We start from the raw sequence: 217,332 nt of genomic DNA, 5'->3' as shown, positions 1-217,332 counted from the left end.
CTAAAAAAAAAAAAAAAAAAAAAATTAGATGAATAAATAAATTAAGTAATTTTTAGAAACTATTTTACTTCCCTGGTGGCTCAGACGGTAAAAGCATCTGCCCACATGTGGAAGACCCAGGTTCTATCCCTGGGTCAGGAAGAAACCCTGGAGAAGGGAATGGCAACCCACTCCAGTACTCTTGCCTGGAAAATCCCACGGATGGAGGAGCCTGGTAGGCTATGGAGTCACCGAGAGTTGGACACCGCTGAGTGACTTCACTTTCCTTTCCTTTAAAACTATCTACTTTCCTGGTGGCTCAGACCGTAAAGTGTCTGTCTACAATAAGGGAGACCTGGGTTCGATTCCTGGGTTGGGAAGATCCCCTGGAGAAGGAAATAGCAATCCACTCCAGGACTATTGCCTGGAAAATCCCATGGACAGAGGAGCCTGGTAGGCTACAGTCTATGGGGTCACAAAGAGAAGGACACGACTGAGCGACTTCACTCACTCACTCACTCACTCACTTCCTCTTAGACCAATATCCATCCAGTTTTGAAGATCAGTTTCTTATGCCTCCTAAATGCAATTTATCAAATTGTATATGTTGAATCATCTTCTTGCTCTTTCGTTCAATCTCAGATTAAAAAGAAGGAACAGGTTTTTGTTTGTTTGTTTTTTATGCTGGTCTAGCTATTTTTCATCCATTCTCTCTGTATTCTCATAAGAATTTATTGTAACATTATTAAAGCTTGGCATCAAAATGCCCAAAGTGAAAAGAACATTATAGACTACATAATCTAATTCAAACTCTCAGGAAACATAAGATATCCTGAGGTTGGTGAGAGGGAAGTGACTTAGCAAATGTCATTCTGGTGGGGCTGCCATCAGAATTGGTCTAGAATTTGGACTTGCTGCCTCTCAGCCCAGAATTTTCCACTCTTCCCAATCACCAGGACTCCCTGAGTGGGAATTTCTATCTCATCTCTTATTAGCTTATGTGGCTATTCTAACAAGTGGCTTAAAATTCTAAGCTTCTGTTTCTACATCTGCAGGAAATAGTAGTGTTAATCTCAGTGGGTAAATGAGGAACATTAACTGAAGCCCTTATCAGATGGGTAACAGTAAATGCTATTTTCTTCATGTTCTCCCCCCTTTCTAGAAATCCATTTTTAATACGATATTTTTTGTAGCTTTCTTCCCTCTCTTCCTGACTGGATCTTTTCTTTTTTAGTTGCTGACTTCTTTTCCCACTTCAGACCAAGGTGTATAGATATTTGCAGTATTACTGTCAGCACTTCCCCACCTCAGTATTCTTATGAATTTCCACCTGATCTTAACCATGAGTTCTATGTGCATGTACTCCAGTCTGCATGTTCAGTCTTGACCGTTCTTACTTCCAAGGTCTAGGCCCATGCAACCTGTAGGTCACTGAACATCTCAGGTTCTGCCGCAAAATCATTAAGAACTCCTCACTGTAAGTCAAAGTTCAAATGCCCTTGGCCTGGCGTTCAAGGATGTCCTTCACCTGACCTCTAAATACCCTCTAGCTGTGCAAAATTCTACTATCACCTTGAACCTCTTTTACGTCATGTTTCAAGCATCATGGCAAACCTGGTTTGACAGCTACTAACATCCAAACATTGTATTTATCTAATCTTTTCTATCAGATTGTAAGTTCCTTGACCAAGCCATATTTAACCTAACTTTGTATTTTCCTTTAGCAGCAAGCCCAGTGTCTAGAGTTCAATAAATGTTTATGAAATGAATTCTCTCTCCTGGCATCTCATTTTTGGATTTGGTGTCTTGATGCCAAGTAGAAGTTTGTGCTGTTCTGTAACTCCACTGTACTCCCAGACCAGAGGTGTACTCTGAAGCAGGGAACACAGTGACCTCATGAAGATTTGTTTAACATGTTTCTTATTTACCAAGAGGAAACTGTGTTCAAGAACTTCCTTTCCTAATAGTTAGGCTTGTCATTTCAGAGTCCTGGGTTCTATAATCAGCTTTTGGGTGAATTATTATAATTTCAGTATACAACAAAGTTTCCCCTTTTCTTAAACTGGGTGTTAGGGTCTTTTGGAAATGCACCAAGAAATATTCAGAAAAAGAAGAAGAGCATTCACAATGGAAGTATTTAGGATATCATTTACTTGTTTTCCGGTACAATTTCAGTTATACTTAGTTTTAGTTTCAAGTTGATTAAGTCCAAAACCTGAGTTATCAAACTCCATCAGCCCAAACAGCAGTACACTGAGGTTATTCTGTACAGCTCATTAATTACTTCTTTGTTCATAAATTCAATGGAATTTCCTAGTCCTTTCTGATTAACAATTCAAGTGTATCACATTTTGCTTTACTAATTTTTTTAAAACTCTCTTCTCCTTTTGAACTTTCCTATGAAATGCTTGCTCCTTGGGAAAAAAGCTATGACCAACCTAGATAGCATATTAAAAAGCAGAAGCATTACTTTACCAACAAAGGTCCATCTAGTCAAAGTTATGGTTTTTCCAGTAGTCATGTATGGATGTGAGAGTTGGACTATAAAGAAAGCTGAGCACTGAAGAATTGATCTTTTGAACTGTGGTGTTAGAGAAGACTCTTGAGAGTCCCTTGGACTGCAAGGAGGTCAAACCAGTCTATCCTAAAGGAAATCAGTCCTGAATATTCACTGGAAAGACTGATGCTGAAACTCCAATACTTTGGCCACCTGATGCAAAGTACTGATTCATTGGAAAAGACCTTGATGCTGGGAAAGATTGAAAGCAGGAGGAGAAGGGGATGACAGAGAATGAGATGGTTGGATGGCATCACCAATGCAATGGACATGAGTTTGAGTAGGCTCCAGAAGTTGGTGATGGACAGGGTAGACTTGCATGCTGTAGTCCATGGGATCGCAAAGAGTTGGACACGACTGAGAGACTGAACTGAACTGAATGAAAAATATCCCTTCTGGTTGGACTGTATTTAAAACTAAAAAGAAAAAAACTGACAGTTAACTGATTGTTTTTGTCTGTTCCAAGACCTAAGGTAATCATCTTCCATAGAGTATCTGATTTAACCTTCCCAAACAGCCCTGTAAGTGAGTCACTAATATTCCCATCATTCAGTTGAGGAAACCGCAGCATGGGAAAGTTAAGTAAGAGCCTCAGGTCATACTTCTTTGTAAGTGTTTGTGTCAGGGCTGGAGCCATCTGGAGCCAAAATCGTTGCCTTTAACCATGAAGGCATGGCTTCCCTTTTTGGGTTTTTCTCTCTTGTTGTTCTAGTTAGTTTACCACTGGTGATCTCCCTAGCTCAGGTCCTGATTTCCCTCTCCTTGGGCAGTCATCTCTCTTCAGACTTCAACCATCATCTCCAGCTGTGGACTACCAACATTTCATTTCTAGTTGGATCTCTCCTGTCACCTGCTAGACATCTCTACTGGACTGCTGTAGAAGCTTCCTAAGAAATACCTTAACGCATCTAACATGTGCCATATACTTTTCATGAAGACCCGGGAAAACACTTAGAAAACCTGCATCAAGGTTCAAGGTCTTGAGCAGAGAGCCTACTGCCAAGAGATAAATTCAAGGCTTACTTATTACTTATTCTCTGATGATAAGAACTAGGCTCATCTTTCCCTCCTATTCCATGTCTTGGTGAATGGTATCTTTCAGAACTGGTGGTACAATTTGTGGGACCCAGAGAAGAATAAAAACATAAGGACTCTTGTTCAAAATTATTCAGAATTTCGAAAGAGAAACAGTTGAGCATGAAGCCAAGAGTGGACCCTTCTGCAGACAAGACCCTATCTGACAACATGGGCTGAAGGTCCATGAAGATGGCTCTAGCTTACCAGTTGGAGACCTGAAAGTTGTCTCTCCATCTCATCCAACAGAACTCTGGTCTTGCTCCTCCTACTGCCGTAATATTTCTTATGTTTCCCTTATCTCCATTCCCATTGCCATCATTTTCAATAGCCATTTACTACTGAAATATTATATAGTCTAATCCTTAAATTGATCTTTGCCCCAAATCTAAGCCCATAATACTTCACCATCATTGCAGGCTTGGATGACTTTTACAAGCTCCAAACTCATCACCATGCCTTTATGATCACTCCCCATTTTATCCTACCCCTACAATTTTTTCCCCAACTACTACCAGAGTCTTTTAAATACTTATTTCTTTTCAATGGGCTTCCCTTGTGGCTCAGCTGGTAAAGAATCTGTCTGTAATTTAGGAAACCTGGATTTGATCCCTGAGTTGGGAAGATATCCTGGGGAAGGGAAAGACTATCCACTCCGGTATTCTGGCCTGGAGAATTCCATGGCCTATATAGTCCATGGGGTTGCAATAAGTCGGACATGGCTGAGTGACTTTCACTTTCCTTTATAGTGGGCAATGCTTCACTTAAATAGAATCCAAATATAAAAATATAATAAAGTCATTTCTCTGCTTAAAAGTATTCATTTTGTTTTCACAATAAACTGAAATTCTTTTGTTGCATGGCCCTGGAAGCCAATCATAATTTAGCTTAATCAACCCATCGCCATTTTTCTTCTTTTATGCTTCAGTCATATTGAGCTGTGTGGGCTCCCTAAGTAGACCTTGCTATGCTGCTATTCTTAAACACTCTTCTTTCTCGTCCTGCATTTTTCCAGCCTTTTATTTGAATATAGTATACCTATCATCTTTTAAAACTCATCTCATGAATTGTCTTATCTAGGAAAATCTATTCTTACCACAAACTTTTTTTTTTGGTGGAAAGCAAAGTTTGCTTTATTTTGGATGCCAGCAACTGGATGTAGGGAAAGGAGGACAGACTCTTGTCCAAAGACTGACTCCACCCTTCTCCCCCAACACCTGCATCAATAATCAGCGGGTTAGAGCATTTGTAGACAGAGCGGAGAAGGCAATGGCACCCCACTCCAGTACTTTTGCCTAGAAAATCCCACGGACAGAGGAGCCTGCTAGGCTGCAGTCCATAGGGTCGCTAGAGTCGGACACGACTGAGCGACTTCACTTTTACTTTTCACTTTCATGCACTGGAGAAGGAAATGGCAACCCACTCCAGTGTTCTTGCCTGGAGAATCCCAGGGACGGGGGAGCCTGGTGGGCTGCCGTCTATGGGGTCGCACAGAGTCAGACATGATTGAAGCGATTTAGCAGCAGCAGCAGCAGACAGACAGAGAGGGCTACATGCAGAAAGAGCACAGTTAACTCTGATGATCATCTTGAATTAGTCATCAGTGATCTGACTGATGAGAGTCACCTTGACTGTTTTAAGTACAAGCATTCTCATTCATTCTGCCTCCAACACTTTAAAAAACCACCACCACAAAATAGAAAAGTAATTCCTATTCTGACTTAATGACACTGTCAGGAAACAAAGATACTGAGGGAAAACCTGTTGTAAGCTTTTAAAAATTATAAATATATAAAATAATTCTTACATCAAAATCATTGTCTTTATGATCTGGAAGACATAGAGATGTTATTCTACTTTTGAACATGTGTTGTTTAAAATTTCCATAGCTTCCATAGCTTAGCATAACATCTGCATGAACGTTCAGATCACATAGAGGATTTAATCAGAATTGGAAAGCACTTTAATCTATTTATCTCTGATTATTTTAGGTGTGCAAAAACAGACCAGAGAGGTTAAGCGAATCATTGAAGGCCACAGAATTGTTTTCTTTTTAATAGACTTTAATTTTTTAGGGTTGATTTAGGCCCAAAGCAAAATTAAGCAGAAAGTACAGAGTCCCCATATACCTTCTTCCCCAGACATGCTTAGTTTTGCACATCAGGATGGTGCACTTGTTCCAGCTGATAAACCTACACTGATAGACTATGATTATCCAAAGTCCACAGCTTACATTAGGGTTCACTCCTGGTGTTCTATGTCCTACGGGGTTTGGGAAATGCATGGCATGTGTCCACTGTTATTCTATCGTACAGAGCAGTTTCACTGAACTGAACATCCTCTGTGTTCCTCCTGGTCATCACTCCCTCTGTCCTAACCTCTGGCCATCCCTGATCCTTTTCCTGCCTCCATGGTTTTTACCTTTCTCCAGAATGTCTTATAGCGGGAATCTCGCAGTCTGTAGCCTTTTCAGAGTGACCTCTTTTACTTAGTCATATGCATGTTATGTTTCTCCATGTCTTTTCATCGCTTGATCACTCTTTTTTTTTTTCTTTTTAAAAATATTTTAAATTTTGTATTGGGGTATGGTTGGTTTACAATGTTGTGTTAGTTTCAGGAGTATAGCAAAATGATTCACTTATACGTAATACCTATTCTTTTTCATATTTTTTTCCCAAATAGGTTATTACAGAATATTGAGTAGATTTCCCTGTGGTCTACAATAGTTTGATGTTGATTTCCTATTTTATATATAGTAGTGTGTATATGATGGGAGAAGGCAATGGCAACGCACTTCAGTACTCTTGCCTGAGAAAATCCCATGGACGGAGGAGCCTGGTGGGCTGCAGTCCATGGGGTCGCGAAGAGTCGGACACGACTGAGCGACTTCACTTTCACTTTTCACTTTCATGCATTGGAGAAGGAAATGGCAACCCACCCCAGTGTTCTTGCCTGGAGAATCCCAGGGACGGGGGAGCCTGGTAGGCTGCCGTCTATGGGGTCGCACAGAGTCGGACATGACTGAAGCGACTTAGCAGCAGTGGCAGCAGCAGCAGTGTGTATATGTTAATCCCAAACTCTTAATTTACCACCACAACCACCACCACCCCCCCCCACACACATACCACCTTTCCACTTTGGTAACCAGAATTTGCTTTCAAAGTCTATGTCTGTTTGTATTTTGTAAATAAGTTCATTTTCAACATTTGTTACTGAACCGGGAAGAAATACACCACACTCATTTCTTTTTTATAAAATGTTTAAATTTAATTTTTAATTGGAGGATGATTGCTTTACAATATTGTATAGGTTTCTGCAATAAATCATCATGAATCAGCCATAGGTATACATATGTCCCAGCCTCTCGAATCTTCCTCCCACCCCATCCCCCCCTCTAGGTTGTCACACAGCACTCATTTCTTTTCAGCCCTGAGTAATATTCTGTTGTCAGGATGTACTTTGATTTGTTCATCCATTCAGCCATTGAAGGACATCTTGGATGTTTCCAAGTTTGGGTGATTATGATAAAGCTGCAATAAACATCCCTGTGAAGGCTTTTGTATAGACATAAATTTCATTTTCCTCTTGATGAATGTCAATGCTATTTCTGATATAATGGACAGTGATAATTAACATATGTCAAAATAAACAAAATATGGCAAAGATTTACTTTCTTGGATTACAATTATTCTTCCTTCAACAGGGAATTCTTAGTTTTACTTCTTACAGTCTTCAGAAAGTCCATGACATTGGTGCCTCCAGTTCCTCTATTTTCTTCTTCCAAGTTTTCTTCCACCTGGGGTTGCTGCCTTGCAGGAATCACGATGTATTTAGCTACTATTTGCAAATGGTAGTTTCTCAAGGAGACCATAGCTTGCACACACTTATTGTAAATTTCCTGCAGGGTAGCATTGCCTTCTGAAAGAACAAACTCACGGACCGAGGGCTTTGACTTTAATGAGAGGAGAAAGCTGTGGTGAGCTGGTGGCATGTATGTTCTCATCTCCTGGAGAAATTCAGCAGCAGAGTCTGCAGGGACTGAAGACAAAGATGAGTTAGTAAGGAGTCTGAAGCAGTCTTCTGTCCAGGGAGGGAAGGCCAAGTGGGCCAGAGTGGGTGGCCATGAATTTATAATCATCAAGTCAGCATCCTACTAATCTTGCTACTAGTAATGGTAATTACTGCAAAATACACTTAATTCTAAAAACCACATGAGCTAAACTCATTCATTATATTTTTGTTTTGCTTCTTTTCTCATGTTCCTAGTGTATTTGATCCTTCTAAGGACAGGTAGATGTACTATACTTGATAGACTGTGATGCTGAGTCCAAGAGAATTAAAGGGATCATTTTAAAATAAGAGAATGAGCTCAGAAAATAAAAAAAACAACAACAAAACTTACTGTCATGCAACCCAAAGCTTTCCCCTTAGAAATTTAGGAAAATAGAAGTTTAGGAAAGAAAGAAAAGCAGAAAGAAGTTCTACCTGGAGCCTCTTCCTCTGCTCCCTTAATCCCCTAGAAGGAATATAATGAACGTGGCTCATCTTTAAACTTTGGTGCACGTGTTGGCCCTGGGGTCCCTGGGCGGTAGGTTGGGGAACTAGAACAATGCCAAGCCTCTCCACTCTCCAGCTTCCGCTTGTGGTCTTATCTCATTCGCAGACTTTCTCTTTCGCAGATTCTCCGATTCTCAGAATTCGCAGATTCTCCTAAATCTGACCTTGCATGTTCAGGACATGCGATATTGGCTTCACCACTCAATCAGACCTCATAAACATGTTCAAATATCAAGATCAAGATGGTGTTGAACTTGGTCTGAGTTCTGGCTTCCCTGCTTTTTAGTTGGTTACCAGGGAGTCTGTTTATGAGCCTCTTTCAGTTTCTGCTTCTTCATGGTGTAATAAGATGATTGTAGTAAAGTCTCTACTGATTCTTATAAAAGTGTCTGATAAGCTCAGATAAGATGCTGATGGGAAGGTACTTTTTAGAAACTATACTATTAACCTAAGCGATGCTGGTCATTTGCCATTTGTCGCTCACCTCCACCAATACTGTGCTGAATGCCCAGGAGAACATCAAAGCACTGAAAGATGCTGCTTTGGGCTGCGCTGCCTCCGGCAAACTTCTTTGGGGTGTCCCAGACGCCTTCATACAGCAGACCCTCTGACAGCAAGGGGTTGCCTTTCCAACTAAATTAGGAAGGGAAGAATAATCAGTATTTTATCAATTGCCAATTTTTTGTATGTCAAATCTTGCAACAGAGGATGAGTGGAAGGTGAAATGAGCTAGGCTTCATGATACTTCTCCCATACTCCCCCTTCTACTCATGTTCAAGCAAGAGAATAATAATTAATATGGTTCTGAGCAAATTCAGCATAAGGATTCTATAAGCCAAATCTTACCTTTCACTACCAAAGGTTATTTCACTCTCTTTAAAACGACTAGCTTTTTTGTCCATACTCCAGTGTGTGCCTGCCTAAGTAGTAACCAAGAGAATAGCTTACTGTTTCTTGCAACATGTAGTTTAGGATATAAATTGTTTCTTAAACTGGATTGATAGTGGGGACCATCAGTGGAAATTTGTTGTCTTCTTTTTGTTAATTGTCTAAGTGAAAACAGAACCAAGCATAAGGCTACATACCCAGACAAGTATATTCGAAGAACATTGAAAAATAGGTTTGGGTCCACATATTCTAAAAAAACAAAACAAAAAAGATGAGATACAGCTAATTAAGTAGCATCAGATATATTGGGAAAAATCAAGGTGTTATAAACAACTGATCCTGGATTTCAGTATAGGACACAAGAAAGGTGCTATGTCAGTCTGTGCAGAAAAATTCCCTGAGGTCAAGCTTCACTCACCTGCCCTCTATCATCGCCTGTGTACACTGAATGGGGTCTACTACGGGAGCAACACACATCTTGTGACAAAGAGCCCGGGCCCATTGACCGCTCATCCTCAGGAGACCAATTAAACTGCCAACATTTACTTAAGGATGCTTCATATGTTTACTGGGCTTCCCTTGTGGCTCAGCGGCAAAGAATCCGCCTGCCAGTGAAGGAGATGCGGGTTGGATCCCTGGGTCAAGAAGATTCCCTGGAAAAGGGAATGGCAACTCACCCTGGTGTTCTTGCCTGGAGAATCCCATGGACAGAGAAGCCTGGTGGGCTATAGTCCAAGGGATCGTAAAAGAGTCGGACACGATTTAGAGACTAAACAACAGCAACATGTTTCTCCTGGGGCATAACTGATAAATTACTTACATAAAGAAACCCCAAACCTAAACACAAAAAATAAAAATAAAACTTCCAGGAGCCCTAGGGACCACATCTCTGGGTGTCCCTCCCCAAAGCCTGCTAATGTCTTTGGTTTGAAGGCCAATCTTCTTGCCAAAGCCCAGTGATACACAGTCACATATTTTTTAGGCGCATCCAGTAGGGGACATTTCCTTTTGCAAATCCTTGTTTATGTATTCTTTTTGTTATTGTTTTTAGCTGTTAATTTTATGATAACTTTCGAGCCCCATGGCTGTTTTAGATGGCTTTCTAGTTAATTTCCATAAAAGCAGAATTCACAGAGAGTTCTTATCAAGCAGAAGCTAAGTTTTTCAGAACTTAACATATCCTGCACCTTTGGCAAGTTTTCCCATTAATTTTAGTGGAATTCTGTCTTCCCTATTCACTACTTATATCATCTTGGGTCATTTATCTTCTCTCTCAAAATTTAGATTCTCTGAACATAATAAAACCCACCATTATATGGAAAGTACATATAATAATTCCTTGAGATAAAAGAAAGCACAAACACATCCACTATATGAGAGTTGGTTTTGCTTCCATTTCTCTGCAAGTCTACATCTAGATAACCAGAAACATCTGAGCATGGTCTAGCATTTGCAAGGCACACGATACTTGCTATGAATTTGGGAAAACACTTCCAGGGCTTTGTGCAGGCTGGAAGATATTTCAAGCAGCGCTTTCTGCAAAGTATCTGAGTCTTTACGTTGTACTGCATCAAATATACTGGGGATCACCTTTAAAAAAAAAAGAAGACAAACACTTCAGATTTCATAAATAAATATTGGCATAGAATGAAGTTCTTCTAAATCTTAATGCCGAAATTAAATTTGGTATTTCCGTTTCTTTCTTGAATTGGATACCCTTGGATTGTTTGACTAATTTCCATATGTTTAATTAAACTTGGGTTTGTCTTTATTATTTTATCACTTAGAGATAAGTTTATATAGTTTTATGTATTTCTATCTCTAAGGCAAAAAATCATTAGCTTTTTGTCACTGTGAGACAAATTTCCAATGGCAAGTTGTGTTAAAAATATTTCTCTCTTATTAGGGCTTCAAATTTGATTCTAATTATATGGCTCTTACATTTTATATTTTAGAAGAGACAAAAAAAAATAAAGTATTTATTTGTACCAGGCTATCCCTTATCTCCAATTCAATCATTAAAATCCTCTATTCAGTCAGGATCAAGTTAGTTTATGCATAATAGAGTTCTGCTGTTAAGTACTTGTTCTGCTTAAGTGAATCAAAATGCGCATTTTTCTGGTCTGACATACTTTGATTGCAGAGGCAGCTGCTATTTCCACCAACAGAGAAACCAGAAAGAAGCCTTTGCCGCAGTCCCCACCAGGAAATGAGAACAGAATGTCCATGTTCCTAAGAAAATTAATCCAGGAAGTCAAGAATTTAGTAAAAATAAAAGAAAGAAAAGCTAAAAAGAAGAAAAAAAATTTAGTAACAATATTGATCTATTTGTTGGATTCTTATTCATTTTCAAGACTTTTATTTACCCTCCATTTTCAAAATAATCTTGTGAGATAAGTATGGCAGGTTTACTATATCCATTATGTAGTTAGGAATATTAATGTTAGGTCTGTTGTTTAAGGTCATAAAATTAACAGTACTTTAAGCTGGAACTTGAAATTCCATTCTAGAACTTGAAACTAGAAACTTCAAGAGCATTTCTTTTTCTATTATCCCATCAATTTTTCACAAATTTATAAACTCAAGGTTTATAGAGATATCTGTGAGATATGATTTACAAAGTAGATTTTCTTTTTTTTTTTCAAAAGTAGATTTTCGAATAAAAGAAACATAATATCCATAACTTTATCTGTGAGCCTGACTCAGTTTCTCAGTGATATATCCTGCCTTACAAAGGAATTGATTGGGAAATTCAAATAATTTATTACACCTTATTTTCTTTTGCACTGAAGTTTTGTGTTGATGCAAATATGGTCTCAGCATCAGTACACCTCTGAGTTTCATGGCAGTTAAATGTATGGTCTCAAACCATTTTTGCACCTAACTTCCTGGGGCTCATTGAATAAGATATTTCATCGGTTTCAGCCTCAAATGGGGCTGGCGATATCATTCTCCCATTTAAAAACCTTCCATAGCTTCCCTTTTAAAGATACTGTTTTAACCCCTTATCAGAGCCCAAAGTCCTATGTAATATTTCTATAGTTTATTTCTTCATCCCCTTCCTCTACTGTTACCTTCCTTATTTATGATGTATCAGTGACACTAGCCTTCCTTCAATTCTGAAAATGCACCGAGATTTTTGTCATTTCAAAGCCCTCATTCTTGCTGTTTCCTCCACTGTGAACATGCTCAGCTTTTCCTTCTTCTTCCTTTACTTTTTCTGGCCAGATGACACATGGGATCTTAGTTCCCCAACCAGGGACAGGGAACACGCCACGCACTGGAAGTACAGAATCTTAACCACTGGACCACCAGGGAAGTCCCAGGTTTTCCTTCTTCTAACCTATGCCTAGTCACTCTTCCAAGTCCAGCTTAAATTCCTTGCTGTAGGATTCTTTCCTGTGCCTTTTGTTTCACTTGAACTCATAGTCCTTGAATTCCTTAATTCTTCTCGTGATCATATAGCAATTTACATAATTTTCATGTATCTTCTTTCCTCCAAATTAACCCAGGTTCATGAGGGTAAGCTTATTCCTGTATTTACTTTAGCTTCCCTAGCTCTTAGCCTCTGTTAAGTACCTGGCCAAAAATAGTAAGAATTGGGTCAAAAAGAATAGTTTTATTACTTCTGGCCACTGAGGCCATAGGGTCATGGATACACAGATGTATGTGCATTTTGTATATATGTATGTATGTTAATTATATTTATCTACAGATCTTCTTAAACTTACAATGGTGTTATATCTCAATAAATCCATCTTCAGTTGAAGATAAGTTGAAAATTCACTCAATATACCTAACCTACCAAATATCAGATATTAGCCTATCAAATATTAGCCTTGTGGTCCTGCTAAGTTGTGTCTGTCTCACTCACTGTGACCTTGGGGTCACAGTCATTGTGATCCCAAGGACTGTAGCCCACCAGGCTCCTCTGTCCATGGGGCTTTCCAGACAAGAATACTGGAGTGGATTGCCATTTCCTCCTCCAGAGGATCTTCCCAACCCAGGACTTGAACCCACTTCTCCTGTGTCCCCTGCATTGGCAGGCAGATTGGATTCTTTACCACTTGCCCACCTGGGTGCCCCAGAGTTTAGCCTAGCCTACCGTAAATGTGCTTAGAACATTTGCATTAGCCTAGATTTGGGCAAAATCATCTAACACAAAGTCTAGTTTATAGTAAAGTGTGGAATATCTCTTGTGATTTATTGAATACTGAAAGTGAAAACCAGAGTGGTTGTCTGGGTGCATGATGGTTGTAAGTGTATCAGTTGTTCACCCTCTTGACAGTGGGGCTGCCTGGGAGCTGCACTGCCCTGCCCAGGATCACAGGAGAGTATGTACTGCACATCTACTTAGGGAAAGACCAAAATTCAAAATTCAAACTGAGTTTCTAGTGAACGTATATCACTTTTGCACCATCCTAAGGTCAAAAAATCCTAAGTTGAAACCATCCTTAAGTCAGGTATCATCTGCATATACAAGTAAGATTTTTGTATTTTTTGCCTAAAATCAATTGGTCTTTTAAAAGAATGCACGTGGAGGGTAGTGATACATCCTTATTTACTTTGAGTAACAGTAATTCTTCAAATGAAAAAGATGGAGTACTTACTCATAAGTCATGGGCCTTAGGAGAGCAGCCGTGGATCAATTGGAAGATGGAAAGGAAACCAATGTAAAAATTAAATGGTTTTGAGTTATTTCCTCTAATACTACTGATCTAGCAAAGGTAAAAAAAAATACATAAAAATGTAAAGGTGTGTTTTTTCAATATTTGTCAAGTAGGTGTCACAAACATTTAATTTAGGACTTAATAAGTGAAAGAAACAATTAAATATGCAAGGAACACACGTGAATTGTCAAAACCAATTGGAAACCTTGTTACTAATAAGAAATTTTCAAGATCAAATCATTTCATTTGGCGGTACTCCCACATCTAGAACACGCCTCTTCGGATACACACCTAGAGCCTCTGACCCTTCATTGTAGTAGATCCGTTACTCAGTGCTTAGGAAGGGCCGGGATTCTAAGCAGACTCTTTTGAAAGCCCAGATGTTGCCACCTCTACCGCCAAAGATGTTTTGATTCCACTCAGTAGTTAAAATTGAAATGTCGAATCTTGAAAGAAGCCAGTCAAACTGATCAAACTGAACACTTAAGATATGTACATTTCATTGTATGTTGACAACACACCTCTCTCTCTCACATGCACGTATCTTTTACATCTTAACAACAGAGAAGAAAGCCATGCTGCCAAGGATTAAACAAATGACCATTTCCCTTTTGATTAAAATACTGTGAACACCTTTAATTCCTGTTATAATCACTGTTTACATACCCATTGAGATCCTTTTTCTTCCAGTTTGCCAAGACACAATCTGCATAAAGTAGAATAGGAGGCAGTCCCAGCTTCTCAGACAGTTTGCAGTAAGGAACAGCGATATTGCTTGGCAAGACCTAATGAAAACACGACTTTTAGTATTAACCTTTGAAATGTCTCGCCTTCGCTTCTGCTTTCTGGGTGTCAAAAGATTAACTGTTCTACATAAGGGCCCTGTGAAACCAAACCAATGTCATTGCCTCTTCCTCATTTCATAACTTAAGCCCAGTACTTATAAAACCCTTACATTTGAAATTTGTGATGATGTGGACATAATCTCGGCATAGAGAGAACAAAGCCCACCTAAAGGGCCAGAGGAAATCAGGGCTGTATTCTTGACTTTCTAATGGCCTGTGAATCATTTGCAACCATTCACTCAAGCATCCATCCATTCCCCCAAATATTTGTTAGGCAACTCCTCTGCACAAGATCCTCAAGCTTCACAAATGCCTTGACAATACTCTTAGAGTTCATTTACATTAAATGTCAACTGGATGTCAGTCTGTTGTGTTAACATAAAAGAATACATGAAAATCTCCAGACCTTTCGGATGTCTCCATCGCCTTGACCCCACACATACGCCATCGTGATGTATCCCAGAACCAAGTGTGCCAGGCGCTGTGCCCTGTGGCCTCGGAGGCCATTAATGTTGAGCGTTGCTAACTGAGAATAAATGGAGAGATGGACTCAACTCAAAATGTGTGATGTGAGTGCCACAAAACCAAGTTAATGCTTTTACGAAGCTGAAATAGAAAACGTGTAATATTTTTTCCAAACCTTCTCAACTTCCACACGTAGTTGGTTGTTCTTGATCAGTTCAGGCAGATTTCTAGCAATAGAGATCCAGGCATCATAAGGATGAGGTAGGTCCTCCTTAAAAAGAAGAAACAGGGCTTTGATTCACCAGTGGAAGGTCTTATCCAATAGTGGTGTCTCCACTAATGATCCATGTTGCCTCTGTATCGATGCCACGCAATGCCAACACACACTTAGCCTGTCTAGGGCCACCAGGCCATGCATTGTCACCTGCACACGAAGAGCTCAGGACCTTCTCTGTGCTCCTCTTCTTCCTCTCACCTGCCTCCTTTGCAAAGATCCCTTGAAACATTTCATTGAAATCTTCCTGACTATTCCATTCTATAGGTATGTCTCCAATGAAGAATCTTATGAATTACCCCCTTTCACATTAACTGATTTATTATTGTGTGTAGTCACTTAGATGTGTCCAACTCTTTAAGACCCCATGGACTTAGTCTGCCAGGTTTCCCTGTCCATGGGATTTCCCTGGCAGGAATACTGGAGTGGGTTGCCATTTCCTTCTCCAGGGGATCTTCCCAACCCAGGGATCAAACCTAAGTCTTCTGCATTGGCAGACAGATTCTTTATTGCTGAGCCACCAGGGAAGCCCTAAGTAATTTATTGCTGTCTGCTATATTTTTACCTTCTCAGCTAGATGTTAAGTTGTTTTTTTTTTTAATAGAAGGAAAATGAGATTTATTAAATGTCAGTAATGAGGCAGTTTTGCTTCAATTTTTCATTTAATTATTTCTTGTTTAATTATTATAATGGCCCCCAGAGTTATCTCCATGTCATAAATAAGACAAGCAAGGCTCAGGCAGATTTATGGCTTGTTTTGTGCACATAGTTCATTGTAATTCAAACATAAGGATTTCTAACTTGTAAAAGATGTTTTATCTTTTTACATCTCACTATCTGAAGGCAAGGGTTTTATCATATTTTTAATTCTGTATTTCTTACCACAGTACTAGATATGCAAGAGATGCTGTATATATGTTGTATATATGTGCATGTATATATGTATATATATATGTATACATGTTGATTGTTTCCTTTGGTACAACAGGCAAATTTTTGGTCAAGTACATAAAAATGAAATCCAAATAAAAGAGTGTTATAAATAAGACTGCTCAGTGTTATGTGGCAACCTGGATGGGAGAGGAGTTTGTGGGAGAATGGATAAATATGTATGTATGGCTAAATCCCTTTGCTGTCTGCGTGAAACTAAAGGAAATCAGTCTTGAATATTCATTGGAAGGACTGATGCTGAAGCTGAAACTCCAATAATTTGGCCATCTGATGCTGAAGAATGACCCCGATGCTGAGAAAAATTGAATGCAGGAGAAGCGGATGACAGAGGATGAGATGGTTAGATGGTATTATGGACATGATGGACATGAGTTTGAGCAAGCTCCGGGAGTTGGTGATGGACAGGGAAGCCTGGCGTGCTGCCATCCATGGGATCACAAAGACTGAGCAACGGAGCTGACTGACTGAATCTATTATAACAATGTTAATTGGCTATACTCCAGTACAAAATAAAATGTTTAAAAAGAAAAGACCCAATAACCCAGAATGGAGTAACTTAAGTCCCATGTCACTAAATGGAGACAATACTTAATTACAATTTCTGCCTCTCCCAGAGTGGAATCCTAAACCAGTCAATCTGGAATCCCCTGGCCAGCAGTAATGAACTGATTTGCTCATAGAACCCTGCTTTTCTCTAAAGAAATGTGACCTCAATACAACCAATTCACTCTGCAGGGATGATGACTTCCTTGTTTCTGTTCTCTTCTGCCTATAAAAGTCTTTCATTTTTGTACAGCTCCTCAGAGTACTTTTCTTCCTGCTAGTTGGGATGATGCCCATTTCATGAATCACTGAAGGAAGGCAATGACGTTTTAAATTTTACTCAACTGGGTTTTGTTTTTAATAAGTGCCTCCCTGGGTGTTGTTTCTAATTGTGTCTCAAGGGAAAATATAGAAACAAAAATACTAGGTCACAGCCTGAAATGAGATTCAGAGTCCTGAAAACTCCCCAGGCCTTCTTCATTAAGCTCCTTCCAGATGTGCCTTTGGGGGCATCGAAACTGAATTAAGGGGAGAGAGCATAAATTGAGTTTACCTGAAACCAAGGTTAGTGAGGCTTTAAGCTTCAAAACCAAGTTAATATTATAAGGAAGCTATAAAATATGAAGACAAATGTAATAAAAACTTCAAACCTGTTCAGGGGCTGCAGAGAATTGGCTAGACTTACTTAGTCAGGGAAAATTTTTAGGAATGAAAGATCCAGGCAGTATATTCACTAGATAATCACTTTTCCTGTATTTGCTCTGAATTTTTTCTCCCTAACCACAAAACTACTGTTTTAGAGGTCTACATAATTATTTGTGGCTTCCTTGGTGGCTCAGATGATAAAGAATCTGCCTGCAATGTAGGAGACCCAGGTTCAACGCCTGGGTAAGGAAGATTGCCTGGAGAAGGGAATGGCAACCCACTCCAGTATTCTTGCTTATAGAATTCCATGGACAGAGGAGCCTGGCGGGCTACAGTCCATGGGGTAGAAAAGAGTCAGACACAACTGAACAATTTTCACTTACTCATTCACATAATTATTGTGATTATTTTCTTTTATAAGAGAACCAACTTTATAGGGAAATAAAGAATAAATTTGATATGACACTTTGTAGTTTCTGAAAAAGTTTTTTTTTTTTTTTGTACCATTGATACATATTTCCTCAAAACATCCAGTCTTGGCAGTTGTGCACTTTTGTGAAGAGAGAGTAAGTCTGAATATTATTGATTTGAAAATATAAAGTAAGCCAGTTGATTTTAGCAATACAATTAAAACATCCGCTTCATTTTCTTCAATTAACTTAATCATGTGAAGAGGAAAATTAGATTGGGACAAAGAATTTGCTTTAGATTTCCCTATATTAACCAAGGTATTTACTAGATGTGATTTCTAAGTATAGTTAGATTCTGACTAAAATATGTATTTGTCACACTTAAAGGTTGTCTCTAGAGTTGCTTGATTCCCCACCTCAACAACATCAAAGCAGGAACACATGCTTTGTGCAATCTAAGGTTTATCAGCTGAGAAAGGGGGTTCCTTTGACTCATGGGTCATTTATTACTTTAAAAAAATTTTTTTTCAAAATACCCCCTGAAATGTGATTTTCTTAAACTAAAATACCTCTATAGTTACCTTATCTCATCACTCTCTGTACCTGTGTAAGATGAGCAAGAAGTGCCTCTAAGGCTAAGTTTCTAGGAAGAAAATTTTAAGAAAGTTAACTGAGATCCCTTTATTCAAACTCTGCCTCCAATTTTGGTACCTCTATATCTATTTGTTCCAGTCACAAGTACAGATACATCCTGGTATACAGCATTGTCACAACATGTTACTGGCTCCTAGAAATCCTCTCCTGGAATCTCATGAATTTCATTAAAAGCAAGAGTAGGAAAACAAACAATAACCAAAAACCAAAATAATGTCTTGTGTTCTCTCCTTCTCTTGAGTTAGGCAGTGTAGCATAATAGATAATGGTTTTCAGACCATGGATTCTGGAACCAGACTGATTAGACTCACTTCCTATCCCTGTTATTACTTAGCTGTGTGAGTTTGGCTAATTATTTAAATTCTGCATGGCTTACTTTCTCATCAGGAAAATAAGATTAATAACATACATACCTTTCAGGATGGTTGTAAAGATGGAGTAAGTTAATATTTGTAAATTGCTAAAAATGAGATAAAAGTGTGTGATGATTAAGATATTAAAGATAAGATGCTTTGCATGGCATTCTTGGGAAGATAACTTAGGAACCTGTAGTCTTAAGACACACTTTTATTCTAATGCCTTGCCCTTTGTAGCAAAACCTGTGAAAAAAAGCATGCAGATCTAGCAGGTCTAACTCTCTCTAAGCCTGAAACTTAGGCTTAGTAAATACGCAACAATACTAATACAACACAAAGTTGCTTGATTCCCCACCTCAACAACATCAAAGCAGGAACACATGCTTTGTGCTATCTAAGGTTTATCAGCTGAGAAAGGGGGTTCCTTTGACTCATGGGTCATTTATTACTTTTAAAAAAATTTTTTTCAAAATACCCCCTGAAATGTGATTGTCTTAAACTAAAATACCTCTGTAGTTACCTTATCTCATCACTCTGTACCTGTATAAGATGAGTAAGAAGTGCCTCTAAGGCTAAGTTTCTAGGAAGAAAATTTTAAGAACGTTAACTGAGATCCCTTTATTCAAACTCTGCCTCCAATTTTGGTACCTCTATATCTATTTGTTCAGTAGAAATTACTGAACCACATTTATTCAGTAGAAGCTAACTTGTCCAGGTAAGTCAAGACAAGAAAATAATTTTGCCCATATTCCAGTGTCCTCTCTTACCAGTGGATATGGAAGAGCAAAGCCTACGTCTTCATCAATGTGGTATTCCTTAAAGATGGTCCATGAATTTTCCACAGGAGATGACATGTCACCTGCCATTCTTGCAGTCAACTCTGTTCCTCCTCCGGCTAGAGTAGCTTCAGAGCGTCTATTTATTACAGAGGTTGCCATAGCCAACAACCACAACTCACCACACAGGCGGTAAGAAATGACTTCCACTTTTGGAATAGTTTCATTTTCCATTTTCTTTATTTGTAGTTTGATAAAAAATAAAACTACAGAAGCATGACTGTTTATTACATGAAGAAACTGAAAGTGTATATTTCATATCAAACGTTTCTGGGAACATCATTTGCTTACTGCCTAAGGGGAATTGGAAAGGGCTTGAGTGAAATAACAAAAAACATGAAAATAGGTGGCCAGAAAGAACATTTTTATTTTATGGGGAAAAACTTTGAATTAAAATAATGAATTTAACCAAGCCTAATGACCTAAGCCATCTTTTAGTTATTGTAGTCATTGGCTTTCTTTTAAACTCCCACGGTTCTTTGAAAATATTAGTGTCTTGTTTCAGCAGCCAGGAAAAAAAATTTTTGGTACCCAGAGTTAGTGCCTCTGAAATAGAAAAAAGAAAAAAGGAAAAATGCAAGCACATGAAGAATTTAGAAGCATAGCATCTCTTCACCCCTCTAGTCCCATGTTTCTTACCTGATTCCATGTGTTCTCACTACTGTTCTTTTAAAAAAATTTTTAATTGGAAGGTAGTTGCTTTACAATATTGTGCTGGTTTCTGCCACACAACAATGTGAATCAGCTATGTGTATACATATATCCCCTCCCTCTTGAGCCTCCTTCCCAACCCACCCCCCATCTCATCCCTCTAGATCATCACAGAACACTGGCTTGAGCTCCCTGTGCTATACATCTGGTTCCCACTAGCTATCTATTTTACCCTGGTAGTGGATATGTTAATATTTCAATGCTACTATCTCAATTTTTTCCACCCTCTCCCTCCCCAACTGTGGAAAAATTTTCTTGCATCTCTACTGTATATGATCTCTAAGGGACTAGTAAGGCAATAGTCCACATTTGGAGACTCTAGAATATGCTTAAAGTTGAAATAAATTATAAAAATCTATCTTGAAAATAGTTCTTTCAAAATGCAAATTAAGGTTGCATTTGGTAAAGGTTTTCAGGGTGTCTGGAGGTCTGTGGTCACTTACGTATAAAATCGGTTGATCTTATACACAAAGCTGAAGCAAGAGAAGAAGCCATCCTGTTCATTATGATGGTCAAAAGGAGAAAAAAGAAGTGAGTGTTCAGTACATTAACAGACAATGCAATGTTGTCATCCAGGTTTCAGTACTTACAACAGATTTTAACAATACATTGCCTTGGAATGACTCCATTCTAGAATGGTTCTCAAAGTATTCTTTCTAATCACGTGATGGCTTTTGATAAACACTATTCTTCCTAATTACATGATGGCTTTTGATAACGATGTAGTTTTGCAAGAATAGGTTTCCTTTATTGTAAAGGTAACGGAAATTGAAACTAAAATTAAACAGCCAAGAGAACACAAATGGCTATCCTTCTTTAAAATTTGTCCTCCTACACTGCTGGTAGGAATGTAAATTGGGACAGTTAATATGCAAAAGAGTAGCAGGTTCCTCAGAAAACTAAAAATAGAGTTGCCATATAATCCAGCAATCCCACTTCTGGGCATATTTCCAGACAAAACTCTAATTCAAAAAGATACGTGTACCCTTGTGTTCATGGCAGTGCTGTTCACAATAGCCAAGACATGGAAAGAGCAACGTAACTGTTCATTGACAGATGAATGGATAAAGAAGACATGGTACGATGGAATACCACTCAGCCAAAATAAAGAGCAAAATAATGCCATTTGCAGCAACATACATGCATCTACAGATGATCACACTAAGTGAATTTAGAAAGATAATGACAAATATGATATCGCTTATATGTGTAATCTAAAATATGACGCAAATGAACCTACCTATGAAACAGAAACAGACTCACAGACAGAGAACAGACTTCTGATCGCCAAAGTAGCGGGGGAGGTGGTTGGAGGAGGGATGGAGTGGAGATTAGCGTTAGCACATGTAAGCTTTAATAGAGATAACGGTTAAGCAACAGCGTTTTACTGTAAAGCACAGGGAACTACAGTCACTTTCCTTTGATAAACCACAACAGAAAAGAATATTTTTTAAACAAGAATGCTGCTGTACAACAGAAATTAACACAACATTGTAAGCCAACTACACTTCAATAGAAAATAAAAATAAAGATGAACGGTTCATGAGACTAAGACTGCTGAAATCAGATCCAAGGGAAAACAATTACAAACAAAAAAATATGATGCTAGCCTATCATATTCATGGCTTCACCACAAGTTGACTCTTTTTCAATTCTTTGGCTCTCAGCCTTCTTCATGGCCCAACTCTTACATCCGTACATGACTACTGGAAAAACCATAGCTTTGATAATATGGACCTTTATTGACAAAATGATGTCTCTGCTTTTGAATATGCTGTCTAGGTTTGTCAGAGCTTTTCTTTGAAAGAGCAACTGTCTTTTAATTTCATGGCTGCAGTGACCATCCACAGTGATTTTGGAGCCCAAGAAAACAAAGTCTGTCACTATTTCCCCATCTGTTTGCCATGGAGTGATGGTACCAGACACCATTATCTTAGTTTTTTGAATGTTGAGTTAGGCCAGCTTTTTCACTCTCTTCTTCCACTCTCATCAGGAGGGTCTTTAGCTCTTCACTTTCTGCCATTAAAGTGGTATTATTTGCATATCTAAGATTGTTGATATTTCTCCCAGTTCAGTTCAGTCGCTCAGTTGTGTACCACTCTTTGTGACCCCCAAAATCATAGCACGCCAGGGCCTCCCTGTCCATCACCAACTTCCGGAGTTTACTCAAACTCATGTCCATTGAGTCAGTGATGCCATCCTTGTATCTCATCCTCTGTCGTCCCCTTCTCCTCCTGCCCCCAATCCCTCCCATCATCAGAGTTTTTTCCAATGAATCAACTCTTCGCATGAGGTGGCCAAAATATTAGAGTTTCAGCTTTAGCATTAGTCCTTCCAATGGACACTCAGGACTGATCTCCTTTAGGATGGACTGGTTGGATCTCCTTGCAGTCTAAGGGATTCTCAAGTGAAGTGAAGTGAAGTGAAGTCGCTCAGTCGTATCTGACTCTGCAACCCCATGGACTGTAGCCTACCAGGCTCCTCCGTCCATGGAATTTTCCAGGCAAGAGTATTGGAGTGGGTTGCCATTTCCTTCTCCAGGGGATCTTACCAACCCAGGGATCGAACCTGGGTCTCTTGCATTGCAGGCAGACGCTTTACCATCTGAGCCACCAGGGAAGCTCTCAAGACTCTTCCCCAAAACCACAGTTCAAAAGTATCAGTTCATTGGCACTTAGCTTTCTTTACAGTCCAACTCTCATATTGATACATGACTACTGGAAAAACCATAGCCTTGACTAGACGGACCTTTGTTAGCATAGTAATGTCTCTGTTTTTTAAAATGCTGTCTAGGTTGGTCATAACTTTCCTTCCAAGGAGTATGCATCTTTTAATTTCATGGCTGCAGTCACCATTTGAAGTGATTTTGGAGCCCCCCAAAAATAAAGTCAGCCACTGTTTCCACTGTTTTCCCATCTATTTGCCATGAAGTGATGTAGCAAGGAGAGATAAGAAAGCCTTCCTCGGTGATCAATGCAAAGAAATAGAGGAAAGCAATAGAATGGGAAAGACTAGAGATATCATCAAGAAAATTAGAGAAACCAAGGGAACATTTCATGCAAGATCAGATCAGTCGCTCAGTCGTGTCTGACTTTTTGCGACCCCATGAATCGCAGCACACCAGGCCTCCCTGTCCATCACCAACTCCCAGAGTTCACCCAGACTCATGTCCATCGAGTCAGTGATGCCATCCAGCCATCTCATCCTCTGTCGTCCCCTTCTTCTCCTGCCCCCAATCCCTTCCAGCATCAGAGTCTTTTCCAATGAGTCAGCTCTTCGCATGAGGTGGCCAAAGTACTGGAGTTTCAGCTTTAGCATCAGTCCTTCCAAAGAAATCCCAGGGCTGATCTCCTTCAGAATGGACTGGTTGGATCTCCTTGTAGTCCAAGGGACTCTCAAGAGTCTTCTCCAGCACCACAGTTAAAAAGCATCAATTCTTCAGTGCTCAGCCTTCTTCACAGTCCAACTCTCACATCCATACATGACCACAGGAAAAACCATAGCCTTGACTAGATGAACCTTTGTTGGCAAAGTAGTGTCTCTGCTTTTGAATATGCTATCTAGGTTAGTCGTAACTTTCTTTCCAAGGAGTAAGCGTCTTTTAATTTCATGGCTGCAGTCACCATCTGTAGTGATTTTGGAGCCCAGAAAAATAAAGTCTGACACTGTTTCCACTGTTTCCCCATCTATATCCCATGAAGTGGTGGGACCAGATGCCATGATCTTCATTTTCTGAATGTTGAGCTTTAAGCCAACTTTTAACTCTCTACTTTCACTTTCATCAAGAGGCTTTTGAGTTCCTCTTCACTTTCTGCCATAAGGGTGGTGTCATCTGCATATCTGAGGTTATTGATATTTCTCCCAGAAATCTTGATTCCAGCTTGTGTTTCTTCCAGTCCAGCGTTTCTCATGATGTACTCTGCATATAAGTTAAATAAACAGGGTGACAGCCCAGCAATCCCACTGCCAGGCATATACACCAAGGAAACCAGAATTGAAAGATACACGTGTACCCCAATGGTCATCGCAGCACTGTTTACAATAGCCAGGACATGGAAGCAACCTAGAAGTCCATCAGAAGACAAACGGATAAGAAAGCTGTAATACATATACACAGTGGAATATTACTTAGCCATTAAAAAAAATGCATCTGAATCAGTTCTAGTGAGGTGGATGAAACTGATGCCGATTATACAGAGTGAAGTAAGTCAGAAAGAAAAACACCAGTACAGTGTATTAATGCATATAAATGGAATTTAGAAAGATGGTAATGATGACCCTATATGTGAGACAGCAAAAGAGACACAGAGATAAAGAACAGACTTTTGGACTCTGTGGAGAAGGTGAGAGTGGGATGATTTGAGAGAACAGCATTGAAACATGTATATTACCATACGTGAAATAGATCGCCAGTCCAGGTTCAATGCATGAGAAGGGTGCTCAGGGCTGGTGCACTGGGATGACCCTGAGGGATGGGATGGGGAGGGAGGTGGGAGGGGGGTTCAGGAGGGGGGTTACATGTACACCCATGGCTGATTCATGTCAATGTATGGCAAAAACCACTACAATATTGTAAAGTAATTATCCTCCAATTAAAATAAATAAATTAACTTTTTTAAAGGCATCCAAATAGAATATAAGAAAGCAAAATTATTTTTGTTCACTGATGACATGATCTGATGCATAGAAAACCCTACAGGTTTCACAAAAATCTGTCACAATAAATGAATTGGCCAAAGTTTCAGAGTACAAAATCAATATACAAAGATCAGTTTAACCTCTATATATTGATAGAGAACAATCTAAATATGAAATTTAAGAATAAAATACATAGAAATGAACTTAACTAGGGAAGTGAAAGTCTTATATATTAAAAACTATAAATATTAGCAAAAAGATTTTTAGAAGACACAAATGGAATGCTGTCCTGTTTTCATGGATTAGAAGACTTAAGTGCTGCTGCTGCTGCTGCTAAGTCGCGTCAGTTGTGTCTGACTCTGTGCGACCCCATAGATGGCAGCCCACCAGGCTCCCCCCTCCCTGGGATTCTCCAGGCAAGAACAGTGGAGTGGGTTGCCATTTCCTTCTCCAATGCATGAAAGTAAAAAGTGAAAGTGAAGTCGCTCAGTCGCGACCGACTCGTAGCGACCCCATGGACTGCAGCTTACCAGGCTCCTCCGTCCATGGGATTTTCCAGGCAGGAGTACTGGAGTGGCTTGCCATTGCCTTCTCCATAAGCGCCGCTAAAATGTCTATAATACACAAATAAATCTACAGATCCATAGCAATTACTATAAGATTTTCAATAGCAGTTTTAAGAGAAAAAAACAATGCTAACAATTTTATGGAACCACAAAGGAATATTCAGAAATGGTCTTGAGAAAGAAAAACAATGCTGGAAGTGCAATATCTCTTTGAGATCCGGATTTCTATTTTTTTGTCTACCTTGACTGGACAGTGGGGTATGGAACACCATCAGAGTGGGATACAAATGAGTATTAAGGCCAATAAAGTGGAGGAGCTCTTCTAGTGTGTCTCTGCTCCAGACTGATGCCCAAAGTGTGGGTTTTGGGGAGCATCAGAGGTGCCTTTTTTGGCAGAAGAGGTGTAAGATGAAAATAATGAGGGACCACTCTGCTTCTCAGTAATGGGAATTGCAGCTGGAGGGACCTGTTTCTCTCTAGCAGCATCCAGATTTGTGATTAGGGACCTCTGTGACTGGTGGGAGAGAGAAAGAAGAGGAGAGAGCAGACAGGAATATCAATGGGCATTGAAGAAATAGCTTTCCTGCCATCTACTATGGGATTTCAGCAGGGAGCACAGCCACAAAGTATCTCCAGCTGAAGTTCTTTCCACTAAGCCATGAGCATCTCCAGAATCTGAGGCTCTAGCCCAAACCTCCCACTCTGATGCCAGGTCCTCATGCACGCTCCAACACATCCTAAAAGCCAGCTCCTGCAGAAGAAGTTACAAACTTGAGCTTTAGTGCCACCTCCTGGAATAAGAAAAGAGTTCTAAATGCCATTCTGTTAAACTGTAAGAAACAATGTGCTCACGTGTATCCAGCTCTTTGCGACCCCATGGACTATAGCCCACCAGGCTCCTCTGTCCATGGGATCATCCTGGAAAGAATACTGGAATGGGGTTGCTATTTTCTTCTCCAGGGGTTCTTCCTTATCTAGGGATAGAACCTGTGTCTCCTGCCATTTCTTTCCCACTGAGCCACCTGATAGCAAAAGTGAACATAAATTTTTAATTAAGGAGGGTGTCAGGCTACATCAAGTGAGAAAACAGAAGCTCAAATCATCAAACAATATGAAAAGTCAAAGAAATATGGTATCACTAAAACAAAATAATAATTCTCCAGAAACTGAATTCAAATACATGGAATATTGTGATATAACACAGGAGGACCAAATCCCTGGCCATGGATGGACCAGTATTGTCCCTGGCCTGTTAGAAACTCAGCCTCACAGCAGGAGGTGAGTGGTTTTCTTCCAGAAAACTGGTCCCTGATGCTCAAAAAATTGAGGATTGCTGAGCTAACTGCTAAAGAATCAAAAATAGCTGTCATGAAGAAATTCAATGAGTTGCAAGAAAATCCAGAAAGACAGTTCATTGAATTTAGGAATAAAATTATTTAACAGAAAGAGTTATTTACCAAAAATTAAAATTATTAAAAAGGAAAAAACAGAAACAATCAAGCTGAAGAATTCAAGAAATAAGATGAAGAATGCAATAGAAAGTACAGACAACAGGGCAGATTAACGCAAAAAGACCTTCTGTAAGACTCATTGTATGAAATCGTCAAAAATAAATAATCTGAAATGCAGAAAAAAATGAAGTAACTTACAATGAAACCCCAACCAGGCTATAAGCAGATGTCTCAGTAGAAACTATAGACCAGGAGAGAGTGGAATGACTTAGTCAAAGGGTTGAAATATGAGATTTGCCAGCCAATGTATTCAGCAGATTTATCCCTCAGATATGAATAAATAAACATTTTTCCAGACAAATAAAACCTGACAAAGTTCATCACCATTAGGCTGATCTTGTAAGAAATGCTGAAAGAAGTTCTTCAAGCTTAAACAAAAAGATGCTACTCAGGAAAAACAGCAACAACAACAATATGCCAAATAGACAACACTCTGGTAAAGGTAAAAAGAATTAGAAATTGTTATTCTTTATTAAAATGATGTGTCAGCCACTTAACTGTAGTATAGGGTGAAAGAAAAAAGTATTTAAAATAGCTATAGCTACTATAGTTTATACACTCACAGCATAAAAAGAAGTAAATAGTGACACTGAAAATATAAAAGGAAAGGAGTACAATGGTGGAGTCTTTATGAGTGAACAAAGATATGTTGCTCTCAGCATAAAATGGACTGCCTTGTCTATGAGGTATTTTATGTAAGCCTCAAGGTAACCACAGAGCAACAATTTAAAGTGTATTTGCTGATGAGTCACTTCAGTCATGTCCAACTGTGTGCAACCCCATAGACGGCAGCCCATCAGGCTCCCCCATCCCTGGGATTCTCCAGGCAAGAACACTGGAGTGGGTTGCCATTTCCTTCTCCAGTGCATGAAAGTGAAAAGTGAAAGTGAAGTCGCTCGGTCGTGTCCGACCCTCAGAGACCCCATGGACTGCAGCCTTCCAAGCTCCTCCATCCATGGGATTTTCCAGGCAAGAGTGCTGGGGTGGGGTGCCATACAGAACTTAAAAAAAGGGGAGCCTGATCATATCACCAGGTGCAATACTTTGTTTCTTTGAAGACCGATGGGTAATTTTGTTCCCTCCTTTCTTTCTTCAGCTCTGTAGATTTGTCTTTCACTTAAGTTTCTTCTTTATCTTCATCTCTTTTTGTCATAGTCAGTGCTTTGCTCAGATATCTTATCATTCCTAATTATCTGCTTGTGATTAAAAATGAATCATTACATTATTTATATTATTTCTTTGATCAATCCCCATTACTGTTCTTGCCTGTTCTTGAGTTTGTAAGAGCTGTTAGTTCCTCCAATTTGTCATTTTTTTGGTAACCTTTAGTTGTGTTTTCCTCAATAGAATGTATACATTTTTATGTTAAAGAGAAATATTATCTAGTTTTCAATGTATATATTTTGTATATTTCAGTATATATATTATTTGGTGTATACATTTTGTTAAACTCATCCTAAAGTATTTTATAATTGGAAATATTTCCTTAATTTCATTTTTAGATGGGAATTGTTTCCTTAACTTCATTTTCAGGTTGTTCTTTGGTACTGTATAGAAATAAAATCATTTCAATCACTTAAAATGAGGCATTACAAACATTCATTTTAAGTGCACATGGTTGAAGCTTCCTAATTTAATGCTTCACTGTGGAGTTATTTTTCTGTATTCTTTCATTGGATGACCTCAGATGTCACCATCTTAACATATTTTCTCTCGGGCTGTAAGGTTTTCAGAACAGCATTCTTGTACCTGGCTTGAAAAGTAGAATTGGATGTAGTACTGGGGAATAAGACATTTTAAAACTTAATTTCTGTATTTCAGATATGATACTGCATGGGTCCCTGAGTCCTGAGAATTTTCATTTTCCCTTTCCAGAGAATGGTTCTCCAAGTGTTCATTTAGAGCAAAGAAGGGGCATTCTCAGTTTGAGAAGTACCAGGGGAAGAAACAGGTTTTTAAACAAACTTCTATTAGATCCACATTTACTTCTATTACCAATGTAATCAATGTGGCAAATCCTTGAACATTTCATGGTTCTCCAAGTTTTTTGACTGCTTCTACAGGCTCCTGATCCAAATTTTTGTATTTACTAAATCATCTATCAATTTTCCAGCTTTCAAATTTTGGTCCTTTGTCTTCATTTTTTTTTCCCCATGAGGTTCTTGCTTTTATATAAACATCTTTGTCATCAAGAATATGAAAAGATATCCATAGAATGGTAGAAAATATATATATACAATATTTATATAGTATACAGGATATTTAAAAAACCTGTAACAATGAAACAACCCTACTAAAAATGCTGAAAGGAATGAGTAGATAATTTTCTAGAGAAGATATAAAAATGCCTAACTATGCACATGAATAGGTGCTCAACATTTACTCATTAGGGAAATGCTAATCAGAACCATATTCTGTGCTTAGTTGCTCAGTTATGTCTGACTCTTTGCAATCCCATGGACTGTAGCTGGCCAGGTACCTCTGTCCATGGAGATTCTCCCAGCAAGAATACTGGAGTGGGTAGCCTTGTCCTCCTCCAAGGCATCAAACTCAAGTCTCCCTCATTGCAGTCAGATTCTTTACCATCTAAATCACCAGGGAAGCCCAAGAATACTGGAATGGGTAGTCTATCCCTTCTCCAGGGGATCTTCCCAACCCAGGAATCGAACTGGGGTCTTTTGCATTGCAGACGGATTCTTGCAGGGAAGCCCAATCAGAACCATATGAGGTACCAATCCATATCCACCAGAATAGCTATAATAAAAGAAAAAAAGAAGCATGTGTAGGCTAGCTTGAGACCCTCACATAGTACCATTGGGGATATAAAATGGTTCAGCCACAGTGGAAAAGTGGAAAAGTGTTTGGGTGTTTCTCAAAAAGTTAAATATGGAATTACCATGCAACCCAACAATTCCAAGCATAACCTCAAAAGAATCAAAAACAGGCACTCAGACATATGGCTTCACACATGGGTTTGATCCCTGGGTCAGGAAGATGTCCTGGAGGAGGAAATGGCAACTCACTCTAGTATTCTTGCCTGGAAAATCCCAAGGACAGAGAATCCTGGTAGGCTGGAGTTGCAGAGAGATGGACATGACTCAGAGACTGAGCACGGCAAACTAGGGCGCACTCAAACATATACATATAAACCCATATTCACAGCAGCACTGCTCACAATAGCTAGAAGATGGAAACCATTCGAATGCCTACCAGAGTACAAACCAATAAACTAATTATGGCATATATATGTGGTATAAGGGGAGCATTAATCAGTCATAAAAAGAAATGAAAATTCTGATACATGCTCTGAAGTAGGCAAACCTCTAAAACATTATGTTAAGTGAAAGAAACCAGACACAAAATATATTTTTAATTATTTTTATTATTTATCTATAATAACTTTATTCATAGAAACAGAATGCAGATTAGTGTTTGCCAGGTGCGGTTAATAGTAGGAGGACAGAATTGGACGAGATTGTTTAATAGGTTTGGCATTTTGTTTTGGAATGATGGAAATGTTTTGGAACTTCATAGAAGTAGCAGTTGTACAACGATGTGAATGTCCTAGGTGCCACAGAATTTGTTACTTAGACATGATTAATCTTATTCTACATGAATTTCACCTTAATAAAAAAACAAATAACCAAACAATTAAGTGTACAAGTTGCCTCATATCTGCATATAGAACACTCCTCTGAACTGGAAATGAAGATAACAGATGGACCTCAGTTTATTGGTGTGATTTAGTGATTGGTACATATTTTCAAGAATCTATTTCTTTTTATTAGTAGCTACATGATAGTTGCAACAGCATGACAACAATAATTAATCCTTTTAATCAGGGAAATTATATTTTTGGAAATAAGGCAGTATAATTGTATCATGAAAGTGTGTCACATTTTGTCAAATGCCTTTTTTGCATCATTGAGATGATCATGTGATTCTTTTCCTTCATTCCATTAATGTTTTACTATACTGATTGCTTTTGTATGTTAAACTCCATGATAGACTTTATAACTATATTTGCTATGAACTCTACAGGAAACAAACCAATAACGCATTTCTTTTAGCATCCATCCTTTCATTTATCCTATTGTTGGCAAACAAAAATGGATAGTTTCTAATGAGGTGGATGGATGAATCTGGAGTCTATTATACAGAATGAAGTAAGAAAGAGAAAGACAAATACTATACATTAATGCAAATATATGGAATTTAGAAAGATGGTACCAATGATCCTACATGCAGGGCAGCAAAAGAGACACAGACATATGGAACAGATTTTTGTACTCAGTGGGAGAAGGCAAGAGTGGGATGACATGAGAGAATAGCACTGAAACATGTACATTATCATATGTAAAATAGATGACCAGGGCAAGTTTGATGCATGAATCAGGGTGCCCAAAGCTGGTGCTCTGCGACATCCCAGAGGGATAGGGTGGGGAGGAAGGTGGAAGGAAGGTGCAGGATGAGGTGGGGGGCACATGCATACCTATGGCTGATTCATGTTGATGTATGGCAAAAACCACCACAATATTGTAATTATCCTCCAATTAAAATAAATAATATTTTTAAAGTGTACTTTGCCTTCCACATCCTGTGCATCATGTGATGGTAGCACCATATGCCATTATTTGAGGCAGAAATCTTTTTCAACTACAAAATATACCCGTACCTTATTGGTACTGCTAAAAATAAAATGTGAAAAACATGTTCTTTGCATTATGGCTAAATGCTCTTTAAATTACCTCAAAGTCTCATAATATACTTATGAACTAGATATAGTTCTATTTTACTCATTTTATAGTTAAGGAAACTAAAGAATTTAGGTTTATTTTGGTACAGAGCCAGTAAGTGATGGAGACTTGGGAGCATCACCTTGCTCAACACATTTCAACTTTTTCACCATTATTACACATACTAATCCATTTTTCAGTGCCCAGTTATCTTTTTAATTTTCTAATTCATTCTAGAATTTGTAAGTAAAATTGTAATAGGGAAGAATACATCTGACTACGGGTTAGACCTGTTGCTTTCACTTTCAACTTCATGTTCTGTTGCCTGTAGCCTGAAATACACAGGACAGTTTATTCTCAAGGCTCTGACCTTTAAGAGTCCATTCACATATGGATAAAAATTTGCAGAACAAGAAACAACATTTGTCTTGGTGGAGATTTACAGGAACATCCTCAACTGACCTAGGTGGGTAGCTGCAAAAATAAAAGATTTCAATGCCAAAAAGTTTTCAACAATCAACCTCTCTCACCTTGCCTTTAAAAGTGCTTTGCTGAAACCTTTTGAGTAATTCAGAGTTTTCAGGGTCAGGAGCCACCCTCCCCCTTGCATTAGCCTGCAATAAACCTTTCACTGATCCAAACTCCTCAGACATTTCGGTTTGCTTGGTCTCATTGTGCATTGGGCATATGAAATTGGGTTTGAAAACAGAATCAATAGACACAAGCCTGCATACTTGCACTCACAGGATTTATTTTTGCTTTGTGAGACTGAAGTTTTAATCCATCACAAAAGGGGATTAAAAACAGATTTTTTCCTTCTTGAATCAGGTCGGTTAATGGTGAGTTTCTTGGTATATCTTTTCTCCACGGTATGGCTTTTGACAATATTGCTTAGCCACAGTTCTAAAAGAAACACAGGAAAATTGAAATGCTACATTTTAATTGTTAATAAAAGCTGTGTAATTTTACTACACTGCTGCTGCTGCTAAGTCGCTTCAGTCGTGTCGGACTCTGTGCGACCCCAAAGACGGCAGCCCACCACCCTCCCCTGTCCCTGGGATTTTCCGGGCAAGAATACTGGAGTGGATTGCCATCTCCTTCTCCAACGCATGAAAGTGAAAGTGAAGTCGCTCAGTCATGTCTACAGGTATTTTAATAAACTAGTATAATAAGACAGCTTATAATGTCACAATCTATGCCTGTACTCCACAGTTTCTAAACCCAAGTTTTTTTTTGTTTTAATTTTTTCCTGAATCATTGGTGATAGCCACATTAAAAGGTAATGCTGTATAAAAAAACCTACCCAGTGTATTAAAAAGCAAAAACATCTCTTTGCCGACAAAGGTCCATATAGTCAATGTTATGGTTTCTTTGGTAGTCATGTACAGATGTGAGAGTTGGACCATAAAAAAGGCGAACACCATTTTGGGAGACAGTGAAGGACAGGGAAACCTCGCATGCTGCAGTCCATGAGGTGGCAAAGTGTCGGAAACGACTTAGTGTCTGAACAGCAGCAACAAAAGACATAAGCATTCTGACACAATGGATAGTGATACATTTTACTACTGACATACTGTACAGCGGGTGACAACCAGTTTGGTTTTGGAGTGCTGAAGTGGAAGGCGGTGAAGAAGGAGTTTGTTTTGAACATGTATATGTAGGACCCTATCAGAAATGCACAGAGGACTGTTGGAAGTTCTCTTCCTCTGTAGATAGAAACAGAAAAAGTAGTAATTATTTCCTTCATCACAAAAAGCATTGCTCTTTTCCTCTCTGTTTCCTTGTACATGACTTTCTTTGACCCATGTAAAACATGTGTAAATGAGACAGACATATATATACACATATATGTATATATATATGTATATACATACACACACATATATATGAGACACATACATATATATACATATATGTATATATCATATACATATACACATATATATACATATATGTTCCATGTCCAGTTCTAACTGTTGCTTGTTTCAATTTATTTTTTTTCATTTTTCATTTTATTTTATTTTTAAACTTTACATAACTGTATTAGTTTTGCCAAATATCAAAATGAATCCGCCACAGGTATACATGTGTTCCCCATCCCGAACCCTCCTCCCTCCTCCCTCCCCACACCATCCCCCTGGGTCGTCCCAGTGCACCAGCCCCAAGCATCCAGCATCGTGCATCGAACCTGGACTAGCAACTCGTTTCATACATGATATTTTACATGTTTCAATGCCATTCTCCTAAATCTTCCCACCCTCTCCCTCTCCCACAGAGTCCATAAGACTGTTCTATACATCAGTGTCTCTTTTGCTGTCTCATACACCGGGTTATTTTTATCATCTTTCTAAATTCCATATATATGCGTTAGTATACTGTATTGGTGTTTTTCTTTCTGGCTTACTTCACTCTGTATAATAGGCTCCAGTTTCATCCACCTCATTAGAACTGATTCAAATGTATTCTTTTTAATGGCTGAGTAATACTCCATTGTGTATATGTACCACAGCTTTCTTATCCATTCATCTGCTGATGGACATCTAGGTTGCTTCCATGTCCTGACTATTATAAACAGTGCTGTGATGAACATTGGGGTACACATGTCTCTTTCCCTTCTGGTTTCCTCAGTGTGTATGCCCAGCAGTGGGATTGCTGGATCATAAGGCAGTTCTATTTCCAGTTTTTTAAGGAATCTCCACACTGTTATCCACAGTGGCTGTACTAGTTTGCATTCCCACCAACAGTGTTAAGAGGGTTCCCTTTTCTCCACACCCTCTCCAGCATTTATTATTTGTAGACTTTTGGATCGCAGCCATTCTGACTGGTGTGAGATGGTACCTCACTGTGGTTTTGATTTGCATTTTTCTGATAATGAGTGATGTTGAGCATCTTTTCATGTGTTTGTTAGCCATCTGTATGTCTTCTTTGGAGAAATGTCTATTTAGTTCTTTGGCCCATTTTTTGATTGGGTCGTTTATTTTTCTGGAGTTGAGCTGTAGGAGTTGCTTGTATATTTTTGAGATTAGTTGTTTGTCAGTTGCTTCATTTGCTATTATTTTCTCCCATTCTGAAGGCTGTCTTTTCACCTTGCTTATAGTTTCCTTTGATGTGCAGAAACTTTTAAGGTTAATTAGGTCCCATTTGTTTATTTTTGCTTTTATTTCCAATATTCTGGGAGGTCGGTCATAGAGGATCCTGCTGTGATGTATGTCAGAGAGTGTTTTGCCTATGTTCTCCTCTAGGAGTTTTATAGTTTCTGGTCTAACGTTTAGATCTTTAATCCATTTTGAGTTTATTTTTGTGTATGGTGTTAGAAAGTGTTCTAGTTTCATTCTTTTACAAGTGGTTGACCAGTTTTCCCAGCACCACTTGTTAAAGAGATTGTCTTTAATCCATTGTATATTCTTGCCTCCTTTGTCAAAGATAAGGTGTCCATATGTGCGTGGATTTATCTCTGGGCTTTCTATTTTGTTCCATTGATCTATATTTCTGTCTTTGTGCCAGTACCATACTGTCTTGATAACTGTGGCTTTGTAGTAGAGCCTGAAGTCAGGTAGGTTGATTCCTCCAGTTCCATTCTTCTTTCTCAAGATCGCTTTGGCTATTTGAGGTTTTTTGTATTTCCATACAAATTGTGAAATTATTTGTTCTAGCTCTGTGAAGAATACTGTTGGTAGCTTGATAGGGATTGCATTGAATCTATAAATTGCTTTGGGTAGTATACTCATTTTCACTATATTGATTCTTCCAATCCATGAACATGGTATATTTCTCCATCTATTAGTGTCCTCTTTGATTTCCTTCACTAGTGTTTTATAGTTTTCTATGTATAGGTCTTTAGTTTCTCTAGGTAGATATATTCCTAAGTATTTTATTCTTTCCGTTGCAATGGTGAATGGAATTGTTTCCCTAATTTCTCTTTCTGTTTTCTCATTATTAGTGTATAGGAATGCAAGGGATTTCTGTGTCTTGATTTTATATCCTGCAGCTTTACTATAGTCATTGATTAGTTCTAGTAATTTTCTGGTGGAGTCTTTAGGGTTTTCTATGTAGAGGATCATATCATCTGCAAACAGTGAGAGTTTTACTTCTTCTTTTCCAATTTGGATTCCTTTTATTTCTTTTTCTGCTCTGATTGCTGTGGCCAAAACTTCCAGAACTATGTTGAATAAACTGTTGCTTGTTGACCTGCATACAAGTTTCTTAGGAGGCAGGTAAGGTGGTCTGGTATTCCCATTTCTTTAAGAACACTGTCAAAGCCTTTAGCATTGTCAATGAAGCAGAAGTAGATGCTTTTCGGGAATTCCTTGCTTATTCTCTGATCTAGTGGATGTTGGCAATTTGATATCTGGTTTCTCTGCATTTTCTAAATCCAGCTTGAATATCTGGAAGTTTCTTGGTTCATGTAAGTAAAAATTTAACATTATCTGAAAGTCTATCAATAGAAAACTTTTCAAATACAGTATGGAAGAGACGAGCAGGGAAACACATTGAAGCTGTTCACAGATGCAAATCAGAATGACCAGGAAGCTCTGCTCCCATAAAATACTAGATTAAAAGTAATATGTGTAATATATATATGTTATGTGAGTGTCCAAATATTTATCAGTACACATACACTCCATTATAAGCAATACTTATATATGTGTAATCACTAAATATCCCTTCATGGATCATAGCCTTGTTGTGGTGAAAGGGTTTCCATAACTCAATAAAGCTATGAGCCATGCTGTGCAGGGCCACCCAAGATGGGTGGGTCACAGTGAAGAGTTCTGACAAATTGTGCTCCACTGGAGGAGGAAATGGCAACCCACTCTAGTATTCTTGCCAGAGGACGTCATGAACAGTACAAAAAGGTGAAAAGATATGACACTGGAAAGTGAGCCCCTCAGGTCAGAAGTTGTCAGTATGCTACTGCAGAAGAGTGGAAGGCAATTACTAATAGCTTCAGAAAGAATGAAGTGACTGGGCCAAAGCAGAAATGACAGTCAGTAGTGAATGTGCCTGGTGGTGAAAGTAAAGTCCAATGCGGTAAGGAACAATACTGCATAGAGTCTGGAATGTTAGTTCCATGACATGGACATGATCAAGCATGAGATGGAAAGAGTGAAAAATCAACATCTTACGAATCAGTGAACTAAAATGGACAAGAATGGGCAAATTCAATTCAGATGGCCATGGTATTTATCACTGTAGGCAAGAATCCCTTAGAAGAAATGGAGTGGCCCTCATAGTCAACAAAAGAGACCAAAATTCAGTACTTGGGTGCAATCTCAAAAACAACAGAATGATCTCAGTTCACTTCCAAAGCAAACCATTCAACGTCACAGTAATTCAAGTCTATGCCCCAGCCACTGATGCTGAAGAAGCTGAAGTAGACCAGTTCCATGAAGACCTTCTAGAACTAATACCAAAAAAAAAAAAAAAGTCCTTTTCATCACAGGAGGCAACGTGGTTGTCTACGGAGGCTTTACAAATAGCTGAGGAAAGAAGAGAAGTGAAGGGCAAGGGAAATGACAAAGATATACTCAACAGAATGCAGAGAATAGCACATGAGATAAGAAGGCCTTAGAATGAGAAGGACTAGAGATCTCTTCAAGAAAAGTGGAGATATCAAGGGAACATTTCACTGAAGGATGGGCACGATAAAGGACAGAAGTGGTAAGGACCTAATAGAAGCAGAAGAGATTAAGAAGTTACAAGAATATACAAAAAACTATGAAAGAGAGGTCTTAATGACCCAGATAGCCACCATGGTGTGGTCACTCACCCAGAGCTGAACAATCTGGAGTGTTAAGTTAAGTGGGCCTTAGGAAGCATTACTATGAACAAAGCTAGTGGAGGTGATAAAATTCTACCTGGGAACTATTTCAAATCCTAAAAGATGCTGCTGCTAAAGTGCTGCACTCAATATACCAGCCAAATTGGAAAACTCAGCAGTGGCCACAGGACTGGAAAAGGTCACTTTTCTTTCCAATCCCAAAGAATGGCAATGCCAAAGAATGTTCAGACTTCCAAACAACTGTGCTCTTTTCAAATGCTAATAAGGTGCGTGCATGTGTACTCAGCCATGTTCGACTCTTTGTGACCACATGGATTGAAGCCTGCCAGGCTTCCCTGTCTGAGAAAGTTTCCAGGCAAGAATACTAGAGTGGGTTGCCATTTTCTTCTCCAGGAAATCTTCCTGACCCAGGAATTGAACCGTCAACTTTTACATCTCCAGCAATGCAAGCAGATTCTTAACCAACTGTGCCACTTGGGAAGCCCACATGCTATTAAAGTTATGCTCAAAATCCTTAAAACTAGGCTTCAGCAGCACATGAACAGAGAACTTTCAGATGTACAACCTGGGTTTTGAAGAGGCAGAGGAACCAGAGATAAAATTGGAACCATTAACTGGATCATGGAGAAAGCAAGGGAGTTGTAGAAAAACATCTACATCTACTTCTGCTTCATTTACTATGATAAAGTCTTTGTGTGGATCACAACAAACTGTGAAAAATTCTAAAGGAGATCAGAGTACCAGACCACCTTATCTGTTCCCTGAGAAACCTGTATGCAAGCAAGAAGTAACAGTTAGAAGAGGACATGCAACAACTGAGTGGTTCAAAATTGGGAAAGGAGTAAGACAAAGCTGTATATTGTCACCCTGTTTAGCTAACTTATATGCAGAATTATTGTTCTACAGTTGCTCAAACATCTCTGACTTGCAACCCTAAGGACTGCAGCATGCCGAACTTCCCTGTCCATCACCAACTCCGAGAGTTTGCTCAAACTCATATCCATTCAGTCGGTGATGCCATCCAACCATCTCACCCTCTGTCTCCCCCTTCTCCTCCTACCCTCAGTCTTTGCCAGCATCAGGGTCTTTTCTAATGAGACAGCTCTTCACATCAGGTGGCCAAAGTATTGGAGCTTCAGCTTCAGCTTCAGCCCTTCCAATGTATATTCAGGGTTGATTTCCTTTAAGGTTGACTGGTTTGCCCTCCTTGCTGTCCAAGGGACTCTCAAGAGTCTTCTACAGCACAATACAAAAGCATCAATTCTTCTGCACTCAGCTTTCTTTATGGTCCAACTCTCACATCCATACATGACTACTGGAAAAACCAAAGCTTTGACTATACGGACATTTGTTGGCAAAGTAATGTCTCTGATTTTTAATATGCTGTCTAGGTTTGTCATAGCTTTTCTTCCAAAGGGCAAGCTACTTTAATTTCATGGCTGCCGTCCCTGTCCACTGTGATTTTGGAGCCCAAGAGGGGAAAAAAGTCTGTTCCTATTCTGTCCCTATTTATTTTCCCCATCTATTTTCTATGAAGGGATGGGACCAGATGCCATGATCTTTTTTCTTTTTTTTTTTTTTTAATGTTGAATTTTAAGCCAGCTTATTCACTCTCCTCTTTCACCTTCATCAAGAGGCTCTTTAGTTCCTCTTTGCTTTCTGCCATTAGGGAAGTGTCATCTGCATATCTTAGATTATTGATATTTCTCCTGGCAATCTTGATTCCACCTTGTGCTTCATCCAGTCCAGCATTTTGCATGAGATACTCTGGCCTTCCCTGGTGGCTCAGATGGTAAAGCGTCTGCCTACAATGCGGGAAACCTGGGTTCGATCCCTGGTCAGGAAGATCCCCTGGAGAAGGAAATGGCAACCCACTCCAGTATTCTTGCCTGGAAAATCCCATGGATGGAGGAGCTTGGTTGGTCACTGTCCATGGGGTTGCAAAGAGTCGGACACAACTGAGCAACTTCACTATCACTCTGCATAGAAATTGAATAAGCAGGGTGACAATATACAGCCCTGAAGTATTTCTTTCCTAATTTTGAATCAGTTTATTGTTCCATGTCCAGTACTAACTGTTGCTTCTTGACCTACATATAGGTTTCTCAAGGAGTCAGGTAAGGTGGTCTGTTGTTGCCATTTCTTAAAGAAATTTCCAGTTTGTGATCTACACCATCAAAGGCTTTAGCATAGTCAATAAAGCAGAACTAGATGTTTTTCTGGAATTCCCTTGCTTTTTCTATAATCCAGAGGAAGTTGACAATTTGATCTCTGGTTCCTCTGCCTTTTTTAAATCCAGCTTGAACATCTGGAAGTTCTTGGTTCACATACTATTGAAGCCTAGTTGGAGGATTTTGAGCACCTTGCTAGCATGTGAAATGATCACAATGTAAGGTAGTTTGAACATTCTTTAGCGTTGCCCTTCTTTGGGATTGGAATGAAAACTGACCTTTTCCAGTCCTGTGGCCACTGCTGAGTTTTCCAAATTTGCTGGCATATTGTGTGCAGCAATTTAACAGCATCATCTTTCAGGATTTGAAATAGCTCAGCTGGAATTCCATCACCTCCACTAGCTTTATTCATAGTTATACTTCCCAAGGCCTACTTGACTTCACACTCCAGGATGTCTGGATCTAGTTGAGTGACCACGCCGCTGTAGTTATCCAGGTCATTCAGATCTTTTTTGTACAGTTCTTCTGTGTATTCTTGCCACCTCTTCTTAATCTCTTCGACTTCTGTTAGGTCCTTACTGTTTCTGTCCTTTTTGTGTCCATCTTTGCATGAAATATTCCCTTTGAAGAGATCTCTAGTCTTTTCCATTCTGTTGTTTTCCTCTATTTCTTTGCATTGTTCATTTAAGAAGGCTTTTTTTTTTTTTTTTAATCTCTCCTTGATATTCTTGTAACTCTGTATACAGATCAGTATATGTTTCCCTTTCTCCTTTGCCTTTGGCTTCTCTTCTTTTCTCAGTTATTTGTAAGGCCTCTTCAAACAGTCATTTTGCCTTGTTGCATTTTTTTTTTCTTGGGGATGTGCCAGGTGGGATGAATCACAAGCTGGAATCAAGATCGTGGGCAGAAATATCAAGGACCTCAGATATGCCAATGATACCACTCTAATGGTAGAAAGTAAGAGGAACTAAAAAAGAAAATCTCTTGATGAGGGTGAAAGAGGAAAGTAAAAAAGCTGACTTGAAACCCCAAATTCAAAAAACTAAGATCATAGCATCTGCTCCCATCACTCCATGGCAAAAAGAAGGGGGAAAAGTGGAAGCAGTGACAGATTTTATTTTCTTGAGCTCCAAAATCACTGTGGATGGTGACTTCAGCCATGAAATTCAAAGGCACTTACTCCTTGGAAGGAATGCCATGAAAAACCTGGATAGCATATTGGAAAGCAGAGACATCACTTTGCTGACAAAGGTCTGTGTAGTCAAAGCTGTGGTTTTCCAATATTCATGTAAGGATGTCGGAGTTGGTGCATAAAGAAGGCTAAGTGCTGAAAAATTGACGCTTTTGAACTGTGATGTTGGAGAAGACTCATGAGAGTCCCTTGGACTGCAGAGATCAGACCAGTCCATCCTAAAGGAAATCAGCCCTGAATATTCATTGGAAGGACTGATGCTGAAGCTCCAATACTTTGGCCACCTGATGTGAAGAAATGACTCATTTGAAAAGATGCTGATGCTGAGAAAGATTGAAGGTGGGAGGAGAAGGGGACGACAGAGGATGAGATGGTTGGATGTTACCACTGACTCGATGGACATGTGTTTGAGTAAGCTCCAGGAGTTGGTGATGGATAGGGAAGCCTAGCATGCTGTAGTCCATGGGGTCACAAAGAGTCGGACATGACTCAATTTTTGACTGAGCGACTGAAATGAACTGATATATTTTATAATATATACACATATATACATTTGAAGGAGATATTTTTATCCTCATTTTAAAATTGATGAGAATTAAATGTACAAGTTTAAGGTCATTCCTTCACTGACTGACAGAGCCAATATTCAGTGTAAGAACTACTTGACTCAGAGAGCCCAATGATAAATGCTCAAAACCAGTGTTCTTGTCACTTACATTTTTTCCCAGTTTTAATGAGTATATCTCTTATCTTTTTCATTAGCAAAGGTAACCTTGAGAAAGTTATTTAATCCCCTTATACCTCAGTTTATCCATCTTTGAATTTGCAATTGTGCTGGTGGTAAAGGCTCTTCCTGCCAATATAGGAGATACAAGAGGGTTGGATTTGATACCTGGGTCAGAAAGATCCCTTAGAGTAGGAAATAGGACCCCACTCCAGTATTCTTGCCTCCCATGGGAAAATTCTATGGGCAGAGGAACCTGGTGGGCTACCATTCACGGGGCTGCAAAGAGTTGGACACAACTGAGCAAATGAATACATAGGTTATGAAGATGAAATTGCTCGTTGCTCATAAAGGAACAAAAGTGGTGTCTGGTACATAGTAAGTGCTCACTAAATATAATATATTAGTTTAATTATTTATGGATTTACCCTGATTTTTCTGTAGACTCTATGCTAATATATGTTTATCTAAATTTCAATTTAATGTGAACATCTTCGGGAGAATCAACTAAGACTATCTGATAGATTTTCTGAAGTATCTGATAGAATACTATTTGATCAGTAGTATAGAAATATCAATATTTTCTGTCACCATTGCTAATTAAAGAAAGAACAAATATCAACTTGTTCATAAACTGAAAGTGCTCTGAAGAAGCCAGCAAGGATAACAAAATGTTGGATAAACCAGCATTACCTGTCCACAATACAATTTTCATTCTAGTACTGAGGAAATAATAAATCAGTCCTACTTCCCTGGATTGTTTGTAGGAAAAAAACAAGTCAAGAAATGTTAAGAATCATGTTCCTGATATAATTTCTTTCAAATAAACAGATAAATTTGTAACTGGCTCTTCTGCAAGGACAGGAAAAGCAAAGGACACTATGAAAATACTTAGCTTTGGTCAGTGGTTGGGATGGTGTTTTGAATATTAACCAATACATACGCTCTTTCTCTTTTTTAAAAAAGAGACACTACACACTGAGGAAACCAGAAGGGAAAGAGACACGTGTACCCCAATGTTCATCGCAGCACTGTTTATAATAGCCAAGACATGGAAGCAACCTAGATGCCCATCAGCAGATGAATGGATAAGAAAGCTGTGGTACATATACACAATGGAGTATTACTCAGCCATTAAAAAGAAAACATTTGAGTCGGTTCTAATGAGATGGATGAAACTGGAACCTATTATACAGAGTAAAGTAAGCCAGAAAGAAAAACACCAATACAGTATACTAACGCATATATATGGAATTTAGAAAGATGGTAACAATAACCCTGTGTACGAGACAGCAAAAGAGACACTGATGTATAGATCAGTCTTATGGACTCTGTGGGAGAGGGAGGGGGTGGGGAGATTTGGGAGAATGGCATTGAAACATGTATAATATCATGTATGAAACAAGTCGCCAGTCCAGGTTCGATGCACGATGCTGGATGCTTGGGGCTGGTGCACTGGGACGACCCAGAGGGATGGTATGGGGAGGGAGGAGGGAGGAGGGTTCAGGATGGGGAACACAGGTATACCTGTGGCAGATTCATTTCGATATTTGGCAAAACTAGTACAATATTGTTAATAATAAAATTAAAAAAAAGTAAAAATAATAAAAAAATAAAAAAGAGACACTAATAGTGTCCCAGAAGAAACTACATCATGTTTAAAAAAAAAAATTCTTGGTATAACTAAAAAAATATTCCCTGAGAAGAAAAGCTTGGATTATGTAAGCATATTTACATACAGTTCCATGTTTAAGAATGGATAAGGAAAAGACAGCTAATTTTATTTATTTAGTCATTGCTTAGCTTGTCCATTTTTGGACAATTGCACACCTCAGACATTTTTTTATTTTTCAGTTGAAAATGAATGAGATGTTCTAAACATCTCTCACCTACTTACAGGAACTACAGTCAGTTTGATAAACTCCTGTTCTGCCTTATAAATAAAGAATTCAAGGATGCCTTCTATCACAACCAATATTGCACAACTTGCATTGCTGGAATAATGCCTATATTCATGTAATATAGTGTTCACTTAGTATATAGTGAACAATATAAGATGCATAGTATTAATATATATATATATAGTGTTAAATTTAGAAGTATAGCATTTATAGTTTTTATTACAATTGACAAGGAAGACGTACTCTTCATGTTGATAGATAAGAAATAAAATCTCTTTTTCTTCTTTTCCTTTTTTTTAAATTTAAATTTATTTATTTTAATTGGAGGATTGATTGACTGATTTTTACAAAGGACCCACATTTCATGAGCACGTGGTAAAGAAGCCTTTATTTTTTAACGTTTTTGTAAACAATTGAACACTGTGGAATAACATTAAAAAAAGTATATCCTTGATGAATTTTTAAAATAAACATAGTGTGATTCCAACTCAAACTCACAGACTTGCACCCAAAACAGCCTCCACTTTTCCAATAAATAAGAGTAAAGTCAGAAAGAAAACAAGTAGAAGATAAGAAATTAAAAGACTTCCTGGGATTCTGAAATAAAATGAAGGTCATTGTTGGATGAAATGAAGTGAGAAAGCAACCACAGGAACACAGTGGCAAAGGAGAGAGACTAGTCGGTTAGCTTCCCAAGGGGTACTTGTGGTAAAGAATCCACCTGCAGTGCAGGAGACATAGGCATGTGGGTTTGGTCCCTGGGTTAAGAAGATCCCCCGGAGGAAGAAACGGCAACCCACTCTGCCAGGAGCCAGCGTGAGGAACTCCGCCCATGGCAAATGTCATAAGGAAGGAGGCTCGGCATACACAAAGGCGGGATTGAGCCTCAGGAGTCCCCCTGGAAATTCTCGAGCATCTATCCCCAAAACCAGAGTCTGCCTACTTTACTGCTTTGTGCTCTCACCTACACCTCTGACTTTACGGGGGCCTGTCCCCCACCACCTCTTTCAGAGAAGGAGTTAACTTAGAGCTCCAGTTAATAATAATTCCTGGGCATGACAGGAGTGTTTCAACCTAGAAACTCCTCTGAAGGTTCTCTAGCCTGCCTGACAGGCTTGTCCAGCCACATGTGATTGTTCACAGCCTCCCAACCGTGAGAGGCACGAGATGCTTTAAACCTTCTAAAAACAGGTTCTTTAGAGAAGTTAGAAAACTATTAGTATAGTATAGTGGGCTGATTAGAAATTGTATTGGTGAAGGGTTTTTCATTTGTTGAGCCAATGTTTGCTGCTAAGTCTCCACATCCCCTGCCCTTATAAACATTAATGAATATATAGAAGAAATAAGTATTAACCTTTGATATTAATCACGTTAGACCTTAGGCTAAGCAAATTCTTTCCTTAATTAAAACCCACTACACCCTCACCCTATAGGAATGTAACTTTATCTGGTACCTTTGGAAGGTGGCATCTGTTTTAAGAATAATCACCCCTGGAGAAATAAGTGTTCTGGTTGACTGACCGCTGTCACAAGGAGAGGGTCATAAATTGTCAGCAGGCCCCCTGGCCAGAAGATGATGTAACGCCCCTAAGACCTCTGTATACATTTGTATGAAGCACCTGACTTTAATAAAAGTCAGGACTGCTGATCCCGCGTGACTTTTATATAACATCTCAGTGTATAAAAACAGACCCTGGAAAAATAAAAAATGGGATCAGTTCTTAGAAAGACTGGTCTCCCCATGCCATTCTTTCTCTCATCTTCTGGCAGAATTCCCATCTGGGGCGTGGAGGCTCGTCAAGCCTACTAACTATGTCTGGGCTTCTAAGATCTGACCAGGGAGGCCTTAGTGTCTCCTCTCCTTCGGGAGAACGGGAGGATGCCTGCAGCCTATGTAGGTGACGTAAATTCCTTGCCTTGGAATTTTATTAGCTTTTCACGTAAACCAAGTCATTCAGCCTCTTTTCTCCACTGAATTTTCCCACTGAGCTATTCTCATTCTATTACTCTTTATATCTCTAATTAATATTTAATTAAAGCCAGTGTATTCGCCAATGCTGTCTCTCCTTCGAATTTCCCTGGATCCACCGGGGCTGGACCCTGGCACCACTCCAGCATTCCTGCCTGGAAAATCCCATGGACAGAGGAACCTGGAGGCCTATGGTCTGTGGAGACACAAAGAGTCGGACACGATTGAAGTGACTTAACATGCACCCATGCACAATGCTCCAGAGGAGATGCAGCCTCAGAGTATGAAGGAAAAACAGGAAGAGCTGAAAGGGTGAGAGTAGAAAGTGCGGATAAATGTGGAATTATCCAAGGAAGTCTGTCCACAAAACTACGAAACTAGTTCAGTTCAGTTCAGTTACTCAGTCGTGTCTGACTCTTTGAGACCTCATGAGCTGCAGCATGCCAGGCCTCCCTGTCCATTATCAACTCCCGGAGTCCACCCAAACCCTTGTCCATTGAGCTGGTGATGCCATCCAACCATCTCATCCTCTGTCGTCCCCTTTTCTTCCTGGCCCCAATCTTTCCCAGCATCAGGGTCTTTTCCAGTAAGTCAGCTCTTCACATCAGGTGGCCAAAATATTGGAGTTTCAGCTTCACATCAGTCCTTCCAATGAACACCCAGGACTGATCTCATTTAGGATGGACTGGTTGGATCTCCTTGCAGTCCAAGGGACTCTCAAGAGTCTTCTCCAACACCACAATTCAAAAGCATCAATTCTTCAGTGCTCAGCTTTCTTCACAGTCCAACTCTCACATCCATACATGACCACTGGAAAAACCATAGCCTTGACTAGACAGACCTTTGTTGGCAAAGTAGTGTCTCTGCTTTTAATATGCTGTCTAGGTTGGTCATAACTTTCCTTCCACGGAGTAAGCGTCTTATAATTTCATGGTGGCAATCACCATCTGCAGTGATTTTGAAGCCCAGAAAAATAAAGTCAACCACTGTTTCCACTGTTTCCCTATCTATTTTCCATGAAGTGGTTGACCAGATGCCATGATCTTTGTTTTCTGAATGTTGAGCTTTAAGCCAACTTTTTCACGAAACTAGTTACCTCTCATATTCAGTACTCTCCACTCCCTTTCTGAAGAAGGCAATGGCAACCCACTCCAGTACGCTTGCCTGGAAAATCCCATGGACAAAGGAGCCTGGTAGACTGCAGTCCATGGGGTCGCAAAGAGTCGGACACAACTGAGTGATTTCATTTTCACTTTCATGCGTTGGAGAAGGAAATGGCAACCCACTCCAGTACTCTTGTCTGGAGAATCCCAGGGACAGAGGAGCCTGGTGGGCTGCTGTCTATGGGGTCTCACAGAGTCAGACACGACTGAAGCGACTTAGCAGCAGCAGGAGCAGCAGCCACTCCCTTTCTTTCAGTTACAGAACAGTCAACACAACCCTTTTATCTAAAGGGAGACAATTTAAAAGAGTATTTTCTTTCATAAAGTAATTGAATTAATGATGCCTACAGAATTCGGGCCTCTCCAATGATCTGTTCTCTAAAATAGGCATAATCCAATTCAACTACTGGAAGTACCATGGTCTAAAAGTCAGCTCCAAAATAAAGACTGTCATGTTTGACCACTAAAATCTTTAGATCACACAGGTATCTAGATATGAACAGAGAAGGAGGACACAGGCCAAAACAACAGGGATCCCTGGGCAAACAAAAGTAAAGCAGACACCTCTAGACAGACAGAAAATCACACCTTTAAGGCGATAATATCCTGGAAGCAGACAAAGAAACATGGGGAAAATCAGGAATCTCTGACATCTAAATACAACCTATTGTCATTAAGCCCTCATGACAATAAAATTAGGCTCACAGATAAAACATTATCATCATGCACAGGCTTCAGGACACTTCCAATCAAAGTTAAATAAACCCCCAAATTCTTCCTCTCCTAGGGAAGGTGGAAATGCAATGAAAATCAGGGAATACAACTCTAAACCCTTCTCTCCCCAGTGAATATTCCACTACTTCATTTCTAAGTCCTACATAACTGGCTAGCTAAAAAACTCAGGGCAGCTAGTCATCATAGTTTGCCCACTCTCCCCTTGAGAGTGTTGTTGTTGTTGTTCTTGTTCAGTCACTAAGTTTTGTCCAATTCTCTGCAATCCTATGGACTCTCTGCAATCCTATGGAGGCATGCCAGGGCTCCCTGTCATTCATCATCTCCTGGAGTTTGCTCAAACTCAAGTCCATTTAGTTAGTGATGCTTTCCAACCAACTCATCCTCTGTCTCTCTCTGCTCCTCCTGCCCTCAATCTTTCCCAGCATCAAGGTCTTTTCCAATAAGTTGGCTCTTTGCATCAGGTGGCCAAAGTATTGAAGCTTCAGCTTGAGTGTCAGTCCTTCCAATAAATATTCATGGTTGATTTCCTTTAAGATTGACTGGTTTGATCCCCTTGCAGTCCAAGGGACTCTCATGAGTCTTCTCCAGCACCACAGTTCAAAATCATCAATTCTTGGGCACTTAGCCTTCTTTATGGCCCAATTCTCACATCCTTACATGACTACTGAAAAAACCATAGCTTTGACTATATGGACCTATGTTGGCCAAAGGATGTCTCTGCTTTTTAATACACTGTCTAGGTTTGCCTTGAGAGCATATTATTGCTTAAATAAACCCTCATTTGCTTTCCTTACCTCCCTTTCCCCTCTCTGAATTCTTTCTGCACATGAGACAAGAATCTACTTCTCAATAACGTGTGACAAACTCCGGTAACATAGAGTGAGAACTGCCAATTAGGACTTTTATTAAAAATGATGTGGGATCAAAAGTCACTAGCAGGTTAAAGCACCTTCAAACCAAGCAGGAAAAGTCAAAGTCTTTTTGTCTCCTTCCCTTCTTTTCCCTCTACTACCCCTTTCTTTTTCCTTTTCTCTCCATGGGAACATTGTCCACTTGGACATGAGTTATAGACCAGACTTTCCAAGGCAGAGAATTATACAGGACAAACAGATCAACTGTAAAGCTTTTAGTGGTCAAATAGGGCTGGTGTAAGAAACCAAGGCTCATTTTTCCACCAGACACTTGCTGAATATCAGTGTTATGTGAGGTCAGAGGATGCTAGCATAGCAATTTTCTATTTAAGTCTGAATTTGGAATAAAGAGCTCATGATCTGAGCCACAGTGACCTCCTGGTCTTTTTTTTTTTTTTTTCCTTGCTGACTGTATAGAGTTTATCCATCTTTGGCTGCAAAGAATACAATCAATCTGATTTCCATTGACCATTGACCATTTGGTGATGTCCATGTGTAGAGTTGTCTCTTGTGTTGCTGGAAGAGAATGTTTGCTATGACCAGTGTGCTCTCTTCACAACACTCTTAGCCTTTGCCCTGCTACATTTTGTACTCCAAGGCCAAATTTACCGGTTATTCCAGGTATCTCTTGACTTCCTACTTTTGCATTCCATTGCCGTATGATGAAAAGGACATCTTTTTTTTTTTTTTTTTTGGTTTTAGTTCTAGAAGGTCTTATAGATCTTCATAGAAGCTATGAAGTTCAACTTCAGTCTCTTTGGCATTAGTGGTTAGGGCATAGACTTGGATTACTGTGATGTTGAATGATTTGCCTTGGAAATGAACCGAGATCATTCTGTTGTTTTTGAGACTGCACCCAAGTACTGCATTTTGGACTGTTTTGTTGACTATAAGAGCTACTCTATTTCTTTTAAGGGATTCTTGCCCACAGTAGTAGGTATAAGGGTCATCTGAATTAAATTCATCCATTCCCATCCATTTTAGTTCACTGATTTCTAAAATGTCAATGTTCACTCACCATCATCTCTTTGACCACTTTCAATTTACCTTGATTCATGGTTCTAACATTCCATATTGCTATGCAATATTGTTCTTTATAGCACTAAACTTTACTTTCACCAGAAGACATATCCACAACTGGGCATCATTTCTGCTTTGACTCAGCTTCTTTATTCTTTCTGGAGCTATTTCTCCACTCTTTTCCAGTATCATATTGGACACCTACTGACCTGCAGTGTTCATCTTTCAATGTTATATCTTTTATCTTTTCATACTGTTCATGGGGGTTCTCAAGGCAAGAATGCTAAAGTGATTTGCCGTTCCCTTCTCAGTGGACCATGTTTTGTCAGAACTCTCCACCATCTCCCATCCATCTTGGGTGGCCCTACAGTGCATAGCTTATAATTTTACTGAGTTGCACCAGCCTATGATCCATTTGTTCATTTGGGTTAGTTTTCTGTGATTGTGATTTTCATTCTAACTGTTGTTTGATGGATGAGGATAAGAGGCTTGTGATGAAAGGGACCGGCTGTGCATAAAACTGGGTCTTACTTTGATGGGCAGGGCTATGCTCAGTAAATTTTTAATCCAATTTTATACTGATGTGTGGGGCTGTACCTCTTCCCTTTAGTTTGGCCTGAGACACACCAGTCCTAGATTCTTCAGTCTCTGGTATACAATAGGCTCTATGGTAGGGCGAATGGCAATCTCCTCTAAGAAGACTCATACTAGTATGCCAAGCCTCCAAGATTGCTGCTGCCAGTGCCCATGACCTCACAGCAGGCCACTGTAGACCCATGCTTCCACCAGAGCCTCCAAAACACTCACAGGCAAGTCTCACTCAATCTCTTGTGAACCTGATTTTGGGGTGTATTATTTCATTCTTTTCCTTCCTTTTTTTACACAAACTATTGCAGACAAGATCCTGGCCTCAGTTCAGTTCAGTTCAGTCGCTCAGTCGTGTCTGACTCTTTGCGACCCCATGAATCGCAGCATGCCAGACCTCCCTGTCCATTATCAACTCCTGGAGTTCATTCAGACTCACATCCATCGAGTCAGTGATGCCATCCAGCCATCTCATCCTCTGTCTTTCAGTATACTATCATTTTGTCTTTTCATACTTTTCATGGGGTTCTCAAGGCAAGAATACTGAAGTGGTTTGCCATTCCCTTCTCCAGTGGACCACATTCTGTCAGATCTCTCCACCATGACCTGCCCGTCTACCAAACACATTAAGGAAGATATTAAAGTTTGAGGAAACAGCTTTAACTATTCATGGTAAAACTGATAATAGAAATGATGAAAAGTAAAGCAAGTGTTCCTTTGATCAATAGAAATTTTGACCTTTAAGGCTTAAGATCATGATGTAGTAAGCAAAATTGGTAACCATTATAAATTTAAAATCTTAAGTGCATTTTATCACTCTCTCACACACACACAAACACCCACATGGACACTAGGACACTCACATAACATATACAGAATTAAGAAAACTTTTTATTTACCTTATTTTCACCACATATAGTGCCAGTTGCTACATATGTATAATCTCGTTCAAACGATGCTCTTGGCTTGCTTCTTAAATTTGTAGATACACACACAAGGCCTTGAAAGTAAGTATACTGAGTATCAAAATTTTTAAATGGCACTACTTCTGCATGAGTCCAGTGACAAACCAACTTTCCACAATTGATATTCCTGTAACATAGGACAGAAAATATTACCCATATGTCACTTAGTGACACAATATATTACTTAAATATCAATTCAAAATATGAGACTAAGTCACAATGTTAGTCAAAGCATAACACCAAGGATATTCAGAAACATACATCAACTTACAAAGTGTAACATATAAATTTATACTTATATACCATATTCATTTCTCTGTTGTATTACGTGATTCCTTGTAGTATACACACATACATATATATTACATTTGAAAAATATATTATTTTTTTCTAAATACATACCTAAAACTACAAAATCCTCCATTACAGTTTCTGAACCGATCTTTACACTTATTCACTTCTTGAAAACATAGAAAAGAAGTCCCTTTTGCAACTGAAAATATAAGTTTCAGTTATTCATCTTGAAAACAACAACATTAAAAACTAAAAGTGTGAATTTATATGGAGACATCTAGTCAACAAAGCCCAGGCAGTATCATCTACTATAAATTTTTGGTGCCATCTGCTGGCTATATGGGATTCCCAGGTGCACAGTGGTAATGAATCTACCCAGTGCAGGAGACACAGGAGATGTTTGTTTGATCCCTGGGTCAGGAAGATCCCCTGGAGATGAAATGGCAATCCACTCAAGTATTCTTGCCTTGGAAATTTCATGGACAGAGGAACTGGGTGGGTTACAGTCTATATGGTTGCAAAAAGTCATACATGACTGAGTGGCTGAGTACTGCACTGCACTGCACTGGTTATGTATGAAGGAGAAATGGTTACTAAAAACTACCTCCTTGAGAATAGAAAACTATTATTACCCTACAGAAATTACTAACAAGTAAAACACTCATTTGCTCCCTTATCTGTAATTCTAATAGTCTACTCCATTTCCACCAATCACCTGAAATTTTACTATTATCCTATTCTTTTGTTTTATACTTACTAGATCTATTTTACGCCTTGATATAGGTCAAAGTTTATTTTATTTGTAATTTATCTCCAAATTTACATTTAAACAATAATCATTATTATGGTGACAGGGTAGGTTACTAACCTAAAGATATAGTTTAAAAATAAACCATAGAAAAAAAGTACAAATATTACATCTTCCAAACAACTCTGCACACTGTATATTTGTGTCTCGGCATCTCCCACCAAAGCAATAGGTAGTCTTATTACTGCAAAATTCAAAATCAGCAGATTTCACATCGGGTATACAAGACTCAGAAATTCCATTGCCATATCCTTCAAAATCACATGGATCTGCACTTTTCCTACATATAAGTCCTCTTTCAGCTATCTGGGAGACAAAGAAAGCCAAATAACTGTTTCTAAAATAGAAAAACAAAATATGATAATTTAAATAGTAGTTTTGTAACTGTAATTTCCATTATTATTGTATTTATAAGTATTTTAAAAGGCTTCCTTGGTGGCTCAGTTGGTAAAAAAAAAAAAAAAAAATCCTCCTGCAATGCAGGAGACCCAGATTTGATCCCTGGGTTGAGAAGATCCCCTGGGTGAGGAAGATCCCCTGGAAAAGGAAATGGCAACCCACTTTAGTAGTCTTGCCTCGAAAACCTCATGGACAGGGGAGCCTGATGGGCTATAGTCCATGCGGTAGCAAAGAATCAGACACGACTTAGCGACTAAACCACTGCCAAGTATTTAAAGTTATGAATTTACTTAAAAGTTCTGGTGAAGTTGGACATAACTGATAGTTATAGAGCATTCCATCCAAAAATAGAAGAATACACATTCTTCTCAAGTGAACATGAAATATTCTCCAGGATTGACCATATGCTGGGCCACAAGATGAGCCCAGCATATTTAAGAAAATCAAAATCACATCCAGCATTTTTTTTTTTATCACAAGGCTATGAGAATAGAAATAAACTACAAGAAAAAAACTATAAAAAAAACACAAACACATAATGGCTAAACAATATGCTGCTAAACAACCAATAGATCACTGGAGAACTCAAAGTGGAAATTAGAAAATACCTGGAGACAAATGGAAACAAAAGCACAATGGTCCAAAACTGCAGCAAAAGCAGTTCTAAGAAGGAAGTTCATCACAATAAAATCTTACCTTAAGAAAGAAGAAAAATCTCAAAAAAAGCAACCCAAATTTCACCTAAAACAACAAGAGAGAGGGGAACAACAACAACAAAAAAACTAAACTAAAATTATAAATTTAGAGGGCCTTCCTGTTCAAGATGGTGGAGTAGAAGGACATGCACTCATCTCCTCCTACAAGAGCACCAAAATCGCCAAGTAGCTCTTGAACAACTATCAACAGGAGGTCACCAGATTCCACCAAAAAAAGATAATCTATATCTAAAGACAAAGAAGAAACCACAACAAGATTGTAGGAGGAGCACAAACATGATAAAATCAGATCCCATACCTGGTAGGTGGGCAACCCATGATTTGGAGAATAATAACACCAAAGAAGTTCTCCCACTATTGTGAAGGTTCTGAGCCTCATGTCAAACTTCCCAGCCTGGGGATTTGGCAAAGAGACTGGGAATCCCCAGGGAATCTGACTTTGAAGGCCAGTGGGATTTGATTATAGGGCTTTCACAGGACTGGGGGAGGCAGAGACTTCACTTTTGGAGGGCAAAAAAAAATCTGTGTGCACCAAAACCCAGGGGAAAAGAGTTCAGTGACCCCACAGAAGACTGAACCAGACGTACCTGCTAGAGTTGGAATGTCTGCAACACTAGCATACACAACACACACACACGAGTGGACATGTGGGTCAGAAGTGACTCACTGTGGGGACACAGGCACTGGCAGCAGCAATCCTGGAAGAGGCCCTTCGCATAAGCCCCCTTGGAGGTCACTATTAACCTGATCACAGAGCCCATACACCCAAGGGTTGGGTCACCTCTGGTCAAAAAACTCCACTCATCAGTGGATAATTGGATTACCATTTTAGTGAGCATAGCCCTGCTCACCAGAGCAAGACCCAGTTTTCCCCACCACTAATCCCTTCCACAGTTTATTGTGATCCACACAGTCAAAGGCTTGGTTGGGCACAGTCAATAAAGCAGAAATAGATGTTTTTCTGGAACTCTCTTGCTTTTTTGATGATTCAGTGGATGTTGGCAATTTGATCTCTGGTTCTTCTGCCTTTTCTAAAACCAGCCTGAACATCTGGAAGTTCATGGTTCACATATTGCTGAAGCCTGGCTTGGAGAATTTTGAGCATTACCTTACTAGTGTGTGAGATGAGTGCAATTGTGCAGTAGTTTGAGCATTCTTTGGCATTGCCTTTCTTTGGGATTGGAATGAAAACTGACCTTTTCTAGTCCTGTGGCCACTGCTGAGTTTTCCAAATGTGCTGGCATATTGAGTGCAGCACTTTCACAGCATCATCTTTCAGGATTTGGAATAGCTCAACTGGAATTCCATCACTTCCACTAGCTTTGTTCGTAGTGATGCTTTCTAAGGCCCACTTGACTTCACATTCCAAGATGTCTGGCTCTAGGTCAGTGATCACACCATCGTGATTATCTGGGTCGTGAAGATCTTTTTTGTACAGTTCTTCTGTGTATTCTTGCCATCTCTTCTTAATATCTTTTATGCTTCTGTTAGGTCCATACCATTTCTGTCCTTTATCGAGCTCATCTTTGCATGAAATGTTCCCCAGGTATCTCTAGTTTTCTTAAAGAGATCTCTAGTCTTTCCCATTCTGTTGTTTTCCTCTATTTCTTTGCATTGATCGCTGAAGAAGGCTTTCTCATCTCTTCTTGCTATTCTTTGGAACTCTGCATGCAGATGCTTATATCTTTCCTTTTCTCCTTTGCTTTTTGCTTTTTTTCTTTTCACAGCTATTTGTAAGGCCTCTCCAGACAGCCATTTTGCTTTTTTGCATTTCTTTTCCATGGGGATGATCTTGATCCCTGTCTCCTGTATAATGTCACTAACCTTTGTCCATAGTTCATCAGGGACTCTATCTATCAGATCTGGCAAACCACTTCAGTATTCTTGCCTCGAGAACCCCATGAACAGTATGAAAAGGCAAAATGATAGGATACTGAAAGAGGAACTCCCCAGGTAGGTAGGTGCCCAATACGCTACTGGAGATGAGTGGAGAAATAACTCCAGAAAGAATGAAGAGATGTAGCCAAAGCAAAAACAACACTCAGTTATGGATGTGACTGGTGATAGAAGCAAGGTCAGATGCTGTAAAGAGCAATATTGCATAGGAACCTGGAATGTTATGTGTATTCTTACTTGGGATTTATATTGCCTGAGACTCTCTGTGCTTCCTGGACTTGGTTGACTATTTCTTTTCCAATGTTAGGGAGGTTTTCAGATATCATTTCTTCAAATATTTTTTCATGTCCTTTCTCTTCTCTTTCTGGGACCCCTGTAATGCAAATGCTGGTGCAGTTAATGTTATCCCAGAGGTCTCTTAGGCTGTCTTCATTTTTTTTTTTTTCATTCTTTTTCTACATGCTGTTCAGCGGCAGTGATTTCCAACATTCTGTCCTCCAGTTCACTTACCCATTCTTCTGCATCAGTTATTCTGCTATTGATTCTTTCATCTGTCTCTCTCTCCCTCTCTATTTTATTTTTTTGTTTTTTTTTTAGTGCTTCTAGCTCTTTGGTTAACATTTCTTTCATCTTTTCAATCTTTGCCTCCATTCTTTCCCCAAGGTCCTGGATCATCTTTTACTGGAAAGTTTCCTAGGTCTCCACTTCATTTGGTTGTTTTTCTGGGGTTTTATCTTGTCCTTTCATCTGGAACAAAGCCCTCTGCTTTTTCATCCTGCTTAACTTTCTGTCATGTGGTTTGGTTCTAGCTGATCTAGGACTGTGGTTCTTCTTGCTTTTTCTGTCTGCCCACTGGTGGATGATGCTAAGGAGCCTGTGTAAGCTTCCTGATGGAAGGGATTCAGTTCAGTTGCTCAGTCGTGTCCAACTTTTTGTGACCCCATGAATTGCAGCACACTGGGCCTCCCTGTCCATCACCGACTCCCAGAGTTCACTCAAACTCACGTCCATTGAGTTGGTGATGCCATCCAGCCATCTCATCCTCTATCATCCCCTTTTCCTCCTGCCCCCAATCCCTCCCAGCATCAGAGTCTTTTCCAATGAGTCAACTCTTCGCATGAGGTGGCCAAAGTATTGGAGTTTCAGCTTTAGCATCATTCCTTCCAATGAACACCCACGACTGATCTCCTTTTGAATGGACTGGTTGGATCTCCTTGCAGTCCATGGGAGTCTCAAGAGTCTTCTCCAACACGACAGTTCAAAAGCATCAATTTTTCGGCACTCAGCTTTCTTCACAGTCCAACTCTCACTCCATACATGACCACAGGAAAAACCATAGCCTTGACTAGATGGACCTTTGTTGACAAAGTAATGTCTCTGCTTTTCAATATGTTATCTAGGTTGGTCATAGCTTTCCTTCCAAGGAGTAAGCGTCTTTTAATTTCATGGCTGCAGTCACCATCTGCAGTGATTTTGGTGCCCACAAAAATAAAGTCTGACACTGTTTCCACTGTTTTCCCATCTATTTCCCAGGAAGTAATGGGACCAGATGCCATGATCTTCGTTTTCTGAATGTTGAGCTTTGAGCCAACTTTTTCACTCTCCTCTTTCACTTTCATCAAGAGGCTTTTTAGTTCCTCTTAACTTTCTGCCATAAGGGTGGTGTCATCTGCATATCTGAGGTTATTGATATTTCTCCCGGAAATCTTGATTCCAGCTTGTGCTTCTTCCAGCCCAGCGTTTCTCATGATGTACCCTGCATAGAAGTTAAATAAGCAGGGTGACAATATACAGCCTTCATGTACTCCTTTTCCTATTTGGAACCAGTCTGTTGTTCCATATCCAGTTCTAACTGTTGCTTCCTGACCTGCATATAGCTTTCTCAAGAGGCAGGTCAGGTCAAATTCCCATCTCTTTCAGAATTTTTCAGTTTATTGTGATCCACACAGAAGTGGTATGGACCTAACAGAAGCATAAAAGATATTAAGAAGAGGTGGCATGAATACACAGAAGAACTGTACAAAAAAGATCTTCATGACCAAGATAATCACGATGGTGTGATCACTGACCTAGAGCCAGACATCTTGGAATGTGAAGTCAAGTGGGCCTTAGAAAGCATCACTACGAACAAAGCTAGTGGAAGTGATGGAATTCCAGTTGAGCTATTCCAAATCCTGAAAGATGATGCTGTGAAAGTGCTGCACTCAATATGCCAGCACATTTGGAAAACTCAGCAGTGGCCACAGGACTAGAAAAGGTCAGTTTTCATTCCAATCCCAAAGAAAGGCAATGCCAAAGAATGCTCAAACTACTGCACAATTGCACTCATCTCACACACTAGTAAGGTAATGCTCAAAATTCTCCAAGCCAGGCTTCAGCAATATGTGAACCATGAACTTCCAGATGTTCAAGTCGGTTTTAGAAAAGAGCCACCAGTATATGCTCCAAGGACTCAAGTTCTAATTAAGTCTGGAAATATGGCTCCCCAAAGGTTCAACTCTAGCCTATATGGAAGGACTTGTATTCTGTAATACTTTCTACCCCCACAGCAGTCAAGGTACCAGGATACGATTACTGGATTCACTACTCATGAGTCAAACAATGGAAGAAAACAGAAGAGGACACTCAAAACACCTGTCAACAAGCTACAACATGCAGTGCCAGTTCAACAAGGATATATAAAACTACACCCGATCACAGAAAATATCACTCACCTTTAGATGGACACTGCTATAAGGACTCTGAGGCTTGATACCAGCAAGACGGGGAGGCCCAATGCCCCTTATCATCCCAACTCAGGAGAGAGTAGCCAGAGAGACCTCGACACCTCTACTCCCAAAGAATTGGGCCTCCCGTCTCCTGAAGGGGAACTGTTAGGTAGTTACAATAGGAAAAAGGAGCCCAAAAAGCCAGTGGCAAAAAGACAAAGAAGGGAGAAGCCTGCAAAAATGGAACAAAGGAAGGTCTGAAGACCGGAGTGAGAACCTCAGGTGAAATAAACAGCCCTCATGGCTAGCCCAATTTACAGAGGGCAGGTTCAGGAGGAGGAGAAAAAACATATAAGAAGAGAAGCCAAATTGAACCCCTTTCTTTTGGGTTGGCCCACCCTCATGCCTTGAGGATGTATTTTCCTTTGCTTGCAAAATATAACTGAGCTGTAACAGAGCTGTAACACCGGTCCACTGTTTCAAATTTTTGCTGTGGTGAGATAGAACCGAGGAAATCACACACTCCCCTGACACTAAGAAAAGTATAACAAGGAAAATACACTAAAACACAATAAATGAATCGTAATGTACTCTTAAAACTGTTCAAGTAATTCAGTAGAAGGGAACTGCACAGAATAAAGATCCCAGGAAAATTTCCACATAAATAAGCTTTCCTCTCCCAATTTTTTTTTTTTTTGAAAGATGCAAGAGCAACTCAGTGCAGAAGAACAGCGCTTCCCAGAAATGCTGTCAGAACACTTCTACATCCCCAAGTCAAATGAGTGAGAGATCAGATCAGATCAGTCGCTCAGTTGTGTCCGACTCTTTGTGACCCCATGAATCGCAGCACGCCAGGCCTCCCTGTCCATCACCAACTCCTGGAGTCCACTCAGACTCACGTCCATCGAGTCAGTGATGCCATCCAGCCATCTCATCCTCTGTCGTCGCTTTTCCTCTTGCCCCCAATCCCTCCCAACATCAGAGTCTTTTTCAATGAGTCAACTCTTCGCATGAGGTGGCCAAAGTACTGGAGTTTCAGCTTTAGCATCATTCCTTCCAAAGAAATCCCAGGGCTGATCTCCTTCAGAATGGACTGGTTGGATCTCCTTGCAGTCCAAGGGACTCTCAAGAGTCTTCTCCAACACCACAGTTCAAAAGCATCAATTCTTCAGTGCTCAGCCTTCTTCACAGTCCAACTCTCACATCCATACATGACCACAGGAAAAACCATAGCCTTGACTAGACGGACCTTTGTTGGCAAAGTAATGTCTCTGCTTTTGAATATGCTGTCTAGGTTGGTCATAACTTTCCTTCCAAGGAGTAAGCATCTTTTAATTTCATGGCTGCAGTCACCATCTGCAGTGATTTTGGAGCCCCCCCAAAATAAAGTCTGACACTGTTTCCACCGTTTCCCCATCTATTTCCCAGGAAGTGATGGGACTGGATGCCATGATCTTCGTTTTCTGAATGTTGAGCTTTAAGCCAACTTTTTCACTCTCCTCTTTCATTTTCATCAAGAAGCTTTTTAGTTCCTCTTAACTTTCTGCCATAAGGGTGGTGTCATCTGCATATCTGAGGTTATTGATATTTCTCCCGGAAATCTTGATTCCAGCTTGTGCTTCTTCCAGCCCAGCGTTTCTCATGATGTACCCTGCATAGAAGTTAAATAAGCAGGGTGACAATATACAGCCTTGATGTACTCCTTTTCCTATTTGGAACCAGTCTGTTGTTCCATGTCCAGTTCTAACTGTTGCTTCCTGACCTGCATACAGATTTCTCAAGAGGCAGATCAGGTGGTCTGGTATTCCCATCTCTTTCAGAATTTTCCACAGTTTGTTGTGATCAGCACAGTCAAAGGGTTTGGCATAGTCAATAAAGCAGAAATAGATGATTTTCTGGAACTCTCTTGCTTTTTCCATGATCCAGCAGATGTTGGCAATTTGGTCTCTGGTTCTTCTGCCTTTTCTAAAACCAGCTAGAACATCTGGAAGTTCATGGTTCACATATTGCTGAAGACTGGCTTGGAGAATTTTGAGCATTACTTTACTAGCATTTGAGATGAGTGCAATTGTGCGATAGTTTGAGCATTCTTTGGCATTGCCTTTCTTTGAGATTGGAATGAAAACTGACGTTTTCTAGTCCTGTGGCCACTGCTGAGTTTTCCAAATGTGCTGGCATATTGAGTGCAGCACTTTCACAGCATCATCTTTCAGGATTTGGAATAGCTCTACTGGAATTCCATCACCTCCACTAGCTTTGTTCGTAGTGATGCTTTCCAAGGCCCACTTGACTTCACATTCCAAGATGTCTGGCTCTAGGTCAGTGATCACACCATCGTGATTATCTGGGTCGTGAAGATCTTTTTTGTACAGTTCTTCTGTGTATTCTTGCCATCTCTTCTTAATATCTTCTCCTTCTGTTAGGTCCATACCATTTCTGTCCTTTATCGAGCTCATCTTTGCATGAAATGTTCCTTTGGTATCTCTGATTTTCTTGAAGAGATCCCTAGTCGTTCCCATTCTGTTGTTTTCCTCTATTTCTTTGCATTGATCGCTGAGGCAGGCTTTCTTATCTCTTCTTGCTATTATTTGGAACTCTGCATTCAGATGCTTATATCTTTCCTTTTCTCCTTTGCTTTTTGCTTTTTTTCTTTTCACAGCTATTTGTAAGGCCTCCCCAGAGAGCCATTTTGCTTTTTTGCATTTCTTTTCCATGGGGATGATCTTGATCCCTGTCTCCTGTACAATGTCACAAACCTCATTCCATAGTTCATCAGGCACTCTATCTATCAGATCTAAGCCCTTAAATCTATTTCTCACTTCCACTGTATAATCATAAGGGATTTGATTTAGGTCACACCTGAATGTTCTAGTGGTTTTCCCTACTTTCTTCAATTTAAGTCTGAATTTGGTAATAAAGAGTTCATGGTCTGAGCCACAGTCAGCTCCTGCTTGGCTGGAGCAGCCGTGAAGAGATACCCCACGCCCAAGGTAAGAGAAACCCAAGTAAGATGGTAGGTGTTGCAAGAGGGCATCAGAAGGCAAACACACTGAAACCATACTCACAGAAAACTAGTCAATCTAATCACACTAGGACCACAGCCTTGTCTAACTCAATGAAACTAAGCCATGCCCATGGGGCAACCTAAGACGGGCGGGTCATGGTGGAGAGATTGGACAGAATGTGGTCCACTGGAGAAGGGAATGGCAAACCACTTCAGTATTCTTGCCTTGAGAACCCCATGAACAGTATGAAAAGGCAAAATGATAGGATACTGAAAGAGAAACTCCCCAGGTCAGTAGGTGCCCAATATGCTACTGGAGATCAGTGGAGAAATAACTCCAGAAAGAATGAAGGGATGGAGCCAAAGCAAAAACAATACCCAGATATGGATGTGACTGGTGATAGAAGCAAGGTCCAATGCTGTAAAGAGAAATATTGCATAGGAACCTGGAATGTCAGGTCCATGAATCAAGGCAAATTGGAAGTGGGCAAACAAGAGATGGCAAGAGTGAATGTTGACATTCTAGGAATCAGCGAACTGAAATGGACTGGAATGGGTGAATTTAACTCAGATGACCATTATATCTACTACTGCGGGCAGGAATCCCTCAGAAGAAATGGAGTAGCCATCATGGTCAACAAAAGAGTCCGAAATGCAGTACTTGGATGCAATCTCAAAAATGACAGAATGATCTCTGTTTGTTTCCAAGGCAAACCATTCAATATCACAGTAATCCAAGTCTATGCCCCAACCAGTAACACTGAAGAAGCAGAAGTTGAATGGTTCTATGAAGACCTACAAGACCTTTTAGAACTAACACCCAAAAAAGATGTCCTTTTCATTATAGGGGACTGGAATGTAAAAGTAGGAGGTCAAGAAACACCTGGAGTAACAGGCAAATTTGGCCTTGGAATACGGAATGAAGCAGGGCAAAGACTGATAGAGTTCTGCCAAGAAAATGCACCAGTCATAACAAACTCCCTCTTCCAACAGCACAAGAGAAGACTCTATACATGGACATCACCAGATGGTCAACACCAAAATCAGATTGATTATATTCTTTGCAGTCAAGTGAGTGAACACTGATGTAAATCTCACACTTCATACAAAATCATCTCAACTGAATACACTTTTAAATGTAAATAAAACTATAAAATTTTTAGGGAAAAAAATAACACATAGAATCTTCAGGAACCCTAGGGCTACACAAATTTCTTAGGTTTGACAGCCAAGCTACCATTCATAAAAGGAAACACTGATAAATTAATTCCTATTAAAATGGAAATATCTCATCAGTCACAGAAATTACTAGGAGGATGAAAGGACAAACTACAGACTGGGAGCAAATATCTGCAAACCACATACCTGGCAAAGGATTTGTAATACATAAACTCCTCAACAGTCAATAGTGAAAAACCAACCCATCCAATTAAAAAATGGGCAAGACATTAACAGATATTTCACAAAAGGTGATAGACAGGTACAGGAAACTATAGTCAACATTATTCATCAGAGAAATATGAGTCAAAATTATACGAGGTAAATTACACATCTGTCACAACAGCTAAACTAAAGTTTAAATAGTAAAAAATGGCAAGAATGCAGATACTTCCTTCTCTCTCATTCATTGCCAGAAGAAAGTTAAAACGGTACAGCCACTCTTCAGAAAAGACTGGTGATTTCTGTAAAAAATAAATACATACTCATCATATAATCTGGCATTGTTATTCCTGGGTATGTATTCCAGAGAAGTAAAAATTCACACTCACTCAACAAACTGTACATCAACATTCACCTAAGAAGAATTCTCAATTGCTTAAAGATGGGAAAGCACCAAAATATCTCTCAACTGCTGAAGTGTGTGAGAATCAAAACCTGGTGTTTCTTTACTGGAAAGTGGCTGTTGAGGAATTCAATTTTTTTAAAATAGATTTCACATGACTAAGAGATTTTTATATCACTTCTATCAATTTGGATAGGTTGTAGTTTTCAAGGAAGCTGTCCATTTCATCTAAATAATCATATTTATTGGTATAAATCTCTGGTAATACTCCAAGCTATCATTTTACTTTCTTCATGACTAGTAATATCTCCTTTCATCCTTAATATTGGTGGAATTTGTTTCTGATCTAGATAAGTCTTACTGGGGGTTAGCAATTTTATTCCTCCTTTTCAATAACTAAATTCAGAGCTGTAATTTTTCTATTCTTTCCCCTTATCTATATCATTGATTTCTGAACTTCTCGCATTATTTCCTTAGTCTATTATGTTTCAATCCTCTATAGCGTATCATAGTTTGTATCTGAAGGCAATGAATGTAATGGAACCTTCCTGCTGGCTATGAGGTGGGGAGTGTGTTAGTGATAGTGTCTCTTAGTCTAGGGCTTGATCCTTCCTCCAAAGACTTAGACTTTCTGCCTTAGCTGAATGCCTGGGGTTTTAGCAATATCACTTTGCACTGCCTGGATGAAAATCCAACATCTCCCAACACTGTTTCATAATTTACTCTCTCCTGTTTACAATAGAGACTTACCTACCACATATACAGTCTAATCTTCAGGGCAAAAAGGACAACTCCCCTCTCCTAAAAAATGCACATCAATACATAGCCCTTCTTTATCTCTGGCCCTGTGTCCTTCAAGTTCCAGCTGCTTCAGCAACCCTAACTCTGAAAAACTCTTAAAACCCAAACTTGTAAGGAGTCCTAGTTGATTCAACTCTTGTCCTATAGTTAAGACATTATTCCCAGAGGACCAAGTTCAATGTGAGGCTCACCTTCTGTGCTTTCTTTCTGTCAGAGGAAGAATCCCTGATTTTTTTTTAATTGTCAAATGTCTGAAACAAAGTTTCTCATGGTTTCTGTCCTGCTTTCTACTTGTAGATGGTGAGAAAGACAAATGATGTACCAGTTACCGCTTTTTAAATTTCATTCTCTCTGAACTGCAGCACAGCAACAGAATCTGACCAATCTCTTGCATTTGTTCCTTCCCCATCATCTATTCTGGCAAAGTACATATCTTAAACTAAAGCTAACTTCCTTATATTCTTTTAAACATTTCTTGACCCTTATGTGCATTTGAGAATAGAATTCAAATTCCCATGGCTTTCATGTAAATATATTCAGATTCTGTACCCAATAAGATTTTGAAAATTTACTTTTCTGTGCTTTTTCTATGAAGTGGTTTTCCACTATGCCCTCCACTTCTCAGGTGCTATGATACCTCCATCAAAACTTCTCCTTGTGTTTAGTAGCTTCTCAATTCCAGTTCCCATTTTTCTCTCCTCTCAAGACTACTGCTACTTCCAGAGAGTGTAAATGACCTTTTCAGGAAAGTGATTCTTGAGTTACAAATTTTAAAATACTCATTCTATTCAATATGCTTTCATACTAATTGCCACATTATATTTAGGTTTGGGATCAATTTATTTGCCCAACAGTTGGGCTGAGTATAAAGCAGGCCACTTCTTCCCATCAATGGCACCATCACCACATAAATATAAAAATCTACAAAACATAAAGCAAAACTCACCTGTATAAATCAAGAATCTGAAAACAACATCCCTGACTTGCTGTATGAATACATCAGGAAATGAGAACCTAAAAATGACCTAATTCAACCAAAATAAAAGCACTTTGTTTTAACAACAGCATTAATAAAAGGAACTTCCAGAGTCATGAAATTAAACAACTTAAGCTTCTACTTTATAAGCTTAAACATACAAAAATTAAATGGCTTCATTTTCTCCATTGTCTACATTTATTTCTGACAGCATATTATGTATATAAGTGAAAACAAGAGCCAGAACGACCAGATACAGGTGTGAGCGCTGTAATGACACAGATTGGTGTATAATAAAATCCAGAACTTCCAGATTCCCACAGCAAATTTTTTAATATAGATTCAACCATCAATACATCTCATGGCATAAATCTTTTTTTTTATAAATTGCCAATAAGTAGACATAGGTCGATAAATAACAAAAAAGTCATGCTTATTTCATTAGCTTGTTTTCATGAAGTTCAGTACAGTTCAGTTCAGATGCTCAGTCATGTTCGACTCTTTTCGACCCCATGAACCACAGCACGCCAGGCTTCCCTGTCCATCACCAAATCCTAGAGTCCACCCAAACCCATATCCATTGAGTTGGTGATGCCATTCAACCATCTCATCCTCTGTCGTCCCCTTCTCCTCCTGCCCTCAATCTTTCCCAGCATCAGGGACTTTTCCAATGAGTCAGCTCTTCGCATCAGGTGGCCAAAGTATTGGTGTTTCAGCTTCAACATCAGTCCTTTCAGTGACCACCCAGGACTGATCTCCTTTCAGAGGGACTCATTGGATCTCCTTGCAATCCAAGGGACTCTCAAGAGTCTTCTCCAACACCACAGTTCAAAAGCAATTCTTCAGAGCTCAGCTTTCTTTATAGTCCAACTCACATCCATACATGACCACTGGAAAAACCATAGCCTTGACTAGACAGACCTTTGCTGGCAAAGTAATGTCCCTGCTTTTGAATATGCTGTCTAGGTTGGTCATAACTTTCCTTCCAAGGAGCAAGCATCTTTTAATTTAGTGGCCGCAATCACCATCTGCAGTGATTTTGGAGACCCCCCAAAAAAGTCAGCTACTATTTCCACTGTTTCCCCATCTATTTGTCATGAAGTGATGGGACTGGATGCCATGATCTTAGTTCATGAAGTTATCCTGTGCTAAAAACAACCTCCAAATTCCTAGTGCCTTAAAATTCTTTACAAGGACTGTTTACAAGGTTACTGCAAGTTCAGCTCCACATTGCCTTCATTCTGGAACCTTGGAAATGGCATGGTCCCTCCATGGAAACTGTTTCTCATGTAGCTAAAGGAGAAAAATTGCAGAAACACAATAGATCTTAAAGCCTTTGCTTAGAAGCAGTATTCTAGTCTTTGGTTCAAATATCATAAGTTATTTCTATAGACAAGCGTGATATAAATGGGGTATGGAGCTATAATCTTCTCATAAGGTGGATGGTGATTATCTTGGAACAATCTAACATCATATTTATGGTAAACATGAGATAGGTTGGAACCTGAACTCTTTACTGAAATGCTTGACCTGGACAAATGTCTCCTCAAGTAACCAGTGACAGAGGAACTATAAAAGACTAAAAGTAACTGCCTACATGAGCAGTCTGGGCAAGTATGAACAGTAAGACACAAAAAGGCCACAACGTGACTTCTGAGGTGCCAGGAGAAAAAACGGTGCATGATGCTGTACACACCACCACCAAGGGAACCTGAAGACTGTTGCAGACAAGCCAATTCTGACTTCATGTTGGAACTGTTTCTTTGACTTGCTTTTCATTGCTTTTGTTACTGTAATCATACAGAATGGCCTGCCTCAGAGAATCCCACCCCTCTGCCTAACTGTTAACCTTAAGTGCCTTTGTTCAGAACCAGGTGATGCAGATGGCAGGAAGGAAGAAGTTAACACGTCTTCTGCCAGAGGCTTTGGAGAAGGCAATGGCACCCCACTCCAGTACTCTTGCCTGGAAAATCCCATGGGCGGAAGAGCCTGGTAGTCTGCAGTCCATGGGGTTGCGAAGAGTCGGACGTGACTGAGCTACTTCACTTTCACTTTTCACTTTCATGCATTGGAGAAGGATATGGCAACCCACTCCAGTGTTCTTGCCTGGAGAATCCCAGGGACGGGGGAGCCTGGTAGGCTGCCGTCTATGGGGTCACAGACTCGGATGTGACTGAAGCGACTTAGCAGCAGCAGCTGCCAGAGGCTTCGCATTCTAGGAGTTGTTTGCAAGATTAATGGCCTTTTTACTTTACTTCCTCACCTCCCCTCATCTCTGATCTATAAGGAATCTGGCATCCAGACTCCAATAAGACAGTTATTTTGAGGTGCTAGCCTGCCATCTTCTCGATCAGCTGGCTCCCTGAATAAAGTCTCTTCTTTGCCTCAACACCTCATTTCTCAGATTCATTGGCCTGCTGTGTGGTGAGCAGAGTGGCCTTGGACCCACCAGTCACCCCTACTTTCACCCCACTTAAGGAACCAGCCCGCCCTCCTCAGAGAATGAGCAAGGGAACATGTGACTTGTTTTCACTCCCTCCTGCTGCAGCACCAGTCTCAACAAAAGCCTTGCCTGAATTCCTTGTCTGGCCACTTACCAATTTCTACTGACTAAAGTGTCCAAGAACCATAGATTTCGCAAGAATTCCAAACATCAAGAAGCCTCTGAAGGCCAGAACAGACACAAACTAGAATGTTAATAGAGTGCTTTTTTCACCAAAACTTTCCTTTTCATATCTCCTTTACTTTCTCTCATTTGTTTTCTAAAAAATTGTTTAGTGATGTATAGTTGGTTTGTATGTTGCATAAGTTTCATGGAAAACTGATTCATATATATATATACACACACACAGGCACAAACACATACACACACACACACACACACATATATATACAGAAATGATATATACTATGTATATCTTTATATATCAGTGCTGCTGCTTTTGAGTCACTTCAGTCATGTCTGACTCTGTGCGACCCCATGGACTGCAGCCTACCAGGCTCCCTCGTCCCTGGGATTCTCCAGGCAAGACACTGGAATGGGTTGCCATTTCCTTTTCCAATGCATGAAAGTGAAAAGTGAAAGTGAAGTCACTCAGTTGTGTCCGACCCCTAGAGACCCCATGGACTGCAGCCTACCAGGGTCCTCCATCCATGGGACTTTTCAGGCAAGAGTACAGGGGTGGGGTGCCATTGCCGTCTCCTATATATCAGTATCTGTGTATATACACACACACACACACACACACACATATACCAATAAAAGAATCTGAAAAAAATGTATATATATATATATATGAGAAAATTAAGTGGGACGGAGAAAGTCAAATATTCTATAATATTACTTTTACGTGGAATCTAAAATTGTGATAGAAACGAACTCATTTACAAAACAGAAACAAACTCACAGAAAAGGAGGGAAGGATAAATTAGGAGTTTGGGATAAACAGATATCTCCTATCATAAAACAGATAAACACAAAGGACCTACTGTATAGCACAGGGAACTATATCCAATATCCTACAACAACTTGTTTATTTTCTTTCTTGAAAACTTTTCCTTTTCTTTAATTCAAATACCAAAACTAGAGAGCTTCTCAAGAGAAAAATTGATATTTGTCAGTTTATATTCCACACAAAAATCCTGAATGGCCTGTTTTAGATGCAAGCATCTAGAACATGAATTCTGGAACAAGAGTGGAGCTAAGTTTTAATAACTGTGTTCAAATGGAGGTGGTGGAAGTGGGAATCTGAAGTACTTCCCAGAAGAAAGAAATTAGAGGCAAAATGCTTAACAGATATTTGACAAGAATTATTAAAAGGATAAAAACTTAGTTTGTAAGTTTATTCATCCTGGGCTCTTTTTCAAAAACATATGTTTCATTTCTTTATGAAACAACACACCAGTCTGCCTTAATCAGTGACATAAGGAAAATACAAATGAGCACTGAAAGAAAGACAACATCCAATGAAAGAAAAATAAACAACAAAAAAGAAGGCAAAATTTAAATTTTAGTTTCTAATGAAGTAGCACTAATGGACAAAGATCTTAATTTGAAGAAAAATTAATAAGTTTTCAAGGGAGATCAACCCAAGGGAAAAAAAAAAGATACCCTGAAACTGAAACACATGACAGTTAATACTCAATTACCCAATAAGTGTATCTAAAAGAATCTGCTTACTGGAAAAAGAACTACAGGTCTAGCCGATAAAGGGGAGGGTAAAGAATCCTCCAGCCAATGCACAGACGCAACAAATGCAGGCTTAGTCCCTGGTTCGGGAAGATCTCCAGCACAAGGAAATGGCAACCTACTCCAGTATTCTTGCCTGGGAAATCCCATGGACAGCCTGGAGGGCTATATAGTCCTTGGGGGCGCAAAGAGTCACACAAATGAGCATACACACACACCTCAATAAAGAGGGAAATTACTGGTAAAATGCACATCAAAAATAAATATTTGATCAAATTGATAGAATAAATTATGATATGGAGCACAGAGAAGTGAGACTCAGGATGAAAACATAGATTCCCCACAGAAGAAAAAAATGTGTAGGGGCTGAAATTAAAATGAAAAATTAAGGCACTTGGGCTATATCAAGGGGTATTATTGTAATACACACATACAAACTTGCACTCACCCACACATGGACAAAATTAATATGGACGGCATCAAATTTCAAAAAATTATATAAAAGAAATATGACACGAATTCAACACATTGACAAAACGCTATTCAATTATGAGAACAGAAGATATCTGCAGGTAGGCGATTCAGCCTTTTCCACATCTCATCTGAAGAAAATAATCTGAAACTATTCTAACTAAACAATACCTGAGTCAGCATAAAGCTGCAATAAAAAGAAAAAAGTAAAATTGAAGCTTTGAAAAAAGCTGGAAAATGCAATGTGATAAGGCCCACATGGGGTCTCATTGATAAGATGGCTTGTTATGTCAACCTTGCAAACAAAGAACAAAATCACAGTGATCTGTGAGACTGACCAAATTGCCCAAATGGCATCCTGTTATCTCATTGGTGCCCATCATCTCAAAGATGCAAGACCACCAGATTCCAGACCTCCGGCTGCATGACCATCCCTTCAGAGAATTGTTCATTGGTGGGGTATAAGTAGGACTCCGTCAGAAAGGGAGGACGCTGGTTCTCTTTAAGAACCAGTCACCCTCTCTTTTCCCTCTAGTAAATTTCCCTTTTCTTGCCTGACTGTCTGGCTCGCTCTCATTTTCTCTGCACTCACCTTAGACAATGCTGTTGTTGAAGAAACTGAAAGCAGTGTATTTACATCTTAAATGGAAAAAGAATTATAAAAAATATTATAGGATGTTATGCTATCACTTCAGGATCTGAGAGACACAAAAGAGGAAGGTGAGAATCTATGAGAGAAAATATGAACAAAATGATTACCTGAAAATTTTGTTGTATAGCAATGAATCCCAAAAACAAAGGAAGAAAACAATCAATAGTCTATGTGGCATATTTGCAACATATAGAAGCGATAAAGTGTTAATATTTACAGAAAACAAAATTTCCCACAGATTGATCATGGAAAAAGAAACAGAAAAAGAGAAAGATAAAGACATAGAAAATAAATGAAAACCAATTTCTCCCCCAAACAGCTTAGCATAAGCCAGTTAATGAGAATGGTCAGCAAACACTGGGAAAGATACTGTCACTAATAACCAGAGAAGTGCATATTAAAACAACAATAAAATAGCATTTGTTATCCACTAATTAACAAAAATGAGTGAAGATACCCATTTTGTTCAGAATGTACAAAGCAGAAATGCTTTTAAATTATCATCATGAGTAAAACTTGGTTATAAGTGTTTTGAAGAAAAAACTGTTAGTATATAGCAGTTGAGAATTTTCTTATTTATAATCATAATCCCTCAGTTTCACTGGGACCTGGGAAGTCATTGCCAGGGATGTCTACAAGAGAGCTGTTCTTGCTGTAAATAAGGGAGGATAAATAATTTATGAGATAAAGAAATTTGATGACTACATTTGCATTTTAAAAAACAAACTTCTTTTGCACACATCAATATGAATAAATCTCAACAAGTGAAATTAGGCAAAATGTTGCATGACAGTTCAGTTCAGTTCAATCTTAGTTTTCTGAATGTTGAGCTTTAAGCCAACTTTTTCACTCTCCCCTTTCACTTTCATCAAGAGGCTCTTTAGTTCTTCTTCACTTTCTGCCGTAAAGGATGACAAACAACCACAAAACCACATACAATAAAACAGTTAAGTATCTATTGCTCACACTTTTATGTGCCAGTAGCCATGACAACTCTGCTAACTGTGGCCAGGCTTGCTCAGTGGTATAGGATTCAGCTGAATATTGGATGATGTAGGGATAAATAATGCACTGTGGCTGTGATCCATATGTCTTTAACCTTCCAGCAAGCTAAGCTCAAGCATATTCTCATGGGGATGACAGGTAAGCAAGATGGAAAGTAGAAAAGCAGGAGAGCTTTTTTAAGCCTTTGTTGACATCAAGCCAGTCAACATCACTCTGCCCAAAATAAGTGGCATAGCCCCAAACTTGGCTAGTAATTTGCCAGGCACTAAGGTAAAATGAAGATGTGGAGTCTGTCATTCAAAAGTATTGAGAACCTCAGGACAGCATCAGTAGAGCATGAATCCAAGCACAAGGCCCTTCTAACCTTGGGCTCTTCACACCCATCATGTTGGCCTTGGGTAGATAAACTCAGACCCACAAGACTGAGTGTGAGGCGGACGTTGAGTTATACACACTCCACTTCTTGATGAGAGGAAATCAAAGTTATATGGCAAAGAGTGAAGATACAGGGAAGATAAAAAAAAAATTGGTGTCACTTTCATGTCTCATCATATAAAGGAGCACCCTTACCTAGCCTTCTGAACCATGAGTGCATGTGTGTTAAATTGTTTCAGTCATGTACGACTCTGGAACCCTATGGGACTGTAGCCTGCCAGGCTGCTTTGTCTATGGGACTCTCCAGGGAAGAACACTGGCATGGGTTACCAGGCCTTCCTCCAGGGGATCTCCCCAACCCAGGGATCAAACCTACTTCTCTTATGTCTCCTGCATTGGCATGCAGGTTCTTTACTACTAGCACCACCTGGGAAGCTCTTTCTGAACCATAAAGAACTGTTTAAGGGACTATACAATACTGTGCTGTTTATATCTATTTAAACAAATCATCAGAACATGATTTTTATTGATCTTTAGACATGGATGAAAGATGCTTAAAATGTGGCAGAAGAATATGTATCAATATCATAATTGCAATTAGCACTGAGGATTGAGAGTGCTGAAGAGGTCTGTGCATGGGAATAAAAGATTTCACTATTGTGGCCATACACACTTTCTTTTTCTGTCTCTTGTTCCATGATCAATCTGTGGGAAATTTTGTTTTCTGTAGATATTAACACTTTATCACTTCTCTGTGTTGCAAATATACCACATAGACTATTGATTGTTTTCTTCCTTTGTTTTGGGGATTCATTGCTATACAACAAAATTTTCAGGTAATCATTGTGTTCATATTTTCTCTCATAGATTCTCACCTTCCTCTTTGTGACCCTGTGGACTGTAGCCCACAAGATTCTTCTATCCATGGGATTATCTGGGCAACAATATCGAAGTGGGTTTCCATTTCCTCCTCCAGAGGACCTTCCCGACCCAGGGATCAAACCAGTGTCTCCTCTGTCTCCTGAGTTGGCAGGTGATTACCACTGAGCCACCTGGGAAGCCCCTTATTTCCTTGTTGTGGTCAATTTTGTTGAGTGACACTGCATATTCTTCAGAAGTATGAGAAACATTCTTCGGAAGCATTATTTACAGTGGAGACAGAGCATAAGTACATATTGATTACAAAAGCTTTATCTATTTCTGGGGATACTGACAAATCTGGTTGTTTCTGATTCTTAGCTAAGACAAGACCCTAACGCTCCATTTAGGGTTCAAAACTCCCCTGGTCAAGTTTAGTTCTGTTGTTTTTCCCCAACTAGTTCAATAAGGCTGGCTTGGCTTCTTAAAACTTCACTGAAAACTTTGTAAGGAGTTCTCCCAAAGCCAAGATTCCTTCTATAAATCTTGTGATTTTTAGCCAGAGACTCAACATATTCCCAGAGCAGAGAGATTGGGTTCATGTGGAACACTAGCTCATTGGGGATGCTTCACGGATTCTTGATATTTGCTTGAATTCTTTCTCTTGCTGCAATATAGGTTGTATCATTAAATAAAAACCTCCTACGAGACGTCCATAGAATCGAGTGAGTCAAAACAAAGAGCAGAAAGAAAAACAATACATAAGCTTCATTTGGTTCAATTTATTCATTGACAGAATGCTTATTTTTGTTGTTCAAATGTTTCTTCTTAAAAATTTTATGATTGGGTTAGAGGGAGGGGAGGGGAGGGGAGGGAGGAGGGTGGAGGGTTCAGGATGGGGAACGCGGGTATACCTGTGGCGGATTCATTTCGATATTTGGCAAAACTAATACAATATTGTAAAGTTTAAAAATAAAATAAAATTAAAAAAAAAGAAAATCAACATTTCTAAACAAGAATAAACTGTTTTCTCTAAATCTGAAAAAAAAATTTATGATTGGCCGATCAACATTTGAGATAACCATTTACATATCTCTCTATGGAAATGGATTTGAAAATCTCTCCTTGTCATGCTATTGGTTTTCATGTTATATATGCTGAGAATGTTTTATTAAATTCATACAAATTTGGAATTTTTATCTGTTTCATGTGAACTGAATATTTTAAAGTAATGACACTTTCTTATGTTGGGTATGTGTGTCTGTGTGCATGTGTGTGTACCAAATGCTCTTTTTCCTGCTATTATCATGGGTCCTCATGTTTTCTTTGGTAGCATTTCCCAGTGTATGTTCATTATACTCTCTTAAACATTTCAGCATCTCAAGATATTCATTGGAGGGGGGCGGTAATAGCTTTTATGAATACACAATTGCTGGTGTTTCTTGGTGCCACAAAGTGAGCCAGTCAGAAGTTGATGTATGGCAAAACCAATACAATATTGTAAAGTAATTAGCCTCCAATTAAAATAAATTAAAAAAAAGAAGTAGACCATTCAGTCTATAAAACTTGCCCCAGTGTCTAACATAATTTTTCAGTTGACAATTGTAGATGTTCCTCTCAGAACTTGCTACTGGGATTTCTAATTGTTGGATTCTTATCCCATCCCTGTGCTTCTTTACAATATTTCTTTCTTCTTGAAAACAAAGTGTCCTATCCAAAGTTGCTAACTCTTATTAAAACAGAAGTAAAAACCAGAAAAAGACTGACAACTAACAAAATGATTCCAATAGTCAACATGCAGAAAGGCATCTCTTGTTAAAGCTTAACCAAAAAATACCTGTTCGAAGTGAAGCATTCATTTAGGATGTTCACAAGAGCAGAAGAGGAGAAGCCTGAAGAGGAGACATGGAGAGGCCTCAGGAAGATAGGCATCACTATTTTTGTGAATGCGAGTCAAATATAATACAACTTTTCTGGTAGACCTTTTCAATATTTATCAATTTTTTTTTTCTACACTGGCTAGCCTGTTGATCCTACCAAGATGACTATTCAAGAAGGTTTATGAAACTATCTGCTATCCTTAGTCGCTCAGTTGTGTCCAAGTCTTTGCAATCCCCTGGACTCTAGCCTGCCAGACACTTCTGTCCATAGGAATTTTCCAGGCATGAATACTAGAGTGGGTTGCCATGCCTTTCTCCAGGGGATCTTCCTAACCTAGGGATCGAACCCAGGTCTCCAGTATTGGAGGCAGATTCTTTACTGTCTAGCCACCAAGGAAGCCCATGAAACTATCTACATGTCTAAAATGTGTTACACTATGTTACATATAAGATATCCAACAGTTAGGGAAAATAATGTCAGAGCTATATTATCATAAAAACAATCCTAACTCTACCCATAAGAGATAAAGCCAATTACAATTCTCATACATGCTCATTAAAAATATACGTGCACTGTGTATGCATGTCTCTAAAACTTCAGTCTCCTTCAAACTTACTGTCTTTAGAAAATGAGGTGGCCATTCACCTTCTTAACAAGTCTCTGTACTGTCTACATTTCATTTTACAATGTACATAATGCACGTTTTACTATGTTAATCGAATAAAAAATAACATTACAAAGATTTATATATGCACGTGTGTGTAAATACAGGCATGAAGATATTATTTATATATTGTCATTTTAAAATCATGCTACAACATAAATATTGGTATGGCCTCTCTTACATAGAAGGCATTTTTAAATGTACATCTTTTATAGAAAACAATCTGGTAGACTGTAGATGCCTTTTTGTGTGACAAGAACTCAAGGCATCTTTTCCCTCTGAGTCTATTACATAACGTTCATCTATTACTTGAGAAATGAAAACAATAACACTGTCATTAGAACACAAAATTTCAACAAGGGATATGCATGCATTGATTTGGGTCTTGCACTCCAGTAAAAAAAAAAACAAAACAAAAAACAAAACATATTTTTAAAGTTATTTCTTAATTACATGAGTTTTTGAAATTCCACTGTCAATATCTGTCCCAGTCTTCTGTGGCACTGTAATTTGTAGAAGTGACATTTGAGTCTGCAGTAAGGAAGAGAGGAGTGAGCAACCCCCAGTCCAGCATTCATTCTTATTTGTCCTTTCCTATCACATCACTTGTGGATCTTCCAAGCCCCAGTGGGCGTGCACACACACACACATACATGCACACATACCCCCAAAATCATACTGTGTAGGGTTTTAAGAAGAGGTCCCCAGGACCCCATCCAGGATCCTCTCCCTACCCCCACCCCACCCCATCTCCCTGGAAGACCTGTGTCCCCGTCAACTATCCCAGTCCTGCTCTGAGCCCTCCGACCAGTGGGCCTGGCAGAACCCTGAAACTGGGCAGGACTCCAACCAAACCCGGGCTCCCTCAGCCCGACCTGGGCTTCTGGGACCAGGAGGGCAATGCCCTCCACTCACGCCAAGGGACACTGTGACGATGGGCCCCCCTCCTATCCGGCAGGGTCCTCACTTACCATGGCCCACGGAGGCCAGCCGGCCCAGCCCTGTGAGGAGTAGCAGGAGAGATAACATTGCGTGACCGGCCTCGCCTCAGGGAAGGCGGTTGACTGAAAATGACTCTCGGGGTTCACCAAGCGCGGGGAGGGGAGATTGGGAGCAGGACCTGGGAGGGGCGGGGCTGGCTCTGAGGGGCGGGGCTGAGGCAGAGGGGCGGGATGAAACTAGGGGGCAGGGCGGGAGTGAAAAGAGGAGGGGAGGGGCTGAGGCGGGGTGAGACTGGAGGGCGGGACAGGAGAGGGGAGGAGCATGCCTCAGGGGCTGGCCTCGGGCAAGCTGGGAAGGCAGGTGGAGAAGGCAGGTCTGTTGGCGGGTTGAATGCAGTGAGGGATGGAAGTGCAGCTGTGCATTGGGCCTCTCCCCAGCTTGGGAATCAGGATTTGCAGCCCACTGGAGGGGTCCACCAGCGGCTAGGTGTATTTGGGAGTCACAAGGAGACTTTTTTGAACTGTGGTGTTGGAGAAGACTCTTGAGAGTCCCTTGGACTGCAAGGAGATCCAACCAGTCCATTCTAAAGGAAGTCAGTCCTGAATATTCATTGGAAGGACCGATGCTAAAGCTGAAACTCCAATACTTTGGCCACCTGATGAGAAGAACTGACTCCTTGGAAAAGACCTTGATGCTGAGAAAGATTGAAGGCAGGAGGACAAGGGGACAACAGAGAATGAGATGGCTGGATAGCATCACCGACTCGATGGACATGAGTTTGAGTAAACTCCGGGAGTTGGTGATGGACAGGGAGGCCTGGCATGCTGCAGTCCATGGGGTCGCAAAGAGTTGGACACGACTGAGCAACTGAACTGAACTGAAGGAAGACTTCTTCCTGCCCAAGTGCACTTTATTTTCAAAAATTTGACATTTTAAGTGTATTTAGGGATAGCATAAGGGTTACAAAACACTTTCTCCTCTTCATGTAAGCATTTTGTTGGTGAAGAGCTTAGCTATATTAGTAGTCCATGTCATAGTGTTCTGGTACAATGGCTGAATGACTAGGGAAAGAAAAAGAAAATACAAATTTATAATCTGTTTAGTAGTAGACAGTTTCATACTTTAACTATATCTACTGTCAGATTTCTCTTTTAAGTCTCAGATCAAAACAGGCACTCAAAGGAACAACGAGAGTGAAAAATAAAGAATCAACAGATTCCAGTTGTACAAATTACATTTAGAAAAGGCAGAGGAGCCAGAGATAAAATTGCCAACATCTGTTGTATCATAGAAAAAGCAAGAGAATTCCAGGAAAACATCTACTTCTGCTTCATTGACTACCCTAAATCCTTTGACTGTGTGGATCACAACAAACTGTGGAAATTCTTAAACAGATGGGAATACTAGGCCACTTTACCTGCCTCCTGAGAAACCTGTATGCAGGTCAAGAAGCAACAGTTAGAAATGGACATGGAACAACAGACTGATTCAAAATTGGGAAAGGAGTATGTCAAAGCTGTATATTGTCACCCTGCTTATTTAACTTATATGCAGAGTACATCATGAGAAATACCAGGCTGGATGAATCAAAGCTGGAATCAAGATTGCTGGGAGAAATATCAATAACCTCAGATATGCAGATAACACCACCCTTATGGCAGGAAGCAAAGAAGAACTAAAGAGCCTCTTGATTAGGGTGAAAGAGGAAAGTATAAAAGCTGACTTAGAACTCAACGTTCAAAAAACTAAGATTATGGCAGCCAGCCCCATTACTTCTTGCCAAATAGATGGGAAAAGTCTGGAAAAAGTGGCAGATTTTATTTTCTTGGGCTCCAAAATCACTGCAGACAGAGACTGCAGCCACAAAATTATAAAAAGCTTTCTCCTTGGAAGGAAAGCTATGAGAAACCTAGACAGCATATTAAAAAGCAGAGACATCACTTTGCTGACAAAGTTCATATAATCAAAACTATGTTTTTTCCAGTAGTCATGTACGGATGTGAGAGTTGGACCATAAAGAAGGCTGTTTTGTGCAGTCACTCAGTCGTGTCCACCTCTTTGTGACGCCATGGACTGCAGCACACCAGGCTTCCCTGTCTTTCACCATCTCCTGGAGCTTGCTCAAACTCATGTCCATTGAGCCAGTGATGCCATCCAACCATCTCATCCTCTGTCATCCCCTTCTCCTCCTGCCTTCAATCTTTCCCAGCATCAGGGTCTTTTCTAATGAGTCAGCTCTTCACATCAAGTGGCCAAAGTATTGGAGCTTCAGCTTCAGCATCAGTCTAAAGAGGGCTGAGCACTGAAGAATTGATACTTTTGAAATGTGGTTCTGTAGAAGACTCTTAAGAGTCCCTTGGATTACAAGGAGATCAAACCAATCAATTCTAAAGGAAATTAACCCTGAATATTCAATGGAAGGACTGATGCTGAAGCTGAAGCTCCAATGCTTTGGCCACGTGATAGGAAGAGTGGACCATTGGAGAAGACACTGATGCTGGAAAGATTTAGGGCAGGAGGATAAGAAAGCAACAGAGGATGAGATGGTTGGATGGCATCATCAGCTCAGTGGACATGAGCTTGAGCAAACTCTGGGATATGGTGAAGGACAGGGAAACCCGGCATACTGCAGTCCATGGGGTCACAAACAGTAGGAAACAACTTAGTGACCGAACAACAACAATTGTATGTATTTATATATGAATACATATTTATATGTGTAAATATATAGCTTTACATTTATTACTTTACTGCTGGTTTATCATTTAAGTATGAGGCAAAATAACTACAGCTATGAAATGATTGAAAATAATAAAAATTCGTTTATTTAGTTTTGTATACTTTTGGTTCTTTGAAAAATCCATGGTTTAGAAAGACTAAAGTGAAAGGCTAAATAGAATATTTCCAGTCACTATAGAGTAAAGAATATGCCTGCCAATGCAGGAGATGTGGGTTCGATCCCTGGGTCAGGAAGATCCCCTGGAGAAGGAAATGGCTACCCACTTCATTATTTTTCCCTGAGAAATCCTATGGACAGAAGTGCCTAGTGGGCCACAGTCCATGGGGTTGCAAAAGAGTCAGACATGACATAGCTTATTTAATCTGTGGCATGTGGAAAAGATAACACATCTTTCCTTTAGGCAAACTTATTTGCAAATGTGGATAAAAAGAATCACATTTCAGTATTTGAAACTTGGAAAAAGATACATAGCAGGAAAAAAAAAACTTTACCCTATAAATAAGAAGATTCACTTAATATTAAAAAGAAAATAAGAAATATCTAATTTCCTTCATTCAAAATTAGACCTACATATATATGTTCAAGATTTTCAATGAAGGTGCAAAGGCATTTTAATGAATATAGTTCTTTCAACAAATGATACTGGACTATTTGGCATACATTTGCAAAAATACAAACTTTATCACATATGTCATACTTTCAAATTTTACTTCAAATTTTGCACAAAAACTGCCTCAAAATGAATCATAGGTCTAAATATGCATTGCAAAGCTATAAATCTTCAAGAGAAAACCTGAGTGACCTTGGGTTTGGTGGTAAGTTTTTAAAGCATAATCCAAGACGGAAAACAATGATAAAATTTAAAAATGTTTCCTCAGCAAAATATACTGTGATTTGAATGAAAATATGACACATATCTGAAGAAAAAAACCCTCAATTTTTATCTGATAAAAGGAGAAGAGGGCAGCAGAGGATGAGATGGTTAGATAGCATCACTAACTCAATGGAAATGAATTTCAGCAAACTCCAGGAGTTAGTGGGGAACAGAGGAAACCAGGTTTTGCTACAGTTTGCTACAGTTGGTTTGCTACAGTTCACAGGGTTGCAAAAATTCAGACCATCCGGCTACAACAAATATGTGATAAAGGACTTATCTGCAGGATATCTAAGGACAATTGTGTGTATACATGTGTTGTACACATATATCAGACTCATATATCTGTCTGTTGTGAGGTTCTAGAAGCAATGAAACCCAAATAGCAAGGAGCAAACCTAGCATCTAGGTCTATAATATTGTTTTCCAATAAAAGAAACCAACAATCCTTGTAGAAAAGGCTGCTTCTAGGGCTGTGACAAGGAATATACAAGATAATTCTGAAACACCCTTTATAGAGCCTGAAAGTGAAGAACTACTCAAAACCAAAAACATACGGGGCACATTTAGCTGCCTTTTTTTTTTTTTTTTATAGATTTAAGTATAAAAAGAGAGAAAAATAATCTAACAGGTGTTTTCATGTTCTCAGGAAATACCTGACAAACACTACTTCCTCCAAGTTATCAAGATTGATATTATCAGTTCATAGCATTTGTCTTTGATGTGATGTGATGAGAATGATGTTCCAGCTCTGTGAACTTATTACCTAAACCCACAGCCCTAGCCTAATGCATGATGGAAATAAATATATGGCTATAAGATAAAACAATTTTTCCCATCTGGTAAAAATTATGTATTCAAAAGCTCCAGTATATACTTATAGAATAAACAAAGATGGAAGGCTTAATGGTACACATCCCAGGTCTGGTGGGAGAGTTTGTAAAGGAACAGTCATTAAGGCTGGGACAGCATGAATTTTTAGATATGGAGCTGTATTCAGCATGTACATTACACAGGTTCCCTCAACAACATTACCTGTCAAGGCTTTCTTTGAATTCTCTTTTTTTCTTTTCCTCTGTAAAGTCTCATGATGGCCGATTGAGTCACTTTCTCTTTTAGTGAATATGATCCAACATTTCCCTAAATGATATACATGTGGTGTGTGTATAATTGAGTATGTCTTCATAAAATGGGCTTCCCTGGTGGCTCAGATGGTAAAGAATCTGCCTGCAATGTGGGGGATCTGGGTACAATCCCTGGGTCAGGAAGGTCCCCTGGAGGAGGGCATGGCAACCGACCCCAGTATTCTTGCCTGGAGAATCCTATGGACAGAGGAGCCTGGCAGACTACAGCCCACAGGGTCACAAAGAGTCAGACAGGACTGAGCGACTAAGCACAACACACAATAATAGTTTTCAAAGAAAATGTCACTTTGAGGCTAAAATCCTCATTCATGCTGTCACATATTGGGATTAATATACAGGTTTCTTGCCTTCAATGAGTTAAAGAGTTAGGTCATCAGAAAGGAAGACGGACAAAATTAAGAATATCATGCACAGGTTTATAAGAAACAGTGCCTGATTTCAGAGGAATTCTGCAGAGATTTTTTTAACGACATTTGAGACTACTAAAGAGATAAAAATATTTTGAGGTTCAAGGATTTATTAATGACATTTTTAATATAAATTCTAAATTGGATAAAAAGGATTTCTCTGAAGGAAACAAACACTGCTACTTAATTTAGATCTACTTAGAAACTTAAAATGATATACCAAATATAGTTTTCTCATATTAAGTCCCTACTACACTGTGGAATATTCATCAGGAAAACAGTTCTAGAGCAGTCAAAATTTTGATTTGTCTTAATATGCTAATAATGAACTATTGGGAAAACAATGGATAAAAGGACATTTGTTTAGATTTTAAAATAGCACACATTTCATAACAAATATTATATAATTATGAATTTATGACACTGGTTAATGACTAGCACAATTTGAGATACTAAATTATTTGCAAAATCTTACTTACCCCTCATATTCCACACTCTCTTTGTTGCATGATTTTCTCATTTCATTTCGCTTCATGATCATAATGGTGAAAATTATGAAAAAGGGCAGAAAAATGTAGAAACTTAAAATAAGCCAGTTCTGATGTGTATTGTAGCCTTTTTTAGTAAACGTTGTATCTGGAAGTGAAACACAGAAATAAGTGGATATTCACTGAATGTTTGAATAAATTTCTATTTATCTCACTTTAATCATATGCATCCTGGAGGAGGGAATGGCAACTCACTGCAGTATTCTTGCGTGGAAAATTCCATGGACAGAGGAACCTGGCGGGCTTAAGTCCATGGGGTTGCAAAGAGTTGGACAGCAATCATATGCATACACGTAAAATCATATACATAATTGAAAGTTTAAGACCTTGCAAACTGTCATATATGAGAAAATAAAAGGGCATTTAAGCTCATACCCAAAACAATTGAATATTTTTCATAGGCTTACTCAGTTCAGTCAGTTCATTCACTCAGTTGTGTCCACTCTTTGCGACCCCATGGACTGCAGCATACCAGGCCTCCCTGTCCATCAACAACTCCTGGAGCTTGCTCAAACTCATATCCATCGAGTCAGTGATGCCATCCAACCATCTCATCCTCTGTTGTCCGCTTCTCCTCCCGCCTTCTATCTTTCCCAGCATCAGGGTTTTTTCCCAATTAGTCAGTTCTTCGCATCAGGTGACCAAAGTATTGGAGGCTTACTAGTCATCTTTTATGCATATTTTTAAAATATTATGATACTGTATTTGCAGTTTGAAGTCTGTTTACTACACTCATCTTATTTATTTATTTTAAAGGTGGCATATTAGTAGGGGTTAAGTTAAAAATTTAGCAATATGCTGTGAAAAGCCCCCATCCACTACCTTGCCAAGTCACATAGTTTTGCTCCTGAAAGGAAACCATTTTTAAATGACTATGTTTCTCCATCCAGTATTTATATTTTATACATGTGAATAAAATCCATTTCTATACCCATACTTGTGTCTGTATCTACCTATACGTAATGTGTGTGTGGTGTGTATTTTTTTCCCTCTTGTTGACAGTCAACAATATAGTATGCCCTTTTGCTGTCTTAAAAAATTCAAATATTACACAATTCCCAAAAGTACATATGGAGAAGGCAATGACACCCCACTCCAGTACTCTTGCCTGGAAAATCCAATGGACAGAGGAGCCTGGAAGGCTGCAGTCCATGGGGTCGCTGAGGGTCGGACATGACTGAGCGACTTCACTTTCACTTTTCACTTTCATGCATTGGAGAAGGAAATGGCAACCCACTCCAGTGATCTTGCCTGGAGGATCCCAGGGACGGCGGAGCCTGGTGGGCTGCGGTCTATGGGGTTCACAGAGTCGGACGCGACTGAAGTGACTTAGCAGCAGCAGCAGCAAAAGTACACAATAAATAAATATATTGGCAAATAATTAGAAAAATAATCCAGATCTCAAGACATACTCTGCTAGAATCTCAAAAGCACACACCAGGAAATTTTCTAATCATAATTCTGTTTTCCAATTAAAATAAATAAATTTATATTAAAAAAAAACAAAACAAACAAAAAAAGATATTGCTTTTCTCCATTACTATTTAGTTAGTAGATTTTTTACAGAAATGTAACAATACTAACAGACATGCATTCACGTCATCATTTTATAGCTCAGAGAATTTTCTAAATTGAACACATCTATGTAACCAGCACCAAATCCAGGAAAAGTAATATTACCAGCATCTCACTACCTCTAATCTACTTTCTTTCAGCCACCATCCATGGAAAATCACTAATCCATGGATCATTTTTGACAGATTATAACGGAGAAGGAAATGGCAACCCACTCCAGTGTTCTTGCTTGGAGAGTCCCAGGGACGGGGGAGCCTGGTGGACTGCCAACTATGGGGTTGCACAGAGTCGGACACGACTGAAGCAACTTAGCAGCAGCAGCAAACTTTATATAGAGTTATGTTGTATGTATTTATATCCTATCTGATTTTTCAGCTCATTATTACCTTATTTGGGGATTTGGCCAAATTATTGTTTATAATTGTAAAATATTCATTCTCATCACTGCATAAAATATCTTTATATAGAAATAACAGCTATAAATACATTGTTTCTTATGAGCATTTGGGTAACTTGAAATTATGAGTGTTATGAATAGTGCTGCTATGAGTATTATACTACACATTTCTTAGTCAATGTATGTATGCATATCTCACAGGTATATGCCCTTGGGAATGTGATGCTTACTTATAGTGTGTGCCTAAACTGAGCATTTGTCGGAGAAGGAAATGGCAACCCACTCCAGTGTTCTTGCCTGGAGAATCCCAGGGATGGGGGAGCCTGGTGGGCTGCTGTCTATGGGGTCGCACAGAGTCGGACACGACTGAAGCGACTTAGCAGCAGCAAACCAAACATTTGTAACTTTTCCAGTGGTTTTCCTAAGTGGTTGTAGGAATTACATTCACACTAGCAATGAATGAGAGTCTTGGTATAGCTTGTATTTTCCTTCTTTTATTATATAGTTATTCTTGTGAAGAACTGACTCATTTGAAAAGACCCTGATGTTGGGAAAGATTGAAGGCAGGAGGAGAAGTGGACAAGAGTATGAGATGGTTGGATGGCATCACCGACTCAATGGACATGATTTTGAGTAAACTCTAGGAGTTGGTGATGGACAGGGAGGCCTGGTGTGCTGCAATTCATAGGGTCACAAAGAGTCGGACACTACTCAGCAACTGAACTGAACTGAACTGATTCTTCGTATATGATGAAATGTGAACACTATAACTGTACAATGGATACGATAGAGCAAATGAGGCATGCACTTAAAAGATTATTTTTTGTTTTGGTTGTTATGGATTTTCTTCAATTAATGTAAAATTCTTATCAGTATTGGTAGGGAAAATAAGTTTAATGTCTGAGATTTGACAACAAAATAGTGTGACTCTTGTATTTGATGTCATTTAAATTTTGTGATTTTTTAAACAGATTTACTGTTATTTTAGATGCAAATACATGAATCTATTTGAGATGTATATTATATGTTGTATATATATATATATGTTCATATCTATAAAACCACCACATCAGTCAAAAGACAGTTGACTCCTGAACGTTGCAGGGTTGGGGGATCCACTCCAAGCAGTCTAAACACTCATGTTTAACTTTAGCGTTGGTCCTCCATATCTGAGGTCTCTCTGCAGTGCAGGTTCCACCATATCTGCAGCTGCTCGCCCATGGATTTAGTCTACTTCTGATGCTACACTACTGTGGTATTTATTGAAATAAAATCTGTGTACAAGTGGATGCACTTGTTGTTCAGTCGCCAAGTTGTGTCTGAGTCTTTGCAACCTCATGGACTGCAGCATGCGAGACATCCCTGTTAATGCACAGAGAAGTTCAAATCCATGTAGTCCAAGGCTCAACTGGAGTGAATACATCCATCACCCACAAGTTTCTTCTTGCCCATATAATGCTGCTTTGCTGCCACTCCCAACACAAGCAACCAAATCAGCATTCTCTATTAGTTTAGGTGTTCTACAATTTAATATAAATAAAGTCACACAGTCTGTATTCATTTTAATCTTGCTTTTTTCACACAGCAGAAATGTTGACATCCATCCACATTGGTATTTTTAACAGTGGCTCTTTCCTTTTTATTGTTCAATAGTATGCTGTTTTTTGAATATACCACACGTTGTTGATCCATCACCTGTTGATTTGTCTTTGGGTTGTTTTCAAATCGTATCTATTACATGTAAAGCTGTTATGAACGTTTGTGTACAAAGTTTTGTAGGGGTGAAGGCATTCTATTCTCTTGGTTAAGCAGTAAAGTGACTGCATTACATGATAGGTGAAAGAAGCTAAGGGCTTCCCTGGAGCCTCAGTGATAAATTCACCTGCCAGTGCAGGAGACACGGGTTCCAGCCCTGATCCAGGAAGATCCCATATGCCAAGGAACAACTAAGCCCATGTGCTCTAGAGCTGGGGAGCCGCAACTACTGAGGCCCTCAGGCCCTAGAGCCTGTGCTCTGCAGCGAGAAGTCACTGCAGTGAGAAGCCCTCACGCCACAACTACTGAGCAGCCCCTGCTCACTCCGACTAGAAAAACCCCGTGCAGCAACGAAGACCCAGCACGGTCAAAGATAAATAATAAATAAATACGATTCTTTTAAGAAGAAGCTGAAACTGTACACTTTTACATTTCAACAGTAGTGTATGAGACACTATCCTCCCATTTTGGCAAAACTTCATGTGGTTAGCCTTTAAAATTTAAATAAATTTTAAAAGAATGTAACAGTAATTGTGTAATTATGATTTTAGTGTGCATTTCTTTGATAAACAATGACATTGGACATCTTTACATGTGCTTATCTATCATCTATATATCTTCTTTGATAAAGTATCCATATTTTTCCCATCTTTATTGGGCTGCTTGTTTTCCATTATTAATTGTCAAAGATTATATTGTGAATATAAAATTTGTATATATTCAGAATATAAATACTTTGTTAGTTATATACCTAACTCTAGTTATATACAATTTTGAAGAGCAAAAGCTTTTCATTGTGATGATATCCAAATTTTCACCTTTCCTCCTTAGAATGTGCTTTTGGTATCACATGTTAAAAAAAATAATCATTTAATCCAAAGGCACTTAGGTTTTCTCATATTTTCTCTTCTGGAAGTTTTATACGTTTAGGCTTCACATTTTGGTGTGTGATCCACTTTGAGTGAATTTTTACACGTGATGTACAGAATTATTTTTTTCTGCATGTGAGTATATAATTGTTCCAGCACTTTTTGCTGAAAAAGTTATCCATTATTCACTGATTTGCTTTGCACTTTATGGAAAATTAGTTTTCCATGCATCTGTGGCTCTACTTCCAGTGATTTATTCTGTTCCATTGATCTACATGTCTATGTTAAAATCAATGTTACACTGCATTGATTATTGTAACTTTATAGAAAGTTCTGTAATTGGGTGATGTATTTTCTCTAACATCACTCTGTCTCAAAGTTATTTTGACAACACTAGTCCCTTTGAAATTCTGTATAAAGTTTATAATCAGCTTGTCAATTTCTGCAAATGAACCTGATGGATGACTTGCAACGGAATTTTCCTGAGTGTATAGCTAAATCCGGGGAGAACTGACCTTGTAACAAGTGTTTTCCAAACTCTGAACATAAATGTCTCTTCAGTTACTTAAATTTGAAAATTTATCTCAGCAATGGTTTGAAGTTTTCAGTGTACAAATCATGTACTTTTCCACTGAATTTATTTCTAAGTATTTTGTTTTTTTATGCTGTCATGAATAAAATTGCTTCCTTAATGTCATTGTTGGATTGTCTCTTTTTAGTTTGTAGATATACAATTGTTTTTTGTATATTGATCTCATTTTCTTCCACCTTACTCTTTAGGTTTTGGTGACTCATTAGGATTTTTTCATATAGGATCATATTACTGTACAGAAACACTGATTTTCTTTTTAATCCATATGCTTTGGGGGGAAGGATATACTGACCAAACCCTCTGATATAAGTGGAAGTAATCTGCAGAGGCTTCCCTGGTGCCTCAGTGTAAAGAATCTGCCTGCTAATGAAGGAGACACAGGTTCTATCCCTGGGTGGGGAAGAACCCCTGAAGAAGGAAATGGCAACCCATTCCAGTATTCTTGCCCAGGAAATCTCACAGACAGAGAAGTTTGGTGGGCCACAGTCCATGGGGTCACAAATAGTGGGACACGACTCAGCAACTGACTGGTAAAACAACAACCTATAGCCACAGGTGAATGTATAGCCAGCTAGCCTTCCCTTTCCCCTGCCTTCCTTCCCGGCCACACACTGCTGTTTGTGGACAGAGTCAGGTCCTGCCTTCCATCACTGGTCAATGTTACCGTGTCCACCTGTGAATAGCCCCTGCAGTCATGCACTTGTGTGTTCCCAGCCTGACTCGTCTCTGGCTTCCACTGCATGTTCTGGGGTGAGCGTCCAGCCACAGAAGAGCATATCAACACCCATGGCCCCTGCAGCTGTTTGTCAGATCCAGATCAGGTTCTGCCTCTCTGACTGGCCCGCACCACCATGCCTACTTGTAACCAGCCCCTGCCTTCAGCTCTGAACCTGCACACCCCCAGCAAGACCTGACCTCCAAGACAGTGCACACACCCAGGGGAGGAAGAGAACAGCTATAGGAGAGCATACTCTAGCTGTTTGTTAGATCCAGGTCACAATCGGACTTCTGACAGTGGTGGGCATCACTGTGCCTACCTGGAGCTAGCCTGTCCGATTGTGCACTGGCATGCCCCAGAACTCAATTTCCACACCTCATCACTGATTTCCCTTGTAGTATGCATTCGCAGAAGTAGAGTGTGAAGCAATAGGAAAGCACACTGACATTCAGGGCCATCGGAACAGCCAGTGAGCCAATAGTTGGCTCCAGCCATTGCCACCTACCCCAGCCCTGATCACTACAAACACATCTTCAACTGACATCTGCCACCACCTGGACACCTGCACTTGGGCCCCACAGCCAAGTATATGCATATCACTGTCTCCAGTCACTACCATTGCCTGAACTTGTCCTTAGCTATACTTTTAGACTTTAGGACTATTATCCATTTTGAGTTAATATTTGAAAGTTGTGAGGTCTGTGAGTAGGATAATTCTTTTGCTTATGGGTGTCCAGCTGTTCCACTGAAATGACACAAATACAAGAAAAATTTTACAAATGGATGCATATGAAACAATTTGGGCCATGTAGTCCAATAAGAATAAAATGCTCTCCTCCAATTAAAAATAAATAAATTAATTAAAAAGCAAACTAAAATGTTGATATAGGTAGAAACCAACACAATATCATAAAGCTATTATCCTCCAATAAAAATAAATAAGTTAATTTTTAAAAAAAGAAAACACTCATCAAATACAACTAAAATCTAGGATTTATTTTATTTATTTATTTTTGTTTAATTGCTGTGACTAGGACTTTCAATTTTGTGCTGGATAAAAGTAGTGGGCATAGGCATCCTTGTCTTATTTCTGATCTTAGAGGAAAAGCTTTCAGCTTTTAACTATTGTGTATGATGTGAAGAAACCTGAGTGCTGAAGAGTTGATGCTTTTGAACTATGGTGTTAGAGAAGACTCTTGAGAGTCCCTTGGACTGCAAGGAGATCCAACCAGTCCGTTCTGAAGGCGATCAGCCCTGGGAGTTCTTTGGAAGGAATGATGCTAAAGCTGAAACTCCAGTACTTTGGCCATCTGATGCAAAGAGTTGACTCATTGGAAAAGACTCTGATGCTGGGAGGGATTGGGGGCAGGAAGAGAAGGGGACGACGGAGGATGAGATGGCTGGATGGCATCACTGACTCGATGGACATGAGTCTGAGTGAACTCCGGGAGTTGGTGATGGACAGGGAGGCCTGGCGTGCTGCAATTCATGGGTTCGCAAAGAGTCGGACAAGACTGAGCAACTGAACTGAACTGAACTGAATGATGTTAGTTTTGGGTTTGCCATATGTGGACTCTACCTTGATGAAGTATAGTCACTCTATACCCACACTGTTGACAGTTTTATTTTTTTAAGATTTATTTATCTGTTTTATTTTTGGCTGTGGTGGGTCTTCATTGCTGAGTGCAGGCTTTCCCTAGTTTGTGATGAGCAGTGGCTTCTCTTGGTTGCAGTGTGCGGGTTTCTCACTGAGCTGGCTTCTCTTGTTGTGGAGCTCAGGCTCTAGGGCATATCAATTCAATAGCTGCAGTGGGTGGACTTAGCTGTCCTGTGGCATGTGGAATCCTTCCGGACCAGGGATTGAGCCCATGTCCTCTGCATTGGCAGGTGGATTCTTCCCACAAAGGAAGCCCTATTGAGAGTTTTTATCATAGATGTTGAATCAATGAATAGCAACTTGCCTTCATTCATGGAAACTAGAGAAAGTATAAACTTGTACTTCATCACTCAAAATGTGATTTACTATTATTTCCTAGTAAATACGTATACTTATATTTCGTCATACATTTTTTACATAAATTTCATTCAAAATAAACACCTTATCCTAGACGTGCTTTTTAATAACCTGTAAAGTTTTTAATAACATGGAATGCAAATAATTTGCATGATGTTCACCCATCCATATTTATTTTTTAATTCATGCTATGATGTTTATTAGGGTTTCCCAGGTGGCATTAGTGGTAAAGAACCTGCCTGCCAATGCAGGGTTGGGTTCGATCCCTGGGTTGGGAAGACCCCCTGGAGGAGGAACTGGCAATCCACTCCACTATTCTTGCTTGGAAAATCCCATAAACAGTGGAGCCTGCTGAGCCACAGTCCATAGGCTCACAAAGAGACAGACATGATTGAGGCGACTGAGCACACATGATGTTTATTGAAACTTGAGTACTATATTGTATTTTAGTAACTGAGTTGATTAAAACTGGGTGTCTCTGTGGAAAGCACATTGCAAATGTTATTTAACATTAATTTAATGAAAGCCACTATTCAAAGTAATTCTTTTAGTCACTTGGGAGATCATGAAAGATTTTAGTTAATAGTGTATTTCTTTATTTCATAAAGCATCCTATTTTGATGCTTTATTTTTAAAACATTCTAGAATTTAAAAGTTTAATTTCTACTCACAAGATTTATGATCATATCCATCATCAATACTTCCTCCTGGTGAACCAATGTGTAATTCACAATCTGGAGGTGTATAGTCAGGAATGCAATGACAATTGCCTAAATTATTACATATCTGAAACAGAAAAATGTGTAATTACTATGAATCATGATAGTCTCTGTATGTCATATATACTTACTTTCAAAAGAATAAAATCCCTGATCTTCTAAGTTTGTTGTTGTTCAGTTGCTAAGTTGTTTCCAACTCTTTGCCACCCATGAACTGTAGCACAACAGGCTTCTCTGTCCTTCATTATCTCCCTGAGTTTGCTCAAACTCAGGTCCATTGAATCAGTGATGCCATCCAACCATCTCATCCTGTTGCTCCCTTCTCCTCTTGCCCTCAATATATCCCAGCATCAGGGTCTTCTCCAATGAGTCTGCTCTTCCCATCAGGTGGCCAAAGTATTGGAACATCAGCTTTAGCATCAGTCCTTTCAATGAATGTTCATGGTTTATTTCCTTTAGGATTGACTGGCTTGATCTCCTTGCTGTCCAAGGGACTCTCAAAAGTCTTCTCCAGCACCACAGTTCAAAGGCATCAATTCTTTGGGATTCAGCCTTCTTTATGGTCAACTCTCACATCCATACATGACTACTGGAAAAACCAGAGCTTTGACTATATGGACTTTTGTAGGCAAAGTGATGTCTCTGATTTTTAATATGCTATCTAGATGTGTCATATTTTTTTCCCAAGAAGCATCTTTTAATTTTGTGGTTGCAGTCACTATTCTCAGTGATTGTGCAGTCCAAGAAAATGAAATCTGCCACTGTTTCTACTTTTCCCCCACTGATTTGCCATGAAGTGATGGGACCAGATTGGAGAAGGAAATGGCAACCCACTCCAGTATTCTTGCCTGGAGAATCCCAGGGACGGGGAAGCCTGGTGGGCTGCCGTCTGTGGGGTCGCACAGAGTTGGACACGACTGAAGCGACTTAGCAGCAGATGGGACCAGATGTCATGATCTTCATTTTTTGAATGCTGAGTTTTAAGCCAGCTTTTTCACTCTCCTCTTCCATCCTTATCAAGAGTCTCTTCAGTTCCTCTTTACTTTCTGCCATTAGAGTGCTATCATTTGCATACCTGAGGTTGTTGATAGTTCTCCCAGCAGTCTTGATTCCAGCTTGTGAGTCATCCTGTCCGTCATTTTGCAGGATATGCTCTGCATATAAGTTAAATAAGCAGGATGACAATATACATCTTTGACATACTCCTTTCCCAATTTGGAACCAATCTTTTGCTTCATGTCCAGTTCTGACTGGCCTCTCTTGACCTGCATACAGGTTCTCAGGAGGCAGATAAGGTGGTCTGGTATTCTTATCTCTTTAAGAATATTCCAGTTTGTTGTGATCCACACAGAAAAAGTGTTTAAGATAGTCAGTGAAGCAGAAGTAGATGTTTTTGTTTGTTTGTTTTTTGTTTTTTTCTGGAATTTCCTTGCTTTTTCTATGATCCAATGGATGTTGGCAATTTTACTTCTGGTTCCTCTGCCTTTTCTAAATCCAACTCGTACATCTGGAAGTTCTCGGTTCATGTACTTCTGAAGACGAGCTTGAAGGATTTTGATCATAATCTTGTTAGCATGTGAAGTGAGTGCAATTTTATGGTAATTTGAACATTCTTTGGCATTACCTTTCTTTGGGACTGAAATGAAAACTCACCTTTTCCAGTCCTGTGGCCACTACTGAGTTTCCCAAATTTGCTGGCATATTGAATGCAGCACTTTAACAGTATCATCTTTTAGGATTTGAAATAGCTCAGCTGGAATTCCATCACCTCCATTAGCTTTGTTCATAGGTATGCTTCCTAAGGCTCACTTGACTTCATACTCCAGGATGTCTGGCTCTAGATGAGTGACCACACCATCATGGTTATCCGGAACATTAAGACTTTCTTCTACAGTTCTTCTGTGTATTCTTGCTACCTCTTCTTAATCTCTTCTGCTTCTATCAGGTCCTTGCCATTTCTGTCCTTTACTGTGCTCATCCTTGCATGAAATGTTCCCTTGGTATCACTAATTTTCTTGAAGAGAGCTCTAGTCTTCCTCATTCTATTGTTTTCTTCTATTTCTTTACATTTTCCACCTAAAAAGGCTTTCTCTCCTTGCTGTTCTCTAGAACTCTGCATTCAGTTGGATATATCTTTCCTTTTCTCCTTTTAGGCCATTCAGGAATGACCTAAATCAAATCCCTTATGATTTTACAGGGGAAGGGATGAATAGTTTCAAGGGACTAGATCTGGTAGACAGAATGGCTGCAGAACTATGGACCGAGGTTTGTAACATTGTACAGGAGGTTTTGACCAAAACCATCTCCAAGACAAAGAAATGCAAGAAGGCAAAATGCTTGTCTTCTAAGTTTATTAAAGACTATATATTGATACATAGTGCTTCCCTTGGGCTTGACAGTAAAGAATCTGCCTGTAATGCAGGAAATCCAGGTTTGATCCCTGGTTCAGGAAGATCCTCTGGAGAAGGGAATGGCTACCCACTCCAATATTCCTGCCTGGAGAATTCCATGGACAGAGGAGCCTGGCAACGATACTCCATGGGGCCGCAAAGAGTCGGAAATGACTGAACAACTAACACACAAAAGAGGGCCTTCATCCACTAATTAAGTCCCTCTCCACTGCTAAGCACTTTCTGTTTTACATATATTCACAGATAAACACACATATCCACATCCACAAACATATAAACACTCATTCCCAGGTTTTTGCCAAACAAACATCACTAATGAAAAATTATGAATTTATTCCCATACCTAAAGGTATAAATATAGGGCTAGCACATTTTAAGAAATAGACATTTATGGTTATTTCCTATCATTATATTGGAGACATTGTGTTTTGTCCATGTATGCTGATAATGACAAATTTGGGGGGTTTATAGATAATGCTGGGCTGGAGGAAGCACAAGCTGGAATCAAGATTGCTGGGAGAAATATCAGTAACCTCAGATATGCAGATGACACCACCCATATGGCTGAAAGCCTCTTGATGAAAGTGAAAGAGGAGAGTGAAAAAGTTGGCTTAAAGCTCAACATTCAGAAAACTAAGATCATGGCATCTGGTTCCATCACTTCATGGCAGATAGATGGGGAAACAGTGGAAACAGTGTCAGACTTAATTTTTTTGGGCTCCAAAATCACTATAGATGGTGATTGCAGCCATGAAATTAAAAGACGCTTACTCCCTGGAAGGAAAGTTATGACCAACCTAGATAGCATAATCAAAGGCAGAAATATTACTTTGCCAACAAAGGTCCATCTAGTCAAGGCTATGGTTTTTCCAGTGGTCATGTATCGATGTGAGAGTTGGACTGTGAAGAAAGCTGAGCACTGAAGCATTGATGCTTTCGAACTGTGGTGTTGTAGAAGACTCTTGAGAGTCCCTTGAACTGCAAGGAGATCCAACCAGTCCATTCTAAAGGAGATCAGCCCTGGGTGTTCTTTGGAAGGAATGATGCTAAAGCTGAAACTCCAATACTTTGGCCACCTGATGCGAAGAGTTGACTCATTGGAAAAGACCCTGATGTTGGGAGGGATTGGGGGCAGGAGGAGAAGGGGATGACAGAGGATAAGATGGCTGGATGGCATCACCGACTCGATGGACATGAGTTTGAGTGAACTCTGGGAGTTGGTGATGAACAGGAAGGCCTGGCGTGCTGTGATTCATGGGGTCACAAAGAGTTGGACATGACTGAGCGATTGAACTGAACTGAAAGATTATTGAAATTTTAAATTTATTTTCCCTACATATCAAAATTGATTTCAATAAAATGAGTTTTATTTATAATACTGTAATCCAAAAGTGTTCTTCTAATTTACACATCAATATCTCTCTCTCTCTCTCTCTTTTTTTTTTTGGTATTTAGTGTAGCCCAACTTCCCAGGTGGCCTTAGTGGTAAAGAATCTGCCTGCCAATGCAGCAGACACAAGAGATGTGGGTTCAACCTTGGTTTGGGAAGATCCCTTGGATTAGGAAATGGCAACCCACTCCAGAATTCTGGCTTGGAAAAATTCCATAGACAAAGGAGGCTTGCAGGCTATGGTCCATGGAGTTGCAGAGTTGGACACAGCTGAGCACACACATACACACACAACGCTCTGGTGATAAATATTTTAATGTAAAATTTTGAAATTAAGACTAAAATATCATTTATTTCATATTTCAGATCTAATCCCCAAATTTTCCCCTATCCTGATTTAACATAAACAGCAGAGGTTACCATCATTACATTTTTACTAATGTAGTGAAAGAAAAAAGATGGTTAGCTAGAGCAGAAGCAATAAGCAAATAAATATTATTAAATTTTACTAAGTGAAGAATGACTTGCTATTTCAGACTAGATATGTAATTTGACTTTCTAGTGTTAGGTGTTTAGTTGGTAAATCGTGTTTGACTTTTTGTAACCCCATGACTGTAGCCCACCAGGCTCCCCTGTCCATGCGATTTCCCATGTAAGAATACTGGAGTGGGTTGCCATTTCCTTCTCCAGAGGATCTTTCTAACCCAAGGAGTTCTTAGCAGAAAAAAACGAAATGAAAACGTATACCTTAGTCACTTGTCAGTAATACTTCTAATGTCAGAAAATGAAGAAAAGTAATCTCATAGCATTCAGCACAAATAAAATGGAATTAAACTACCATCACATTTCTCTTTGACAGGACTGAAGGAAATAGAACAGTCCAACTGAGCTTACAAAGTTTTGGGAGAGCAGAACTAAAACTTAATAATTTTGTGCCAATGATTTTTTTTTAATGTGGAAAGACATTTTTGCATTGTTGATATGCTAGAACTTTAAATGCATACTGCACAAGATATATTTCTCTCTACTTTAAAGTGGTATTCCAGCACCCTATCTCTCCGATTAAAACAGATAAACAATGTCATGTCAGAAACAACATTTATCTAGAATATAAAATCTAAATAGATAAATTCCCTATAATATAAATTTTAGAAAAAAAAATTAACATAATAGACCAAATCTCTTAGGAACATCAAAGTAGCTATATTTTGGATTTTTTAAATAAAACTTTTTACTATAAAATAGAATGTACATAAACCTAGTCTTACTGGAATATTAATTTTGTAATGTATAAAGTATCAAATTATGACAAAGGTCCACCTAGTCAAAGCTATGGTTTTTCCAGTAGTCATATATGGATGTAAGAGTTGGACTAAAAAGAAAACTGATTGCAGAAGAATTGATGCTTTTAAACTGTGGTGTTGGAGAAGACTCTTGAGAGTCCCTTGGACTGCAAGGAGATTCAACCAGTCCATCCTAAAGGAAATCAGTCCAGAATATGCATTGGAAGGACTGATGCTGAAGCTGAAACTCTAATACTCTGGACACCTGATGTGAAGAACTGACTCATTTGAAAAGACCCTGATGCTGGGAAAGATTGAAGGCAGGAGGAGAAGGGGACGACAGACGATACAATGGTTGGATGGCATCACCAACTCAATGGACATGAGTTTGAGTAAACTCCGGGAGTTGGTGATAGACAGGGAGGTCTGGTGTGCTGCAGTCCATGGGGTCACAAAGAGTTGGACACAACTGAGTGACTGAACTGAACTGACATTTGAAACTAATATGATATTGTATGTTAATTACAGCTAAAAATGTATCAATAAACTGCAGACTATAAGTTTGGTTTGAGATTTTACAAAAAATATTGAGGCTGAAGGCTTAAAGCAGAGAATTGAACAAAGAAGAGCAAAAGATCAGACCAACAATGGTAACAATTAAAATGAACAACAATGAAAGTAAAAGACAAACATGAAAATGTAGCGATCCTTTTTGTTTACAGAAAAGTTTCATAGAAAATTCAAGACAAAGCAGTAGCATTCTATATCTTCTAAAACCAACCAAGTAAATTGTAACACTGAATATTACAAAACTGAATACTGATAAATTTAATTTCATTTCTATAATGTTGACCGAATTATACACTGATTATCTTTTTGGAAAGCAGTGAAACAAGGGTCCCAAATTATACATTTTTAAGAAGTAAATATTAAATGCAAAAGTAACTACAAATCTGTATTGCCAGATTAAAATGGATAAACAGTTGAGAAAAAAATGTTTTTTGCATAAAGATACTTTCTAGTAGAAGCCTCTTCATAAAAACTTCAGAAATTCTCTATCATGTCTTTAAGAATATCTTCTGTAAAATACTATATAGCTTTAAATTTTAATTATGAAGAGTATGAGGAAGAAGAAATATGCCCACAATATAAGCAAAATATGCATTTATTTGCATGAGAAAATTATTTTTTTTAATTTAAATGTGTTACCAATTCATAAGTTTTGAGTGCTTACAATAAATTCAGTACACATATAGTACAGTTCACTAAATAGTGTTTTGATCGATTGGTAATCAGCTGATTTTCTTTATATTAGTTAGCTATTCCTAGGCAAGCCTGGATAAAAGAGCAACTTAGATTTTCATTTCTCCCAAACAGGATAGATTTTTTACGCTGAATTACTCAAAAAATAACATAAAATTTAGAATTACAAAAACAAAAGTAGCTTACCCCATTTCCTCTGCATTTTATAGTGGCATTACAATTATATCCCATTAAAGGAACTTCTTTGCAGGTTTTATTTATACAATACTAAAACAAAACAAGCAAATATTTCATAGTTATTTACAAATCTGACACAAGGAATTAACTATATCATGTGTATACAAAAGAACAAAAGACATACTTACTGAGACTTTATATTATGCATCACTCTGATTTTGGAACAAAGATTCCGTCAATCCAATACAAAAATCCAAACAATAGTAAGAGTTAAAAAAAAAAATCTGAGAGTGTTCACCTTAACACAGTTTATGTAGTGATGCCACATGATTTTGGTTTTGATACTTACAATTGGGAACTGAAATGAGAATCACCATTATGGGAGTTAATGTTCTGCTATGAATAATTGGTTAGATTAATATTAATGATTTGTCTGCTCAAAAACTGGAAAACAATTTATTATTTTAGTTTTAGTGTAAAATATAAATTATTATTTTGGATGGTACATTATCATAAATCCTTGTTATAATACTAATTATAATAATCCATCAAGAGAAATATTTTAACCTAATATGCATTGCAAAACCCTAGTTATGTTGAAGTGGTTAATCAAGGGTTAAATTAGTCATTTTTTTCCCCCCCCTCATTTACTTTTCTCTATTATTTAAGCTAAGCTCTTAACTTATTTCTCTTGACTTTTTTAAATACATCAGCATAACACATGATGAAGTCACTGAAAAGAAGAATGAAATTTAGCATTTTGCAATTATTTCCTGAAAATTAACATATAGCCAATGAATAAATGATGTTGTGTATACCAGTACATTTTTGCTCTTTCTCTTGGATATAATATTGGAAGTGCTAGCCAGAGCAATCAGGCAAGAAAATATGAAAAGCACACACATTATAAATAAACAAGCAAAATTATCTCTTTGCAGGTGATATAATCTTGTATGTCAACTCTAAAGACTCCACATACACAAAAGTTTGTTAGAACTAATCAACAATTCAGTAAATTTGCAGTATAAAATATTAACATATAAAACTAAAGACATTTCTAAACAATGGACATTCTAAAAAGGAAATTAAGAATACCATTCAAGAAGAATAGCATCCACTATTATTAGACAATTAAAATTAACCAAGAAGCATACACTGAAAACTGAAAGAAATATTAAAAAAAAAATTAAAACAGAAAAATAAAATTTATCCTGTGTATATGGGCTGGAAGACATAATATTATTAATATATCAATACTATCCAAAACATCTATAAATTCAATGCAATCTGTCAAAATTTCAAGACAGATGTTTTTTTCATAAATAGAAAAACCCATCATAAAATACACATGGAATCACAAGAGAGTCTATATAGCTGAAATGGTCTTTACAAAGAACAGAATTGGAGGACTCACACTTCTTGATTTCAAAACTTACTGTAGTGTTCACTTCAGCAGCACATATACTAAAACTGGAATGACACAGAGAAGATTAACATGGCCCCATAGTCAAGGCTATGGTTTTTCCTGTGGTCATGTATGGATGTGAGAGTTGGACTGTGAAGAAAGCTGAGTACCGAAGAACTGATGCTTTTGAACTGTGGTGTTGGAGAAGACTCTTGAGAGTCCCTTGGACTGCAAGGAGATCCAACCAGTCCATTCTAAAGGAGATCAGCCCTGGGATTTCTTTGGAAGGAATGATGCTAAAGCTGAAACTCCAGTACTTTGGCCACCTCATGCGAAGAGTTGACTCATTGGAAAAGACTCTGATGCTGGGAGGGATTGGGGGCAGGAGGAAAAGGGGATGACAGAGGATGAGATGGCTGGATGGCATCACCGACTCGATGGACATGAGTTTGGGTGAACTCCGGGCATTGGTGATGAACAGGGAGGCCTGGTGTGCTGCGATTAATGGGGTCACAAAGAGTTGGACATAACTGAGTGACTGAACTGAATTGAACTGAACTGAAATTGCTAAAGTAATCAAAAGAACATGATATTGGTAGATATATAGACCTGCAGATTAATATAACAATCTAGACAATCCAAAAACAGACTCACGAAAATACCCTCAATTCATTTTTTTGACAAAAGTCCAAAAAAATGAACCTCAACCTAAACCTCAGGTTAAAGTAAATTAACTGAAAATAAACCAAATGTAAAACAAACTTAAATGTTAAACACAATATTACATATTTTTAGAAATAAAAAAATCTGTGAGACTATCTTCATGACCCAGGGTTATAACTAGGCTTATTAGACTTGACACAAAACACATGTTCCATGAAAGGAAAAATTGACAAATTGATATCATGAAAAGCTTTTCTGTATGAGTTTCTCCACCATGTAGATTGCTTTAGCAAAGCAAGCAAGCTGAGAAGGTGAGAGAAAGAAAGTGCATGCCAAACAGAAGTCACTGTCTTTTCTAAAACGAATCTTATAAATGACACGCCATAACTTTCACCATCTTCTCTTTCTTAGAAGCAGTCAGCATATCCAGTGCACACACAGACGAGGAGGATCACATGGGGAGTGAGTATCAGGAAGTGGGAGCAGTGGAGCCATGTTAGAAGGTGCTGACCACAAGAAGCAAGTTCCCAAGGGGATAGGACTGCTCAACGCAGACAGAAAAACCAGCTGTTTGATTAACCATTTTAAGAACTGCCTTATGATCCAGCAATCCCACTGCTGGGTATACACACGGAGGAAACCAGAAGGGAAAGAGACATGGGTACCCCAATGTTCATCACAGCACTGTTTATAATAGCCAGGACATGGAAGCAACCTAGATGTCCATCAGCAGATGAATGGATAAGAAAGCAGTGGTACATATACACAATGGAGTATTACTCAGCCATTAACAAGAATACATTTGAATCAGTTCTAATGAGGTGGATGAAACTGGAGCCTATTATACAGAGTGAAGTAAGCCAGAAAGAAAAACACCAATACAGTATACTAATGCATATATATGGAATTTAGAAATATGGTAACAATAACACTGTGTACAAGACAGCAAAAGAGACACTGATGTATAGATCAGTCTTATGGACTCTGTGGGAGAGGGAGAGGGTGGGAAGATTTGGGAGAATGGCATTGAAACATGTATAATATTATGTATGAAACGAGTCTCCAGTCCAGGTTCGATGCATGATACTGGATGCTTGGGGCTGGTGCACTGGGACGACCCAGAGGGATGGTATGGGGAGGGAGGAGGGAGGAGGGTTCAGGATGGGGAACACATGTATACCTGTGGCGGATTCATTTCGATATTTGGCAAAACTAATACAATATTGTAAAGTTTAAAAATAAAATAAAATTTTAAAAAAAGGTTTTGCTTTATTTTTAATACATAAGTACTAAATGCCATTTACATAAAACACTGATTTACAACTGCTGCCTTATATTTTCTGGAATGTGTGCATTCATATTTCAGACTGACTCCCTTAGCTTCTGAACTATTTTTCTTCTCCCTTTGTTTTTTAGCTACATAAATAGTACTACATGTACATCTCAACATGAGCTCGTACATTGCTATAGCTGTGCTCTGCCAGTACAGACTTCTGGTTTGGGTCCTCCAAATTTCTCACACTTATATTTTGACAATACAGATAAAATATGAATGCTCAATTATGTTTTTTCTGAAGCAGGAAAAATTAAAAACACAAAATTAGAATTTTATGATTTAAAACCATCAGAATTCAAAGATCTAAACAGAATCAACTGTCAGTAGACTCCTGTGCTTAAAAATGCATCTTGTCCCTGAGGACTGATGACAGATTAATCCAATGTTATTTGATTACCGAGGCTTGGTTTAATAATCTTTTCCATATCATATGGGAAATAAATGGCAGTGCCAGGTTCAAATCCTTTCTGTATGATTGGGATAGTCATCGTGGAATATAGTAACTGATAATTCCATTATCTAACACAGGTACATGCAAGTGAACATGGTTTGTTACCATCTGTGCTCCACACACGGTGCCATCAGCCACATAGGTATAGTCTCTTCCACCTGATCTCACTGATGACGCAGTAGTTACGCACAGAAGTCCTTGAGAATATGAATAAACGGCAGATCGAACATCACTTCTATAAGTACTATTTTGTGGCCAAACACAAGCTAATTTTCCACAAAGAACATCCCTGGAGAGGGGAAACAAAACAATGTCTTATCATTCTGTCCTTTAATGAAACTTAAGTTTTAAATAAGTATTGTATCACATCAGTGATAACATAAATGTTGTTTAACGAATAGTAAAAAATCAGAAGAATGCCAAATGTCGCTGTGCACATCTGAATGTGATACAATTAACTGGCACAGCAGTAGCAGGATTGAAAACTACACAATGAACTCAGATGTTCAGACATGACTTCATTGCCTATTTTAGTACTCAGTTTTGTTATCTAGCCCATTACACGGATCACACTCAGAAAATTCCTCACATGCTCCCACTTTGATAAAGCTTGACCAGGCTGCTGGTTTGTTACTCAACGTTTGTTGAGAGTGACTGACTGCATTTATTTATACTTTATGCATATTTTGAGACCCTTCTAATTATGCTTATTGTAATGGCCATGATCTTAAGTCAGTAAATCTATTTAATATACAGACTGTTCCTTTTGATCCCAAGATTCTTTGAATATGTTCATATTTCCAGTCATTCTGTATTCCTTTCCTGAGAATTCAGAAACTTTTAGACCCCATATTTGGCATAAGCCATACCAAAGTTTATCCCATAAATAGTTTATTTACCTATCGATGGGTAGAACACTGGCTTCTCTAAGAGACTTCCAATATTCCTAGTTTATGCCCTGGAAAATAATTGATGTCACTTCTTGCTCTTGGAATCACTCAAATCTACCAACTCTCATCCTCAAATGAAAAAACAATTCTTAGTTATTGATATGTGTTTGTTGAGCATGTCCCTGTTATCTCTCCAAATGTCTTTCATTCAAAAATCTCATCCCCTTGTTCTAAAAGACCATGAAGAGGCTTTTTTTTGTGTGTGTGTGTGTGTGTGTGTGTTTTAACGATTTATTTATTTGGCTTTGTGGCTTGCAGGATATTAGGTCCCTTGACCAGGAATTAAGTCTGTACCCTCAGCAGTGAAAGCATGGAGTTCTAACTATTGAACTCCTGGGGAATTCTCCATGGGAGGTCCTTTTAAAATAACAGAGATTAGTTTAATGGTATCAAGAAGTGAGGGCTTCTCAGGTGGCACAGTGGTAAAGAATCTGCCTGCCAAGATGTGGGTTCAGTTCTTGGGTTAGGAATATCCCCTGGAGTAGGAATGTCAACCCACTCCAGTATTCTTGTATGGAAAATTTCATGGACAGAGGAGCCTGGTGAGCTACAATCCATGGGGTTGCAAGAGTCGGACATGACTGAGCATGCACGCATCGTGAAGATTGAAATGAGAGTGGGATTCCATTTCCAAATCTTTTTCCAAGTTTCTCTCCTTCCAGTCTCATTTTTCTTGTTTCTCAGATCGAAATAACTCTTTTTATTGTTGCTCTATTCTCTTCGTATAGAATGTATCTCAAAATATCTTAAACCGACTTTACATGATAGATCTTTTTCTAGTCTGGCTATTGAAATACAAACTCCTCTTCCAAAGTCCATTCTCTCAAAATTTGCATTTATGGTTGAATTCTTGGAACTGGCAATCTGCTTGAATTCCTGGAATCTGATGAAAGCAGATGAATTGAGCTATTGAATTCCAGTGTCATCTAGTGATTTTATTTTGGGAAAATTCATATACTACCATCATCTCAGATGAAGTCCATGTAAGTCATGCTTGCTAACTTTCACAATTCCTTCCACCTTTTCTTTTCCTTCTTCCATATCTTAGACAAAGGGTGGCATGCATACTTCTGGTCATCAGAGAGAGATTGAGGCTGACTTACCACCAGATCCTGCCTCTGTGGGCATCCACTGTGGTGTAACTCAGTCTGCTCTCAATTGCTTTCTAATAAGGTGTGGCTGATTATATTCCATCTTTTAGAGATTATCAGGCTCTCTTCATGAGATCTCCCTTCATCAGCATTCACTTCATGATTCCAGCCTTCCTCTTTTAATCTGTTAGTTTTCCAGTGTTGGGGCACGTGGGAAATTCTGCATTCTCTACACATCATAATTAATCCATAGCAGACTCATGTGGAGGCAGGTGGTGGAGGATACTGTCTTAGTCCCATTGAACTAAACACCGTCTTCAGCCATTTGTAGTTTTCGTAAAGGAACCAAGTTGCTTTTTAGCCATGCTGAGTGTGGTGTTTACCTAAAGGTTTTACAAAAATTTTTTTTTCTGATTTTGTCCTGGGATTTAAAGGAAGTCCTACTTCTTTCTGGAGCATTTGACTTTATCTGAGTTTTTTTAACATGTTCTTCCCACTCTCTGTTTTTTTTTTTTTTAATCAACATCGTCTTTATGTCCTCTCTTACTTCTTAAATCTGGCTCTGTTACTATTCTTTAAGCCACCTTAAGGTATAGTCACCACCAAAAAACTATACCTATGTGTGAAACTTGATGAATTTGGAGATAAGGACATGCCCGTGAAATTATTAGCATCATCAAGGACATAAACATATCCATCACTTCCCAAAGTTTCCTCTTGCCCTTTGTACTATAATCATTATTTTGTGGATGTGGTGAGAACAGTTAATAAAAGGTTTAACTTTGGGGAAAAGTTTAAGTATACAATCAGTTCAGTTCAGTTGCTCAGTCGTGTCTGACTCTTTGCAACTGCATGAATCCCAGCATGCCAGGCCTCCCTGTCCATCACCAACTCCTGGAGTTCACTCAAACTCACATCCATTGAGTCGGTGATGCCATCCAGCCATCTCATCCTCTGCTGTCCCCTTCTCCTCCTGCCCCCAATCCCTCCCAGCATCAGAGTCTTTTCCAATGAGTCAACTCTTCGCATGAGGTGGCCAAAGTACTGGAGTTTCAGCTTTAGCATCATTCCTTCCAAAGAAATCCCAGGGCTGATCTCCTTCAGAATGGACTGGTTGGATCTCCTTGCAGTCCAAGGGACTCTCAAGAGTCTTCTCCAACACCACAGTTCAAAAGCATCAATTCTTTGGCACTCAGCCTTCTTCAAGTTCAACTCTCACATCCATACATGACTACTGGAAAAACCATAGCCTTGACTAGACGGACCTTAACATATTTTTAAAAGCTATAGGAATTAAGTTGTATAGTAGATTTCCAGATAAAGCTGCTATCATTTTCTAGCTTTATTGAGGTATAGTTGACAAATAAGATTATAAAGTATTTAAAGTGTACAAATTGATGATGTGATACATGTGTACATTGTGAGGGTTTTCCCTGATAGCTCAGTTGTTAAAGAATTTGCCTGCAATGCAGGAGACCCCGGTTCAATTCCTGGGTCGGGAAGATCCACTTGAGAAGGGATAGGCTACCCACTCCAGTATTCCTGGGCTTCCCGTGTAGCTCGGCTGGTAAAGAATCCACCTGCAATACGGGAGACCTGGATTTGATCCCTGAGTTGGGAAGATCTCCTGGATAAGGGAAGGGCTACTCACTCTAATATTCTAGTCTGGAGAATTCCATGGACTGTATAGTCCATGGGGTTGAAAGAGTAGGACACAACTGAGTGACTTTCACTTTCACTTTACATTGTGAAATGATTCACCCTGTTAGGTGAATTAATACATTGAACATTTCACTTATTTATCCTATTTTTTGTGTGTGAATACATTTAAGCTCTACTCTCAGCAAATTTTATTTATATAATAATTATATAATTCTATTGCCTAATTATGTAATAATTATATAGTATTTTCACCATGTTATACATTAGATCTTCAGATCTTATTCATCTTACAACTGAAAGTATGTATCATTTTACCAATTTCTGTTTTCCACTGGCAATTAATTTTCTACTCTCTGTTTCTATGAGTTCATTTTGATTATTACAGCAGCATTATAGCAAACAGAAGTGACAAGAGAAGGCATTATTGCCATGATCTTGATCTCAGGGGTAATACTACCAGCTATTACTGTTAAGTGTAGTGTTAATTATGGGTTTTCCATTTATTGCTTTCATTATGTTGAGGTATAGTCCTTCTACACTAATATGAAGAGAGTTATTATAATGAAAGGATGTTGAATCTAGTCAAATGCTTTTTCTATACCTACTGAGATGATCATATGATTCTTACCCCTTTTTTTATTAATATGGTATATCGCATCGATTGATTTGTGGATAAGAAACCATCCTTATATCCCCGGAATATTACCCACTGGATCATGGTTTATGTTCCTTTTAAAGTATTATTAAATTTGCTACTTTGTAAATTTTTTCATCTATGTTCATCGAGGATATTGGCCTCTTATTTCTCTTCTGGTAATGTCCTTGTCTGTTGTTCCATATCCAGTTCTAACTGTTGCTTCCTGACCTGCATATAGGTTTCTCAAGAGGCAGGTCAGGTGGTCTGGTATTCCCATCTCTCTCAGAATTTTCCACAGTTTATTGTGATCCACACAGTCAAAGGCTTTGGCATAGTCAGTAAAGCAGAAATAGATGTTTTTCTGGAACTCTCTTGCTTTTTCCATGATCCAGCAGATGTTGGTAATTTGATCTCTGGTTTCTCTGCCTTTACTAAAACCAGTTTGAACATCTGGAAGTTCACAGTTCCCTTATTGCTGAAGCCTGGCTTAGAGAATTTTGAGCATTACTTTACTAGCATGTGAGATGAGTGCAATTGTGTGGTAGCTTGAGCATTCTTTGGCATTGCCTTTCTTTGGGGTTGGAATGAAAACTGACCTTTTCCAGCCCTGTGGCCACTGATGCGTTTTCCAAATTTTCTGGCATATTGAGTGCAGCACTTCCACAGCATCATCTTTCAGGATTTGAAATAGCTCAATGGGAATTCCATCACCTCTACTAGCTTTGTTCCTGTGATGCTTTCTAAGGCCCACTTGACTTCACATTCCAGGATGTCTGGCTCTAGGTCAGTGATCACACCATCATGATTATCTGGGTCGTGAAGATATTTTTTGTACAGTTCTTCTGTGTATTCTTGCCACCTCTTCTTAATATCTTCTGCTTCTGTTAGGTCCATACCATTTCTGTCCTTTATCGAGCCCATCTTTGCATGAAATGTTCCCTTGGTACCTCAAATTTTCTTGAAGAGATCTCTAGTCTAGTCAAGGCTATGGTTTTTCCAGTAGTCATGTATGGATGTAAGAGTTGGACTGTGAAGAAAGCTGAGCGCTGAAGAATTGATGCTTTTGAACTGTGGTATTGGAGAAGACTCTTGAGAGTCCCTTGGACTGCAAGGAGATCCAACCAGTCCATTCTAAAGGAGATCAGTCCTGGGTGTTCATTGGAGGGAATGATGCTAAAGCTGAAACTCCAGTACTTTGGCCACCTCATGTGAAGAGTTGACTCATTGGAAAAGACTCTGATGCTGGGAAGGATTGGGGGCAGGAGGAGAAGGGGACGGCAGAGGATGAGATGGCTGGATGGCATTACTGACTCGATGGACATGAGTTTGAGTGAACTCCAGGAGTTGGTGATGGACAGGGAGGCCTGGTGTGCTGCAATTCATGGGGTCGCAAAGAGTCGGACACCACTGAGCAAAACTGAAATGAACTGAACTGAATGTCTTGTCTGTCTTTGGTATTAGGGAAATGCTAGCATTGAAAAATGATTTGGGAAGTGTTCTCTTCTAATTTTTGGAAGATTTTAACTAATTCTTCTTTTTTTTAATGTTTGGTAGAATTCACCAGTGGACTTGTTCATTTGGAAGTTTTGATTGCCAGTTCAATCACCTTATTTGTTATTAGTCAGTTCAGATTTTCTATATAGTATATACAGTATACTCTAGTACTTCTCTCTTCAGGGAGAAACAGGGTAATGGACATTTTTGCCTTCTCCTTCTGTACGTGGGCTGGGGGTATAGCATCAGAGTGTGTATGTGTAGGGGTGCTTCTATGTCCATTAAGAAGTGCTTAACTGACAGTCACAATCTGTGGGACTCATTAATGGAAGTGCCATTGACTAACAGTGTCAAGTAGTTTGGAAACCTGTTCTCTGGGCGTTAACTGCAAAAACTGTTGTGCAGACATGTGTATAAGCTTCCAGCAGGCAATACTGGTGATTTGGATTAGGCGACAGGGAGATGCTAGAGGAGGAGTCTGCTGGCATTCCAAGTCTCTGGGCAGGATTAAATCAGAAACTTTTAAAATTAGAAGGCTGACCCTCAGTCAACAGCTTTTAAAGTATGCATATGGACTCTTTTCCAGGTAAGACAAGGAGATGAACATTTTTGTCTGCTCCTTCTAAGAACTCCTTTGTTTGCTACATTCCTGTGGGGTTTGTGAATGGAAGTCTCTTTGGGTATCAGAGTCAGGTGACCTGGGGACCTGACTCTCAGGCAGCAACGAAAAAGCTAGGGTGTAGAAATGTGCACCACTTCCTTCTAGGGATAGACTGGTGACTTGGAGTGGGCTACAAAAAGATGGCAGGGAAGGTGTCTCTCAGTTTAGGAGATGAGTGATTCCATCTGTTCCCTCTGCACTGAGCCCACTTTCTACCTTCAGTAATAAACAGCAAACTTTTCTTAGTCTCCTTATTAACAGGGAAAAAAAATTTAAGAAAAAAAAAGAGAACTAAATTGAATAAAAGGAAAATATACATAATGTTATTTGAAAATATTCTCCAGATAACACAATTTATTGTCCATTACTATTTAGTGTCTCTTGGCAAGAAATAGAGACATTTTATAACTCAATGAAACAGTCATTTTCTATATACATACTTTTGCTCACAAGGTAATGGTTGGGAATTTTTAAAACCACAGTTTCCAAAACTATTAGGCAAAGAATTAACTTCTTCAAAACAGGCAGATGGAGCACCTTGAGCACCTTAAAATGAAAAACATGTCCATTAAATTATTATTCTTAATGCAAATAAAATATTTGTCAGTAAAAAGCTAATGAAACTCATGGCATAAACAAAAAAATTGTGGTCTTCGTCATGCCTTTTTTTTTTCCCTGTGTGTTTCTTGTCAATGGGCTTCTCAGGTAGCTCTAATGGTAAAGAAACTTCCTGCCAACACAAGAGACATAAGAGACAGCAAGTTTGAGGACTGGGTCAGAAGACTGCCTGGAGGAGGGCATGGAAACCCTCACCAGTATTCTTGCCTGGAGAATCCCATGGGCAGAGAAGCCTGGAGGGCTACAGTCCATGGGATTGAACAGAGTTGGATATCACTGAAGAGATTTAGCACACACCCTGTCAATGCAAATAGAGAGAAATGATTGTCATATCTGATAGAAAATAGAAAATGATTATCTCTATGTAGAAAACATATCTTATAGTTAAAAACAATTTGCTTACCCCTCCCTGTGGGAATGCGTCTTTCCTAGTCCAATGTACATCAGGCTTGACCTTGTAACTTGCTCTACTTAATGAAATGAGCGATTTGAAGCATCAGTTGGGGTAAAACCTTCAGAACTAGTAGATGGGGTGCCATATTCTTATCTTGCTTAATGCAAGATAAGCAAGATTTTAAGTAGGGGCTCTTTAAAGGCTCTTTAATCAGTTTGGGTGTCATAGTGAAGGCAGAGCAGAATAGAGCAGAGTACTTGTATTAGATACATAAATCTCAGAGATTCGAGGTTCATTTCCATTTCAATAAACAGAAAGACTGGTACCCAGATGTGGAGTTCTACTGTAAAATTCACCTAAAATGTGGCATTGTAATTGAACCCTGCCAGTAGATGGCAATGGAGAAGGCAATGGCACCCCACTCCAGTACTCTTGCCTGGCAAATCCCATGGATGGAGGAGCCTGGTAGGCTGCAGTCCCTGGGGTCGCTGTGAGTTGGACACTACTGAGAGGCTTCGCTTTCACTTTTCACTTTCATCATTGGAGAAGGAAATGGCAACCCACTCCAGTGTTCTTGCCTGGGGTCACACAGAGTCGGACACGACTGAAGCGACTTAGCAGCAGCAGCAGCAGCAGTAGATGGCAAGAAAAAGAGTAATGCTCTCTATGCAATGCTGAAACTTCAAGAGAAACTATCTTCTCAATAATTTAAAGGTAAATGTCTTTAGTGAGCTTACTTCCCTGTGCAAGGTGGTCAGGAAACAGAATGTGTCTTAATTACTCTTGACTGAATTTAACCAAATGGTGCAAGTAGGCAAGAAAGAGATAAGGCAAACTCAGAAAAAGAATCAGTTATTTCAGAAACAGGAATAAAAGAAAATAAAGTTCATCCCACAGGCACGTGGGTGGATGATGACTGGTGCTAACTGATATAAACTGGAAAGTCATTATGTCCAGTTGGCTGTTCTGTGCCTAATCCATGGTGAGTGGTATTTTGTTTGTTTATTTGTTTTTTAGTGACTATTAGCCTGATGGATTAATACAAAGATCTTCACATTCTTGTTCATGTCCATGTGTCTATCCCAGAATTCTTGTCTATAATCTAATCTCTCTGCATCCAGGTTCACCACCAGCCACCTTGGCCCTTTGTCACTGTCCATAAATACATCTATAATCCAATCTCTGAACATTTCTTCTTCATAGGAAATGAATGATCACATGGTCTAAATCTTTTAAGGCATCCTCCCAAATGAGACTGCAGCATGGCTACTATCTTTTTTCAATTTATAACCAGTTACTGAGCCAACACACCTATAAAATTAGCCTAGGCTTATTCCTTCTGCATCCACCAGTCATAATGAAATCCCATGTATCCACTGGTAAGAGTCAAGGAGAAGCAAAGCTATAAGAGAGTAAAAAGACAAACTGTTCTAGATTTTCTGTTCATGAATTTTTCTTCTGCCTCTCTTTTTCTTGAGCTTGAATGTGGATGAATGTATGACTTCTAACTATCGAAACATCTGACTTAAGGGATTTGACATAACTGAGTTTATGATGAGTAGTTATCAGTGTATGATCACTGGATATCTGAAAGCCAGATTATTTATCTCTACAGGGGCCAGTAGTGTGCCCAGAGTTGTTTGTCAAGTTAGTGCAATTTTCCAAAATGTAGCTAAAACGGGCTTCCCCAGTGGTTCAGAGGGTGGTTCAGCACAGCTTTGCTTCAGGAGCCCCAGGGAACTACCCTGCTATTTTCCTAAGAAGCTTAGTAGAAGCACCACATGGCATTTATTTTTCTCATAACCCACATCTATAGTAATGGGTCTTCTGTGTTTTATGATTCAAAATGCAGGGCTGTTTGGATTGCAGCTTAGATATACTGCAGGGGCTCATTCTGTTTTTTTTTTACCTCCCTCAATATTAGCAACATTTCATGTCACCTGGTAAATGAAATCAAGCAGCACTTCCCCATCTACTGCCTCTAGAACCCAAAGAAGACTACCTTTGGGTACCGTACTTGTTTTTTTTCATATGAAATGCAAGATACGCAGGGTTTGTCTTTTACTTTGCAGAGGGTGTCAGGTCATGCCCCTGATCACTGGACTCCTAAAACTTTACTGATATGACAGGTTCCTAAATATTCCTGCAGTGTATCTCCTGCCCTTTTGTAGCGCATGTATTTTACTTAGTCCTCCTACATTCTAGCTTGTTTAGTCACTAAGTGGTGATTGACTCTTTTGCGACCCCATGAACTATATCCTATATACTAGCCAACCAGGCTTGTCTGTCCATGAGATTTCCCAGGCAAGAATACTGGGGTGGGTTTCCTTCTGCAAAGGATCTTCCCAACCCAGTGACTGAACCTGCATCTTCTGCATTGGCAGCAGATTCTCTACCACTGAGTCATGAGGGAAGCCCATTCTAGCTACATTTTGCTTATCTAGACAGGTTAGTACAAAATCAGTGACAGTGTGGATCAACATGATCTTTTCTGGGAGGTCCAAATCTCTTCAACTACATGTGGCTGAATGCAGCTATATTTTAGCCCTAAATTAATACCATCATCCATTCCATGTGAATGCAAGCTGCTTCTCTTTCTCTTCTCAGGTAGGAATAGAAAAGAATATATATATATATTTGCCAAATCAATGGCTGCACTCCTACCACATATCTAAGGTCATGTTGATCTGCTCTGGTATAGTCACCACACTGGCAGAGCAGGTACAGTTACTTAATCTACTACTTGCTGATATTTGCAATAGATACTATTATCTTCCAGGGACCATGTCGTTTCTGCAAGGGTCCAGTTGGTTATTCAGTGCAGATATTGTATAGCCAACAAGTCTGCATCCTTTAGATCTTTAAACAAAGCACTAATTTCTGGAAGGACGTTCTCTATGGTCTCCCCAAACTGACCAAGGACCTAATGATGGCATTGCACAAACTACCATGATGTGAACTCCAATAATACACTATAGGACTGAGAAAGTACTACCAAATGGACCTTTGAATCTAGTGGATCCATTATAAGCGGAAACTTGGCAAGGGTTCTTAATCATTTCCTGACCCCTCTAAGTGCCCGCTCTCATGGACAGACCATGGTGAAACTGGGTTTCTGAAAATTGCTTAGAATCTGAACAGGGAATTATGATATTCAATAAGGTAATCCTTTTTAGTCTCTCAGTCATCCATTCTTTATTGTCTTTGATGGTACAAAGAAGACTATACCTTTGTAGGCTGCCCATATAACACAATAGAATAGAAACTATATTCTATAATATTAGCCATCTCTCTGACAGTTGGTAAATCAGGTATCCACATCCGCTACCCTGTCCCTGATGCTTATTATAATAATTTTATCCACCTGTTCCAGGCACTGCTATCTGACCTTGATTTTTTCAAGAGCTTATCATGCCAATTACCATCAGTGAACCTCCTTCTATATTATCCCTTCCTACCATCATTGCCTTGGCCTACGGAGAAGGCCATTATTGAAATTTATGGTGATTCTGATACCCTTCTCACCAGCACATCCCAAGGCAATGGTCCTTCCTGTTGGGCTTAATTATTTGGCCTTATATATGTAGCATGTACATTACAGAATATCCACTTCCCTGAGCCTTTCCTTCCTTTACTCCACTAAGTGGTACAGCAATTCTTTCATTTAAAATTCACTTAGAATGGGCCACCATATCGTCTCCATGCTTATTTAACTTATATGCAGAGTACATGATGAGAAATGCTGTGCTGGATGAAGCACAAGCTGGAATCAAGATTGCTGGGAAAATATCAATAACTTCAGATATGCAAATTACACTACCTTATGCCAGAAAGTGAAGAAGAACTTAAGAGCCTCTTGATGAAAGTGAAAAAGGAGAGTGAAAAAGTTGGCTTAAAGTTCAACATTCAGAAAACAAAGATCATGGCATCCGATCCCATCACTTCAGGGCAAATAGATGGAGAAACAGTGGAAACAGTGGCAGACTTTATTTTTTGGAATTCAAAATCACTGCAGATGGTGACTGCAGTCATGAATTAAAAGACAGTTACTCCTTGGAAGAAGTTATGACCAATCTAGACAGCATATTAAAAAGCAGAGACATTACTTTGCCAACAAAGGTCCATCTAGTCAAAGCTATGGTTTTTCCATTAGTCTTGTTTGGGTGTTAGAGTTGGACTATAAAGAAAGCTGAGCGCAGAAGAATTGATGCTTTTGAACTGTGGTGTTGGAGAAGACTCTTGAGAGTCCCTTGGATTGCAAGGAGATCCATCCACTTCATCCCAAAGGAAATCAGTCCTGAATGTTCATTGGAAGGACTGATGCTGAAGCTGAAACTCCAATACTTTGACCACCTGATGTGAAGAGCTGACTCATTTGGAAAGACCCTGATGCTGGGAAAGATTAAAGGTGAGAGGAGAAGGGAAAAACAGAGGATGAGATGGTTGGATGGTATCACTGAGTCAAGGGACATGAGTTTGCATCAACTCCGGGAGTTGGTGATGAACAGGGAGGCCTGGTGTGCTGCAGTCCACGGGGTCTCAAAGAGTCAGACATGACTAAGCAGCTGAACTAAACTGAACTGAACTCACCTAGAATGGGCCATCATGTTATTTCAATGTTTTTGGAAACAACACAAAATTTTTTCCCAGCAAAAATGTTTACTATTTTCTAGTATCCATTATATCTACTACTGCAGGCAGGAATCCCTCAGAAGAAATGGAGTGGCCATCATGGTCAACAAAAGAGTCTGAAATGCAGTACTTGGATACAATCTCAAAAATCACAAAATGATCTCTGTTCGTTTCCAAGGCAAACCATTCAATATCACAGTAATCCAAGTCTATGCCCCAACCAGTAATGCTGAAGAAGCTGAAGTTGAATGGTTCTATGAAGACCTACAAGACCTTTTAGGACTAACACCCAAAAAAGATGTCCTTTTCATTATAGGGAACTGGAATGCAAAAGTAGGAAGTCAAGAAACACCTGGAGTAACAGGCAAATTTGGCCTTGGAATATGGAATGAAGCAGGGCAAAGACTGATAGAGTTTTGCCAAGAAAATGCACTGGTCATAACAAACACCCTCTTCCAACAACACAAGAGAAGACTCTATACATGGACATCACCAGATGGTCAACACCGAAATCAGATTGATTATATTCTTTGCAGCCAAAGATGGAGAAGCTCTATACCGTCAGCAAAAACAAGACCAGGAGCTGACAGTGGCTCAGACCATGAACTCCTTATTGCCAAATTCAGACTTAAATTGAAGAAAGTAGGGAAAACCACTAGACCATTCAGGTATGACCATAAATCAAATCCCTTATGATTATACAGTGGAAGTGAGAAATAGATTTAAGGGCCTAGATCTGATAGATAGAGTGCCTGATGAACTATGGAATGAGGTTCGTGACATTGTACAGGAGACAGGGATCAAGACCATCCCCATGGAAAAGAAATGCAAAAAAGCAAAATGGCTGTCTGGGGAGGCCTTACAAATAGCTGTGAAAAGAAGAGAAGTGAAAAGCAAAGGAGAAAAGGAAAGACACAAACATCTGAATGCAGAGTTCCAAAGAATAGCAAGAAGAGATAAGAAAGCCTTCTTCAGCGATCAGTGCAAAGAAATAGAGGAAAACAACAGAATGGGAAAGACTAGGGATCTCTTCAAGAAAATCAGAGATACCAAAGGAACATTTCATGCAAAGATGAGCTCGATAAAGGACAGAAATGGTATGGACCTAACAGAAGGAGAAGATATTAAGAAGAGATGGCAAGAATACACAGAAGAACTGTACAAAAAAGATCTTCACGACCAAGATAATCACGATGGTGTGATCACTGACCTAGAGCCAGACATCCTGGAATGTGAAGTCAAGTGGGCCTTAGAAAGCATCACTACTAACAAAGCTAGTGGAGGTGATGGAATTCCAGTTGAGCTATTCCAAATCCTGAAAGATGATGCTGTGAAAGTGCTGCGCTCAATATGCCAGCACATTTGGAAAACTCAGCAGTGGCCACAGGACTGGAAAAGGTCAGTTTTCATTCCAATCCCAAAGAAAGGCAATGCCAAAGAATGCTCAAACTACCGCACAATTGCACTCATCTCACATGCTAGTAAAGTAATGCTCAAAATTCTCCAAGCCAGGCTTCAGCAATATGTGAACCGTGAACTTCCTGATGTTCAAGCTGGTTTTAGAAAAGGCAGAAGAACCAGAGATCAAATTGCCAACATCCGCTGGATCATGGAAAAAGCAAGAGAGTTCCAGAAAATCATCTATTTCTGCTTTATTGACTATGCCAAAGCCTTTGACTGTGTGGATCACAATAAATTATGGGAAATTCTGAAAGAGATGGGAATACCAGACCACCTGATCTGCCTCTTGAGAAACCTGTATGCAGGTCAGGAAGCAACAGTTAGAACTGGACATGGAACAACAGACTGGTTCCAAATAGGAAAAGGAGTTCGTCAAGGCTGTATATTGTCACCCTGTTTATTTAACTTATATGCAGAGTACATCATGAGAAACGCTGGACTGGAAGAAATACAAGCTGGAATCAAGATTGCCGGGAGAAATATTAATAACCTCAGATATGCAGATGACACCACCCTTATGGCAGAAAGTGAAGAGGAACTCAAAAGCCTCTTGATGAAAGTGAAAGAGGAGAGTGAAAAAGTTGGCTTAAAGCTCAACATTCAGAAAACGAAGATCATGGCATCTGGTCCCATTACTTCATGGGAAATAGATGGGGAAACAGTGGAAACAGTGTCAGACTTTACTTTTCTGGGCTCCAAAATCACTACAGAGGGTGACTGCAGCTATGAAATTAAAAGACACTTACTCCTTGGAAGGAAAGTTATGACCAACCTAGATAGCATATTCAAAAGCAGAGACATTACTTTGCCAACAAAGGTTCGTCTAGTCAAGGCTGTGGTTTTTCCTGTGGTAATGTATAGATGTGAGAGTTGGACTGTGAAGAAGGCTGAGCGCCAAAGAACTGATGCTTTTGAACTGTGGTGTTGGAGAAGACTCTTGAGAGTCCCTTGGACTGCAAGGAGATCCAACCAGTCCATTCTAAAGGAGATCAGCCCTGGGATTTCTTTGGAAGAAATGATGCTAAAGCTGAAACTCCCTTACTATGGCCACCTCATGTGAAGAGTTGACATTGGAAAAGCCTCTGATGCCGGGAAGGATTGGGGGCAAGAGGAGAAGGGGACGACAGAGGATGAGATGGCTGGATGGCATCACTGACTCGATGGACATGAGTCTCAGTGAACTCCGGGAGATGGTGATGGACAGGGAGGCCTGGCATGCTGTGATTCATGGGGTTGCAAAGAGTCGGACATGACTGAGTGACTGATCTGATCTGATCTGAGTTCCATGCAGAATGTTGATTCCTCTACCTTGGGAGAATGATTCCATAACAATAAACTCTGTCCTATCAAGTCTTATGGCCTTGATCCAGTCTTATGACAAAGGACTCTCAGATTCCAGTTCCATGTATATCCCTTGGTTTCAGTTGTAACTGCTAACTAGGACCTACAGCTCTGTTGGTGTAGAGCTCTGCTGTTGTTCAGTCACTAAGCAGTGTCTGACTCTTTGTGATCCCATGGACTGCAGCACGCCAGGCTTCCCTGTCCTCTGGAGATCCTGGAGTCTGCTCAGATTTATATGCATCGAGTCTGTGATGGTTTCCAGCCATCTCTTCCTCTGCTGCCCTCTCCTCCTTTTGTCTTCCATCTTTCCCAGCATCAGGGTCTTTTCCAATGAGAGCTCTGTTACTCCCGTATAAGCTCCAGCACATCTGCCCTCTAGTTTAAGAGAGCTCTGTGTCTTAACTCTATTTTAAGTTAGTGGCCAAAATGTAGGGGAAGAAACTCAGGGGGATACATTTTGTGTGACAGGTGTCAACTATAACTTGGTGCTTGCCAAGAGCATTTGCTATCTGCCTCTGCATAGATGGAATCCTCTGCAGCTGCAGCTGTTGACATTTGACCTGCCCTGAAGGGAGTTCAGGGTGGAGAATGAGGCACTCTGTGCTCCAGGAAAACGGATGGAACAGGTCTTTAGATATTTTCAGGATCTAGTTTCATGATCCCAATCCTTACATCTCCTCATATCTAGAAAAGCATGAAATCCCTTCATGGTGACATCAGCTCCTCATGATTAGCAGAAAACCTTTTGTAAAGTATGCACTTGACTGCATGTACTCCACCTTCACCATAATCATATGCATTGGCCTTCTTCCACTACATCTTTGAAGCAGTTTCTCAGAGCTATCTGAGGGGCTGTCTCCCAGGCTGCAGTCCTAATCTTGCCCCAGATAAAACAATTTGCACGCCCATATTGTGCATCTTTTCTTTAGTCGACACAGACTTCTGTATTATTTTCAAGCAAGGGGAACATCCCTATGCGATTGGGTGCAGGTGTTGGTATGACAGGGGGCAGTTTGCTATTTTATAGATTCAAAAGTTTCAGAGAAGTCTGGATGCTCAAAAGCTTAGGGGACATATCTTTAACTTCTCCCATCCTCAATGCAAGGTTCTCGTTTTCTTCCCAACCAGATCCTTAATCTGGCATAATAGATTTTATTGACAATTTAACCTTTTCTGGAGTTCCTTCAACTTGGGAAGTCTTCAACTTTCTCTATCCTCTGATTTTAACTATATAAGTTAATAGGGAGGCCCTTCCACTCAGTCTGAATTCAAATCATCCTATTGCAGGGAAGAGCCAATTCTGACTGCATGTTGGAACTGTTTCTTTGACTTGCTTTTCATTGCTTTGGCTATTACGAGTATACACAATGGTCTGCCTCGCAGAACCCTCCTACTCTGCCTGATTGTTAAACTAAAGTGCCTTTGTTCAGCTCATAGACAACTAACATGACCCTGCCCCCCTGTGAATGGCTGTGATAAAGAAGAGATTAATACATTCCTTCCACAAGCTTGTCATTCCTGGAGATGTTTTGCAAGACTGGTGGCCTTTTTTACTTTATTTCCTCACCACCTGTCTCTCTCCCTTTTTTATTTCTGCTTTTTTATTTCCTCACCTCCCCCATGTCTGTTCTATAAAAGAACCTGATAAGATGGTTATTCTGAAACATTAGTATGCTACCTTCTTGGTCGGCTGGCTTTCTGAATAGTCATATTCCTTACCTCAACACCTTGTCTCTGGATTATTGGCCTGTTGTGTGGCAAACAGAGCAAGCTTAGACTCGGTACCAATATCTTTTTGGCATCTTTTCCCAGATTCCAATGTTGCTTTGTAATAGACATCCAGTTCCATTGCCCTGGTAATTACTATTTCCCCATACAGTTCACTCATACCAGCTGATACAGGTATACCCTGTCACTAGCGTCCTATCCTTGTTCATTCTGGGAGCACATTGTCAGTTTCCACCACTGATGAGGTGTTCATAGATTGCCTGTTAGTGAGTGATGTCATTCTGAAAATGTATCTTGTATTTTCTCACACTGCTGTCAGTAACAAGAGTTAGTGCATGGAGCCTCCAGAAGTTAGCCCCTGGATGAGATACAATGTGCAAATTATTAGTGATCAGATCATCCAGACCATCAGGAAATGAGAGGGAAGCAACAGGAGGGAGCAGAGAAAAAATCAAACTAAGATGCAGGCCCCACAAAGATTTGACCCACTACGATTAGCTAGCTGTGGCGATCAAGGGGGTGAGTTGGCAGCTGGAGGCTCTCTGATGACACTCAGCATTATTTTCCTTGTCCACTACAACTCATTTTCCTTTCAACATTCTATTTTCTTTCCTTTAACTGCACTTTGTACAATTAGGAGCTTTGTGTTTCCTTGATGTGTATGTATTTACTGTCTTTGTCTCTTGACTCTAAGCTCTGTGAGTACAGTAACCATGCACGTGTCCAACTTGAATATTATCAGCCCTGTGTACATACATTCTCACTATATATATATTTAATGGACAAATATGACTATGATTGACTCTACAGATGCTTTAGAAGTTTAAGTTTACTTAAAGAAATAATGCAGGAGATAAGCAATTATTTGTTAATTTGTATGTTTCATATAGCCTACTATATGAGCCTACTATATAGCCTACAAGAACTGCTTTTTGCCCATAGTTTTTGGCAACAACAACAAGAAAAAAATGCCTGCTCGAGATAAGAACTGAGTGAATGAATCAGCTCACTTTAGTTCAGTTGCTCAGTCGTGTCCCACTCTTTGTGATCCCATGGACTGTAGCATGCCAGGCCTCCCTGTCCATCACCAACTACTGGAGTTTACTCAAATGCATGAACATTAAGTTGGTGATGCCATCCAAGCATCTCACCCTCTGTCGTCCCCTTGTCCTCCTGCCTTCAGTCTTTCCCAGCATCAGGGTCTTTTCAAATAAGTCAGTTCTTCACATCAGATGGCCAAAGGATTGGAGTTTCAGTTTCAGCATCAGTCCTTCCAATGCATATTCAGGACTTATTTCCTCTAGGATGGAGTGGTTGGATCTCCTTGCAGTCCAAGGGACTCTCAAGAGTCTTCTCCAACACCACAGTTCAAAAGCATCAATTCTTCGGTGCTCAGCCTTCTTCACAGTCCAACTCTCACATCCATACATGACTACTGGAAAAACCATAGCTTTGACTAGATGGACCTTTGTTGGCAAAGTAATGTCTCTGCTTTTTAATACGCTGTCTAGGTTGGTCATAACTTTTCTTCCAAGGAGCAAGCATCTTTTAATTCATGACTGCAGTCACCATCTTTAGTGATTTTGGATTCCAAAAAATAAAGTCTGTCACTGTTTCCACTGTTTCCCCATTTATTTGCCATGAACTAATGGGACCAGATGCCATGATCTTCGTTTTCTGAATGTTGAGCTTTAAGCCAATTTTTTCACTCTCCTCTTTCACTTTCATCAAGAAGCTCTTTAGTTCTTCTTCACTTTCTACCATAAGGGTGGTGTCATCTGCATATCTGAGGTTGTTGATATTTCTCCCAGCAATCTTGATTCCAGCTTGTGTTTCCTCCAGCCTAGCGTTTCTCATGATGTACTCTGCATATAAGTTAAATAAGCAAGGTGACAATATACAGCTTTGACATACTCCTTTCCCTATTTGGAACCAGTCTGTTGTTCTGTGGCCAGTTCTAACTGTTGCTTCCTGACCTGCATACAGGTTTCTCAAGAGGCAGATCAGGTGGTCTAGCATTCCCACCTCTTTCAGAATTTTCCACAGTTTCTTGTGATCCACACAGTCAAAGGCTTTGGCATAGTCAGTAAAGAAGAAGTAGATGTTTTTCTGGAACTCTCTTGCTTTTTTGATGATCCAGCAGATGTTGGCAATTTGATCTCTGGCTCCTCTGCCTTTTCTAAAACCAGCTTGAACATATGGAATTTCATGGTTCATGTATTGCTGAAGCCTGGCTTGGAGAATTTTTAGCATTACTTTACTAGTGTGTGAGATGAGTGCAATTGTGTGGTAGTTTGAGCATTTTTGGCATTGCCTTTCTTAGGGACTGGAATGAAAACTGACCTTTTCCAATCCTGTGGCCACTGCTGAGTTTTCCAACTTTGCTGGCATATTGAGTGCAACACTATCACAGCATCATCTTTTAGGATTTGAAATAGCTCAACTGGCTGGAATTCCATCACCTCCACTAGCTTTGTTCATAGTAATGCTTCCTAAGCCCACTTAACTTCGTATTCCAGGATGTCTGGTCTAGGTGAGTGATCATCGTGATTATCTGAGTTGTGAAGCTATTTTTGTAGAGCTCTTCTGTGAATTCTTGCCACTTCTTCTTAACATCTTCTGCTTTCTTTATTTCATACTATTTCTGTCCTTTATTATGCCCATCTTTGCATGAAACATTCCCTTGGTATCTCTAATTTTCTTGAGGAGATCTCTAGTCTTTCCCATTCTATTGTTTACCTCTATTTCTTTGCACTGATCACTGAGGAAGGCTTTCTTATCTCTACTTCCTATTTTTTGGAACTCTGCATTCAAATGGGAACATCTTTCCTTTTTCCTTTGCCTTTCACTTCTCTTCTATTCACAGCTATTTGTAAGGCCTCCTCAGACAGCCATTTTGCCTTTTTGCATTTCTTTTCCTCGGGGATGGTCTTGATCCCTGCCTCCTATACAATGTCACAAACCTCTGTCCATAGTTCTTCAGGTACTCTGTCTATCAGATCTAATTCTTTGAATCTGTTTCTCACTTCCACTGTACAATCATAAGGAATTTGATTAAGGTCATACCTGAATGGTTTAATGGTTTTCCCTATTTTTTTTTCAATTTAAATCTGAATTAAATGAGTATTTTTGTATGAAGAAATGAATAAACTACATCAAAAGATCGATTTTGACCTATTTGAACAAGTTTTGTGGAAATATTAGAGCGTATATTCCAAGAGGAAATTCATGAGTGGTTACGTCTTTACTAAGCATCCTTGTTTTCATTAGAACTCAAGAAGATGTCAAATGTTAAGTAACTCGGTTTGGTGTTAAAGGTTCACTTAATTAAAAAGAGTGTGGGAAGGACTCTTTCAGCCCAAAGAGTATGGCAGCCAGTCCCCCATTTCTGCTTTGTGGAGATGGAGCCAAGCTTTTGAGGTAGGGGTTGCAGAGGTCTGATGGATAATCAAAGTTGATGCTGAAATTGCAAAACAATCTATGACTATCATTCGTATTGGAAGTCACGCTGTTCATCAAGTACGTGCTGAAAGAAAACTATATTATGGTCACTAATAAAAGAGTGTGAAAGCTATCCAAGTGTCACTAAAGGCAGATTTGGGAATAGATGATGAAAGAGATGATAATCCTGTCCCTTTGTCAAATGTTAATGCAGCAGTATTTAAAAAAACAAAAAATGGTCATTCAGTAGCGCACCCATCACAAGGACAATCCTCATCATCCTGAGGACATTGAGAACAAAGAAAAGTGAACAGATGATATCTCTGAATATATGAACAACTTCCTAAAAGTTGACCAAGGAACATGATTTGATCTTACATTGGAAGCAAACTACTTAGAAATCAAAGATTTGCTTCATGTTACCCGCAAGGCTGTTGTCAATATGATCAAGGAAAAAACTGAGGCGATTTGAAAGACATTCAATATCAAAAGTGATTTTACTGAAAAAGGGGAAACCGAGGTATGCAAAGAGAACCAGCCATGTGAAGAGAAGTGAAATTGTGTGTCTGATGCTGCAACAGTGCAGCAATTATTTCAAATACTAGTTGCACTGTTTTGTTTATAATTGTAATATTAGAGACACAGACAACAAATGCAACAGAAAATCAATTGTATTAGCAGAATTTTGTCCTCATTGCATGTGTAGTTTCAGTAGAGATTCCAAATTTATGGCTCAGTTTCTTCTAGTATGATCAAAAGTTTCCTTTTTCTTTGCTCTGAATAAAATTGAACTGTTAGTTCTCTGTAGAAAAAATTTTAAAAACATAAAAGGAGCATGTCCTAGATTCAACTTATTGGATCTTACAGAAAGTGAATAAGTAATAAATAAATTATTTAATTTAAAAGTGATGCATTAAACGTTGGTCAAAAGTTACTGTGGCAAAGACAAATAATATTTTCCTCTAAAGTCAGGAACAAGACAAGGGTGCCCACGTTCACCATTACTATTCAACATAGTTTTGGAAGTTCTGGCCACAACAATCAGAGCAGAAAAAGAAATAAAAGGAATCCAAATTAGAAAAGAAGAAGTAAATCTCTCACTGTTTGCAGATGACATGATCCTCTACATAGAAAACCCTAAAGACTCCACCAGAAAATTACTAGAACTAATCAATGAATATAGTAAAGTTGCAGGATATACAATCAACACACAGAAATCCCTTGCATTCTTATACACTAATAATGAGAAAATAGAGAAATTAAGAAAACAATTCCATTCACTATTGCAACGAAAATAATAAAATACTTAGGAATATATCTATCTAAAGAAAGTAAAGACCTATATATAGAAAACTATAAAACACTGGTGAAAGAAATCAAAGAGGACACTAATAGATGGAGAAATACACCATGTTCATGGATTGGAAGAATCAATATAGTGAAAATGAGTATACTTCCCAAAGCAACTTATAGATTCAATGCAATCCCTATCAAGCTACCAATGGTATTCTTCACAGAGCTAGAACAAATAATTTCATAATTTGTATGGAAATACAAAAAACCTCGAATAGCCAAAGCTATCTTGAGAAAGAAGAATGGAACTGGAGGAATCAACCTACCTGACTTCAGGCTCTACCACAAAGCCACAGTCATAAGACAGTATGGTAGTGGCACAAAGACAGAAATATAGATCAATGGAACAAAATAGAAAGCCCAGAGATAAATCCACACACATATGGACACCTTATCTTTGACAAAGGAGGCAAGAATATACAATGGATTAAAGACAATCTCTTTAACAAGTGGTGCTGGGAAAACTGGTCAACCACTTGTCAAAGAATGAAACTAGAACACTTTTTAACACCATACACAAAAATAAACTCAAAATGGATTGAAGATCTAAACGTAAGACCAGAAACTATAAAACTCCTAGAGGAGAACATAGGCAAAACACTCTCTGACATATCACAGAAGGATCCTCTATGACTCACCTCCCAGAATATTGGAAATAAAAGCAAAAATAAACAAATGGGACCTAATTAAACTTAAAAGCTTCTGCACATCAAAGGAAACTATAAGCAAGGTGAAAAGACAGCCTTCAGAATGGGAGAAAATAATAGCAAATGAAGCAACTGACAAACATCTAATCTCAAAAATATACAAGCAACTCCTACAGCCCAATTCCAGAAAAATAAATGACTCAATCAAAAAATGGGCCAAAGAACTAAATAGACATTTCTCCAAAGAAGACATACAGATGGCTAACAAACACATGAAAAGATGCTCAACATCACTTATTATCAGAGAAATGCAAATCAAAACCACTATGAGGTACCATTTCACACCAGTCAGAATGGCTGTGATCCAAAAGTCTACAAGCAATAAAGGCTGGAAAAGGTGTGGAGAAAAGGGAACCCTCATACACTGTTGGTGGGAATGCAAACTAGTACAGCCACTATGGAGAACAGCGTGGAGATTCCTTAAAAAACTGGAAATGGAACAGCCTTATGATCCAGCAATCCCACTGCTGGGCATACACACTGAGGAAACCAGAAGGGAAAGAGACACGTGTACCCCAATGTTCATCACAGCACTGTTTATAATAGCCAAGACATGGAAGCAACCTAGATGTCCATCAGCAGATGAATGGATAAGAAAGCGGTGGTACATATACACAATGGAGTATTACTCAGCCATTAACAAGAATACATTTGAATCAGTTCTAATGAGGTGGATGAAACTGGAGCCTATTATACAGAGTGAACAAGCCAGAAGGAAAAACACCAATACAGTATACTAACGCATATATATGGAATTTAGAAAGATGGTAACAATAACCCTGTGTACGAGATAGCAAAAGAGACACTGATGTATAGAACAGTCTTTTGGACTCTGTGGGAGAGGGCGAGGGTGGGATGATTTGGGAGAATGGCACTGAAACATGTATAATATCATACATGAAATGAGTCACCAGTCCAGGTTCAATGCATGATACTGGATGCTTGGGGCTGGTGCACTGGGACGACCCAGAGGGATGGGATGGGGAGGGAGGAGGGAGGAGGGTTCAGGATGGGGAACACATGTATACCTGTGGTGTATTCATTTTGATATATGGCAAAACCAATACAATATTGTAAAGTTAAAAAATAAAAAACAAAAGTTACTGTGGCAAAGACAAATAATATTTTCAAATGCAAATGAGCATTGTAAAAATAACAACAAAGAACCTCATAAAAAGCAACATCTTGAAAACATAGCATAGAGAAAATAGCACTGATCTGTGATTCATGAGAGATTAAAGCTCTGTAGCTCTGGAATTTTGGTTGTCACCTAACCTGAAAGTTGTTACTAAAGATGAGTTTCAAATAATTAGGAAGATAAAAAAAAACTTACAGGAAATTAAAAAAATAATAATTAGGAAGACAACATGAAACAAGTACTGTGTAATTTGGTACAAACTATAAACCTTGTGTTACAGCTGGACAAATAACTGAAATTTGGTGTTCTGCTATCTTTACTCAATTAGCAAATGATTTTATTTGAATGTCACTGAGTAATTTTGATCTATTCTAAATTTAATTTACTTCTCTAAAAATATAAAATTATATTGAAGTATTATGAATAATCACTATCTGAAAAGGAGGGATATATGTATTAGTCATGTGAATTATTCTCAAAAATTGTTTAAAAAGTGAAGTATAAAAACAAATTTTAATCATTTGCCTGAGACAACTGTTATCCTATCAGTTCTTCAGTGAGGAAATATGATTCTATACTTTCAGAATGAAGTTCATTCTGAACTTTTTAAGTTTCAGGCCACTAAAATTAGGTTATGAATGGTAAAGTAAGAGAACGTTCAGTAAAATTATGGAATCTACTAACTTGCCATTCCAATCTCTATATACATAAACTTGGCTCTTAATTTGAGCTGTAAATATGGATCTTTTTGATGAGGAAGTTAAGATCCAAACCAAAAACCAAACCATAAGAAAAGGAATACACAATACTATCCTGAAAGTCTGAAACACTCCTACAAAAACTCATCTTCCTTCATTTAAATTTAATCTTTACTGACCTTGTGATTCAGTTCTTCCACTTCTAGAGCTGTGTGATATCTATTATATCTTAGAGAGGGATCCAAATTTAAGATAAATATATAAGACAGGACCCTCCAGCCCCTGCCCAGGTGCTCTGGGACCTGACACCTTCCATCAGTGGGCCCTGACCAGATCCAGGACCCTGCAGGCCCTGTAGTCCACATCAAGGGTACCCTTTGAGCACACAGCTCTGGAGAATGGAAAGCAGTGTGCTGCTGGGTTCCATAAAAGTGTGCTATAAAATGAAATCAATCCATCTAAAGTGTGCTGCGTGCTAAGTCATGTCCGACTCTTTGCAAACCTATGGACTGTAGCCCACCAGGCTCCTCTGTCTGTGGGATTCGCCAAGCAAGAATACTGGAGTGGGTTGCCACGTCATCCGACCCAGGGATTGAACTTGCGTCTCTTATGTCTCCTGCATTGGCAGGTGGGTTCTTTACCACTAGTGCCACCTGGGAAGCCCCCAACCCACCTAATACATAGAAATGTAAATAGAGAATCAGGCAAAATGAGGCAAAGAAGGAATATGTTCCCCAGAAGAAAAAGGAAACAAAATGGAGATAAGCAATCTACTTATAAAGAGTTCACAGTAACAATCATATTAATACTAATGTGTGTGTTAGTCACTCAGTTGTCCCTGACTCTTTGCCATACCATTTACTGTAGCCCACCAGGCTCCTCTGTCCATGGGATCATCCAGGCAAGAATACTGGAGTGGGTTGCCATGTTCTACTCCAGGGCACCTTCCTCACCCAGGGATCAAACCTGGGTCTCCTGCATTGCAGGTGGATTCTTTACCATCTGAGCCACCAGAAAAGCCCCAATACTATTAATTTTAATTTAAATTTTTACACTTAACTTTAAGTGTGTGGGGAAGCTGTCAAATCACAGAGGCAGATGATGTTTCTAAAACCCAAAGTTTTAGTTGAAAAATTTTGAGTTTTAGCCTTAGCAACAGATTCGGCCAGTTATTTTCCTTGAAATTACATGCTCACTTCATTCATTTTTGATGTCTTCCAAATACACAACTCTTAATCAACATCATTTGTCTCAATCATTATTTAAAGTAAAAATGGTGTTCCATGTCAAAGGTGGCTTGTTCAGATAACAAATCAACCAGTTTCAGTAGTGCTTTACTGTGTCATCTGGTATGAAAGTGCTTTAAATATCCACCCCAAGGATCATGCAGGATATTAAGAAGATATGTACATGAATATTCATAGCAGCTATATTTGTGATGACCAAAAGCTGGAAATCAGTCCAACTATTCTTCATTGGGTGAATAGATAAATAAATCCACTGTAATACATCTGTACAATGACATATTATTTATAGATTTTTTTCAACTTATAATGGAGTTGTATCTCAATAAACCATTTTCAGTTGAAAATAACAAAAATGCATTTAATATACTAACCCAGCCTACATTAAAGGTGCTCAACACTTAAAAAAAAAAAGAAGAAGATATGTACCCTGAAATTGAGGCTTAATAAAATTATTAATTTTCACTGATCATCAAAGACAAGAAAAAAAGAGATATATAAAAAAGACCAATACCTTTTCCAAATACCTTGGCACACTGGTTGTCAGTAGTTTGGCATCGCCCATTGTAACAATATGCATTCCCCAACCTGCACAACTGGCCATTCATGGCATATGTGTCAGGAACGCAATTGCTGGAAGTCCCATTGCAATACTCGGTAAAATCACACTCTGGATCCACACTCTTTCTACAGGGAGTGCCTGCTACTGATATCTAGGAGGAAAATGAAAATCATGTTCCATGAGTGACTCTTCTTAATTTCTTACTGAAGAGAAAATGAGATGTGCCTGATTACAGCGAGTCCCCTACATATCAACGCATTCTACTCCATTTGGAAATCTTATTTGTTCATAAATCTAACAAAGTTAGCCTAGGCACTTAACTAACACAGTTGGCTGTACAGAACCATACTGTAACAGATTTATTGTCCTTTTCACACAAATAATACATAAAAAACCCAAACAATAAACATTTTAAATCTTATAACATCTTGGACAATGCATTAGTACAGCACAACAGCTGGTATCCAGGGGCTGGCATCAAGAGAACAGGCAAGAATTACTGACTGGAGGAGCGAGACCAGGTGAGAGATGGAGAGTTGAAGGATCATCAGGAATAGGAGATGGAGGGCGATGTTTCGATCATGCTTGATGTTAATAGCATGGGTTCTGGTTCCTTGGGGAAGCAAATGCACATTTGCCATATTTGACAGAGGTTCATAGGTAGGGAACTTACCATGTTGATACTAGAGAGGATTACAGAGCCCTACTGCTGAGTTCTCTGAAGGAAAAGGCAGGCAGAGTATTGATGATGAAGCCTGAGGAAAAGTAACTGTCTCAAAGGCTAAAAGGATTCTCCACCAGAGTTTTGTGTTTTACATCAAAAGACCACCAGACTAACCGGCATTTGGATGGAGACAGATGAAACAGATGAAGCGTACTTGCTCCTCAAAATTGGAGAAACATTGCCTCTACCATTTTCTTCTTGGAGATACCCAGGAGACAAACTCCCTGGTTTCATATACGCCACTATATTTAAAATAGATAACCAACAAAGACCTACTGTATAGCACAGGGAACTCTCCTCAATATTCTGTAATAACCTAAATGGGAAAAGAATTATGTGTATATAATTTGTATAACTGAATCCCTTAGCTGTACACCCAAAACCAGTACAACATCGTAAATCAACTATAGTCTGATATAGAAGAAAATTTTTTAAAAAGCTTCCTGGTTTTAATATCTTGCTTGGACTTTTACTAACTTATTTGTGTGAATGAGACACATAATTCCTCATTTGTAAACTTGGGATAATAATCATTCTCTCTTAAGGTTCTTGTTGGTATTAAACTGAATTAATGTAACAAGTGCTTGAACAACATATGGTAGACAATATATGGGGTAGCTATTATCATTGCTGTCATCATCACCATTATGTTTGTCATTTGCGAGCTAAAAGTCCTCTTTTTATAGCTCAGATAAAGAGTACATATATGATCATATCTTTATTCCCTGTTGACTTAAACAGGCATCGTTGCCTTCTATGATGAAGTTCACCATGGCCAGAAGCTGACATGCTATGCATGTTGAAGTAACACACACACTCTACAATCCAGTTCCATTGACTTCATACTTAACAGACTGAGACAAAGATGAGAAATACATGAATGAAATGGCGTCTTATAAAGGATTGTATGAAAAAGAAACTCTTTCAACCCAGAATTCCATTCTTAGGAAATATATATTTCAATAATGACTGTGAAATAAAGACTTGCCCAGGAAAATAATAACTAAGAGAATTGATTTCAACAGATAGAAATTACAAGGAATAGTAAAGGAAGCCTTCAGATATAAGGAGTATGCTACTGAGCAGAAATTTACAGAAGAAATTAAGAGACCCAGAAATGGAATAAATGGTGTTAATTGCAAAATTCTGTTTTCCTCATCTTACTTGTTCTAAAAAATAAGACTATATAAAGCAAAACAAGTAACAAAATATTATGTTTATAATATGTGAGAGATATTCTTGTATATAAAGTCCATCTCCATATATGAAGTGGTGTATTATATGAAACCAAACTCTGATTGATCAAAGATCTGTAAACTTAGAAAACTATTAATAGTAAAATGATTTTTTTAAGATTAAATAATAAACCGGTAGCAATGAGAAAATCAAATCATGTTGTGCAGTTTTAGAGTCTACATTTATTTTGCAGACCAATTGCAAGGCTCATAAATAGCTACTGGGAATTCAAAATAGTATATAGCCAGTTTGGAATATAGTTTTATAGAATATAGAATATAGTTTTATAGTTTCCTATAAAACTCCATATACACTTACTGTACAAACCAACAATTTCATTTATAGTTATCTAAGAAAGTGAAGAGGAACTAAAAAGCCTCTTGATGAAAGTGAAAGTGGAGAGTGAAAAAGTTGGCTTAAAGCTCAACATTCAGAAAACAAAGATCATGGCATCCGGTCCCACCACTTCATGGGAAATAGATGGGGAAACAGTGGAAACAGTGTCAGACTTTATTTTTGGGGGTTCCAAAATCACTGCAGATGGTGACTGCATCCATGAAATTAAAAGACGCTTACTCCTTGGAAGAAAAGTTATGACCAACCTAGATAGCATATTCAAAAGCAGAGATATTACTTTGCCAACAAAGGTCTGTCTAGTCAAGGCTATGGTTTTCCCTGTGGTAATGTATGGATGTGAGAGTTGGACTGTGAAGAAGGCTGAGCGCCGAAGAATTGACGCTTTTGAACTGTGGTGTTGGAGAAGACTGTTGAGAGTCCTTTGGACTGCAAGGAGATCCAACCAGTCCATTCTGAAGGAGATCAGCCCTGGGATTTCTTTGGAAGGAATGATGCTAAAGCTGAAACTCCAGTACTTTGGCCACCTCATGCAAAGAGTTGACTCATTGGCAAAGACTCTGATGCTGGGAGGGATTAGGGGCAGGGGGAGAAGGGGACAACAGAGGATGAGATGGCTGGATGGCATCACTGACTCAATGGACGTGAGTCTGAGTGAACTCCTGGAGTTGGTGATGGACAGGGAGGCCTGGCGTGCTGCGATTCATGGGGTCGCAAAGAGTCGGACATGACTGAGCGACTGAACTGAACTGAACTGAAGTGAAAAAACCCTAATATTCATGCAAAATCTGCTTATGAATATTTTTATAGCAGCTGTATTTTCACCACCCCAAATGGAAAATGAACCAAATGTCCCTCAACTGGGAACTGCATTAACAAACTATGGTACATCCTTAAATTGCTTGCAATACTATTCAGCAATAAAAAAAGGAATGAATTACTGATAAACACAACATAAATGAAGCTCAAATGCATAATGCTAAGAACTGTGGTGTTGGAGAAGACTTTTGAGAGTCCCTTGGACTGCAAGGATATGAAACTAGTCAATCCTAAAGGAAATCAATCCTGAATAGTCATTGGGAGGACTGGTGCTGAAACTGAAGCTCCAATACTTTAGCCATCTGATCTGAAGAACTGATTCCTTAGAAAAGACCCTGATCCTGGGAAAGATTGCAGGCAGGAGGATAACAGGACAACAGAGGATGAGATGGTTGGATGGTGTCACGGACTCAATGGACATGAGTTTGAGCAAGCTCTGGGGGTTGGTGATGGACAGGGAGGCCTGGCATGTTGCAATTCATGGGATTGCAAAGAGCAGGCAATGGCACCCCACTCCAGTACTCTTGCCTGGAAAATCCATGGATGGAGGAGCCTGGTAGGCTTCAGTCCATGGGGTCGCTAAGAGTTGGACAGGACTGAGCGACTTCACCTTCACTTTTCTCTTTCATGCATTGGAGAAGGAAATGGCAACCCACTCCAGTGTTCTTGCCTGGAGAATCCCAGGGACAGCGGAGACTGGTGGGCTGCCGTCGATGGGGTCGCACAGAGTCGGACACGACTGAAGCGACTTAGCAGCAGTAGCAAAGAGTTGGATATCACTGTGTGACTGAACTGAAGATGCCTATTTATAATGTTTACACACATGAGATTCAATAAAATGCAATTTGCTTTTGCAAAACCAGAAGTGCAGAAAACAGATCTGTAGTTACTAGGGCCTGTGGGTGGAGGTGTGAACTGTCTACAGAGGGGCATGGAGGCAGGGGGTTTGAGAGAACCGGAAATGAAATTGCCTATCCTTTGATTGTGGGGCTAGTTATAAGGTTGAATATGTTTGTCATAATACTCAGAAGCATTCACTAAAATAATTTTACTCTAATGAATCATACTCTAATTGAATTGAAAAAAATGAGAAAAAAGAATATATGGAATATTTATGTGTATATAACTTACCAGAGTTGGGATTAAAATATTTTGCATTATGAAACTTGCTTTCTAAGTGCATACATATTTAGCCTGAACTTATTAACTCTTGTACTATATTCAATAATTTATGTAACCATTCCAACAACAGTAAATATTGTTTGCCTTAAGATTTGCTACTGCAAATTATCCTGTAATTAATACTTTTTTTTTTTTTCCTGAGCTTTCCACACATGGTCATGTTTCTAGGGTATATATGTAAGACATAAACTCATAATAATCAATTAACATAATAATTAATACTCTATTCAGAATATGCAAAAATTGCTCAAGAAAGGCATTAAAGTAATTAAAATTTCCAAAAACACTATGCAAAAAAGATTTTTAGTCACATTCTTTAGATAATATCTGGCATTGCTTTTAAAATTGCTATTGGATAATTGCTCTATAATATTGTGTTATCATTTTATTTGTGTTTATCTTAATTACTGCAGATGATCAGTGCACACACTGAACAATTATACTTTTCATTGTTTTAAATTGTACTCCATTTGCCACTGTGTGTGTTTGTGTGTGTGGCGTGTGACTCAACTTTGATTTATTAATGTGTGAGGATTCTTTGCATTTTCACTCCCCTACACATTTGGACTTCCTCGTGGCTAAGCTGGTAAAGAATCTGCCTGCAGTGTGGGAGACCTGGGTTCGATCCCTAGGTTGGGAAGATCTCCTGTAGAAGGGAAAGGCTACCTACCCACTCCTGTATTCTGGCCTGCAGAATTCCATGAAATATACAGGGCCTGGTGCACACAAGGTTCAGTATTCTTGCCTTGAGAACTCCATGAACAGTATGAAAAGGCACAAAGACAGGACACTGAAAGATGGATTCCCCAGGTAGGTAGGTGCTAAATATGCTACTGGAGAACAGTGGAGAAATAACTCCAGAAAGAAAGAAGAGATGGAGCCAAGCAAAAACAGCACCCAGTTGTGGATGTGACTGCTGATGGAAGTAAAGTCTGATGCTGTAAAGAGCAATATTCCATAGGAACCTGGAATGTTAGGTCCATGAGTCAAGGCAAATTGGAAGTGGTCAAACAGGAGATGGCAAGAGTGAACATCAATATTCTAGGAATCAGAGAACTAAAATGGACTGGAATGGGTGAATTTAACTCAGATGACCTATCTATTACTATGGGCAAGAATCCCTTAGAAGAAATGGAGTAGCCATCATAGTCAACCAAAGAGTCTGAAATGCAGTACTTGGATGCAATCTCAAAAATGAAAGAATGATCTCTGTTCATTTCCAAGGCAAACCATTCAATATTACTGTAATCCAAGTCTATGCCCTGACCAGTAATGCTGAAGAAGCTGAATGGTTTTATGAAGACCTACAAGACCTTCTAGAACTAACATCCAAAAAAGATGTCTTTTTCATTATAAGGGACTGGAATGCAAAAGTAGGAAGTAAAAAATACCTGGAGTAACAGGCAAATTCGGCCTTGGAGTACAGAATGAAGCAAGGCAAAGGCTAATAAGAGTTTTGCCAAGAAAACGCACTGGTCATAGCAAACACCCTCTTCCAACAACACAATAGAAGACTTAACACATGGATATCACTAGATGGTCAATACTGAAATCAGATTGATTATATTATTTGCAGCCAAAGATGTAGAAGGTCTATACAGTCAGCAAAAACAAGACCAGGAGCTGACTGTGGCACAGACCATGAACTCCTTATTGCCAAATTCAGACTTAAATTGAAGAAAGTAGGGAAAACCACTAGACCATTAAGGTGTGACCTAAATCAAATTCCTTATGATTATACAGTGGAAGTGACAAATAGATTCAAGATCTATTTGATTAGATATGTTAGACAGAGTTCCTGAAGATCTATGAATGGAGGTTCATGACATTGTACAGCAGGCAGGGATCAAGACCATCCCCAGGGAAAAGAAATGCAAAAAGGCAAAATGGTTGTTTGAGGAGGCCTTACAAATAGCCGTGAATAGAAGAGAAGTAAAAGGCAAAGTAGAAAAGGAAAGATATACCCATTTGAATGCAGAATTCCAAAGAAAGGAAGGAGAGATAAGAAAGCCTGCCTCAGTGATCATTGCAAAGAAATAGAGGTAAACAATAGAATGGGAAAGACTAGAGATCTCTTCAAGAAAATTAGAGATACCAAGGAAACATTTCATGCAAAGATGGGCACAAAAAAGGACAGCAATGGTATGGACCTAACAGAAGCAGAAGATATTAAGAGGAGGTAGCAAGAATATACAGAAGAACTGTACAAAAAAAGATCTTCATGACACAGATAATCACAATGGTGTGATCACTCATCTAGAGCCAGACATCCTGGAATGCGAAGTCAAGTGGGACTTAGGAAACATCACTACAAACAAAGCTAGTGGAGGTGATGGAATTCCAGTTGAGCTATTTCAGATCTTAAGACAATGCTGTGAAAGTGCTGCACTCAATATGCCAACAAATTTGGAAATGCAGCAGTGGCCACAGGGCTGGAAAAGGTCAGTTTTAATTCCAATCCCAAAGAAAGGCAATGCCAAAGAATGTGCTAACTACCACCCTATTGCACTCATCTCACATGCTAGTGAAGTAATGCTCAAAATTCTCCAAGCCAGGCTTCAAGAGTACGTGAACTGTGAGCTTCCAGATGTCACGATGGATTTAGAAAAGGCAGAGGAACCAGGGATCAAGTTCTAACATTCGTTGGATCATGAAAAAAGCAAAAGAGTTTCAGAAAAACACCTACTTCTGCTTTATTGACTGTGCCAAAGCCTTTGACTGTATGGACCACAATAAACTGTGGAAAATTCTTAAAGAGATGGAAATATTTGACTACCTGACCTGCCTCTTGAGAAATCTGTATGCAGGTCAGGAAGCAACAGTTAGAACTGGACATAGAACAACAGACTGTTTCCAAATCAGGAAAGGAGTACATCAAGGCTGTATAATGTCACCCTGCTTATTTTACTTATAGGCAGAGTACATCATGAGAAACGCTGGGCTGGAGGAAGCACAAGCTGGAATCAAGGTTGCCAGGAGAAATATCAATAATCTCAGATATGCGGATGATACAACCTTTATGGCAGAAAGCAAAGAAGAACTAAAGAGCCTCTTGATGAAAGTGAAAGAGGAGAGTGAAAAAATTGGCTTAAAGCTCAACATTCAGAAAACTAAGATCGTGGCATCTGGTCCCATCACTTCATGGCAAATAGATAGGGAAACAGTGGAAACAGAGACAGACTTTGTTTTTGGTGGCTCAAAAATCACTGCAGATGGTGGCTGCAGCCATGAATTAAGACACTTGCTCCTTGGAAGAAAAGTTATGACTAACCTACACAGCATATTCAATAGCAGAGACATTAATTTGCTGATAAATGTCCATCTAGTCAAAGCTATGTTTTTTCCAGTAGTTATACATTGATGTGAGGTTGAACTATAAAGAAAGCTGAGCACCGAAAAAACTGATGCTTTTGAACTGTGGTGTTGGAAAAGACTCTTGAGAGTCCCTTGGACTGCAAGGAGATCCAACCAGTCCATCCTAAAGGAAATCAGTCCTAACTATGCATTGGAAGGATTGATGCTGAAGCTGAAACTCCAATGCTCTGGCCATCTGATTCAAAGAACTGACTCATTGGAAAAGAGCCTGATGCTGGGAAAGATTGAAGGCAGGATGGGAAGGGGACAACAGATGATACGATGGTTGGATGGCATTACCGACTCAATGGACATGAGCTTGAGTAAACTCTGGGAGTTGGTGATGGACAGGGAGGCCTGGCATGCTGCAGTCCATGAGGTCGAAAGGACATGCCTGAGCAACCGACCTGAACTGAACTGAACTGATACAGGGGCTATACGTGGTCACAAAAAGTTTGACACGACTCAGTGACTTTCACTTTCACACATTATGTTTTACATTTGTCTGCTATTTCTATTTTTTCCGTTAGTCATTTGACTTTACAATTGCTTTAAGAGCTGATTTTTTTTTTTGTACTGGACTGTATATGTTTATTCTACTCTTTATCAGATAAATTACAAGACGGTAAACTGAGGTTTCAGCATAATGTAGAATCAGCACTAATCTTAGATGTCTTCTTTATCTCATCATATTTGTCCTTAATGCCTGTAGTTGTTAATGCACTCTCTACTTTGTTCCACTGAATTTTTTCTGAAGTCTATCAATTCTGCATTAATTCAGTTCATACAGCATTCTATTATGACAGTTCAATCATCAACATAAATGTCGGAAACTCACCTCACATTTTGACGTACAGCATGATCCAGAAGCACACTGTACTGGGCCTTTCAGTTGACATGTATTATAATCACAGCAGTTCTTAAACTGACATTCCTAAAATTTCATAAGAAGAAATACCATTTTAGTTCCACCACTTACTGGTTCTTGTTTCTCAGCTTGTACTTAGTACTCTATTGTGTTCAACTTTTCAACTATATAATATACTTATGTTTAGTGAAGCTTTATTATTTTACTATTTCTAGAATTCTCAAAGGCACATGCAACTATAAGAACTAAATCAATAATATCTAAAGTAACAGTTGATCATTTGCATTGAATACTTAAAATATGTGGTAATTTATCAATTGGAATTATAATATGGAAATTAAAATTAATTTGGATATAACCTGGACATAAATATAACATGAAAATGGAAATGTAACATTTGAATTTCCGAGAGAAAACTTTTCTCAGCTCTCTTTTTAGTGACTTGTTTACTAAAATTTCCCTTTATGAATAAAGCTAAAAAAAAGTTAGGCTATATTTATATATATAACAAAAATATATTTAATATAGGAGTCATGTACCACATTTTACTATAATGGAAATACATTGAAAAAAGGATTTTTTGACATATATATTTTTACAAGGTAAATAGCAGTCAACTATTATTTAAATTAGATGATAATTTTAAATGATGTTAACCAAATATTTTTCAAGTAAATTCATTGCATTTATATTATATATATATTTATATAATTTATGTTATTTAATATTTTTATATTCTTAAAAATTTGTAAAATTAAATATCTTCCATTTACTAAAAAATCAAGTTTTAAAGATTTTGTCCTTAATAAGATTCTTCTTCATTTAAAAATTTTCAAATGTTTCCAATTTTTCTTATGTTTATGTGAATGGATATGTATTTGTAAATATTCCCATCATAGAAATAATATAGAAAATATGGAGTAAAACTCTGAAGTTGTGATCATATTGTGCAGTTTCCTCAGGTTCTCACTGGGTATCTTATCCTTAAAAAATGAGTTAGAGCATATAACTTTTTTCTGGATTCCATTTCAGTGTTTAATGTTCCAAAGTTCAATACCATTACATGAGTGTATGTGCATGTATGTATTCTTTCATGAAAAGGAAATAAGGATGCATGACCAAACAGTGTTTGTCAAAACTAATTATTAGCAATGTTTAATTTATAACAAGGTAACTTGCAAATGGTGCCTTATTTTTATAATTAGTTCTCTGATTACTAGTGTGTTTGAAAATGATTTTGCATTTTGTAAAATTTTGTTTATGAATAACCATTCCTTCTCACAATTTTCACCATTTTGCAGAAGGATTTTTGTTTATTCATTTTCCTTTTCCCCCCTTTAAATAGGAGTGGCTTTTTAAAAATCTCCGATTACCCTTTTCCTCCTCTCTTTGTTAATAACTTGTCCTTGAAGTCTATTTTTGTCTTATTAATGGTGTCTGTTTGTCATTTCCTGTAATTTGCAACTTTCTTCTTCCTTTATGACTATTGCATTTTATATCTCATCACCAAGCCCTCCAACATGCCAAGACTATAAAATATTATCATTATTTTATTGATATTTTGTTGTTTTTTAAAACTTACAGATTTTTTTCCAGAAATGTACCCCTCCATATTTTGTGGGATATTTACTCTAGTATTTTACTCATCACTGTATTTGTGAATACAGGAATAAATAAATGCACACACCTGCATGTGTGTGTGTCAGCGCAAAAACAGAGCTTACACGTGTATAAAATGGGGGATGTTTATAAAGATATAGGTACCAATGCCATTCTCCCAAAATCCACCTGGGACACATCTGAGTTGAACAAGCTGGGTTTATTAATAGTTTCTGCAAAGGAAAACAAATGCCATGGGGAACTGTATATACCTCCATGAGAGTGTGTAATTAGAGGATTGAGGCTTAGGTAATTTGGGGAGGGTTTAAAGAGTCTGGAGTTTGCAAGACTAGATGCTGTCAGAAACCAGGAGTTCATCTATGATTGGGTATTTTAATAATTCTTATCTAGAAGAAGAAGGGGGCTTCCCAGGGGGCACAGTGGTAAAGAATTTCCCTGTCAAATGCAGGAGACAGGTTTGATCCTTGGGTCAGGAAGATCCCCTGGAATAGGAAATGGCAACCCATTCCAGTATCCTTGCCTGAGAAATTGCATGGACAGAGGAGCCTGGCAGGCTACAGTCCATGGGGTCACAAAAAGTCAGACACAACCTAGCGAATGGGCACACACAAACACAAGAATAAAGACAGTATTAATGCCAGGGTTGAAACTGGTAAAGAAGCAGGAATTACTCATTGGCCAGGAAAAGGGGGTGTTTGGTCACTATTGTAACTTGGACAATTTTCAGGTTTTACCCTTCTCAGAAATAAAGTGGAGGGCCTTGCTTAAAGAGTGCTTTTCTCTTTTTCCTTCATCCATTTTGATTACAGGTGTTGGTCTTGTATAAAATCATTCATTTTCAACAGGGGAACACTGCAGCCTGTCAGTGAGCAGCAGGCCAGCTCCTAGCAACATGGTGGCCCAGCTGATAATAGTTCAGATTCTGCATTTTCAGGGCTTGTTTCTCCCTTCCTAGTAGGGAATGCATTGAATTGATAACTCTTATGACATTAACTATTTGCACCCTGGAAATTAAATGTTATATATCTATATAACTTTTTCTTTTTGTTTTTTTTTTAGTGATTTTTTTTAATTTTATTTTTACAATATTGTATTAGTTTTGCCCAACATCGAAATGAAGAGTTAGATCAGTTGATAGACATAAATGCTGGCATATAAATAGATACAGATGTATAGATGTCAACTTTCATTTCTTAAGCCAATGGCCCAATATCACAGTGAGCCGAATTTAACAGCCTTGTAATATGTTTTGATACTTTGTAAGGCAAAATTACCCCAAAATGAACTCATTTTCTAAAATGTTCCTTTGTAGTTGTCATTCATATGCAAAATCTAAGAGAAAACAAATAACAGACATAACAAAACTGAAACATACAGCTAGGGGTGGTTGTTTAGTCACTAAGTCGTATCCAGCTCTTGTCACCCCACGGACTGTCAGCCCTCTGGGTTTCTCTGTCCATGGGATTTCCCAGGCAAGAATACTGAAATGGGTTGCCATTTTCTTCTCCAGGGGATCTTCCCAACCCAGGGATCAAAGTCACCTCTCCTGCATTGGCAGACGGATTCTTTACCACTGAGCCCCCAAGGGAAGCCCACAGCTAGTGGTTACCAGGTAGCAAAGGGAAGAGAGGTAAGGGTAAGACAAGGGCATTAAGAGATAGACACTACTATGTATAGAATAAATAAACAACAAGGATATATTATATAGCACAGAGAAATATAGCCATTATTTTTAAATAACTTTAATGGAGTACAGTCTATAAAAATGTTTAAAACATCAAAAGTCCCTTTGTATTCTTCCCTAGTTCTCTTTAAGAAAAACTTTGGAATAAACCTTCCAAGTAACACTGTTCCTAATGGGGTATTTCAAATGCATCAAAGAGTCAGTCCTCACCCACTTGCACACATCCTATGCTATTATAATGAGAATTACATTCTCCGTGCATTCACTCAATCAACAATGTTTGTTGAGCCTGGAATATATATCAGATACTGTTCTGTGTGCTGGTGATGCAGCAATAACCAAGCCATGAACCATCTATTCCCTTTAATGTTATTTTGTTGTTGTTCTTTTGCCATCATCACCTTGTGCGTATGTGTGTATGTATATTTAATTTCCTATGCCACTGTTCCAAAACATTAAAATAGATTCATGCACTTGTTTAACTTATATTTCTAGATAAAATTTAGGATCTGCTTTTGCAGAAGAGTAGTTCAATTCAGGTTAAAATGGGTGTGTTGATTGGGATTTAATAAAGAGTAAATTGAATGCAATTTGACTTTTAAAAAACAGCTATTTATTGCAATTTCTGTGTTATCTTTCAGTTTTGTTAAATCATTTAGACTTTCAATGTACTGGAAAGAACTCATTAACTTTACACCAATTTGTTACATAGTTTGTTTTTTTTTTTAAGAGTGTAGTAAACACGCCTCTGTTATTTCATTTTCTAATTATTTATTGACTTTTAAAAAATAAAGACTATTACTTTTTGTCTCAGGTATTCCACTATTGTACTCTAACAGCAATGACACTTTTTTTATTATCAAATATAATGGATCTGCTTCTAATGAGTCACTATTATATATTAAATTTGTTATAAATCACTGGTAGAAAGTTTCTTAAAACTAATATTAAATTTTATTCTGAAGTACATTTTTGAAGGAGTATTTAGTGTTAAAGATTCTTCCTCAGTTGTGATATGTTTTTCTTTGTTTAGTATAATAATCACATGGATAAGTTTAGTTTGTGTGCTTCCAGATAAACCTCAATTGGGCAGACTTTTCTTTTGATTATGTATGAATTTGTGCTTAGTCATTTAGTTGTGTCCGACTCTGTGACCCCATGGATTCTAGCCTACCAGGCTCCTCTGTCCTTGGGGATTCTCTAGGCAAGAATACTAGTGTGGGTTGCCATGCCCTCCTCCAGGGGATCTTCTCAACCCAGGGATCAAACCTGGGTCTCCCACACTGCAGGCAGATTCTTTACCATGAATTTACTTGTCAATATTTATCATAGAAAACTCGCATCTATGTTTGTTACACTAGACTATAGTGTGTGTTTGTGTGTGTGACTTCGTAATACTGAATTTTTCTTTACTATTAAAATTAGTCAAAAATTTTACATTTACTATCTGCCAACTAGTTCAAACTATAAGCTCTCCAAATGTAGTTGGCAGATCTTGGGAGATCTCTAAAATATTTTTAATGATGTCTATAAAGCCAACAAATTCTTAATAATAATTAGACTTTATTTGTCTTTTATATTGTATTGATATTTGCATTGATCGGGTAAAAGCAATTGTATATGAAACTGCTGGAGGTCTAGTTTAAATCAAAGCTTTTGGTCATTGTATTATTCATCATCATGTACTCAACAGCTTCATTTAAGGAGGTCTTTGGTAAAGAAGTAAAAAACTACTAAATTTGTTGAATTTTAACCTTTGAACATTCCTCTAATATCGTGTGACAAACGGAGACCATTCATAAGCACCTTTTATGCATAATCACAATATATTCTCCATTACTATAGATTCTCAAGGAAAACACTTTTATGATCGTTTGCATTGCAGATTGACTAGTCACATGTACCATAAAAAGCGTTTTTACTTGCGAGAACAACTGACAGATAAACCACGGTTTTTCAGGCTCAGGTATTTGGCAGACATTTTCTTAAAAGTGAATGAAGTATGCCTGTTACTCTAAGGAAAACAACTGAATTTGAATCTTTCAAGTGAAAATTAGAATTTTGGAAAATTTTACCATCCACAGAGCCTTCATTTTTCCATTACTTTTCTGATATTAGTGATGATATTAATGAATACAAGGTTATGGTCTTTTATAATGAAAAATGTCAATATTTAGAAACTGCATAATTCAGTGAAACAGCATTAGAAATTAGAAAATTCTATGCATGCCAAAGGTACACTTGAAGTGTGATATAGACCAGTGGGTTTTAGCATAATAGGATATAAATAATCCACTAATTTTGGTTTTACAATTAACAATGCAACTATTAGAAATTTTCATTTTTCAAGTTTGATGTAGTAACAAAGTAGAAGATACACAATTTTCTGAAAAGCTGGTAAAATCCCCTTCTATTTTATAACTCTATATTTGTTTGAGGATGAATTTATACACATTGGGATCGCATCTGGAGATGATAAATTTGAAGAGAAAACACTATCTCATCAATATCAATTCCTTCAATCTTACAATAAGGATTCTTTTTGAATTTGTTAAATATTTCCATGATTTCTCCTAGCAATGCTTTGCAGTTTTTTATTCCATGGTCCTGTACATATTTTACTGGACACATTCTTAAACATTTCATGTTTCTTAGTTCTGTTGTAAATGGTGTCTTAAAATTTCTTTTTCTAATTTATTGCTGATATAAAGAAGTCTCTTTATTTTTGTGAACTATGGAAACACTGACCTTGATAAATGCACTTTTACAGACAAATTATAATTTATTTCTGGATTATTTCAGGTCTTAATTTTACATAATCATATTATTAGGGATGAAGTTACACTTCCGATTGTTAAATCTGCTTTGCTTTGCTGGCTGGTGCATCACAGTCAAAATCAAGTATGAAAGATAATAGGGGGCATCATGCCTCATTACGGAGTTCAGGGAGAAAGACCATCATGTATATGATGTTAACTATAAGATTTTATAGACACCTTCCCCTATAATACAGTAAGTTCCCTTTTAATAGAAGATTATTATCTCTCCACTGAGATAATCACACTTTAAAATTCCTTAAATAAACCAATAAATTCTGTAATATGTGTGCTAGTGCATATGTGCAGATTTCATTACATTCAGTTTATATCTTTTACTGAGAATTCTGTGATCATAATTAGTTTCCAATTAAAATAAATAAATTTATATTAAAAAAAGTGAAAGGTAAAAAAAAGAAATATGGGCATACATAAATCCATCCTTGAAATAGTCTCATTAGATATTTAATCAAAGATTTGTGTGTATGTATGTGTGTGCGTGTGTGTTTGTGTGTTTAGTTCTGTACTACTGTTTTCCACCCCATGGACTGTAACTTAACAGGCTCCCCTGTCCGTGGGATTTCCCAGGCAGTAATACAGGAGTAACTTGCCATTCCCTACTCTAGGGAATCTTCTGGACACAGGAATAGAACTTCCATGTCTTGCAACTCCTGCATTGGCAGGCAGATTCTTTACTACTGTGCCACCTGGGAAGCCCTTTAATTAAGGTTATCTTATCCTTAAAAATGAATTACAGCATATAGCTTTTTTCTATACTCTAGGTAATGTTGCATAAAATCAGTATAATTTCTTAATTTTTTATTTTCACCAGTAAAGACAACTGGTATGAACTTTTCTAAGGTTTAAAATTATGCACATTATTTACTTAAAATATATAAGGCTATTCACATATTTTTTTCTACTCATGTTGTCCTTTGTTCAGTTCAGTTCAGTTACTCAGTCATGTCTGACTCCTTGCGAACCCATGGACAGTAGCACACCAGGCTTCCCTATCCATCACCAATTCCGGGAGCTTGTTCAAACTCATATCTGCCAAGTCAGTGATGCCATCCAACTATCTCATCCTCTGTTGTCCCCTTCTCCTCTTGCCTTCAATCTTTCCCAGCATTAGGGTCTTTTCTAATGAGTCAGTTCTTTGCATTAGGTAGCCAAAGTAATAGAACCAAAGTAACAGCATCAGCCCTTCCAATGAATATTCAGGACTGATTTCCTTTAGGATTGACTGGTTGGATCTCCTTGCAGTCCAAGGGACTCTCAAGAGCCTTCTCCAATACCACAGCTCAAAACCATCAATTCCTCGGTGCTCAGCTTTCTTTATGGTCCAAATCTCACATCCATACCTGACTACTGGAAAAACCGTAGCTTTGACTAGACAGATATTTGTTGGCAAAGTAATGTCTCTGCTTTTTAATATGCTGTCTAGATTGGTCTAAAGAAGGAAACGGCAACCCACTCCAGTATCCTTGCCTGGAAAATCCCTTAGATGGGGGAACTTGGTAGGCTACAGTTCACGGGGTCGCAGAGAGTCAGACACGACTGAGTGACTTCACTTTCTTTCTTTTTCTAGACTACAGTCACAGATGGAGAAGGAAATGGCAACATACTCCAGTATTCTTGCCTAGAGAATCCCATGGACAGAGGAGTCTGGTGGGCTGCTGTCCCTAGGGTCACACAGAGTTGGACACAACTGAAGCGACTTAGCTGCAGCAGCAGCAGCTTGGTTGGTCATAGATTTTCTTCCAAGCAGCAAGCATCTTTGAATTTCATGGCTGCAGTCACCATCTGCAATGATTTTGGAGCCCAAGAAAATAAAGTCTGTCACTGGTTCCATTGTTTCCCCATCTATTTGCCATGAAGTGATGGGACCAGATCCCTTGATCTTCATTTTGTGAATGTTGAGTTTTAAGCCAGGTTTTTCACTCTCCTCTTTCACTTTCATCAAGAGGCTCTTTAGTTTCTTTTTGCTTTCTGCCATAAGCGTGGTGTCATCTGCATATCCAGAGTTATTGATATTTCTCCCAGAAATCTTGATTCCAACCTGTGTTTCATCCAGCCTGGCATTTCACATGATGTACTCTGCATATAAGTTAAATGAGCAGGGTGACAATACACAGCCTTGACATACTCCTTTCCCAATTTGGAACCAGTCCATTGTTACATGTCCAGTTCTATCTGTTGCTTCTTGACCTGAATCCAGATTTCTCAGGAGGCAGGTAAGGTGGTCTGGAATTCCCATCTCTTGAAGATTGTTCCACAGTTTGTTGTGATCCACACAGTCAAAGGCTTTAGCATAGTCAATGAAGACGTTGTTCTGGAATTCTCTTGCTTTTTCTTTGGATGTTGGCAGTTTGGTCTCTGCTTCCTCTGCCTTTTCTAAATCCAGGTTGAACATGTGGAAGTTCTCTGTTCATAGACTGTTGAAGCCTAGGCTGGAGAATTTTGAGCATTACTTTGTTAGGGTTTGAGATTAGTGCAATTGCAAATGCTGTTTGTTTGTTTTTTCCTGGTTGTTAAATTTATTAGTACAATGTTTGTGATGCCATCCTACTATTTTTTCATGTCATATTATAAGACATACCGTGTTGTCTCATCTTTAAGTACTGTTATTCCTGATTTTTTTTCCTTTACTCATGTTAGTAGAGTCTTACCCATTTTATTTATTTATAACAAGAACTTGCACTTGGGTGTAGGATGCTTGGATACAGAAGCTATGTTGACCATGAAGATGTTTTGGGTCTTCTGATCAGCCCTGTTAGATCTGCTAACTAATCATTCTGCAATGGCCTTGGTTTTCATTACATTCCATTTTCATGTAATTCAAATTATTTTCTACTTTGCCTATTGATTTCTTCGTCAAGAATACATTCTGCTTGCTAATTTCTATCCTGGTAATTTCAGGTGTTTATATTTATCCTTTCCCATTCTTGTAGTTCTTACTCCACATATTGGGGAACCCAGGTGAAGATCTGTCACCTTCTCATTGTCACCTCAATATGTCACAGAAGAACTAGCAACATGACCACAGGTTAGGCTAAGGAACCTACTGGATCTACTCTAAGATGGATTTTACCAAAGATGCCAGGTACCACTTGGATTCTCTACATGCCTATGCTATCCATGATGGTGCTTTGGTTCCTCTTTGTAAGCCTCTTGAGTAAAGATGCTCTGTGCATCATTCTATAACGATCTGGGTCTTCCCCAGTGAACAGCTACAGCAAACAGCTGGAGGTCACTATGGAGGGGAATCACTGAGGAAATTGCTGCTTTATATCCTTACTGGGGCTACCGTAGGATCTCAACCTCAACTTCAACAATGAGCTCTGGCTCTGAAACTGGCTTGGTTGCATAAATTTAGCAAGGAATTGTGAATTTCCATTAGTAATATTTGACAACAGCCCTTTGTTCCCTTCTTGTTTTCAGCTACATACATCAAGGAATCTCATCATTGACCACCCAGATCTCTCTTAACCACAGCTGCTTGGCCTCAGCTATTTTGGAATTCAGCAATCCCTAGTGACATTGAATGCCCAACTCCATACTGGTACTACCAACCACCAACCCTAGTCTATAGAAGAAAGCTACCACCGAGATTTTCAGCAATGTTGGAATCTCCTTGGAAATGCATTTCTTCATTGCTTTAGTGAAAGGGGTGCACTCTGGGCCACTCAAATAATTAGGTGCTAGTTTTTGTATTAAAATATGGCCACTACTCAACTTTTGACTCTTCCTGTATTACTCCATTAAGGTAGTTCTGGCATAACAACCTCATTTATTATAGTCCAGATTGTTTCCCATCTTCAAGGCTCCACCCAGCAGCAAATCAAGGCTGGCCCTAGGTTATCTTGGATGAAAGGATGCTCGCGTTCACTCAGTTGTGTCCAACCCTTTGCAGTCTGATGGACTGTAGCCCACCAGGCTCCTCTGTCCATGACGTTTTCCAGGCAAGAACACTGGAGTGGGCTACCATTCCCTTCTCCAGGGGATCCTCCCAACGGAGGGATCGAGCTTGCTTCTCTTGTACCTCCTGCATTGCAGGCAGATTCTTGACCAATGAGCCACCTGGGAAGTCCCCTAGTATGAAAGTGCTCAGTCGTGTCTGACTCTTTGCAACCCCATGGACTGTATAGTCCATGGAATTCTCCAGAACAGAATACTGGAGTGGGTAGCCTTTTCCTTTTCCAGGGGATCTTCCCAACCCAGGGGTCGAACCCAGGTCTCTTTCATTGCAGGCAGATTTTTACCAGCTGAGCAACAAGGGAAGTCCCCTACCAAGGCATTAAATCCTAATTCACTGGACAGCATCCCCCTGTCAATACCTTACCTAGGCTTATATTTCAATATCTTGGGGCCAATATCCTTGATATCTCTCCCTGGCATGTTCTCCATGTTCTTGTCCACACATATTAGCAAATTCTACAATTCAAAGAAATAACCTCTTTATTCCAGTAGCATAGAGTGTGTCTTCACTTGGGCTGCGTTTAGACTTGACACTAACTGGTGGTCTGGTACCAAGGGAATGCAGAGACAGATCTTGAGAAGAATAGGCATCCTCTTGTGAGACATCCATCTCATGTAAGTCTCTGTGGTCCACAAACAATGTGATGCTCTGCTCCACTAGGAGGCGGGCAGTAACTTCACAGCCCAGGGGCTTCTGAGGAATCTGGAGGTTTAAGTTTCTCAAGTGCATCTATTCAAATATGCCAAGTCCAGAAATGAGTACATGAGTACCTATTACTATGTGGCCAGCATGAAATACACTTTCAGGATCATATATTTTTTTCTATTAATTTTTTTTTTGGCTTCGCTGGGTCTTCATTGCTGCACGTGCACTTTCTCTAGTTGCAGTGCATAGGCTTCTCACTGCGGCGGCATCTCTTGCTGTAGAGCTCAGGCTTTAGAGCCTTCAGGCTATGGTGGTTGCGGCTACCGGGCTCTAGAGCACAGGCTCAGTAGCTGTGGCGCACAGGCTTAGTTGTCCTGTGGCAAGTGGATTTTTCCTGAACCAGTGATGGAAACTGTCTTTTGCATTGGCAAGTGGATTCTTCACCACTGAGCCACCAGGGAAGCTCCAGAATCCTGAGTATCTGCTTCCTAGGACAATTTCTGATTCAGCTAATGTGCTTTGAGTTTCCCCAGAAAGAGACTCTGAAACAAGGATTGTCATTGTGGTGGTTTAGTCGCTAAACTGTGCTCAACTCTTTTACGACTGTAGCCCACCAGGCTCCTCTGTCCATGGGATTTCCCAGGCAAGCATACCGGAGTGAGTTGCCACTTCCTTCTCCAGGTGATCTTCCCGACCCAGAGATCAAATGCACATCTCCTGTATTGGCAGGCAGATTCTTTACCACTAAGCCACCTGGAAGCCTGCAATAAGGATGCATATTAGTAATTTATTTGGAAGGTGTATTATTTCCCTACTGATGCTGTTACAAATGACCACAAACTCAGTGGTCAACTTAAAACTTGCACAAGTTAATTTTATCATACTTTCTATAAGTCAGAATTTCAGATGGGTAATCTAGGTCAGGTTATAGCTTACAGTCTCACAAGTGTAAAACCACAATTTGGAGAATAAGCATCCTGTTGCTTTGGTAGCTATCAGCCAAGGACTAGTCTTTTCTCCAAGAAAATACCAACATTTCCTCTTATTCTTCCATGTGTCTTCCTTCAGTAGCAGTTTGAGTCCCTCTCACTTTCCAAGGCTTTTTGAGCCCCTTTCTGTAACAGCTCTCTGATTTCACCTGGAGAACATTCTGTTTTTGAGGGCTCATGTGCTTAGACTGGACCCACCCAGATAATCCAGAATAATGTCCCTTCTTTAAGGTCCATATGCTTAGTTACTTCTGCAAATTACCTTCTGCCATGTAATATGCACACCCACAAATTCCAGGGATTTGAGAGCAAATGTATTTGAAGGTCCATTCTGCTTACACCAAAGCACTGGCATGGGATATTAGGGAAGGGAAGCAAGCTAACACATGTCAATTTGTGAGCTCCTGTAAGATATGGCTCCTATAAGATAAAGCTAAATCTCACAAGTATCATTCCATTGTATATATATATATCACATCTTTTTTATCCATTTATCTGTCGATGGACATGTACATTGCTTCCACGCCTTGGCTATTGTAAACAGGCTACAATAAACATTAGAGTGCATGTATCTTTTTAAATTATGATTTTCTCTGGATATATACCCAGCAGTGGGATTGTAATACCATGGAGTATTATTTATCCATTAAAAAGAATGAAATAATGCCATTTGCAGCAACATGGATGGACCTAGAGATTGTAATGCTGAGTGAAGTAAGTCAGACATAGACGATGAAATATCATATGACATTCCTGATATGTAGAATCTAAAAGGAAATGATACAAATGAACTTACATACAAAAGAGAAAGAGACTCACAGACTTAGAGAACCAACTTGTGGTTGTCAGTGCACACCACTATATTTAAAATGAATAACCAACAAGGACCTACTGTATAGCCCATGGAACTTTGCTCAATGTTATGTGGCAGCTTGGATGGGAGGGGAGTTTGGGGAGAATGAATATATATGTATGTATATATATATACATATATATATGCTGCTAAGTCACTTCAGTCGTGTCTGACTCTGTGCAACCCCATAGATGGCAGCCCACTAGGCTCCCCTGTCCCTGGGATTCTCCAGGTAAGAACACTGGAGTGGGTTGCCATTTCCTTCTCCAATGCATGAAAGTGAAAAGTGAAAGTGAGTCGCTCAGTGGTATCCGACCCTCAGCGACCCCATGGACTGCAGCCTACCAGGCTCCTCCATCCATGGGATTTTCCAGGCAAGAGTACTGCAGTGGGGTGCCATTGCCTTCTCTGACACACACACACACACACACACACACACACACACACATATATATATATATATATATATAAAACTGAATCCCTTCACTGTTCACCTGACACTATCACAATATTGCTAATTGGTTATAATCCAATACAAAATAAAAAGTTAAAATCAAAAAAAAAATATCCCACAGATACCTCTGGGAAATGATACAGAGTTGGGGACAGAAAACATTTTTTGTAAAGGATGAAAGAGCAAATAGTTTCAGTTTTGTAGAAATGCTATGCCATATGCTCTCTGTTGCAACTATTCAACTCCATTGTTATAGCATAAAAAGAGTCATAGACAACATGACAATGTATAAGCATGGCTGCATTCCAATAAAGTACCATTTACAAAAGTGAATGGCAGCTGAATTTGGTCCACTGGCTATAGTTTGTAGAACTCTGGTGCAGAACATGCTTTAGAGAATTTCCTCATGCAGAGCAAACAATTGGGGACATTATCCACAATCCTAATTATCTGAGGGCTGATTGCTAGTCCTGAGTACATTAAGTTCTCCTTGATAACTGCCCAAGTATTCCATTCTATTGAGGACAGAACAAACACTACATCACAAAGTATCCGGTACATGAAGCAAAAACATGCTGCAGGAATAATCAGTGCCAAGGAAATATGGTAGAGCACTGTCAGCATATGCTATAGTTATCAGTCTACCTGTAGCCTGCAGTTGCGGAAACTCACATTGTGTAGATTTAGCCCTAGATTATGCCACTTCATTTTATCTTTCATTAAGAATATCAGATTTGTCAAGTAACTGGCACATATTCAGGGGTATGTCAATGCAAGATGTTAATAGTGCTATTTGGCAAAAAACTAAGATGACACTGGAAAATCTGAGATAGTCAGAAAACATATATACATATATACGCACACACACATAGATACATACATACATATAAGGAAATGGTAGATGGTTAAGAGAATTTGTAAGGATTTAAGTTACACAAATGAGTAGTGGTTAGCTATTTTTGTTGGTGGATGAGAAAGTCATATAGCTGCTGGGAGAGTAATCATGAAGAAATTTTATTTAAATAGGGGGGATTGTTAAATATTAGAAAATAATGATACCATAACAAACTAAATATCTGGTCCTATCAGTTGAGAATAGTGTTAATTGCGCATTTGGCTGATGGAGATATAGTATAATAGATTCTATATTTATCTTTAGAAAGATTATAAAGAACAAATTTTGATCATCCTGAAACCTGGAAATACATGAATATTTGAGAATAATTAAGAAAAACCCATTATAATGTTTAAACATTCTTGCAATGACAAAAGACAGAAAAACGCTGGATCAAATTCGGAAGTTTATAAAGAAAACAGAGACTGAAATCATAAGATTTAGGCTAAAAGAGATTTCATTTAGTACACATACTCAAAAATTCTCTGCTGGCATAATTGGGAATGGTGTGTACAAACCCAGATTTCATGACTACTCATCTTCTCAGTTGAAGAGGTATGTGGAAGTGATTCATACATCTTAATTTATCCTCATTTTTATATCTTAATTCTACTGAAGACTTAGTTGCATATATTATTCCATATATACCATGGTTGCTTATCAGAAACATACAAAACTGTGCTCAGATTTCAGTCTTAATCACTCACCTGTTCACTGCCACAGTCACATTCTTCATGAGCTTCCAAAATCCCATTACCACATACTGATTGATTTTGATAGAATGGTTTCAATATTGAAAACTTCTGAAGACACTGAGCTTCAAATGTTGAAACAAAATATCTATATTCATGCATGCTACAGTTGCTAAAAATCTTTACACCACTGGAAAGTCTAAAATGAAATAATCCTCAGGTTAAATAAACCTAGCTAATAAAACCACATCTAAACAATGCACCATATATAACATGAATATAATATATATATATACGCACCATATATAATGTGAATATAATATATATATGCACCATATATAATGCACCATATATAATATGAATTGTATGATGCGCCAAATGAAAAACTAATGCTTTTTGGTGGAGACAATGTCAATCTTGGCTAAGTTTTTAGAATTTTGTTTTTAATTGGAGGATAATTACTTTACAATATGGTGATAATTTCTGTCATACATCAACACAAATGAGCCACAAGCAAACACATGTCCCCTCCTCTTAAACCTCTCTCCCAGTTCCCTCCCAAACCCACCCCTCTAGGTTGTCACAGAGCACCAGCTTTGGAGTCCCTGCATTAATACAGCAAATTCCCACCGGCTATCTATTTTACAGATGGTAATGTGTATGTTTCAATCTACTTACTCCTAACATTCTATCACAATAAATGGATTTATCCAGCTCAGACTTAAATTGAAGAAAGTAGGGAAAACCACTAGACCATTCAGGTATGACCTAAATCAAATCCCTGTGATTATACAGTGGAAGTGAGAAATAGATTTAAGGGACTAGATCTGATAGATAGAGTGCCTGATGAACTATGGAATGAGGTTCATGACATTGTACAGGAGACAGGGATCAAGACCATTCCCATAGAAAAGAAATGCAAAAAAGCAAAATGGCTGTCTGGGGAGGCCTTACAAATAGCTGTGAAAAGAAGAGAAGTGAAAAGCAAAGGAGAAAAGGAAAGATATAAGCATCTGAATGCAGAGTTCCAAAGAATAGCAAGAAGAGATAAGAAAGCCTTCTTCAGCGACCAGTGCAAAGAAATAGAGGAAAACAAGAGAATGGGAAACACTAGGGATCTCTTCAAGAAAATCAGAGATACCAAAGGAACATTTCATGCAAAGATGAGCTCGATAAAGGACAGAAATGGTATGGACCTAACAGAAGCAGCAGATATTAAGAAGAGATGGCAAGAATACACAGAAGAACTATACAAAATAGATCTTCATGACCCAGATAATCACGATGGTGTGATCACTGACCTAGAGCCAGACATCCTGGAATGTGAAGTCAAATGGGCCTTAGAAAGCATCACTACGACCAAAGCTAGTGGAGGTGATAGAATTCCAGTTGAGCTATTCCAAATCCTGGAAGATGATGCTGTGAAACTGTTTCACAGCAAATTTGGAAAACTCAGCAGTGGCCTCAGGACTGGAAAAGGTCAGTTTTCATTCCAATCCCAAAGAAAGGCAATGCCAAAGAATCCTCAAACTACCGCACAGTTGCACTCATCTCACATGCTAGTAAAGTAATGCTCAAAATTCTCCAAGCCAGGCTTCAGCAATATGTGAACCGTGAACTTCCTGATGTTCAAGCTGGTTTTAGAAAAGGCAGAGGAACCAGAAATCAAATTGCCAACATCTGCTGGATCATAGCAAAAGCAAGAGAGTTCCAGAAAAACATCTATTTCTGCTTTACTGACTATGCCAAAGCCTTTGACTGTGTGGATCACAAGAAACTGTGGAAAATTCTGAAAGAGATGGGAATACCAGACCACCTGATCTGCCTCTTGAGAAATTTGTATGCAGGTCAGGAAGCAACAGTTAGAACTGGACATGGAACAGACTGGTTCCAAATAGGAAAAGGAGTTCGTCAAGGCTGTATATTGTCACCCTGTTTATTTAACTTATATGCAGAGTACATCATGAGAAACGCTGGACTGGAAGAAACACAAGCTGGAATCCAGATTCCTGGGAGAAATATTAATAACCTCAGATATGCAGATGACACCACCCTTATGGCAGAAAGTGAAGAGGAACTAAAAAGCCTCTTGATGAAAGTGAAAGTGGAGAGTGAAAAAGTTGGCTTAAAGCTCAACATTCAGAAAATGAGTATCATGGCATCCGGTCACACCACTTCATGGGAAATAGATGGGGAAACAGTGGAAACAGACTTTATTTTTCTGGGCTGCAAAATCACTGCAGATGGTGACTGCAGCCATGAAATTAAAAGACGCTTACTCCTTGGAAGGAAAGTTATGACCAACCTAGATAGCATATTCAAAAGCAGAGACATTACTTTGCCAACAAAGGTCCATCTAGTCAAGGCTATGGTTTTTCCTGTGGTCATGTATGGATGTGAGAGTTGGACTGTGAAGAAGGCTGAGCGCCGAAGAATTGATGCTTTTGAACTGTGGTGTTGGAGAAGACTCTTGAGAGTCCCTTGGACTGCAAGGAGATCCAACCAGTCCATTCTGAAGGAGATCAGCCCTGGGATTTCTTTGGAAGGAATGATGTTAAAGCTGAAACTCCAGTACTTTGGCCACCTCATGCAAAGACTTGACTCATTGGAAAAGACTGTAATGCTGGGAGGGATTGGGGGCAGGAGGAGAAGGGGACAACGGAGGATGAGATGGCTGGATGGCATCATTGACTTGATGGACGTGAGTGTCAGTGAACTCAGGGAGTTGGGGATGGACAGGGAGGCCTGGCGTGCTGTGATTCATGGGGTCGCAAAGAGTCGGACATGACTGAGCAACTTATCTGATTTGATCTGATTAAAAGTCAGCCCCTCTACTTAAGCACTAGATCCTACATTCTCTTCTACATTACTTCATGATTTTGCTCCTGTGTTCCTTATATCCAACATCATCATCTTTTCCTCCTCTTCTCTTTATTTTGATCAATCTATAGATATGTCATATCTCCCATCAATAAAATCTCTCCTTTGATTATAAATTCCACTCCATAATCATGAAAATGTCATCTATGTCTATTATCTCCATTTTATGCCTCCCACAGAGTTCATCCAGTTCCTTAAAAATAACCTAAAATATTGACTGGAATTGTACTGAATGGATGAACTTCTGGAAAAATTAGACATTTTATAGTAAGTCATCTATTTCCTTAGTGCTGGTACACAGACTAGTTTTCAAGATTGATCACCCTGATGAATTTTCTGATATTGTTGTTCTGATGGTACACTGACTGATTCTGCTGCCTTTGCGTAGGTAGTCAATCATACTATCTGCAAATACGGACATCTACTTTCTTCTTCAAATCTTTTCTTCTTTTTTGTTCCCCTCAGTATAATAGCCAAAGGGACCAGTGCTATGTTACATTGCCAAGGGTGATTTTGCTTTGAACAACAGATACAACAACAATATAAACATCAAAACTATCTGTGTGAATACAATATTTCATAGCCCTCATAAGTCTTTACATTTTTCCTCGAATTCCCTTTAGTGAATATTTCATTATGGGATCCACTACTTTCTGGAGTCTTGTGTCACATGGACAAATTCACTAGTGTGATTTCTCGTCTTGCACAACATTCCTTCCCAATTTTTGATGTGGGATTGAGTATAAAATATAAATTCTTCACATGTTGTAATCAACTGCACAAACATGTGCGTGACATTAATTTGAGAGGAAAAACAAGGCTTACACTGCTTCATGGTTCATTATGCACTTAGCTGTTGGACAGGAACACTCCTGGATGTCATCATATGCTAACCCTATTTTAAGGCCAAGTAGTTGAGCTATAATAACTGAAAATCCCTCCAATGTTATTGTGCCTGGATACTGAAATAAAGAAAGTTGAAGAGAAAACCAACATATGAGAAGAAAATGAAAGCAAGTAATACATCAAAAGAGCTTTGTTCCTATAAAATTTTATATTTTAATACTTTTCCATGTTGACCAGATTTATACTTCATTTTGATAAATCATCAATCTGAATATCCATACTAGTTAATTTATTAAAGAGCATGAGATAAGGTAAAATGTAATCAAACACATTTAACTTTCTTATTAAATCAATTCTTTCAATTAACAAATATAGTTCAATATAGACATAGGTCAGGCACTATGATAAAAAAGATGAGAATATAGTGACATGTATGAAAAGAAGGAACTTTGTCCACACTTGGAGCATATTTTACAGAAGAGGGGAAAGAAAATTAGTTGGAAAGTAACAACAAACCTACCAGATATAAAGAAAACATGGAAAGTGCTCTAAAGAAATGGAATTCTTCAACAGAGAATTCTGAGGAGGGGCATAACTGTATAGTTCAGATAGTTAGGAAAGTCTATTTGTGGCATTGATGCTTAGGATGAGATACAAAGTTTGGGAAATGACCCACCATTATGAATAGTGGTAGCAAGCTTGTTTGGGAACCTGTTCAAAGGTTGTAGTATAATGAGTGAAGTAAAGAAATGATAGGGTGGAAGTTCAAGACACGAGCAAGGCCATGGTAAAGAAATCTCGAGTGAGATGTCAGCCCAAAGAGACTGACAGAAGTGTAGAGTAGCATTTCACATGAATGAAATGAAAATTTCACTCATTTCATAAATAAGTGTAATTTATTTATGTAAATAAATGTATTTATTACATTTATTTAATAATTACAAAATTTTTAGAAATTACAAACAAAATTTTTTTAGAACTTCCCAGTTTTTCTATATCAAAAAAATTATGAGTAAAATTTAATTCATACCCTAAATAAAGATATTGTGTGTGTATGTGCATGGTATAAAGCATGGTGACTACAGTTGATGAGACTGGATTATATACTTGAAAACTGTCAAGAGAGTGGGTCTTAAGCATTTTCATAAATAAAGTGGATTGATGGATATATTGATTAATTTTTGGAATCATTCCATAACTAGTATCAAATTATCACATTGTTCAGTTCAGTTGCTCAGTCATGTCCGACTCTTTGTGACCCCATGAGCCACAGCACGCCAGGCCTCCCTGTCCATTACCAACTCCCGTAGCCTACCCTAACTCATGTCCATTGAGTCGGTGATGCCATCCAACCATCTCATCCTCTGTCATCCCCTTTTCCTCCTGCCCCTAATCCCTCCCAGCATCAGGGTCTTTTCAAATGAGTCAGCTCTTCGCATCAGGTGGCCAAAATATTGGAGTTTCAGCTTCAACATCAGTCCTTCCAATGAACACTCAGGACTGATCTCCTGTAGGATGGACTGGTTGGATCTCCTTGCAGTCCAAGGGACTCTCAAGAGGCTTCTGCAACACCACAGTTCAAAAGCATCAATTCTTCGGTGCTCAGCTTTCTTTATAGTCCAACTCTCACATCCATACATGACCACTGGAAAAACCATAGCCTTGATTAGACAGACCTTTGTTGGCAAAGTAATGTCTCTGCTGTTTAATATGCTGTCTAGGTCGGTCACAACTTTCCTTCCAAGGAGTAAGCATCTTTTAATTTCATGGCTGCAGTCACCAACTGCAGTGATTTTGGAGCCCCCCAAAATTAAGTCTGACACTGTTTTCACTGTTTCCCCATCTATCTGCCATGAAGTGATGGGACCAGATGCTGTGATCTTTGTTTTCTGAATGTTGAGCTTTAAGCCAACTTTTCCACTCTCCTCCTTCAGTTTCATCAAGAAGCTCTTTAGTTCTTCTTTACTTTTTGCCATAAGGGTGGTGTCATCTGCACATCTGAGGTTATTGATATTCCTCCTGGCAATCTTGATTCCAGCTTGTGCTTCCTCCAGCCCAGCGTTTCTCATGATGTACTCTGCATATAAGTTAAATAAGCAGGGTAACAATATACAGCCTTGACTACTTCTTTTCCTATTTGGAACGGGTCTGTTGTTCCATGTCCAATTCTAAGTGTTGCTTCCTGACATGCCTACAGGTTTCTAAAGAGGCAGGTCAGGTGGTCTGGTATTCCCATCTCTTTCAGAATTTTCCACAGTACACTTTAATTATATAAGTATTTTATTTGTCAATTATGTCTCAGTAAAGCTAGAAAGTGAAAGTGAAAGTCATTCAGTCATGTCTGACTCTTTATACAGTCCATGGATTATACAGTCCATGGAATTCTCCAGGCCAGAGTACTGGAGTGGCTACCTTTCCCTTCTCCAGGGGATCTTCCCAAACCAGGGATCAAAGCCAGGTCTCCCTCATTGCAGGTGGATTCTTTACCAGCTGAGCCACAAGGGAAGCCCAAGAACACTGGAAGGGTAGCCTGTCCCTTCTCCAGGGAATCTTCCCTATCCAGGAATTAAACAGGGGTCTCCTGCATTGCAGGTGGATTCTTTATCAGCTGACCTATCAGGGAAGCCAATAAAGCTGGGGGTGGGTAGGAAGAGTTGTGTGGTGTGTGTGTTTGCATGTACACAAATACAGGGAGAAAACAGAGAAGAAAATGAATATGGTACAGGTTCAGTAGAGACTTAGAATCTATAATATAGAATATAATAGATACTTCAGGTGGTGAAGAAGTTGGAGTCCACCTGGGATTAACAGAAGCTTTTAGCATTGGTCAGGAGTCTATGCTCAGAGAAAACTAAAAAGAGTTTATGTGACTTTTAGACTGAGGCCAAGTATAATGGACATGGCATCTGGGATCACAGGGCAACTCAGGGCAAAATCTTTACCATCTCTAGCCTGGAAAATATAAAATGTGAATATCAGGAAATTATGACTGCCAAATACACAAGCAGAAAACTTCAGAAAGAAGATAATCCGAATTCTGTCTCCCACATTTCTCGCTGATTCCTGAGACACTCATACAATTAGCAGCCTCAAACTGAAGAGCTCAGCTGAGGCCAGAGCTGCCTTCTGTGAGGCTGAGTTGCTGTTTTGACTTTAACCAAGAGCACTGAACGACAAAACAAGCAAACAAAAATCAACCCTCGTCAGAGAAAAGCAGCAGAATCCAGACTTCCAATGAATGGTATAATGTCCAAGGTCTCAAAGAATATCATTAAAAAAGCCATGGAAACTAAATCAGGATGTGAGCAATGGCCCATAAAACTAGCCTAGAATGTGTATTTTAGAAAAGGAACTGTCTTCAGAAATGGAAAATATAAAGAGAAATCAGTGCCTCATGACAATTCTCAGAAATATTCTGAATACAGCCCCAAATTACTCACATACCAAGAACCAGGAATATCTTGACTGCAGTCAGAAATGGCAATCAACAGAAAGCAAAACCAAGATGCATTTCCTGACAAGGATTTTAAAGCAACCACCATAAAAATGCTCCAATGAGCTATTGCAAAAACTCTTAAAGGAAATTAAGAAATAGAAAATCTCATCAAATAAAGATAATATAAAAAGAACCAAATTAAAACTTCAAAAGATAAAAAATACAATAATAAGAAAATAAACTTCAATAGATGAATTTAGTAAAAAAACAGAGATGACAGAGGGAGTATCAGTGAACTTAAAGACTGATTAGTATAAATTATCCAATCTCAAAACAGAGAAATAGCTTTTGAAAAAATTAACAGAAATACAGGAGCAGTGGGACAATGACAACACAACAACAAAACCTAACATTAATATCATTAGTGGCCCAGAAAAAAAATGCATAGCTGAAATATAGTTGAAGAAAAAAATGGCTTAAAATCTCCTCAATTTGGCAAAAGACACAAATCTACATATTTAATAGATTCACAAAACTTCTAACAATAAACTCAAAATAATGCATGATCAGACACATCATAATTAGATGGCCAGAGAAAACTTTTAAATGTCTTGAAGTCAACCAAAGGAAAACAACAGATTGCTTACAGAGGAACAATGATTAATAGGAGTTCTCATCCTATTAATTCTGAATTAATGTCAGAATTATTTCTAATTCTGACATTAGAAATAATGTCAGACAGAGAATGTAACACAATAGTTTTGAAGTGCTGAAAATGACTTTCATCCAGCAAAAATATTCTTAAATAATGAAGATGAAATAAAGACATTCTAAAATGAAGGAAAATTAAGAGACACATGGCCAGTAACCAAGCTTTAAAAAAAATGACTAAAGGAAGCTCTTCAGACAAGAAAGAAAATGATAATAAAAGAAAACCTGTAACATCAGTAATGAAGAAAGAGGAACAGAAAATGTACTTACATGGGTAGATAAAATAGACTATTTTTCATTTGATTTTTTTCAATAAAAATTATGTTTCAGTGTTGAAAACAAAAATTATAATTTAGTGTGTATACTTACTAATTGCTTAGAAGTAATATTTAAGCAAACTATACTATAAAATTTCCCACTTTATGATTATGCACATAATTTCAGATCTAAAATAAATATGGTATTAACATTTCTGTATTCTACTTGAAATAGTAAAATGCTGGTAAACAAACGTGTGTACGTGATCGTGTCACTGTGCGTGTGTAATCTCACTACAGAACATATGAAAAATGTTTTACAAAGAGAAATATTGAAAAACACTAAAAAGAGATTGATAGTTTATATAAAGAGACAGGATATATTTGTGTACTATACAGTATTTGTCACAACTGTAATTACCTACACACAGTGGGTTAATGTGTGGATAAAGCTGTAAATAGAACTTTATTTACAATATAGGTGGTTGGCCAGATTTGGCCAATGGGTCATGCTTGCTTATTATGTCTATGATGAATAAATCAAAATAGAATATGAAAAATTGTTCTAGAAAAAATGAGAACTGTAAATGGCAACAGAGGACCAAAAAAAGAGAGATAAAACAGAAAACATATACTAAGTTGACAAACTGAAATATAGATGCATCAGAAATTAGATTCAGTGCAAATTGTCTAAACACACTAATTAAAAGAAACAGATTGGTGAAACAGAGGAAAAAAACACATGGTCCAGCTGCTGACTGGAAATTCACATAATATATAAAGACAAAAGCAGTTAAGAAAACAGATTTAACATATGAACATTCATCATAAGAAAGCTGGAGAGGCTATATTGATAACAGATGAAGCTAGCTTCAGAAAAAAGATTATCATGGACAAAGGATATTGCAGTAATAAAAAATTCAATAATAATCTTAAATGTTTGCATATCAAATGTAAGAGCTGCAAAAATATGAGGCTACGATGAATACAATTGAAAGAATAAACACACACATACATAATTTAGTTGGAGACTTCAACAACTCTCATAATTGATAAAAGCACTAGACAACAGGAAATTGTTCAAAAGACATGAAAAATATTATCAGACAATGTCTATAAAACTGGCATTTATAGAACACTCAACTACAGCATGATATATGTCTTATGCAGTTTGTAACATATATGGCTTTAAACCAAGGTGTTCAGGGACTTCAATAATTGCAAGGTTTCTACCCGTGATTGGGCTTCCCTGGTGGCTCAGTGGTAAAGAATCCATCTGCAATGCAGGAGACAGGAGACATGGGTTCGATTCCTGGGTGGAAAAGATCCTCTGGAGAATAAAATGCCAACCCACTCAAGTATTCTTGCCTGGGAAATCCCATGGACAGAGGAGCCTGATGGGCTACATACAGTAAATGGGGTCACAAGAGTCAGACATTACTTAGCAACTAAACCACCACCACCCATGATATGAAGTTGCACAATTTTATGCCCTGGAAAAAGTTAAGCCAATTGCTCAAGGTAGGGAAAAGGATTAAAAAGAAAAAGAAAAAGTTAAAAAGAGCAAAAAAAAAAAAAAAAAAGATGATGAGTCAAAATGCTCTCATACATACTTAACAAATTTCTACAAAGAAAAGGGAAACAAAATATGATCAAGTAAACAATACAATAAAACTTCTCAGGACAGATGTAAATTAGTACCCAGATTGAAAGTGCTCTAATGTAACAAGCATGTTGGATGATAAAAGATACCATGGAAGGATAAAAAGATCTTAAATGTTTCCATGAAGAAATAAGCTATTAGGATGTTGAATCCTGATGTCAATATAGGAAGTCAATAGATAATGCCTAATTTTGAAGCATCAGTATTAACAAAGCTAGTGGAGGTGATGGAATTCCAATTGAACTACTTCAAATCCTAAAATATGATGCTGTGAAAGTACTGCAGTCAATATGCCAACAAATTTGGAAAACTCAGCAGTGGCCACAGGACTGGAAATGGTCAGTTTTCATTACAATCCCAAAGAAAAGCAATGCCAAAGAATGCTCAAATTACCACACAATTGCACTCATCTTACATGCTAGCAAAGTAAATTCTCAAACTTCTCCAAGCCAGGCTTCAACAGTACATGAACAGTGAACTTCCAGATGTTCAAGCTGGATTTAGGAAAGGCAGAGGAACCAGAGATCAAATTGCCAACATCCGTTGAATCATCAAAAAAGCAACAGAGTTTCAGAAAAACACCTACTTCTACTTTATTAACTATGCCAAAGTCTTTGACTGTGTGGATCACAACAAACTGTAAAAAACCATTCAAGTGATGGGAATACCAGACCACCTGACCTGCGTCCTGAGAAATCTGTATGCAAATTAAGAAGCAACAGAACTGGACATGGAACAATGGACTGGTTCCAAATTGGGGAAGGAGTATGTCAAGGCTGTATATTATCACCCTGCTTATTTAACTTCTATGCAGAGTACATCATGAGAAATGCTGGGCTGGATGAATCACAAGATGAAATCAAATTTGCTGGGAGAAATATCAATAACCTCAGATAGGCAGATGACACCACCCTTATGGCAGAAAGTGAAGAAGAACTAAAGAACCTCTTGATGAAAGTGAAAGTGGAGAGTGAAAAAGTTGGCTTAAAATTCAACATTCAGAAAACTAAGATCATGGCATCTGGTCCCATTACTTCATAGCAAATATAAGGGGAAACAATGGAAATAGTGACAGACTTTATTTTGGGGGGCTCCAAAATCATTGCAGATGGTGACTACAGCCATGAAACTAAAAGACACTTGTTCCTTGGAAGAAAAGTTATGACCAACCTAGACAGCTTATTAAAAAGCAGAGACATTACTTTGCCAACAACGGTCCATCTAGTCAAGGCTATGGTTTTTTCAGTAGTGATATATGGATGTGAGAGTTGGACTATAAAGATGAGTGCAGAAGTATTGATGCTTTCAAACTGTGGTGTTGGAGAAGACTCTTGAGAGTCCCTTGGACAGCTAGGAGATTGAACCAGTCCATCTTAAAGCAGATCAGTCCTGAATATTCGTTGGAAGAACTAATGCTGAAGCTGAAACTCCAATACTTTGGCCACCTGATGCAAAGAGCTGTCTCATTTGAAAAGACCCTGATGCTGGGAAATATCGAAGGCAGGAGGAGAAGGGGATGACAGAGGATGAGGTGGTTGGATGGCATCACCAACTCAATGGACACGAGTTTGAGTAGACTCCAGGAGTTGGTGTTGGATAGGGAGGTCTGGCGTGCTGCAGTCTGTGGGGTTGCAAAGAATAGGACACGACTGCGTGACTGAAGTGAACTGAACTGAAATGAAATTTGAATACTCAAGGAATTTATTGGGCATATTACTCAGAAATATAGAGCAAAAGAATGAACAACTATTTCTACACGTATAAGCATGAATAACTATCAAAGACGTAGCTTTGAGCAAATATGTTGTAAACACACACATTGAGAACACATACTCTATTATTTACAGAAAGCTCAAAGAAAGATCAAATTAACCAGTGAGTAAGTGTCAAGATAGGGGGAGGGAGGATTTAGGAGTCTTCTGATATGTTGATAAGATTTTATTTTCTTACCTCTGTGATACTTATACCTATGTATGACTTGGCCAAAATCAAGCATGCTATACATTTATGACTTGTGCAATGTTCTCGATACATGATGCACCTCAATAAAAATTTTATTTAAAAGAAAATACCTACTAAGTTATATGCCAGGAAGGAAAGTTTAAAAACAAAAGGATAAGGATTCAAGAAATGTAGATTATGCAAAGAATTGATTTAGTTGTTTACAATAGTCTTGTAAAACCATTTTTATTTATAATAAGAATAGTTGCTCTATTTGGTAAGATATAATTTTGAAAGAAAAAGTAAGTAGTAGAGTTGTATGCTTCAACTTGTATACATCTTTTAACAAGCTATTCAAAATAGTTCTGAAATGATATATAAAGTAAGAACAAAGCAAAACAATAATACATAGTTAATGGTTACATGTATTTGCAACAATATTATAAAATATGCAAAAACTAGCAAATATGAAGTCATGCCTTCTGTTATTTCCTGAATTTGAAGGAGACATAACAGAAGGCTTTAACTTTTCCCTAAGGTTTTCTGTCCTTAGGAAATCTGATACATGCTATTATCTTTTATGCCAGGCTGGTGAAGAGGTATAGTCATATCTCTTTGTATCATTTTCCTATGTTTGAAATTTATAATTAAATAAACTGAGATTAAAATCATGTTGTCCCAACAAAATAATAATCCATACATATACAGAGAAAAAATCAAGTTTACTTCACTATGTAAAATAATATTTATAAAACACAATATAAAGTTTAGAAGAAAATAGTCACAGAGAGGACACGTATTACATACCACAGCAACATCTGCATCATAGCTTCTATTGCATATTGTGCCAGGAAATGTTGCTCCCACATATTTAGGCTGTTTCCTGTAACTACATCATTATAATGTTTCCTTTTTTTATTAGCATGGTCATTCAGAACGATTCACAAGCTTATTTATTAAGTTAAATCTCCCATAAAATTTAAAATAAGTTTTCAAACATACTATTTTTAATCTGAATAATACCTAATATATTATACAAAATGCTCAAATTTTTGAAAACTATAATTCACCTTAATACCAATTTTTTTTCTTAACCTAACTCCTTGACTTGATATAATTTTATTATATCAAATTCTCCTCAGTTTCCCTTATTCAGCAATTGTTTTGGTCACTAAAAATTAAAAGGAATTTTTAATTTATGGAAAATAATTCTTGCCATCTAAATATAAGCAGTTTTTAAAATTATAGACAGGCATTTCTTCAGTCATGTCCTACTCTTTGCGATCCCACAGGCTGTAGCCCACCAGGCTCCTCCGTCCGTGGAATTCTCCACAAGAATACTGGAGTGGGCAGCCATTCCCTTCTCCAAAGATCTTCCCAACTCAGGGATCAAACCTGAGCTTCCCACACTGCAGGCAGATTCTTATCATCTGAGCCACCAGGGAAGCCCTAATCATATTACCAAAAACCTAAATGTTTCTTCACTGAACAGTAGACATGAAATGCATTCACAAATCGTAGGTAATATTTATTAACTGAATAGTATCAGTTTTGCATCCTTAATAAGTTGGGGTTTGTATGTATTCTGTCATATAGCTGATATTATAAAAGCTCATGAAATATTTTTTCATATGAATTATATTCCAAAATATTTTGTCATATAAGTGATTCAGATTGTTTTTATTTTTATCATGTTTCCTACTACACTATCACCTCGATGGCAACAGCTATATTTTACTTAACGTTTTCAAAGGGGCCTACAGAAAACTGAAAAACACTATAAATGTGTTATATTATAAAATTAATGAAATTATTTATGTATATCTCTTTATTAATGCAGAATATTGTGCTTACATAAGTAAGAATGTTACATCGTGGGGCCGAAGGATAAGATAGTCCTGTTTCCATGCCAAAAATCTTTGTAATAAATCATCAGCATCTCCAGTGGTGGAAATTTGGTTTTTATCTGACCACAGTTCCAAGGAGGATAATATCACAGTCAGTTTGAACTGACTGAACATCTAAAAATAAGATTTATATTGTATATATTCAAATAAAATAAATCATTACATCAAAACAGTACACAAAAAATAAAGTTTACTTGATTACCTTGGATATTAACCCAAGGACTTGAAGTCATTAATTTGCCATGATATAATGAAAAGGTTTTCAATGACTTTTCATAAATTTATACACGCAAAAATGTTAAAACTTACTGCATTGACAAGGCCAATAATCTGGATAATTTTCTGTGTTACAGCCATCATTTCTGATCCCATATAATCATACTGAAAAAGAAATTTTTTATGACCCTTTTAAAAATGTAAGTGACAGCAATTTTTCTTGTATGATGAATATCTCTTGATGATAGCAAGCAGGAAAACCATAAGATTTGTGAGATTAATTAAAATATACTAACATAAAGATAATAATATTTACCATAATGAAAACAAACAACAATAAAAAAATCATACTTAGGGATTCAAAATAGATTCTCACTTGTTATGTATTTTAAAGACACTGTCCAGCAGAAACAATTGAAATCATCAAGAGGTACTAAAATAACTTCACAGATCTGTCTGTATTATAAAGGGATTTCTTGAAGTAGATATTTTCTAAAACAGAAGAAATCAGTCACAGCATTTCCCATTGCATGCTTAGCAATTAAAGAAGAGTAAATAAACATTAAAAATAATCAACATGCTCAAATAAATCTTTAGGAAGACAGAAATCTTAATGATGTAAAGTGAAAATTATGTGGCATGAATGATTCAAAAAGGTTTGATAAAGAACAAAATGAAATAGGATAAAGGTGAAAAGAAAGAAAATATTTTTTTTGAAACTGATAAATATATTTTTAAAAACTATAGTCAATTTACAATATTATATTAGTTTCAGGTGTACACCATGGTGATTCAATATTTTCTTAGATTATACGCCATTTAAAGTTGAAAAGACTATCAATACCAATCACTTGTGAGAAGATGGAAGCACAAACTGCTACAGTCACTTTTGAAAATTATCAATATCCTCTAAGAGTAATTTACACTAACCTAATGACATAATAATTTCACTCTTATCTAGATACGCAAAAGACACTATGTTTACCAAATGGATATTTTTCCAAAAAAGAAATGCAAGTGACCAACAGGTACACAAAAGGTATTCAACATTACTAACCATCAGGGAAGTGAAAACAAAATCCACAGTGAGATTTCACCTCACACTGGTCAGATGGCTATCATCAAAAAAACAAAACAAAAGAAAAAAAAAAAACAACAGCTTACATATGCCTAAGAAATCTGTATGCAGGTCAAGAAGCAAAAATTGGAACCAGACATGGAACAACAAACTTTTTCCAAATTGGGAAAGGAGTACATCAAGGCTGTATATTGTCACCCTGCTTATTTAACTTAAATGCAGAGTACATCATGTGAAATGCTGGACTGGATGAAGCACAAGATGGAATCAAGATTTCCAGGAGAAATATCAATAGCCTCAGACATACAGATGACACCACTTTTATGGCAGTAAGCGAAGAGGAACTAAAGAGCCTCTTGATGAAAGTAAAAGAGGAGAGTGGAAAAGTTGGCTTAAAACTCAACATTCAAAAAACTAACCAGTCCCATCACTTCATGGCATATAGACGAGGAAACAATGGAAACAGTGACAGACTTTATTTTCTTTCCAAAATCATTGCAGATGGTGACTGCGGCCATGAAATTAAAAGATGCTTGCTCCTTTGAAGAAAACTTATGACCAACCTAGTCTGCATATTAAAAGGCTGACATTACTTTGCCAACAAAGGTCCATCTAGTCAAAGCTATGGTTTTTCCAGTAGTCATATATGGATGTGAGAGTTGGACTATAAAGAATGCTGAACATTGAAGAATTGATGCTTTTGAACTGTGGTGTTAGAGAAGACTCTTGAGAGTCCCTTGGACTGCAAAGAGATCCAACCAGTCAATCCTAAAGGAAATCAGTCCTGAATATGCATTGGAAGGACTGATACTGAAGCTGAAGCTCCAGCATTTTGGCCGCCTGATGTGATGAACTGACTCATTGGAGAAGACCCTGATGCTGGGAAAGATTGAAGGCAGGAGGAGAAGGGAATGACAGAGGATGAGATGATTGGATGGCATCACCAACTCAATGGACATGAGTTTGAGCAGGCTTTGGGAGTTGGTGATGGACAGGTAAGCCTGGTGCGCTGGAGTCCATGGGGTTGCAAAGAGTCAGACACAACTGAGTGACTGAACTGAACTGACAAATGCTGGTGAGCATGTTGAGAAAAGGAAACCCTTGTACTTTGTGGGATTGTAAATTGGTACAGCATTATGGAAAACAATATGCTCCTAAGTCACTTCAGTCGTGTCTGACTCTGTGCAACCCCTTAGACGGCAGCCCACCAGGCTTCCCCGTCCCTGGGATTCTCCAGGCAAGAACACTGGAGTGGGTTGCCATTTCCTTATCCAATGCATGAAAGGGAAAAGTGAAAGTGAAGTAGCTCAGTCGTGTCCGACTCTTAGCGACCCCATGGACTGTGGCCCACCAGGCTCCTCCGTTCATGGGATTTTCCAGGCAAGAGTGCTGGAGTGGGGTGTCATTGCCTTCTCCGGAAAAACAATTTAACAGTTCCTTAAAAATCAAAAAAAGAACTGCCATATGAATGACAACCCCACTTCTCAGTATAGAACCTAAGAAAGTGAAATCAATATCTCATAGAAATATCTGTATTCCCATGTTTGAAATGTTATTCACAATAGCCTAGATATAAAAACAACTTTAAGTGTCGTCAAAAGATGAAAGAACAGAAAAAAGTGGTATTTATGCACAATGGGAGGAGGGCCTGGCAATCCACTCCAGTGTTCTTACCTGGAGAATCCTATGGACAGAGGAACCTGGTGGGCTAAAATCCATAGTGTTGCAAAGAGTTGGACACAAGTAAAGTGACTTAGTACAGTACATGTACAATGGCATAGTATTCAGTCACAAAAAGGAGGAAATTCTCTCATTTGCAACAACATGATAAATCTGGAGGGCATTGTGCTAAGTGAAATAAGCCAACCCAAGAAAGACAGAAACTGTGTTGTGTCATGGCATCACTAACATGTAGAATCTAAAACAAACAAACAAAAACAAACAAACAAACAAAAGTCAAATTTCATAGAAACAAAGAATAGAATTTTGGTTGCCAGAGGAAGTAATGGAGAAATATAGGTCAAAGGGTACAAACTTTTCAGTTATAGGTTCTGAGTATCTAATGTGCAGCACAGTGACTATAGTTAATGATATGGTATTGTACACTTGGAAGTTGATGAGTTCTCTTAAGTGTTCTTACCACACACACACACATACACGGAACATAATGTTAATGCTGTGAGGCAGTGAATGTGTTAATTATCTTGGTCTTGGTAAACAATCCGCAATGTACATGGTCATCAAATCTTCACATTGTACAATTTAGCCATATACAATCATATTTATCAATAATTCCTCAAAAAATTGGGAAAAAAATATTAAGTCAATTGGTCAGCTGGCAAATATCTATCACACTTCAAAGAAAACAGTGTGACTGGAGAGGGTACAGCAGGTTAAGGAGAGGGCAAGGCAGTTAGGAAGTGTGGTCAGAGACCCCAGCCTCATCTGGGGATGAGAGGGTAGGTAGATAGTATTGTGCATCCTAGGCTAGTCCAGATGTTCAAGCTGGTTTTAGGAAAGGCAGATGAACCAGAGACCAAATTGCCAACATCCACTGGATCATTGAAAAAGCAAGAGAGTTCCAGAAAAATATCTATTTCTGCTTTATTGACATGTCAAATCCTTTGACTATGTGGATCACAATAAACTGTGGAAAATTCTGAAAGAGATGGAAATACCAGACCATCTGACCTGCCTCTTGAGAAATTTGTGTGCAGGTCAGGAAGTAACAGTTAGAACTGGACATGGAACAACAGACTGGTTCCAAATAGGAAAAGGAGTACGTCAAGGCTGTATATTGTCACCCTGCTTATTTAACTTATATGCAGAGTGCATCATGAGAAATGCTGGGCTGGAAGAAAACACAAGCTGGAATTAAGATTGCCGGGAGAAATATCAATAGCCTCAGATATGCAGGTGACACCACTCTTATAGCAGAAAGTGAAGAGGAACTAAAAAGCCTCTTGATGACACTGAAAGAGGAGAGTGAAAAAGTTGGCTTAAAGCTCAACATTCAGAAAATGAAGATCATGGCATCTGGTCCCATCACTTCATGGGAAATAGATGGGGAAATGGTGGAAACAGTGTCAGACTTTAATTTTGGGGGCTCCAAAATCACTGCTGATGGTGACTGCAGCCAAGAAATTAAAAGACCCTTACTCCTTGGAAGAAAAGTTATGACTAACCTAGATAGCATATTGAAAAGCAGAGACATTACTTTGCCAACAAAGGTCCGTCTAGTCAAGGCTATGGTTTTTCCAGTGGTCATGTATGGATGGGAGAGTTGGACTGTGAAGAAACCTGAGCACCGAAGAATTGATGCTTTTAAACTGTGGTGTTGGAGAAGACTCTTGAGAGTCCTTTGGACTGCAAGGAGATCCAACCAGTCCATTCTGGAGGAGATCAGCCCTGGGATTTCTTTGGAAGGAATGATGCGAAAGCTGAAACTCCAGTACTTTGGCCACCTCATGCGAAGAGTTGACTCATTGGAAAAGACTCTGATGCTGGGAGGGATTGGGGGCAGGAGGAGAAGGGGACGACAGAGGATGAGATGGCTGGATGGCATCACTGACTCGATGGACGTGAGTTTGAGTGAACTCCGGGAGTTGGTGATGGACAGGGAGGCCTGGTGTGCTGTGATTCATGGGGTTGCAAAGAGTCGGACACGACTGAGCGACTGAACTGAACTGAACTGAGGCTAGTTTGGGATCCTAATTACATACATTTGTTGTTGTTTGTTGTTTAGTCACTCAGTCCTGTCTGATTCTTCTGTGGCCCTATGGACTGTTGCCCTCCAGGCTCCTCTGTCCATGGGATTTTCCAGCCAAGAATGCTGGAGTGGGCTGCCATTTCCTTCTCCAGGGGATCTTCCTGACTCAAGGATCCAATCCACGTCTCCTGCATTGCAGGCGGATTCTTTACCAGTGAGCCATGCCTCTTAACTATATCCAAGTCACACCTAAAATTAAATCTTTTTAATTGGAAATCATCAGAAAATTACATACATTATGTCTTTAAGAAGTTTTTCATAATGTTTAAAGAGAGAAGGCAAATAAGCACAAGGTCCCACTTTATAGCACAGGGAGCTGTATTCAATGTCCTGTGATAAACCATGATGGAAAAGAATACCAAAAAGGAATGTTTATATGTATATAACTGATTCACTTTACTGTATAGCAGATACTGGCACAAAATTGTAAATCAATTATATTTCAATAAAAAATGAATTAATTAAAAATAAAATAAAAAATGTCTGGACTCTGAAAGATAAATTGCTCCAAATTGGCAGTTCTATGTTTTAATTTTTCTATAAACATTTAGCAAAAAAAAGTATAGCTACCTTTCCATGATCATTAGAAATATTAATTTTGAAACCTGCAAGAGAGCTAACAATATAATAAATTTCCATAAATTGATTTCATAAATTTAATATTCAGAAATGATTAAACATTTTGGCTGATGTTCTCTAGGTGATAGCAATAAAACATTAAACTTTAAGAAAGGAAAATTAAAATGGGAAAGAAGAGAGAGAGCAATGGAAGGAGGGGAAAGTTTGACTTACCAAAGCTTTTTCGACTATAATGTGCATTTCTAGATATTGGGGCAATAGTTCTGAAAAAGTTTTTTCCTGAAAAGAGAATTTATCAAATGTTAATACGTTTTGAATTTATTAAACAGACAGTGACATGTAAAGGAGGCAAGTGACCTCATAAAACCCTCATGAGGTCTTAAGTATAAAAATTAACTGCAAATCAGAAAATTAACTTGAAAACAAATTTCAAGTTTAAAGGAATCCCAGTGAGCCTGCTAGAGTAAGGCAGAAGTCTAGGTATTCACTATTAATTCTGAAGAAGAGAAAGTGAATAACTCCATAGCTCCAGAGCATAGGCTCTGTGTCCCATTTGATACAATGTAATACTCCTTGATTGTGTCAAGTTAGTCAGCTATAAATCATCAATTTATTATACCATTTCGTACTCTAACGGTGATTTTACAAGAGCTGTATATCTAACATGCTGAAATACCATTTCAAACATGGATATTTTAAAGGCCCTACAATTTCTTCCTTGACCCTGGTAATTAAATCTAAGTGTAAGGAGGGAACAAAGATGGTGTCTGTCATAAAACAGCTTTTTTTGTTGCTGTTATTTAGTCACTAAGTCATGTCTGACTCTGTGACTCCGTGGACTACAGCTCACCAGTTTTCTCTGTCCATGGAATTCTCCAGGCAAGAATACTGGAGTGGGTTGCCGTTTCCTTCTCCAGGGGATCTCCCTGACACAGGGATCGAACTCGTGTCTCCTGCATTGGCAGGTGAAGTCTTTACCACTGAGCCAGCAGGGAAGCCCCACAAAATAGCATAGCTTACTATATAAACAAGCAAACAAAGAAACTGGATTCAACTGGTAGAGCCTAGGTTTACATTTTCACAGGGAAGTAAACTATGCTTGCCTCTTAAATGTGTATATACTGAGATGCTGATTTCTTTTCTTGGTGTTCAAAATTCACTTAAAAAATATTTTGTATTTTGGTGGCTCTTACTGTGCTTGTATAAAAATATAAGCCACTGTTGACAACCATGGATTCCAAATTGCAGCCTGGTTGAATATAATTACAAATTATGTACACACCATAACCAATTTTCTGTATGTTTCTACACAGCAGATTTCATATTTTAATAACATTTTTCCCCATTTGCCATTTCAAATTTATATTCTTATTTTCAAAATAATAAAACTGTATCTTTAATACCTGTGTTTTAAAATGAACTTATAGTACCATTCATCATAATGTCACATGTCATTTTCAGTAATTGAACTTCAAAATCCATTCATTTTAATGGGTTACTTTTATTCTCTTCTTTAAAATGTTTTGTTCAGTTTTTTAAAAATAAGTATTGAATCATAGAATATTGCCAAAATAGATCACAGGTCTCTTGTAATTCTCCCCGGTGGTTACATCCTACAAAATTACAGTACATTTTCAAAACTGGGGTATTCACCTGGTACAATGTGTATGTGTATAGCTGTATATCATTTTGTCATGTGTATGTTTATATAACCACAACTCCAATCAAGATACAAAACTATTTTGTCACCATGAAGATTTCCCTTCTTGTACCTCTTTAAAGTCAGTTGAGATTATACAGTCTGAGGAAGAGAAAGAAATCAGAATGGAAAAAAATGAACAGAACCTGCTCTTTTCCTATGGAGCATTTTCAAGCACACCAACATGTATACAGTGGAGGTAATAGGGAGGAGATAGATAAAAGGGCAAAAAGGAGCTTCAAAGAACTAATGGCCAAAATGTTCCTAAATCTCATGAAAAAATTAAACATCCAAGAAGCTTAATGAACTCCAAGTAGGATAAACTCAAAGGGACCCAATCAAAGACACACATAAGAAAACTGTCATAAGGCAAAGACAGAGACTCTTGAAAGAATCAACAAAGAAAGGCCACATCGTGCACAAGGAATCCTCAGTAAGATGACTAACATCTGATTCTTCATCAGAGAAAATGGAGTCCAAAAGATAGTGAACTGAAATATCCAAAGTGATGAAAGAAAAACACCTGTCAACTAAGAATTCTATATTCAGCCTACAAATTAAATGTTTAATAATATACAAATGATGCAATATTTTAGAAAGACATGTCCCAGTAGTATGTAAACCTATATATCAAAATATTAAAAGCAGTGTTACCAGGGCAGTGGTAACTAGTGTTTCTATATTCCTAATTTTATTCAATAATAAGCACTTTTGCTTGAATAAAAATTAAAAACAAGAAATATTACATAAGACAACATACAACAGTAAGCTTGAAATGCATTATTGCATATTTCCATGTATTTTAGATGGAATATGGATGTTTTATATACCCATGTAGAAAACAGATACCAAATGTTATATTGCTACTCAGCAGCTAAGTACTTCCTTTTCCTGACTAACACAATTCTACAAAAGTAATTTTATAGTGTGTCATGATATCAGAATTGTCTCAGTTACCTGTGAGCTTAAATGGATTGTATAGGACTGATCTTTCTGCCAAATATTGCTGTAATTTTCTGCAAACATTGGTTTATCTGGATGGTCATTTTTCACTTGATAAATTATGTGCTCAAATCTTGCTGAAAATTCCAAAGGCTCAATGCCATAGCTGATATTTTCAAACTGAAGGAATCCCCTGAATATTTAGAAAACAATGACATAAAAATCCTGCCAATAATCCCATCATCCTGCAAATGATTCCATCAGATTTATAATTCAAAATGCCATAAGAAATGAGCAACCATAGTGAGGAACATGTTTTAAAGTCACTCTCTTTTCCTACTTTTTTTTCAGCTACCACTAGTAACTGAGTAACCACATCTGCCTCAGTTTTTCTCATGTATTAAAGAACTAAATATACTGAGAAGTATTTTGTTTTTTCCATATAGCAGTCACATTCATTCAAGGTGTATTAAGGCCATGCCTGGGGTTGCAAAGAGTCGGACACGATTGAGCGACTGAATTGAACTGATTTGCTGGAAACCAAGGCATTTGTTGAGAATTCCAAGAATAAAAAGTTCCTGTTCTTACAGAGGGACAGTGGATATATACAGTGGAGGTCTAAAAAGGCTGATATGTAGGAAAACCACATGTAGAAAATGTCAAGTTTCTGAGTCAACAAATTCTGGACATCAGGCGATGAAAAGCAAAGGGAAGGTGGGAATAATCTTTTTGCTCTGCTCTGGGCCTGTATCTTCATCTGATAAACTCACCACCTTCTTCCTGCCACTTCAATGATGAAAATCATCACCCCTGCCCTTTTACCTCTGAGGTATGTTCTCAGCTAGTCGTCTTACACCTGATACAAAGCACACCTACACTGAGAATATACAACTTGCGCTTAGTTAAGTAACTACTTAATGTAAATTTCCATAACTATTCCAGATAGCTGATACAAAATACAACAATAACATCCAGGGAGATCCAGGGAGATATTCTAAAGGATTTAGGGGGTGGGTGTGTTTGAATTTTTTTTTTTTAACGCATCTGTCTCTTTCTCCTCAATATCTTGAACATATCTTCAGTTAGGATTCCCTTGAGTGATTTCACTTCAATGGTTACTGCAAAGGCCCATTTATTAATATTAAAAACTAAGGCCATCATGAAGAAAACGTTCCGATTGGAATCCTCCTTAAATATCCCAGATTTGTGTTTTGCAGCCACTAAATTTTATTTTAAAGTATATCCTAATTTTTCATGTATAAATAACCTCAAAGATTCTGTTGTGTGTTACTCGCTCAGTCATGTCTGACTCTTTGGGACCCCATGGATTGTAGCTCACCAGACTCCTTTGTCCACGGAATTCTCCAGGCAAGAATACTAGAGTGGGTTACCATTCCTTTCTCCAGGGAATCTTCCCAACCCAGGGACTGAACGTGGGTCTCCTGCCCTGCAGGCAGATTCTTTACTTTTTTAGCCACCAGGGATGGGCAGTAGCCCACCAGACTCCTCTGTCCATGGGATTTTTTCCAGCAAGAATACTGGAGTGGGTTGCCATGCCCTCTTCCAGGGGATCTTTCCGACCTAAGGATCGAACCCACCTCTTCTGTGTCTCTTGCATCACAGGCAGATTCTTTACCCACTGGGTTATGGGGAAGCCCCAAGATTCTGTTACCTGAGTCCAGAACAGATGCTGAGTGTCACGACTGAATTTGGGAAACCTGCGATGTATCCTTGATAATGACAATTCATCTGAAAAACAGTACAGTGAGGCCAATAAATAAATTAGTCATGCATAAAATGTATTGGCAAATGTTATAAATATTCAAAACATTAAAACAGTTGAATGTAATAAGTTTCTGTATCATAAAGATTTATTAAAAGTGGTTTTCAACTCAAACTCTTCCAGAAAATTGCAGAGGAAGGTAAACTTCCAAACTCATTCTATAAGCCCACCATCATCCTAATACCAAAACCTGACAAAGATGCCACAAAAAAAAACCACAGGCCAATATCACTGATGAACATAGATGCAAAAATCCTTAACAAAATTCTAGCAATCAGAATCCAACAACACATTAAAAAGATCATACATCATGACCAACTGGCCTTTATCCCAGGGATGCAAGGATTCTTCAATATCCACAAATCAATCAATGTAATACACCACATTAACAAATTGAAAAATAAAAGCCATATGATTATCTCAATAGATGCAGAGAAAGCCTTTGACAAAATTCAACATCCATTTATGATAAAATCTCTCTAGAAAGCAGGAATAGAAAGAACATACCTCAATATAATAAAAGCTATATATGACAAACCCACAGCAAACAATATTCTCAATGGCGAAAAACTGAAAGCATTTCCCCTAAAGTCAGGAACAAGACAAGGGTGTCCACTTTCACTACTACTATTCAACATAGTTTTGGAAGTTTTGGCCACAGCAATCAGAGCAGAAAAAGAAATAAAAGGAATACAAATTGGAAAAGAAGTAACACTCTCACTATTTGCAGATGACATGATCCTCTACACAGAAAATCCTAAAGACTTCACCAGAAAATTACTAGAGCTCATCAATGAATATAGTAAAGTTGCAGGATATAAAATCAACACACAGAAATCCCTTGCATTCCTATACACTAATAATGAGAAAATAGAAAGAGAAATTAAGGAAACAATTCCATTCACCATTGCAACGAAAAGAATAAAATACTTAGGAATAATACCTATATATATAAAACTATAAAACACTGGTTAAAGAAATCAAAGAGGACACTAATAAATGGAGAAATACCCCATGTTCATGGATCGGAAGAATCAATACAGTGAAAATGAGTATACTACCCAAAGCAATCTATAGATTCAATGCAATCCCTATTAAGCTACCAACAATAAGAGCTAGAACAATAATTTTGCAATTTCTATGGAAATACAAAAAAACCTCAAATAGCCAAAGCAATCTTGAGAAAGAAGAGCGGAACTGGAGGAATCAACCTGCCTGACTTCAGGCTCTACTACAAAGCCACAATCATCAAGACAGCATGGTACTGGCACAAAGACAGAAATATAGATCAATGGAACAAAATAGAAAGCCCAGAGATAAATCCATGCACCTATGGACACCTTATCTTTGACAAAAGAGGCAAGACTATACAATGGAGAAAAGACAATCTCTTTAACAAGTGGTGCTGGGAAAACTGGTCACCACTTGTCAAAGAATGAAACTAGAACACTTTATAATACCATACACAAAAATAAACTCAAAATGGATTAAAGATCTAAATGTAAGACCAGAAAACTATAGAACTGCTAGAGGAGAACATAGGAAAAACACTCTCTGACATAAATCACAGCAGGATCCTCTTTGACTCACCTCCCAAAATATTAGAAATAAGCAAAAATAAACAAATGGGACCTAATTAAAATTAAAAGCTTCTGCACAACAAAGGAAACCATAAGCAAGGTGAAAAGACAGCCTTCAGAATGGGAGAAAATAATAGCAAACGAAGAAACTGACAAACAACTAATCTCAAAAATACATAAGCAACTCCTGAAGCTCAATTCCAGAAAAATAAACAACCCAATCAAAAACTGGGCCAAAGAACTAAACAGACATAAAAGAAGACATACAGATGGCTAACAAACACATGAAAAGATGCTCAACATCACTCATTATCAGAAAAATGCAAATCAAAACCACAATGAGGTACCACTTCATGCCAGTCAGAATGGCTGCGATCCAAAAGTCTACAAGCAATAAATGCTGGAGAGGATGTGGAGAAAAGGGAACCCTCTTACACTGTTGGTGGGAATGCAAAGTAGTACAGCCACTATGGAGAACAGTGTGGAGATTCCTTAAAAACCTGGAAATAGAACTGCCTTATGACCCAGCAATCCCACTGCTGGGCATACCCACCAAGGAAACCAGAATTGAAAGAGACACATGTACCCCAGTGTTCATCACAGCACTGTTTATAATAGCCAGGACATGGAAGCAGCTTAGATGTCCATCAGCAGATGAATGGATAAGAAAGCCGTGGTACATATACACAATGGAGTATTCAGTTCAGTTCAGTTCAGTCGCTCATCATGTCCGACTCTTTGCAACCCCATGAATCGCAGCATGCCAGGCCTTCCTGTCCATCACCAATTCCCGGAGTTCACTCAAACTCATGTTATTGAGTTGGTGATGCCATCCAGCCATCTCATCCTCTGTCGTCCCCTCTTCCTCCTGCCCCCGATCCCTCCAAGCATCAGAGTCTTTTCCAATAAGTCAACTCTTCACATGAAGTGAACAAATACTGGAGTTTCAGCTTCAGCATCATTCCTTCCAAAGAACACCCAGGGCTGATCTCCTTTAGAATGGACTGGTTGGATCTCCTTGCAGTCCAAGGGACTCTCAAGAGTCTTCTCCAACACCACAGTTCAAAAGCATCAATTCTTCGGCACTCAGCTTTCTTCACAGTCCAACTCTCACATCCATACATGACCATTGGAAAAACCATAGCCTTAACTAGACGGACCTTTGTTGGCAAAGTAATGTCTCTGCTTTTGAATATGCTATCTAGGTTGGTCATAACTTTGCCATTAAAAAGAATACATTTGAATCAGTCCTAATGAGGTGGATGAAACTGGAACCTATTATACAGAATGAAGTAAGCCAGAAAGAAAAACACCAATACAGTATACTAACGCATATATATGGAATTTAGAAAGATGGTAATGATAACACTGTATGCGAGACAGCAAAAGAGACACAAATGTGTAGAACAGTCTTTTGGATTCTGTGGGAGAGGGAGAGGGTGGGATGATTTGGGAGAATGGCACTGAAACATGTATAATATCATATATGAAACGAATCGCCAGACCAGGTTAGATGCATGATACAGGATGCTCAGTGCTGGTGCACTGGGATGACCCAGAGGGATGGTATGGGGAGGGAGGTGGGAGGCCGGTTCAGGATGGGGAACATGTGTACACCTGTGGTGGGTTCATGTTGATGTATGGCAAAACCAATACAATATTGTAAAGTAATTAGCCTGCAATTAAAATAAATAAAATTATATTTAAAAAAATAAAAAATAAATGTAGTTTTCAAGGAAAATAAGTATTTGACACATTTCTTTACTTTATACCAATGAGTGCCCAGACATGTTCTCTGGATCTGGATTTCATCCCTATCATACATGGAATATGGAATAAAATATTTGTATGAAACTGCCAACATGGAACAAGCATATCCCAATGGTAACGGTAAGCCCATCTGAATAAAGAAATGTGTGGTAATGAATGTCTACGACATCTGGGTCTTACCTTAAAATATGAAGACTCAGAATGCAAAGATCCAGTCTCATTATATGTATAAACCAAAAAGTTCTGGGATACAAATGAGCTAAGGAAAATAAAAACTAAAAGTGGTTGAGTCATGAATTTACTATGAACATAAACATTAAAATAATAAAAATAAGAGTAAAATATATAGGATTCATATAAGCATATTCTTTATTTAGAGTAATTTTAGCATGCCATCACAGTGTAAATTCTCTGACCTGGCATCTCAGAGAGTTAGGGCTTTCTTAACACCAGAATAGATTTTGAGTCCTCCATTTCAGACATTTGTGTGTGTGCCTACAAATGTCTTCATTCAACAATATTTGCTGAGTGCCAACAATCTGATAGATTCAATTCAAGGCACTGGGGTACAGCAATATAGAAAAGACAAAACCACAGTCTTCCTCACAATGAGAAACACATACTGCTAGTATGTTGAAAGTGAAAGTAAAAGTGAAGTCGCTCAGTCGTGTCTGTCTCTTTGAGACACCACGGACAGTAGCCTGCACCAGGCTCCTCCGTCCATGGGATTTTCTAGGCAAGAGTACTGGAGTGGGTTGCCATTTCCTTATCCAGGGAATCTTCCCGACCCAGGGATCAAACCTAGGTCTCCCGCATTGTAGACAGAAGCTTTACTGTTTGAGCCATGTTAGGTGATAATAAATAAGGCCTGAAGGTTGGTTGCAAATGTAGACAGGATGGCAAGGAAAGGCTAAGTGATTTGATTACTGAAGACCTGAAAAACAAGCCCTTGGATCTGCACAGATCTAGGAAGGAAATGCAAATATCCTGAGGCAGAGATAGGTTGTGTATCTACGAAGACCATCTAGAGGGCAAAGTACCTGAGGTGAAGTACGGAGACAAGACAAGAGACAGTAGTAAGAGATGGTGTCCCAGAGATGAGAAGCCACCACTGGGAGATTCTGAGCAGGAAGGTGCAGGATCAGACCAACATTTTAATAGAATCAGACTGAAAGTCCTGTTGAGAACCTACTGTAGGACAGATAAGCACAAAGAGATCAGCTAGGCTACAATAGCTGGATGATAGGCTATTATCCAGTAAAGACATGATGGTAGCTTGAACTAGGATTGTAGCAGTGGTGGAGGTCCAATTGCTGAATGCATTTTTAAAAAATAATTATTTATTTTTCATTGATTGATGATTACTTTAAAATATTGGTTTGATTTCTGTTGAATGCATTTTGAAGGTAGATCACATGGGATTTAGTAATCCGCTAGATGTGGAGGAAAACAAAAGAAAAACATAAGACGTCAAGAGTGACTCTAACATTTTTGTTCTGAGAAACTGAAAGAGTAGACATGCCATTTACTAAATCCCCGAGGAAAAGACAAATTATGAAAAATGACTAGAAGTATATTTTAGGCACATTAAATATTAAAATTACAGCAAACTCTTGGTTATCAAATAAGAAGTCAAATACACAAATGTGGCGTTCACTAAAGAGAAATAAAGATACAAGTTTGGGAGTAATCAATACACCCATAGGAGCAGATGAAAGAACCAGGTGATTGAGAACAGCTAGGGAAAAAAGAGGCGTTTAAGAATAGCACCAGGGAGTACTCCTAAGATGAGAGAGAGGAGGTCGAATCAGAAAACAAACAAAACAAAATCTGAGAAAGACTGAGTACATTGATAAGAGACAAACCAAGAGACTTGCTGTGTCCTGGAAGCCAAATGAAGAAACTGTTATAAGGAGGAGACGCTGCTCAGCTACACAAAATGCCACTGACTGATAAAAATGAATAAAAAGTAACTGGCATTTAGAAACATGAGGATCATTGATGATCTTACCAAAGAATATTTTTTTAATGAAATGGTAGTGATCCTAAAGACCAACATGAGTTTAATGGCCATGAGTTGGATGAGAATCATCATGAATTAAGTAAGCAAAATTTTCTCAAGCCTTACTCAACCACAAAAATGCAGGCAGACAAAATACAGTTGTTAAAAATACATATTTTCAAAGATGTAGGCAAAGAAGAGGCTATTTGAGTATATAAAATGTTGAAAAACACAGATTGAGACAGAAAATAGGTTGCTTGTTTTCCAAAGTAGTGGCTGATAACAGGGATTAAATGTGAAATAGTATGACAGGTCTAATGTGGAGAATGAAATGTTTTAAAACTGATTTATGGTTGAAAATTGTGATACTATATTAAACTTATATAATTATACACTTGAGAGTTTTATGATTATATGTATATACACATAATTTACCAAATAAAGTTGTTAAAAATAAATACATATATAATTAAAACCTCCACACAAAATATGCCACTAGTTCAATTTTCTGCCAATAACCACATGATATATACATGTTTGATTGCATATTGGATATACTTGACACATAACTTGCAGTTCTTGAGTTCGTGAATTTAAATGCTTACTTATTTATGCATAGATTTATTTAAAAATAACAAGCTGGAAAATAAAAATTCAAAGTTCTTGTAGACTTAATATTCAGGAACTAATGAATCCAAAACTGAAAAACTAATTAAACAGCCTACATTTTGCTGCATGCTTAAATTTAAATAGTGTACAAAAACATTTTTTTAAAAAGTAAATTCTAAGCTTTAAGGGAAAATCATTTCTTACTGTTTTCTGAGATGCAGAGTGTATGGTTTGTTATCAATGGTAATGATATAAGTCACCTAAAATAAAGCAAATAAAGGTAATTAAGTAAATTAGAAATAATAAAATCAAAAAGTATTTTTCACTAAAGTCAAAAAAGACTCACCCAATCCATTTTTAAAAAGCATATATCCTTCAGAATTTATTGTTCTAACTAGCAAGAATTTAAAATTTTTTAATAAATTCAGGATGAAGGCAATAAATGTAAGGAATGGCTTTTGAAAAGAAGAGATGAAAGCTATATTTTGAAGAAATATAAATTTACTATGTATTAATACTAGATCTTACTGTTTATTTTATAAAAAAACATACTCATCTTTAGCCAAAATGAATGAGGCATGACTGTAGGCTTACATGCTACACCAAATACAATGAAACAATAATGTGTTTATAAATACATAAATACACACTCTCAAACACTAGAGCTGCTTTGCAATGCTTCACATATAAGCTAAAGACAGACCTGAGAGAAGGAAGCTAGGGAAGAATGCTGGGGCTCCAGCAATACGAGCTGTGAGACCACAGGGAGTAAACTGTAATGGTCTTCATCACCTTGCTGGGAAGGGGTCCAGGAGCAGGAGATGTACACAGTACACAGTACGGCAGGTTGCTTTTAAAATATCATCCAGAGGGTGAGAGAGAGTCTAGCAAAACATGTTTTATATAAAAGAACGATACAGGCACGAAATCCAATCCTTGTCCTTTAACAAAATATGATCCTCAGAGGTACCTCCATCTACTGGGCCATATCCTATTGGTTGGAAGGAAGCCACAGGTTTTTCCCATACTCAGAGGTGGAGCTTCTTCAACGGTCTGAACACTAGATGGTAGGAGTCACTTTGTGAATTTAGGGTCTGTCCAACACCATGGGCAAAGAACTGGGGAGCTGAGGATTAAAACCCACAGCTCATATAGTGCTGGGAGACATTCAAGGTCTGACCAACCAGAGGAGAAAAATGTCACTGAACACACTCATGCCATTCAGTAAAGATCACAGAAAGGTCACATTTTAGTGTTAAGGAGAAACTAACCTAGAAACCCAGAAACTAGAGTCAGGATTACGCGAGACATTCATCCTAAAGACATTGTGGTTTAGTTGCTCAGTCGCGTCTCATTCTTTGCGACCCCATAGACTGTAGCCCACTAGGCTTCTCTGTCCATGAGACTTCCCAGGCAAGAATACTAGAATAGTTTGTTATTTCCTTCTTGAGAGTATCTTCCCAACTCAGGTATCAAACCCAAGTCTCCTGCACTGCAAGCAGATTCTTTACCACTGAGCCACCAAGGAAGCCCCACCAAAGACAGTACAAACATGACATTTTCAGTCTGGTTCATAAGTAACCTAACTGCCTGCCAAAACAAAGCATAATACATTTTAAAGGAAAATCACAAAGTTAAGCAGTCAACCAAACAAAATTAGCAGTGTTAATCCAATCAAAAATAAACATACCCAGGAACATGAAATAAGTCTGATGACAGGATAAGAGGCTCTGGTCTTATCTTCCTCCCACAGTTACATCAAATAAAAGCTTTGCATGGGTCAATTGCCTCTGAGAGAAATCCAGAAAGTAGCAGAGGGGCTCCTCAATACTGAGTGACTGAGAAAATATCCACCACGCAAAAGGGCAGGAAAGGTGAAAACACACACACACCATAAAACCCAGCCCTGGCAAAATACCTTCCAATCAGGAGAGAAGCCCCAATTTTCAGTATCTCCCTCAGCACCAAAAGGTTTGGACCAGGCATCCAGCAGCACAACTTTTTTTGTTGTTGTTTTATATTGGAGTATAGCCAATTAGGGCTTCCCTGGTGGTTCAGATGGCAAAGAATCCACCTGCAGTGCAGGAGACCCAGGTTTGATCCATGGCTCAAGAAGATCCCCTAGAAAAGGTAATGGCAATAAACTCCAGGATTCTCTATGTCTACGAGTTGAAGGGAAAAATACTTTTCCATACCACTCAAAGTGATCTATAGAGTCAATGCATCCTTATCAAAATTCCAATGTCATTTTTCACAAAAATAGAGAAAACAATCTTAAAACAGAACATTAATAGCTATAACAATCTTGAAAAAGAAAAGCAAGGCCAGAGACGTCACACTCTGTGATTTCAAACAATATTACAAGGCTGTAGTAAGACTAAAAATAGAAAGAGGGCCTAAATTAATAAAATCAGAAATGAAAAAGAAATTATAACTGACACCACAGAAATACAGATGACCATAAGTTAGAACTGGACATGGAACAACAGACTGGTTCCAAATAGGAAAAGGAGTACATCAGGCTGTATATTGTCACCCTGCTCATTTAACTTATATGCAGAGTACATCATGAGAAACGCTGGACTGGAGGAAGCACTAGCTGGAATCAAGATTGCCAGGAGAAATATCAATAACCTCAGATATGCAGATGACACCACCCTTATGGCAGAAAGTGAAGAGGAACTAAAAGCCTCTTGATGAAAGTGAAAGTGGAGAGTGAAAAAGTTGGCTTAAAGCTCAACATTCCAAAAACTAAGATCATGGCATCTGGTCCCATCACTTCATGGCAGATAGATGGGGAAATAGTGAAAACAGTGTCAGACTTAATTCTGGGGGGCTCCAAAATCACTGCAGTTGGTGACTGCAGCCATGAAATTAAAAGATGCTTACTCCTTGGAAGGAAAGTTATGACCAACCTAGATAGCATCTTAAAAAACAGAGACATTACTTTGCCAACAAAGGTCCATCTAGTCGAGGCTATGGTTTTTCCAGTGGTCATGTGTGGATGTGAGAGTTGGACTGTGAAGAAAGCTGAGTGCCAAAAAATTGATGCTTTTGAACTGTGGTGTTGGAGAAGACTCTTGAGAGTCCCTTGGACTGCAAGGAGATCCAACCAGTCCATTCTAAAGGAGATCAGTCCTGGGTGTTCTTTGTAAGGACTGATGCTAAAGCTGTAACTCCAATACTTTGGCCACCTCATGCAAAGAGTTGACTCATTGAAAAAGACCCTGATGCTGGGAGGGATTTGGGGGCAGGAGGAGAAGGGGATGACAGAGGATGAGATGGCTGGATGGCATCACCGACTCAGTGGACATGAGTTTGAGTGAACTCCGGGTGTCAGTGATGGACAGGGAAGCCTAGCATGCTGTGATTCATGGGGTTGCAAAGGGTCGGACACGACTGAGCGACTGTACTGAACTGAACTGAAGAGACTATTGTTGTTGCTTAGTCGCTAAGTCCTGTCAATCTCTTTTGCTCCACAATCCATGGGATTTCCCAGGTGAGAATACTGGAGTGGGTTATCTCCTTCTCCAGGGGATCGTCCTGACCCAGGGATCAAACACGCGTCTCTTGTATTGGCAGGCGGGTTCTTTACCACTGAGCCACCAGGGAAGACCATAAGAGACTATTAACAGCTATAGGTCAAGAAAATGGACAATCTCGATGAAATGGATAAATTCCTAGAAAGGTACAAATCCCAAGGCTGAACCAGGAAAAAATAGAAAATATGAACAGACCGATTACCAGTAATGAAACATACATAGCTTTCAAAACGTGTAGACAGACACTGTATTTCACATCCTGCATTGTTGCTATATACTTTGAGATAACTGTGGGACAAGTGAACAACTTGAAGTTTAAAGTGATCATGCAATGACAATATACATGCAAATGGAAGCAAATCAGGAAGAAAAAGCTTATATGCAAATATTTTTTCAACAGTAGGTAGTTTACTCTTAATGGAAAAAGATTCATAAATTAAAGTTGTGACTCCATGTCCTCAAACTGATAACTCTGACTACCTTACCATCTGTAATCCTCTTTCTCACATATATATATGAAAATAATATAAAATATTTCAAAAGGTTAATGTGAGAATTAAATGAGAGTAGTATATGAAAAAAAAACTCTAAAGGAAATTATTTTATTATGATTTTCAAGTACAGTTTTGTACGTTTAGTTTTTATTATAATTTTTCAGTAGTGAACATAATCATAATACATTCTAATACTGTATGTCAAAATAGAGTTATTGGAGTCTTAAATTTTTTTTACATACTCATTTCAAAAATTGTTCCATCAAACTGAAAGCATTTTCTCAGGGTTTCTATATATTGACCCCATTTCTTAACCATATGGAAATCTAAACCCCTGTATTATGACTTCTAGTTTCTGGTCTGCAATCTACAACAGTATAACTATGCCAACTTGAAGTATTTTAATCAGGAAAATATTCAAGATGGAATGTCTTCAATTTAATAAGTTTTTAGTAGCAGTGCACATTTTTCAAATTCTTTTTCCAATTAATATTTACTGACATGCTCTCATTGTCAGTAAATGTGACATCTATCACTTTAAACTTCAGGTTGTTTACTTCAGTTATTTAAATATTATCACATTTCAGGCAAATGTGATATTTTTAGTCTTCTTTTTCTTTGGCCATTATTTCTAATAAGTCTGATGCTTCTGGGTCAGATTCTCAGGTCTAAATTTTACTCAAAACCATTTTTTCTGTCACTTTAACTGTGGCCATTAATAATGTTTTCTTTCCATAAATTGCAGTCTGAACCATTGTCACACTTAATTAATGTTGTTTATTTCTACCAGTATGATTCATCAATAGTATTTAATATTTCTTGAAAATTGTGAACAAGTGCTTCAGAAGAGCCTGAGAGATGAAGGGAAGGTCCCAGGAATTAGCAATAAAAACATGTGGCTTTGCAAGCAAAAACAAATTAGTATGATCTGATTCAATGCAAAGGTAAATTAAAAGTCTTAAACTTTTAAATTATAAAACTGATACTCTTTAACTTTTTATTTTATATTGCAGCATAGACAATTAACAATGTTGTGCGAGTTTCATGATGGACAGCAAAGGGATTCAGTCATATATATATATACCTGTATCCATTCTCCCCCTAACTCCCCTCCCATCCAGGCTGCCACAAAATATTGAGCAGAGTTTCCTGTGCCATACAGACTGTAGGTCCTTGTTGGTTATCCATTTTAAATAGAGCAGTGTGTACATGTCCATCCCACACTCCTGAATTATTTTCACTCCATCTTTAAAAGTAATATGCTTGATCATTTACCTGCTTCTCCCAATCTTCACTCTCATTTGAGCTTATCTTCTGTGGAACTGTGACATATAGGAACATTCCCTCAGAATCTGTAGTAAGAAAATGGGATTTTTTTGCAACAGTCCTCTAAGACAAGCATGGATTCTTAAGCTCCGAGTCCATGGTGAGGTCTACAATTGTAAATCAATTTATCTACATGTGTCCACCTTGGTCCACAGATTTCAACAGATTTTCAATGGCACACTGAAAAATGGCTAGGAAACAAACAAATGAACAGAGAACAGATACAATGCTGCAGGACCATCCTGTTGGTTTCCAGAACTACGTTGAAGCCTTTCCCTCAGGTCTCTGAGGAATAAAGCCAGGCCAGTTCCGAACCTGGCTAAGTCCTCTGGCTACAGAGTAGGTGACCCAGAAAGACCTTCAGCGGCTGAGACACTGCATCCTTGGCTAACATCTTCCATCCCCTATCCTGGTCCGGGGGTGGCTGGGGGTGGGGGGAAGCCACCATCAGAGAATCTCAGGGAGAGGCGGCAGGTATCCTAGAACTACAGAAATTGTTTTGGAAGATCCCAGCTCTGCTCAGTACCCAGAGAGGGAGAAGGAAGTCGAGGCTCCGAAGTCTTACCCTGGCTGGCGAGCAGCCCTCCAAGTGCAGCAAGCAGTGCGAGGAGTAGGAACATGGCTGGGTTGGGGCGCAGGAAGCAGAGCCAGGTGAGAGACCGTTGGGTATCCCTGAGGCTCGTGGGCAGAAGCCCTCCGGAGTACAGCATTCTGCCCCGAGCCCTGGGGGTGATGACCAGGGCCTCAAATTAGCTTTCAGCTGCACTGGCTCATCGTTAGGCATCCTGAGTGGCTGGGCGCTCAGGGCCGAAAGAAGGAACTCCAGACAAATGCTTGCGCCTGCGCACAGCGGGTCTGTGATGACAATGTGGACATCCTTCAAACCCTTCAGTAGGGATAAAGGAGCAAATAAGCATACGGTCCATGGGGTCGCAGAGTCAGACACAACTGAAGCGAATTAGCACGCACGCTCTTCTGGGGGAAGTTCCTGGTAATTTCCCTTCTCCATGTGATGGTTTTCTAACAACTTTTATTTGCTATGGTGGGAGAGAAAGAGGAAACTAGGAATATTAACTATTTTTTTTTTACAAGAAATTTTCTTCTTAAATTGTGCTACTGCCGACTTCATATCTTTTTTAAAAAAGTCTTTTCAAACAAGGAGAAATCAAGAATATGGAACTTGACCCTGGATACGACAATAGAAAGCAATTTTCTTCAACTGTGTCCCTATTCTTAAATACAGTATTGGTTATACTCTGCTGAGGAAAGGGAAAGGAAACTTTGAAATGGAATCTAAGTGTGGTTTGTTAAAATTCCTTTTAGAACCATACAAAGGAAGCTGTAGAAATGACACAGCCAGCAAGACAAACTAAGAGAGGAAAAGGGGCACCAGGGCAGAAGACAGAACACACAGTTGTCTTTGAATCTTCTGACAAATATCTTAAACTGCTCAGGCTCAAAAGCTAACTCACCTGCACGCCACTCATCCCTATCTTTCTTTATCCAAGGACAGTCCACAGCAAGGATGTATTGTACCAACAGTTACAAAAATAAACTCTGATCAGGTCCAAAACTTGGACCTACGAGGCAATAGTACTCCTGGGAAGCTGATCCTGAGAAATTAGTTTTAAATAAGGCAGGATGTGAATCAAAATGGATCCAAATAAGGTAGTGGCAAAGCGGATGAGGGAAAGGTACAATAGAATCATCCTGATGTGTATGATTTTTACCACAGGGTTCACCCACTTAAAGCACACAGGTGTAGAATTTTCAATATATTTACCGATATGTGCATCCGTTACCACAGTCAGTTTCCATTCTCTCATCTCAAAAGCAAGTCCTCTACCCTTCAGCTGTTACCATCTCCCACCCCAGTTTTTCATTCCCCTCTCTCCCACAGGCCCCACCACCCCACAAGCAGTTAATAATCACTATCCTTGGTCTCTCCAGATGTTCCTGTTCTGTATGTTCCATACAAATGCATAATACATGGTTTCTGTGACTGGCTTTATTCACAGAGATCATGAATACCATAACGGTTTCAAGATTCATCCACTTGTCACATATCAGTGCTTTCTTCTTCTTTGTGGCTGAATACTATCCCATTGTATGGATGGACCACCTCTTGTGTATCCATCATCAGCTAGCTGCTCATTTGGAAAAGGAAACTCTTGGCCTTTGTGATGAGCTCCTCCCACAGCCCAGGATCACTTTCATTTATATTGATGGAAACTCTGCAGGTCCTAATTAGATTCCAGGTAAGATGACGGATCCCTAAACCACAAATAACACTTTGAAATGTGCAGAAGCACATCTGTCAAGAGAGACAGCAAGTTTGGGTCCTTCAAAGGACAAGATATATTCTAGAACTCAATTTTCCATGAGGCCAGGGAAGTATCACCTGGAGATAGAATAGTTACCTATGACCAGGAACTCAGTTTAATTTCTTGAAGGTAGAATGGAGGCCAGGGACTCTCTGAGGGCGCTGAGGCTGTTTTGACCTACAACACTCAATATCCTTTTAATCTCCCAAAGCTTGGAATGGGTAGCTCATGAGAATCACAAGCTACTGGAGACAGCGGACCCAGGTGTCCTCGCTTGAGATGGGAATGATTAGCAGGGCTGTGGGCATCTGAACTCAGGCAGTCAGTGGCAGAGTGCATGATGGAATGTGTCTTTGGGATGCAACAACCTCCCAGGACCAACTAGAGGATCATGGAAGTATAAGGACTGAAACTGAGCAGAGCCCTATGGGGTCCTCCTGGACACAAAAGTCTTTCCATTTGTCCAACTTCTTATTTGAAGGAAAAAGGCTTTCAGCTTCCTCGACCTTCCATGAGTTCCAAAGGGCATATTCAAACAGTTGCTAACCCGGGAAGTTGAGGGGAGGCAGGAAGAAACAATGCTGCAGCAAGGGGCCTGGTGCTGGTTCCTCCTCGGGTGATGTGCTAGCAGTTTGTACATGTCTTTGAGTTCTTCAACAGGAACTAGGACCCCCTCAACCCAGATGGAGGAGGTCACTGCAGGCTAAGCACAAACAAGTGGACCCAAACTGATGGGAAAGGCTGATGACTTAGATGGATGGAACACAGCCCTGTTATCTCACCACCAACCAGTCAGAGGGATGTTCCACATGCTGCAGCCCTTGCCCCTGAATTTTACCTATAACTCTTCCTCAAAAGCCATTAGGGAGTTTGGGTTCTTTGAACATTAGCTTCCTGTTCTCCTTGGTTGGTCCCTACAATAAAACTTTCTTTGCTCCAAATACTGTGATTTCCATTTGTTTGGCCTCAGTGTGCATCAGGCACGTGAACTTGGGTTTGAGAACAGAATCAAATGAGACAAGCCTACATGCTTTCACTCACAGGATTTATTTTGGCTTGTGAAATTGAAAACTTTAAGCCATCACAAAAGGAGAGAAAAGTAGATTTTTTTTTCATTCTTGAATCAGGCCAGATAATGGTTTGTTTATTGATAATATCTTTTCTCCAAGCTGTGTTTTTTTGAAATACTGTTTAGTAACTGTTGTAAAAGAAATATAGAAAAATTAAAATGTTACATTTTATAAACTAACATAAGCTAATTTTACTACAAAGTTATAGGTATATCAATTAATTAGTATAATAAGAAAGTTTATACTGTCACAATCATGCCTGTGCTCCACAGAATTTGTAAACCCAAGTTTTTTTGTTTATTTTGTTTAATCTTTTTTCTAGAAACATCTGTGATAGTCACATTGAAAGGAAATGCTATAAACTGTATTTATGTATGTCTCTAAAACATGAGTCAAAGAAAATCAAAACAAGGAAGCAGAGAGGCAAAGAGCAATAAGTATGTGAAGAAGGAAATAATGACTATTTTCTCTATTTTTATCTACAGAGGAAGAGAATTTCTAGTCTTCTGTGCATTTCTGACAGGTATCCCACATACACATGTTCAAAACAAACTCCTTCTTCACTCCCCTCTGCTTCATCACTCCAACACCAAATGGGTTCTCACCAACTGTACAGTATGTCAATAGTAAAAGGTATCATTATCCATTGAGTCAGAATGTTTAAGTCTTCATAGTCCTCTTTTATTCTAACCCAAATACATCCACTCAGTCACCACTTCAACCAAGTCTACCCCTTAGGTCTCAAAACTTGCTATTCTTTCCATATCATCCAATCCCACCCTCATGACACTTCCACTGTGCATTCCATTTTACTTGTCTCCGGTTCTGCCTGAATCTGACCACATTTTCTCCTAATATATCCCCATGAAATCTTTTAAAAGTGGACATTATCATGATAGATCTCTCCCTTTACCACTTCAAAATTAGTTAATACTTCAACGACATTCCTATTTGGGTTTCCCCAGTAGCTCAGCAGGTAAAGAATCTGCCTGAAATACAGGAGACACGGGGGATGTGGGTTCAATCCCTGGGTTGGGAAAAATCCCCTAGAGGAGGAAATGGCAACCCACTCCGGTATTCTTGCTTGGAGAATCCCATGGAATAGAGGAGCGTGGTGAGCTACAGTCCAAACAGTTGCAAACTGAGCAAGCATGTTCCTACTCATAAATGAGAAACTTTAACCTTTATATCATGGCATGTCAGATACCTGTCTTGGCTCATGATTACCTATGCAGATTCTTCTCTTTCAACATTCATAAATTTTCAAATAAATTTTTAAATATATTAAGAGCACACATTTAGGAACAGAGAGCTCTGGGTTAACTTTGTACCCTCACTGTCTCTCTGCTCTATTAGAAATGAATATCACTTAAGCACTGTTTCTTACACTCTACAGCCAAACTCTCAACTCACTCTGTTGGTTCACATTCAAAAGGTATTCCTAAGACCATCTTTAGTACCCGTGGTATGAGGTAACATCCTTTCTCTCCTAAATCAGGCCTGAGGTTTTTTTCATTGGATCTTTCATGTGCTTGAAAAGCTCCTGCCCAGGTGCATGTAGCGATAGCTCTGCCAGCTTGATGCCTGTGAGACAGGGGTGGTTTACAGTTGCTGTGGCGCTGTGAGTCTTAACCTGTGGGAAAGCCTGGATACCTGGCTTCTATTTTTGCTGAGATAAGGGCAGTGGAATTAATGATGGGTTGTTTAAAATTTTAAATAAGAAACCTTTGACCTTGTGCTGGAGATGTCTCTCTGGCCCCCAGTGTATGCCTGCATTCCTCTCTTGCTGCCCCGCATACTTTGTACTTAAATAAAAGCCTTCTGTGAGTTGGCTCTGTGATGTCAGGTGACTCCTTTCAAATATCTAAACTGCATAATTATTTGTACCTTCTCCAAGTCTTGGCTGACACATCACTTGCTCAACAAGGCCTACTCAGTCAGCCATATTTAAAATTGCTCCCCAGTTACTCCTTCTATCATCTTTTCCATATAATGAGTTACCTTTCAGCACACTTTACAATCAATTTATAAAATATGTTTATGGAATGAATGTGGAAAATTCTGGAGGCAAGTTCTTAATATAACCCTAAAGTAATGCTGGTGGGAAATGACTGTGAAAAATAGAAAAAAAAATGTAAATGAAAGCATGATATTGAAGTTATGACTTAGAGCTGGAAACAAAACAAAACAGGGAGATAGAGAGCTCAGTGTATCACTCTAGGAGAAAATGACTGAAGTTGTTTGGAGGTGAGGAGTGCAGGCAGGTGAAGGCACCCAGCATGATGACGAAACTATGATTGTAGGACATGAGAAAAAGACAGCCTAGGGCCAAAATCTTCACCTAAGGTGTGGGCTTTTAATAACATGATCAGAGAAGAGGTAGGATTGCTCTAGGCATAAATAAGACTATTTTACATTCAGGAAGCGAGTTATAAATATTTTCTTCACTGGAGAAAAGGAAATAGAGATCCATTGATTTCACTCTCCATCACAGTTATATATGGCAGATAAGAAAAGAGATCAACTCACAATCTCATTCTTAGATGAGTTTCTTGTTGTTTTTTTTTTTCCTATACTCCCTCTGATAAGTCTTATATGTGAAATATCATGATTTCTTTACACATTTGAGTTAGAAATTTGAACAACAGATATAGAAGCCTTTGGTATCCCATCTTATAATAAAGAATTGTTCTTCTGCCCTGCAGAGTGAGTGCAGTTGGTGTTTTCCTGGCATTTACTAGATCATCAATAAATGTAAATTCCATTCCCCATCCCCAGTCTTATACCAGAAAATATGTAGGAAAATTGTGGAATTTTTAAGAGTTGCACCCCTGGAGTCTGAATATCTTAAACTTGAACTCAAAAACTACCTAACATTCTATACGTGTAGGGAATAATTTACACTCTTTGTCTGTTTCCTTATATCTAAAATAAGGAGAACAATTAGTTCTCCTAACTGTCCAGGGAGTTAGTGAGTAATAATACAAGTGTTGGGAGAAAATTTGTGTAAACCTCTGTTAGAATCTTAAATCTACCGATCAAATACATGATTGCGCACAAATATTTTAAGAACACATTTAAAATCTCTTTTTTAATATAAATTTATTTATTTTAATTGGAGGTTAATTACTTTAATATGGACATGAGTTTGAGTGAACTCCAGGAGTCAGTGATGGACAGGAAAGCCTGGCATGCTGTGATTCATGGGGTCGCAAAGAGTTGGACACGACTGAGTGACTGAACTGAACTGATATATAGTGTTAGATTCAGGTGTACAGCAGAGTGATTCAGTTAAACATACATACATATTCAAATGTATGTATATATATATATATATATATATATATATATATTTCAGATTGTTTTCCCTTATATGTTGTTACAAAATAGTGAGTGTAGTTCCATGTACTATATGGTAGGTCCTTGTTGGTTATATGTTTTATATACACTAGTGTGTGTATGTTAGTCCCAAACTCCTACTCACTTTTTCCCTTTGGTAACCATAACTTAGCTGTTTATATTTGTGGGTCTATTTCTGTTTTGTATGTTAATTCATTTGTATCATTTCCTTTAGGATCCAAACATAAGTGGTATTATATATTTGTCTTTGACTTACTTCAGTTATTAATATAATCTCTAATTACACCCCTGTTGCTGTAAAAAGCATTATTTTATTCTAGTCTATGGCTGAGTAATATTCCATTGTATAAATATATCACTTCTTTATCCATTCATCAAGCAACATTTAGGTGGCTTCCATATCTTGAAAAGGCTGTTTGTTCTCCATTGTATATTCTCATCTCCTTTGTCAAAGATTTGTTGATCTTAGGTGTGTACGGTTTATCTCTTGGCTTTCAATCTTGTTCCATTGACCTATATTTCTGTTTTTGTGCCAGTACCATACTATTTTCATTACTGTAGCTTTGTATAGTCTGAACTCAGGGAGTCTGATTCTTCTAAATCTATTTTTCTTTCTCAAGATTGCTTTGGCTATTTGGGGTCTTTCGTGTGCCCATACAAATTAAAATAAATTTTGTACAGATATGTGAAAAATGCCATTGGTAATTTGATAGGGATTGCATTGAATTTGTACATCATCTTGGGTAGTATAGTCATTTTAACAATCCTGATTCTTCCAATACAAGAACATGATATATCTTTTCAACCATTTGTGTCATCTTCAGTTTCTTTCATCAGTGTCATATAGTTTTCAGAGTACAGGTCTGTTTGTCTCCTTAGGTAGTTTATCCCAAGGTATTTTATTCTTTTTGATGCAATGGTATATAGAATTGTTTCCTTAATTTCTGTTTCATTGTTAGTGTTTAGAAAAGCAAAGATTTCTGTGCATTAATTTTGTATCCTGGGACTCTACCAAATTCATCGACGAGCTCTAGTAATGTTTTAGTAGCATCTTTAGCATTTTCCATGTATAGTATTGGTATTTATTGTCTTCTGAAAACGTGTGTGTTCAGCTCAAATTCTAGGAATCCAGACTTTCATTTCATAAATAATTTCTAGTCTGAATACTTTCTAGCCCATAAATACCTGAAACCAACGAAGCATCAACCCAACATATTATCTGCCAAATCTTGTACAAATCTGCCTCTCATCAATGTTTGTCACCATCATTTCAGTTGCTTAGTCATTAACAGTTTCAGAAATCTTCATGTTTCCCAGGTGGCTCAGTGGTAAAGAATCTGCCTGCCAATGCAGAAGACGCAGGAGACGCAGATTCAAACTCCGGGTCAGGAAAATCCCAAAGAGAAGGGGATTCTTCTTGTATTCTTGCCTGGAGAATTCCGTGGGCAGAGGAGCCTGGCTGGTTACAGTCCATAGGGGTGGCAAAGAGTGAAGCAAAACTCAGTACACATGCACGCAATCTTGGTATAAACTAGTTGACAAACCTGTTGTTTTTCTATACATAGTGTAAGGGTAAAAGCCTATCAGATAAAAACACTGATTTTCTCTAGTACCAGAAGTGAAGGAGGACTTCTATCTCCTACACTCATGCAAACAGACACTCCCTTTTCTCAGGCAACTTCCTTTGCTTGAGTGTTTACTAAGTGGTTTCAGTCGTCTGACTCTTTGTGACTCTATGGATTGTATGTAACTTGCCAGTCTCCCCTGTCCATACAAGAATACTGGAGTTGATTGCCATTTCCTCCTCCAGAGGATTTTCCCAACCCAGGAGCTCACCAATAACTCCAGACACTCCTGCATTGGTAGGTAGGTTCTTTACCCCTAGTGCTACCCGAGAAGCCCAAACTTCCTTTCAGTTCAGTTCACTTCAGTCTCTCAGTCGCGTCTGACTCTTTGTGACCCCATGAATCGCAGCACGCTAGGCCTCCTTCTCCATCACCAACTCCCGGAGTTCACTTAAACACATGTCCATCAAGTCAGTGATGCCATCCAGCCATCTCATCCTCTGTCGTCTCCTTCTCCTCCTGCCCCCAATCCCTCCCAGCATCAGAGTCTTTTCCAATGAGTCAACACTTCACATGAGGTGGCCAAAGTATCAGAGTTTCAGCCTCAGCATCAGTCCTTCCAATGAACACCCAGGACTGGTCCCCTTTAGGATGGACTGGTTGGATCTCCTTGCAGTCCAAGGGACTCTCAAGAGTCTTCTCCAACACCACAGTTCAAAAGCATCAATTCTTCGGCGCTCAGCCTTCTTCACAGTCCAACTCTCACATCCATACATGACCACAGGAAAAACCATAGCCTTGACTAGACAGACCTTTGTTGGCAAAGTAATGTCTCTGCTTTTGAATATGCTATCTAGGTTGGTCATAATGTTCCTTTCAAGGAGTAAGCGTCTTTTAATTTCATGGCTGCAGTCACCATCTGCAGTGATTTTGGAGCCCAGAAAAATCAAGTCTGACACTGTTTCCACTGTTTCCCCATCTATTTCCCATGAAGTGATGGGACCGGATGCCATGATCTTCGTTTTCTGAATGTTGAGCTTTAAGCCAACTTTTTCACTCTCCACATCCTTTTTTTTTTTCTTAAATTTTATTTTATTTTTAAACTTTACAAATTGTATTATTTTTGCCAAATATCAAAATGAATCCACCACAGGTATACATGTGTTCCCCATCCTGAACCCTCCTCCCTCCCAATACCATCCCTCTGGGTCGTCCCAGTGCACTAGCCCCAAGCATCCAGTATCGTGCACTGAACCTGGACTGGCAACTCGTTTCATATAATATTATACATGTTTCAATGTCATTCTCCCAAATCTTCCCACCCTCTCCCTCTGCAACAGAGTCCATAAGACTGTTCTATACATCAGTGTCTCTTTTGCTGTCTCGTACACAGAGTTATTGTTAGCATCTTTCTAAATTCCATATATATGCGTTAGTATACTGTATTGGTGTTTTTCTTTCTGGCTTACTTCACTCTGTATAATAGGCTCCAGTTTCATCCACCTCATTAGAACTGATTCAAATGTATTCTTTTTAATGGCTGAGTAATACTCCATTGTGTATATGTACCACCGCTTTCTTATCCATTCATCTGCTGATGGACATCTAGGTTGCTTCCATGTCATGGCTATTATAAACAGTGCTGTGATGAACATTGGGGTACACGTGTCTCTTTCCCTTCTGGTTTCCTCAGTGTGTATGCCCAGCAGTGGGATTGCTGGATCATAAGGCAGTTCTATTTCCAGTTTTTTAAGGAATCTCCACACTGTTCTCCATAGTGGCTGTACTAGTTTGCATTCCCACCAACAGTGTAAGAGGGTTCCCTTTTCTCCACATCCTCTCCAGCATTTATTGCTTGTAGACTTTTGGATCACAGCCATTCTGACTGGTGTGAAATGGTACCTCATAGTGGTTTTGATTTGCATTTCTCTGATAATGAGTGATGTTGAGCATCTTTTCATGTGTTTGTTAGCCATCTGTATGTCTTCTTTGGAGAAATGTCTATTTAGTTCTTTGGCCCATTTTTTGATTGGGTCATTTATTTTTCTGGAGTTGAGCTGTAGGAGTTGCTTGTATATTTTTGAGATTAGTTGTTTGTCAGTTGCTTCATTTGCTATTATTTTCTCCCATTCTGAAGGCTGTCTTTTCACCTTGCTTATAGTTTCCTTTGATGTGCAGAAGCTTTTAAGTTTAATTAGGTCCCATTTGTTTATTTTTGCTTTTATTTGCAATACTCTGGGAGGTGGGTCATAGAGGATCCTGCTGTGATGTATGTCAGTGTTTTGCCTACGTTCTCCTCTAGGAGTTTTATAGTTTCTGGTCTTACGTTGAGATCTTTAATCCATTTTGAGTTTATTTTTGTGTATGGTGTTAGAAAGTGTTCTAGTTTCATTCTTTTACAAGTGGTTGACCAGATTTCCCAGCACCACTTGTTAAAGAGATTGTCTTTTCTCCATTGTATATTCTTGCCTCCTTTGTCAAAGATAAGGTGTCCATATGTGCGTGGATTTATCTCTGGGCTTTCTATTTTGTTCCATTGATCTATATTTCTGTCTTTGTGCCAGTACCATACTGTCTTGATAACTGTGGCTTTGTAATAGAGCCTGAAGTCAGGTAGGTTGATTCCTCCAGTTCCATTCTTCTTTCTCAAGATAGCTTTGGCTATTTGAGGTTTTTTGTATTTCCATACAAATTGTGAAATTATTTGTTCTAGCTCTGTGAAGAATACCATTGGTAGCTTGATAGGGATTGCATTGAATCTATAAATTGCTTTGGGTAGTATACTCATTTTCACTATATTGATTCTTCCAATCCATGAACATGGTATATTTCTCCATCTATTAGTGTCCTCTTTGATTTCTTTCACCAGTGTTTTATAGTTTTCTATATATAAGTCTTTAGTTTCTTTAGGTAGATATATCCCTAAGTATTTTATTCTTTCCGTTGCAGTGGTGAATGGAATTGTTTCCTTAATTTCTCTTTCAGTTTTCTCATTATTAGTGTATAGGAATGCAAGGGATTTCTGTGTGTTGATTTTATATCCTGCAACTTTACTATAGTCATTGATTAGTTCTAGTAATTTTCTGGTGAAGTCTTTAGGGTTTTCTATGTAAAGGATCATGTCATCTGCAAACAGTGAGAGTTTTACTTCTTTTCCAATTTGGATTCCTTTTATTTCTTTTTCTGCTCTGATTGCTGTGGCCAAAACTTCCAAAACTATGTTGAATAGTAATGGTGAAAGTGGGCACCCTTGTCTTGTTCCTGACTTTAGAGGAAATGCTTTCAATTTTTCACCATTGAGGATAATGTTTGCTGTGGGTTTGTCATATATAGCTTTTATTATGTTGAGGTATGTTCCTTCTATTCCTGCTTTCTGGAGAGTTCTTATCATAAATGGATGTTGAATTTTGTCAAAGGCTTTCTCTGCATCTATTGAGATAATCATATGGTTTTTGTTTTTCAATTTGTTAATGTGGTGTATTACATTGATTGATTTGTGGATATTGAAGAATCCTTGCATCCCTGGGATAAAGCCCACTTGGTCATGGTGTATGATCTTTTTAATGTGTTATTGGATTCTGATTGCTAGAATTTTGTTAAGGATTTTTGCATCTATGTTCATCAGTGATATTGGCCTGTAGTTTTCTTTTTTTGTGGCATCTTTGTCAGGTTTTGGTATTAGGGTGATGGTGGCCTCATAGAATGAGTTTGGAAGTTTACCTTCCTCTGCAATTTTCTGGAAGAGTTTGAGTAGGATAGGTGTTAGCTCTTCTCTAAATTTTTGGTAGAATTCAGCTGTGAAGCCATCTGGACCTGGGCTTTTGTTTGCTGGAAGATTTTTGATTACAGTTTCAATTTCCGTGCTTGTGATGGGTCTGTTAAGATTTTCTATTTCTTCCTGGTCGAGTTTTGGAAAGTTGTACTTTTCCAAGAATTTGTCCATTTCTTCCACGTTGTCCATTTTCTTGGCATATAATTGTTGATAGTAGTCTCTTATGATCCTTTGTATTTCTGTGTTGTCTGTTGTGATCTCTCCAGTTTCATTTTTAATTTTATTGATTTGATTTTTCTCCCTTTGTTTCTTGATGAGTCTTGCTAATGGTTTGTCAATTTTATTTATCCTTTCAAAGAACCAGCTTTTGGCTTTGTTGATTTTTGCTATGGTCTCTTTTGTTTCTTTTGCATTTATTTCTGCCCTAATTTTTAAGATTTCTTTCCTTCTACTAACCCTGGGGTTCTTCATTTCTTCCTTTTCTAGTTGCTTTAGGTGTAGGGTTAGGTTATTTATTTGACTTTTTTCCTGTTTCTTTAGGTATGCCTGTATTGCTATGAACTTTCCACTTAGGACTGCTTTTAAAGTGTCCCACAGGTTTTGAGTTGTTGTGTTTTCATTTTCATTAGTTTCTATGCAAATTTTTATTTCTTTTTTGATTTCTTCTGTGATTTGTTGGTTATTCAGCAGGGTGTTGTTCATCCTCCATATGTTCGAATTTTTAATAGTTTTTCTCCTGTAATTGAGATCTAATCTTACTGCATTGTGGTCAGAAAAGATGCTTGGAATGATTTCTATTTTTTTGAATTTACCAAGGCTAGATTTATGGCCCAGGATGTGATCTATCCTGGAGAAGGTTCCATGTGCGCTTGAGAAAAAGGTGAAATTCATTGTTTTGGGATGAAATGTCCTATAGATATCAATTAGGTCTAACTGGTCTATTGTATCATTTAACATTTGTGTTTCCTTATTAATTTTCTGTTTAGTTGATCTATCTATAGGTGTGAGTGGGGTATTAAAGTCTCCCACTATTATTGTGTTATTAATTTCTCCTTTCATACTTGTTAGCATTTGTCTTACATATTGCGGCGCTCCCGTGTTGGGTGCATATATATTTATAATTGTTATATCTTCTTCTTGGATTGATTCTTTGATCATCAGGTAGTGACCATCTTTGTCTCTTTTCACAGCCTTTGTTTTAAAGTCTATTTTATCTGATATGAGTATTGCTACTCCTGCTTTCTTTTGGTCCCTATTTGCATGGAAAATCTTTTTCCAGCCCTTCACTTTCAGTCTGTATGTGTCCCCTGTTTTGAGGTGGGTCTCTTGTAGACAACATATATAGGGGTCTTGTTTTTTTATCCATTCAGCCAGTCTTTGTCTTTTGGTTGGGGCATTCAACCCATTTACATTTAAGGTAATCACTGATAAGTATGATCCCATTGCCATTTACTTTATTGTTTTGGGTTCGAGTTTATACACTGTTTTTGTGTTTCCTGTCTAGAGAATATCCTTTAGTATTTGTTGGAGAGCTGGTTTGGTGGTGCTGAATTCTCTCAGCTTTTGCTTGTCTGAGAAGCTTTTGATTTCTCCTTCATATTTGAATGAGATCCTTGCTGGGTACACTAATCTGGGCTGTAGGTTATTTTCTTTCATCACTTTAAGTATGTCTTGCCATTCCCTCCTGGCTTGAAGAGTTTCTATTGAAAGACCAGCTGTTATCCTAATGGGAATTCCCTTGTGTGTTATTTGTTGTTTTTCTCTTGCTGCTTTTAATATTTGTTCTTTGTGTTTGATCTTTCTTAATTTGATTTATATGTGTCTTGGGGTGTTTCGCCTTGGGTTTATCCTGTTTGGGACTCTCTGGGTTTCTTGGACTTGGGTGATTATTTCCTTCCCCATTTTAGGGAAGTTTTCAACTATTATCTCCTCAAGTATTTTCTCATGGTCTTTCTTTTTGTCTTCTTCTTCTGGGACCCCTATGATTCGAATGTTGTAGCGTTTAATATTGTCCTGGAGGTCTCTGAGATTGTCCTCATTTCTTTTAATTCGTTTTTCTTTTATCCTCTCTGATTCATTTATTTCTACCATTCTATCTTCTAATTCACTAATCCTATCTTCTGCCTCTGTTATTCTACTATTTGTTGCCTCCAGAGTGTTTTTAATTTCATTTATTGCATTATTCATTTTATATTGACTCTCTTTTATTTCCTCTAGGTCCCTGTTAAACCTTTCTTGCATCTTCTCAATCTTTGTCTCCAAGCTATTTATCTGTGATTCCATTTTGATTTCAAGATTTTGGATCAATTTCACTATCATTATTCGGAATTCTTTATCAGGTAGATTCCCTATCTCTTCCTCTTTTGTTTGGTTTGGTGGGCTTTTATCCTGTTCCTTTATCTGCTGGGTATTCCTCTGTCTCTTCATCTTGTTTAAATTGCTGAGTTTGGGGTGTCCTTTCTGTATTCTGGCAGTTTGTGGAGTTCACTTTATTGTGGTGTTTCCTCGCTCTGTGTGGGTTTGTACAGGTGGCTTGTCAAGGTTTCTTGGTTAGGGAAGCTTGTGTCGGTGTTCTGGTGGGTGAAGCTGTATTTCTTCTCTCTGGAGTGCAATGAAATGTCCAGTAATGAGTTATGGGATGTCTATGGTTTTGCGGTGACTTTGGGCTGCCTGTATCTTGGAGCTCAGGGCTGTGTTCCTTGCTGCTGGAGAATTTGCTTGGTATGTCTTGCCCTGAAACTTGTTTCACCCAGAGAGGTTTACAGCGTTATATGGAGAAGAGAAGAGTGAGGAGGGAGTTAGAGGTGACCGGAATGAGATGAGGTGGAATCAATAGAGGAGAGAGTGGGCTATTCAGTAATCTCTTCCTTATGTGCACTCCACAACTGGACCGCTCAGAGTTGTTTACAGAGTTATACAGAGAAGAGAAGAAGGAGGAAGGTGGCAGAGGTGGCCAGGAGGATAAATGGGGGGAATGAAAAGGAGGGAGACAGATCCAGCCAGTAATCAGTTCCCTAAGTGTTCTCCACCGTCTGGAACACACAGAAATTCACAGAGTTGGGTAGAGTAGAGAGGGGTTAGGGAGGAGACACAGGCGACCTGGTGGAGAAAAAGGAGAGTCCAAAGAGAGAGAGAGCAGTTAAGCCAGTAATCTAGCTCCCTAGTGAAAAATGGGTACTGAAGATTGGGTTCTTAAAGGTACAAAATTGGTAACAAATACATAAAAGCAAAAATTTTAAATCTAGAGTAGAGTTTGGAATTTCAAAAATACAATGTTAAAGAAAAGAAGAAGGAAAAGAAAGAGAGAAAAAACGAACAAACAAAAACAAACAAGGTCGCAAAAATTATAAAGAAAATATAGGTACAAAATTGATAACTAATACCAAAAAGCAAAAGTTAAAAATCTAGAGTAGAGTTTGGAATTTCAAAAATACAATGTTAAAAAAAGAAGAAGAAAAAGAAAGAGAGAGAGAAAAAAAAAAAAAAAAAACAAGAACAAACAAGGTCACATAAATTATATATATATAAAAATACAGGCACAAAATTGATAACAAATACCAAAAAGCATAAATTAAAAATCTAGAATAGAGTTTGGAATTTCAGATATACAATGTTATTTAAAAGAAGAGAAAGAAATAGAGAAAAAGAAAAAGAAAAAAGTGTCACAGAAATTATATAAAAACAAAAACAAAACCTATAGGTACAAAATTGATAACAAATACTAAAAAGCTAAAATTAAAAATCTAGAGTAGAGTTTGGAATTTCAAAAATACAATGTTAAAGAAAAGAAGGAAAAAGAAAAAAAGGTCAAAAAAATTATTAAAAAATATATATGAAGTTTGCTTTAAAAAAAATAGGATCTTCCTTTTTTTTTTTTTTGCAAAGTAATCAGTTATAAAAGTGGATATTAAAGGAATAATAGAGGACTTAAAAATTTTTTTTTTTTTTTTTTTTGTAGGCTCACTTGTTCAGTCGCACTGAGGGGAGGTAGGGAGGGATGCTGCAAACAAATAACACTGGCGTGTGCTCGCAGTGCCTCAGCCACACTGGGTCTGCCCCCAGTTCACGGCGCGTGTAGCCTCTCTGCCCATGCTGCTCAGGCTCTAGGTTGCTCCGCCGCGAACCATCCGCGGCCTGCCCTGGGCTGCCTGTACTTCCCGGGTCCAAGCCACTCAGGTTCAGGCACTTGGGTAGTCCTCAGAGGCGCAGACTCTCAGTTGGGCCTGCGTTTTGTGCCCTTCCCAGATCCGAGCAGCTCAGGTGATGAGGTGTTTTGCACGCGCGATTGCTGCGACTTATCGCCTCCCCGCCGCTCGGTTATCTAGTTGTGCACCGGCACACCTTCTCAGGCAGATGTTGACCGCCCAGACCCCCAAGAAGTTTTAGTTAGCAAAGAAGCCTGCTTACAGTTTTATAGATAATGTCTCTCTGGGGCTGCGATTGTCCCCTTCCGGCTCTGGCTGCCTATCACCGGAAGGGGATGGTCTGCCGCCGGCTATCTCTGTTCAGTCCTTTATTCCGTGTGCAGGCCTGGCGGTGTCATAGGTTAGGGCTGGCTTTTCGCGTGGTAGATATCCCACAGTCTGGTTTGCTAGCCCAAATTATTTCGCTCAGATAGTGCTCGGGGTATTCAGGCCAGATTCTTGCGATGCAGCCTGCGCCGCGCCTCCCTGCCCAGCCCCCGCTTGCTAATGGCGTATGCAGGCGTCTGCGCTGCTTCTCCGCTGGGGGAGTTACCGTAGGGCTCGCAATGTGCGGGTTTTAATTATTTATTTTTCCTCCCTGTTATGTTGCCCTCTGTGCTTCCAAGGCTTGGCACAGATTTGGCAGTGAGAAGGTTTCCTGGTGTTTGGAAACTTCTCTCTTTTTAAGACTCCCTTCCCGGGACGGAACTCGTCCCTCCCTCTTTTGTCCCTTTTTTTGTCTTTTATATTTTTCCCTACCTTCTTTCGAAGACTTGGGTTGCTTTTCTGGGTGCCTGATGTCCTCTGCCGGCTTTCAGAAGTTGTTTTGTGGAATTTACTCAGCGTTTAAATGTTCTTTTGATGAAATTTGTGGGGGAGAAAGTGTTCTCCCCGTCCTACTCCTCCTCCATCTTCTCCTCAGATTCCTCCAGTATTCTTGTCTGGGAAATCCCATGGACAGAGAAGCCTGGCGGGCTACAATCCATGGGATGGCAAAGAGTCAGATATGATTAATGACTGAACAAGAAAACAACAATATGACTAAATAAAAATATATTTAAAGTAAATAACTTATAAGATAATGTTTTATTATAATCCATGTCAGTTTAAATTAGTTTTCCAAATTAAACAAATTTTGTGAGAATATGATTACCACCAGTTGCATAAATGAATATCCCATAAAAGGAGTTACTACTTACTTCTGATTTCACAAAAATTTTGTAGGACTTATCTGTCAATTGGGTTGTAGAGTAACTTTCTGCTATGGGGGGAAAATCAATTTTATTATCCTTTATTTGATAAACAATGTGCTCATATGTAGCTGAAGATTCCAATGGTTCAATTCCATAACTGACATTCTCCAACTGTAATAATCCCCTGAATATTTAAATACATAAAAATTAAAATATAGATTTCTGCAATAATAAATATAAATCAAAATTAATGAAAACATTATGTACAAAATTGATAATGACCTTTGTTGTCTAAAATTTAAGAATCATCCTATTTCACTTGAATTAACCTTTAAATCCAATTTTCTACCTTCTATCTATAATAGCATTTAGGGAATCCTTGCAGTTCTAGTGTGGCTCAGTAATTGGGATATTTCTTATACTAGTGACAGCTTTTTTGTCACTAGAATAAACTATATAACTGCAAGCCTCGGAGAGACACAAAGAGAAAAGAGAAAATGGTAAGAGAAACAGGTGCAGAAAATAGATGAGAAGAAAGACAATATGTGTCCATTTTCTTTGTCTTCTATCTACCCCTCAAGAAGTTTCTAAAAGTAAAAGAGTACATAGGATTTCAGTTATTTATATCTCTGGAATATGCCATTACCTTAGTCCAGAGCAGGTACTAAGTGTCACAACTGAATTTGGAATCTCTGCAGCATGTCCTTGATAAAAACAATGGTCCTACACAAGAGTAACATAAAGATACATTGGTAATGATTAGCAAAGTGTTTGGTTTTATCCTTACTTCACAGACATCATCAAACATTCAAATTTAAGTATTCCATTATATGATTTAACAGATATTCCACTTCCTTGTCATCTACCTGCAATATTTTCCACGTGAATTCTTCTGTCTATAAATAATCACAATTTTTATCCTTCCTCAAAGGATTTTTTGCTATAATTCCAAGTTGCTGATAAGTAACATTCTGATCTACATTTTGTCTTCCTCAGTCCCATTACTTGAATATATAGTTTATAAATGCTACCCCAAGGTAATTACCAGCATTGATTTGACTTCCATTGTGAACATTTCATTTTTTTTCCCTAAGTAAGTCCAAAATATCTTAACTCACATTTCTTCACTATTTTCTCTCTAATACTTCACCATGTTGATCATGCTTAGTGGAATTCTCCTCTCAGTGGGCTTTCAAAGCATTAGTCTTCCCACGTTCTTTGCTAATACTTTCTTTCACTATTATCTTCTCTTCCCTAAGAAGTCCAGTGTTATCTAGAATCAGTCCTGTTCCTCTGTTAATCCTGGTCTATGAATACATTAGTATCGTCACATTCTCTCAAATGGATGTGATTATATGTCATCAGTGCTGAGACATACTGATCCATCAGTAAGCATTCATTCATCTCAATATTATGTTTACCTTCTGTCTGCAACCCACTGACAGTGGCAGAGCACACCTTGCTCTATGCTGGGCAAAAGAAGCACCCCCGTCTTTCTCCCCCTGCTTGCCAACTCTCATCACAGAGTGAGTGGATGAAAAATCCCACCTCTCTGCTTTCACTGGAGAAGGCAAACATTGATCAATCAAATGCAATGCTCCCACTTCACCTATATTGCCCCAAGAACCAGCAATTGTCTCTTCAATCTTAGAGCACTGACGCATCGGGTACAGTCTGAGGGAGAACAGAGAACTTGGGATGACAGACAACAAAGAGCATTCCTCCTGGCCAACAAAAACAGGCTTTGTCTAATGAGCAGACACCAAAATAGAGTGTCAAGTAAAATAAACAATAAGGAAAATATATTTCAAACAAAAGAACAAGATATAAACCAAAATTGACACAAATGAAATGAAATTAAATAATGTACCTAGTAAAAAATTTAAAATAACTCCCATAAAGATGCTCATTGAGGTTAGGAGAACAGTGGATGAAGCAAGTGAGAATTTAAAAAACAAAATATTAAAAGTCCAAACAGAAATCATGGAGTTGCAGAATAATAAGCAAACTGGAAGAATTCACTGTAAGTATTCAACAGCAGATTGTATCAAGCAGAAGAAACACTCATCTTCAATAGAGGTCAAAAGTGCAAAGGGAGGACAATGAAAAATATAAAATCTTATGGGATTGATGGAATACTAACAAAAGGAACAATATACACAGTATGGGAGTTTCAGAAAAGAGAGAGAAAAAAAGAATAATTATGAGAAGTGGTAGAGATGTTAGCTAACACCATATAGTGTTATATAATCATATATAGTAATCATATATTGTAATATATCAATTCAGTCAGTCGTGTCCTACTCTTTGTGACCCCCTCAACTGCAGCATGCCAGGCTTTGCTGTCCATCACCAACTCCCAGAGCTTACTCAAATTCATGTCCATTGAGTCGGTGATGCCATCCAACCATCTCATCCTCTGTCATCCCCATCTCCTTCCGCCTTCAGTCTTTCCTAGCATCAGGGTCTTTTCCAGTGAGTCAGTTCTTTGCTTCAGGGGGCAAAAGTATTGTAATTTCAGCTTCAGCATGAGTCCTTCCAATGAATATTCAGGACCTTTTTCCTTTAGGAATTGACTGGTTTGATTTTGCAGTCCATGGGACTCTCAAGAGTCTTTTCCAACATCACAGTTAAAAATCATCAATTCTTCAGTGCTCAGCTTTATTTATATTCCAACTCTCACATCCATATATGATTACTGGAAAAACCATATAGCTTTGACTAGACGGACCTTTTATTGGCAAAGTAATGTCTCTGCTTTCTAATATGCTGTCTAGGTTAGTCATAGCGTTTCTTTCAAGGAGCAAGAGTCTTTTCATTACAGGGCTTCAGTCACCATCTGCAGTGATTTTGGAACCCCCAAAATTAAGTCTATCACTGTTTTAACTTTTTTTCCCCTTCTATTTGCCATGAAGTGATAGGACCAGATACCCTGATATTAGTTTTTTGAGTGCTGAGTTTTAAACCAACTTTTTCATTCTCCTCTTTCAGTTTCATCAAGAGGCTCTTTAGTTCTTCTTCACTTTCTACCATAAGGGTGGTGTCATCTGCGTAGCTGAGGTTATTGATATTTCTCCTGGCAATCTTGATTCCAACTTGTGCTTCATCCAGTGCTGCATTTTGCATGATGTATTTTGCATATAAGTTAAATAAGCAGGGTGACAATATACAGTTCTAATTGGACATTAGAACTGGACATTGTAATATACAAATGGATCAAATCAACACCTTCTACAACTTCAACTTATACACTCATATGTCAGTTGTACCTCAGTTTAAAAAACAGAAAGCATTTTCAATACATAATGGCTTAAAACTTTCGAAACTTATAGAAGGAAACTGATATCCATGTGAGAATTGAAAAGCATCAAGTAAAATGCCCCTAAAGAAACTACACTGATATATATTGCAATAATTAATAAAATGTCAAAATTCAAAACCAGAGAATTTTGAGAACAACAGAAGAAAAGTGATTTATGTGTAATGAAACACACTTTTAGACACTCAGTAAATTTTTTACCAGAAAGCTTTAAAGCCAGAAGAGAGGATGATATATTCTATGTGCTCTGAGAGAAAAAGTCAACTAAATGTACTATGTACTGCAAAACTGCAGAAATGAAAAGCAGATTTATGGTTTCTGGTTCTCCATGTAAGAAGGCTGGAAGCTGCCATTCCATCCTGACAGCAAGGCAAAGCTAACAGGTTGAAAAATCAACAACTCTTCTTCAATTTCTGAGAGAAGTAAGGACACAGTACAAAGTGAAGACCCCGAGACTGGAGAGGCAGAGAAGGAACACAGGGAGGCACAGCTCACTGGAGCAGAGAATTAGTACTACAAAATGCTGCTGGAACCAGTGTCAGGGTTGGAAAGTCTGATTGTGACTGATGAAATGATGGGAGACCAGTAGGGATAATGCTGAGAAATAAAAACTCCAGGGAACCCATAAATGGGCCCCACAAATACTGTCAGATTGACCAGAGTTTAACCACAATGTTACAACTAACATCAGAGGAAAAGTCCTCAGGCCTCCAGCAAGGGAAGGAGGAAAGGACCCTTTCTGAAAGGCACTGATGTGCTCTGTTCCCTTCAGGATCTGCCTTCGGGGGAAACTGCCAAGATAGAGACTAACTTGCTGGGGTATTATCAGGGTCTAACTGACCTCAAGAAGGGAAACACCCAATTCCAGGCCACTCTAGCCATTCTGTCACACTTGAGGAAGGAAGAAAAAAGCTAAGAAACATTAATGTTTTTCATAGCTCTGAGATTTAGGCTCACTAAAAATCTGAGACTTAATCATAGGACTATAAAATACTTGCTCTCTCCTCACACCTCACTCACCATCACATTTATAAAGGCACATTTACTGCAATTCCTTTTACACAATACATTGTCTCCCAAGTATCAAGAAAAAATTACAATACCAAGAGGTTAAAAAAAAAAAAAAGGATTCCAAGAAAGAGGATACCCATCACAATGAGATACAGCAGCAGTGTTGGCGTTATCAGCCCAGGAATTTAAAATAACTATGATTGCTAAGGGATCAGAGGATAAAGTAGACATCATAGAGTAGAGACAAGTAGAGATAAGTAATGTAGTCAGAGAGCTAAAGAAATATGGTCAGAAATCCTATAGAAAAAAAAAAGCTAGAGTTTTTTAAAAACTGTTATGGAAAAGAATAATGGCTTTGATGGCTTCATCAGTAGATAAAATGGCTGAGAAAATAATCTCTGAATTTGGGGATATAGCAGTAGAAATTTCAATATCTAGAGGCAGAGAAACCAAGAGAGAACAACACCACCACCACAATAAAAGTAAATATACAAGGAATAAGAAAGACTAGAAAGACATATCATAAAAGTAATGAGAAGTTCAAAACGAGAAGAAAGAAAGGAAAATAATAAATGTTCGAAACAACAATAATTGAGAATTTCCCCCAAATGAGTATCCACACCAAACCACAGATGAAGAAAGTGCAGAGAACACCAAAACAGCACACATGCAAAATAAACAAACAAACAACAAAAATCCAAGTTAAATATATATATATTTGCATATAATTTTTATATTACAGAAACCCAAAGATAAAGCACAATAGTCCTGAAGGAATCCAGATTGTATAGGCAAGGGGGAAATTGCCTATACAAGAAGAAAGATAAGACATACCAGATTTCTCTTCGGAAACCATGTAAACAAGGGAATGGAATGAACTAGTTAAAATATAGAGAAAAAAATCACCAACCTAGAATTCTTTACTCTGCAATGTTATCATTCAGTTCAGTTCAGTTGGCTCAGTCACATCCGACTCTTTGCGACCCCATTATCATTAGAAAGTGAAAAAGATACAAAGACTGTGTGAGACAAACAACAACTGAGGAAATTTACTGCCAGTAGATTTGCTTGCAAGAAATGATTTGAAAAATTGCCATATAGGGAAGGAAAATGAAATAGGTCAAACAGTTGGATCTATATACAGAAGGCAACCAATGAAGAAAGAATAGTGATAATAAAATACCAAGGTTTATTTTTCACAATCTTTACTGACATAACAGTTTCTTCAAATCATACCAATGTATTTCCACATACTTATGTACATATGGTGTGTATTAAGTATATAATAGGCACTCTGAATAAGTGTTATATATATATATGCTTATACATAAGTGAAATGAATGCCCTCAATGATACAAGGCACGGGAGAAGAGAACTAGGATCACTGTTCATTATAAGGTACTCACACTACCTGCAGTATGGGGAGGTGTTTGTCAGTGGACACAGTTAAGCTCAGCAATATCAATTAATTGGATGTAATTCATGTCTATAGACTACTTCATCCAACAGCAGTAGAACACACATTTTCTTAAGACATATTGCAACTTTCACGAGGACAGATATTATGAGCCATAAAACATACCTTAACTAACTTAAAAGAATAAAAATCATTATACAATGTCTGTTCTCAGAACTTCATGGGGTTGCAAAGAGTCAGACATGACTGAGCAACTGAACTGAACTGAACAACGTCTAAACTAAAATTTAAAAATTTAAATATCGAAAAATAGCAAGAATGCAGATACTCTTTTCTCTCTCATTCACTGCCAGAAGAAACTTAAAATAGTACAGCCATGCTACAAATGGTGATTTCTGTCAAAAATAAATATACACTCACCATATGATCTGGCAATGATATTCTTGGGTATGTATTCCAGAGAAATAAAAGTTCACACTCCTGCAACAAACTGTACACCAATATTCACAGAAGAATTCTTTTCAATTGCTTAAAGATAGGAAAATGCCAAAATACCTCTCAACTGCTGAAGTGTGTGAGAGTCACAAAGTCTAGTGTTTCTTTATAGGAAAGTGGTTATTGAGAAATTCCATGTTTTTAAAAATAGATTTCATGCGGCTGAGATTTTCTATTACTTCTCTCAATCTTAATAAGTTATAGTTTTCAAGGAAGCTGTCCATTTAATCTAAATAATCAAATTTACTGGCATAGGGCTTTAGTAATGCTGCAACCTATTGTTTTATTTTCTACATGATTAGTAATATGTTCTTTCACCCCTAATATTGGTGGAATTTGTTTCTGTCTAGATAAGACTTCGGAGAAGGCAATGGCACCCCACTCCAGTACTCCTGCCTGGAAAATCCCGTGGACGGAGGAGCCTGGTAGGCTGCAATCCATGGAGTCGCTGAGGGTCGGACACGACTGAGCGACTTCACTTTCACTTTTTACTTTCATGCATTGGAGAAGGAAATGGCAACCCACTCCAGTGTTCTTGCCTGGAGAATCTCAGGGACGGCGGAGCCTGGTGGGCTGCCGTCTATGGGGTCATACAGAGTCAGACACAACTGAAGTGACTTAGCAGCAGCAGCAGCAGATAAGACTTACCAGGGGTCACTGATTGTATCAGTCCTCATAAATAACTAAATTCACAGCTTTACATATTCCATTCATTGTCCCTTTTTTATCTCATTGATTTCTGAACTTTTTGCATTATTTTCTTCCTCTATTATGTTTTAACCCTTTATGCTGGTTAAAACATAATATGCTGGTTAAATCCAGCTCTCCCTGCTGGATTTTAGGCTTTAGGTGGGGAGTGTGGCTAATAAAGAGTGTCTCCTAACCTAGAGCTTGATCCTTCCTCCAAAGACAGCCTTTCTGTCTCAGCTGAATGCCTGGGGTGTTAGCAACATCACTCTACACTGCCTGGATGAAAATCTAACATCTCTCAACACTGTTTCATAGGCAGCATTATCTCCATTTCAACTCTTCAACAGAATTTTACCCACCACATATGCAGTTTAATACTCAGTCAGGGAAAACAGGACAACTCACATTCCTTGAAAAAATATACACTGATACATAGCCCTTCTTTATCTCCAGTCCTGTGCCCTGCAAGTTCCAGCTGCTTCAGAACTTCTAACTCAAAAACTATTAAATCCAAACTCATAAGGAGTTCTGTTGTTCCACTCTTGGGCTATAGTTATGACATTATTCTCAATCTGAGGACCAACTTCAATGTGAGACTCACCTTTTGTGATTTCTTTATATAAGAAGGAGAATCCCTGACTATTTTTTAAATTGTCAAAAGTCTGAAACCAAATGTCTTGTGGATTTTATCCTGCTTTCCATTTGTAGATGGTAAAAAAGATGAATGTTGTACCAGTTACCATATTTTAAATTTCATTCCCTCTCAACTGCAGCACAGCAACAAAATCTGACCAAACATTCACGTTTGTATCTTCCCCATCATCTATTCTGACCAAATACATAACTTAGACTAAAGCCAACTTCACATACTTTTAAACATTTCTTGACTCCCATCACACTTGGAGATAGAATTCAAAATCCTGTGTTTTTCATTTGCTTAAATACTTTTTCCACTTCACCTTCCTGTTCTCTTTCTGTGAGGTGATTTCCACTGTCCTTTCCACTGCTCAGGTCCTATAGTACCTTCATCAAAACTTCTAACTGTGTTTAGTGACGTCTCAGTTCCTTTTCTCATTCTTTTTTTTTTTTCTCTCAAACTCCCACCCCTACTTCCAGATAATGTAAATGATCTTTTCAGGTAAGCAATTCCTGAATTTCAAATGTAAAACACTCATTCTATTCAATATGCTTTCATAGCAAATGCAACTTTAAGTTTGGGTTTGTGTCAGTCTACTTGCCTGATAATTTGGACAAGTATGAAGCAGGCTTCTGAAATGACAAATGACAATAAAAACATGACAACTCAAAACCTATGGGATTCAGTAAAAGTGCTAAGAGGAAAGTTTATTTATTGCTATAAGCAATACAAGACAACCTCAAGAAACAAGAGAATCATTAAATAAACAACCTTACACCTAAAACCACTAGAAAAAAAGAACAAAAAAATCCCCCAAAGTTAGTATAAGGAAAGAAATCACAAAGATCAGAGTGGAAATAAATGGAAAAGAAAAGAAGGAGACAATAGCAAAGATCAATAAAACTAAAAGATGATTCTCTGAGAAGATAAACAAAATGGACAAACCATGAGCCAGACTCATCAAGAAAACAAGGCAAAAACCTCAAATTAATAAAATTAGAAATGAAAAAAGAAGAGTTACAACAGACAACACAGAAATACAAAGGATCAAAAGAGCCTACTATGAGAAACGATATGCAAATCAAATAACCCAGAAGAAATGGACAAATTCTTAGAGAATTAGAACCTTCCAAAAATGAACCAGGAAGAAACAGAAAGTGTTTACAGACCCATAACAAGCACAGAAATTGAAACTGTAATCAAAAATCTTCCAACAAACAAAAGCCCAGAGCTAGATGGCTTAAACAGGTAAATTCTACCAAGAGTTTAGTGAACAGGTAACACATGTCCTGTTCCAACTCTTTCACAAAATTGCAAAAGAAGGAAAACTCCAATACTTTGGCCACCTGATGCGAAGAACTATCTCATTTGAAAAGACCCTGATGCCAGGAAAGATTTAAGGCAGGAGGAGAAGGGGACGACAGAGGATGAGATGGTTGGATGGCATCACTGACTCAATGGACATGAGTTTGACTAAACTCCGGGGCCTGGCGATGGACAGGGAGGCCTGGCGTGCTGCAGTCCATCGGGTAGCAAAGAGTCGGACATGACTGAGCGACTGAACTGAACTGAAAGGGACGAAAGACCTGTATGTGGAAAACTATAAGATACTAATGAAAGAAATCAAGATGACACAAACAGATGAAGAGATATACCATGTTCTTAGATTGGAAGAATCAATAATGTGAAAATGACTATTCTACCCAAAGTAATCTATAGATTCCACACAATCCCTATCAAACTAATAATGATATTTTTCACAGAACTAGAACAAAAAATCACAATTTGCATGGAAACACAAAAGAACCCGAATAGTAAAAGCAATCTTGAGAAAGAATGGGGCTGGTGGGATTAATCTTCCTGACTTCAGGTTATACTACAAAACCATAATCATCAAGACAATTTAGTACTGGCACAGAAACAGAAATATAGACCAATGGAACAAGATAGAATGCATACAGATAAACCCACACACCTATGGGCACCTTATCTTTGACAAAGACAAGAATATACAATGGAGAAAATAGCTTCTTCAATAAGCGGTGCTGGGAAAACTGGACAACTACATGTAAAACTTCCTAACACCGTATACACAGATAAACTGCAAATGGATTAAAGACCTAAATGTAAGACAAGAAATTATAGAATTCTTAGAGGAACACTCCTTGACATAAATCACAGCAAGGTCCTCTATGACCCACCACCTAGAGTAATGTAAATAAAAACAAAAAGAAATGAAACCTAACTAAACTTAAAAGCTTTCCACAGAAAAGGAAACAATAAACAAGATGAAAAAATACCTCTCAGAATGGGTGAAAATAATAGCAAATTAAAGAACTGACAAAGGATTAATCTCCAATATATACAAGCAGCTCATGTAACTCAAAATCAGAAAAATTAACAACTCAATCAAAAAATAGGCAGAAGATCTAAACAGACATTTCTAAAGAAGATATACAGATGGCTAATAAACACACAATAAAGATATTCATCATCACTCATTGCTGCCGCTGCTAAGTCACTTCAGTCGTGTCCGACTCTGTGTGACCCCATAGACGGCAGCCCACCAGGCTCCCTGATTCCTGGGATTCCCCAGGCAAGAATACTGGAGTGGGTTGCCATTTCCTTCTCCAATGCATGAAAATGAAAAGTAAAAGTGAAGTCACTCAGTCATGTCCGATTCCCAGCGACCCCCTGGACTGCAGCCCACCAGGTTCATTCAGTTCAGTCGCTCAGTCATGTCCGACTCTTTGCGACCCCATGAATCGCAGCACGCCAGGCCTCCCTGTCCATCACCAACTCCCTGAGTTCACTCAAACTCACTTCCATCGAGTCAGTGATACCATCCAGCCATCTCATTCTCTGTCGTCCCCTTCTCTTCCTGCCCCCAATCCCTCCCAGCATCAGGGTCTTTTCCAATGAGACAACTCTTAGCATGAGGTGGCCAAAGTACTGGAGTTTCAGCTTTTGCATCATTCCTTCCATAGAACACCCAGGGCTGATCTCCCTTAGAATGGACTGATTGGATTGAGAAATGCAAATCAAATCTATCATGCTGTATCACCTCACACCTGTCAGAAAGGCCACCATCAAAATACCAACAAACAATAGATGTTGGAAAGGGTGTGGAGAAAAGGGAATCCTTTTGCACTGTTGATGGGAATGTAAATTGATACATTCACTATGGAGAACAGTATGGAGATTCTTTTAACAACTAGGACTAAAAGAAATATATGACCCAACAATGCCACTACAGGGCATGTACCCTGAGGAAACCATAACTGAAAAAGACAAATGTACCCCAATGTTTATTGCAACACTATTTACTATAGCTAGGACATAGATGCAAACTAAATGTCTATTGTCTATTGATAGATGATTGGATAAAGAAGTTATGGTACATATATATAATGAACTATCACTCAGCCATAAAAAGGAATGCATCTGAGTCAGTTCTAATGAGGTGGATGAATCTAGAGCTTATTATACACAGTGATGTAAGTCAGAAAGAGAAAAATATCATATATATTTATGGAATCTATAAGGATGGTACTGAGAAGCCTATTTGCAGGGCAGTGATGGAGACAGAGTCATAGATAACAGACTTGTGGACACAGTAAGGGAAGGAGAGAATGGGAAGAATTGGGAGTGGAGCATTGACACATATACCTTACCATATGTAAACTGAATATCCAGTGGGAATTTACTGTATGACACAGGGAGGTCAAACCCAGTACTCTGTGACAACCTAGAGGGGTGGATGTGGTGGAAGGTGTGAGGGAGGTTCAAGAGGAAGGGGAAGTATGTACCTATGGCTAATTCATATTGATGTATGACAATATTGTAAAGCAATAATCTTACAATTAAAAAATAAACAAAATAAAGCACGCTTCTTCTTCTCACCAATGTCACCATCACCACATAAAAATAAAAATCTTCATAACATGGAGATAAACCTACCTTTATAGCAACATCCATCCAGATTTGTATGAATATACCAGGAAATGAGAGTCTAAAAATGACCTAATTCAACCACAATAATAACACTTTGTTGTAATAATAGCATTAATAAATGTAACTTCCAGAGTCTTGAAATTTAAAAACTATACTTTCCACTTTATAAGCTTAAGTATGCAAAAATTAAATGGGTTCATCTCCCCATTGTCTAGCTTTCTTTCTGATAGCATATTATGTATATAAGAGGAAACAGGAACCAGAACAACCAGATACAAGTGTGAGCACTGTAATGACACAAACTGATGTCTAATAAAACCCAGGACTTCCAGATTCCCACAGCAAAGTTTTCTTTTATAGTTCAACCATCAACACATCTCATGGCATAAATCTCTTTGTTATGATTTGCTAATAACCAGCCAAAGATTAATAAATAACAGACAGAATCCATGCTTCTTTCATTAGCTTTTTCCATGAACTTGCACACGGGTGTGCTAAATTGCTTTAGTCCTGTCCAGCTCTTTGCAAGCCCATAGACTTACTCTGGCAGGCTCCTCAGTCCATGGGGTTCTCCAGGCAAGAATCCTGCAGTGGGTTGCCAAGCCCTCCTCCAGAGTATCTTCCTGAACCAGGGATCAAACTCACAACTCTTATGCCTCCTGCATTGGCAGATGGTTAATATTTAAGATTCCAATAAACATATCCAACAGAATTTGATTACTATGAACAGAATTATAGGTCTAGCCAATAAAGAGGGAAAATGCTGGCAAAATGCACATCAAAAAATAAAGATTTGATCATAGTTATGAATAAACTATGATATAGAGCACAGAGAAATAAGGTGCAGGATGAAAGCATAAATTCCCCACAGGAGAAAATAATGTATATGGGCTGAAAATTAAAATGAAAACATTAAGGGACTTGGGATATACCAGAAAGTCTTAATGTAATATACACACACATACACTGAAACTCACATGTCACCCACACGCAGAAAACATACTGAAAAACTTAAAATAGACTGTATCAAATTGAAAAAATTTATAGAAAAGAAATATGACTCACAAATTCTGCACATTGCCAAAATGTTATTCGATTACGAGAACAAAAACACATTTGCAGATCTGCGACTGGGGAAGCAGGCCATCTGCATATTCCCTCTGAAGAAAATAATCTGAAAATATTCTAACTAAACAATACCTGAGTCAGCAGAAACTTTCAATAAAAAGAAAAAAAAGAAAAATGCTTCAAAAAAGTTGGAAAATAAACAGAAAGCAGTGGATTTACATCTTAAAAGGAAAAAGAATTTTAAAATATAGAGTTGCTATCTCTTCAGGATCTGAGAGAAACAAGAAAAGAATGTGAGAAACTAGGAGAGAAAATATAAATATAATAATTATGTGAAAATGTACCTTTTTAGCAATAAATCTCCAAAAAAAGGAAGAAAACAAGGGTCTATGTGGGATTTTTGCAACATACAGAAGACATAAAGTGTTAATATCTACAGAAAACTAACCTTCCTACAAAATGATCATGGAACAAAAAATAGAAACACAGAAAGATAAAGCCACAGATAGAAAATAAATTCAAAATAAATGAATAAAAACTAATCATCCTAAAAGTTTAGGAGAAGCAAGTCAAAGAGAACAGTAGGTAAACACTGGGAAAGATACTGTGTATTAATAACCAGAGGAATGCATATTAAAACAACAATAAAACAGCATTTGTTATTTACTAACAAAAATGAGTAAAGATACTCATTTGGTTGAGAACGTAGAAAACAAACATGGTTTTAAACTGTTGGCATGAATAAAAAATGGTTATAAGGGTTTTGAAGCAGTATATAGCACTTGAGAATTTTCTTATTTATAATCTATCAATTTCACTGGGAAACAGTGACAGATTTTATTTTCTTCAGCTTCAACATCACTGCAGATGGTGACTGCAGCCACAAAATTAAAAGACACTCCTTGGAAGAAAAGCTATGACCAACCTAGACAGCATATTAAAAAGTAGAGACATTGCCCACAAAAGTCCACCTAGTCAAAGGTATGGTTTTTCCAGTAGTCATGTATGGATGTGAGAGTTGAACCATAAAGAAGGCTGAACGCTGAAGAGTTGATGTTTTTGAGCTGTGGTGTTGGAAAAGACGAGAGTCCTTTGAACTGCAAGGAGATCAAACCAATCAATCCTAAAGGAAATCAATCCTGAATATTCATTGGAAGGACTGATGCTGAAGCTGAAGCTCCAATACTTTGGCCACCTGATGAAAGAGCTGACTCATTAGAAAAGACCCTGATGCTGGGAAAGATTGAAGGCAGGAGGAGAAAGGGACAACAGAGGATGAGATGGTTGGATGGCATCACTGACTCAATGAACACAAGGTTGAGCAAGCTCTGGGAGATGGTGAAGGACAGAGAAACCTGGCGTGCTGCAGTCCATGGGGCTGCAAAGAGTTGGACATGACTGAGCGACTGGACATCAACAATTTCACTAGGACCTAGGAAGTCCACAAGAGTACTGCTCTTGCTGTAAATAAGGGAGAACAAATAACTTGTGAGATATATTCATTTGATGACTAAATAAGCATTTTAAAAATCAAACCCATTTAGCCCACATCAATATGAATGGATTGCAAAAAATGACATTATGCAAAATGTTGCATAAGCAATAGACACAAACCATACCACATACAATAAAACAGCATCTACTGCTCACACTTTAGGGTCATAGGCAGTAGCCATGACAACTCTGCTAAGTGCTGCCAGGTTTGCTCAGGGGTACAGGATTTAGCTGAATGTTGGCTGATGTAGTGATAAAGAGAGCACCTTGGCTATGGTTCAATTGTGTTTAACCTTCCAGCAAGTTTAGCCCAAGCATATTCTCATGGGGATGACAGGCAAACAAGATGGAGAGCAGGAAAGTCTGAGACCTTTTTTAAGCCTCCACAGGAATTAAGTCAGCCAACATCACTCTGGAAAGAGTGTATCACTCAGTTATGTCCAACTCTTTGCGACCCCATGAGCTGTACCCCACCTCGTGCCACTGTCTGTCATATTTTCTAGGCAAGAATACTGGAGTGGGTTGCCATTTACTTCTCCAGGTATCTTCCCACTCCAGGGATCAAACCCGTGTCTCCTGCATCTCCTGCATTGACAGAAGTTTCCTTTACCACCAAGCCACCTGGGAAGCCCTTATCAAAAATAAGTCACATGGTTCCAAACTGGGCTAGTAATTTACCAGGCCCTCAAGGTAAAATCCACTTCATGAGTCATACCCTTGTCCAAGCACAGTGGCTTGTGTTACTCAATGAAGCTATGAGTCATGCTGCACCGGACCACCCAAGATGGATGTGTCATAGTGAAGAGATCTGACAAAACATGGTACACTGGAGAAGGAAATGGCAACCTACTCCAGTATTCTTGCCTGGAAAACCCCGTGGGCTGTATAAAAAGGCAAACAGATACACAACCAGAATATGAGCCCCTCTGTGGGTCAAAAGGTGTCCAATATGCTACCGAGGAAGAGAGAAGGGCAATTATTAATAGCTCCAGTAAGAATGAAGCAGCTGGGCTAAAATGGGAATGATGCTCAGCTATGGATGTGCCTGGTAGTGAAAATAAAGTCAAGTGCTGTAAATAACAATAATATATAAGGAACCTGGAAAGTTAGGTCCACGAATCAAGGTAAACTGACATAGTCAAGCAGGAGATGGCAACACTGAACATCCACAGGTTAAGAATCAGTGAGCTAAAACAGGCAGGAATGGGTGAGCTTAATTCAGATGACCATTATATCTAATACTATAGGTAAGAATCTCTAGAAGAAATGGATAGCCCTCAGAGTCAACAAAGAACACCAAAATGCAGTAATTGGGTGCAGTCTCAAAAACAAAAGGATGATCTTGGTTCATTTCCAAAGCAAACCATTCGACATTAAAGCAATACAAATGTGTGCCGCAAATAGCTGATGCTGAAGGAGCTGAAGTTGACTGGTTCTCTGAAGACCTAAAACACCTTCTAGAACTAATATCAAAAAAGATGCCTTTTCATCACAGGGGATGGGAATGCAAAAGTAGGAAGTCAAGAGATACCCAAAATAACAGGCAAGCTTGGCCTTGGAGTACAAAAGGAAACAGGGCAAAGACTAACAGAGTCTTGTCAAGAGAAAACACTGGTCATAGCAAACATTCTTTCC

The 217,332-nt window shown here is 38.5% G+C and overlaps 2 protein-coding genes and 1 pseudogene across 2 annotated transcripts; 1 reads left to right on the top strand and 2 right to left on the bottom strand.

Moving 5' to 3' along the window:
* Positions 1-6,851: 6,851 nt before the first annotated feature.
* Positions 6,852-19,792, bottom strand: IDO1 (indoleamine 2,3-dioxygenase 1). Its single transcript, XM_027530061.1, has 10 exons — positions 19,636-19,792; positions 15,211-15,306; positions 14,977-15,096; positions 14,392-14,510; positions 13,666-13,680; positions 11,188-11,287; positions 10,528-10,645; positions 9,253-9,304; positions 8,652-8,800; positions 6,852-7,648 (listed from the first exon to the last, which is right to left on the bottom strand). The coding sequence occupies exons 1-10, from the start codon at positions 19,732-19,734 to the stop codon at positions 7,296-7,298; spliced, it is 1,221 nt and encodes a 406-aa protein (XP_027385862.1). The 5' UTR covers positions 19,735-19,792; the 3' UTR covers positions 6,852-7,295.
* Positions 19,793-76,424: 56,632 nt separating this feature from the next.
* On the bottom strand, positions 76,425-184,764 carry ADAM18 (ADAM metallopeptidase domain 18). The gene is made up of 20 exons (XM_027530053.1): positions 184,710-184,764; positions 184,094-184,170; positions 178,987-179,042; positions 176,352-176,430; positions 172,711-172,787; positions 171,054-171,231; positions 168,611-168,676; positions 163,065-163,136; positions 162,703-162,869; positions 161,656-161,737; positions 152,820-152,956; positions 149,130-149,313; positions 134,458-134,553; positions 125,903-126,101; positions 107,074-107,179; positions 100,244-100,427; positions 96,293-96,373; positions 89,712-89,826; positions 81,052-81,208; positions 76,425-76,467 (listed from the first exon to the last, which is right to left on the bottom strand). The coding sequence occupies exons 1-20, from the start codon at positions 184,762-184,764 to the stop codon at positions 76,425-76,427; spliced, it is 2,211 nt and encodes a 736-aa protein (XP_027385854.1).
* Positions 117,269-120,804, top strand: LOC113885007 (annotated as a pseudogene).
* Positions 184,765-217,332: the final 32,568 nt, after the last annotated feature.

The sequence above is a fragment of the Bos indicus x Bos taurus genome, chromosome 27, assembly GCF_003369695.1.
Source record: "Bos indicus x Bos taurus breed Angus x Brahman F1 hybrid chromosome 27, Bos_hybrid_MaternalHap_v2.0, whole genome shotgun sequence".
Lineage (NCBI taxonomy): Eukaryota > Metazoa > Chordata > Mammalia > Artiodactyla > Bovidae > Bos > Bos indicus x Bos taurus.
The sequence above is the reverse complement of the archived record's forward strand: the minus strand, read 5'-3'. Positions and strand labels throughout refer to the sequence as shown.

What these genes read in the sequence shown, in the direction of transcription:
- IDO1 (XM_027530061.1), bottom strand. Translation starts at nt 19,734, where the DNA reads ATGGCAGGTGACATGTCATCTCCTGTGGAAAATTCATGGACCATCTTT. An exon ending in TACGTGTGGAAGTTGAGAAG is followed by an intron (nt 15,097 to 15,210) that starts GTTTGGAAAAAA and finishes ATTTATTCTCAG; the next exon opens with TTAGCAACGCTCAACATTAA. An exon ending in AGTGTTTTCCCAAATTCATA is followed by an intron (nt 9,305 to 10,527) that starts GCAAGTATCGTG and finishes TTGTTTTTTTAG; the next exon opens with AATATGTGGACCCAAACCTA.
- ADAM18 (XM_027530053.1), bottom strand. Translation starts at nt 184,764, where the DNA reads ATGTTCCTACTCCTCGCACTGCTTGCTGCACTTGGAGGGCTGCTCGCC. An exon ending in CTGAGTCTTCATATTTTAAG is followed by an intron (nt 172,788 to 176,351) that starts GTAAGACCCAGA and finishes ACTGTTTTTCAG; the next exon opens with ATGAATTGTCATTATCAAGG. An exon ending in CCATTACCTTGTGAGCAAAA is followed by an intron (nt 100,428 to 107,073) that starts GTATGTATATAG and finishes TCCCCTCTCCAG; the next exon opens with GGATGTTCTTTGTGGAAAAT.